This window comes from Vombatus ursinus, unplaced genomic scaffold (assembly GCF_900497805.2).
Source record: "Vombatus ursinus unplaced genomic scaffold, bare-nosed wombat genome assembly UNPS02014779.1, whole genome shotgun sequence".
NCBI lineage: Eukaryota > Metazoa > Chordata > Mammalia > Diprotodontia > Vombatidae > Vombatus > Vombatus ursinus.
In genome coordinates, this window is record NW_020954557.1 from 10,309,507 (window position 1) to 10,597,864 (window position 288,358).

General features: G+C 37.3%; 4 protein-coding genes across 9 annotated transcripts; 2 read left to right on the forward strand and 2 right to left on the reverse strand.

Moving 5' to 3' along the window:
- Positions 1–3,449: 3,449 nt before the first annotated feature.
- On the reverse strand, positions 3,450–18,970 carry MAIP1 (matrix AAA peptidase interacting protein 1). Its single transcript, XM_027865941.1, has 5 exons — positions 18,376–18,970; positions 16,069–16,140; positions 14,877–15,003; positions 8,238–8,385; positions 3,450–5,306 (listed from the first exon to the last, which is right to left on the reverse strand). The coding sequence occupies exons 1-5, from the start codon at positions 18,868–18,870 to the stop codon at positions 5,228–5,230; spliced, it is 921 nt and encodes a 306-aa protein (XP_027721742.1). The 5' UTR covers positions 18,871–18,970; the 3' UTR covers positions 3,450–5,227.
- A 134-nt stretch (positions 18,971–19,104) lies between these two features.
- On the forward strand, positions 19,105–45,499 carry TYW5 (tRNA-yW synthesizing protein 5). 4 transcript variants are annotated; one of them, XM_027865938.1, is made up of 9 exons: positions 19,279–19,521; positions 26,448–26,583; positions 31,238–31,311; positions 33,190–33,259; positions 34,073–34,117; positions 41,051–41,188; positions 42,708–42,795; positions 43,212–43,328; positions 45,163–45,499. In XM_027865938.1, exons 2-9 carry the CDS (start codon positions 26,551–26,553, stop codon positions 45,417–45,419), a joined length of 822 nt encoding a protein of 273 aa, XP_027721739.1. In that variant the 5' UTR covers positions 19,279–19,521; positions 26,448–26,550; the 3' UTR covers positions 45,420–45,499. The 4 variants fall into 4 exon arrangements, with proteins under 4 accessions (XP_027721738.1, XP_027721739.1, XP_027721741.1 ...); XM_027865937.1 differs by lacking the exons at positions 19,279–19,521; positions 31,238–31,311 and adding an exon at positions 19,105–19,269 and having other exon boundaries at positions 26,448–26,602; XM_027865940.1 differs by lacking the exon at positions 19,279–19,521 and having other exon boundaries at positions 26,531–26,602.
- A 6,729-nt stretch (positions 45,500–52,228) lies between these two features.
- Positions 52,229–70,019, reverse strand: CUNH2orf69 (chromosome unknown C2orf69 homolog). The gene is made up of 2 exons (XM_027866109.1): positions 69,631–70,019; positions 52,229–56,206 (listed from the first exon to the last, which is right to left on the reverse strand). The coding sequence occupies exons 1-2, from the start codon at positions 69,985–69,987 to the stop codon at positions 55,376–55,378; spliced, it is 1,188 nt and encodes a 395-aa protein (XP_027721910.1). The 5' UTR covers positions 69,988–70,019; the 3' UTR covers positions 52,229–55,375.
- Positions 69,514–191,589, forward strand: FTCDNL1 (formiminotransferase cyclodeaminase N-terminal like). Of its 3 annotated transcripts, XM_027866110.1 has the most exons (7): positions 69,514–69,575; positions 108,055–108,195; positions 140,074–140,196; positions 143,014–143,109; positions 144,931–145,083; positions 175,420–175,605; positions 189,981–191,589. In XM_027866110.1, exons 3-7 carry the CDS (start codon positions 140,082–140,084, stop codon positions 190,406–190,408), a joined length of 978 nt encoding a protein of 325 aa, XP_027721911.1. In that variant the 5' UTR covers positions 69,514–69,575; positions 108,055–108,195; positions 140,074–140,081; the 3' UTR covers positions 190,409–191,589. The 3 variants fall into 3 exon arrangements, with proteins under 3 accessions (XP_027721911.1, XP_027721913.1, XP_027721912.1); XM_027866112.1 differs by lacking the exon at positions 175,420–175,605; XM_027866111.1 differs by lacking the exon at positions 108,055–108,195 and having other exon boundaries at positions 69,525–69,575.
- Positions 191,590–288,358: the final 96,769 nt, after the last annotated feature.

Consider the following 288,358-nt stretch of genomic DNA (forward strand, 5'->3'; position numbering starts at 1 on the left):
GAGTTTGCATTTGATCTTAGATGCAGTAGAAACCACTGCAATAAATTGAGGAGAGTGACACAGTCAGACTTGCACTTAGAGAAAACCACTTTGGCAGCTGAATGGAGAATGGTTGAAGAGGAGAGACCTAAGACGGGGAGACCAATCTCCCCGGGGAGACTGTATCAATAGTCCAAATGGCAGGTAATGTGGGACAGAACAAAGGTGGCAGCTGTGTGAGTGGAGAATGGAACAGGAATGAGAAGTAGAAATGATAAAATTCAGTACCTGAATATTTGGTGTGATCAAGGGTGACGAGTCAAGGGTAATGAGGAAGTTAAAATTATGGTGTATCATTTAATAATTGATTCTACTCTGTAATCAAGCCTATTCCCCGTTTTGTCAAAGCTCCATTTCTCAGTTCATCTCAAAAAATGTAGTTTCCCCTGTCTGAATTGACTTAAAGGCATGATTAAGAGGGAAGGATGTGATCATTCCTAGCCTCCTGGACATTTACTTGGTAACTAGTTTAACCTGGGACCTCTGTTTTACTACCTGTCAACAAAAACCAGTTTAGGATGAGGCCCATCCCAAGGGGCAATTCTTCTTGTCTCTCCTTATAAAATTAGGGGTGGTTTGATCTCCCCCAAGGGAATGACTAACTAGGTGGTCCTGATTGGGATGGTTGATTTTCTAGTCAAGATTACTAAAGGCCCATAAAGCAATCAACATTACTTAATTGTTAGAGAGGCATGATCACCCACACCTGAAGGACCACCCATCTTTCCCAGCTGTGGCCAACAGTGACATTCCCCAACTACCCAGAACTCCTTTTTTTTCTCTGTCTCAATAAACAGGGATTTTTCTTTCTCATCTTGGTCACTGACCTGAGGGGACCAGTCTGATCCACTTTATTAACAGTTATACATGTCACTGTTAAAAAAAAAGACTGTTACCTTGCTCTGAGAAAATGTGCCTCAGTTTGCCTTTGTTACATTTTATCTGCCACAGTTCCCATTTCATTGCTTGAAAATAAAGGAAATTTTGGTAGGTGTGTCTTAAATACTCATAAACTGCACGGTAATTGCTGTAGTTCCATTTTTTTTATCAGTCACATCCAATTCTTAATGAGCCCATTTGGGGTTTTCTTGGCAAAGGTCCAATTTTTGCAATTTTTTTCTCCAGATCATTTTGCATATGAGGAAATCAAGGTTAAGTGATTTGCCCAGGGTCCCATAGCTAGTAAGTGTCTGAGGCTGGATTTGAACTCATGAAGATGAGTCTTCTTGACTCCAGGCCTTGGCACACTATCCACTGTGTCACCTTGCTGCCCCTACCTTCTCCAATAACGTGAAATTTTCCAATATTATTTCTCATTAACAAAGCCAGCCAGCTTCAAGCTGGGTTAATCTCAAATTTAGGACTTTCCATTGGCAACAGTAACAGAACTGAGTCTGGAAAAGACTTCAAATCTGCCTTCTATAAAACTTGACTGCAGCCTATAATTGGTTGTTTTTCAGGGTATGCCCATATTTCCTTTCTTTTCAAAACAATCTCATTTTGGAGATACAACCTACATTACAGGATGACCTATATATTTGGACCAATATGGTACAAAGTTGGATATTCATCTCTCCGACTCTTGATTTTGAAATAATTACAGTTAAATTCGTTTATTTTTTAAAGTTATACTTTAAAATAGGGAAAGACAATGCAAGTAGATATAGACAATCTCTTATTTATGTATGCAAAAAAAGTAACTCTATCCCTACTTCTTAGCTTGATTCAATTTTCGTGTAATCCTTGGTGATTTTTCTTTATATTTTAATGCACTTATTTACAGTGGTGGCTGACATCCTATATCTCTTCCTCCTAAAATCCAAGGTAACTTCGAAGCAAATCTAAATATTCCATTGCTTCTCCCCCCATCAAAAAAGTTTCTGAAACTAGAGACACAATTTAAGCTTGTCTCTCCCTTACCATACTCAAAGTCACACAACCCAAAAACAGACAGAAAGAAAAAAAAAAGAAAAAAGGTCACAATATTATTTTCTTTATGAGAATAAAGGAGTAAAAGCACCACAGCTAGCCACTAGGCAGCAGGTCCTTGATTAACCTTGTCTTAGGCCACAGTGTACAACATAACTGCTGTCTGCAAATAAGAAACAGGCGGCATGTCGGCAGTATACCTGATTTTAAAAATTTCAAATGGCAGAATATTTTTGTCATATGGACCTAAAAGTCTAGAAAAATCGATATGAAGCCTTTCTTTATTAGTAAGGACTCATATTTATATAAAGCTTGGGTTTACAAAGCATTTTCCTCACAACAACCCTGTGAGGTAGGTTATGCAAGTACTGTTGCTTCTTCAGGAGATCCCTCATATCCCCATGATGTGAGCTTTTCCTCCAGTGGTGTGTCCACCCATCAAACACCCACTCATCCCACACAATTCTTCCCCATGTTGAGAATCCTAAACAAAGTAGTGGAGGGCTTCTTCTGAGTTTTTTTTTTTAACGTGCTAGTATTATCCCTATCTTTACAGACAAAGAAACTGATGCTCAGAAAGATTAAGTGACTTGCTTGCTCCCAATCATGACTGTGTGAACCAAGCTCCCTGATTCCTAGACTTTTATTCTTTTCACTGTCATAATGCTTATCAAAAGAGCTAGGATTAGCAGGGAGGGTTTCATAAAGGAGATGGATCTTAAAGGATGGGTAGGATTTAGATAGCGGAGAGAAAAGAAAAGCATCCCAAAAAGCATGCTGGAGCAATATAGCTCTTATTTTCTACTTTCTAATTCCTATAGCACCAAGACTGCAACAGTCTGGCACTTAGTTATATACTGTCTTAGGCTGATTTAGAGTTTTGTGTGTTAAACTTATCTCTCTAAACCAGACCACACCATCTAAAAGTACGCTTCATTTAATGCTTTCAATTAATTCCACAAGAAACATTAGGTAGTGAAACGTTTCAGGGGTTAGTTACATAGGAACGATGTTGTAAATTACACATTAACATTATTACAAAATGAAGTTAGCTGGAAAAACTTTCCTATGTTTTTTTCTTACCTCCTGCAGAACCTAGCACAGTACTCACTGAAGAGTAGATGCGCAATGAATGTTTGCCGACTGACCACAGTGGAAATTCTGGCTAATCTCAACAGTTTTTCTTTCTGTCTCAAATTTATGCTGATAACAACTGAAGTAATTTACAACTAAGAAATTTCTTTAAGGCACCAATGTTATTAAGTTTAGAACTAGCTGACCATGCAACAAATTTTTCGCAAGATATTTTTGGTCTTTATATGTTATACAAGTAAAAGATAGTTTGTAAACTAACCCGGGCCTAAAACTGAAAATGATGCAAACACACACTAGCACCAACTCGTATCAATGCTTATTTTGTCCTTTTCCATTTATTTTTTTAAAGAGACACTGACTGATTACCATGCTTTGTATCTCTGGGGAATGCAACCAGGAAGCTTCAGATAAAAACAAAATTTCCATTTGCTTTTTTTTTTAATTTAAAAAGTGTTATGATAATTTCAAAGATAGAATCATATCATTTTGAGAGTTTAAGGATTTTCCTAAATAGAAAACAACAGTAAAGTCCATGTAAGAAGAAAAATTTTCCAGGTTTTTTACTTAATTTTTAAAAGGCTATAAAAACAAGCCATATATAAAAATTATGTATCACTATGTTACTCTAAGTATTAAAACTCAACAACCCCAAGTACAGAAAGGGTAACCAGGGAAAGCACAGTAGACACAACTGAGTGCTACTCACCACTAAGTTGAGAATTTCATTTTAATTATTTTAGGGGCTAAGTTGCTTTGAATGGTATCTATCACATTACATGCAGTCACTTAAAAGTTCCTTGAAATGACGTAAAACTTGGGAGTTCTTTTTTCCTACTGACAGTTTTATTTCATCCATGTAACACAAAATAACCTGGGAAAAATATGAAAGGCAAATTGATCAAATATTTACAAAAACGACCAGAATTTTGAGAAAGAAAGCTAAGCAATTGGTATAGGGAGTGGTGGCACACACCTATTGTCCCTGCTACTGGGGGAAGCTGGAGTTCCGAGTTACAGTGGGCAAAAGCTGACTGGTTGTCCACATTAAGTCCATTACCAATACCATTAGCTTCAAGGTACTGCCCTTGGGTGAACCGGCCCAGATTGGAAAGTGAAGAAGTGAAAGCAATGGAATTAGGCTCATGAGTAGGCCCTGCACTTCCAGCCGGAGTAAGATAAGGTCACCCAGTCTTTTAAAAAAAGAGTGGAAACAAGAGAGAACAGAGGAGAGGGGAAAAGGAAAGGAAGAGAAAGGAGAGAAAAAGAGAGAAAGAAATTGGCAATGTTGGGAAAGGGCCCTGAATTGACATATCCCGCCTTTTGCTTGAACACAGTGATATTGCTAAATAACTGAAAATCATTCTGGCCCCAGGCCAGTATCATTGTGGAAAAAATGCTGAACCGAGTATCCTAACCCCTGGGTTCCTGTTTTGGGCCTGCCATTAATTAGCTGTGTGACCTTGTGCAAGCCACTTATGTTCACTGGGTCTTAGTTTTCTGATCTGTAGAATGAGAGTTTTCAATTATAAACACTCTCAGGTCAGTTCCAATTTTAAAATTTTAATGATTTAAGGTTTAGGAGCTGGTGAATTCATTCCAAGCTTTTAAACTGCTTGTGCATTTATTTGACTATGAGAGGTGATTGGTATTCAGTCATATGTATCTTTCCTTGGCAACCACTATTTTATCAATAACCTGGGAAAATACTCAGTTGGTTCAAAGTCATGATTTGTGTGACTTTCTCAGCAAAACTAGCTCTTTCAAGAGATAAATTTCATTCATGGCTTTAAAAAAAACTTATAATGGACCTGATTAAATACTATAAGTGAGTTAAGCACCAAATATCTAAGTCTTTAAGGTTTTATAATCCCTCTACATTACCTCTTTTAAAAGGTAGTGAAATCCATGCCTGATGGCATATGCGTCATGATCATTTACAACATCAAAAAGTCTATTTTTAAAAAAGTATTTTATATAAGGTGGTGAAGATCTGCAAAAATTTTTTTATTGTGTCACACCAAGATACTGTAAATATTTCAAAGTAATACAAAATTATTCCACAGAATAGATTACGTGGAGATCGAGTGATGCAAAAAGTTCTATTTTTAGTTTGTCACAGCAGTTCTTAAAAGTTCAAAAAGCTGATTTTCCAAGAGAAAGACGATTATTCTAATAATTTTGAATGTTCCACCCTTGCAATCGTCCAGTCAGGTTTCACTCCTTGTGTAAACTCTCTCTGAAATCTAAAAGAAAAAATAGCATAATGAACTCATAATAAAATCAATTCATCTAAAACTTGGATAATTATATAATTTATAATTATCTTATACTTTTTAAACAACCAGCTAATTACCAAGTATCTGTCTAATGCAAAAAGGAACCTTCACCTCAGCAAAACATTTAATTTACCAAATCACCAACCAAATACATAATCATATAGCTCAACGGCACGTTCAAACTTTAAATGTGTATTTTCTAGTGGGTAGCCAAATTAAAATTAAGATATGTCATTATTTAACATGCCTCAGTATAATATAAAACAATTTCTTAATTATATATCTATGCAAGTAGTGTTCATACATAAAAATATACAGCAGACACAGACGTTTCAGAAATCTGACAGTTAACAATTCATGTGAAGTTAGTTGCTCTTCCTATTCAATCAATTAAAATTTTAATTCATTTTTCTTCATTCCTATCTTTATATTGGAAAGCATTTCACCATATGCAGTTTAGATTTATTAAAGACATTTCTAGTATAAAGGTGAAAGAATTTAATTTTCATACTTTTAAGTCATTCTTATAAAATAAAATCAGCTATTATCCTAGATCAGTGGTCTCCAAACTCTTTTGATCACACACCCCCCTTTCAGCAAAAACACATAGCTCTAATGGGTATATTTACTTCTTTATAATTTGTATACATGTACTACCATATTAATCATTATGTACATTATAAAACACACAAAAAAGAGCCTTTGAAATCAAAGAATGAGATAACCCTTGATCTTAGGGAGCCAATAGAGTTTAATGAGTAAGAGAGGTGCATGGACAGATCTGTGCTTTAGGAAAATCATTTTGGTAGCTGGGTGGAAGGTGTTATGTAACAGGGAGAGCCTTAAGGCAAGAAGATCAATTAAGACGCTATTGCAATAGTTCAGGCAAGAGGTAATGGAGCTTGAACTGAGGTGTCCAGGGATGTTTACATGAATAGAGAGGAGAGAGGTACAAGGAATGTCATGGAAGTAGAAAGGACATCTGTCAACTGATTAGACATGTGGAGTAAGAAGGAAGCTGGGTGACTAGGATTGTGGTACCCTCCAAAGTAAATGCGAAGTTTGGAAGAGGGTTTGAATTGGAGGGAATAAACAACATCTCAGAGCACAACCCATTCATGCCAGTTCAATTTGTAATAATCAATCCAAAGTCTGGGTGTAATACTCACCCAAAAGGAAAAGTGGGGATGCCAGGAATCTCACAGGTCACTGACCCAGAGTGCAGGGATCAGCCTCTGAGGAGTAGCTGTCTACAGCTATAAGGTGATTGGGGGGGAAAGTATAGAATAGGGAATTTTCCTGATGGTACCTATGGAGCTACTACTGAGGGTGCCTGGGTATGTGGACTGTAGTGGTTCCAACTTCCCTAGGGAGATGACCTCTGCCCCTCCAACATTCCCTGCTTCACCTTCCAAATTAAGAAAATTGAGAGTTTGAATATAGGAGGTAGAAGACAAGGTGGATGATAATGGTGAGGATGGCTGTGTGAGTGTGATGGCTATCTCAGGAAGGTAGGTTGGAACCAATCTCCCACCCTCTGATCCTATACCTGTTGAGGTCAGGTCCTACCTCTGGAGAACATTGCCCTAAATAATGGCAAATTCTTTCCAGGCAGTTAAAAATTTCAGTTAATGTGCAAGTTAACTTAGAATTTACAATCAAATGAATGTCTTTCTACTACTGCTTTTGGCACTATTCTGTAAAAGATCTCTCTCACATTTATTCAAATGCAAGCAGATTCTCTTTGCTTCTTAATATCCAAGGAAATACTCCATCGAGGCAGTGATGACAGGACTCTGTACCTACTAGGCACTTAAATAAACATTTGTTAAACTGAATTGTTCCCAGCACCACAACATACTTCAGTGATCTAGTCTTACCTTTCCATCTAAATTTTGCCAACTATATAGGAATTACACTTGTTCATATTATCACTTATTATAATTACATTTATAAATTATAATGATCTAATTTTATATATTATAATTATATCACATATTATTGCTTTATTATAAAATAAATCATCAATATTATTGATAGTAACAATGTTTCAAAACCAATAAAGAGTGGAGACTATAAAACTGATTTGTGCTTTTTACTAAGAAATGCTGGGCTCTAACTATGATCAAAGGAAAAATTCTATTTAAAATGTAAAATGTCTTGTCATCAACTGCAAAAAAAGCAAACTTCAAAGAAACAGAAATGGAAAATATAAATTCTTTTAAGAAGAACTGTCAACAAATTAGTTGCTGACAAGGGAATGAGAAAAATGAACCTCTCTCCCTCCTTTGCATGTGGGGAGCTGTAGATGTAGGACATGGATATACCATTAGATGTGGTTAATGTGTTGGTTTGTATTTCTCAATTTTTTCCCCCCTTCTTTCTCTTTTATTCTTTGTTTATAAGGGATGATATAGACAAAATGAAGGCAAAAATAAATAAGGTCAATAATGGGGTAACTACTTTCTTTGCTTTGGAACCATCTTCATTGGCCATTTTTGAATGTGCTTTATGAGATTTTTTTTAAAGCAAATATTTCATAGCCTTGCTGATCCAATGCTAGCATTTTATGATTAAGAAATGATATATTTTGACAACTATGAATTGTGGCATTGATATTCTAAGACCAGTGAGTTAAGAACCCAGTATCAGTCTCTTTAAGCATTTCACCATCCATTTGTCAACTTGACTGAATTTCAGCACCACTGCTACCTCTTTAATTTCTGAAATCAAACCTTTGTTCTTCAGCTAGTATTTCTTTTTCCCCAACCCTTTCACAAATTACTTGCAAAATTTCATGTTTTTTCATTCTGAAAATAGCATCTAGATTTCACTTCCTGGTATCAATTTCTCCACTCTTAAGAGAAAGAGGTAACAAAGAAATCTCAGGAGACTTACTCATAGTTTGCACTAAGAAGCTGTTTAGTTTCTACATTCTGATCCCCTAGCTGAACTTGGAATATTTTGGTTCCACTTAACGTCTCATCAGGGAGTTTGGCACTGGTTAGATACCAAAAGCACATCAGGATGTGAACAAATTTCCTTCCTTAAAGAGAAAAACAAACAAAAATACATCAAATACACAATATTCAATAAGTTGAACATCCAAGATTTTATAAGTTATTGTTAGTATTTATACTATATTTGTTATTGGTGAATATGTTATATAGCTATGGTATAAAAGAAAGAAGAAGAACAGTAAAAAGAATATAATTCTAGTAAATGTTCTTTAACAACCATCTACCATTTTTCTAAAATTAAATTAAAGCTATCTGTCCAGATTACCATAATTACTCTAGACCAGAGACGAGAGTAAATATAAAGTTTTTGTCAACAAGTTTACTGTAGAAGAAACTAAAATATGAAAATATGATAGCCCCAAATTGACAAATAAATGAGACTAATCTAAATAGCAAGGTGACAACTAAAAACATCCATGGTGAAAATATTATTTGCTTAAAGCATTTTAGCAAGTACACCAACATGACAAATATACAATAACTGCAAACTCCGTGTGTGTGCACAGGCGCATGTGTGCTTGTAGAGGGGCTGGCAATTAATAAATTCAGAAGACTCTCTTTTTCCTTATTCCTGCTAATCTCCTGAATTTGTGATGTATCTAGAAATAGTACCATAGGTAAGGTCATACAGGAAAAGAAAATAGGATTTTTATGCAACGGCAAGGCAGAAGACACACACACACACACACACACACACACACACACATTAAAGAGTCTCAAAAATCAATCTTACTGGGGCAGCTAGGTGTCGCAGTAGATAGAGCACCGGCCCTGGATTCAGGTGGACCTGAGTTCAAATACGACCTCAGACACATAACAGTGACTAGCTCTGTGACCCTGGGCAAGTCATTAACCCCATTGCCTAGCCAAAAAAAAAAATATATATATATATATATATCTCAATCTTACTCCCAAGCCAACAGAAACTGGGTGGTAGTTCTCCTTTGAAAAGAAGGATAAAATAAACATAAATTCATCATGAACATGCAAGTTGGAATGCTGTTCAGTTTCTATATTGTGATCTACCAGTTGAACTGGAATATTTTGGTTCCACTTCAGAGTTTCATCAGGAAGGTAAGAATAGTGTTTCTAGGGAAAGCACCTCTATGGAATGTTCTTTCCATTCAAATCAGAAGCCAACTGGTGAGAACAAAATAATCTTTCAGACTGTCTTAAAAATTGTAATCCATTAAAAAAAAATCACCTTTACCAATCTAATGACCTTATGTATCAGACATGCAAATTACTAAGTTTTCACAACAAATCATCAAAGTTTTTGCAACCATATTCTCAATTTACTCAACATACATGGATTCTCAAAACAATGTAATTTAACATTTAATTGAATGAATTCAACGTAATTCAACATGCAAAAATAACCACAAGAGGGGAAAAGGAATAAAAAGAACAGTCTATTTTGGATTACAAAGCAGGGCACCGTTTATTTAAATTCAAACTAGCTTATCATCTGACTTCTTATAGGCCCTCTTTTGAACTTGAAAATATAGTACAGTAACTCATTTTCATGATTAAACTGTACTTGGAATTAGAAGACCTGGGTTCAAGTTCTACTTCTACCTATAGAATCTTGGGTAAATCACTTAACCCCACTGGGCCTCAGTTTCTTCATATGAAAAACGAGAATGATAGACGCAGCATGGCATGGCTGATACAATGCTCAACTTGAAGTCATAAAGAACTTTATTTAAATTTTGCCTATGACAATAGCTGTGATCATTGGCAAATCACCTGTGCCTTGTAATCTCTCTGTGCCTCAATTTCCTGATCTGCAAAATGGGGATGATAGTTATCTCTCAAAGGGTTATTGTGCTGTTCAAATGGTACAATGTTTGTAAAGTGCTATGCAATCATTAAAGCACTATATAAACATCAGTTTATACTAACCACAGAGTTGTTTTAAAGGAAATATTTTATAATTAGATAAATGAGTTATCATTTTTATTATTATCTAAAACTAGGAAATGAGGTATTTTTCATAAAAATTTTTTAGCAATACAACTACACAAATTTTAAAATAATTATAAAAAGACAATGTTTGTGAAATGTATCACATAGTTTTCTTCCTTCTTACAGCAAATACCATAAACCAGAGGAGCATAGAAGGAATGCCTATTAGATATATGGATAGAGGAAGAATTTATGACCAGACAAGATACAGAAAGGTTCCCAGGAGGAAAAGTAGACAATTTTGATTATATAAAATTAACTTTTTTTTTGCTTAAACAAAACCAATGCATCTAAAATTAGAAAAACAATAAACGGGGGTAAAAATTTTTATAGCAAGTTTCTCTGATAATGGTTTTATTTTTTAAAAGATATATAGAGAACTTACATATAAGAACCATCCCTAATTTAGAAATAATCAAAGGATAAGAAGAGGCAGTTTTGAGAGGAAGAAATCTCAATTATCAATTCAGTTCAGTCGAGTCTGACTCTTCGTAACCCCATTTAGGGTTTTAGGGATGGTTTGCCATTTCCTTCTCTAGCCAATTTTACAGATGAGAAACTGAGGCAAACAAGGTTGTCCAGGGTCACAGCTAGTAAGTGTCTGAGGCTAGATTTGAATTTAGAAAGATATGAGTCTTCCTGACTTCAGACCTGGCACTCTCTCCACTGTGCTACCTAGCTGCCCAAGTATCAATAGCCAAATGAAAAACATGCCCTAAATCACCAATAGAGAAATGCAAATTAAGACAACTTTGAAGTACTACCTCATACTATCAGATTGGCTAAGATGACAGAAAAGGAAAAATAACAAATTTTAGAGAGGTTGTGGGAAAATGGGCACATTGTGGTCTAGCCACTCTAAAAAGAAATTCGGAACTATGTCTATAAAGCTACTGAACTGTGCATACCCTTTGACCCAGCAATAATGCTATTAAGTCTATATTCCAAAGAAAAAGGAAAAGGACTCATGTATACAAAATATTTTTAGCAGCTATTTTTGTGGTGGCAAAGAATTAGAAATTGAGGTGGTACCCACCAACTGGCAAATGGCTGAACATGTTATGTATGGTATATGAATAGGATGGGATACTATATTGCTGTGAGAAATGATAAAGGGTTCACAGGAGGTAAAGTAGACAATTTTGATTATTATTATTTGTTTTCAGAGAAAACTGGGATGACTTGTATGAATGAAAAGCGAAGTGATCAGAACCAGGAGAACAATATATAATATAACAACAATATTGTAAAGACAAACAATTCTGAAAGACTTAGGAACTCTGATTAACACAATGATCAACCACAACTCCAGAGGTCTCATGACACATGCTACCCACCTCCAGATAAAGAGGGGACAGACTCACAGTGAAGATTGAGGAATATGTTGCTGTTGGGATTTTTTAAAACAAGATTAATGCAGGAATTTGTTTTGCTTGACTATACATGTTTGCAATAGGTTTTGTTTTTCTTGTTTTCTCGATGTTGAGGAAGAGGAGGTGAGAAGGAGAGAATTCAGAGCTGAAAATAAAACTGAATTTTTAGAAGAAGAAAATCAGTGACATCTATCAGTAATTTCTGCTAATAAAATACTTTTTCACTATCCACAAAAAAACCTCCAACAGCTGATACAAAAGATAACCATCTTCTCTAGAGCATCAACATTAGCATCCATGATTATTCTGTACAGCAATACAGCAATAACCTCAGGCTGTTGTTGAGCAGTTTGCCCCAATACAAAGTGTCTCATATTGCTAAGCTTTTCCAGCTGTGTGGTAAGGGGTTTTACTTTTCAATCTTCCTTAGTTGTAAGAGTATCAGCACTGTTTCCTTTAACAATACTGCTATTCTTTCTAATTTCCAGAGAGCTAGGAAACCAGATAAATATGTTTATTAGAATTAGTTGCAAGATAATAGTTAATGGACTTTCAATTCAGTTAGAAATTTGAGCCCCTACCAAATGCAATGCACTCTACTGGGTGCTGCCAATACAAAGACAACAACAAAACAGCTAGTAATCCAGTTTGGCTAGAAATTATTATTCCCAAGGAGAGTTGTCTGAAATAAGGATGGAAAGGTACATTGGAATCAGACCTAGCAGGGCTTTAAAAATCAGCTCAAGGAGTTTTTGTTCTATCCTAGAAAAAAAGGGGAGTCATTAAAGGTTTGGGGGAATGACAAGGTCAGACTTGTGTCTTAGGAAAATTATTTTGTCACCTGTGTGGAGGATAGGTTGGACAAAGGAGGAACTAGAATGGAAAAGGCCAATTTAAGAGGCAATTACAGTATTCTAGATGAGCAGTGATAGGGGCCTGAACTACAGTAATGCCTGTGTGAGTAGACAGGAGACATTTAAGAGACTTGTAGATACAATGGCAATTCTGTCAACTAATTGAGAGAAAAAAGTCAAAGATGTTCTGAGATTGTGACCTAGGTGACTGGGGCAGGGTAAGGATGGGAATGGTGGTACCTTCAATAAAAACTAGCAAGTTCACAGGTAAGATGGGTTTCCATCAGGGTGAAGAAGGTGAATTATATTTTGAACAGGAGTGTAATATAACTAAGGTATATCCAAGAAACGTATAAACACACAAGTTGGTAATACCTGGCTTTCAGGAGAGAGATTACAGTTGGATATATAGATTGAGGAGTCACCCTCATAGACTTAAACAATATTATCTGCAGAAAAGACAATTATGGAAAAGAGCATAAAGAGAAGTGGGTCCAGAAGGGATCCCTGGCAAAATCTCACAGTAACAGGAAAGGAGGTTCATGATGATTCAACCAAGATAGCTAAGAAGGAATAGTCAGATATAGAGAAAACCAGAGGAGCACAACATCATAGAAGCCAAATGATGAAAGAATGGCTAGAAGAGGTACAGTAATAAAAAAAAAAAAATGTCAAAAGCATTTGATCCTATGTCAGGCCTACTGTTCAAGGCTCTGGTCCTTCTGATATTTGGTGTGATGTCTTAGGCCTCAGAAGGGGTAGGGTTAAGCCTCTCCCTGAGGTCTCAGTCATTATGCTCAAGGAAAATATAAGTTAATAGATTTTAACTAAGTGTCTGATTGCTTATAAGACAAGAGAATGGACTTTATTGTTTTGGGATTTTGTGACACCTATTTCAGATGACTGGCACCCTCTCTGGTTTATTTCCATATTTGTGTCTATGTCTGGGTGACTGAAGTTACTAGAAACCATACCATTAGATAACTGGGATATTCTGTACTGTTTATTTCCTTTTGTTATTGACATTTAGGCAGATATTAATTTGAATGGTTTGCTTGTAATTAAATTGGCCACTTAAAAAAAGCTTTTTAACACTGGAGTACATTATTCAAATTCATACATACTGGTTAAAAAGAATAGCATGTAATATAAAAAAATTCTGTCAAGTTAATTAAATTTTGTCTTTTTAGGCATCAAAGAGACCACAAAGGTCAATCTGAGGCAGAACATCAAAAGTCCAAAAAGTTAGAACACTGAAATTTAGAATTAGAAATTCATTAAAAGGTGCCAGAAATAAATCACACTCTCATAGAGACCTACATAATTAAACCACTAATAAAAGGGATGATAAACTAAAAAAAAGTTGATAAAGAAGGTGTAAAAACTTTACCACTAAATGGTGGTACACTTGATATGCAAAATGAGATGGACATCTTGTTGCTATGGTACTGATTTGTTTTGCTTGACTATACTAATGTTATAAGGGAAGCCTTCTAACTGGGAGTGATAGAGAAGAAAAAATAAGTGAAGAGAATATTAACAAGGCCTTAAAAAAATATTAAAAAAAACCCCAGAAGCTCCAAAGCAGCCATATAAGGCAATTTGTTACTACTATGGTTAAATTTAATATCCACTTAAAAACATTAGCCAACGTTTATAGTTTCATATGCAATATTCTTTATTTGTTATGTATGAGAATGAGCATGTTTGTTAAATTCATAATAAAAAATAAAACTTTACCATTATACCCGGATGTAAACAGTCAAATTACAGTCAATTTAGCTCTGAAACTAATCTTGTTTTCAAATTCTTATTGAGTAACCAGAGTAGGTAATACTATTTATCAGTCATTGATTGCTACAATGTACTTTTTTTCTCTTCCTTTCTCCTACACCCAAACCCAGCTCTACTCATGGCTTGAGACTTTTAAAACTAAACTCATATTTACTTCCTTGAAACTTAAGCCAAGTTATGAATCATGAATATGGTGAATTCAAAAAGAAGAAGGCAATACATCTCAAGCTGGTGCTTTTCGTCAACCTGAGATGTGATAAAGTCTTCAACACAAATAAAGAGGGTAGGTAACAAGGAAAAGTAATGAGCAGATGGGTATTATCAGTTTTATGGTTCCTTCTGAGTTGGGTTTTCACAAAATAAATCTATTATTTTAGTACTATTAGTTCCTATAACATCAAAAAGACATAAAGACATAAAGCAAAAGCAATGCAGATAATAATTTTGGAATTATCTCCCTAAATGCTGACTCATCTTTGTCACCATGAATAATTCTGATGGAATTCAGATGTCTATGTCAACTCATACCTTTATCATCATAGTAAATGGAGATGTCACCTGTTGCAGTGTATACAATTTCATCGAATTCAGCAGCAAGTGCAGTCTTATAGTTGTCAGGCAGTGAAGCAACTTTTTCCTTCAACACTTGGAGTACCTGGGTTTGGAAGAATCAAGCCAATAGCTTTACTGAGTTTACCAAATAAAATATGATTTCAAAAACTAAGCAGCACTTAAGAAAAAGAAAAATTATATTTTTTTTCTCATTTCTAAGTTTTATTACTGTACTGGACAATTCTCATGGCAGCAGGCCAGAAAGGCTCTAAATATTCAGGCAGATCATTCTTGACCTGAAGCTGTAATGTGCTATTTAAACATGTCAGTTAGTTCTGTTACAATTTGGCTACCTTCATCTTTGTTTTATATGTTGCAAAGAAGCAACATCAAAGATATCATCAAATGATATGGAGGTGAGCCAGTCATGTAATTCGAGTGAGAAATAATAGATATACAGCCTATGAACTCCACTAATACCCAGGCAATATTCAGAGATCTCAAGGAGCCACCCCAACATGCTAAGTGGAACTCCTGTGGAAGATTTATGGGAAGATATGGACAAGAGCTACACAGGATGGGAGGGTATGGATGACTGTGAATTTTATTAATGGAGGAAGGAAGCACATTGTTAAGATCATATATACACCAAGTTACTTTAATCTTACATGTGTTGAAAAGTCAAGAATTCACTGTTTTGACACTTCTAAAAATAATAACTATTTATATATAAATATATATATATAAATATATAAATATATATGTTATATAAATAATAACATTTATATATTGCTTTAAGGTTTGCAAAGTGCTTTACTTATGTTCTCACTTGATCTTCACAATGATCCTGTAAGAAGGTACTATGATTATCCACATTTTATAGATGAGGAAATTGAGGCTAAGGAGAGGTTAAGTGACTTGACTGGGGCCACACAGCTAGTGCTAAGGTAGGATATGAACTGTCTTTCCAATTTCAAGTCTAGCACTCTATCCCACCGCCACCTAGCTGCCAGTATATATAAATAGTAGGTATTTATTGGCTGATAAAATGTACAGCATTCTTTGGGAGTGTTTACAGAGAATATTTTGTTATACTTCAAATATATAGCATAACACAAGATCAATGTATTAGTTTCTTTTTAAAGAAGAAGGGAAAAGATTATTTTACCTCCTTGGTGACAAGTTCTTCCAGAAGATCAAATTTACACTGAGAAAGCAGTTTAGATACATGCGCAAAAGCCTTTACCAAAAAAGGAAAAAAAAATTAGATAATTCATGATATCATGAAAAGAGGCTTTCCCTCTTATACACAAGTATAAACACTATACACTGTGTATGCTAGGTAAGTCAGACATGGCTCTCTCAAAGTTTTACTCATAGAATGAAAAACAGGGGCTGAGAAAAGTTGTTAGTGCTATTCACACTTCAAAAGGATGCAAAGGTAGTGAGACTTTCACAATAATCAGAGATCTGGAAATGAGATCATCTATTCTTCCCTCCATATTTGTCAAGGGTTTGTCAATTTCCACATGGTCTAGTGGGGAGAAAAGGGAATAAGCAGTAATTTAGGACCTATTAAGTGCCAGGGATAGGTACAGGAAGTTTCTTTATGGAGAGTTGCTTACACCAATGAAATCACAATTCTTGGCCATTTTTTTTTTGGTAACTTTTCATGTGTGTGTTTCATCTTCCTAGATGAACTGTAAAGTTCTTGAAGAAATGATACTTTTTTTGTGTCCTAGCACAGTACTACATATATTCTAGATGTTCACCTTAATTCCTAAATATGGAAATATGATTCTCACATACATTTTTCTTCAAAAAGATGGCAGAATCATCCTGCCTTGACTGTAACACAATTTAGTCAAATAAGTATAAACCTGAGGGAAGTAGCTTTAGTAGAAAAGACAACTGCTAGGAAGATAGGAGAATTGGATTATTCTTCCAGCACTGTTACTAGTTAGCTAATTTTGAGACCTGAAGCTATAGCTTCTTCAGGAAAAAAAGAGGAAGGTACTGACCAGATGACCTCTTTAGTCTTTTCTATCTCTAAAATTCTATTATTCAGTGCAAAAATCCTTCATACACACCATCTTATTTAAATATCACAAATATCCTCTGATTCATGGAAATCAGGCATTATTATCTCTGCTTTACAGATTAAGAAACAGACCTGAAGGTTTATAAGACTTACAGCAAGAGTGACTAGAACCTGTTCTCTTGAGAATCAGTATTCTCTGCCAACTTTTGTTGAGTGGTCTGTTATCGATACAAGTAAGTAATAACATAAGTATCATTTATGTTTCTCTTCCTTCCTTTACCAGTTATCTCTAAATATCTTTTGTCTTCCTCCAGTTTCCATGCCTCCTGAATATGTCAGAGGCTAACCAGTGGCATTGAGTAACTCATTGGCCCAGCCAGGATTAAAGAGTAATGGCACTTTGATATCCAAAAGATTTCTAATCACTGTATAAGAAGATATAGCTGAACCATATTAACATCGAAGGCCAGTGAAGAGAACTGACTTTTCTAAGGCCACAAAAACAGTAAGTTAAGGGCTGGGATTTGAAACCAGGTCCTCTTTTGAAATATTAAGCTACTGTATTCTATGATCACTCAGGATCTTTCAGCTGCAGCTATAATTTAATGTTAAACAAATATGTGACATATATATTACTCATGTGCATGTGCTGTCTCCTCTTTTAACTCTTTTAGCTTTTTAGCACTTCCAGGACAAGGACTTGTTTTGCCTTTGTATTTATTATTCCTAGAACTTAGCGCCAAACAGGAAATGTTTATTGATAGAAGAAAGGGGAAAACAACCTTTTGAATAGACAGAGCATGACAAATTATCGAATCACTCATTTACTGTTCCAAGAATGTGAAGGATTTAAATTCTGTTTAACAACTCAATTATACTATAGCTACTACAAAGAAGACTGACAAATTCTTATATTTAAATGTTCTAAAGTTAGTCTGTCTGCTCACGACATGAGTGAGGGGCAAAACAAGTAAAAACAAGTAATACTTAACGAAGTCACCAGGCTTAAAGTCACAGGACCATTACCAAAATGTTACCCAACATAATAATGACTTGGCAAGAAAGCAGGAGAGGGAGGACAAACATCAGAAACAGTCCCTGAAATAATGAATAACCATTACAAAAGTTTCATACGATCCCTAATCCAAGTGGCTCTCATTAAAGAGTACTAAGTGGGATCACAGAATTTGGAGTTGGAGGGGTTCTCACGGATCTATTCAACTCCTTCGTAATACAAACGAGCAAAAAGACTAGCTGTGTGAACTTAGGTGAATCGTCCAAAATCACAATTACACAAAGTAAATGTTAAGTAGGCTAGACAAGTTTGTACCCAGGTACTCCGAATATAAATCCGAACGTTGGCACTGACACCCCAGACCCCGGGACCTCGGGCTGCAAAGGAGGAAGACCCCAGGGAGAGGAGAGGGGACAAACCTGCTTCGCGCCCTCGGTGAACTCGGCGATGCTGAACTCCTGGTCGAAATAGGCCCAGATGAGGAAGGAGTAGACGCGGGTGCGGAGCCACACGAGGGGGTTGAACAGCCCCAGGTACAGGACCCTGGTCTGCTGGCGCGGCGGCGGCGGCTGCGGCTGCGGCTCCTCTGTGCTGCTGTAGCTCCGCTCGGGAGGAGCGGGGCAGGGGCCGGGCCCGGGGAGAACGAAGGCGGCGGCAGCGGCGGCTGGGTAATGCTGGGCTGGGCTGAGGAGGGGGCGACGGCGGCTGAGGCGGGGGGACGCCGCTGCCCGGGCCCAGCCAGCCCCGGGGGCAGCCCAGGAGCCGAGGCTGAGGCTGAGGCTGAGGCGGCAGCGGCAGCAGTAGTCGGGGAAGGGTGGCAACGTCTCTGCGGGCCCGAACCGGGCTGGGCGGACGGCTCTGCCAGTCAGCAGCCGGGCGATCAGGGAGCGGGGCAGCTGAATGGCCAGCGCCATTTTGCCGGCCTTTCACCCCAACCAGGCCGGTGCAACCTCAAGAGCGGGCCGGACGGGAAACTCGCCAGCTTCAAACCGGGTCTGTCGGGTTTGCTTCCGGAGAGGTTCAGCCAGTCACAGCTTCGCTTCTCGGCAGCGGTGACAGAACCTCTTTTTCAATTCAGCCTTCGCCGGCTGTCGACCCCTCTCTCTAAAGACTGGCAGACACACGGACCTTCTCTCTTGCTAATCATGTTTCCGGGCGGACTGGACGGACCGGAAATGGCTTGAAGCCGGAAATGAAGTGGAGGGGGTACCTAAGAACCCGGCACTTACTTAGGTGCTATGGCGAGGCGCATCCCAGTACCTCAGCTGGAGGGCGTCACGCGCGAAGAGTTTCTGCTGCGTATTTATCCGCAGGTGAGGCTGCCAGCTGCGCGCGTTGGTCGCAGGAAGGCGCCGGTGACTTTACTCCTCCATGCCCGACTTGGGCATCTTAGCCCCTCCCGTGGGAGAAAGATGCCAGGGGCCTGAGTGACTCCGGCAGCTCCTTGCGGCGGTTCTGTTGACGAACTAATTACGTAATTATTTTTCGGTCCAAGAAGCAGCCTCACATTCTAGGTGTGATGCTGGCTGGGCAAGGCACTTCTCTGCGCCTCATTTCTCTTATTGGTAAGATGGGAAATAAAATACCACCCACCTTACAGGGTTATTGTGAAGCTAAAATGATCTACTATGTGTAAAGTGCTTTGCAGACCATAAAGCGCTGTAGAAATGTCAGCTCTGGACCCTCACGTCTCCTGGCCCTTGGCTTGCGGCTCCGGTGTAGTGGCGGCTGCTCTGGCTCCTCCTGGCGGCGGGGAGGGCGCCCTGAGGGTTTGCGAAGTTCGTATTGTCTACATCTGTGGTGCTCAGGATAGAGCGATGGATTTGGAGTAGGGCAGACCCGAGTTCAGATCCTGCTTCCTACCCTTCGTAACTGTGTGAACCTAGGCAAGACGTTTAACCGCTGTCTGCCTCAGTTTCCTCATCTGTAAAACAGACCCTAACTCTCAGAGTTGGGGTGAGGAAAAAATTAGGTGTTTCTAAAGCACTCTGACGACCTTAAAGTGCTATGTACGTGTTCGCTGTTACTATTATCTGACAGTCAGTTTCTGTATCTCATGTAGTAAGGGAGCTTAGCTTCTGTTCCTCAGGTACAAATAATTCAGGGCAGCTAGGTGGCCCAGTGGGTAGAGCACTGGGGTTCGAATCTGGAGGACTTATCTTCATGAGTTCAAATCTGGGCTCAGACGCTTGCTAGCTGGGTGAACCTAGGCAAGTCACGCAACCCTGTTTGCCCCAGTTCCTCAGCTGTAAAGTGAGTGAGCTGGACAAAGACATGGCAAACCACTCCATTGTCTTTGCCAGGAAAACCTTACCCCAAAAATGAAGTCACAAAGAGCCTGAAATAACCCAACAGGGATAGTTCACCTTCTCCCCGTCTCCACTTTCATGGTGCTTTCCCTGCAAAATTGCTTTTCATTTACTCTGTAAGCTTCTTGTAAATTGTCTCCCCGATTAGAATATGAGTTCCTTATAAGCAAGGGTCAATGTTTTTGCCTTTCTTTATATTTCCAAGGCTTAATACAGGGCCTGCCTCATAATAAAGACAAGTAAATACTTGTTGGTCGACATCTTCAGGACCAATATGCATATTTAAGTTAATGAAGCACATGTCAGTCAGTAAGCATTTATTAAGCACTTACTATGTTACCAGGCACTGTGCTAAACTTTGGGGATATAAGAAAAAAAAAAACAATTCTTGCCCATATATTCTAATTAGGGAGACAACAAGGGAAGGGGAGCCCTAGTAGCCGGGGTACCAGGGAAAAACTTCATGAAGGTGTTAGCACTTTAGTCTTTTGGTCTAAAGGAGGGAGTGCATTCCAGGATTGGAAGCAACTGGTGAGAAGACAAGGAGATTAGACATGAACTGTGTTGTTAGCAGTGGCCAATATAACTAGATCACAAGATGCCAAGAATGTGTAAGAGGACTGAAAAGGCAGGAAAAGGCCAATTTATATGAGGAGGTTTAAATGTCAAAAAGCTTTTGTTTTATTTTAGGGCAACAGGGAAACCTGGAAGTTTATAGAGTTGGGGGGAGTGCAGTTGGGAGTGTATGATCTGACCAGACCTACGCTTTAGGAAAATACCTTGGGTAGCTCTATAAAGGATGAATTGGAGGAGGGAGGAGTGAGGCAGGGAATCCAAATAGGAAACTTTAACCAGAGGAATGTCTGTACTCATGAAAAGAAGAGATATGCTGGAAATTATGGAGATAGAAGTGGCAGCTAGGTGGCACAATGGATAGATTGGCAGGCCTGGAGTTAAGAAAACTCATGTTTCTGACTTCCATTTTGGCCTCAGACATTTAGTAGCTTTGTGACCCTGGGCAAGTCACTTGACCCTGGAGAAGGAAATCTGGCGAAGGAAATGGCAAACCACTTCTTTGCCAAGAAAGCCCAGATGGGGTCACAAAGAGTCAGCCATGACTGAACAACAAATGTAGATAGAAACAAGATTTGGCAACTGATTGGATAAGTGGGAGTGAGTGAGACTGAGGAGTTGAGGGTGATACTGAAATTTCAAACTTGAATGATTCAAGAAGTACTATTATGGGGAGTTTTAACAGGAGGTGTTAGAAAAACAAGGGTCTGGATTTAAAGCTATAGTCAATCAATACACACTTATTAAGCGCCTGTTCTGTATGGGGCACTCTGCTAAGTGCTGAGGATAAAAAAAAAATGTGCAAGACAGTCTGTGCTCTCCAGGAGTTTACAACTGCAACTTAAAGAAAACAAGGGAAATTAGTCAGTAGAGGGGAGTCAGTCAATCAGCAAGCATGTATCAAGTACCCATCTGTGATAGGCACTCTGTCGCTGTTCTGTTTTGTTCTGTACAAAGAACAAAATAGTATCTATGTGACAGTAGCTTACATTCTAACAGAGAAGACAACAACTATATACCTAATAAATGCAGATAAATGCAAAGCTTTTAAGTACAAATTAGTTTGAGAAGGAGGGCACCAGCACCTGGGACGAGGAAACGCTTTACGCAGGAGGTGGTGCTCACCTGGGTCTTGAAGGGATGGGAGCTCCAGTCATAGGGTCCGAATCCAGAGCTAGAAAGGACCTCCGAGGCTGTCTTATCCAACCTCCTCACAGGTAGCAAGTGGCAGAATCAGGATTCGAACCCAAATCTTTCAAGACCAGCACTTTCACCCTTATACCATGGGGCTTCTGAGGCAGAGGTGAAGAGGGAGTTCATGCTAGGCATGTGGGACATCCAATGCAAAGGATGGGAGATGGAGTGTCCTGTATAAGGAAGAGAGAAAAGTCCAGGTTGGCTGGATAGTAGAGTATGGGAGAGAGAGTAATGTCCAGTAAGACTGCAAAGATAGGTTGAGGCCACATTATAAAGGGCTTTAAAAACTAAACAGTAATTTACATTTTAACCCAGAAGCAAAAGGGAGCCATGGGATTGAATGAGTAGGAAAATGACATGATCAGATCTCCACTTAAGAAAAGTTACTTTGGTGGTAGTGTGTAAAATGTATTAGAAGGATTAGAAACTTGGGGGAAAGAGACCGATTTGAAGGTTGTTGCAGTGATTTAGGAAAGAGGAAATGAGGGTCAGAGCTAAAGTGATAGTTGTGTGAGTAGAGAGAAGGGACAGAAACAAGAGGTGATGTGAAGGTTGACAACGGATTGGATATATGGGGTGAGGCAGAGTGAGGAGTCCAGGATTGTGCCAAGATTATGAATTTAGGAGATTAGAAAGATGATGGTACCTCTGACTGAAATAAGGAAGCTTGGAAGAGGGGATGGTTTGAAAGGAAAGATGATTTCAGTTTTGGACCCATTGAGTTTGTTATGTCTCTTATACATCCAGTTTGAAATGTCCAATAGGCAATTGGCAATAAAGGATGGAAGCTCAGGGGAGAGACTGGGGCTGGATATGTAGATCTGTGAATCATCTGCATAAAAATAATAGTTAAACCCATGGAAACTGCTGATGTTATCAAGAGAGTATAGAGAGAAAAGAGAAGAGGACATAGGACAGAATCGTGGGAGACACCTAGAGTTAAGGGGTGTGATACATGTGCACAGCCAACAAAGGATACCAAAAAGGAGCAGTTAAACAGGTAGGAGGAGAACAAGGACAGAGGAGTGTCACAAAAATCCAGAGAGAAAAAAGTGTTGAGAAGGAGAGGGTGGTCAAGAGGAAGCGAAATAAACATTTATATCTTGCCTACTGTGTGCCAGGCATTATGTTAAGCACTTTACAAATACCTCATTTGATCATCACAACAACTCATGCAGGGTAGGTAGGTTCTGTGATTATCCCCATTTTACAGTTGGGGAAACTTAGGCAAACAGAGTAAATGACTTGCCCAAGATCACACAGCTAATAAATAAGTACAGGCCTAGTGCTCTATCCGCTGCACTACTAGGTGCCTACCCAGTAGTGTCAAATGCAGCAGGTCAAGAAAGATGAAGACTGAGATAAGTCCATCAGATTTGTCAATTAAAAGATTGTTGGGTCAAAACTGGAAAAGAAGGAAAGTGAAAACAGCAGGGATAATGACCTTAGAAAATACTGAGGGGTGGAGATATTAGAGGTTTCAATGAAAGCAAAGAATGTATTTAGGAGAAATGAGGCATAGGAGGAGATGGAATCATGGGAAGTTACAGTTAGAAAGAGGAATGCTAATTAAATAAATGGAATGCTTTTGAATAATGGTGAAATCTTTTATAGGACCATCCCTACACATGACTGAGCTACAGTGATGGAGTTGGTCATGAGATTTAAGGAACCTGACGAATTGATCAGTTCGAGAATATGAGGGAACATCAATGTGATGCTTATTATAAAGGCAGGAACTGAGTAGATGAAGGTAGTGAGTAAGGTGCTACTTGAAAAATGAGAGAGAATGACCTGGGGGTTTAATAAACTACAGCCACTGTAATATGGACCAAGTGGAAGCTTTTTATTGAATGTACTTCAAAGGAGGAAAAGTTGTTGAATGATAGAGGTAAAGGTAAGTAAAGTGGTAGTGGGATCCCTTTAAAGACCAGTGTGTCTAGGGGAGTGAGAGAAGGTACAGCCAATACTGGAGAGGATGGCTAGGGGTATAGTGTTCTGGGGGAAGCCAGGTCTCAGTGAGGTTAGTACCTGGAAGGAGTATGAGCAGAAAAAGTCCATTATTAAAGGGACTTTATTCATATTAGAACAAAAATTCCAGCACAGTGGAAGGGGTGGATGAAGTTGGGATGAACATGGGTAGGGTTGAGATGATGAGGATGAGATAATGGGGTTGGGCATAGTTTCGTACAGGAAACAGGAGAAGTCATAGGGAAATAGTAGGTGACAGATGAATGGTAAAGCTCACAGTTGCAGATGTCAAGGGTTGGTCTCCATTCTACTGCTGCAGATGATCCTCCACTGGGAGAGGGCTGTAGTGGTGGATGGTGGTATGTTCCCTTCCCCACCATCTCCAAGAAAGAGAGTTTGAGTCATGCATTGTGCCCTACATATTTAGGCAGAAATGTTAGTGATACTACTTGATGATACTTAAAGTACTCTGGAGTTCCTCTCCTGAGAAATGAAAGTAGAAGTATAAAAAATTAGTATTTCATTCTTAATAAAGTACAGTAGTTATGATTGAGGTGAAAAGGTTAGCTTTAGAAAAATCTTATAATGCTGTTGCTGGAGCTTGACCTTAATTAGAATCCTAATGCTCTGCTTTTTAGCCTCTGCCTGTGACTTCACTTGCATCACCCATTATTTCTAGTACTCTCCTTGGAGCCTTCATGATCTATCCTCATCTTACTTTTACTCTTCTCTTCCATTTCATCTCTCTGTCTTGTGGCTTCTGTTTACCTAGCCTATCCTTCTTGACCTGTATTTCAGCTAATGAGAGAAGGTTGGATGTGGGCCTTAGAGAACTTTGATCTCTTTTGGACCTGTTCATCCTAATTTAATTTTTAAGTCAGATAAAAAACAATCTAGATGATGCCTCCTGGATGGATGATAACTGAATTATTTTAAATCCTGCAAAACTTAAGAACTGACCTCCCTGGCTTCCTTTAAGTTCCAACTAAAATCTCATCTTCTACAGGAATCCTTCCCCAAACCCTCTTAATTCTAGTGCCTTCCCATTGTTAATTATTTCCTATTTATCTTGCATATAGCTTGTTTTGTATATATTTGTTTACATGTTGTCTCCCCCGTTAGATTGTAAATTCCTCAAGGGCAGGGATTGTCTTTTGCCTCTTTTTGTATCTCTAGTGCTTAGCATAGTGCCTTGCACTTAATAAATATTTATTGATCAATAGCACCAAGCTATACTTAAAGCCAACAGAATCAAGACCAAGTTCTCCACCTAACCATAGAGAAAGCAGCAAGTTGTGGTGGCTAGAGTCCTGAATTTGGTGAACTGGGTTTAAATCCCCATATCTGACAAGTATTAGCTGTGTGGTGATAGGTGTGTCACAGCATTCTGAGCCTCAGTTGCCTCATTTCTATAGGAGAATAATAATAATAATGATAATAATAATAATATTGATATTGTAAATGTCTTTCTCACAGGGTTATTATGAGGCAAACATTCTGAGATTGTATCTAAAATACTTTGCAAACTTTAAAGTGCTATATAAATATCAGCTATTAGTTCTGAGGCATTTTTTTTTTTGAATGAAAAGCCATACTCAGCCGTAGAGTTATACAGTTAATAGAATTTAAATCTGGACGGGCTCTTGGAAATCATCTAATAGAGCACCTTCCATTTACAGATGAAGAAACTGAAACCCAGAGAGGGGCAACTACTTGTTGAACAGGAAATAGAACATAGGTCTTCTAACTCCAAGTATAGTACTTTTGCCAAAGCACCATTGCATGTACTCAGAATAGTTTCTGATTTTATTAAAATGCTATCTTTTTACTTTAAAATAAGAATATGGGGCACAATTGCACTTTTCCCTTGAGTTAAATAAAAGCAGCTTACTGGAAGGCAGTGTAGTAGTTTAGAGCTCAGCTCTACCAACGTTTGCTGTATGACTTTGTACAAAGCACTCAATTTGTCTGAGGCTTAGTTTCTTCTTCTATAAAATAGTTATATAATATGCCACTCTCCTGTAGGGTTGTTCTGAAGGCGCTTTGGAAAGTTATGCCCAATCTGACATACTTGATTGATACCACAAAAGCACAAGATATTAGAAGAAATGACACAAGATAGTTCCATAGGAACAATGTAATAAATGGGTGATTGGACAAATGATGTTATTGTGAAATAGTGATGGAGTTTCCCACTGGGATGGTAGAGTTTGTGATGTTAGGGCAATATTACATGGTGTGGGCCTATGAACTAAAACACTAAAAAAATTAGAGGCATTGTTATTACTCAATAAGATACTAAATTTGTTTTATATCCCCATATACCATTAATAATATCATTAAATCCTTTTTTGAACCTAATTTTTAAATGTCCTGTTTTATTTTAGTGATATTAAGCATAATACAGTTATTCATATTCTTGTTATTTTGATAATCAACAGAGAAAGCCAGTAGTGCTGAAAGGAATTGATCTTGGGACATGTACTACCAAATGGACAGTGGATTACATCAGCCAAGTGGGAGGAACTAAAGAAGTGAAAATTCATGTGTCTTCAGTTCCACAGATGGACTTCATCAGTAAGAATTTTGTGTATAGGTATTCACTTCTAAGGTTTACTGTGGGGATACAAATAACTTTGGAAAATGTTCTTAAGTATTTTTGTACTTTTTGTGTTTATTTTAATGATTAATCATATATACAAATGTGTTAGTGATTTTTCGAGGTCAAGGCTTTAAAAAAAATCTAGATTTATGTCATATAAAGATTCATTTAAAAAAAATTGAAGTACCTTTTTCATAGGATACTCTTTGATTAGATTTCTTTGAGGGAATTACCAGAATCAGTTGAAATGTACCTGGTAAAAAGTTATTTCTTCTACTTAATGACTGTTTACATTTAAACCTGGGCATGTGGTAGGCACTCAGTACTTATTGATTGTTTTTAGCCAGATGAGAATCTTTCCTTTGAAGCCAATTTCAGTTTTCTCCAATGTAGTATAATTTTTATCAGTATTCACAGTTGAAAAATAACTTCTCATACTTAACTCCTTCACATTGCCATTTAGTAGTAAGATTATATATTTAGAACTGGAAAGAACCTTAGAGATTATGTAGTTCAGTGCTTTCATTTTACATTGATTAAGGTAATAACTGACGTTTAAAAAAGTTTTTAAGAGTGCTCTGCATGATATTTCACAATAACCCTATGAAATGAGTGTTGCAAATATTATGATCTTCATTTTAAGGATGAGGGGACTGAGGCTCAGAGAAGCTGAGGGACATGTCAAAGGTCGTAACCTTGTGTTAGCTGGGACTCAAACCCAGGTCCCCCAACAAAATTTCCAAGTCCTCTGAATCTAAGGACATTCATTCTTGTTCTGTCCTTATAAAGATTATAAAATAGTCAGTTATTATTTTTATATAGTAAAAGAATAGTTATATAAGTAGTTATAGTTCAGTAGCTGACTCACTGCCTTCCTCTCCAGTATAACTATTGTCTTTTTTAGTGTGAGTCCTTCATCATACGGATAGATGTTCCCTCAAACAATTTAGCTTCCTAGTTCTTCAGTCTCCACAATTCCCCATGATCTAGTTCTCATCTGCTTTGGCTACAGAGGGGTGGTCACACCCTTGATAATTGCCATCACCTATAAATATTCCACTTTCATGATCAAGAATTCTGAAATTCCTTTTCCTAACTTCACATTATAGCGTATCTCTTCCTAAACCTATTCTTGGTCCTCACTGTGAGGACTGCTGGAAGAAGTCTCACAGCTACATTGCCTGGGTCCACCACAAGTGTATAATATCTAATATCAAATAAGCCTCACTATAGCAGGGCAAAGAATTCCTTTTACTCTTTCCTAATTGATTCTTGAGAACCATCCACAGCAGTTGTTCCAAATTTTTTCTTTTCTCCTCAAGCCTCCTGTACCATTCTTAGTGCCTTCCCCTCACAACATGAAAGTTTCAAGTACTTTTTTAAAAAAAGGAAATAAGATATACTATTATTTCTTTAATAGGATTTGCCCACCAAAAAAACCCTCCAAAAACAAACAAAAAAAACAACCTAATAACATTCCAGACCTCAGCCCATGGTCCACTTAATTCAAAGGGTATTCGTTACAACACAGTTTCTTCAAGTTTTTCTGTTGTAGTGAGATTTTGTTGTAATAAAGATCATTTAAAATCAGTGAACCATGGGCAGGAGTTTAAAAAAAAAATTAAGGGCAAATTCTGCTAAAGAAATCCCAGTAAACCTTATTTCCTAAAAAAAAAAAAAAAACATACTGAAATTATAATTGAAATAAACATTAACATTAATTAGAAGGAAAAATTAAAAGAAGTGAGGTTATTAAGAGGTGAAGAGTTTGTATCTTTTTATGTTTATGAAAAGCTACCTCAAACATTCAAGCAACAGGCAATTAAGTGTCACTTTGTGTAAGGCACTGTGCTGAGTGCTGAAGTGACAAAGGTTCTTACATTCTAACAAGAACAACAAGCAAATATAAAAATATATACAAAACAAATACAGGGTAATTCTTGTGAAGAGAAGGCACCAGTACTTAACAGCTAATAATTATAGTAATTATAATAATAATAGCTAACACTTACATAGTGCCAGGCACTGTGCTAAGCACTTTACAAATATTATCTCATTTGATCCATACTGCAATGCTGGGAGGTAGGTGCTATTATGATCCTCATTTTACAGTTGAGGAAACTAAGGCAAACAGGATTAAGTGATGTGCCCAGGGTCACACAGCTAGTAAGTGTCCCAGGGTAGATTTGAACACAGACCTTGACCTGACTTTTGAAAGAAACTAGGAATTCTAAAAAGTTTACATTCATAGTGACAAAATTTGACATCTTCCTTATAGTCTCATTTCAGATAAAGGAATTTTTCCTAATGTCTTAAACATATGTGCTTTTAGAGCCCAGGAGTCCTGGGTTCAAGTCCTAGCTCAACCATTTACTTATCCTGGGTTAGTTACCTGCTTCTATGATTTTATTTCCTTATCTGAAAAATAAGGACAATAAAACCTGTCCTTTGCCTAATAATAGCTGACTTTTACATAGTCTTTTAAGATTTATATAGCTGTATCCATATCCATACACACACACACACACACACACACACACACACACGCATATAGACATGCATATAGACACACACAAACATACACACACCACAAACACACAGGTTTTTTTTTTGTTTATTTGTTTGTTTTGTTTCATGGGTTCATAAAATTATAGACTTAGAGTTGGAAGAGACCTCAGAGTGAGGGTCATAGGTGGATACCAGAAAATTTCAACACGAATCAAGGGTATCCTTGATGAGGCTATTAGAAAAGAATAGACAAACTTTACAGGTGGTATTCTACATACAGACTACATCTTGCCATTATGTAGACTGAAAGATGTAGAAAATACAAGATTCTAATGTTCTTGTTTATTGACTATAAAAAAAAACCAAACAGTGATTGATAGAGTAAAGTGTTGCCTTAAAGAGTCTTCTCTGAATAGGTTTCTCCTGAGCTTATGTCAAAATTATGCAAAGTTACTTAAAATATATAACAATTAAGATAACCTTGTTTGACCTATTGATAATATCAAGTAAGGCATAAAACATATGGTCACCAAAGATAATCCCCACTGTCAGGGAGGAGATCTAGCCCAGAATCCAAGTTGAGAAGGCATTCCCTTTAGATGACGAGTTCTTTAAGATATTCCTGTTTATCCATGACATTGTACTGACCATATCAAGTCCTAGTATACATTTATAATCTAAAGTAGGAAACATGTAGTATTTCCTAAATGACTACTTAAAAGAGCTTGGACTAATTATCCCCACTAGAAAAACCAAGTGGATGAAAATGCCTTTTTTCTCTAGACTGTGAAATGGAATTAGATACACAACTTGTGTGTGGCTTTGTATGTGTCTGTGTGGAGAGATATTGCAAATGGATGATGAGTTTTGCCCAGAATTGAACAGGAGGATGAGTGGGCTGGATTGTTTTTGATAAACTGTAGTTTTTCTAATGGTCTCAAGCTTCTCCACAAAACAAAAGCCTCTCTTTTTAATACCTCTAGTGTTCTGGTGATATTGTTTGACTATAAGCACCTGAAGAGCTGAATTTGATGATCACCCAAAGGTCAGTGGAATGAACAATATGGGTGTGAGCAGGCTGTAATATATTGTTGTGTTCATTCCTTTTAGTCGTGTCTGACGCTTTATGACCCTATTGGGGGTTTTCTTGGCAAAGATACTGGAGTGGTTTGCCATTTCTTTCTCCAGGTCATTTTATAGATGAGGAAACTGAGACAAACAGGGTTCAGTGACTCGCCCAGAGTAACACAGCTAGTAAGTGTCTGAGGCCAGATTTCAACTTAGAAAGATCAGTCTTCCTGACTGCAGGCCCAGCACTCTATCCACTGTACCACCTAGCTGCCCTGTAATATATTACAAACAAGAAATAACACAAAGGAAACCATGAAAGGAATGTATGATTAAAAAAATTAAGTAAGACATATGGTGAAAATGAGAGATAATTGATAGATAAGTAAGAGATTACCTCATGCTATCTGCAGACAGCAAGGAAATTGGCATGCTGGGTGGATCCCCTGTGGTGAACTTAGGGGATGACATGGACAAAAGTATCACTGGATAGGCAGGGATATATAGGTTATTACATGCCTTATTGGAGGAAATACCCACATAACTGTTATGTTCGAAAATTAAGGTAAACTGAGAGACAAGATTCCGAGCATGAACAATTTATTAATTAGACTAGCAATAACCAACAAATTGGGTCAATGGCCTTCTCTCAATGACCAAAGTGAGGGCTGACAGGATCTTTTAAGACTAGATGGGTCTTGCTTCTGATTGGCTTTACAGTATATCATTTGGACCTTCCCTGACAAAGGTAAGGCAATCCTGATTGGTAGAAGTGTTAATGTTCAGAAAATGGAAAATAGACCTCAGATAAAGGATTAGGCTGCTGACCTAGGGAGTAATCTTGCACAGCTTCAACCCTGAGGCTACCTGAGTATGATGTGGAAGTAATTACAAGACAAAAGCTTAACGTTTAGTCAAGTTTCTCCAGAATGCTGGTGAAGGATAAAGTTACTAGGGTAAGGAGTTTATGTGGGAGATTATTAAACCTTTGCCAGATTGACTTATGTCTTAAAAATAGAATTAAAATCAATTTTCAATTTTACATTATCTCAGATGCATTGTAGGATTGGACTGTGCTTACTGTGCCTTCAGATGTTTTCCTGGCCTGGCAACAGGGGAGAAAACCGGTACTGAATTATTTTCTATATACCATGGAAAGAGTATTTTAAAGTACAGCCCTTCACTTATTATTAAAAGAAAGTTGTCTTGGTAATAGAAGTTTTGTAAATTTTTTAGTCATTAAAAAGTTGAAGGAATTCGTTTCATATCATTTTATTGATATTTCTCTTATTTTGCACAGGCAAATTCTGCTAAATATCCAAACTTGGAAGCTTTAAGTGCTGTCATGAGATAGATTCAGCATGGTATTTATGTCCATGGATTTCATTAACAATGTCAGGTTCAAAAATACACAAACTCAGAATTCTGAGCATGTGCAGTTCCTGGGCTCCTGAAATACCATGCAGGTTCATCAAGACTTTGGTTTACAGACAGTCAAACAGAGCTTCTAATGTCCTGAGCCATTCCTTTCTCATTAAAGGTTTAGGCTGCCAAAGAAAGCATTTTTCAATCCCTGGTGCCTTTGAATTTCTCACCATTATGGTTTTCATCTATAATAGAGCACAAATTGGATTTAATTGCTGTAAGCTTCTCTAAGAAACAGTAAGCACTGTTCACTTCTCATTAGTTTAAAGGAGTAAAAAAAACCCTTCTGGAATGATGAATGTTAATGATGTTTGTTTTCAAGAGGGGTAAATGCCAAAAATATAATCACATGGTGTTTGAACATCATTTTGAATTATGTTCACCCCTTGTCAGATCTTTTAAGCCGATTAGAATTTGTTCTAAAACCATGTAAAATCCTGAGTTTTCTTTTTTATCTTGTATGACTTTTTATGTAGTCATACACAGTACAACTAAGTCTTGATTATCCATTATAATAAAGCATAGATAATGAAATTATCCAGTAATTAAAATAATAATTTTGACAATAGTGATTATGGCAATGAGTGCACTGGACATGCTGTTTTTTGATGTGGTTTTGTTGTTGTCTTATAAATTGTTGAACACTAATGTGTCTGAGTGCACGACAGGATAATGATGCACTCAGGTGGACATGCTGGGAACTACATGAAACCCCAACTCACTTGGATGGAGCCACACATGGAAAAGCTTTTTTAAAACATTTAAGTTCAAGGAAGGGGTAGATGAGAAGAATCTAAGGAATTTCCTGAGTAGTTTACCTTTTCTGTTTCCTAGGATTCATCTCCTATGGAAGATTTTCCAGGTCTCATTCCACTTAGTGAGTAGAATATTCCACCTGGAAATACAAAGTCACTGCTTCCTCAGGTCTGAGCCACTGTTGATGGTTTTTCTTTACAATCACCCTGCATTGTCGTTTGGACTCTTCAGCAGTCAATGCACATGTAGCCACTATTCTCTTTGGGGAGACAAATTAGTGTCATTACAGAGCCTGGTTCAGGCTATTGCAGAGGAAGTGGGAAGTAGCAGTCTGTGTATTAGTCTGTAGATTGGTTTCTCTGCCCTGTCACAATAACAAAAGGGGATCTTCATCTTCATTAAACATCCATTTTCCACCAACCACCTAGTACCACTTGTCATGCAATCACCACTGGGCTTTTTTCATTGCAGAAAAAGAAATAGAGCCATGACCTGGAAACATACACATTTTTAGTAGTGAGCTGTTCCTTAAGTAGATAAATTGGAAGAGGAGGAGAAAGAAAGATGAAATAGAAGAATTAGTTGATTCATGGTTCCAAAGTCTAGGGTGACGTGACCCATATTAGTTGTCTGATTTAAGTTCAAGATTCTCTATACTGAATTGCTTACATATAGTTAATTAAGGTTTTACTTATTTTTGTATTTTTTGTATCTTAAACTATGGTGTACCTTAAAATAGAAGACATTAATATTTAAAATCCTATCATTATAGCTCCTAGATTATTAGTTCTTTAATTTCAAGTGTTCTTTTGTATGTATTTCAGAACTTTGCCTTTTGACAAGTTTATACACAGGGCAGCAGAAAACAAGCACACGGAGTTCTTTATTTCAGAGGTAATTGCTTTCAAACCAGTTTCATTATCATGTAGTGGTATTTATATACTGAGAGAACTGATTTTAAAACATTGCTTAGTGTAGTTAAACAGTAGTCTACTTTTTCAACTTATATTTTACTCACTGACTCTTTATTGGTTATAGTCCAGGGGTGGGGAACCTTCAGCATCCAAGCCACATGTGACCCTCTAGGTCATCAAATACGGCCGTTTGACTGAATCCAAACTTTTGTATTTTGAGATTTATGTGGTCGAGGGTATTCTAAAATTCTTAATAAAATGTCAAGTATCAATTTTTTAAAAATTATTTTAACTATAATCAATCAATATTAAGCTCTTACTATGTGCCAGGCATTGTGCTAAGTACTGGGGATATAAAAAAAGAGAAAAATACAAATTTTTTTTTTCTTTCTGATGTGTCATTAGCATTTTAAATGTGTTAATAATACTTTGATACAATACTATGTAATAGAAATGGAATTTTTTGTGATACTACTGAAGTGGTTAATGACTTGTGGTTTCTATCTCTAAATGAAATAAAGTGAGTTTTATCCTACTTTGATTCCTTTGATGAGTTTCTTTTACTTAATGTTACCTTCACTCATTCATTAGCATGATTTGGTTTTTATTTTTCTTCAAATAGCCACCAGAGAGCATTAGTAGAAAGGGTAAGAGTAAAATTACTGAACTTGTAAAAGCTCTTTGACTAGATTGTTTTAAAGAGAGCCTGATAAAATAACTTCTTTATTTTCTAATTCATGTGTATTTGAAAATTAATATTTGTGTCATTTCTTTTCTGGGGGTATCTGTTAAGGATGAGAAGTACTACTTGAGATCACTTGGTGAAGATCCTAGAAAGGTGAGAATTTCAGTACCAAAGCAGCAATTCATTCAATAATTCAGCAGTATTCATTAAAAAAGTGTTGTGCTGGGCTAGAGACAGGGGAAGATGGAAAGTTTATATTGGTTCATTCCTTTCCCTCATGAATCTTTTAGTCCAGAAAGGAACAACACAAATATAGAAACCATATTACACAATGTTGCATGGTAGGTTGATCGAGTTGAAAAAGTGCATTTTTAAAAGGTCTTAAGGGAGATTGTGACTAACCTGGGAAGGCTTGGAGGGAGGGTTGGCATTTGAACGGGATACATAGGAATTCATCAGGTGAAGAAGAAAGCAGGGCAGGGATAAGGAGCAGGCTAAACAAAGGCACCAAAGTGACAGAGCACATAGCACATTCAGCAGATAGAAAGTAGACTAGTTTATCTAGAATATAATGTTTGAGGCAAACTGAGGCAATTAGACGAGGCTATTAGAAGGCTAGAGGGCTGGGGGGAGATCATGGGGCTAGGGGTGGGGAGGGCTTAATTTCAGGAAAGGGGGTAGGAGCCTTACTTTCTAGGCAACACTAAACCACTGAAGATTTGATCTAAGCGTTAACAAAGAGGTTTTATAAATGTTGACAAGCCTTGTTTTTTATGTTAAAATTTTTGTACAATCTGATAAACTTTTTTTCTTCCTTGTCTCATATTACTTTGTTTAGAAAAAAATTCTAAACCCAGACTGTGCCCTTGAGGAGCATTATATTGGACTGCATATTAAAGACATACACAAAATAAAACAGAGTGAAGCAGGGAAGGGCAGCTAGATGGCACAGTGGATAGGGCACCAGGCCTGGAGTCAGAAAGACTCTTCTTCCCAAGTTCAAATCTGGCCTCAGACACTTACTAGCTCTGTGACCCTGGGCAAGTCACTTAACCCTGTTTCCCTCAGTTTCCTCTTCTATAAAGTGAGCTGGAGAAGGAAATGGCAAACCACCCTAGTATCTCTGCCAAGAAAATCCCAAATGAGGTCACGAAGAGTTGGACACAAGTGAAAATGACTGACATGAAGCAGGGGGAAGTACTAGCAACTATGAGGAACAGAAAAGGCATCATGTAGAAGGTAGCCCTTGGGTCTTGAAGGAAACTAGATATTCTAAGAGACAAAAATAAGGAGGGAATACAGTTCTGGCGTGGTGGGCAGCTAGTGCAAGAGCACATAGGGACAGATAGGAGGTAGAGTCTATCCCTGGCTCCCTGGGATTCTGTAAACTTCAGGGTCCTGACCACAGAGAATTCTCCGTTGCACCTCCCCTTTCCTGCCTATCTAAATAGTACATAGAGGGAACTTATTATGTAGGATCATAGGGAAGTGTATGGTGGCAGGGGAGAGGGTTAAAATAACAGATATAAAGTGTAAGTTTCACAAGTTAGAAAGATTCAGATAGTATAGTTGTGGTCTTCAACATCAGTGTTTTTAACCTCGACATAACTTAGTTTTAACTCCACTGCTGAAGGAAGATTCAGCTCAGATTGTTGGTCCTAATCTCTAGAATCTGCTTCTTCAGCCTTCAGATAGGTAACCGGGAAGTCTGGGGCATATAACCCAGATTTTTTTTTCCTCCCTTATTTGATCAAGATCAGGAATACCTTCCCCTCAGTTCTGGCTAAGCCTTCGGAAAGTATTCTCTCCCTGCCCCAGACTCTCAGCAATTAAGGACTCTTTCCTCTCCGGACTCCAAAATTCTGAGTTGAGCCTCAGCTACTTTACCTTTCATGCTATGACCCCAACTTTGGAAGTCATTCTTATGCCTTGCTCTATCTTTCATCTGACCAGCCCTCTGAAACAGATTCTACTTTTCACATCTTTCTGCCCAATCAAACCCTTGATGTTAAAAATCATCTCTTCTACCTGCCAAATGAGCATGTGGCTAAGACCCATGCAGGCCTCATACAGATTTTATTCTCCATGTCTTTACTGCTTGTTGGCTCCTTCTTCTAAATAAAATGATTTACCTAGTTCTATACTTTTGAGCTCCCAGAAATCCCTCCTACAACTAATTCTTTCTTTTTTCCCTTTAATTTATTTTGAACTATCAACAATCACATCCATAAGCTTTTGAGTTTTAAATTTTTCTCCCCCTCCCTCCCCACGTCCCTCCCCAAGACAGCATGCAATCTGATATAGGCTATACATATACATTCCTATTAAACATATTTTCACATTAGTGATGTTGTAAGGAATAATTAGATCTAATAGAAGGAACCACCAGAAAGAGGAAACAAAACAACAGAAGAAATGGTATGCTTCGATCTGCATTCAAACTCCATAGTTATTTCTTTGGATGTAGATAGCATTTTCCATCATGAGGCCTTTGGAGATGTCTTAGATCCTTGTATTGCTAGAGAAGGGTTAAGTCTATCAATATTAGTGGTCATACAATGTGGCTGTTACTGTGTACAACGTTCTCCTGTTCTGTTCACTTTACTCAACATCAGATCATACAAGTCTTTCCAGGTTTTTCTGAAGTCATCCTGTTCGTCATTTCTTATAGCACAATAGTATTCCATTACATTCATATACCACAGCTTGTTCAGCCATTCCCCAATTGATGGGTATCCTCTCAATTTCCAATTCTTTGCCACAACAAAAAGAGCTGCTATAAATATTTTTGTACATGTGGGTCCTTTTCCCATTTGTATGATCTCTTTGGGATATAGCCCTAGAAGTGCTATTGCTGGGTCAAAGGGTTCCTACAACTAAGTCTTAAAGAGTAATCAATTGGGGCAGCTAGGTGGCACAGTGGATAGAGCACCAGTCCTGGAGTCAGGAGTATCTGAGTTCAAATCTGGCCTCAGATACATAATACTAGCTGTGTGACCCTGGGCAAGTCACTTAATCCCATTGCCTCGGCCACCCCCCCCCAAAAAAAGTAATCAATTTAGCATAATTCTTCAACTGAAGAAGCAAAATTTAAATCTGGCATATACTACAATTAAATTTTGCTTCTTCAGTTGAAGAATTGTATTAATATATTTGGACACACCCTAAATAGTTCATTGTAGTAGGCTTTGACTTGTATTTATGGGCAGATTACCTCTTGTGATCACTAGCAAATGGCTTCTAAGGGAATTATTGGCTGTACTACACCACCTCTATTCTATGTCTTCCTTGAAGGGCCCCATTTACTTTTAGCATAGGAAAATATTACTTTGATACAACAGCAGTCAAGGTATCTGATAGATTTCAACAGAGTATCTAGAAATGCTCAAAATGGGCATTTTTAAGTTTACAATTCAACATTCCCATTAGCACTGATATCTGGAGTATTCAAGCTGTTTTAGGGTGAGAGATTGTAGATTTCTGTCTTTGGCCCAGGCCTGTGATTTCATAGGTATAGGAAACTCCCAATAAGAAATCTCCCTCTAAGGGGAAGCTAAGTGGCGCAGTAGATAGAGCAAAGGCCTTGAAGTCAGGAGGACTTGAGTTCAAACCCGGCCTCAGACACATAACACTCACTAGCTGTGTGTCTCTGGGCAAGTCACTTAACCCCAACTGCCTCACCAAAAAAAAAAAAAAAAAAAGAAATCTCCCTCTACCAATACAGATTGGTACCTGCTCCATATATAACATGCATATATACACTCATACATTTAGCCTGTAGCAATGCAAAGACCCCCAGAACTCTTGACTCATTCTGGCATCATTTACTATCCACGTCACCACGTTCAGAAGTACCATTCTGGTCCTGTTACAGGCTGCTCTATAAATAAATGCCAAACTCCCCAAAATGAGATTAAAAATACACAGGCATGTACTGAAAAATAATAGTTATTATAAGCCACATTTAGGTTTTTGATAAACCAAACCTGAGGGGAAAGTGTGGCTTACATTTGGATCTATATGGCAATAGACTTAGGAAACCTAAGATGCTATGGATGTTTTGGTTTAAAACTACACTTATTATGAAGTGGTAATTTTACATTTTTTAAAAATAAAAATAAAAGTTATAACAATAGGACATTTGGCAAGTGTTTCATGAGGGAAGACAAGCTGAACTACATCAGTTTCTTCTCCCTGGGAGAGCTATTGTGCTGAGTCATCTAATATTTTCCAAGTACCCACAAAGTACTCAGTTCCATTCAGATACACACATAAAGAAATGAAGCCATGATCTTACTCTTTGTGAACCTAGTCTTAAGTAGTAAGACATACATGAGTTAAAGTTTTTGTTATCAGTTCATATTTTTTGTGTTTGCAAGTCTGTTTTTAGGGATTTATTTAGAATCGCTAGAGAATCCATTTTCTGCTTTTACTTATTCTGAGACACATATTTCTTGAAAAAATAATATTTAATTTTTTTTTGCCAGCTAGGGACTGGGATGTTATTTCATTTTTGGTTAAGAAAGGGGAAAAATGTAAAATTGAAGGAAAGGGGTAGATATAAAGATTATTAAAACATGGTCCGTGTCATAATTTAACTTACATTCTCTACAGTTAATAGAAGGTTTAACTGACCACTGACCAAAGTGAGTTTTGATTTATTGAGGATTTTAATTGACTATTTTTATTTATATAAATATAAATATTTATATCTCTGATTGTCTGAAAAATTAAGAAATGATTTCATTGGCTAAACCTTTTAGCTGTTTTGACTAAAATTCCCTTTCTTGAGTCTCACCAAAAGAGATTTATCTTTATAACTCCCAGACTGAAAGAATAAAATTTGGTCTACCATTCAAGGAGAGTTCTAGTTATCTGCTCTCCATTGGTACTGAGGACAGAATAAGAGTTCTATTAAGCCAGAGTGTAGGATTGATTTCTTTACAAATTGTTAAAATTAGAAGAGGGCTATGGAGAGGTTTTGCAATATACTTACCCAAGAGATGCAAAGTTCATCGAATATAGTATTTTTGTATACATCTTATAACCATTCTCTTCTTTTATAACCCCTCACATAATTTGTAGTTCTGCTTCTCTGACTGTAGTTTAGAAAGTAACTTTCTTGGGGCAGTTGGGTGGCACAGTGGATAGAGCGCCGGCCCTGAAGTCAGGAGGACCTGAGCCCTGAAGTCAGGAGGACCTGAGTTCAAATCTGGCCTCAGACCAAACACTTGACACTTATTAGCTGTGTGACCCTGGGCAAGTCACTTAACCCCAATTGCCTAAAAAAACAAACAACAAAAAAAAGAAAGTAACTTTATTTTTCATCATCTTCTATGATTTATTCACCACTTTCAGCCAGTGGTTGTTGAGTTTCAGCCAGCTTCTCTCCCCTTGTGTAAAAGTTTTCCTGTTCATCTTACTAACTGAGCATTGTCACCTAGTGATTGGATTCCCAGAAAAACTGGGGGCTGGCTGTATTTCTAAAGTCAGTCCATCAGAGGTGATTTTGATGATTCAATTCAATAGGTGTTTAGTGCCTCATGTGTAGTAAGGGCTGAGTGATAGACAGATGCTATGCCAGCTTTGTTCTCAAGGAGCTTGTGATTTAATGATGAGGAAAGGACAAGTCAAAGTGGAGGTGACATTTTAGGTGAGCTTTGAAGAAAAGGAGATACTTAACAGACTGAGAGGCAATGATTCTGACTGGTGCAAGCAAAAGAAGACTGGAGAGGGCAGGATGAGAACTGAGACAGACAAAATTGTATGGCTAGAATGTAGAATACATGAAGGGGAGTAGTATGAGGGAGGGCTTTGAATGCCAATTAGCAATTTATATCTTATTCTGGAAATCCACTGAAGGTTCTTGAGTTGAGGAATGACGTGATCATAGTGGCTTGTTAGGTAGATTATTAAAATAACTCTGGGGAGAATGGATTGAAAAAGAGATAGGTTAAGTGCATGAAGGACCAGTTAGGAGATACCAATAGTCATTAGGTTGCAATACGAGTAGGGAGGAAGGGCTGGATATGGAAGGATGTGGAGGTAGAACCAAAAGATTTGTAAATTGATGAGATATGTGTGGTGAGGGAGGGGAAGGCTAAAGATAACTGCAAGGATATAAATCTGAGAGATGGTTGGTGCCATTAGCATATCAAGGGTGGGGAACCTGTGGCCTTCTAGGTCCTTGGGTGTGGCCTTTTGACTGAGTCCAAATTTTACAGAACAAATCCTTTTACTAAGGGATTTGTTCTGTGAAGTTTGGATTCAGTCAAAGGGCCACACTTGAGGGCCTAGAAGGCCACATGTGGCCTTGAGGCTGCAGGTTCCCCACCCCTGGCCTAAATAGAAAAATCAGGGAAAGGAATAGATTTAGGAAAGATGTGGTAAGCACTATTTTAAACATACTGAGGACATCCCAGTGGAGATATCCAGCCAGCAACTGTAAAAATGTTGTACTGGAACTCTGGGGAGATGTTGGGCATAGAGATACAGATTTGGGAGTCATCTGCATAATACTTCATTATACATGAAGCCATGGGAATAGAGGGGATAATCAAGGGAAACACTGTAAAGGAGAGAAGAGAGGAGGCCTAGGACAGAACCCTTAAGGGGTTTAAAGGACAAGAAGAGGATGACAAAGGAGTGGAGGTAGTGAGGATGAGAACATGGGGAAAAAAATTCCTGGGTTTGGTGATAGGAAGCCAAATTAGTGATCTTGAAAATATTCAGTGAAGTGCTTTGATCAAGAGTAATTCTCTAGATATAGCAGTAGTTGAGTTTGCTAAAAAAAAGTTTTTGGAAAGTAAGAGGGGGTAGAACATAGAGTTTATAAGATTAAACATCTGTTTACAGTTGAAGAAGCTTATATAATGCTTGCTTATTAGGAAGATTTCTGAAATCTTATAATAGAATTTATCTAGTTAAAAAAAGCAATACTAGAGAAATTGAAATATTTAAATTTTCTATCCTAATTAAGTATGCAATTTTACAGATAGCTTAAAAAATCATAATCATATCGTAAGGTATTTTATGTTAGTCTACAAGGCATTAATTTTTTCTTTTCTAACATCTGTCTCAATTCAGGATATTGCAGATATCAGAAAACAATTTCCTTTATTAGAAGGAGATATCAAGATTCCAGAATTCTTTGAAAAGGAACAGTTCTTTTCTAGTGTCTTTCGTATTAGTTCACCAGGATTACAGCTTTGGACTCACTATGACGTATGTATACAACTTAAATATGAAATCTAAAATTAATGGCAATCCACCATGGTACACCAAATACTAATTTGTATAGTTAATTCATTCACTTTATTAGATGTTCCTCATCTAAAAATAATCAGAAAATAGAAAAATCTGATGGTGGGTTTTTGTTTGTTTTTGTTTTTTATAATTTGGTAGAGCTGAGTGGAAACAGGACGTGAGGCAATTTATCATGCAGTAGTTTTGCAAAAGGTGTTAGAGTCAAACTTAAAATTTCTACAGTATAAAGGAATAGAATTTTCTGCCTCACATCACTGTTTTAAATTCACCTTACAGATTTCTCATGTGGATTTCAGCATTCTGCAGTGACATAGGACAGACTAATATCTAGATTTTTATATTTTAAAGATTTTATAAGAACAAGAGTCACTTATCTTTCAAGCAGTCATAGGTTTTTCTTTATATGTCAAGGAAATGGCTTTGTCCTTAGCTGCAGTAGTGGGAAAATGATGCAGTTTCTGATTATTAAAAGTGTTTCAAATAATTGCAGTATACTTGTGAATTTGTTTTAAATCTTTATAGCCAGACTAAATATTTACCTGAATGTAAAAGGCAATGTATAACTTTATTTAAATTTGAAGTAAAAATTTGGGAAATTTAAGTTATATTACTAGAGTACTGCAAAATGTATAATTAAGCACTTGTGGATGAAAAGAGTAATGTTCCTGAAAGAGAAATGGTTAGGTAGAGGTGATATATATTATTTATATTGTGGGTTTCTCTTTTTGGTTTAAAAAAAAATCCTTTAGTGGGCAAATGTATCACTCTGCATGTTAGTATTTTTAATAATTCATACCAAAAAAGTAGTAACTTGGATCAACAGGAAACTGCAAATTAGTTTCATTAATAATTGCATTGATGAGTTTTCCAGATTGATTTCATGTAGAAGGAATTTAGAAACCCATTCTACTTATTTAAAGAAAGTAAAGGCAGATTACCTATGTATAATAAAACTCAACAGCGCTTACTAAAAAAAAACTTGCTTTCTACTGTATATTCTTTGAATTTGTCAGCCCTCTTTTGTCTCCTAGGTATGTAGAGTTGGTATTAATTACCCCACATTTTATAAATAGAAAAACTGAGTCCACAGAGAAGTTGACTAAGTACTATGTTATAGGTTATCCAAAGATGAAGTGAAGACTACAGTCTACATCTTTGGGGTTCCAGCCTGTTGATTCTGTAGTCTCCTGCTTCTAGGCCATTGCTTTTTTTCACCAGAACATTATGCAAAAATACCACAGATGGTTATAGGAACCATTGTGTCCTAAATACAAATTCACCTATCCTGTTTTTGTTAGATTGGGACAGCAGCATAAGAATTTTAGATATTTTGAAACATGGATAAAAGAGAACTTTGGGCTAAAGACTAGTACTTGGAATGAATTCTTGATTTGATTATTGAAATCCTGTTAGTCCCAGATTTTTATTTTATTTTTTGTATTTTAAGAAATTACTGATAGTGCTTATTGACTTTTAGGTTATGGATAATTTCTTAATCCAAGTGACAGGAAAAAAACGTGTTGTGTTGTTCAGTCCTCGAGATGCCCAGTATTTGTATTTATCGGGTATGTATTCTATTATACTTTAAACCAACATTTTTGCTGTCTAGTTTATTCAGTTATATTTCTTTAGAGATCTGAATTTGCATTTCAATAGAAAAAATCTTGGAGCTTCCTTCTAATTATGATTCATTGTATTCTCCTTTGTGTAAGAGTATATGTATAATGATAGACTATATGAAGAACTAGATTATTGGATTCATACTTTAATTATGTTACATCAGCTTCAGTGGATATAATGGGAGGGTAGGTCATTGAAAATTGTCTTAGGTTTCAGCAGAATAGTAACTGTTCTCCCAACGTGAACGTAATAATTGTACCATGTAGTAGAGAACACATTTTCAAACTTGTATTGGTGATTGCTTTAAAATAAAAAACCACAACTTTGTTAAGTCTGTATTATCTTTTTTGTAACTTTTCAGGTACTAAATCAGAGGTGCTGAATCTGGATAACCCAGATCTGAATAAATATCCACTATTTTTCAAAGCCAGGAGGTTCGAATGTGTCCTTGAAGCAGGAGATGTATTGTTCATTCCTGGTAAGATTTCTGAAATTCACTAACATGCTATTTATAAACACTCAAGAGTGTCCATCACTCTTGGTATTCATTTACAGTATAAAATTATATCTTATGCTATATTTCCTAGATAATTGACAGCAAGACAGAGCCTTCCAAAATTATTGTCTCATTTTTGAGAGACTAGCTTAATTTAAATATATATAACTAAAAGTATTTCATCATCTAATAAAAGAATATATACAGCTGTCTCTAGCAGCTTAGTAAAACTGTAGGAAAATGCTTTGATTTTTTAAAATCATGTAGTCTACAAATTTTCTGCATAGTCTATGAATATAACTTATTTACCAACAATTTTTATAAATCTTACTTATAGAGGAAATTAGTCAAAGATCATGAATACTCTTATATTCATAATGTTGGTGTTTTCTAATCATAACATTCCTGGTATCTTTGGCATGCATTATTTTTGTGGATTGAGTAGTTCTCATTTCTTTGTACAGTAAATAAGCTTTAATTTTAAAATCCATACCATCATGTACTTGGTGAGTAATATAATCTAATTAATAACATCTATAATTAATCCTAAAATTTTTTAACTCAAAAAAATTATACACATAGTTGAAACCAAAATTCAGCTGAATTAATAGCTGAATTAATCGTACACGAAAAGCATTTTTGGTGACTATCTTATCTATATGCATGCACACACATGTAAAGATGCAGTATAACCAAAAATTTAAACGTCTGTGATGGTTTAGTTACAGGCTTCATGTTTTAACTTTCATTTGGCAACACTTTTATTTCATAATTTCCTCAGTATTCATAACACAATTTAAAAAGAAAAAATTTATTTCCCCTTATTTTGAACATTGAACTTTGACCCACTTATTTATTTTTTGCATGTTATGTATTTTGTGCTATTTACATCTTTTGGTGTAACAAAATAGTGTTTACAAGTAACATTGACAAAATCATTATTGTGCTTTTTTAAAAGAGCTCTTGAGGGTGAGTTCCCAAGTTTTTCTCTCATACTCAATTTTATATTATTAAAATATATTTTATCATAATTATTTTTATAATTGTAATTGTTAGGATACTGCTGTAGCATTTTATAGCACTTTAATGCTGAGAGTTTTTAAGGCTCAATTGAAATTCCAGCAGCTAACCTCATATCCGTTTGGTGGAGGAACAGGCTGCTAAAAATGCTTTAGTCATAAGACTGTAATGAAATTTCATTCATCCTCTCCACCCCACAAAAATTTTACTTTACCATTGGTTTTTATTTTAAATGATCTAAAAGCAGTAGGACAATTATAATTGCAACAGAAATATAAAACTGAGAAGGGTACTTTAAATGCTAATTTAACCAGGTTACAAAAAACAAATTACAGCTGAAACAGGAAATCTTTGAGAACAAAAGTAGATTGCTATACTGAATCTGAGGTCAGAGATACTCTTCAAATAATGCAGATGTCCTGTCTATGAAAAGTAGGAGCTTTGATGTGGTTGCAAGACTGGAGAAATGTAAACAAGTAACACAAACCACAGGCCCAAATTGCAGAACTACAAAACAAATATAACTTTATTATGCCTTTCAAGTTAAAAGGATAATTTGCTTTTGCCAAAGGTTTGGAAAGTAAGGACTGTGCCATTGACACTTTAAATTGGTTGGCATTCCACAAAAGTTAACGTGATTCTATTAAAGGCTGTGAGTGTGCTAACGAAGGAAGCTTGATATGGGAATTATTTCTTACATTGGCTACATTCAGTTTGTGATATTTCACTGACATTTTGTGTTTTTTTTTTAAACTGCAAGTTTATTTTTAACTTATTTTTTTTTAACTTTCTCCAGCTTTATGGTTCCATAATGTGATTTCAGAAGAGTTTGGAGTAGGAGTGAATGTTTTTTGGAAGCACCTTTCTTCTGAGTGCTATGATAAGACAGACACCTATGGAAACAAAGATCCTATAGCAGCCTCAAGAGCTATACAGATTTTGGACAGAGCCTTAAAAACACTTGATGAACTACCAGAGGAGTATAGGGATTTTTATGCACGACGAATGGTCTTACGAATTCAAGACAAAGCTTTTAGCTCTAACTATGAATAGATAGTGCACTAAAATAAACTGCTTAGAAAATTCACATACATTGTACAGAAAAATTAAATAAAAATTATTTTTAAAATTTGTATAAGGTTGATTATTCTTTTAAAATAGAGAAGTGCCATAGTTTGCTTATTGGAACAACTATCAGGGATTGTTAAACTGTGTTAAGAATGGTAGAAAGGAGTTAGGTGATGGCTTTATCATTTAGTTCTATGTCTTGAGGCAAGTCTTCTAACATCTGGGCTTCATTTTCCTTATCTGCAAAATATGGTTATTGAATAAATGATCTCTAAAGTCTTTTAACATCTTTAAAGGAACATTTTTATGATTTATCTGAGTAGATTATACAGTTTGGGTTCTACTCAGGGTGAGTGTCCCAGGTGAGGTTAAAATCCCTTCTACCTACCATTGTTTAGGGATGCTTCTCTGCAATCTGTTTTGCCATGCTGAGATTTAGATCAGCCTTACCTAATGAAATTAGGTAAGTAAATAAGCTTGGGCAAAGAAAAAATTATGTAATGTATCCCAGATTCCAACATAAATGACTGTTTATTAGACTGTTGATAATAGACATGACAGAACTTTAGAGCTGAAGTAGAGTTTTAAGATCAAGCTAATCTAACTTCATTTTAAATGAGGAAACTGAGGTTCAGAGAAGGTCCTATATAAAGAAGAGGTAAAATAGGAATTGAAACACCATATTTCAGTTCATTGCTTTCTGTTACACTAACTTGTAACACTATCCATTACCATGGATAATTGGAAGCTGCCTATATTACTGATTAATAGTTGACATTTGCCCTATGAGGGCCATACCAGTTTTTAGATTCTATGAGTGGTTTACATTACTTTGGGTTTAGATAAATTTAAGCTCTTTCAGTGTATAATAATCTATTTTTAACTATTGTAAAGACACATTTAAGAAAGAACCCTTGTACTTTTGTGTTCATGTAGTATTAATAAGGGAGGAAGAGTTAGGAAGGGGAGCAGTTATGGATTTGGGGGGTTGTTTTTGCAGTTAGTACTACCCTACCAAAAGTATGCATCTTTTGTTGGTCACAAGACCCAGCTAAGTTCCTCAGCCCCCACCCCATACTTCCTATTCTTTCAAAGCTACATCTCTAGCTGATGATCATTTTTTTGGGCAGTTTCCTTACTGTCTTAGTGAATTATCAGATACCTATCAAAAAGAAATGAGGAATTAAGGTATTAGAAACTCTTTTTTCCCTAGGCAGGATCCAGTGATGTTTTTCTAGAAATGTGGTATGCCAAATTGAACATGTGAAATTTTCTATCTTCTGTCAACATTTTTTTCACCTAACCATTACTGTTTTCTGAATGTCACCTAAAATCCACTTGAGATTTCCTGTAGATGTTCTTAATCCTTAAAAAAAAAAAAAGTCTTATGGCACAATAGTTTCTTAGCTGATATGGACATAGTTTGATGAAGATCTGGTGGAGTTACTAAAAGATTACATATTATCTTTAGAAGTCAAGTTGTATACAAGTTATATAATATTTATTGCTGCTAGCTTCTGACTCCTGCTTTAAAATCTATGACTCAATTGGTTCCTAGTTATCTTCATTCCTAACTACTGGTTCTATTAATCCAGCTTCAGGATTCACTGTAACTACTTATTTTTCTCTACCTTAGTCATCTTTGGGGAGTACTCTTGAAAATTTCCTGTTATATACATTTAGCATCCAATGGTTATATAGGAAAGCAACTATTAACCCACATTCTTTTCAGTTTCTAAATAAGTGATAAGTCCATAAGAAGGCCTAGTAAAAGTTACTGCCATTGAGAAAGGAAAACCTTTTATAAAAAGCAGTAACTTGCTTGAGCTCTCCCCCAAACCCCTCCAAATATCTATAAAAAATGGCTCTAAACAAATCCTAAAGCGACAGAACCCACAGAAAGACAAAGTGAAACAAATTTCCGGCCCAAGACAACCTGGACGGTTGATCTGAAAGGTGTATCGTGCCAGGCTGGGAGAGGAGCGCAGCTCAGTGTGGGTGCGCAGGCAAGGCAAGCCTCAGCGAACCTGGAGCAGGCCTCAGAGGACTGAATTTCGGGCAGCTGTGGCAGTTTCCAGACCTCTCAACCCATGAACACCAAAGATAACTTAGGTCAGTGGGAAAAGTGTGTCTGTGGGGAGAGACAAAGTGCAGGGTCCCAGCCCCTTTCCTAGAGCTCACCCTGGGGCAGCGGCTGCTTCCTGAACTTTGGGCCCACAGTCTGAGGGGGAATCAAGTGGCTGATCAGAAGGGGATTGCAGAGATCTATCTACTGGTGCAGGATTCTCTTACTTTGCCGGTGCTTGGATCTGGGTCACAGTTCTGGGTGGTGGTCCTGGAGTGAGGAGGAGCACTGGCCTGGTGGAGCTTGTAGTGGCAGTGGAAAGGAAATCCTCCTCACAGTTCTAAGACAGAAAAGAGTGCTTGTGGTCACTCATAGACCAGAGCACAGGCCAGGAAAGGAGTAAACACCTCGCCCTTGATCACAGCACCTTGGAAGAATTGAAAATTTATAGGTTCCTAGAAGTATCTCTGAAAACAGCTGCACAAAACCCCCAAGCTTGGGACAGTACATTCTCCCACTGGAAACAGACCCCTACCTTAACAAAGAGTTTATAACTCAAGTAATTGGCTGGGATCATAAGCAAGCAGCGCAAAAAGAGTCAGACTATAGAATCTTACTTTGGTGACAAAGAAGATCAAAACATACAACCAGAAGAAGACAACGAGACCAAAGCTCCTACATCCAAAGCCTCCAAGAAAAATATGAATCAGTTCCAGGCCATGGAAGAGCTCAAAAAGGATTTTGAGAAGTAAGAGAAGTAGAGGAAAAACTGAGAATGATGCTAAAGGAGACCCAAAAAAATACTGAAGAAAATAACACCTTAAAAAACAGCCTAGCCCAAATGGCAAAAGAGGTCCAAAAAGCCAATGAAGAGAAGAATGCCCTAAAAAGCAAAACTGGCCAAATGGAAAAGGAAGTCCAAAAGCTTACTGAAGAAAATACTTCCTTAAAAATTAGAATGGAGCAATTGGAAGCTAGTGACTTTATGAGAAATCGAGACTCTGTAAAACAAATCTAAAAGAATGAAAAAATAGAAGAAAATGTGAAATATCTCATTGGAAAAACAACTGACCTAGAAAATAGATCCAGGAGAGAGAATGTAAAAATTACTGGATTATCTGAAAGCCATGATCAAAAAAAGAGCCTAGACATCATCTTTCAAGAAATTATCCAGGAAAACTGCCCTGATATTTTAGAATCAGAGGGCAAAATAGAAATTGAAAGAATCCACCAATCTCCTCCTGAAAGAGATCCCCAAAGGAAAACTCCTAGGAATATTGTAGCCAAATTCCAGAGTTTCCAGGTCAAGGAGAAAATATTACAAGCAGCCAGAAAGAAACAATTCAAGTATTGTGGAAACACAATCAGGATAACACAAGATTTAGCAGCTTCTACATTAAGGGACTGCAAAGCATGGAATATCATATTTCAGAGGGCAAAGGAGATAGGATTACAACCAATAATCACCTACCCTGCAAAACTGAGTATAATCCTTCAGGGTAAAAAATGGTCATTCAGTGAAATAGGGGACTTTCAAGCATTCTTGATGAAAAGACCAGAGCCGAATAGAAAATCTGACTTTCAAATACAAGACTCAAGTGAAACATGAAGAGGTAAACAGGAAAGAGAAATAAATCATAAGAGACTTATTAAGGTTGAACTGTTTACATTCTTGCATGGAAAGATGATATTTGTAACTCATGAGCCCTTTGTCTCATGTATTCAGTATTAGGGTAGTGGGAGGGAAAAAAATTATATGTATGTATAGATAGATAGATAAAGAGATAGAGGGCACAGGGTGAGTTGAAAATGAAGGGGTGATATCTGGAAAATAAAATTAAGGGGTGAGAGGATTATACTGGGAAGAGGAGAAAGGGAGAGGTAGAATGGGGTAAATTATCTCACATGAAACAGACAAGAAAAGGCTTTTACATGGGAGGGGAAATGGGGGAAGGTGAGAAGGGATGAGTGAATCTTATTCTTATAGGATTTGGCTTAAGGAGGGAATAAACACAACTGGGTATGGAAATCTATCTTACCCTACAGGAAAATAAGGGAGGAAGGGGACAAGAGAGCAGGCGGATGATAGAGGGGAGGGCAGATTAGGGGAGGGGATAATCAGAAACAAACACTTCTGAGGAGGGACAGGGTCAAAATAGAGAATAGAATAAATGGGGGTGGCGGGATAGGATGAAGGGAAATGTACTTAGTTTTTCACATGACTAATATGGAAGTGTTTTGCATGACTACACATGTATAACCTGTATTGAATTGCTTGCCTTTTCAATGAGGGTGGGTGGGGATGGAGGGAGACAATTTGTCGCCCAAAGTTTTAAAAACACATGTTACAAAAAAATTGTTTTTACATGCAGCTAGGAAATAAGAAATACAGAAAATGGGGTATTGGCATATATTCTGCCCTAAAGGAAAACAGAAGGGGTAGGGGATAAGAGAAGGGGGGGAGAGACACAAGGGAGAGACAGAAGAGGAAGGGGTATACAGAATACATGCCGTCTTGGGGTGGGGGGAGGGATGAGATGGGGAGAAAATTTGGAATGCAAAATCTTGAGGAAGTGAATGTTGAAAACTAAAAATAAATAAAGCATTAAAAAAAGCAAAAGAGAAAGGAGAACCATTTTGCATGTTTTTGAGCTGTGTGGTGCAGTGGATAGAGCACTGGGCCTGGAGTCAGGAAGACTCATCTTCATGAGTTCAAATCTGGTCTCAGAGACTAACTGTGTGACTGTGGGCTTAACCCTGTTTGCCTCAGTTTCCTCATCTGTAAAATGAGCTAGAGGAGGAAATGGCAAACCACTTTGCCAAGAAAACCCCAAATGGGGTCATGAAGAGTTGGATGCAACTGAAACAAATGAACAACAAAAAAGCATACATCATTCTGGGAACATTTACGATTATGAATACAACACTCCTAATCAGGAACAATCTAACCATATTCTAGTTAGGAAATGGATGAAGTTAATTATAAAAAGCAATTTTCATTAAGGAAATTAGTATAAAAAGGTTAGGTACATAAATAATAAGTTCCTATTCTGATTTTCCCGTACATCTTTCAGAAAACAGCCTTGCAAGTCACAGAGTGTTCAGGATTACATCCAAGACATTGAAGCTTGTATGTTCCTGTATTAGCCAAGGCTAAATATGGCTCTTCTCTTAGCAAAGAAAATTTTAGTCTTAATCTCTTAGTATTTTGGTATTAATTTCTTTCCTATAAAACATGATTCAATTGACCCAAGCACTTTCACTTACTTTCTGGGTCTGTTAGTTATTTATTCAACAAGCCTTCCTATTTTCCTTTTACAGATGAAGAAGTTGAACAAAAGTATCATTTTATAGCTGACACAAATGAATCCCAGAAAGGGATTAGTTCAGTGCATTATTCAAATTCCTGACTGATAATCACTCCTATACTGCTCACTTTCATGGAGGTGTGAAAACAAGTCTTTATTTTATACATCTTTTTAATAGTTCTCGGCTGATACAGTTGAAGGAGCTTTACCTTTTGGCTTTTTTCTCACACAAACTTGCCAGTAAACAGAACTGCTGAAACAAAGGGGCAGATAATTTGAGGAGGGGTGGAAGAAGTAATATATAGTGACGTTGAAGCTGTAATATAACAACTGCTCCCCCTACACTGGGAAAGAAACGTTTGGTGCATTTTCCTGGTTTCAAGGCCAATCAAGACTAGCAGTCATCCAAAGCCAAAGCAGTAAAACTCATCAGTTCTGGGCTGCAAGACAATCTGGACCTATCAATGAACTTTTTTTTCCCTATAGTTATTACCATCCTTCAGTTTCTATGAATAAATATAGCAGAGAATCCTAATACATGTACTAGAAGAGAACATCATATTCTCTTGTTGTTCAGTCGATTTGAAATCAGGTTTTCCTAACTCCATGGCCAGCACTCTCCACTGTGCCACCTCATTGCCCTAACATCAAATATCCACTGTATATGTATAATCCAAGCAGTCTATAGCCAGGGATTGGGGAACTATGAAAGAAGTAAAACAAAGGAAAGAACAAGAGTGTTTCTGGAAGCTGGGAAAGACCCTGTTACAAGATATGAACACCTTGCACCCACTGTAACTAAGCATTGCAAAGAGACTAAGGGAAATATTTTTAAATAATGAAACTAGTTCTTCAAATATTTCTGTCCAAGTTACAGTATCTTCATCACTTTATGAAGTGTTTAAGCTGAAATTCCTCTTCAGATTATTGGAGACAAGAAAAAAATGGAAGTGAATGAACATGGCTTCCTTCACTGAAATAAAAAACAGCATAGATATAAACCCATTTCAAAGATTTAAACATGAAATATTAAGCTGAAGTATGCTTTGATGAAACTGAAAGTAAGTTTGGCAAATGCTTTTTCAGGTGGATACTTTACCCAACAGGTTAACTAGATTATAATCAAATTATAGACAGAACCTACACTTAGGCACAACTTTGTCTTTTTTTTTTTTTATCAGAGGAACAAAAAAAAATTTGATATAAGATATTCTAATGTAATACCATACAGATGAGAACTGCGACTCAGAATGGCAACTCTAAGATGCTGAATCCAAGATTATGTTTCTTTGCATTTTAGTCTTTCTTGCCATAGTAAAATATTTTAAATTTTCACAAAAAGTCAAATATAAGTTTTTTTCCTAGATAACTTTCTTTAAAAATTCAAATATACATAACGTGCAACATTCTTAAATTAAGAATGGTTTCAAAGTCCTTTATTCCAGGGTGCGAGGCACTTTTGGAAGTGAATGAAGCATCTCAAGCAAGTGAATGCATACACGGTAGGCTTAATAATTATTAAATCCCCAAGATTTTTATTTGCAGACCACCTGGGCAGAGCAAAAGACTCTTCACACATTCCCACTTGATATATTTACAAAAACCTTGCTCAATTAAGGATGGCGATAAAATATAGATATCAAAAGTAAATTATTCATTGCAGTAAAACAAATGGTACATTAAAAACCTTAATACTTAAGAGATTACAGATGGACTTAACTTTGTAGGACCCTAAACATTTTGGTAAACAATATTCCAAAAGAACTGAAACAATTCACAGAACTCTAAAAATTACTAAGTTTGAGAATAATAGTAAATTCAAAATCAAATGCATCAAAATGAAAAAAAAAAGTGCTAAACTTTGTGAAGCAATTCAAAACTGGGAGAGAAAAATTTGTTCTTATAGAAGACTATACAACTTATTTTTATAATTAATGTTCAAAGTGAATTTAGACAAGTCATATAGCTTGGTCAAGGAAAATGAAAATTTAATAGTCTTTCACATATTCAAAAACTAACTGGGCACATTAACAGCTTCTGCTCAAACATCTCAATATTCATTAACTCCTTATTTATGTGTACAGCATACTAAAAAACAATCTATCGATTACTCATTTTAATACATTTATACATCAATGCTGTGGTGGGATCAACCTTTCACATAGTCTTCATGTCTATTTTTCAATTTGTGACACAAGGCACAATTGAAAAGTTACAATTATGAAAGTAGAAAACAAAACTTTTTGACACAGAAAAAGAAAATTTTGCTTTAAAATACTAATAACATTAATTAAAACATAGACCAATTTCTTGAAAAATTAAACACTAGTCAGAGGAAATTTATTTCCAGCATAGGAAAAAATAACACTTTGATATAATGGTAGTTCCAGGTGCCTGACAGTTAATTTTCCTGATTTCCACAGAGTATCTATCCAGAAAAGCTCAAGAAGAGCATTTTTAAGTTTACAAATTATCATTCACATTAGCACTAACACATAAAGTACTCAAGATTTTTATTTATAATCACAATATTAAAAGATATGTAGAAAAACACTCTCCCCTGAACTTTTCTATCCCAAACCTCATTTCAGTTTCAATGGAAAATAAAACCTCCTCTTTCATTCATTAGTCTATGCATAGAAAGATAACTTAGTACAATTCATATATGAATGTGGGAATTAAAACAGGTATTACAGTTAGGCAATTTGTGGTAATTGTACAACCCATGTTATCAACTACTTTGAAGTTTTGTTTTTGTTTTTTTTTTAAGGTTAGGAGTGGGTTGGTGGGGGGGACTGGTGGGAACTTTTGGTCTCAAAAGAAACTGTACTTATTTAAAGAAAGTCTAGGCAACAAAACTATTTTTTCTCCTCCCTAAAAAGATCCAAGAGTAAGTTATAAACACAGTATTTCTATGCAGAACTAAGTGTTAAAACAAAATAGGATGTTTCTACTTAAGCAGTTTCTTTTCAGGAAAAATTTAGACAGTGATCCCATTTCCCATTAAGCTCTGAACATTTGGAATGTTTTGATAGCAATTTTTTTTTAAAAGGTACTGTGAAAAGACAATACTAAATAGGGTATTCCTGTGAAATTATTTTAGTTGGCCTGAAGTCAAGATTATAGTATCTTTATCCTATGCTCTTTTGTAAGGTTTCAGTGAGTAAATACCAATATTGTCTGTTGGGTCATTATTATTTTACTTTTCCCATATCTCTTTTTTCACATCACAAGACTGAGTTAAATATCACTTAGGTTAACTGTACAACTACGTAAAGGCTAGTTTTTGTGACAAGTAAAGTATCCATTCTGATATATGGATAAAAAAATCTTTGTCTTCAAACAACTTCTTTTCATTGATAATTATACCCTGGTTTCTCAAAGCATATTTATTTAGGTCAAGGAAAAAAATAGCAGAAGAGGCCTTCACCTATGTTATGCAGCAGTGTTAACCAAATTCAGTTTTTGAGCCAAAATTATATGTCTTTAAACTTTCCTTTATAACTTCTTTCTGCAGTAATTTTGTATTTTGGCCAAAGAGAGCTGTTTCCTTTTGGCAGGCAGATCACTCTGGAAAGAAACCAGCAATTCAGAACTGTAGAATTTGTCTTCTTTTGGGGAGAGTAATAAATGGAGCAATGATTTTATTTTTTAGTTTGTTTTTTACCACCCATGTTGATCTTTTTCATAAGATTCATGAGATGAAATGTTTAAATCTGACCATAGTACACATTACCTAGTACAATGTACTTCTGTTTTAGCCCAATTCCCCAAAAGATAAGTTTCTGACCAAAATAAATTATTGTCCTGTCAAAAAGCATTCAGTTAAAAATCAAACTCGAAAGTTTAGATGGAATGTTAAAACTTAATGGCCAAAGATTATTGGTCATTTTATGCATAAAACATAATTGTTTAATATAAATAAGACCTAGAAGAAAAGACTAATCAGTGACAGATGTCGCACAATGAATCAATAAGACTATGTAAATATCTCTTCTGTGGCTATGAGAATGAGACACAAATTGGGAGGTACTCCCAAACAATAGAAAATATCATTAAATCTTTGCCTCTACTAAAGAATAAGACAAAGAGAATGTTCCCGTCCAAGGGTATAATGAAATCAAATCTTAAATTTTTCAGGGTGCTAAAACAGATAATTACTTTTTCTTTATTGTTACCAAGATTAAGGTTAGAAGTAAATATTATCCAAATCTCCAATTATTTAAATATCAATAATAATTATAGTTTAAATCGATCATACATATGCCTTTGAAAGAAGATAGTTACAACTTTTTCCACTAATTTCAAGGGTCACACCATAGGATTAGCAAGAACCACACTGATATCATAAATAACTTGTAACTCTAACCCAATTCACCCTAAGAATTGCTGGAATTCACTTGCAAGGAATACCGTCAGCACATCATGCCAATTTTTAGTAACCATGCTTCTATTTCCCCCAAACTAACAATACAAGGAGTCTAATGAATGTTGTTTCCTGTCACTTGATTTCACAACAGAGTGTTTTGTTCTTCAACTGAATGCAGTAAATGGGCAAACTTCAAGCTTCAAAACACTTCATGAACCCTGAAGTGATTTTCTATGGAAGGAGGTTCCTGCTCAAAGTGAATCTGGCTAGTAACCTGCATGCCAAAGTCCTCAAGGATCTGTACAAATTTCTTGTGCTCCTTTCCAATCCAAGACCTCATGGGGTCATTTACTTGGTAAGGAGTAACATGAGTGTGAACTGTAATCCCTGTCTTTGCAAATTCTTGCAACACTTCGGGGTAAGTAACCCAGGTATTGCTTCCTCCAGAGTGACCACCATCCAGCCAGTACATTGTTCTTATGTTTTTGATGAAGGTGTTTATGTTCTTATCTTTCTGGGCTTCTTTCAGCTCAAAAAGCAGTTGGTTCAAAACAACACAACCTTTACTAAATCCAATCAAAGTAAAGGATGCATCTTTAAAAGATGGTGGATTAAAGTTGGTGTCTGAGTCATCATATTGTTCATATTTTCTCTCTCTCTCCCCCTGGCAGCCATTTGAAGCATGAGATGAATTTGCTCTACAGTAGCTAGAGGTCTTCGCATCCTTTCTTAAACCATACCTTTTCTTCTTTGACAAGACAATGTTCTGCGTAAGGGTGAATGCATTAACTAATAACGAATAAAGATGTTTAAAAGCTCCAAACTCAATGCTGTGATCTGGGGCACCAAACATGTTGCTCTTCACAAAATTGTCATAACAGCTGAACTTGTGCAAATGCATTCGGGAGCTCTTCACTACCCAAATATAACTATTGCTGAAGTGGTGCGTTAGAAGGAAAGCAACATTTTCTAGACTCCAGTTTTCCCACTGATAATTCTCAGGATGACGTGCCATAATTTCACGATAGTTCTGAAAAAGAAGAACCATCACAAAATCATTGTTACAAATAGAGAGAGACACATAACTATTGTCCTAAAATAGCTTTCAGCTTTTATTGTTCTTTTTTATGGAGCAATGGAGGAAAGACTTTAGGATTCTGGATTGCTAAGTGGAAAATGGAGGTTGGGAGCAGCTAGGTGGCGCAATGGATAGAGCACCAGCCATGAATTCAAATCCGGCCTCAGCCCAAACACTTGACACTTCCTAGCTGTGTGACCCTGGGCAAGTCACTTAACCCCAACTGCCTAAAAAAAAAAATGGAGGTTGATTGGTTTGCTCCAAATAGAAATATTTAGGTATTAATAAACTGTACATATATTATACATGCATTCAACTTCCCTTCTTTTAGTGGTTTGTAAGTCTTAAAGCACTATACAAATATAAGTACTGTTACAGATATAAGTTTAATTGACTGCATTTTTGCTATAAACTAATTCTCTTGCAAACTGGAATTAAAATAATTCTCTCCTATGATAGCTGCCATGTTGTTCACTATAATAACACTTGAATACAACCACTTGGGTTGCTCTGCATCTAACAATATGAAGTCTGATGTGTACAGTACTATTTTCAGAATGAATATACTAGTTTTTATTTTTCATAAGAGTAGGTACTTAATAAAGGTTTGATTGATTTTTACTTATTATTCCATTTTCTGAACAGAAATATAAACCAGAATAATTCAACTGAGAAACTATAGCTCCTAGATTTTAAAAGGATTACGCATATGAAAGAACTGATGATTAACCAAGAAAGCAGGTAGCCCTAACCTGTTCTAATGGTTAAACTACAGGCTCAATGTCAAATCAAGATGGCATAACTATGAAGTCCCTTCCCAAAGAGAAAGTCCCAAACAATACAACACCCTAGTTTGATGGAAATTTACATCTAGAAGCATTAGACAATGCTACACTGTTTTTCAAAATTTATTACAATGGCATATAAAAATCACGAAAGACCTACCTTAGTCACAAACTAGAATTCTGCTCCTATATTGCACAGAAAAAGAAACTAAATCCCAGAGAGATTAATTGCCCAAAATCAATGATCAAGTTAGCAAAGATTGGAATTAACATCTCTTTTTTTCCAGTGCTATGTCAAACACCACAACTCTAAAATGTACATATTTTTCTTAAAAAGTTCTCATGTTTAAATTGATCCTAATCCCAGCTGAAAAATAAAAAAAAAAGTTTACACCCGATATAAAGACTAATTTCTTGATAGCACGAGTAGTAAGAATAGATGAGTTTCATTTACTTAGGACAGTTTACAGCTGCAGTCATTTGAAGGCAGAGATAAATTTGGAATCCCATAGGGCCACATCAAGAGGGCAAAGAGATAATGAGCCTTTCTTGAATGTTCTGCTTAAGTAGTCTTAGTGTTTGCAGTTTGCTGAAAGAGGATGGGCTGACACCTCCCTAACATGATAGCGGTAAACAGCTAAGATGTGGAAAGGTCATCCAAACTGATTTAAAGGTAAACATTCCAAGGAAACAGACAAGGAGTCCAGTGGCAAACAAGTAGGCAAAAAAAAAAAAAAAAATTATAGGGGAAAGCCAAGACCATTAGTTAATCTTATCTAGGAGATATAAACAAAAAGAACTGGAAAGCAACAGGCTATGGTACAAAAAAAAAAAAAAAAAAACAAGAGACCTGATTTCAAGTCCTAGTTCTACCACTCAGAAGCTAAAAGTCACTTCTCTCTGGGTCTCAGTATCCTCATCTGTAAAATAAAGATGTTACACTAAGTTGTTTCCAGGGTCCTTTTTAGTTCTTATCCTCTACAATTCTTTGTCAGTGACTTACCAGGTTATACTACATTTGACTTTCTGCTTAAGGGACTCACCAACTATTTGCACCATAAATAAAAGATGGTCTCCCTGCTTGAGGAGGTGAAAAAGCTTGAGAAATGCATCTCTAAACTCAGATTTATTAGAAAGGTTGAAGGATTTCAAGATAAAATTTTTTAAACATCCAAGAAAGGTACCAGAAAAAAAAATGTCTTTCAAGAGGAAGGGACTGGATCTATTTTTAAGGTGTCAGGAGTGAAAGAATCTGAAAACAGAAAAATTACAATCTGCAGTGAAAGAGTTCTAAGATAGAGAATCTGGATTCGAATCTTGCCCCCAGCATTTATTACCTCTACTTCAGTTTCTTCATATGTAAAATGAAGAACTCAAGTCCTTTCCAGCTCTAAGTCAATGATCCTATGATACATGGACTGATTTAGACAGTAAGAGGTCTAACAAAAATCCTGTTACATACCTACATGTTAGCTCACAGTTTAACTAGAGGCTCAAGAGGAAACACAGCAAATGACAATGCTCATGACTCAGAATCAAGAACCAAAAATACAACATTTCACTATAAAAGAACGGAAATTTTCAGGTGATAGTACCTTTGAGCAACCTCTTCTCTGCTAACTTCTTATCTGATACTGTCTTCTTGGCTTCTACTTCTAACACCAGGTTCTCCCTCTCTATAAGCTCCTTTCAGCAATTTTGAGTCAGATATTCTGCAAACCACCTAATACTAATAGTGTCCCAGCTTTTTTAAATTATCCATGCTTATCTCTTTCAATTACAAGCATACCTGCCCCCACATCCCTGCACTGCCATTAAGCCCTTCCCAAGCCTGGATGTCTTCCTTATTTTCGGTGTTTTTTTGCCTTGCTTGGGGTGAACCAGTACTGCCTCAGTCCCAAAGTTGACAGCCTGAAAATAATGACAGGAGTTATTTTCTGCAAGATGCTCAGGACTGTTTCCAGAGATCATAAGCTGTGATGACTATTTTTCAAATTCCTGAGGATCTATCAAGTAGCAAGGACCATTTGCAACTTGGCTTAAGCAGAATTCTTTAATCTAGGGTGGCCAAAAACAGTCCAAGGAACTGGTCAGGCTTATTTGCCAAATAGGTCTTTCTTGATTATTCACGGACCTCCACCTCTAGGCATTTCCCATGAACTAGACCAAGATATCTTTTGTGGTATCCTATCTTAGTATCACTAAGTCACATTCACTTATATTTTGATGCTTTTGAAGGATAACAGTATTTTATTATATTAATATAGATGTTCCCTCTACTAATGCAGATCTCAACTCATCCAAGCCTTATGCTGTTAGAGAAATTCTCATTCATGTACTCCCATGTATCTTCCATGGATGATCTACCCAACTTGCCAAAGGTCTTTGTCTAGGTATTTTGATATTTTTATTGTCTCTCTGATGTTATACCATGACCAGCTCAAGGTCTTTTATCATGCATATTATCTCTCCAGTGATAACCTCTTATGTCTCCTCTAATGCATAAGTATTGGTAATTTATTGTACTAATTTGTGCCCACTATACAATATCCTTTTAGTCATCTGAAATTCTGATGATGATACATGATTCACAGCCAAATAAAATCACTGAAAAATTATTGGTATTAAGAAGTTAAGTTTTTATGTAAGGGAACAATCAAAGCACTGCACAATTTTCCAAGTGTAATTCAACCACTCTTCGACCTCTTCAACACTGGGCCCAGCTCATCGTCCATATTCAGCGTCTACCATAGATAGATATCCTGAAGGACAAAACAGGCTACTCACCCAATTGTATGTCATAATCTGACCAAGCATTCTTCATTCACTTGTTTTTTTCTATGTGGATTATTAGGTCAATATCTGTTGAGTGGGCACTGAGATCCTGTAGCATTCTGGGGTTTGATTCAAGCACCACAATGTTACCTGCAAACAGGAGCATTTGGAGGACCTTATCATGAATGGGGAATCTCTCTTCTATTTGGACTGCACAGGAAATCTAAATGATAGTGATGAACAGCTTGGGTGAGCCTTCATCTTTGTTTTATATTTCAGTTGGTATTGATAATCCAAGGATCACTAAACAAAATTGTCTGTGCAGTTGAATCTATCAAACTATCTCATGTGACTTAAATGTAAACATGGGAAATACCTTGTTTCCCATGATGGTTCATCACTTCTGTAAATAAGTGCACCTGGTTGTCTGTCTCAGACAGACTGTCAGACAGTCCATAGTTTAAAATGTAAAAGTTCAAGTGTCAAGGCAAACCTCCTTCCTGGAATCTTCTAATTTAGGATCAGTCAAGAGTTTTTCTATGGAACACGTGAAAACAGAGAGGGAGAGGAAGAAGAGGGCTTTAGAATGATGCTCAACAATTCTTCCACCAAAACAATATGGTTGAACAATGTGTTTGCTGATGATACACAATGGTTTCCTTCATCCAGGTTTAATCACATATGAGTAGTAGGAGAGCAACAGGAGTTTGTTGGAAAGAGAGGTTGAAGGGTGATAAAGACAAGCAATCCATTGGTGAGATGTAGCAAAAGGAGGGGAGGGTTACTAAAGGTAGACAGGATAAAAAATTTACTCAGTCTACAATCTCTTGGCAATTTTTAACAGCAAATCTAAGGGGCTAATTTTAAATATATATATATATATACACATATATACACATAAAACTATCAATATATTTATGTATATATAAAACTATCAATATATTTATGTATATATAAAACTATCAATATATTTTTAAAACTTATAATTGTATTGTACTTTACAGTATACAAAGCACTTTCAAATACATGGTCTCATTTGATATCCCTAACATTCCTAACATGTCTCATAGATAGGGATGTTAACACCAAACCACTTTATGGATAAGAAAATTAAGTCTCAGAGTTTAAATTACTTATAAATGACTAGTATGACAAAATATGTTAAAGATAAATGATATCATATATAAAATGTCCCAAAAGTCTTGGTCCAGTTTAAAGCTTTCACCTTTCACTCAATTATATAAATATGAAGACCGCTGTAGAAAATAGTCAGTAAATAATAAACAATTATTAAGCACTTACTATGTGCCAGGCACTGTACTAAGCTACAAAAGCCTACTTAAACATTTCTTTATCAATTATATTGATGATACCATCAACATGTGTATAGAGCATTCTCAAAAATTGTGCAGCAATAAAAAAGTAAATGTATGAAGCTGGTAGTTATTTCAATCAATTTTGAGGGAAATGATTTGAGCTATGCATTTTTTCTGCCATTCCTTTGATAATTTTCTCTTTGTGAGAAAACTTGAAAAACTTATCAAGGTACCTTCAAAACTAGGATCACATCCAGCATGCATTTTTTCTCAATGTGTTTGGTACGGTCCAGTCATACTTCCCAGCTTGATTTTATTGACTGTTATCTTCAATTCTTCATATATAATATTAGGTGATGAGGTATTAGAATCCCAATGCAGTGTTTCCTCATTCATCAACAATTACACATATAAAAACCCTGGCAAACCTAGTACATTATTATGTCTATTTGTGTTCTCCTGGCAGCTTCTTCTTAAAATACTTTTGGGATCACATTATTTGGGTTTCACACCAACTTTTCTGCAGATTCATTTTCTCCTTCATTGATTTCACTGTTGAGAAACAATTTCTTTTAATTATCTTTCTCCATAATGTTTAACAATTGAGCTTGGCTCATACTCTAAGGTTGTTGCCCCTTGTCCGGGCGAGGAAAATCAAGTCCTTGCTTGTTAGGTAGTTTTTGGCCCCTCCATACCCTGCTGAATAGCTTCCACTGGACCATGTAGATAGTTTCCTTCCAGAGCTTAAGGGGACTTTTTGATATTTCCCTTAAGCAAAAAATCCTAATTAGCAGATTCACTTTCAAAATAAGTTCTTTCAGAACTCATAATCAGTATTTTGCATGAATACTCTTGTTCTGACCAGTTCATTTTTGGAGGGCTTGGCCATACTTATACATACATGAAGAATTACCCTACATTTATATAGATAAAGTTGTCTGTACTTATCTGGCAACATGGATATAATGACTAGACCTTGCTATTGAATAATGCCCAAATATGTGGCAAATGTTCTAGTATTCTTGCTGCTCATCCAAGGGAAGCTAGTTGTACATTAACAGAAAAAAAAAGTACACTTTGTGACCAGTGTTATATGGGAAAGGAATAAGCATTTATTAAGAGCCTCTAAAAGCACCTTAAAATATTGTCTCATTTGACCAACCCTGGGAGGCAAGCGCTATTATTATCCCCATTTTACAGGTAAGGACATCGAGACATGAGTAACTTGCCCTTGGTCACATAGCTAGAAAGTATCTGAGGCTGAATTTGAACTCAGATCTTCCTAATTCTAGGCCCAGAACTATCCACTGCAACTCCTAGCAGCCTCTAGGCAGTATTACAGCTTTATGCCTTTATGGTTTACAATATAGTGCTTTGTGACTTATAGAACAGAGTACTTCCCTAAAAACAACCCTGTGAGGTAAATCATGCAGGTATTATACCCACTTTATAGATGAAGAAACTAAGACTCAGAAAGGTCAAGTGACTTTTTCACGGTTATACAGGACTAGGAAATGCACACCACACCCCCCACTAATTTGTGTTTAGTTTTCATGCAATATATGTATAACAGATATTTATACATGTATAATACATATATATGTATGCATGATACATATAAACAATATGTATGTATACAGATATATGTGTGTATGTATATACTGTCTTTCCCAACATGGGACTGTTTTATTATTAACACTGTATCCAGCACTGAGCACGGTTCCTGGCATAGAGTGGTACTTAATTAATTCTTGTAAATTGATTCCAAGTCTTCTAACACCAAGGCCAGACTTCTTCCCATTAAACCATGCTGCTGCCCAGCTAATTCCTGCTACCTGGGCACAATTTATGCAGCCAGAGAACCACATATGGATCAGTCTGTCAGTAAAACAGGTAGAAAGATGCTGAGATCTCCTCCTCTTTTTCCTCACGCTTAGACAACTCACTTCATATCTCCCCTCATCGCTCATACATTTCTGAAATTCAAAATCAAATTTCCAGACTTATAGGTATTTTGGGACTCAGATTTATGGGTTCAGTTCTGGCTAGTGAGAATGAGAGATTTTGTGCTACCTTAGAAGTCATGAAAACAATCAACAGGTGCCCACTCTGATGTGGACCTGTGACGATGCCCCAACCTGGAACCTAGAAAAGAGATTTCATCCAAGTAACAAAACATTTCTAGGAACTAAGCATAAAAATAATTGGCTCTCCTGTCCTCCTAGTAGTGTTGCAGATCAACTGACTGGCACTGAATAATCCAACAGTCCTAGTGCACAGTCTTCAGAGAAGATCACCTTTTGCTTTGAGGATTGCCAGGAACATTACCCAAAGTGTCTGAAATCTACAACCTGCCCTCAACCCAGATTCCAGGCCAGAATTCTCTTTCTAGGATAAAGACAATTAGGACGTGTGTAGAAGTAACCAGGGAGACAAGCCTGACATATAGGCTATTTGGTAGTGAAATTAACCTGGGTCCAGGAACTACAATCCCACCTGGATTTATCCATTAATCAGACCAGAGACCATACCCTTTCAGACATTCTTAGGAAAGAAATAGAATGAAAAAGTATTCATCCAGTCTTCCATCTCCCTGGCCAGTACTCCCATCCCAGTCATTAGAAAGGAAAAATTGGAAGCTAAGACTCTGCCATGACTATAGCATTTTGAACTCTACCCCATCCAGAAGTGGAACCAGGTATACATGACCTGATGGACCAGTAGGCATGGATACTGAGGTAATATGGCATAATACATAATACACTGGACTGTAATTAAGAAAGGCCTGCATTCATATTCTACCTCTGATCCTTACTAGCTGTGTAAGCACAAACACTAACTCTCTTAACTTCAAACTCAATTTTCTCATTTGGAAAAAGAGGATAATAATACATACAGTTTTCTACATCACATGGGCTACTGTGGGGCCCAAATGAATTAATGATTGTAAAGCATTTTACAGATGATGCCAGTAATTGTTCTTCACCAAATTGAACTTTCAAGATGTGTATCACGTCGTCCTGATAAAACGCAAAATGGTATCCTAAAAGAGGAAAAAAGAAACCTCACGTACAAAAATATCTACTGCAGCTTTTTTTTTTTGTAGTGGCAAAGAACTGGAAACTAAGGTGGTACCCATCAATTGGAGAACAATTGAACAAATTATGGTACATGAACATAATGAAATACTATTTTCAAATCAAATCAATAAGCATTTTAAATGCTACCCATGCTAATTATTGTACTAAGCCCTGCGGATTCAAAGAAAGACAAAAAACAGCTCATGCTTTCAAGTCTAATGGGGGAGACAGCATGCAAACAACTATGTACAAATATGATCTACACAGAATAAACTGAAGATAATCTCAAAGGGAAGACACCAGCATTAAAGGGGGTCAAGAATAGGCTTCTTGTAAAAGGAGAGATTTTAGGTAGGACCTAAAGGAAGTCTGGGAAGCTAGGAGGTAATCTTTATTAAGTTAATCACAGAACTGAGTTAAAAAAAGAAATCTCTGTAGCACTATACCTCAAGTACCACTACTAGAATTAATCTGACACCAACAGGCATTGAATACTGGCATATATATGCTGTCTGCTCTCCACACAGATAAGCTGTATGTACCTGAGACAGGGGCTGTCTTAAATGACTTTCATTTGTACCTTTCTTTGCAACAGTCCAGTGTTATACAGAGACCTGTTCAAGACCTTCTGCAGCTATCTCAGCTGCAACAAAAAACCTAACGGCAATTGGCAGGTTTGCTTTAACTCCTGTCAATTCCTTTCCAACTCTGCGTGGCAACAATATTAGATTTCATTAAAGACCTACCCCAACACTTAAGGTACCATACCAACTTGGAAGTAATAAAGCAAGGTTTTCTATACTAGCCTTGTCACAAGCTTACCCTTGACCCCAATACCTATAGTACCTACGGACCTATAAGTGTAAAAGTCTGGGGAGAAACCACTGAACAAAGTGAAAAATATACAAACAGAACTCCCCCCTCCACCCCAAATTGGTTCTTTGAGGAACTATCATATATAAGATAGAGTAGATTTTTAAATTTATTACCAACAGGGCAGCCTAATTCCTGTTAGTAGACATTGTAGAGAGGTTGATTCCAACTCAAGGTAAGTCAAAAATCAAACAACAAGCATCCACTGAGTACCTACTAAGTGTCAGGTACTGGGGATACAAAAACAAAAATTAAACATTTCCTGCCCTTGAATTTACAATTGAATTGGAGAACATGACATTATATATATTTGTGTACATATGTATGTGTGTATGTGTAAATACATATATACATATATGCATATAACACACACACACACACACACACACACACACACAATCGATACCAAACAGCTAAGAGGGGAGTCACTAGCACAGCGGTTGGAGTATCAGGAAAAAGCCTCATACAGAAAGTGGTACTTGAAGAAAACTATAAATTCCTTGAGATGGCATGGGAGACAATGAGGGAAAAGGCATTGAAATGGGCAATGAGATATCACATGAGAAATAGTAAGGTCAATTTGGCTGGATCAAAGTGTATGTGAAGGGGAGTTATATATAATAAGGCTGGAAAGTTAAGTTAGTTAGCTTGTCTGGTAGAGTTGGGGTTTAAGTGCCAAACAGAAGAGTTTATACTTGATCTTAGAAGTAATAGAATGCCATTGGAGTTAACTAAGTAATGGAGTAACATAACCAGACTTGAGCTTTAGAAAAATCACCCTGGCAATTCTGTGCAGGATGAATTGGCATAAAGAGAGAGACCTGAGGCATGGATACAAATCAGGAAGCTATGATAATACTGCAAGTAAGAGAGGCTAAGCAGCTAAACTAGAGTGGCAGCTGTGTGAAGAGATAGGAAAGGACGCAAGAGATGTTTTGGAGGGAGAAGGGATAAGATTCAGCAACTAACTGGATTTATAAGGGTGCATGTGAGAAATTAATGATGACATCACAGCTGTAAATCTGGGTAATAGGAAAGATGCTGGTACCCTTGACAGAAATGAATAAAAATTTTGTAAAAATTTTAAAAATGAAATGAGCTATTTTATAAGTGGCCAAGTATATAGGCATTTAATAAACCTATGCTGAATCACCGGAAGAGTTCAAGCAGAAATGTGGATAAGGATTTGCACTGGGCATGAAGTTGAACTGGATTACTTCTAAGGTTCCTTCTACCTCCAATATTCTATGATTATTTGATATGAACCCAGTGATTTTTTTAAGACTCTTGCTAAATAGTTCTATTTTATTAATTTTTACAATTCATTCAGGTATTAACTTGTGTGCTTTTAATAATTTTTAGACAAAAAGTCTACAAGACACAATAATGAAAACTGAGTTATCCAATTATTTTAATGTTACAAATGATCTGTACATTTTGTTACCACAAATTATTAACCCATTCTCTTTATTATAATACCTCTCAACAAGTTACCATAATTCATCTTCAATATAGACTCAAACACAATTTAACTTTAAATGTTAAAGTACTTTTATGTACTAAATATAGTACCATGAAATTTAATGTGAATAAAATTAACTTCACAAGTACAAAATGGAGAAACCATGTCTGGACAGCCATTCATCTGAAAAAGATATAAAAGTTTTAGTGGACCTCACTTTGAATATGAATCAACAGTATAAACAAAAAAGTAGCATAATTTTAAATTAAAATGAGAGGCATAATGTCCAAGATGAGACGTGATAGGCCAGCTAGTGTACTCTACCCTGGTCAGATTACATCACTGTTTTCAGTTTTGGGTGACACAATATAGGAAAGATGTTAAACAGGAGATTTTCCAGAGAAATGTAACCTTGGTAAAGGGTCAGGCAATCATGACATAAAGAAGATTAGTTGAAAGTGAAGACTTTTAGCCTAGAGAAAACTTGGGGGGGGGCAGGGGAAACAAGAAGGGGACAGTGACCCCAGAAACCAGACAGGGACATAACAGTTATTTTCAATTATGTGAAGGGCTACTGTGTGGAAACAGCATTAGACTTGTTCTTGGTCTCTGAGGGCAGAATTGGGAGCAACTGTGTGGAAGCTGCTGAGATATTGGTTTAGGCTTGATATAAAGAAAAATCCCCAAACAATTAGAACTATACAAAAGTGAAATGGGCAGCTAGGTGGTGCAGTGGGTAGAGTGCCAAAATGGCAAACCACTCCAGTATCTTTGCCAAGAAAATCCCAAATGGGGTCACAAAGAGTTGGACACATCTGAAAAACAAGTGAACAACAACAACAAAGTGAAATGGAGGAAAGACTGAGTTCCCCTTCACAAGAGGTCTTCAAAGACTGGATGGTCACTTGTTAGATAAAACTACACAGGGGATTTCTTGTTCAGGTATAAGTTGAGTTCCCTTCCAACTTTGAGATTCTGCGATACTACACTGAGCTCAATGCATAGATTAGTTGTTGAATAATACTATATTACCAAATACTTTTCAGAAATGAATCTTATTTATATTTTAATACATGTATGTATATGCATGTGTATGTATACACACACATCCCTTCCTCAAAAGTATACTGTTTATATTAAATTACACATACTTTTGCTGTTAGTCACTAAGCATTTATTAAATGTCTACAAGGTGTCAGGCACTGTGCTAAGCACTGGGAATAAAAAAGAGGCAAAAGACAGTACCTGCCCTCAAGGAGTTCATAATCTAATGGGTGAGTTAACAAAGCAAACAAATACCAACAAGCTATATCCAGGATAAATATGACATAATTAAAAGAGGGAAGACAATAGAGTTAAGAGAAAATGGGAAAGGCTTCATGTAGAAAATGGTATTTTTAGTTAGGGGAAGGAAGCCAGGAGGCAGAATTGATAAGGCACCGAATTCCAGGTACGGGGGACAGTTAGAGAGAATGTCTGAATAGACAAGTGTCTTGTTGGTGGAACAGTAAGGAGGCCAGTGCAACTGAATAGAGGAGAAAAATAACGTGTAAGAAGCCTAAGAAACAGCAGGAATTGGAGGCTAGGATATGGAGAGCTTTGATCACCAAACAGAAGGTTTTTAATTTGATTCTGGAGTTGATGGGGAAACAATGGTGTTTACTGAGTAAGGTGGTAACAGGGTTGGACCTACTTTAGGAAAAACACTTTGGAGGATGGATTGTAGTGGGGAAGAGATATAAAGCAAGCAGCTCCATCACCAGGCTATTACAATAGTCCCATGCATGAGGTGAAGAGGGCCTGAATCAGTCAGGAAGTCAAGAAGTTCAAATCCAGCCTCAGACACTTGCTAGCTGTGTGACCTTGGCCATTTCCATTTCAAACGTTCATATGGATTATTTGTATTGGTCTGATTAGCCACAGCCAGTGACACTGGACCTTGACTCCAACATAGTGATGTCATTTTGGCCCTCTTCAAGCATGAAGAACAACAACCAATTGACCCTGGGCAAGTCACTTAATCGCTGTCTGCCTCAGTTTACTCATCTGTAAAATGGGGATAAGAACAGTACCTATCTCCCAGGGTTGTTGTGAGGATCAAATGAGGTTTGTAAAATGCTTATTAGCACAGTGACTAGCACACAGTAGGTGCTATATAAATGCTTATTCTCTCCTACTAACCCCCTCTCCCAACTAGAGTGGTGGCAGTATCAGAGAAAAAAGGGGACTATTGGAGAGATGTTACAATGGTGAAATCGACAGCCTGGATAATGAAGGTTGAGAGGCAATGAAGAGTTGAGGATGACATAGATGTTAGTTGCCTGCCTGGGGGGCTGGGAAAATAGTGATGCTGGAGTAAGTGTAATAGGGAGGTGGGATGTTTAAGAGGAGTTCCGTTTTGGACATATTTAAGATTGGGTGTCTACCCAATTCAGTCGGAGATGTCGAAAGGCAGATGGGAATTCGAAATTGTTTATGTCAGCATGGAGCAGATAGGTAGATCTGAGATGCATTAGTATAGATATTATAACTAAATCTATGGGAGCTAACGAGAGGCCGCAGGAGAGGCCGCAGGACGAACCCTGGGGAACACCTAAGGCTAGAAGGGGCTTTCAGCAAAGCAGACAGAGGAACAGTCTGATGGGCTTTTCACGAGACACCCAAACTTTCAGGAACCCTGCCACCTTCTTAAAATCTGTCAAGCAAAATGCTATTAATCAAATTAAGGGTTCAGAACTTAGGTGAGCCTCAAACTACTACTATGGATAGGCTCCACTTTCTCCGTCCCCTCCCTCCGGCCCCAGCACTGTCACCTGGGTCACACAGACCCCAGTACCTGGCAGCCTCTCCTAGAACCCTACACACACTCCCTCCTCCCACCGCCCTAACGGGCCACTCACAAGTCGGGAACGCTGGGCGGCCGGGGCACCTCCCGGGGGCGGGACCTCGCAGGGCAAACTCTCCCGGGCCTGGCCGAGGACGGGGAGGAGCAGGCCGGGGCCCTCCGCGCGGGTCCCAGAGACCACCCAGGTAAAGGATTCCAGCAGGAAGGGGCAGGGAGCGAGGGGGCGGGGCCGCCGCATACCTGCACGTCTCCCGGGAAGTAGAGGACGTGATGCTGGGGGGCTGCCGCCGACGTCTCCCCGGGCCTCCCCGGCGGGTTCTCCTGCTCGCGCAGCCCCGCCGCCGCCAACAGGAGAAGCTCGTTGCAGCGCTGGGGATCGGCGCCCGGCACGGGAGGCAGCCGCAGGCACTGGGGGCCCAGCCCCGCGCCGCGGCAGCCCACGGCGGGGGTGGCGCGACCCGCGCTGCCGCTGCCGCCGCTGCTGCTGCTGCTGCACACGTTCATGACCCCGTCCTGGGAAAGGAAGGCGCAGGTGCCCCTGGTCACGACCAGCAGCAGTAGTGGCAGCGACGGCGGCGGCGACAGCAGGAGACTCATGAAGCCGCCGCCGGCAGCGGCTGCTCAGCCCGGTCCCTCCCCGTAGCCGCTACACCTGCCTCCGGCCCCAAGCGCCGGTGGGGGAGAGCGGGAGCGGCGGCTGCGTAGCTGCTGTCGTCAGCCAGCGACGTCCGCGCGCCCCGCGTGCGTAAGAGGAAGGGGATCTGAGGGCGACTGGCTGCCCGAGAGGAGTGGGAAAGGAGGTCTGGTTACCGGGAACGGAAGGCGGGGAGGGGGCGTTTCTTGGGGAAGGGCGTTTGTTATTGGAAGGTTCGGGTCTGGCCGGGCAGTTCGAAACGGAAGTGTCAGAAAGGCTGTCAGCCGGGCTGGGAGGGGGAAGGGAAGGAAGCGGGGAGAAGGGGAAAAAAAGGGGGGGTAGCGGCGCATGCGCGTTAGTCAGGGCGAGCCGTAACAGTAGCTGTCCAACAATCCCAAGGAACGGATTGTGAGGCGCGGTTCTGGCCTGTGGCGGTGGCCCCGGCTTACATTTTCGGAGCAAGCTTTCGGAAGTTCTCGGGGCCTCAAAGGGAGGCAGTTCCCGCGACGTAGGCTTCGTGTGTGCAGAGCTCCCATGGCGGCGCCCGCCCTTTCCGTTGGGAAGCCGGGCCCCTCGGTGTTTGGCGCTGGCTCGGGCCAGTGCCAGACCTTCCAGGGCTGACGAGGCTTGCCTTACCCCCGAGCCGACTTAGCTACATTATGAAAGGTCAAGAAAGCCCCGTGCACTTCCCGCACTTGTGGGTTTTGTTGGAGGTTCGGCCCTCAAAGGGAAGAGTGATTTCGAGAATTCATTCTCCTGGGCCACATCGTGCTGTTGTAGTTAAATGGCGGGTGCCCCCAAATTCAATCTGTTACAGTCTAAGCATGGGTAGGCCTGGGACTTGAGACTCCCCTCGTCTAAGCTCTTCGTTTTACGTTTGGAAACGGAGGTAATTAAGCGAAGCGGATAGTCCCAAGGTCACATCTGTCCTGTGAGTGGCCCAGAATCTGGGACTGGAAATCTTTCTAGTTCTCCAAGAGACAGATTTGTGGCAAGCCCATCTATACATGATATCCTAGTCATCTGAGGATTACTATTGATATACTGGAAAAAAGCCTTCCTAAAATGAATCCGCTTAAAATGGCGACCACCATTTCATAGTAAATAATTTGTTAAAGGTGTGATTTGGAATTTGTTGAAAGATGACGCTAAAATTTGTGAAGATGTTTATTTTGTTTTGTTTTTTAAAAAATTTTAGATTAGAGTTGCAATTGTGCTAATTCCTGGAGTCTAGACAAAGAATCAGATGTTTGTTTTTTTCCTGACATCTGTATAATAGCACCATACTGTTGAGGTTCAGAGGTTTAGGGGTGCTGGGACCCCAAAATCACTACATGCTGGTACTGCGCACATGAATTCGACCCAAGCCTTCTTTCAGCCAAAGATAAGGTTTGTTAAAGATCCACCATATTGGCCAGACTCTTAAGGAATCTGAACATTTGTGAGCTATACTCTTAACTGAACAAGTTGCAGAACCAAGGTCCATATTCAACTTGGTATATGAAAGTAACTCGGAGTAGGTTAAGGAGAACACACTGTACTGAGTTAGGAATATTTAGGATCATAGATTTATAGATAGTCTGATCATTTGGGTTATAGGGGAGCAAACTGAGGCCCAGAGAAGTTCAGTGACTTAGTGTTACACAAGTAACAATGGAGCTAGGATGCAAACAAAGTTTTTTCTTAACTCAAAATCTGAACCTTTTTTCCAGTATACCATGAGGATGTTGTATAATATTTCTTTGTGGAAGAAAACAGCATTTTAGTAACCCATCTTTGCTCTAAACTGAAGTTGAACTTTTTTTTTTAGACAATTGTGTTTAAGTGACTTGCCCAGGGTCACACAGCTAGTAAGTGTCAAGTGTTTAGTCTGAGGCTGGATTTGAACTCAGGTCCTCCTGACTTCAAGGCCGGTGCTCTATCCACTGTACCACCTAGCTGCCCCTACATCATTATTATTGTTGAGGCATAGGAGTTTAGGGGTGCTGGGACCCCAAAATCACAGCACGCTGGTACTGTGCAAATGAATTTGACCCAAGCCTTCTTTTAGCCAAAGACAGGGTTTATTAGAACATCCATCATATTGGGCAGACTCTTAAGGAGTCTGAACATTAGTAAGCTATTGGCTAGATTTTAAGAATCTGAGCACCTTAATAGAGACAAGATGGACCTTATATACAGAAAGACTGTGGGAGGGATCTAGGAGTGGCCATGTAGTCTTTAGGAACTGTGAGGTAATAGAACGCCAGGGACCTGCCTAGGTAGGATTGAGGGTGAGAAGTGGCTGAGGGCCATAGTGAGCTAAGACAATGGAGGGCTAGGCTAGGTTAAGGGTAACAGAATTGGGGGACTGGTGTAGCCACAATGAAAGGCCAGTTGATGGGATTATAGCCTCAGGCAAATACCAGAGATTTGACCATGTGGGAAAGTCTAGGGTTTTTCTTTTTTGGAGTTCAGATCCCATCCTCATTTGTAATAACACATTACATACCAACAATATGTCAGGCTTTATAAAGGAAATTGAGTTGTATAGCTGCTGTTCCTATTATATCTGTGGTATGTGATATTTCCCAAAGGGTAATTCCTTATGGATTTATAACATTTTTTTTGACCCATGTGGGAAAATATAAACGGGAGACAACTGCTGCTTCTAACATAAGCTTTTATGTTATTATTGCATGTAAGTATGAAAATAAGCTTGTGAGAAGTATAACCCAGTAAAGTATAAACAATGAGTGACCATGGAGTAAATTTGCTATTCTGAGCTAAACCATTGGATCACAGTCAACATCATAATGAAATAAGCAAGCATGAAGTATCTGTTTACTGGTGCCAGGTTAGTCACCTATAGATATCTAGATGATTATAAAAATGACTATGGTTGTAGATTTAATTATACCCAGTAAGTGTATAGCAATAGTAAGGGAGGTTATGTTTTTTAAGTTAATTGAAAAAACATGTTAAATTCAAAATCAAAACAGTCTCATCATGGAAAAAGAATGTCATTGTTTTTAACTCACTGTTAACTCATGTTTTATTTTAGTTTAATTGATTTAATTTTGTTTTTTAATTCATATACATAAATACATTTAAAATGAACTTTACTGTTTTAAAAACTCCAAGCCAAGATTTTTTTTCCTACCTCTGGTTAGGGCCCATCTGCCAATTTGCATATAGGCCAGATTTTGCATATGGTTCTTTTTTTTTTTCCTTCAAAATATCTCTCAACTTTTCCCTTTCCTTTTTCCTTACACTGTCATTACCCTAGTCCAGGTTCTCATCACCTCATGACTAGATTATAGCAAAATCTCCCTTTCTGATCTACCAGTTTCCAAAGTCTTCCCTACCCCATTCTAATCTATCACTTATACTACTGCCAAACTAATCTCCCTAAAACCAAATCCACAAGTCAAATATTTACTAAGCCCCATTTACTATATATGAGGCACTGTTCTAGACACAGGGGGACACTCACTCAAATATGAAATCATCCCTCCGTTTAAGGAGTTTACATTGCTTTACATTATATCTGAGGAGATAACATACACAGAAATTAGTATATGTAAAAAATATATGCAAGGAAGATTTGGTGTCAGGAAGGCACTGTAGGGGATCAGGAAAGGTGTAATTTGAGTATGGAGTTTTGAAGGAAACAAAAGATTCTAAGAGGGAGAGGTAAGAATTCCAGCATATTTGACAACCCGTGAGAGGTATGGGGAGGGAAATAACAGTGTTGTATGTGAGAAATGGCAAGGCCAGTTTGGCTGACTGAAGTAAGTGGAAGGGGAGTAATGTATTAAGAAGGTTGGAAAAGTAAATTCAGGGCCAGATTACAAAAGGCTTTAATAGAAAGGTAAGAGTAGAACAGGAAGAATCCTGACTCCCATTACAATTCGATTTTCCAGAAAGTATGTCATTTCAACAAGCTTCTTTGTGTCAGGCACTGTGTTAGGACTGGGGATACAAAGACAAAAGGAAACAGGTCATGACTTTAAAAAGCTTAAATTTTCTAGGGGAAATAGGAATATCTAAACAAATTTGATAAATACACATCTTTAAAATAGTGACTAGACTTAATGGCCTCTCTGGTCCCTTCCAGCTTTAATTCTATGGTCCTAATTTCTGTTCTAATACACAGGTCTAATATAAAGGACAGTTTTTACCAATAGAATGGGTACCAGAGGGTACAATGTAAATATCAGTGCGATAGTGACCCTGAAGGGATAGGGCTTACATGGTTGGTATGAAAGAGCAGAGTACTGTGGTCAGAGCTTCAGCCTAGCCAACCCCCAACTGAGAATCATAAGATTCTTAGTTGAGCTGGACTAAATTAGAAAACAGTTTCCTGAACAGTGAGTACTTTTCCCCTAAAATTCTCAACTCAATAATCATGAAAAGGTAGGCTTTCTCATTCTGGGATTTTTATTTTTCAATTGGACAATTCTTTCTAAACAGTATCAAAATACAAGGAAGAGATGCTAACTAGAGCAACCCACAAATCAGTACTACCAGATTTTTATCACTATCACCAGCAAATTTGAATTTCATATGCATTGCATATTGAAGTTGTGAATTATGAATCCTAGACTTGTTATGCTTTAGGACTTCAAGTCCATTTTCCCTAAACTGGCTGTTAAAAAGTAGCACAGAGGAAGAAATGGGTGGGGTTGGGGTTGGAGGTGGGGCCAGGAGAGAAAGGAAAGAAAGGAATCAAATATAATTTTATTAAAAATTCAAATTTAAATTTTACTTTATATGCAAACTCTAAGTATTTTGTTTTATATGCATTGTAGCCAGTTGATAAATGTTGCTACAAAAGAAAGATAAATCATTTTAATTTCAGTAAAATTGCAAATAAGATTGTAAATTATTACGTTTTGAATTTATTTTATACCATTCAAATAGTCCTTTTCAGAATTGTATTCTCATTTGTGGAGGAAATGCTTGGTAAAATTTCCTTCTTATTTTAACTTATAAGTTGTAACTTACTCCTATTCTTTCTAAGACTATAAAAGTCCTGGAGAGTTGCCTCTAACACTTGAGAAGTTAAATGTCTTGGGCTGGTCACTCAGCTTGGTATATGTCAGAGACAATACTTGAACCTAAGCCTTCTTCTAGTGGACTTGAATCTGCTGTACAATGCTGCCTCAACACACACACACACACACACACACACACACACACACACACACACACATACACACACAATCGCTAACAATTAAAAGAGACTTGTTGACATTTTAGAAGAATATTTGGAGTCACAGTTGAGAGAAGTACAATAATACAAAGGCCCTTTCCCTTCCCAAATTAACAGAGCCTGGAGAAAAGTTTTCTGGAATCTTACCTATCTTCTCGTTTCCTCTTCTCATCCTTCATCTTCCTATACCCAGACACAAGAATCACTTGAACGATCATTTCCCTGAGAATGTAAGAACAAAAGACAATTTCTAATTATAGTCCCAGTTAACCATCTGGGAAAACCCAGCCCCTCACAGACTCCTTACACCCAATTGAAATATTGAGAAGATAATTTCATTTTTATGTGGTATTACTAATGATACCAGCCAACAAATAGTGCTTTAATGTTTAGGACTCATTGTGTTATTGTTCATCCTTCATTTTTAAAGAGGATCAATGACATCATGGGGGTAATATCTTGACCTAGAATTGGATTTAAGTGAGGCAGAGTTGCACAAAGTCAACCTCACTGTCTTTTCCTGAGTCATCAAAGTTCATTGTCAGGACAAAAGTCAAGGTAATTGGTGATGGCCCAGGATGCAGTGAAAGACCTTGGAGTCTTTCATGCCTGACCAAGCTCTAAGCACTCCATAGCACCTGCTTTACCCACCTTCATGGCTGTTGGAACAAATTGTTCTCTTCTGCCTATTCCTCCAAGAAAAGTCTTTACGTGCTTGGGATAAATACGCCCCAATTCACTGGCAGGTTTGAGCCCTGTTGGTTACCTGGTTTAGCCTAACTGCTGAGATGGTTTACCCATGTCTAGCCACTGCTATGCCACAGCTTCTTGGAGTCATAGGTGAGAGTTAGGTGAAAGGTGGACAGCAAAGGTGGATGAGCATCCCTAAAAAGGGCTCAGCAAGCCCTTATACCAGAGGTGCTAGTCCTCCTGAACACACCATACACACCCCAGTAATTATTTTACATACATTATGAATGAAAAACATTTACCAAACCCTTACTGTGTGCTAAGTATTCTAAGTATTGGGGATACAGATATAAAATGGAGACAAGGCAGTACCATCATCTCAGCTCATATTCTAAGGGGAGGAGACAACACAAAGAATAGGAGAAATTTCAAAGATTTCATATGAAACAATAGGACAATTAATTGACTTGCTTTTTCCAAAGGCAGTTGTAATGCTGATTTGATTACAGTTTTCAACAAGAGATAGAAAGGGCAGGGTAGCAAATGGTCAGGATAAAGATAAGACTTCATGGTTCTAGGAAGTACCAAATCAATTGTAGAAAGAATATTAGATTTGGAAATCAAAGGCATTGTGTTCAAAATAAACTCTGCCAAGTAGTGCTTGTGTATACCTAAGACAAATCGTCACCCATTCGGTATCCTTATCTGTAAAATGAGAAACTTGAACTAGGTTTTCCCACCTTTAACCTTTTTGTCAGGTGAGTGTAGGATTTGATGCCATGCAAATATATTTCATTACTCTTGTTTTTTTTTTTTAATTTATGTGGATTTTTAAAGGAAATATACAGGGAAATCTCTTAAAGAGTACATTTTAGTCATTGTTAGCAATATTACAATTGCTGTTGGTGAGGAGATGGCAAACCTTCATGGATCATTCAAGCTCACAAAAAAAGTGCAAAAGAAAGTCTGGTCAAAAATGAAAACCAAATCTAACAACTGACAGCATGTTGCTACAAAGCATTCTAATTATCTGAAAATAAGCCAAGACTTTCAGCTAGAGGGATTATTGATTCTTTTATATTCAACTTAGGCTTCTTGAAATGGAAAGAAAGAGAAAATTAGTAAAAAAACAAAAAAAACAACACAAAAACCAGCTACTAATCATTGCTATGAAAATACGCTTGTCATGGCCAAGACAACACAAAGACTGATATACTGAAGATTGGAAAAAGATAATTTTACTTTACAGTGCTCACATTTTCATTTAGGCTATACCAAAATCAGAAGTAGTACAGTTGAGTTTGTAAGATCTAGCCATCTTAGTCATACTATAAAACACCTAAACTTGCTCTCCCACCAAAAAAAAAAAATGTTTTTTACTTCCAGTTGCCCTGGATATCCATTGATGAAATGATGAACTTTGATAAATTTATTGACATACTGAGAATTATAATTCTTTCAGAATTATAGAAACTCCCCAAATGAAGGTGGAATATCATGACTTTGTATGATGCTTCAAGCCTTGAAAGGTTAAGAAATTTATCCAAGAGACTATAAATACGTCATGAAGAAGAATTAAAGGATATGTGTCAAAAATGTTGTAAACTCAGTATCAAATAGTATAAAACATGATCAGCAAAAGGAAGACATATGACATATTAAAAATAAGATGTAAAATGTAATGTTTTTGCATGTAAGTCCCTACATTCATTTTACTTTGTCCAAGGGTTTTTAAACACACCAAACCTCATCAATGCTGGATAACTCTCTGCCATTCTCAGGTTGAGTTTTCTTCTGAAGCAGGTCAGTTTAAATGTATACCTGCCCTTCCACTCCCCAATTTGTATTGAACTCAATTGCTGGTACTTAGCCAACCTTAGCTGAACAAAAGTAAACACATCACTGCTAGAGCAAAAGCAAACACTATCATATGAGTGTCAAGCACAAGGACTTGAAGTTTGGAACAGGTGACCAGGGTTGTTTATACTTTGACCCTTAATGCAGTTTCACAACATATTGATTAGGTAAATAGGCTCTGAAGTTCCTCAGTGAACCTATCCTACAGCCAGATGCCATAGTAAATATTTTTTTTTTTTGGAGGCTCGGGGAGAGGAGTCATTCTGGTATATCCTGGAGAAAAGAAAATGGGCTATGCACGAATATATTAACAAGCACTGAAAACAGGATACTAGGTTTTTTTTCTCCTTTTTCTCCAGAAGAGTAGAGTGGAGCCTGGGTCAGAGGTTATGTAAAAAATGCTTTATGAACTTAGACCTGCTCATAAGCCTTGTGACAAGGATGCCTCTGACTCAACCACCTGAAACCTCTGACCTACCTTTAGGACAGAATCCATTCTCTGAAATGTATGATATTTTCTCATAAATATGGCCTCAGTCAGCTCTCAACATCCAAGCAATTGCCTTTTGAAATAATGTTATATAGATAGATATAGATATGTGCATATACATATGTATATCTATATCCTCGTGAAAGAATTCTGTCAGCAGAAAAAATGGAGATATGTGTATGCATTTTCATATACAGCTGTGTTATCTCTCAACCAAATGAGAAACTCAGTTTTTCTTGAATCTTGCCTACTTACATAATTGCCTTATTTGTACATGATATAGCTTATATGCAAATGAATACTCTTGTTTAATACATTACATGAAGTTCATGCCAACCTACCTCAGAATCTTATGTGAGCACCTCAGAGTACATTCTCTGAAAAGCATAGACTGGGTTTAGGGGGGTGAAGAGAAAGGAAGGCAAGAAAGAAGAAAGGCATTTGTTTGATCCAGATTCTCATCGTTTTATTTGTTTACATTTCTCTTAGAAATCATTTTTATTGTTTCCATTTTTTTTTTTTTTTTTGGTGAGGCAATTGGGATTAAGTGACTTGCCCAGGTCACACAGCTAGTAAGTATTATGTGTCTGAGGTCGGATTTGAACTCAGGTTCTCCTGACTCCAGGGCCAGTACTCTATCCACTGTGCCCCCTACCTGCCCCCATTGTTTCCATTCTTGCTATGTAGCATGTCCTTCGGATTGGAACTAAGATCACGTCTTCCCAGATTTCATGCTTCCTTCAGCCAAGCATATGGTCAATACATTCTTTTTTTTTTTTTAATGTTCTTGAGGGCAGGGCAATATAAAAAAATCTATACCACATTCATTGATATGTGGGGAGGACCTTTATAGCTTTTCATGCCAATTGTTAGTAAATTTTTGTTTATATCAAGCTTAAATTTGCCTCTTTTATTCCTTCCAACCATTTTTCCTAGTTCAATTTAACAAGCATAAACACCATAGACAGCTAGGTGGTACAGTGGATAGATAGAGTGCTCGACTTGGCATCAGTTGGACCTGAATTCAAATCTGGTTTCATACACTAGTGTGTGTGACCCTGGTCAAGCCACTTAACCTCTGTCTTTCTCAGTTTCCTCTGCTTTAAAAGAGGGATAATAATAGCACCTACTCTCAAGATTTGTGAAAATAAAAGGAGATAATATCTGTAAAGCATTTAGCAAGGTAGATACCATATAAATGCTAGATATTATAATTCTTATAATAAAAATTATTTTTACTCCTTATTGTACAAAGTACTAAGAATTGGGACACAAAACAAAAAAGAAATAGTACCTCCCTTCATGGAACTTGAAACGTATACACATAAAGAAATACAAAATAGGTACAAGGTAATTTTGGGAGTAGATGGGGGACAAAGGTATAGCATATAGCTGGAGGAATCATGAAAGGACTTATGTAGAGCTTGTGACCTGAGTTGAGCCTTGAAATTAGTCAGGGAATATAAGAGGTGGAGGTCAGGTGGAAATCCTGTGAAGACCTAGTAACACTTGAAAAACAAGTAGGTTGCTCTTGCTGTAATGCACAAGTCTTAATCCGCTTGTCAGACATGTTGTAAGAGAGGATAGTCTTTCACATAAGAGTTAGACTAAATGACCTCTAAAATCCCTTTCAATTCTAAAATTCTGTGACTTTACAATTTCCTTCTAGACTCTAAACCACACAGACAGGGACTTGTTAATCTAAATTTTCAATCATCTAGTTCCTAGCATGTAGCAGCTAAGTGGTATAGTGAATAGTGAATAGAGTGCTGGAACTGGAGTCAGTAAGACTCCTCTTCACATCTGGCCTCAGACACTTATTAGCTGTGTGACCCTGGGCAAGTCAATTAACCCTTCAGTTTCCTCATCTGTAAAATGAGCTAAAGAAGGAAATGGCAAACCACTGTAGCATCTCTGCCAAGAAAACCACAAATGGAGTCACAAAAAGTTGGATATGACTGAAAAATGACTGAAATAACAACAGTTCCTAACATGATGCTCTACACAGAGTAAGAGTTTGATAAATATTTATATAATTAAGTTACCCAGTGTCTATTATGACATCTTGTACAAATTAAGCAGCTAAAGTGCTTATTGACTAAAAATTGCAATAATGAGAATAGAAAGGCCTAGAAAATGCTTCAGCCAACAAACATCTAATCTTGCAAAACAGAGATTTGTCAGCCAAGTTGTTAGAAACTTATTTATAAAATGTTATGACAAATAATGAAAAATTATGAACAATTTTACCTCATAAAAGAGTGGAGGGATAAATGACTTTTCAGAAATTCTAGCAAAAGACTTAAAGTGTTTGTCCTGAGGGAATTTAACAATAAAAGTGGCAAAAACAGGTGAAAAATAAAAAAAGACCTATAAAGAATTTTTATAACATACTCTTCATCATCAATGACAGTGGAACTACACTTGTGCTCTAGTTTCACAGTCCCAGATGTGCTGTATGAGAAAGTGGAAATGACATTGAAAAAAATCAGGAGAACAACTGGAGTAGATCAAGTATGTATAGAGGAAATTGGTCCTGGAAGGTATTGAGGGCTCAATTCTCAAGATATCTGAAAGAAGAGAGAATACTATAGGCTTGGGGAAAAATTTTTGGACCTCATTAACAGAACATAGGGGCCAAGAGAACATCAATATTTTTTCATGTTCACAGAATCTGAGAATAATCTATACATTTATCAAGATGCCCTCACTGAAGGTTAAAGAACAGACTTTCACAAGTATTAGAGGAATTTAAATTAAGAGCTAGAAGGAACCTTATGCTGTGTAGTCCGATACCTTCATTTTACAGATAAGGAAACTAAGGATCAGAGATAATTTAAAAAATTGTACAGTATAGTAAAATACTTCCTCAGAGGCTCTCTTCCAGTATATGTTAAAATTGTAGAAGGTTGATTGAAAAGTGTAACAATAGAAATAATTTTTGAACAACCCTTTGATTATTAATATCAAATGATGCATAAAACAATGAGACTTGTACCTATCAATGGTATTTGCCACTATTATTTTCTATGACCCATACCTACTGTAAATGGAATAGGGATTACCTGTGGACAAGGGGAAGTGTCACCTTAGGTCAAGTTAGCAAGCATTTATTAAGCACCTACTATGTTCCAGGTACTGTGCTAAGCACTTGTGAGGCAAAGCAAAGCAAAGTAAAAACAAAAACAAAAACAAAAAAGTTCCTGCCCGCAGGGAGCTTATAATTGGTAGGGGAGACAACATACAAATGACTGTGTACAAATAAGATGCATAAGTTGGAACTAATCTCAGAGAAAAGGTAGTTGTGTTAAAGGGAAACAGGAAAGGCTTCTTATAGAAGGAAATCCCCCAGATGTTCCTCTTTGTGGATGTTCTGTGCATCCCCAGCATATTAAAGATCTTCCTTAATGAGATTCTTAATCACTCAGTGGAGTTCAGCCCAGCTATCCGCACAGGTAGATACATAGGTAGACAATGAGAGAGAAAGGGGGGGGGAGGAGGAGAGAGAGAGAGAGAGAGAGAGAGAGAGAGAGAGAGAATGAGAATATAATGCATGATATGATAATATAAAAGAGGACAAAGTACATGGTATCTGAAGGGGAAAATGTCAGTTGCAACTGGATATCAAGGAAAGTTTTATAGAGGAGATAGTATTTGATCTAGGTTTTAAAGGATGTGCAAGAATCCAACAGGCAGTAGAGGTGGGAGGTGATAGCACAGAGACATTATGGTTTGTTTGGTTTTTTTTAGGCAATTGGGGTTAAGTGACTTGCCCAGGGTCACACAGCTAGTAAGTGTCAAGTGTTTGGTCTGAGGCTGGTTTTGAACTCAGGTCCTCCAGACTTCAGGGCCAGTGCTCTATCCACTTCACCACCTGGCTGCCTCTGAGGCATTATGGTTCTAAAGAATGCATTCAAACCCTACTGCAGAGAGCACAACTCTGATGGCCTGGCCATGTTGTTCAAATGCTAAATGTATGTTTTCCTAAAAGACTATTTTATGGAGAATTCACACAAGGCAAGAACTGACACAGATGTCAGAAGAAGCTATACAAGGACATTCTCAAGTTCTCTCTGAAGACCTTTAGAATCTATTGGGAGACATGGGAGATATTGGCACATGATCACCCAGCATGGTGTACCTGTATCAAAGAGGGTGCAGTGCTCTCTAAGTGAAGTAGAATTGCAGTAGCTCAAAAGAAATGTGAAATGTATAAATTTAGAGACACCTCCACTCCAAATGCTCATATGGAATATTTGTGTCTGACCTGTGATAGAACCTTCTGAGCTCGTACTGATCTGATCAGTCACAGTCTGACACACTGAACCTCGACCCCACCATAGTGAAGTTATTTTGGTTCTCTTCAAGCCCAAAGGACAACAGTCATTTAACCAGAGGACAGTGTGAGCGAAGGCATGGAGGCTGGAAAACCATCATGTGTAGGGCCTGATAAATATTCCAGTTTAGCTAGACCACAATACATGGACTACAATAGTATGAGATAGGTTAAGAAATATAGAATGGTCTCAAAAGTGAGACTAAGGAATTTGAACCTTACTTAGTAGGTAAGAGGGAGCCAATGCCAAATTTTGAGAAAAATGGACTCTGCATGAGGAACATTAGTCCACCTCATCAGGATTTCCATCTCTCTGTCAACCAACCAGTGTCAACTGATGCAATGCATTACATACATACATACATGCCCACATATATATGTACACATATATAAAAGAAAACCTAGTAGGATGAAAATTTTTATTTCAAAATAAAATTATAATATATATTCATTATTATTTGTGTTTAAAGTATATTTGAACAGATAGCAGAAAGAAAATATTATCAAACATTTCTCTGTAATCATTTATTTAGCAACTGCATTTTGCACACTTTTTTTGTTGTGCATTATTTGCTGCAAACAGGTTGGTTTTTTTTGTTTACAAATGAAGTGTTCGTTGGTGGTCCTGTTATAGCACTTTGTAATACTGCAAACTGCTTCATATTTTGGTTGGAGAAGCATCTGTATCTTCAACCATGGTTATTATAGCTTTCAGTTTGCCACTTGGACAATCTCCAGTATACTTTTCACTCACCTTTTAGATGTATTCTTGATGTTTAATGTTTAAATGTTGAGGAAGGTCATGTCTAGAACACTGTAGAAAATTACACTTATTCCTGCTTTTAGACCTTATCTTTCAGTCAAGAACATCTACCTTATTCTTGTAAAATGGGACAGTATTTGACTTTTGCTTTGGGTTGTTCTCTGCTAGACTCAGAACACCTAGGTGGAGGATGTTCATCATAGTTACAGATTTGAATTTCTTACTCTGGTATGAAGTCAGTGTCACCATGGGTTTCCCTGTCTATTTTGAAAGAGTTTCATTCAGTGGATTATGTGTCTTCATTACTTCTGAAAGTTTGGTACAGTTCTGACAAATAGTCCCAGCTATGTCTCACTTTTGCTTTTCAAGACTCAAGGAAAGATCAAGGAATGTAAAATATTTGCAACAGATTACATTGTAGCCTTTGTTGAACGGTGGTTTCATGGGCTTCAACACTATCTGTAGGTGCACTGGTCTTGTTGCTTCTAGTATCATTTTTTACCAAGTAAGGGAATCCATTGAATGAGCATTTGTTTTCAATGTTTACTGTCAAGCAAAATTTCAAGACAAATTTTTCTGGCTTATTTGACATACATTGAATAACTGTGTAACATGCCTTACAAGGCAGTAATTGCTCATTGACCATTATATGTACACCAAGAATAATTGCCTTCTGACAATTTCCAATAAAAGGATTCCGGAACAAAGATGCTGGACAAAACCTGAGACAGATTATACTTCCTTTTAGTTTTCAGGGCAAAGTCATTACCTCATTATATCTAGGAATCCATTTCATGGCATAGTTTTATTGAACTAAATACTCCCTTAGGAGCTAGTCTGCATATTTTTAGGGATAGGTATCTTCTACTGGTAACACCCCAAGTGACAATAAGAGCAATGAACTTTTCTAATTCATCTAATGTAATAGACTAGTTAGTATTGCTTGTTATTCATTGGCCCTCAGAATTTGTACATTTCTGAATATTTCTAAGCATTGGCTCGCTAGTTAAAATTCAAAAAGAAGAAACAACTTTTCTCAATGACACAGTTTGTAGAATCTATAGTAGGCTATACTAAAGTAACATTTAGCTGTTCCTGGCATCCTTGTACTGCTTGAGAAACAGTAGACCATTGACAAGAACAACCATTTTTACCTTTCAGACTCTGTGGCTCTTCATCTCTTTTATTGTGAATTTGGGTCAGACAAGAATCTCAGGGTCCCTGTCATCTGTAGAAGGAACTTCACTGATGGCCTTATTGTTGCTAGAATCAGATAAGAAATACTTTTTCTTGCCTCACTCATTTCAATTGTAGAATTTACATCATGAAATTCACTATCTGAAAATTCACCATTGGGATTAATTAAATAAGATGTGTTTTATTATTTTTTGAAGGATTTCAGATTTATTTCAGCAGTTGTTAATGTTAATGCAAATGTTAATTCAACTCTTGATACTCTGTTTCAATATCAATATCTCTTCTCCAAATGTAGAATTTTTAAATGCGTATGTAACAGTATAAATATCACTTCAATCTCAGCAGATGGCCGTCAAAAATTCCTTCTTGTGCTGGTGATAGTGAATTGTCCAGGAAAGGCTGTCTGGGCTTCCTTAAAAATGTGTACTATATGACAAAAGCATATGAAGGTCAGAGGAAACAAGAGAGCTTGAACTCTTCACATAAACCCATTTTAAGTTTGGTTAAGATGAAAACATTTGGACCAACTTCCAAGATGTGTTTTATTATTTCTAAAATCTGTTCATCAGAGTTCCTCAGATATTTTATCAGTAAGGACGCAAACAGGGCTAGATTATTTTAAAAACCAAATTATAAATTCTGAAACTCTGAAAAACCAGGAAAATAAGTAAATTAGTAAGATGTTAGAAACTACATACAAAGATAAAATTTTATTTTACTCAATAAATACATTACTCATAAGGTTTTATAAATATTTGGTAAATTCTACTAACATTCCAAGAGAAAAATGCTAATATGGTTAAAGAAATGATCCAATAGAAATAAGTGTAGGAACATTTCTTCTTATTTACAACAGAAGTATAAAGTATTTGAATATATATATGCAGATGTGTGTGTAGATAGATAGATAGATAGATGGATGGATGGATGGATGCATCTGGTCCATATAGGTAGAACCACATGTTTTATTTCTTTCATTATTTGAAAAGTCTTTAGAATGCTAAGGAACACTGATAACAAAGATATAGAAAAGTGATGAAGTATTGAGTAAAAATACCCAAAGTCTTCAACCAAAGAAGTAACTAAAGGCAGTTTTAAGTGTCTATTTTTTGTTGTTGTTGTTGTTATTTGAAATGCCTTATCCTTCTAGTTTTAAAGGTTTGACTCAAATTCACTTCCCTATTGCTCTAGCTCATGTATATCTGTTCTTTTTCTGGGGTGTTATAACACTTTCTATATGTATCATTCATTTTTGTACTTTATAACAGATCCTCTCATATTGAAACATGTTTATCTGACCTCTCTAATAAAATTGTAAACTTATTTCTATAGCTCCTATAGTATCTAGTATGTGTTGTAGACACACATTTATTGAATTTATATTGTTATAATAGCTATTTTCACCTTTCTTTTCAAATTACATTGTAAATGCATTAAGTAACTTCTTTTCTGCAAATCAGGGAATTATTTTTGTCTCTGAAAAGTGGCATTGATTGTAAACATTACTTGAATTAATAAAGAAAAGTATTGATATGGAAGGCGTGCCAACATAAATATAATGAAGCAAAGTGGTTTGTGAATGCTATTGCTTTTTCTCATAATGTGCTACTTTGGGGACAACCATTCTGGAATAATGTACACCACTTTTCTTCAGCTTTTTATCTTGCCACTAATGTGTTATGGGGTGATCCACTTAATATTGCCATATTTGAACTTTCCATCACTAAAATTAGAATGACAATAGTACCTATTCCCTACTTCATAAGAATATTACAGTTTTTAGATTTTAAAAATCTGTAAGGTATTTAGATTGTCTTCAAACCAGTAGTCTTCAATTTAAAAATGTCTGACTCTCTGATTTCCCACAAATAGAATAGGTGCTACAGGTGGCTATCTCCTCTATCCTAATTAATTCCACAGATTAAGGTATTGATTGACCTTAAGAGTTACCTTTTCCACTTTAATTGCATTTAATCATTCCCAACCACTTTTTAAAATTTAGTATTTTATTTTTCCCCGGTTATGCATAAAAACAATTTTTAATATTCACCAAACCACTTTTAATCATTTTTTCATTTAATTATGTAGTTTGAGTATTTTTTGTTTTGATTTGTTTTGCTAATTCTATGATTGGTTTTATATGAGTAAAAATATTTTAAAATGCCTTAGGGGAAAGAAAATTTTTTAAAAAAAGCAGTTACTTTCAATTGTGCAAATGATCAATTTATTGATGGCTAGTATTTTCAAACCCTATCTCCACTCCTGTTCCCTGTGAAGGGAGTCCCTGCAACTGATAGAACTGTCCTAGGATTTGCCACTGCCAGAGCTGGGTCTCCCATGCTTCTGGTAGCAGTGCTGATACCCTTGGGAGTAGCTAGGTGGCACAATGGAGAGTACTGGGACTGAAGTCAGGAATGCTCTTCTTCCTGAGTTCAAATCTGTCCTCAGACACTAACTAGCTATGTGATCCTGGGCAAGTCACTTAACCCTGTTTGCCTCAGTTTGTTAATCTGTAAAATGAGCTGGAGAAGGAAATGGCAAGTCACTCCAGTATCTTTGCCAAGAAAGCCCCGAATGGGGTTCCAAAAAATTGGACATGACTGAAAGTCCTCTATCCATTGTGCCATGTTACTCCTCTTTAAACTACATTATCCAATAAAACAGATGGGTAATCTGTGTTATAAAGTGGTCATTTTGGGGCCAGGGTCGTTACGTGATAGTTCTGTTGTGAAGGCCCTAAATGGGATCACAGAGAGTCAGACACAAACAACAGCAACTGATACCTTTTATGGGATTCCACAAGAATCCCTTCTCCCACTGTGTGACTGGGAGAGGGGTGACAGTGAAGAAAGGAAATTTGGAATCAGCACATACAATGTTCATCTATAAAAACAATGTTATTTCGCATGGTAATTAGGTTGAAATAGAAATAGTCATATTATTTCATTAGTTCATGGGAATTAGAGTTGGAAGGTACCTTATATGTTATCTACTTTTGATGAAACCATTATGGCACTTTGTTATCACCTATTCCGTTTCTAGATGTTCACTAACCATTAACTAACCACTAGCTCAATTCATTTTTAGGCCATATAAAACTCTAGGCACCCTCATCCCTATTCACACTCACATTGGTGAGTCAGGTACCCTATGCTAGGTTAATTTCCCCTTCAGGGTTCTAGAGGTTCTAGAGATATACCTGAAGGGTCTGAGTGTTGCTTCTGGCTCAAACCCTCATTCCAGTGTGTTCTTCCCAATACAATAATCAGTGATTAGACTTCCTGTATCATTTAACTAATTAATATCAATTAGTTTTTACAAAGGTATATTTATTAAGAAAATATAGCAGAACAGAAGTAAGCACATTTCCTACTACCTGTTGAATACCTCGAGGCACACTCTCTTCTCTATTTCGTCAGTCCTTAGGGATAGTGGGCTCGAACTTAAAACAGTTTCTACAGACGTTTGCTCTAATAAATTCACTTCCAAATGTAGCATAGCACTACTAGTCAAAGCTGAGTCTCAGCCACTGCTTGTCTGGGTCACATATGTTGCTCTTCAAGATGTCTGCTGTCACCTCACACATTTGCCTCTGGCAGACTAAGAATACAGATCAGCTTTCAAATTTCTGGTGCTCACTATTCTGTCCTTTCAAAGTTCACAAAATCTTAGCCATATCTAATATACCTTCTCCTTTTAGGTAAGGTCACAAGTCACTTCTGACCCAATAGAGTCAGAAGCAACAAGCAGGGCTATCAGCTTATAGGTCATATAGCAGTAGGCCAAGTGGGGAGATAAAGTCCTGAGGCCTTTCTCCCTAGCAAGGGATTTTTGCATTCCTGGCCTCCTCACCCTACCATAGATAGTCAAAGGAGAGGAAACCTCCTGGCCGGTTAATGCCTTTTGAATGTATTCTCAGTTCTGGCTTAGTAGCCAGTTGATGTGTAGGTCTTCTTCACATGGTTAAAAAGACTGGAAATAGAATACCTGGGCATTCTTTGAACTAGAGATCAGGTCCTTTCTGTTACATGACATCATTCCATTTGGGAAACAGGTTTTTTAGTCTTTTCCATGTGGGTTGGTAGCAGTCAGAATATTGCTTGCTTTAAATATGGGGTGCCATTAACCAGGTCTCTATTACATACTCATTTTACAAGAACTTATGAAGCACCTGCTATCAGGGACTGTGCTAGGCTCTGGGGTTACAGAGACAAAAATTAAATAGTCTCTGCCCTCGTAGAGTTTACATTCTCTTGGGGAGTGAAACATATATACAGGTAAGTAAACAAAGCATAGATTCAGATATTAAATAATCTGTTCTATAATTCTCTCAGGAATGGAAGTCAAGTTTATTGGTCTTGAGTTTGCAGACTCTATCCATTTACCTTTTTTGAAAATAGGTTAAATATTTTCCTTACTCTGGTCCTTTAGTTCCTTTCCCATTATCCACAATCTTTCAAACATTAACAATGCTTCAACAATGATACACATTCATGCAGTATCTAGTTCAACATGCAGATGTAGTTCATCTAGGAAAAGGGAAGGGAATAAGTATTAAGTGCTTATTATGTGCCAGGCATTGTGCTAAATACTTAACAAATATCTCATTTGATACTTACAACAACCCTGAGAGGTAGGCATTATTATTATCTCCATTTTACAGTTTACAGTCGCCAAAACTGAGACAGACAAACCTTAAGTGACTTCCTTAGGGTCACACAGATAGGAAATATCTGAGGCTTTCAGGCCCAGAACTCTGTCCACTGAATCACCTGCCTGCCTCTGGGCCAGGCTACTTGCAGCTACATACTTTCTTGCTATCTATTTATCCTAACTGTCAACTCCCTATTAGCATTTTGTTTTGTTTTGTTGTTTTCAGCACAAAGATCATTTTCTTGAACAGTGAAGACAGAAGCAAAATAAGAACCATGCATTTCTACCTTTTCTCTGTTATTGTTGGCCTTTCTCTCCTGAGCAGTCTTTGTTTTATCTTTCTCTTTCACACAGTATAGCTCTAAAAACCACTTGGAGCTTAATATAATTTGCACAGTATCATCTGCAAACACATGGACTATATTGCCATGTATTAGAATAACTTTTTAAAAATCTTCTCAAGGTTATCAAGGACACCATCCATTACAGTGGAGAAAATTTTGATAAACACGTATGCCTTGTTTAAATGAATGAATGAAAAAGCATTTATGAAGTGTTTACTATATGCAAAGCACAGTGCTAAGTAATGATAAGTGCTTAATGATAATAATCAGATGGTGCTGAACTGAGTAATCTCTTTGGTTGCATTTATCAGCAATCTTATATAACCTTAACATCTGTAGGACTGACACATAATAGGAACTTATAAGTTGTTTAGTTGATTGATTGATATAAATGTCAACATAATTTTGATAGTAATAATGGTTGTTATGACCTGTACCAATTTTAAGCCCAAGAGTATATCAGCAATAATACATTTATAATTGGAATTTAGTTTAAAATCTTTGCTTTGCTTTGATTGATTTATGCCTTCTGTAACAGATTAAAAAAAATGTTCCATACTGTGCCATACTAGAGGCCTTCCTCGATTTTTTTTCATATTTTCAGGGCACCAGTATAATTCTCAAGCAATACATATGATCATCTTACATAGAAATCTATAATAACATTTTTTAAAATCCTAGAAAGAATTTGTAATACAATAGTGACCAAAAATATACCACTTTCATAGGCAGTGATATTGTAGTGGCATTAAATACTTTAACAGTTTACCTTTCTCCGTTACCATTGGCAATAGTTGAGACTTCTGATTTTTATCTCTCCCAAAATAAATTATTTCAGAACCAGCTCATAAAATTTTTGAAGTCCCTTGATATTGATTCTACAGAACAATCCCAGGTGAGTTTCATCAATTCAAGTCAATGCCAGGATGAAAATAAGCCAGGCATTATATGGCACATTAAATTTCTGGAGCTCGACTCTTTTCCCTTAATCTCAATGCAGCAGCAACAAAGTGGCATCCCTCACTCACTGCAATGGGGAAATAACAAAGCAAGAATAAAATTGATGCTGCAAAATGAAGCACATCATCACATTTTCGTCCATGACATTGTACTGTGTGCACCTCCCAGGAGCCAGAAAAGCATAGCCAAGTCTTTCAAAGTGAATCCAGATGTCAGCCAACACTACAGCAGGGCTTTAATTATTCAAAGAACAAAAAAGAAGCAAGTCCTTAGGTACTTTCTAAGCAGGTGCCTCTTCACAGAAAACAGAAGAGTTGAACAAACAGATGTGGTATTGTGTTTGCTGCAAGACTAGGGAAGAAAAGTATAATATAGCAGCAAGTACTAAGAGGTAGCATAGAAAATGATTATTATTAACATGTATAGGATGTTTGGTAATCATTAACCCACATGAAATAAAAGCTTTATTAATTTTAATATTTTCATTTTGTAGATGAGAAAACTAAGGACAAATGAGCAAGGGATTTGTTACTCACTAAATCAGGTCTAGAGTCATTTCTGACATTGTTTTGTTTTATATCCTGTCATTCATGAACATTTTGTAGAATCCTTTGGTAATCTCTTACTATATTTATGAGGTTGGAATTTAAATGGAAACTATTTATCCATATTCAATCAAATAAAAATTCTAAGGGCTGCCGAAAATATGAAACTGAACTTTGGATAATAGATTGGTACTGAAGATATGGATTTAGGAGTTAGTACAAAAGTGATAGTTGGAAGTCCTGAAAAAGTATATTGTCTGTGAAGCAGTGCAAATAGAGAAGAGAAAACCAAATACTGAGCCTTGAGAGATACTCATAATTAGCACAAGGGGGAAATGAATGAGACCAAGAAAATCATAAGAATTAGAAGAGATCCAGGATGATAAAGTGTAATAGAAGCCGAACCAGAGGGGAACTTTAAAAAAAGGAGTGATTTGACAGTGTCACATATTTCTAAGTGGTCAAGAAGAATGAGTACTGACAAATTTATTCTTTCAGTTTGACTAGAAAGAGCTCATTGGTGACATTCAATACAACAGTTTAAACTCAGTATGAAGTCAAACTGAAAGAAGTCAAGGAGGGAATGAGTAGCAAGAAAATGAAGGTATCAGCTATATGTCACTTGTTTGAGAAGTTTGGCAGTTAAAAGGAGAAAAATAGGATTGTAAAGTTAGTTTTTTTATTTTTATTAAATATTTATTTTTAGTTTTCAACATTCACTTTCATAAGATTTTGAGTTTTAAAATTTCTCCCCCTCCCTCTCCTCCCCCTTTCCTAAGGGAAAAAAGGTCATTACTGTTTGGGGGACCAGAAAATATTTTCTAAAGGAAGTAAAATTTGACTTGGATTTTAAAAGATGTATAGGAATTCAATAGCTAAAGAAGAGGAAAGGGACCATTCCAGGGTAGAAAGATAGGATGGCACCAGATCTACCTTAGAAAATTTTGAACACCAGGCTGAAGGGTTTGAACTTCAGTAGATAACATGGAGCCATTGAAATGTTTTGAACATATTAATAATAATAAGTCAACATTTATATAGTGCTTACTATGTGCCATGCACTTACTAAGTACTTTACAATTATTATCTCATTTGATCCTCACAACAACCCTGGGAGGCAGGTGCTATTATTACCCCCATTTTATAGATGAGGAAACTGAAGCAAATGGGTTAAATGACTTACTCATGGTCACACAGCTAGTAAATGTCTGAAAATGGATTTGAACTCAGGTCTTCCTGAACCAGGTCCAGCACTCTATCCACTACACCGCCTAACTGTAATATAGCCAATTCCATGTAGGAAAGATTATATGTCTGGCAGCAATCTAAATTATCAATTAGAGGTAGAGAGAATATTTCCTGTAAGACCTGGTTAGAAGGTAGTATAATGGAATGGGCTGGTGGTAATGAGGGCCTGTACTAGGCTAGTAGAACTGGGAATAAAAAGAAGAGAATAGATGCAAGAGATATTGTGGAAGTAGAATCTATCAGGTTTGGTAACTGCTTACATGTGGAAAATGAGGGAGAGAGAGAAGAGTTTTAAAACGTAGGTTTTAAATATGAAAGGAGTTTGTGAGCAGTGATGAGGGAGATCTAGGATGTGGAGTGGTACCTTGGAATAAAATCCACCATATTCAGACAGGCAACTAATAGAATCCAGTAGAAATCCCCGGACTAAGATTTTCTGTTCTTCTGATCCCCTTTCTTCAAGTGCTGACTTGAAGTACTTGACCCTAGCTTGAAGTACTTTCTCCAGCCGCTATCTAATTTTAGTTTAGAAAATTCCTTTCAGGGGCAGCTAAGTGGCACAGTGGATAGAGCAATGACTCTGGAGTCAGGAGGACCTGAGTTCAAATTCAGCCTCAGATACTTGAGACTTACTGGCTGTGTGACCCTGGGCAAGTCATTTAACCCTGATTGCCTTTCCAAAAAAATAAGTCCTTTTAATGCCTACTCTGCCTATTTGCATTCCTCAAACCCATTTCTCTGTCCAATAATGCCTCAATGCGGCTCCGGTGAGGTTCTTATGATGAAGCTCCCTGATTGTCAGACAAGTATATCCAAGAGCAGGGAAGGAAAGGGTTAGGTTATGCCAATAGGACCATCAGCCTAGTTTCATGCTCTTGCCAGCATTAGCCAGTACAGAAGAGCCAGCATCTCTTCATAGGCAAACTGAACATGGATGTGGAGATAACTATTCATTTCTTTTGTTAAGACTGTTGTGTTATTATCAATATAGACTATATTCCATTTTAGTTGCCAGTGCTGTCACCTGCTTCTTCTGGGCAACAGGAGTGAATGCACCCATTTTTCCCTCATGCAAGTTATGCCAAATGTTATGTGCCTCATGTGTGTCATTTTTTCTCAGATTTGCATTTATAGCAATTGCATGTCCTTAGATTACCTCTGCTCCCAGATGATTTCCTCCACCATATTTTCAACAGGATTAATTCCTTCATTCAAAAAATTATTTACTGACCATCTACTATGTACAAAGCACTGTTCTAGGTGCTAGTGGAGATACCAAGATCATGAAACATGATCTCTGCCTTCCAGGATTTTATAGCCTGATAAGGGAGATAAGACACACAAGGTCTACTTTACATTTAAGTCCAGTGGCTGTCTATTTGTTAAGCACCTACTATGTGTCAGGCACTGTGCTAAGCTATCATTTCCAGAGTCAAATATAAAATCATCTGTTTGGTGTTCAAAGTGCTTCATAACCTTGGCCTCCTTCTACCTTTCCAGTATTCTGACACCTTATGCCCCCTATCGTTCCATGTATTCTGCATTACAGTGACACTGGCCTTCTTGCTGTTCCTTGAACAAACACTTCATCTCTTTACTGTGGGTATTTTCACTAGCTGTCCTGCATGCATGCAGTGCTTTCCCTCCTCATCGCCACTTCCTGGTTTCCCTGACTTCCTTCAAGTTCCAGCCAAAATCTCACCTTCTACAGTAAGCCTTTCGCAATCTCTCTTAATTCTAGTACCTTTTCAATTATTTCCAATTTATCCTTTACATAACTTTGTACCATTATTTTCATGTTGTCTCCCCCATTAGATTATGAGATGCTTCATGAGAGCAGGAGTTGTTTTTAAATTTCTTTGTATCCCCAGTACTTAGCACAGTGCCTGGTACGTAGTTGATTGTTGTCCTTCATTCTCAAAGAGAACCAAAATGACATTACTATGTTAGAGTCAAGTTACAGTGTGTCTGACTATGGCTGATCAGACCAATATGAGCTTAGAATGCTCTACCACAGGTCAGGCACAAATAATCCATGTGAACATTTGAAGTGGATTCTCTAAATTTGCATATCTTGCATTTCTCTTGAGCTATTTCCAGTCTTCTTTGCTCATAGAGTACAGCACCTTCTCTGATGAGGGCATGCCATACAGAGCAGTCCTGTACCAGTGTCTTCCATGTGACACAATCAATTCCAAAGTTCTTAAGAGAGACCTTGAGAGTGTCCTTGTATTGCTTCTTCTGACCACCATGTGAATGCTTGCCCTGTGTGAGTTCTCCATAAAAGTAAACATACATTTCAAACATTGTGGCCAGCCCATTGGAGTTGCACTCTCTGAAGTAGAGTTTGAATGCTTGGCAGTTTATTTCGAGAGAGGACCTCAGTGTCTGGTATCTTATCCTACCAGGTGATCTTCAGAATCTTCCTAAGATAATTAAAATGGAAACGATTCAGTTTCCTGGCATGGTGCTGGTAGACTGTCCAGGTTTCACAAGCATACAACAATGAGATCAGCACAACGACTCTGTAGACTTTCAGTTTGGTAGTCAGTCTAATACCTCTTCTCTACCACACTTTAAGTTGGAGCCTCCCAAACACTAAAATAGCTCTGGCATCCCTGTACGTTGCTGGAAAGTACACTACCAAGGTAAGTGAACTTATCAACAACATTCAAAACTTCTCTATTTACTGTAACCGATGGTTCCACATATGGATGGTGTGGTTGTGGCTGATGGAGCACTTGTGTTTTCTTGGTGTTGATTGTTAGGCCAAAATTAGCACAAGCAGCAAATAATTGATCCTTACTTTGTTGCATCTCAGTTTCAGAGATCATCTGCAGAGAGAAAATCATGCATCAACACTCCTTTCACTTTGTTCTTGGCTTGTAGTCTTTTCAAGTTGAAGAATTTACCATCAGTGTGGTAGCTGACCTTGATGCCATGTTCATCCTCATTGAAGGCATTTGATGACATGGCTGAAAATATCAAGCCAAAAAGCATGGGAGCAAGCACCATTTGTCATTTGGCCCATAAAAAGCCTTCAGGGCATCATAAAAGTGCTTTGGATTGTTGGCTATCAGCATAAAACTGAATTTTACTTGCCCTCTTACTGAGCCAAGAATCCTGCATCTCTCTAAGCTTCACTTGTACTTTACTTTTTTTTGTACTTCACTTTTGATGGAGTTAAATGCTGCTTACTTAGAGATGGATGAACTATCTTGCTAGTAAACCCTGTGGAGTTCTCATTTTTCACTGAAAGCTGTTAAATTTCCCCATCATTTTTGTTAAACCAGTCTAGATATTTGCAAGAGTTCTGACCCAGATGAGCAAATTCAGTGCTGTACACCAAATCTCTGAAAGCTGTCTACTCCTTTTCTGTTCCACTGTTGCCAACCGCGTGTTAGCTCAAGTTTTCGTCCAAGTTAGTAATGAACTGTTCATGCTCAGAGAATGGCTCTAATCTGTTGACATTAAGTCTTCTGGTAGTCATTTTGCCTTGAGGCTACTGTTTTTGTCCAATGCAAATATTTAGCTTGGAGAGGATAAGTCTATGATCTGTCCAGCACTCTGTGCCACACATTGCCTTTGTCACTCTCATATCCTCTCTGTCTCTTCTCCTTACAATGACATAGTCTATTAAATGCCAATGTTTGTTGTGAGGGTGCATCCATGAAGTTTTATTGCAGTTAGGTAAATGAAAGATAGTGTTGGTGATGAGAAAGTCATGAGACACACAAGTCTTCAGTAGTAAGTTGCCATTGCTGTTGCTTTTTCCAACTCCAATTCTCCCAAGGACTCTCTGCCATGTCTTGTAATCTAACCTTACTCTAGCATTAAAGTCACTCAGAATTATAAGTTCGTCCTCTTTTGGCACATTGATGATAAGGGTCACCAGGTCTTCAGAAAATTTTTCTTTGACCTCATTAGGGTTCATCATGGTGGGAGCACAGGTACTGATGATGGTGGCATGGTTTTCCTGCAAGTGGCAATAGCATTATCATGAGTCTGTAGTTCACTCCTTTTGGAAGGCATGCAAACTTGTTGACTAGATTAGTTTTGATTATAAAGCCTACACCAGCTTCATGGCACTCCCCTTCACTGTTGTCACTCCAGAAAGACTTGTATCCATCTCTGACTTCAGTAAGTTGGCTTTCATATGCCAATCTTGTTTCACTCAGGGCTGCTATTTGGGTGTGATACCTGCTGAGTTCTCTCACAACAAGAGTTGGTCGTCTTTCAGGTCTACTGGATTTTGTGTTGTATATAAGTGTGCTCACATTTCATATACTGATAGTGAGTAGAATCATCTTTGCAGAAGTTTTTGTACATTTTGTGTGTGTTTTGACTGCAAGGTGGGATCCTTGCCTGTCTCAGTAAACAGGCCAGGGTTGGGTAAGCAGACAATTTTTAAGGCACCTTTTCTAGTCCTTTCCTCACACAAGGAGGTGAGCAGTGTGGTCCTTAAAAGGCTTCTCAGACACTCAGGGGGCTGCCAAATTCCACTGCTGCTTCCAGTGAGAAGATGATCCTATAGCCTGAGCCACCTGTAGGCAAGGTTGTGACTACAGCTCCCAGCATCTGCACCTGCTGCTTCATTACTTGTCTGTTGCCATAGGACTTTGAGATATGTTAAAATGGTAAAATGATATGGGTATGTCTTTTGATTCATGCACAAATTGAATTTAAGTGAGACAGAGTTGCACAAAGTTGTCGGCCTCACCCTCCCTTTCAGAGTCATCACACTCCAGTGGCAGGACAGAGTCAAGATCACTGGTGATGGTTCCAGATACAGTAGATGACCTTGGTTTCTTTGATGTCTAACCAAACTCTAAGTGCTCCATATCACATGCTTTAGCTGCCTTCATGGCCACTGGAACAAATTGTTCTCATCCGCCCATTCCTCCAGAGGAAGTCTTCACATGCTTGGGGTAGACACACCCCCAGTTTACTTCTGGGTTTGAGCCCTGTTGGTCACCCTCAACCTGGTTTAGCCCATCTGCTGAAATGATTTACTAGGGTGTGGCCACTGTGCATGCTACAGCTTTTTCGAGTCACAGGTGAAAGTTAGGTGGATCAGGTGGACATCAAAAGTGGAAAGTAGCCCTGAAAAGGGCTCAGCAGCCCTCCCACTGGAGGTACTTGTCTTCTCTGAACATACCCTACACTGCATGATATTATAATGGTATTATAATACACCCCCTGGTATTCTTTTCCTCTTCAAAATGCCTTCTTGTGTTTACTTGTTTGTGTACATGTTGAACCCCTTTGAGTAGAATGCAGGCCTCTTAATGCCTAGGACTAGTTCATTTTTTTGTCTTTATATGCCACTTGGCATAGTGTCTTTGCACATACTTAGCAACAATTGTTGGTTCAATTTAGTCTGTAGCAATAATTTTGTCTTTAATAATATATAAATAGCTATTATGAGGGGTAGCAAAAGACAACTTGGAGTCAGGAAAGCTAGGTTGGAATCCCATCTCCAACACTTGGTAGCTGGGTGATGACTGGCAGATCAGTACCTCTATTCCCTCACTTTCCTATACAATGGGAATAATACTTGTACAAGGCAACAATTGTTGCCAACTATGTGCAAAGATACCTTACAGAATTGTTGTGGAGATAGCACTTTGTAAATCTTAAGGCGCTATATAAGTGTGAGTTGTTATTGTCGTCATTCTTGATCTACTAATTACTGATATTCCTTGCAAAGTCTTGCCAGCAATTCATTTTCTTCTCCAGATATAGCTTTAAAAATAAGTCATAAATTGCCCCTCTCTGAAAGTCTGTGTCATATTCTTTTATCCTAGCATCGAGTCACTCCAAACATGTCTCAAGTTATCCCCAGTGACTGCATAATCATGCTTCCTTCAACAAAGTCTTTGTGTGGATGTTTGCTATCTTTTAAAAGTCTATCTTAATAATGAAACATCCTTTTAATGGTTCTATGCTCTCTATTCATCCCTTTGGAAGTGCTAAATAAGCCTTTCCCTCAACTGACTTTCCTTCTCTCCTGGGACTTAAAGGGGATAAATAGGCAATATATATAAGTTCCAGAGATACCTTTGATCCTTTCTTCTTATTCTCTCCTACTTGCTATTTATTCCCTTTTTTCTGCATTATTTCTTCTATTCCCTGAACCTAATGCGATTTATTTTCTGATCAACTTTTTATTTTTCTCAGTGAAGCATTTCAGTGAAATCACAAGGCCTCTAACTATTGCAAGGGGGAAAACTGTCCTTGGTTTTACCCATTTACTGGCTCCTCCTCTGGACAACACTGCTAATGTTTTGGGATTTTTCTCTCTCATTTTATTCTGTTTGGCAACAATTTCATATTTTATATAAAAATTCTCATACTTTTCCTATGATGTAGGAAAGAATTATATATTATTCCTGATCATTTTCTATTTTACAGCTATTAAAAAAAACATTCAATTCAATTAAACTCAGTTCAACAGACATTGATTGGATGTCTTCTGAGTGTAAGACATTATGTGAGGTATTGGGTTCACAAGGACAAAAAAACAAATTTAATTAGTACGTTTTCTGTAGGAGCTTATATCCTACTTGGTAGACATGGAAAGGAAAGCAAGTGGCAGAAAATGATAAAGCAAGTAAGAAATGGATAGAGAAACCTGCAATCCTGATTCTCAACCTAATGTTCTATTTCTAACAGTGATATTGGTTATGTGTATACTTGGTGGGTGTTCAAGGTGACACTATGGTCACTGTGCTAAAATAAGTAGCCCACAATGGGTTCATATACTGAAAGGCAAGATGTACCTTTTCTATCAACTGGCAAGGAAAAATAATGTATAATTTTGCCCACCAGGTGGCATGCTACTCCAGCCACCAGCCCAGTGGTCCCATCAGCCTGGATGGATATGCAAAAGATCTCCTTTATGCACATGTGCTTGAAGCCCAGTCAAAGTGGCTTCAAGTGGTAGTGCAAAGAAAAATTTTTGATGAACCTAAGTATGACATAAAATACAGTTTATTAAGATATGTAGTTCTCAGTGGCTCCATCTCCAGCCCTTCCTCTTGGAAATTTCCTGCTCTATTGAGCCTTTCAATTGACAATTGCAGGCAATTAACTTCTCTATGGCTATGTGGTTTATTGAATGCAGTAAAGTAAAATTGCAAGAAACTATCAAGTCCTCCACCCTCTTGGGAAGTTTCATCCATTCTTCAAACTTCCTCCTGCTCACCGTCCCATTTCTTTTAGATACCCTGAGAATAGCCCCAAACCACCTTCTCTTTTGAGTTATCAAAGAGATTAAAGAAGAGGTTGAATTTCTGGGAGTTCTCATAGAAACAGGGACATGGAATCAAGGGAAGCCTGAGGAACAATGTCATGGGTTTAGAATGTTCTCCCAGCCTTCCCACTGCTTTCAGAGAACTTCTTTGGCTCCCCACCTGTCTGGATTTGGTTTCTAATTGGCTGCTTTAGCTCCAATCTAGGTTTCTTAGCATAGCTCCTGGACTTTAGGAACATAGGTCCTCGGGGCTCTTTGCAGGTAGGAGCTCCAAGTGAGGATGTCCCATCTTTCCCTGCCTTTGAACCAGAATGTCAAGCAGGAAGTTGTTGCGGGAGTGCTGTGGTGTCAGGGACCTGATTCCCTATGTTAGTTGCTGCCAGCCCACATAATAGCTGACAGGATCCCCATACCAAGACAACCTCTTTTTTTTTACTCCTCTCTTTTTACTATTAGGAAATGACCTGTTTTTCAGAGCTAAGGACCAGCAAGCAAGCCGTGCCCTGAGCTTGGCATAACAACAATCCTTTGCATTCACTTTCTGGATGAACTCAGCTGCAGCATAATCCCAGAATTGCTTTACACCAGTATCAGGTGGTCCCTGAGCTCAGACAAGCTCCTGAAGGACCTATATACTGGTCATGAAGCCCTGCTATGAATCAAACTTGTCTCATTTTTGCTATTACTTATTGTCAGGGCTACAGCTCAAGGCATAGCTACTAGTATATGTATTAAGATTTACTCACACTAAAGTGGGTCTCCTACCACAGGGGGCCTTGGCACATGTGTCTAGTTTCCCTTCTCTAATGGAATAAAGTTTTTTGCTTATGACCACTGTTATCTCTTTGTTTTTTTTTTTAATTTTATGTTTCATAGTTAACTATGGTTGTGATAAACTGTGTGAGCTCTTTGGTAGTTTTAGAGTTAACAGTGGTTGCAAAACCTTTGTGACTCTTTGGTCATTTGTTTTCAGGGTTGACATAGTTAATAGCTATCAATTACTATGCTAAACACTTTACAATTATAATCTTATAAATATATAATTATAATATTATAAATATATACAAATTGTAATTATAATTTGATCCTCACAACAACCCTGGGAGGTAGGTGCATCATTTCAAATATATATGTATATATGTGTATATATATATATCATGTAAACATCTTTTCAAATATATGTACATATATATTTGAAATGATGCACCATAAATTTAATAATTTATTGTAAATTTGTGGGGTTTTTCCTGCATTAAAATTTTGATGTTGTAAGATTGCATCATTTAACTATATAGTATTGTATTGTAAACAAACCATTACACGCACATATTCCTGCTGATGTATGCTGGGCTTCTCAATAACTCACAGCATGCTAGTCTATCAACACTTGCTTGTTAAGGCCTGTCGGCAAACTTGACCACTAACTGGTTATAACTTGCATTTTGTGTGTTATTTGGAAAATAATGTAATCACTATGACTTTAACTCTGTTATACAACAGATGAAACATGTATGAATGGTTTTTCAAAATTCTCCTCTCTTCTTTCCTTATGCTTCCACCACCTCCTTATTTTTATTTAATGCTCCCCAATTGTACCCAAGGCTACTACCACCCCCCCATCATTCCAGTGCCCCTCAGTGGGTGGTATAGCCCACTTTGGGAGCCTCTGAGACTCTTGAAGAAGAGAGGGTCAGCAGTGTTCTGTCAGCTAGCTAGCTGCCTTTCTGTTCCCCAAAAATTAATCTAGCATTTATGTAGTACTCTAAGGTTTACAAATCACTTTATGAAGATTATCTCATTTTATCCTCACAACAGTTCTGAAGTATGTTCATCACATTGAGCCCTGGGATAAATAATATTTGTATAGCAGGTTAGGAATCCTGAAAGGAGCACCCTGCTATGGGTGTCCTCACATAGGTACTGATGCTATACCTGATCTGTTGGTCTCTGAGAGCAGAATCATGGCATTCTGGCTCTTGAGCTGGAAGGAACCTTAGAAGGCATCTAATTCAACTCTATTTTACAGTTAGAGAACTGGTTACAGAAACTTGACCATAGGTACTATCAAAGGGGGGATTTGAACCTGAGGCCTCTCCAAAGCCAGTGTTTTTTCCATTCAGGAGCATAGATTTAAAGCTGAGAGGAACCTTAGAAGGCCATCTATTCCATCCCTCTAATTTTTCAGGGGAATGGAGATCCAGAGAGGTTGTGACATGCCCACTGTCACAAAAGACATTAAGTGAACAGAGTTGAATCACAAATCCTCTGACTAAATCCACTCTCTTTCCACTGCAATGTCAGTACATTCTTAAGAATTATGATATGGTAATTGTTTTATGATAGGGTAAAAGCTAAATACAATAAATGCCTCACTTAAATCGAATTCACACAAAAATATCAACCTTGTTATGTCATTTCCTCTTTGAGAATGAAAGACAAATTATAGGGACTTTAATTAATAAAAGAACCTGAAAACCACTTTTTGCATTAGAACGGCTTAGCTGACTAATTTCTTCTAAGTTGTTTTTTCTTCATAATTTTTTAGCACATTTTTATAAACAACTCATGTTCTCAAAAATTGCACATTCACAAATGGTTATTTACTTTATTCTTTATTACTTTGTAGGCTTTTTTGGTAGTGGATTTCTATATTGTATTTTTCCAGTTATGCTACCATTATGAATCACTTTTATGACTTTATAATCCCCCTAGGTCAAAATAACCATTAACAATGCAATTTTATTGCTTTGCTAATAGCTGTATTGATTCAATCTGCCATCTGCCGATGTCAAAGCAATACTACCTGCCATTTCCACCTTTTTATGAAGAATGGGCCTTAGTGGTCATTGTCATTTCTATTTTGATTGCTTCTGAGATTTGTCTAATACTTCTTGTGTGTGATGTTTATGATTAGTGTTTGTTTTTTTTTAAGCTGTGAGTTTACTGTTGAATTGTAGCAAAATTTACTGGATATGAGAAATATTCTTTTTCAGCTGAGGTTGGTCTATGGCACCATTCTTTACCCAATACTTCCAGTTTTTCCCCTCTCCTCTGATTCCTATTTATATTTGTAAATTTAGTCAAAGAATAAGAATGGAAAGGGGAGTAGGATATTGAGAGTAGGATTATATTCTGATTTCAAGCAACTGTCTCCAACAGCTGCTTGCAAATACTATCCCCAATTTCTCCCAGAAAAGATAATTTTTGAATCTGAGATTTCCACACTTCTAAGTGAGATCATGTAGAATCATGTGTGACTTAAGTGAAAGGAAATTGGAGTGAAAATGAGTTTTTTTTTCAATATTTTAATACATGAGGGTAAAATTAGATTTTTCATGGAAGACAAAAAGCATCACTAGCAATATTTAATGAAGCATGGTAATAATGTGAGCCTTGTGTCAGTTTCTTTGACAATCTTAAGGGACCAAGGTTCATTTGAGGGAATTTTTCTCATTCTCTTCACTTATGGCTTCTATCCAAGAAGCCTAAGATAAGGTATGTGTAAATATCCCTCCCCTCATTTGAGACCCCAGAAAAAGTTATCCCAGTATTCCAGGTTTAAGGTTTAATGTGGATCAGCAACTACTTGGAGCTAAAGCTCCACTAAGGTGTTTATTTTTACCAAATCAACTAAACGAACATATTAGTTTAAAGCAAAAATATATTTAATTAAACAGTATAGCAAATTAAATGACACAGTACCCTTCCACTCATCTCTCTTTGTTGTTCAGTTGTTTTCAATCTTGTCTGACTCTTTGTGACCGACCCTATTTAGGATTTTCTTGGCAAAAATACTGGAGTGGTTTGCTGTTTCCTTCTCTAGCTCATTTTACAGATGAGGAAACTGAGGCTAACAGGGTTAAGTGACTTGCCCGAGGTCACATAGGTAGTAAGTGTCTGAGGCCTGATTTGAATTCAGGAAAATGAGTCTTCCTGACTCCAGGCCTGACACTCTATCCACTGAGCCACCTTGCTGCTGATACTCTCCTGCAGTTTGCCAAACTAGCGGTGAAGGGGGCAAATCATACTTCTGACACTGCAAAACTGACCTCTGTTGAACAGCTACCCTATGCTAGAAGTCCAGGCCTTGGTCATCCTTGCTGTTCTTCTTTGAGCAGCAGATCCTATCTCCTCATGTCTATAGCTATTCTGCAATGGATGTCTCCTCTTGGTTAGTGTTTGCAGAGCTGCAGCCTCTCCAGAGTTGCAGACTTTTTTATCTCCTGCATTTAGCTGGGGATGGAAAAACTCAGAGCTTCCCTTCTTTGGGAGGGTCAAGCACTTTTTAGTCTGCATAGCCTAAGGCCATGAAAATTTCACTCTGCAAGGGAGCCAAAAAACAAATTAACAAACAACAACTACAAAAAAAGAGAAAAGTTACTGGCTAACACTGCCTATCATTTTGATTGACTATCTACAGCTCTTATTTGAAGTCCCTGGTCCTACCCAACTACTTGGGATTGTGGATTATGGAATTTCTTCTAATTCCTGTGAAGTCTTTGAGTGTTCCTCCATATGAGTCTGATTCTCCCATTTTGGGGATTCTGCTCTCCCAAAAACACCCAGGAAATTTTAGGACTGGGAGATGAGGAATCCTTCAACTCTCATAGTGCTTCTGGTTCATAAGTAAATAAACAGAGCTAGGTAGAGCTGATAGGGTTATCAATCGCTACTGTTCCTCTATATTATTGCCTCAATTATGTATATCTTTCAGAAATAAAACTGATTGTCCTAAGTATTCTGGCCAGCACAAAAGTGCTGGTCTCTATTTATGCGTCTTCTTTATTTATTTATTTGCTAGGCAGTGGGGTTAAGTGACTTGCCCAGGGTCACACAGCTAGTAAGTGTTACGTGTCTGAGTCTGGACTTGAACTCAGGTCCTCTTGACTCCAGGGCCAGTGCTCTATCCACTTCAGTGCCTAGCTGCCCCTATCTATGCATCTTCTTTACCAGGTGATATCTGCCCCAAGTATGTGAAGACTACCGCCCCGCCCCCCCCCCAGAGGAATGGGCAGATGAAAACAATTTGTTCCAGTGGCCATGAAAACAGCTGAAGCAGGTGCTGTGAAGTGCTTAGAACTTGGTTAGACATAGAAGACACCAAGGTCATCCACTCCATCCTTGATTTTTGCTCTGCCAGTGGACTTCAATGATTCTGGAAGAGAGAGTAAGGCTGGCAACTTTGTGCAACTCTACCTTACTTAAATCCAATTCACACAGAAGCCAAGACATCACCCTGGGATGTCATTGGTCCTCTTCAGAAATGAAGGACAAACCAAATTTATAAGAATACAAATCATTGCTCAATTGATAAATGGTCAAAGGATATGAATAGGCAGTTTTCAGATGAAATTAAAGCTATCTGTAGTCATATGAAAAAATGCTCTAAATCACTATTGATAAGAGAAATGCAAATTAAAACAACTCTGAGGTACCACATCACATCAATCAGATTGGCTAATAGGACAAAACAGAAAAATGATAACTGTTGGAGATGATATGGGAAAATTGGAACACTAATGCGTTGTTGGTGGAGTTGTGAACTGATCCAACCATTCTGGAGAGCAATTTGGAATATGTGTGCAAAAGGCAATAAAACTATGCATATCCTTTGATCCAGCAATACCACTTCTTAAGGTCTGTATCCCAAAGATATCTTAAAAATGGGAAAAGCATCCATATGTGCAAAAATATTTATAGCAGCTCTTTTTGTGGTGGCCAAGAATTGGAAATTGAGGGGATGTCAATCAATGGAAGAATAGCTGAACAAGTTGTGGTATGTAAATGTAATGGAATACTATTGTTCCATAAGAAATGATGAGCAGGCGTACTTCAGAAAAACCTGGAAAGACTTACATGAACTGATGCTGAGTGAAGTGAGGAGAACCAGGAGAACATTGTATACAACAACAGCAACATTGTGTGCTGACCAACTTTGATAGATTTAGCTGTTCTCAGCAATGCAAAGATCTAAGACAATTCTAAAAGACTCATGATGGAAAATGCTGTCTACGTCAAGAGAAAGAACTATGGATCTGAATGCAGATTGAAGCATAATATTTTCTCTGCACCCCTCTTTTTTTATTTTTTTCTTCTTTGTCTTAGTTTTTCCCTTTGGTTCTAATTCTTCTTTACAATGTGCCTAATGTGAAAATGTGTTTAATATGATTGTACATGTATTGCCTATATCAGATTGCATGCCATCTTAGGGAGAAGGAAGGGGAGAAAATTTAGAACTCAAAATTTATAGAAATGAATGTTGAAAACTAAAAATAAATTAATATATATTTTTTAAAATGAAGGACAAACAACACTAATAACGCTCTATTTTATATCTCATATCTTGCCTTCTCCACCAAGCCCTCTTCAGTCTACAAAAATGCTCAAATCAAAATCAGATCCAAAAACCTTTCCTTCACTTTGTTACCCCCAAAAGCAATTGTCTTATCTCTTCCTTCACCTTCTGACTTCACTGACAATTTCCTAGAAGTAGTTTATACTTGTTGGCTCCACTTCATTACCCACTCACTCCTCAATTCCTTGCAATCTGACTCCCTTCCCTTCGCCTTTTTGCAAATGTCCCTTTCCACAATTATTAATTATGCCCTGATTGTTCAATCTAGTAGCCTTTTTCTGTTGTTCTCTTCGACCTCTCATGATATGGAATTCTCTCCTCCCCTGATTTCTGTGACATTCTGCCTTCATGGCTTTTTTCTTTTAATACTGCTCACTCCTTTCTTATTTTGTTGGCTCCTTATTCTCCTAATAGAGGGTTCTTCAAGGTTCTACCCTAGGCTCTCTTCTCCTTATAGATTCTTTCCCTTGGTGATCTCATCTCCTACCATGACTTTATTGCTTTTAAGCCAATGATTCCTAAATTTATTTCTGCCCCAGTCTACCAAGAGCTCAAGCCCTAAATATTTGCAAACTACCAACTAGATAGATATCTTCAGCTCAGAATCCATATTCGTCTACCATAAACCTGCCCCTACCCCTAAATCTCTATGTTTGTTAATATAACAAATATCCTTCCAGGCTCTAATTTTGGGATGAATAGCCTTAAATTATTGCCCTCTGAATATAAGTTGAAAGAACTGGGGATGTTAACCTGGAGAAGATTATACTAAAAAAAAAAAAAGGGGCTACTCTCAAATATTTGAAGGGCTATCACATGTAAGAGGGATTACATTTGTTTCCTTAGATCCAGAGGTGGAAGTAGTGACAATGGGTTGGAAATCAAAAGGAGGTAAGTTTATGTTTTATGTAAAGAAAACATTTCCTAATAATTAGAATTATCCAGCAGTAGAAAGGTCAGCCTCAGGAAATAGTAGCTTGCCTCCTAGTAAAGGTCTTTACACAAAGGCAGAATAGACACTCTTTGGATTTATTGTAGAAGCAACTCTTATCTAGGTATCTGTTGTACTAAGTGGTTTTTGAAGTCCCTTTTCATTCACATTCAGTGATTCTGAGTCTAAGAGCCATAAATTATTCTTTTCTCCCTCCATGTTGTTGTCATTCAGTCATGTCTGACTCTTCGTGACCCCATGGATCATTCTGTCCATGGGGTTTTCTTGGCTAAGATACTGGAGTAGTTTGCCATTTCCTTCTTCAGTAGATTAAGGCAAACAAAGGTTGGATGATTTGCCCAGGGTCACACAGCTAGTAAGTGTCTGAGGCTAGATTTGAACTCTGGTCTTCCTGACTCCAGGCCTAGTGCTCTATCCACTGAGCCACCTACCTGCCTTTTAATATATTACTTCCAATAAGTTGCCTAGTCCTGCCATTTCTGTCTCTACAATATCTCATATCTATACCTTCTCTCCACTCCTAACCACTCTAGTTTAAGACTTCAGACAGGCAGACTGACTTAGTAGATAGGGAACTGGACTTAAAATCAGGGTTCAAATCTTGACCTGGGCAAATCACTCAACTTTTCTGTGCCTCAATTTCCTTATCTGTTAAATGAGGGGACAGGTAGAACTCAATGGTTTCTAATGTTTCTTTAGGCTCTAAAACTATGATCCTATGATCTCTTCTCATACTATTATAGTAGCCAATAGATTTTCAGTCTCTAGTATGTATCACCTCTCTAATTCATCCTTTACATCATTGCCATCATAGTCTTCCTAATACTCTGATAATATTATGTCACTTCTCTGCTTTACAAAAGGAATAATGCCGTAGTAAAATGAGGACTTAACCTGGAGTCAAGTGAGAGATCTCATGGGAAAAGCACAACCTTTCAGGGTCTTAGTTTCCGTTTCTGTACCTATCTTTCAGTATTGTTAGACTCAGGGAAGGTAGCATGCATCGAGTGTTTTCTAAACCTTGAAATGCTACATAAATGTTATCCATTTTTATTGGTCAAAACCCTTTAGTGACTCCTCATTGCTTCTCTGTTAGAGCATAAACTCCTAACCCTACCATTAAGGCCCTGTTTATTCTGACTTTAACCAACTTGTCCAATCTTTATTTCACTATTCTTTATTTATTAGGAGTCAGAGGTGAAGAAGAAGAGCTTTATAGGCACAAGGGAGAGCCAAGGCACACAGTAAGAAGATGGAAGAAGGAAATAAGCCAGTGTAGATATGTCAAAGAATGTGTGGAGGAGAGTGAAGTGTAAGAATACTGGGAAGGTAAGTGGGATCTAGGTTGTGAAGGACTATAAATGCCAAACAGATGTCTTTGTATTTGATCTTGGAAGTAATATGAAACCACTGAAATTTATTGTGCTTTAGGAAGATCACTTTGGCAGCTAAGTGAAGGATGGACAGTAGTGGGGGGAGACTTGAGATGGATTGAGATGATAATGCATTAACCCAGGCAAGAGGGGATAAGGGCCTATACCAGAGTGGTGGCTGAATGAGTCAAGAGAAAGAGAAGCATAAAATATATGTTATAAAAGAAGAAATGATGAGGAAAAACAATGTCGATTGGTTCTAGAGTAAGAGGACCTGGGTTCAGATCCCACCTATGACACTCCCTGTGTGACTTCGGACATATTAACTTCCATTTAATTCCCTTGGACCTCAGTTTCATCATCTATAAAATGTAAGAGGTCCCTTCCAACTCTAGATCTATGATTACTGATGGGGAAACTCCCTATCCAATGCAAATCGGCATTTTCTCTGCAACTTAAAATCTTAAGAAAATTACTTAGAGAGCACCATGAGTTTGAGTACTTAACAACAGTCATACAGCCAGTAGGTGTCATAGGCAGACCTTCATCTTCCTGTCTCAAAGGCCAGCTCTCTCTCCATTACATTATGCTTACTCTTTTGTTGAATGGAATATAATTAAATTTAATTCTTATTTGTGTGGATAATACTGACCTTAGGAGGATTGTTGTGAGATACTTATATATATATATATATATATATATATATATATATATTACTCTCAACCTTCTTATATGGTATATGTTATATGTACATTCAACTCTATTTTCCTCTTGTCGATACCACATAATTGTTTTTCTGTAAAAAAAATGGAATATTTTGTCTCTTGAATTGAAAATTTGTTACATCTAATAAGACGAACATTAACAAGAGAATTTGTAATGTTACCATTTATAATGTTAATATTTTTGTATCATGTGATAACTTAATGTTCACTTCTAACAGCTAGTACTTTACTGGCAATACTAGCAATTAATTCTGCTACTTTTTTATATGAATACTGCATTCCAATTATTAAAAAAAACTCCATGTTTGTCATTAGCAACCTAACAAAAGAATTGTTTATTATAGACATCAAATTTAAAATAAACTCAAAGAAGACGACCATGACATAGAACTGTCACTATGATGATTTTAAAAAAATTTCCATAGTAACCTTTTATTTTTTGTGAAAAACAATTAAGTCCTACTTTTATAGAATAAGTAATACATTGACATGCCATAGGGACTCCCTGGTCTTCCAAAATTTCTAGCCAGGTTTCAGAGACTTTGGTCCATTCATTAGATGATGCCAATGCCTCCTCCTTCCATAAAGTATTATAGCACATTTAAGGTTACTGTGGGGCAACTACAGTGAACTACTGTATAACAGAATTAGGATTGATGGGGAAGAGACTCCTGGGGTTAGAACAAAAGGTCCAGCAACAATGATTAAGAGAACCATATATAAACTACAGGTGTTTTTGTCATTATAAGAGGCAAGTAGTCATAATATATATCCAAGAAAGTGAGATTCCCAATTTTACAATTCTAAAAACTGATATTTTCGAGATGAGAGGACTAATTTGTATATTAATAACTCACATTTATATAGCATTTTATAGTTTGCAAATCACATTCCTTACAACAGACTTATGAGATTGGTTATACAAGTATTATTTTCATTTTCGGATGAAAAAACTGAGACTGAGAGAGGCAATGTGACTTTTCCATTGTCTCATAGTTACTCATATCTGAGACAAGATTCAAACATAGATCTCTTGAACACAAGTACAGAATTCTTTCTACTATCTGATACTTACTTTCTTCTTTTATATCAATCAAGGTCTGCGTTTTTATTTCCATTCTCCACATGGGGGCAGAATTATATAACATGCCTGTAGCGTGATGTGCAGCTTTTGAAGTAATTTCATATATGTGCATATATGATATATAATAGATAATGATAGATTGATAATATAAATATCATATATATACATAACAGATGATATGTTTGTTTAATTCCAACAACGATTCTATAAGGTAGGCAGGGAAGATATTTTTGTCCCTATTTTATCATTAAGGAAAGAGGTTTAAAGAGGTCGATGATTTGTCCAAGGTCTTGGGGGTTATAATGGCAGAGCTGAGAACCCCCAACTTCTTATTTCTAGTCTAGCACACTTTCTACTAAGCTATTCTTCCTTTCTGAATAGGAATCAATGGTTTAACTTTTAAAATCTTTTCATAATGCATACATGATGGGGAAGGGCTAGAGAGTTAGGCTTTGGGGAGAGGGTCAATAAGGCATGCTAAGGATCAAACAGGAACGTGGATTTTAAAGGGGGTAGTAAACTTCATGAGGATAGCAATCTTGTTTCATCTGAACTTTATCTGCCCCGATTCCTGGTATAGTAACTTGGAAAAAATAAGTACTTAATAAATATATGTTGGAGTAAATGGAGATTTAGAGTCTTTGTAACTGTCAAAACTTCCTAGACTTTCTTACATTTTTCTATTTGTCTTATGGGTTTGTGAAGGGTAGGAAAATTGAAAGGACTTGTGGCAGCATCTGAGAATAGATTGAGGTTATTCTTAGATTTTTGAACACATATCACTTGCATTCTTCAGGATTTCTGACTTTAATTGAATTAATTTATTCATTTAGTATTTCTATCAAATTTATTTTAGTTCCTGTCACATAGTAAACCCCTAAGAAACATATTTTCCTGAGGAAGTTTTCAGAAGAAACCCCAGCTATCAGTAACCATATGAAAAAAAAAGTTCCACTAATGATTAGAGAAAAGAAAATTAGCACAAACCTGCGATTCTACCTCATACCCATCAACTAGCAAAGTTGGCTGAAAAAGGAAAATGACAAATGCTGGAGGGGCTGTCAGAAAATAGGTGCATGAATATACTGTTTTACCCCGAAATGCCACTACTAGGTCTATACTCCAAAAACATCAAATAAAGAAAAAAAGACTAATATGTACAAAAATATAGCAGCCCTTTTTGTTAAGTCAAAGAACTGGAAACTAAGAGAGTGCCCATCAGGTACAGAATGACTAAACAAATTATATATGTGGATTGATGAAATACTTTTGTATTATAAGAAAATATGAAGGTGATAGTTTTAGAGAAATCTGGGAACTGATATAGAATGACATGAGTAGAACTAAGTAAACAATTTATACCCTAACAACAACACTCTAAACATTTGAAACTCTAAACAGTGCAATGACCAACTATAATTCCAAGGGACTCATGGTGAAACATGCTGGCTACCTCCCGACAGAGAGGTGATAGACTCAGGGTATAGACTGAGACATATAGATTTTGGACACAGCCAACTCGGGATATTATTGTTCAAAAGAATAATAATTGAAAAAATAATTGAAAAAATTAAACAAAATTTTAATAAAAGAAATGCTTTTTCATAATTCATTCTCTAATGTAATATCACCAGGATATGTCCTAGGGTTGTTACTACAGATAACCACTTTATATTTTAAAGTTTTATCTATGAGATTGCCCTAGTAAAAACACAATTCTGGGTTTACCAACCATGGCATAACAAAAGACTAAATGTAGTCTTGATGTTTCTACCTGTAACTTAAAGATTTTCGACCTGAGACTTATGCCTTAACTTATCCTGCATTCTAATCAAGTAAATTCAATAGAATTTTCCTTCATCTGTTTTAGTTTGCTTCATAATAGTCTCCATCTCCTTTCATGATACATTATCTTGACTAATTGCATTTTAAAGAGCATTTTGTGCTAGAAAAAATAAATTAGGTCATGGAATAAACCTTCTTGGTAAAGGCTAAATATTTTACCACATCTTTTAAAACTCCATTACGTGCTGCGTTAATATTCCAACACTATTCCTGATCTTGCTATTTGTTCCTGACTTGTGTAAAGAATGTCTTAACAAATTATACTAAATGGAGTCTCCCAAGGGTAAGGCATACTCCCTAGTTTAAAAAATCAATATCCCCAAATTGGGACAGAAAATAGTACAAGAAATATATTTACCTCAGAAAAGTCCATAGAGTCCTGAAAGTCTTTTTTTTTTTTTTTAAGGAGAGGAAAGAATTACTATCCTAATGTTTCCTATACTCAATGGATTGAAATGTTAATTATTGTTGGTAGTTGATTTATAGAGGTATAGTAGAATTTGAATCACTTACCTGTATTTACCCCAGATACCTCTGAAGTAGTTTGGAGAAAACTTAGATGGTTATTTGCCTGTACTTAATACTTGGAGAGTCATTGAAAATCACTCCACTTCAACACAACACAAAGCTGTGACAATGCAGCAGAATCCAAATACCTTAGAGTAACAATAATAACGGCTAGCAAAAGAGCAGCATTGGCACAGCTGAGAGCGCCCATCTCCTCCAAAGCAAAGGAGCAATTTGGAGGGAAGCTTCAGGAATTAGTCACATCATTGATGAGCTGGTTGTGAAACAGTGTCCTAAAAATGACTTTTCTACACAGTATCTGGATGTAGTAGTGTCACCAGAAAGTTATTAAGGGGTTTTGAAATTATTGAAATTTACCTTGGTAGCTTTCAAAGTGCTTATTCAAAAAAGTTTAAAGAAAGATTTTTGTGTTTCTTGTTATGTTACAGTAAGCATGCACCTCACCTTTTTGTCTACAGCAATAATGACTCCTACCTAAGTCCGTATGCTCACAGGACTTAGAACTGGAAGGTAACTTGGAGATCATCTAGGACAGGAGTGGGGAACCTGCGGCCTCGAGGCCACATGTGGCCCTTTGGGTCCTCAAGTGCGGCCCTTTGACGGAATCCTAACTTCCTTAATAAAAGGATTTGTTTTGTAAGACTTGGATTCAGTCAAAAGGCCACACACAAGGACCTAGACAGCCACATGTGGCCTTGAGGCCGCAGGTTCCCTACCCCTAATCTAGGACAAGCCCTTCATTTTATAGGGAACTGAGACCCAGTATGTTTAAGTGACGTATCCAATAAGAAGTAGAATCAAGATTTGAACCCACATTGTTTTTATTTTTCAAGGCTCTTGGAGCACTTTGAAAATCTAAATTATAAATCTCAATTTCTTGTTCAAGAAACCCTAATAATGGATAGTGTTAGCTACAATTGACACATGAGTAAAACTGAGAAACAAAGAGGTTAAATGTTTTACAGAAGGTCATGGAGGTACTGTTTAAAATAGAAACCAAGACTACTGACTTGCAGTCCTAGGCTCTAACCACTTGACCGCACTCCCACCCAAGGATCCTTAAAAAATTTAGTGAGTTATTCTTCTTTGTAATTAGATGTAGTGATTAGAGTGTCTTTTACATTACACTGCATTTTCTCTCAAGGCAGGGTTGCAAGCCACATAGGACACTGTCCCTTGCAAAGCTAAACAAGGAATTTTCAATCTTGCAATACAATCTCTCGATATTTGTTTGTAGGTTTCACACATCAAAAAAAAAAAAAACAACAATGAAATCTATAATTTGTCAAATTATAATCTTTTCATTCTCCAAGTTCTGTGTCTATGAGAATTTGTAAATCTTTTGAAGAACATGCAATATTTAGCTTAGAAAATCTGGGCTTTCATATTTGGTTACAATTATACATCAGGGCCTTTCCTCCCATAATAATAAGTTTCTCAAAATTGTGGGTTTTCCCTATTTAAGGACAAATTAATGGGAATGTTAAGATATAATTCATCCAGCTATTAAGTCTTTTGGATCTTCAAAATTAGAAACTATTTGTATTCTCTGCCCTCCACAAAAGAGATAAAGAAGGAATGTGTCTTATATTGTGGCATGTTAAAAAGCAATCTTTTGATTTAAGAGATTAAAAAGTAAACAGCCTACACTGACAAGCTAGTAAATCATGTTAAAAAAAAAAACAACTTAGTCTTTCTAAGCTATGTATCATTTATAAAAGTTTTGACCTAATATATAACTATTGTGTAAATTATACATTTTTAAAAGTTCATACTAGTACCTTTTCAAGATAAAATGCTAATTCTAACTTAAAGTGAAAACTGAAAGTGCTGAAAATGGCTTGAATTCCTGAAAAAGGAATTTTAATCTTATATAGTATTCTAACAGTTACAAACAACACAATACATTTTGCAACTTGAGGATTCCATTTTATAAGGTGATTGATATGAGAGAGCTAATTTTCCCTTACGACTGTTCATTTTGAGAAAATAACATCTTGATATTCACCAAATTATATGACAGTCTTATGTAGGGATTTATACATATATTCTGAATGCTGTCATCTAATTATTTGGAAATTTCATTCTAAAACCACGAATTTAGTTAAGTGGTAACTTTGCTTTCTTTTTTCAGCATATTTGAGTGAATCTTTTAGAATTTTTCAGACTTAGAATTTTTCAGTAAAAGAATCTGTTGGGCAGAGTTCCTTTTTAGGACCACTGTTATATCTGAAGACCCTCTAAAATTTTGTGAAAAAAGGACCTGAGAAAGAGACCCGCTCTACTCCCAAACTTTCCTGTTTCTGTTGAGTGTACCAACATTGTTGACTATGTGTGTGTGTGTGTGTGTATACTACATGTATGTGTATAATGTATATACATATTTACTAAACTGATATTTTTTTGTCTCTTTAAAAAATCTTTGAAAAAAAATTTTTAAAAATCTTTGTTGCGGTGAATGGCTTACTGGGTAAAGAAGGAAGAAGTATATTCAAAAAATGAATATATTCAGAAATAAAAACTAAACGTATCAATGAAAATAAAATAAATTTTATAGTAAATAAATAAAAATAAAAATTTCAAGGGAGTGGTAATGAGTAGATTCAGCCGGGTGCATTCCTGAGTATCTTCCCGCTTTAAAGACTACAAGGCCTGATCGAACTGTGCCTGAATCCAACATCACTGCTTTAGTGCTGTGAAATGCTGTCCCTCTTTATGCTAACTTCTATAATTCCCAGATGTATGTAACTGTCTTGATAGGAACACAGTCTTTCTTTTTTCTTTTGAGCTAGACCAGGTAAGGCATATATTTTCCCCACTAGAGACTAGAGAGTGTTATGCAGTAGACTTTTCAGAGATTTTCTCAATAACATCCAATCTGAGACTGAATACAATATCATTCAGGGAGAAATTATCAAAGCCTGTCAGCTTGTTCTCTAACTGTTATGCCCTCCTCTAGCTACTCTTTCTTCCTTAGAACATTGAGGAAATGATCCATCACAGTACACTATCCTCCAGTCATCCAGGTTCATAACCTGTGTCATCCTACCAGGGGTGGGGAACTTGCGACCTCAAGGCCATGTGTGGCCTTCTAGGTCCTTGGGTGTGGCCTTTTGACTAAGTCCAAGTTTTACAGAGCAAATCTTTTTATTAAGGGGATTTGTTCTGTGAAGTTTGGATTTAGTCAAAGGGCCAACATGAGAACTTAGAGGGCTGCATGTGACCTTGAGGCCACAGGTTCCCCATCCCTGTTAGACTCTTTTGGTTACCCCATTGGCCCCATCCAGTTGGTTACCCAGTACTATTTATTCTATTCTATAACATCTCATATGTATTCCCTTCATTCCCATGACCACTGCCTTTATGCTGGCATTTATCACTACTAGTATGGCCTATTGTAATAAACTCCTATTTTGTCTGTTTCAATCAACCAATCAGTAAACATTTATTAAGTATTTATTATGTGCCTTGCATGGGAGATACAAAAAAGAAACAAAAGGTAATCCCTGTCCTCAAGGAGCTTACAATTTATTGGGGCATGGAAACATATTTACACAAAGCAAGCTATATACAGGATAAATAGGAAATAACAGAGGAAAGGCTCTAGAATTAAGAGGAGTTGGTAAAGGCCTCCTATAAAATATGAGATTTTAGTTGGGATTTAAAGGAAGTCAGGAAAGTCAGTAGGTGGAGTTGAAGAGGGAGAACATTCCAAGCATGGAGGACAGATAGAGAAAATGACCAGAGCCAAGAGGAGGTGTGTCTTGTTTGTGGAACAGCCAAGAGGCCAATGTCACTGGATCAAAGAGTATGCGGGGGGGGAAGTAAGGTGCAAGAAGAATGGAAATATAGGAAAGGGCTAGGTTGTAAAGGTTTTTGAATGCCAATCAGAGCATTTTTAATCCTAAAGTCAATAGAGAGTTTAAAATAAACAAGTGTTAATAAATAAACTGGAGTTTATTGAATAGAGGAGTGACATGGTTGGACCTATGCTTTAGGAAAAGTATTTTGGTGGCTGAATGAAGAATGGATTGGAGTGGGGAGAAGCTTTAGACGGTCAGACTCTCCAGCAGGCTGTTGCAATAGTTTACATATGAGGTAATGAGGGTCTGCACTAGGATGGTGGCAGAGTCAGAGGACAGAAGAGGGTAGACATAAGGTGATTTTGGAGGGGAAAGTACTAGCAGCTTTAATCAGAAAGTACAAACCTTTCTGTATTCAGAAAATACAAATCTATTAGGCAAGGCTTCATGTAGAAGGTAGCACTTGAGCTGATTCTTGGGGGACACCAGGGATTCTGAGAGGCAGAGGTGAGGAGGAAGTATATTCCAGGCATAGGAGGAGGGCCAGTGCAAAGATCCAGAGATGGGAAATGGAGAATCATATATGAGGAACATAAGGAAAGCCCCTTTGACTGGACCATAGAGTGTATTAGAGGAAACTGTTCTAATAAGACTCCAAAGGTAGATTGGAACTTGGTTGTGAAGAGTTTTAAATGTCAAAAAAAGGGATTTATATTTGCTCTTAAAGGTAATAGGAAACCATTGGAATTTAGTGAGTAAGGGATTGATGTGGTCAGATTTCCACTCTAGGAAAACCCTTTGGCAGCTATACGGAAGACAGATTGGAGTAGGGGGAAAGTTAGAACAAAGGGACCAATTAAAGGGCTATTGCAGTAGTCTAGGCAAGAGGTAACGAGGGCCCAAACTAGTGTGGTGACTGTGAGTAGAGAGGAGACAGGAGAAAACAGTGTTGTGGAAGTAGAAAGGAGATTCGGCAACTGGATGTGTGAAGTGAGCAAGAAGTAGAAGCTGAGGAAAACACCTACGTGGCGGACCTCGGTAACCTAGAAAAATGGTAGTACCCTTTTCAGTAATTGAGGAAATTCAGAAGAGATATGAGTTTCTGGGGAAAGATAATTAGGTCAGTTTTGGACTTAGTAAGTTTGAGGTGCCCACAGGATATTACATTTGAATATCCAAAAGCCATAGGGTGCTAGCTTTTAGAAGAAAGATCGGTATACTGTAAGTTGGGGGGTCATCTATGTTAGGATGATAGGTAAACCTATGAGATCTGATAAGATTATCAACTGAGAAAGTATAAAGAGAGAGAGAGGAAAAACAAGAACCAAAGATAGAGGTCTACAGCATACCCACAGTGAGGGTACAGGATATAGATGATGACCTAGCAAATGAGACTGAAAAGTCACATAGGAGGAGAAGCAAAAGAGAGCAGTGTCCCCCCAGAAATGAAGAGAATGGATTCAGGAGGAGTGTGTGGTCCCTCATGGCAAATACTGCAGGAGGTCAAAATGAATGACGATCATCAAAAGGCCATCAGACCTACCCATACCTGGGGATACAGAGATAAAAGTGAAACACCTCTAATGGTTAAAACTCTCTCTTTTTTTAGATTTCATGGGATGTATTCATCACAATAGAGACTATAACTAATACTCTCCCCACTCCAAACCAGGAGATATAAGCTTTTTGAGAGTGGGTATTATTTCATTTTTGTCATTATGTCTTTAGCACCTAGCATAGTGCCTTATTCATATAGGGTTAGGGACTGAGCTGTTACTCCATTCATATTAGGAGCCCCCCCTTCCATGAGGAAATTCTTTTTACCAATGTTGGTCAGCATCTTCTTTGCAGCCTTAGAGAACTGCCTAGCCCTAGAGCACTGAGAAGTTGACTTACTCAGGATCACACTGCCAGTATGCCAAAGGTAGAACTCTAACCCAGGTCTTCCTGGTTCTGAGGCAGGCTCTCTGTCTACTGTGCCTCTCTTTTTATTTAGTATATGCTTAATCAATGTTTGCTCAATTGAATTGAAAAAAAAACTTAAATAGATTCAGGATTGACTATAATAAGATCACTCTAGAAGCAATAATGCCAGAAAAGATTATGATTTAAGGGGGAAAAATTAGATACTTCTTTGGTCTAATTGTTTAATATACAATCCCACCATTATGGGAAGTTAGTCATTAGTGGCAAGAATATACATTGAAGATGCTTGAGGATAGGACATGGACAGGCTCTGGGTTAGTCTGGGTCAGAGGGTAACTGGGTGTTTGCCCAGTGGTCCACTAAGTAACCTGACTTTTTCTAAGATGGAAAGAATATCAGTTATCTGTTAATTTCCTAAACTCTGTGTTAACATCTTAGTGTTAAGGGAGAGCAGCTAAGTGGTGCAGTAGATAGATCACTGGTCCTGGACTCAAGAGGACCTGAGTTCAAATTTGACTTCAGACATATAACACTTATTAGCTGTGTGACGCTGGGCAAGTCACTTAACCCCATTGTCTAGCAAAAAACAAACAAACAAACAAAAATCTTAGTGTTACGGGAATGTGTTAGCTGGATTTGGGGACATGGAAGAAGGTACTTCTGCCAACTCTGAGACTGAGAAACAAAATAAATTTGTTCTAACCTTCTAGTACCTAAAGCAGACATAATTCATCAGTGGATGCTCACACTCCTTTGATGTCCTTGCTATTTGGTCCAAGTCTTATACAGTCAAAGACAGAGAATCATTCTTGGGCAGCAAGCTACAAAGATATGACAGTACTATGACCAGAGGCTTGCATTCTTGGCAAAATATTCTAATGTCCTACCCTCTGGCATATATCTGACAGTTTGTCAACTTCTGACGTATTGAGATTAAATTTGTACTGCTCCAGATTGTGGAGCATCATTTTATCATATTTTCATGATACTTTCCTTGGTCAATCATGAATTAGCCATTTGTGTTACATGTACATATATTTAGATCTTCCATCTTGAATAAAAAGGACAGCCTGTTCAAATACATAGAACAATGGCCAATTTTTTGCTGGGTTTATTACTAACATTTTTTATTGTGCCTCCCAATAGTTTACCTTTCAGTATTATTTGTTTTAAAGTTGCTAGAAAAACTGCTAAATATTTGGAGCTCTATTATTGGTTTGGAACTTAGTGAAATATTGTTTTAGAATGGGGCTTTTCCTGTAACACATAGTTAATGACCAAACTGAAAATAAGGTATATATACCTTAATCCCCATTTTACAACATATACTATGGTCAGATCTCCACACACCTAGAAGTAATCTCACTGTCCTCAGCAGTGAAGTCATTCAGACCTCAATTTAAAGAGCATTGTCTACTATCTGAAACAAAATGTAGAAACACTGGAAAGAATCTCAAAAAGAACAGCTGAAAAGAAGGCTAATGAGGGACAGGTTTATAGAGAATTTTTATGAGAATGTCCAAGAACAGTTTCTGTGTAAACGGTCATGGGACTAAACAAAAAGAAAAATAGGCTTAAATTATTCTCAGTTTGACAGAACCATCTGACTGGGCTTTGCCTCTTACTACCTGTATGACCTTATAAGTACTTTAACCTCTATAAAATGATGTTAGATCTGATAACCTCTAATGTTCTTTTTAAAACTTTATGTTCTATGACTGTCATTGGCTGTTGAAGGAACTTGTGTGGTCTCCAATATGGAAGTCTCTAACATAAAATAGATAGTTTGGCCTGTCTAGAGACAGAAGAAGAAACCAAATGACTTACATAAGTCTCTTCACATTTTATGCTTCTATAATGGTAATGTCTAGCAGATATTATATGACTAATCTAAAATTAGCTCATTTTTGTTATCGTCATAAGTGATACTATGGTAGCTACTTTCAAGTGAGAACTTAAGGACTGATTCAAAGAAGTAAATCAATGGCAAAGAAGTTGATGGGAGATAGATATATTTAATCATAGGGTGACAAAAAGAGTATCTTAGCTATCTTTTCTGTTTTTTTTTTTTTTACTTATTGACATACTCTGCACATAGCATACTATGAAGTTTATTTACTATTACTATTGCTTTGTGCAGCCTCCCCTGGGGGAAAAATGATAGTTTTAGCCTCCTATATGGCTAATCTTATACCTTTTAAAAATATTAAAATTAAGAGAACAACAAAATGATACAACTATGTCTAGGACTAGACCATCTGCTGTAATGGAAAGACTTCCAAATTAAGTAAACTTTGTTACATTAAAAACTAACTTTAGCATAATTATGTATACAAAATACCATAGAGATCTCAAAAAAAATTTTTTTCCATCTAGACCAGAAACCCATCTACTTACAGGAAGAGGTTTATCATTCATTTCTTTTAGGACTAGGAAATGTAATTTTGACCTTAAGTCAAATTTAAGCCAAAAAGAATTTTTTTTCTACTTTAGAAGCTGTGATTGCCAATACAGCTTCTTTACCTAAAATCTGTTCTGCCCTGAAATTTAAAAACAAAAGTAGTTTTCAGAAATCCTAGAGAACAAAATCTTCAGAATAATTTGCCTTGTTTGAGGATAGGTGGTAGATGAACAAAGTGTGTTGTTTATTTAAAAGGGACAGTGTTTTCAGTGTATGTGTATTTAATATTTTAGCCATATAGTGTCTGTTTTTTGAGTAAAAGCATTTTTCATTTAAAATTTTAAATATTAATTAGAGATTTTATTCATTTGTTTAATTTACTAGCAAAAGAGATTTTGGAAACCTATAAAATGCTAATATACAAATCTTTGATTGTAAATATTATAAACTTATGGCCAAGGGGAAAACATTGACTACTATCAAAATGATTTCTTTAAACACTGTAAAAAAGAAGTTGTCAGGATTATATGGCATAAAATGCTGAATTATTTGGTATGACATTATTGTACTGATTAATATATAGTTACTGGAAATATTTTGTCGATAAGTTTTTTAGATAATTTGATATCAAACTTTACTAACATTTTAGTGATTACTAGATTGTAGCTGATTTTTTTCCCTGTAGTTGCCATAGTTATATATGTATTAAATGTAAAATATATATAAATGTGTCACATTTAATACCCATACCCTTAGGTTAACTTCATGTAAATTTTTATGTATTTGATACAGTATGGCAATTACAGAAAGAAAAGATTATGTATATAAATAAAATATATCAACTTTACTAATATATATTCCTAAGGCAACTATAGAAAGAACATATTATTTATATATAAAATATATCTATTATATTTACTATACATATGCTTAAGGCAACCATAAGGGGAAAAATCAAATATATTCTATATAAATATTGGTAACTTTTACTATATATGACATATACACAAAAATATAATATATCTATATCTATAATATCTATCTATCATGGGTGTGATGGTTAAAGTCCAAACTGCAACTAATGTTGAGATTAAATGCTCACAATTGCTGCTGTCATTGACTTTTGTCTGACACATTCGCTAAATCCAAGCCATTCTGGTTCCAGAAGTTGATACAATATTATGTGGGTCAGAGGTTAGGGTTAAAAACAGGCAAAAAAAAAAAATCACAACTTTCCTACTCTAACACTTTAGTGAGCTCCTTGTCCTTACTCTAGTCCTTTTATTTTGTGTTAACACACAGAACTCTGTGTTGCACATTCTAGGTCTCATACTCAATGGCTCCTTTTTTTATAGAAATAGATCTTTTCCTTCAAGCATTTCAGTACTTAGATGTCCAGTACTACATATTATTAGCTTAGAGCCCATCAAGTTGAACCTCCACATTTTACAGATGGGAAAACTAAAGTTTAGAAGTTAAATGACTTAGAAACATTATGGGTATAGAGTCAGGGCTAGACTTCTTAGCTCCTAGTAGTACAATGCCATACTTCCAATAAAAACATTCTTATGTTTACTCAAGATATCAACCAATCAAACAATGAACAAACATTTATTAATCACCTACTATGTGCCAGGCATAGTGGGGGCAGCTAGGTGGTGCAATGGATAGAGTGCTGGGCCTGGAGTCAGGAAGACTTATCTTCCTTAGTTCAAATCTGGTCTCAGACACTTACTAGCTGTGTGACCCTGGGCAAGTCATTTAACTCCGTTGGCCTCAGTTTCCTCATCTGCAAAATGAACTGGAGAAGGAAATGGCAAACCAGTCCGGTATCTTTGCCAAGAAAATGGGATCACAGAGAGTTGGACATGACTGAAATGACTGAACAATAGTGTGCCAGACACTATGCTAAGCACTGGGAATGCAAAGACAAGATTCTTATAAGAGTCATATGACTTATAAAAGGGCCCCAATGCTCCTAGAACTTATCTATTCTCACATTGTAGCCCAGGAGCTAGATTTAATGGACCTGATCCACTGTCAGTAGCTCTATTTTAAGCTACTTTTTTTTTGGACCAGAGCTGTAATTCCATTAGTACAGGGAACTCCTACTGAGGAACATCTGGCACCTTTTTGGCAACTTACAGTCTTGGGAAGTTGCCTGGGTTACTAAGATGGGAAGTGACTTGCCAATATGTCACCTAGCCAATATGCGGTAAAGATGGGACTTGAACCCAGGTCTTCCAAACTCCAAGAACTTCTAGTCCTCTATTCACTATGCTGAGTTACTTTTTAAACTACATTAGCTGATGAAACAGACGGGTAATCTATATTATGCAATGGTCATTGTTGGGCCATGGTCATTACATGATAGTTCTGTTGCGATTTTGGCTACTGCCTATAGTAGAATGTGATGATGTGGAACAAAGACTCTCCTCTCAATCTTCTACTTTACCATTCTTTCTTTTTTTAAAATAGTATTTGATTTTTCCAATTACATGTAAAGACAATTTTTAATGTGCCTTTTTAAAATTTTGAGTTCTAATTTCTTCCTTCCTCTCTTCCCCCCTTCCTAAAAAGGTAAGAATTTTAAATGTTATATATGTGCTGTCATGTAAAACATATTTCCTTATTAATCATGTTGTGAAAGAAGAAACAAACCAAAAGGGGAAAAATACATGAAAAAGATAAAGTGAAAATAATATGCTTTTATCTGCATTCAGACTCCATCAGTTCTTTCTCTGAATGTAGATAGCATTTTCAGTCATGAGTCCTTTGGAATTATCTTGGATCCTTGTATTGCTGAGAAGAGCTAAGTTATTCATAGTTGATCATTGTACAATGTTGCTGTTACTGTGTTACAATGTTCTCCTGGTTCTGTTCACTTCACTCAGCATCAGTTCATGTAAGTCCTTCCTGTTTTTCTGAAATCTGCCTGCTCGTCAGTTCTTATAGCAAAATAGTATTCCATTACATTCATATACCACAGCTTGTTCAGCCATTCCCCAATTGATGGGCATCCCCTCAATATGCAGTTCTTAGGTACCACAAAAAGAGCTGCTTTAAACATTTTTGTAGATATAGGCCCTTTTCCCTTTTTTTTGTTTCTTTGCCAATACCTTACAGAGAGAGAAAAGGCAGAATGAGGTGAATTGATTTTACCTCCCCTAGCTGTCCTTTTGACACTTCCTGACACTCCCAGTAGAAGAAAGAGGTAGGTGTGCTGACTACACTCTGTGTGTGTGAGAAAGAGATTATTAAACACTGGCCATAGAGGAGAGAATATAGAAGAGGGAATGTGGCTTAGAATGGAATAAGCACATAAAAGTCAACTGAATTTCATCAGAATAATAGTATGAACATGTAACGTGTCAAAAGATACAAAGAGTTATCAATTATACAAAGAATTATGAATTATTTTCAGTTTCAGCCGCACATTGCTCACCAAAAGCGATGTGCCTATAAAGATAAGGTTGGAGATGGCAACTTCACTGTGTATTCTGTGATGATTATTGCTTCAGGATTTGTGTCCAAGAACAAGGTACAAAAAGCAGAAGTCTGTAGTCACTCGGTGAAATGGCAAGGATGATGTGCAGAATGTTCCCCACCAAAAATCAGTGGTAGCAGATGGACCAGAGATTCTTGCATGTGGGAAGAGAAACTATTGATGAGGATAACAGATAGACTTTCCAACTTACACATTATAATTAATAGGACCACATATAGCCAACCAGAAATCTGACAACTCAAATGAGATAATGTATATAAAACACCTTTTAAAACTTAAAGCACTTCATGTATGCCATAAATCAATTATGATTAGTTGACAATGATTTATTAAGCACCTACAATGTGACAGGCCCCATGTTAGTCTATGAGGTTGGAAAGACATTAATAAAATAATCCATGCCTCAGGAAGCTCATATTTTATAGGGGCATATAACCTGTACATATAAGAGTATATATGAAATTACATGCAAAATAAATACAAGGTAATTTGTGGGAAAAGATACTAGCAACAAAGGAGGAATCAGGAAAGGTGTCATGCAGGAGGTAGTGTTTTAGCTGAGCTTTAAAGGAAACTAGGGATTCTTAGACATGAAGATAAGGAGGGAGTACATTCTAGATAGGAAGTACAGGCTATGCAAAGCTTAGGAGACAGGATACAGTGTTAAATGTGAGGAACAGTAAGAAGACCAGTTTAGCCAGAACAAAGAATGTATGAAAGAGAGTAAGGTACAGTAAGACTAGGTAGGTAGACTGGAGATAGGCTGTGGAGAGACTTGATTGCTGAACTCAGAAGTCTACATTTGATCCTAGAGGTAACAGAGAACCACAAGAGTTTCTCGAGGAGAGGCACAAATGACATGGTCAGACATGTGCTTTAGAAATACCGCTTTGGCAGCTATGTGGAGGACAGATTTAAGAAAGCTGAAATTCAAGTCAGGGAGACAAATGAGGCAGCTATTGCAATGGCCTAGGTTAAAGGCAATGAGAGTCCAAATAATAGCTGTAACTGTGTAAGTGGAGAGAAATGGATAGAAGTGAGAAATGTTGGGTCAGAAAAATCTGCAAGACTTGGTAACCTACTGGTAATGTGAGGTGACAAAAAGTGGAGAGTTGATGATGACTCCAAGTTTGGAAACCTGGGTGACTAAAAGGTTGATGGTACCCATCACAGGAATATTTATTAGGAAACTTCATTCCACATGATTTCAGGATAGATGTTCATAATGCATAAGTAGAGAAAATTTCCAATTTTGTAGCTATTCCAAAAGGGTTATAATTTTTTTAATCATTAACAACTTGCATTACTTATGTCTTAGAGCTATGGTGAAGAAAGTGATTTTCAGACTTTGAATTTGTACATAAATGTGAGTTCTTATTTAGATATGATACCTAAGCTGAAATAAGCAATGAATTCCTCAAAGATCCACAAGATGGTGCTGTCAAATGGAGTTTAGATCCTATTTAATCATACCAATATGCTTGTTTCCAGGAACCTATTTATTAAACAGAATCTAAAAAAGCTATTCTGTACTAAAACTGGTAGTACATGACCACATAAACCATAGACTTTCCATTGTAGTTTAGTGATGATTTTAAGAGGCAATGGAATTTGGTCAATAATTTATCTTTCACAATAGGGACAAGCAATACTTTCTCATGATAATGTGTATGACATGTTTATCCTGCTAAATCCTTGGTCAGCTCTGCTTTTGTTTCCAACAACATTTTGTGAAAGGACTGAGTTGGGACTTCACTTCAACTCTTTTGATCTAATGCTTTTCTCAGTTGGCAAGGATAAGGACTATAAAGTGCATTTTTTTCCTTTAAGGTAGGTTTTTTATTACAAATATTAATGAAAGTCACCAAATACATAGGTAAGAGAAAAGATAATAATCCTTATATATGAATATGTGTTAGGAAAATGTTAATAATCCCCATTGAATTTATATACATATTTGTATTCAACCTGTTGGTGTAGGTATTTCTTTGTTATTTTTAAGAACAAATTACTCAGTTACATTACTTCTATATTTGAGGTTTGGTATAAGACTAGAAGATTAAGTGCTTCTATAGAGCAAATAGTTTGAATAATATTCATTACTCAAAGAGAGACTCATCATTCTCCAGAGAATTTGGTATCAGAATTGCCTGAAGGATACTTTTATTCTGGAGGATTTTTCTAGACTTTCCTGCTATTCATATTTTCATTAATCAGGTAAGAAGACCTAATTGTTTTTGCTATTCAAGGTAATCTTTTTAAAGGAATTGCCTCAAAAAAGCATACAGTTTCATGGTAATGAAAATATTTTAAGTTTAGGGGTTCTTTTTTCCAACTTGTAAGGAAACCATAATATTGAGCAGTTTTACATGTTTCAGAAGAGTGAAGTTATTAGAAGCAACCAAAAGAATATACAGTGGAACTTGAGTTTAGATTTAAAGAAGTAAAACAGGTATTTCACACCGGTCATATTTATATTCAGCAGTAAAAACACAGTGGAATCAAAAGTACTTTTACAGGCAGACCTATAACTGCAAATGTCACCAACTGAAGGAAGAGAAGAATTCCATCTGGAAGGGCTGAAGTGTAATACAGAATAAACACTCCCAGCTCACATGGGGTAAAGAGAAATGGAAGTAAAAAAGATCTGATTGGCAAGGTTGGGGAGTGCGGATGGAAGCAAGAAAAATGAGTAATTTTTCTCAAAACACAATAGATAAACCAAGAAATTTCCCAAGAGGAACAGCACCATATAAGTGGTGAATAGGTTATACTATTCTCCAAACAGAGTATTAAGAATGCCGATATTGGGAAGGATATGAGTGCAGTGCAATCATACTGCCTAGTTAAGGACATGATTACTGAATCTCCCTTATTCTTAACTGTAATTGTCTTTTCCATATAATTATCTAATTTTAAATTCTGCTTTTCCATAGAATTGACAAATTGAGTCTCTGTACCGATTTCTCTCAGGTGATATTTTTATGGTTAATTCCCAGCAACATATCTCTAATATATTTTACAAAAATGTGTCCATTTAGTTTAATGTCACTCATTTATTTAGAAGGTAATATAGATTTCAGTATTCCTGGTTTGTGGGACCAATATCTACCTTGGCTTTTAGTGAATTCTCTTTCAGTTGTCCTCAAGGGATACAAACTACTAATATACTGGGAAAGTGAAAGAGATAAGATTGGAGATAAGGCAGATAGTTAAATAAAATGGACTCAATTTCCTCTCTGCCCCCTAAAGAAATAAATGTTTGCCATGCAAGGTAAATTGAAAGGAAAGAAACAGCAAAAATCTGTTTAAAAACTGGGATATGTTGGGGAGAAATAGACTATAACATTCTGGTTGCTATCATAACCATAGAAATTATTGTGCTGAAGGGACTGTCCCTCAAACTAGAGGGAATTCATGATTATCCAAAAGGGATCCTTTTCAATACAAGAGGGACCCTCTCTGGATACATCTGGATTTTGAAACATGAATAAATATCTCTACTCACTGACTCCGATTCTCATATAAAGAACTTCAACTTTCACAGAGGTTGAACCTAGCTCATCTTCACCATATAGGTTCCTTTTAGAATTAACATTCATTTATAGATGGAAGGGAGAATGGAAGGAAATTTTTAAACTATTATTATAATCAAAAGTTTATATAGCTTTACTAGTACTATGCAAAAATACCCAGTCAGATTCACATCTCCTCCCTCCCTGCTCCCCCCCCCCCCAGTTCTGGTCATGGGATTATAAAATTTAGAGTTGGAAGGAACTTTAGAGATCTTAGAATCTAATCCTTCATTTTATAGTTTAAGAAACTAAGGCCCAGAAAAGTTAAATGATTTGCTCAAGGTCACGTAATTAGTAGCAGAGCTAACATTTGAACCTGATTTTGAATTTAGTGCTCTTTCATTTGTCACAGGAAGTAATGGGGTTATGCTATGTCTACTCTGAGATGACACTACTAACCACAGTAAAGGGATATTTGATGAGTTGTTTTTCTAGTAATGGTGATAAATTTGTCTTGATCCATTCATAGTCCTAATCCATTCATATCATTTTCATAATAATAGCTAACATTTATATACAGCTCCTACTAGGTGCCAGGCAGTTTGTCAAGAACTGTACAATTATTATCTTATTTGATCCTCACAACAACCCAGGGTAGAGGGTAGGTGCTATTATAACCCCATTTTATAAATGAGGAAACTGAGGCAAACAGGTTAAGTGTCTGGCCCAGGATCACACAGCCAGTAAGCGAATTAGGCTGAATTTGAACTCAGATCTTCCTGACTCCAGGCCCAGCACTCTATCTATTGCACCACCAATCTAACTATAACATTCTGTGAACTTTGAGAGAGAGCTTGAAAGAAGGATAAGATTAAAGAAAGAGTATAGATTGTGAACAAGATTAGAACTAAGACAAGACTTAGAACTAGAAGGAAATATATGATCCTCCAGCCCAACCTCCTCATTTTACAAGCAAAGAAATGGAGAACAATACCTCATGGATAGTAGGAAGAATATTGTATTTGAAGTAGGGAATTTTGGATTTGAATCTTAGCTCTGTCCCTCATTACTCATGTGATATTATAATCACTTAAACTCCACAGACTTCAGCGTCCTCCTCGGTACAATGAAGGTGCTGTACCAACAAGAAGTTCTGTAAAGTATTTTCTAGCTCTAAATCAGATGTTACTACAACTGGTCTATCCAGATAAAACAAGCATCCATTAGTGTATGAGTTTCATGTTCTAACAAACAGCTCACAAAATTAGAAAAAAAAACTTAGAGTTTCTTCAACCCTAGTCTTGGGTGTTTCTGAAAGATTTCACAGAATTTTAGTTCACTTCCCCATAGATTGTTTTGTTGTTTCTTTAGCTCTGTTTACTGCATGGTTAAGTGTCCAAAGGTGCTCTTAATTCCAGGCACCTGATTTCACAGTTACTCCTAAGTGGGGTGGGGAGGGGGAAGGGAAGGGGAAGAGGGAATTATGTTCATAACCTTACATAGTTCATTTAACAATTAATGATTTTTTTTTAGTTTTTAAAACAGAATTCATACCTTTTCTCAACTCTGAATATTTGTCTGCTTATAACAATATAAAGCAATAATTACTGAAGAAAGTATGTGCCCTAAATATATCTTTTCAATGGGACTACACCCATAATGGATCATTCTCCCATTTGGGAAGGGCCAGGTCTTAGATGGAAACCCTGACCAATTAACTTATGAAATTAGGACAGAAAGCATCAATCTGAAGACACAGTATCTCCTTGAGTCAATATTTCCGTATTATCTGTGGATGCTTTGCATTCTTAGACCATCTGACACTTTCTTTGTGTTTTTAATCATGTATGGAGGAAGAAGAAACGGACTATAGCATTATTTGGTGTTCTTGAATACTCTTTCACTGGGTAACTGAGCTGTTAATGTAAAACAGTTCAAACAGAAATGGTAAAACAAGCGATTAAAATTGTTCGTGGTTGGCTTGAAAGTGAGTGACATTTTGGACAAGCAATAGCATTGGTGAAAAGAGGAAAACATCTCCTTCATGGTATATTTCAGTTTGTTCCTGAATTTTTGGGGGCTAATCTAGTCATTTTATTTTTATAAATGTTTTATTTATACTTTTGGGGGCATATCATTAAATTTCTCAGTGACACCCCCAATAGTACATTCTTCCCCCTCCCCAAACAAATATAATTAAGCAAAACAAATACATTGACTACACCTGACAATATATGCCTCATACTAAACTCATAATTTCTCATCTCTATGCTCTGAGAATGGAAGTATATTTCGCTGTCAGTCCTAAAATCAAAATTGGTCACTGCATTAATTAGAGTTCTAATGGCCTTTTATGTTATTTTGATTTGTATTATTGTAGTCATTGTATGAGGTATTCTTCTTGCTCAGTTCACTTTGTATTGGTTCATACAAATCTTCCCAAGATTCTCTGATTTCTTCATAATTGTTTCCTTTGGACCAGTAATATTCCATTACATATATATATGTACACACATATACACACACACACACACACACACATATATATATATATACACATACATATATATAAAACATTTTGTTCAGTTATTCCCCAATTGATGGAAGTCTGTTTCTATTTTTTTGGTGCCATAAATAGTGCTGTTAAAATATTTCTATGCCAACCCCTTCATTTGACAGTTGAAGAAACTAATGCCCAAGGAGAAGAAGTAACTGCCAAGGGTCACACAGGTATGCCACAAATAGAATTCAAACCTAGGTTTTTGCCCCTATCCTACAGCTGTCTCTCATGAATCATGATTCTTTCTAGAATGTCATTATTACAAAATTCCTGCATATAGACCTGCCTTTTAGTAAAGTTCAAAATCCGCTTTAAGAATTGATTTTTAATTTTGTACTTAGGACAAATACTCTTGAAAACAATAAAGCTCAGGAGAAAAACCATAGGGAGATGTTTCAGGCTAGTCTAAATTTTGCAGTGTGAGTTATCACTGTACGAAGTATAAAAAAGATCAAGGAAAACTTGGATAAATTAGTTTAACTCCAGACTCCTTGCTTAATATCATGTCACAGCATCATAGAATCACAGAGCTTGAAGTGACCTCAGCAGCATTATAATCTAAATTCTACCTAAGCAAGAATTCCTCATGCAACACACCTGACAAGTGGTCATCCAACCTTTGCTTGAAGACCTCCATTGAGGGGGATAGCTTACCTGAGGCAGTGTACTGCAGTGGAAGGAATCCTGACTCTGTCACTCCAGTGTGACCTGGGCAAATCACAAGCCACATTTTCTTCATCTACAAAATGAAGAGGCTGAACTACATAACCTCTAAGGTTCCTTCCAGCTATAGGTCCGCGATCTGAATGTGGCCCATCTCACTTTGGGATAGCTTTAACAGTGGGAAGTTTTTTTTTTTTCTTACATCAAGTCTAAATGTACCTCTTTGCAACAATTCATACATTGCTCTTAGTTCAGCTCTCTGAGACCTAACAGAATACATCTAATCCCTTTTTCATGTGATAGCCTTTCAGATACTTAAATACAGCTATTATGTCCCTCAAAATCTCTTCAACAGGATAAACATCCCTTTCTAAAATGAATTTCCTGGAACTTTACAAAATACTCCAGATGTAGTCTGTGTGATGTAGAGTATAGAAGGTTTCTCACCTCTCTAGGCCTTGACATATTCCTTTCTTAATGCACTCTAGGATTGAATTCTTTCTTCTCCCCACTCATATGCCATTTTTGACTTGTATTGAGGTTTCAATCCATTAAAACACCCACATTTTTTTTTCCACACAAACTACTATCTACCCACGCCTCTCCCATCTTTCACTTGTGAAGTTGATACTTTTTTTTCAACTCCCATTTAAGATATCCTGACTGAGATTGAAGGGAATCTCATACAAAGTGTAGAAGATGACCCCCTCCTCGATACCCAGCTTCTGCTGCTACATTTACTACATGTTCCTTTCAGACCTAGATTCCATGCTCTTCCTTCAGTCATTCTAGCAAATCTCCTATTGTTAATACATATTGTATTTGTGGTTTTAGTATTTTGGTGGTATCAGTAAGAAAGGGCAATGGGGTTGACAAACAATGTACAGAAATATGACCACTTAAGCCAGAAATCACTCTTACAATACGCTTGTATTGGTGCAACATGATAAAGAAGAAGGCAGACTACAGGAGGAAAAATCTTTACCAGCAGCAGAAAAGAGCTTTCAATTTAGTGACTTTAGTCATGTCTCTCCCTTTTGTATCATTCCCACTGCCAGCATCCCAGTAGAGGCCCTCATTACCCACATGTACTCGGGATATTGCAATAGTCTCTTTACAAGTCTTTCCACCATAACATTCTCCTCTCTAGTCTCATGCCAATCTTCTCTACGTATAGATTTGGAAATCTCCTTTGCTCAAAAATCTTCAATGGCTCCCTATCAGCTTTTGTGTTAAGTTCACACACCTTTACTAGACATTTAAGTCTCTCCACATCTGGTGCCACCCAGCTTTTCCAGTCTTAATTTAACAGTACTTCTCTTCATACTCTACAGCATTGTTGTTGTTGTTCAGTTGTTTTTAGTTATGTCTGACTCTTCATGACCCCATTTGGGGTTTTCTTGGCAAAGATACCGAAATGGCTTGCCTTTTCCTTCTCTGGCTCATTTTACACGTGAGGAAACTGAGGCAAACAAGGTTAAATGACAGTAACCAAACTGTATTACTATGACTCATAGTCACATGCTCATGCCTGTGTTCCCCCCCACCCCAGGAATATTTTTCCTCTTTTTCTTTACCTGTTTTCTCTGTCTTCTTAAAGTTATACTCAAGTAATAGTCTTTCTGCAAAGTCTTCTCTATTATTCTTAGTAAATAAACGACTTTTCCCTAAAATCTTCACTTTACTTTGAAATTCTTTAATGTACTTAGGTAATTGTTTGTAGTATAGCCATCCACGTTGCTCAACTGGACTGAACTGACCTCCGGGGATGGCTGAAGCCACACAGAGCAAGCTAGAGACAGGAGAATCAGAAATCAAACAGAAGTTTAATTTCAAAGTGAGGGCAACTGCTTAAAAGCAAGGATATTTGTGCCGGGGCCTACCCCTAAGGGGAGACCTGAGGCAGGGTTGGAACATCTCAATATTTATACCAACAGCTCTGTGGGTAAGCTGTAGCCCTGACAATGAGAGGTAACAGTAACAATGAGGCAAGTCTGATTTGTAGTAGGGCTTCATGGCAGGAACATGGGTACTTGTCCAACCTTGTCCAGTCCTTGTCCAAGCTCATATAACACCTGGTGGTAGTCAAAGCAGTATAATAATTATGTGATTTTGCTGTGGCTGAGATCATCCAGAGGGTGAGCACAAAGGATTGTTGTTATGGCAAGCTCAGGGCACACCTTCCTTGCTGGGCCTTAGCTCTGGAAAACAGGGTATCTCCTAATATCTTACCATTCCCTGCAAGCTTCTTGAGCACAAGGATCTTGTCTTACCTAAACCTTATATCTTCCCTAACACCTTACGTAGTGTTTTTCCTACAGCAGTTGCTTCATAAAATTCTGTTATATTGTAATGCATTTGTTTGGTTTTGGTTTTGCCTTTATTCACCAAGACCTCAGCTGTGAAGGACTCATTTTCACATGGGTGCAGGCCACTTTGTTCCATTCTTACTACTTGCTATACCCTCTTTAAGGACATCAAATCTTTGGGTTTTTTTTCTTTAATTAATATGAAAAGGCTAGCATACACAACTAAACAAGTCAGTATTGAAAACCATTATCTCAGAAAGCAGTTTTCACTGTATGACCAAGTCCAAACAGAGCATGGACTTCCTATAACTACATAAAGCAAAGAAGTAAACATTTAACTTTTACTTTAGCCCACATTTTTCAAACATCCTATACCACATTAACTTAAAATGCCAACCAACACCACTTAAAACAAATTTCAATCATACTTCAGACTAACTCTCTATATAAATGAATAAATGATTTGATTTCCTTGAAAGAGAAAACTTCTAGGCAGAGGAAATTTTAAAATAATTAAAGAAAATGTAGTTGATATCTATGAAAACTGTATTATAACCCTAATTTGTCCTTATCCAGGGATGGTTCTGTATGCACTTTCCCTTGAGTACAGAGGATATAAAGTTAAAATAAGTATAGCCTTACTAGGGATTGCCTGAAATATAAGTAACAAAATTACTTGTGGTAGAATATATGAACAAACAACTGATTCAAGGCATTTGTTAAAATTCTCATTGCAATTATATGATCCTATGCATTATTTTTCATGCACAATAGAAAAAAACTAATTATTTTGTTGAAGAAACAGAACTTACAAATAGGATAGATTGTTTTCGTAGTTCTAATCAGGACTGGTCTTTCTATGGAATAAGTTGGACACATATGTTATACGCTGAAGGATAGGTGGTTTTTGTGTAATTTTCTCAGAGTAGAAATGCTCCGTTCTCTGCAGTAATGGTAAAAAGGAAAACTTTCTCTCTGTATCTGTTAAAGCATAGGATTTCCACTGACTTGGTAACTTGGAGAGGCAGCACTTGTAGGACAGAGTGAGACCTTATCATTACTGTGTGAAAAAGACTGGGGACAAAAGAGAGTTATCCCAACACCTTTGGTCAACGGTATGGTAGGTTCATGGAGCCCCAGGAGACTGTGTCATCACCTTCTTTGCATTCACTTCCACTCATTTGGATTAGTGAAGGATAGAAAAGTTTCTATCCAATTTGTTTATTTTCACAGGGAATCCATGGTTCCATAGAAAATAGCAATCATATCTAATATTATTGACACTTATAAGTTTTTTTTTTCTGTTCCCACCTACTTTCTTTTGGACATGTGCAATAATTAAATAAGAACAAAAGTGTGGACAACACAAGAAACAGAAACCAGGAAATAATTCATAAACTAAATAACCCACTCCTGTATTATTAAGAATCAACCTCAGAAAGTGTCTTTCTGAAGAAAGTGCTTAAAATAAAGAAAATATAATTAATGCCTATATACATTTTCCACGTAACATGACATGTAATACTTTCTGAAATTATGCCATTAGTAATATTATATACATTATGGCTAAATTTATGGGAATGTTGATAATAGCCTTTCAATCTAGTGGGGAACAGGCATATATTTTGAACATTATTGCTAAAATTATACTTGCTATCACCTCCTTTCTTGTTTCTTTCTCCAGCAAAATCTGATTGCTATGTCCAAGCAATAAAACAATATTTTCTGCCAAGGACAATTTAGGTCTTGCTTTCCCTTGAGTTGTACTTCCTTTTTTTAACCTTTATTTTATTTTTAATTAACACGTACTGATTTTCCCTCTTAATTAACTCCACTGAAAAAAAGAAGAAGAAAAACAAAACTGTTGTAACAAATGTACATTTGTTGTTTAGTCATTTCAATTGTGTCTGACTCTTTGTGACCCCATTTGGGGTTTTCTTGGCAAAGATACTGGAGTGGTTTGCATTTCCTTCTCCAGCTGATTTTACAGATGAGGAAACTGAGGCAAACAGGGTTTAGTGACTTGCCCAGGGTCACACAGCTAGTAAGTGTCTGAGGCCAGATTTGAACTCAGAAAGAGGAGTCTTCCAAACTCCAGGCCAGGTACTCTATTCACTGCACCATCTGGTTGTCCCCAACAAATGTGCACATTGACCTTGTCTAAAAATGTAAGTCTTATTCTACTTTTTTTTAAATTTTAGGCAATTGGGGTTAAATGACTTGCCCAGGGTCACACAGCTAATAAGTGTTAGGTGTTTGGTCTGAGGCTGGGTTTGAACTCAGGCCCTCCCGGTGCTCTATCCACTTCACCACCTAGCTATTCTTATTCTGCTTCTTGAGTCCATCATTTCTCTGTGACGAGATGCACATCATGCTTCATAATGCACCTCTGGAATTGTGTGTGGGGTAAAAAGAGAGGTGGAGAAGCAGGTTTAGTTGACACGATGGCTAAAGTAAGACCAAAGATTTCCCCAGTCCTTATCTTTATTTCTTCTTGGAACTATGATTATGAAATGAAGCAAAAGAAGATTGGGAGAATGAAAAAAATGAGCTATTCTTTTCATTTTCCATCTTCTGATCAAAGGAATTACATAGAGCATTGAAATTCCAGTGTCTCACTGCGGCAACTTCTCTTGAGACAACAAAGTGATCTCTGAGAGTGGGGAATTAGAACTGAATTCAATGTAGTACATAGGGAAAGAACATCAGTGGCCTGTGGTAGCTTTCAGAGTTCTCTGGCTGATGTCACAGTTATCTGGAGCTCAGCTTTTTGCTGTAAACATCCACATGCTCACCCATTAGAAATATGTCTCTCCGTATATTGCATTATGTATGCAGATACAGTATAAAGCATACATATACAAATAGTTTTTTTCATTCCAAGGGATCCCAAAGCATTTTGCAGATTTAAACTGATATGTAAGCCACAAAGGAATTGATTCCTTCACCACTGAAACATAGACACCTCTGGGGTGAAATGTGGCAACAGTTTGACAGGCAGAGCAGTAGCTTAGGCCAGGAAGGATTTATCCAATTAAAATTATGGGATGAATTTTGGCTGGCAGAATGTAATTACCAGACTTGGAATCAATCCAGGATCCTGAGGTTAACACCCCTCCTCTTGCCAACAGCCCTCCTACCTGCCAACACTCAGAGATGGAGAAGGCTGAATCTGACATAATCACACATAATACTGTTGTGACATCTAAGCACAATGATGATGATGTGAGAAGCATCATGAACCTGTTTTTTTTTAACACTCATTATGTTACTTATTTTTATGCCACATTAGGCTAGAAACCAAATGTCCACATAAATGTTACTTTCTCCAAATCTGTGGTTTTTTTAAAAATTATAATTAGAAATTAAAAATAGATTTAAAAATTAATTTCTTCCTTTCAAAGTTGCTGCTTGGTGGTTATTTCACTTCAAGCAGGGAACTTTATCAAGATGGTGTCATTCACTCCTTGCTGCAAAATGAAAAAGAAATTCCATGGCTTCAGAACACAAATGAATACCAGAAATCAGTGGCCTGGAAAAAGCAGTACTTGGTTCCTGTCCTTTGTAACTTCCTGGGACTAAGTGGGGCTTTGAAAATCAAGGTCTGGGCCTGTTCCTAGGACCTAGTGATTCGAGGTAGTACCAATCAGTTTTATAGACACAGGTCCTCACCAGCTGTGGTACTGAAGTCAGGAGGACATTAAATAGGAGTATTTCCCTTCCTCCCCATTCCAGGGCTTAGGAATCTGGGCTGGGAAATGAGCCCCCTGCTGGCACACAATAAATGGGTGAGATCTGAAGCCTTACAAAAAAAGAAGAAGAAAAGAAAAAAGAAAGAAAGCCAATTTTTAACTAGAAAGAAATGCGAAACTGGGATGGAGTAAAGGCAGTTCAGAGGAAAACTGGGAACAAAAACCAAAATTTTAACTTCTAGGAGAAAAAGAAGCTATTGGTTGGGAGTTTCCAGGGAGCTCCATGGGTCAGGGTGAAAATACAAAAGGATGTGCAATAAGTATTTAGGTCAATCAATTTCTAGGACCTCGAGAAAGGCCCAGTGAGGTCTAGTCTGGCAATATTGTGGACTTGTCTTTTGGCCTATGTCAACATCCAGTGTATTTGCCACTCAGTCCCCTCTTTCTTCAGCCCTGCTCCTGGCTCCCAACAGCAAATTCTAAGGTTTGAGAATGGCTATAGAGCTCCTCTGTGGAGAGCCAGGTGGAGCAGGATGCCTTCAAGCTGCCTGCACTGTACTGGGTCCCTGCAGGCAGAACCGAAGCTTGCTGCTGCTACTGCTGTTGCTGCTAATGCTAAAGCTAATGCTAATACTAAGGTTAATGCTAATGCTAATGTTAATGCTAAGGCTGCTGCTGCTAATACTGCTGCTGTTAATACTGTTGTTGCTGCTGCTGCTAATGCTGCTTCTGCCCCTGGGTGGCACAGGCATGTGTCCTCCAGTATCTTCCATCAGGCTGGCTCCACGCCCTGCCGGAAAGGACACCTAAGGGGCCAAGTGAATGTTGTGCATTCGGGACAAAGACAACATTCCCAGAAGTCATTTGCAGCTAAGAACCTCAAACCTTCAATGTGATTATCAGCTCCCAGAACCAAGACTAGCTTTCTTAGTTCTAGGGGAAAGGGTGATTTTCCCTCCCTTTAGATAAAGGTTTTTGTTGTCTTGAATACAGATTGCTCCAAAAGAACCCTGTGGTGGTTATGATTGTCTCTGATCCCACTGTAATTGGTGGGAAGGACAGTGTAGTGGAAAGGGTGCTGGGTTTGGAGTCAGGGGACTTAAGTTCCAATCATGTAGTACCTAAGTGACTTTGCAAGTTGCTTAACCTCTGCACCTGTTTATTCTTCTGTAAAGTGAAGGCGGAATAACTGGGCTCTAAGGTCTCTTTCAATTCAAATTTTAGGATCCTATGACTTACATAGGTGCTAGATCTCTGATACTGCTTGTGAGAAAATGCCCTCTAAAACCAGTACAGGTCAGCACCTCTCTTCAATTTATAGCCTTAGAATTGCCTAGACTTCTAGGGGGGTTTAGTGACTTGTCCAAGATCACACAGCCAATATGTGTCAAAGGTGATTTTTGAACCCATATCTTCCTGGCTTTAAGGCCAGCTCTCTACCCACTATACCAAGGGCCTTCTAAAAGGAGATTTAAAATATGTTCTAGCTTAACCTGCTCATTTGCCAGAATGACAAACTGAGAACCAAAGCAGTTCAATGACTAGAGTTAGGAAACTCACCGTGACTCCTTTCAAGATGTCTACTATATTCAACACTTAGTAGCACTGCAATTCTAGCTTCAAGGACCTAGAAGGATGGTTTCTCAGCATGACTGACAAAAACAATTTAAAACATGACTGATTGTGGCCCAAGGCATGTGTGGACCGGGCAGGTGAACCTCAAAACCACAAAGTACACAACCCTAGTACTATGTTGGTGACACGAAAGTATTTGGTGTCAGCAATACAGAAGGGAAGAAAAGAAGACATGGCTAGGTTACTCATGTTCAAGTACAATTCTCCCTGGGTCTCCCTTATGCCTGGTATAAGCACCAAGTCCAAGTCTTTGCTGGGGAGGTGGATTTTCTCACACCATCTTTCTGTGAGTTAGCTGTCCACAGGGAATCCAAATGTGGAATGAGAGGATGAAACTAATCCTTTCTTGTGCACTGCTAGGGGTTGCCATAAACACCATTTGTTAAAAAGCATAATTATGTTGGGAAAGTGCCTGATGAGACAATTAAGCTACATAAACACACTGAAAACAAATGAAAACCAGAAGACGCCTACACCCCTTGTGTAAAGCAATTTTTTGTTTACATAGTAACTAGAAAGGTCTGAGAGACTTTATTACAACAATGTTATTAATGTCTATAAAATCTAATAACTATGCTTTTATGAATTTTCAGTTAGGAGATGGCTGTCAGAATGTGAAAATTTGCCTACAGACCTAAAGCAGACGTGAAGCCCCAGAACTGCTCTAGATTAAGTTGATTAGGTCAACATACAGCTTTAGTATACAAAATATGGCAGATATGTCCAGTGAAATCCCTGCCCCACACCATACAACATGTTTGATTTAAATCTTGTCTGAGAATAGATAATTACTGATTCGTATCATATTAATTTCTCACTACAGAGCTGAAGAGGTGCCAAGACCAAATGATGGCCTGATATTGAAAAGGAAATTAATTTTTAAGTGAGATATCTTAAGTTCTTCATACTATTAAAGTATCACTTGGTAGAATGGAAAAAAGAATTGGCTATGTTACTCTGGTGCCCTGAAAAAGTCAGGGTGCCTTCAAAGACAATCTTTTTAACCAGCAAAATCAGCCCTCAAAGTATCCATAAGGAACAATAACCATATGAATCCAAGTACCTTAATCCCCAAAGTACCAGAGTTACCTGGAACTTATGGAATGATTCAGAAACTGTAGAGATAAAAAATTAAAAACTCTTTAAGTCAGTATTAAGCTTATTAGCTTAAACACCCAAATCGAGCACAAAAGTGGTACAAAAGTAATGTTACACTAAGGCATAATCATTTGTCTATGTAACGTCCATATGATAACTTCTAGGAATACCTTTTTGCTAACCATAGCTGAACCTGGAGTAGGAAGGAGGTGCTTATAGCTAAAGAAAGCACTTTATCACTGTCACATTTCTTTTATTCAACCAGATCCATATTAGATATTTTACATACCAGATATTCATCAATACTATTACTAATGTCACAGTTGTATAATTTTATTGTTATTCAAGATTGAAGCAACCGCTTAGAAATAAATTCTTCAATAATTATAATTTATACTGCCTTGTTTTAAAATATATTGTCTTGCACTAGAAAAAAATGAAAGAATGAATGAGTGAAAGAAGCCAGAGACACACAAAAAAAGAATGTGAATAAACCCATAGGGATTGAAACTGAATAATCATTTGTATTTTTCTCTTTTAAGAAATTACAATGTCTTCTAGCAGACTGGGGCTCCGTTTGGCTGCCTGTTTACTAAACATTTCTGAAGCCAGAAGAAAAAACGTAGTTGAGAAAATAGCAAAAGCTGCTCTTTTTGAAGAAAATGGTAAGAAAAAAAATCATTGTAAGTTAGTATTGTAGTTTATTAGTAATATTTTTCTGCTCTGAAAACAATAACTGCAGAGTATTTATTTAGTTTGCCTAATTTTTTCCTTCCTTTCACTCTCTTTGCTTTTCCTGGTGTTTTCCTAGCTGATTTATTATGCAAGACTCCAGGAGACTGAGACAAATCAGCTACACATATGTTTAAGAGTACTATCCTCTTAGAATGCCTACTTACCCTTGACATTGTAATTCCCCATATTTCTGAAAAAACATACTGTATAACATGTTGATGGAGTGCAGAAGGATGAAATCTTTACTCTTGAGACAACGTTATTCTAATATGCCTTTTGATGACATTTTTTACCCTCCTGATTGCTTATTAATAGAAGTGTGTTTGCATAGAACTTGTTACCCACAGAGTTGGAGAATCTTTATAAACCAACTTATTCTTGAAGAATTTCTGGAGAGAAGGATGTATGATTTTTAATTCATTAAAAAAAAAAACTACAAGGACTCAGGCCCCTGCAGTTTAAATGACTGATTTAAGATCACTCAGCAGCTCATTGGCAGGACTTCTAAACAAGACTTTTAGTCTTTTGCCTTCAAAGCCTTAATATTTTGAAGAATGATACTCTTTAAAAAATAAAATAAAACAAAACAACCTCCCAAAAAAACCCCTCCCAAAACATTATTGAGATGTTTTTATGAGGGCACATTATTGCAGGGATATTTAATCATGGTTTTACAATTTTAAAACACTATTCACTTTAAGGCTTATGTAAATGATTTATAGTAAAATAACATTATTATTAATCAGCCTCTCCTTGGCAATAATAGATGAACATTAATGCCATCATCACCAGACAGTACTTAAAACAATGTCTTTGAATAGAGTCATTTGTTTTCTATATTGATTTAAACAGGAAAGGATTTTTTTTAAAGCTGTTTTTAGCTATCAATGTATTTCAATTACTATCTTGAATTCTGGCAGAGGATGGGGCTATCTATAAAAACACCTGTTAAATGCTGATAAGAAAACTCCTTTGGAGTTGGCATGCAGCTGTGCTTTTTCATTCTCTTTGCTTTAAGAGCCAGTTTTGGCTCATCATTTTCAGAAGCAGCAACACTTAATGGGATTGAGTTACCTGTCTCTGTGATTAAGTGAATATGCAAAGAAATTTGTGGAAGCCACACACTGATGGATGCCCAGGTCTTGACTCATAGTTTTTATCAGCTTATTAGTGGCAACAGCTCAAATGGAATTATAGCTATTATGCTCCATTACAAATACCAAACAATTTACTTCTGCTGAGATTCATACTGACAGCTCATCCTGCCAGCAGTAATTTTTTTTTCTATATGTATGCTTAAGAAATTGCAGGAAAGAGTGTTTTATTCTTTCAGCATTTTATTCGATTGAAACATGAAACTGAGAATGAAAGCTTTTCAGAAAAAAAATTGAGGATGAAAAATAAAATAATTTTCTCTCCCACAAAAAGATAGAATGTATTAAAAAAAAACCTACTACAAAGGGAGGAATGGGTGAATTGCTTCCATACATATTGACATATATACATATACATTTAAATGTTTTTTGATAAATAAACATGGAATCAAATAAGACAATGGACAAGTTGTTTTTCAAACATTTCTATAGCATGTATTTTTAAGTTAGTTAAAAGAACAGGATCTTTTTTAAAATGACATTTATAATTAAGTAAAAATAAGAAAATTGAAATTACTTTAGAAGGTCTTAGGTAAAGTTGCAAATATCTGTTCTTAACTCATCACCACAGCAGTGCTTTATGCATGTTTGTCTGGCTATGAGTGAGTGACATATGTTTATCTTCTCACATTATTAAAATTAAATGTTCAATGCTGCCTTAGGCACTGTGGTTCCTGGGTGTAACCTCTTTTTCCCTTGCTCTGAAAAGATTAATTGTTAGACTGCCAGGAGGATACAGGGACAAGGTATATAATAGCAAGAACTAAAGATTAATTACCACCTAAAACTTTTGTCCTTCACTTTGAATTTGTTTTTGTAGGCTTAAGAGAGACTTTTAAAGAGCCAGGCTCAGGCTCGTAAACTTCCAAAATAACTTTGAGGCTTACTGACTGTGTGGCTGAAAGTTTTGGTAAAGGGATGTGGCAACTTTCTCCTCTAGGTCACAAATTCAAGTGAGTCACTAGCCACTGGAAACTGGAAGTCATTAACATCTGAAGGCTGTATGGTGGTCTCTGAAAAGAGCTGATGGTGTCAGGCCTGTCTCTAATGGACAGGTGCATACATCACACAGACCACTAATTGGCAAGCTTCAGATTTGCCAGATGTCAGAGTCTGACCCAGACTAGTAGTGTTGAGGGTGTCAGAAGAAAGGGAAATATGGACAAGGGAAGACTGTGACAGAGGCTGAGAGATATGGATTAGGGTGGAGATTGATAAGGAGCAGTTGGAATGGTGGGAATAAAAAACCCAGAGATTTTGGAATCAAAGCCAGAGATTATGTCTCAGTTTGAGCTGAGAGAACTTGAGCCAACTCCATAGGAAGTCCAGGGGCAGATAGACCCACTGAATGAAGTACAATTCTCAGTTTGGCTCCTCAAGTCAAAAAGCTCACATTACTCATTTCCTACCTATTTCATTCTCAGAAGGTTGTCACCTCCAAGTTTTTCATCCCAGAATTCCCCATTTGTGGATTCCCTTAAATGTAGTCCTTGAAAAATTAAAGAGTCAAAGAAGTATGCCATGTAGAGTTTTTCCTTAAAGCATTAAAATAATTTCTGAGAATCTGTGCTTTGTGTTTTTTTTTCCCTAAAGGAAACGAACATTCTGAAGCTACAGTGCTCAATATATTTTCTGATTATGATTATAACAGATCAGTTATAACAATAGCAGCACCTATTGAGAAGTTGGGTAAGAGTTTTTTTTTAATGTATATATGATGTATTTCTATGGAAGACACAGGGCTGACTGTTCTTTCCTCAGTGATTGCCTGTTTAACTCTGTAGTGCTCTATGTGGAGTTTTTAGAAAGGAACATAATTTCTTTCCATTAAATTGGGAGTCTACTCCAAACAAACAAACAAATAAAACAATGTTTCCTAATTTCCCCAAACCCCTAGGTTAGGGATAGAGACTGGACCTATGATTTAATTCATATAGAAGAGTACCGGATGCATAAGCTCCCTCTGCCAAAGCAGATCTGTACTTTCTTTGCAATTTATAATTTTACAGAGTTGGCAGAGCACTGGGAGGTTAAGTGACTTTTGCCTAGGACCACACAGCCACACCTCTGGAATTGTTTACATTTTATTTATGATTTTTTCTGGGAGTCCAAGGTTAATGGTTTTCTCATGTGGAGGACTGTCTCAGACTGTTGGTGGCTAATAGTCAACTTCAAATCAATGCTTGGGATAAGCATTTTAAAAATGACTATTCCTATTTTTACTGTTTCATCTATTTCAGTAGACATGGAAGAAGCAAGTCCAGCAGTCTGTACCCAGGGTGGGAGTCAGGAACCAGGAGTTTCATCTTCTGTTGTGCTAGTGGTTTGAGATTTACTACCCCTGTTTGAAAATGGAGAAAATAGTTGCTTTATGTTGTCAATTTATTGTGTCTACTATGTGCCAGGCACTGTGTCAAGCTCTGTTGACAGAGATTATGTGTGAGGGTTGATATCATTTGCAAATTAATTAAAATTTTTGGAACAAAAAAAGTTATAAAAATACTATTATTTTATTATTTGGTAAAGGATATATATATATGTATATATATGTAAACAGACAGACACACATATGTATGTATGTATGTACACACACACACACACACACACATACACACACAATTTCTCCCTCCCTCCCCAGGCTTAGTTTTAGACTTGACATATTTTCCTTTTAAAAAGGGCATACTTGGTTTTATTTAAAATGAAGTGCTATCTTGATAAGATAGCTCATAACTCTCAATAATATATGCCATTGATAATTATGATAAAGGAATAAGTTTCCTGTCTACTACTCTTAAGGTGGTACCATACTAGACTGTAGGTAAATACAAAGCCAAAAGCAGAATGGCATTCTCAAGTACCTAAAAATATGATCCTGTGAAATAATTAATAAGAATAGTAGCTAACATTTATGTAGCACTATTATCTCATCTGATGCTCACAGCAAGCTGGGGGGATAGATGCTGTTATTATTCTCAGTTTACAGTTAAGGAAAATGAGGCAATTAGAGGTTAAATGATCATCTGTGGGTCATACAGCTAATAAATATCTGAAGGTGGATTGAAGTCAGATCTTCCTGACTCCAAGTCTAGCATTATATCTACTATACCAACAAGTTGCTAAAGATTAAAGGTTGTCATTCTGACTGGTGCTTGCATTATATTTATTAAAATGTTTTACAAAATAAACATCCTGAAAATAATATGAATTTTAATCAGATTTACCTGATTTAGCCAACCAGAAGAAAACATAAAGAAATCTATTATTATAAGTGGAGTAAGTGGTTTAGAGTCTAGACAGATAAAATGAATGATTTCCCCCCACTCATGGAGTAAAAAAGTTAGTTAAAAAGAAAAGTAAACTTTCTTGACAACTGAGGGGGTTTGTTGAATGTTTTATTTTCAATTAATGTAGGGTGGAGACAACCCATAAACAGACCATTGGAGGAAAAACAAGTGGTAATTAAGGCTTTGGGAGCAATTTAAGTATCATTCTTAATTTTATATTTCTTAGTCAATTCCGTTCTTGCTGCATGTGTGGAGGCTTTCCAGGTGATCGATATGGAGGTTCAAGAAGGAATTCACCCTTGCCTTGGAGCAGTGGACCTCATTCCCATCTACCCTCTTTCTGGAGTAGGAGTCGAAGAGTGTGGAATGGTGGCCAGAAGTAAGTAAAAGTTTGGGCTTGTGTGTTATTCCCAAATGTAAACAGGTTTCCCAAACCGAAACAGCTTGTGTGGCAGAGAAGAATCATTCGGGGACTCCCTCTGAAAAGGAGGGCTTTAAGGAATTGTATGACCACAATCTGTGATGATGCAGCTCTCCTTGACTGCATGCAGCGTTATCTCCATTGGGGGAGAACTCTCGCTCTTCTTCTCTATGATGTTGTACAACTTGAGATGCTTAAGTAGTATGTGGCAGAGAGACCACTGAAAATTGGGTTCCTACCTCCCCATGTAGGCTCACCATAGATAATGAGGCAAACAACGGTAGTTTCTAATGAGTTCCTTAAACTATTATGGCAGTATGGTAGTGTAGTTTGCCCATCTGTGTCTTATTTTCTTTGAGAGGGGGTAATGATGAGGTTGAAAAACCCACTTAGATTTTAACTCCTCCCTTGCCTCTGATTTTCTCGCTTTCACTTACCGGCTGCCTTTGGTAAGATTTCCTTTGGAACTAAAATGTCACATGTTTGCCTTTCACCCCAGGGGTGAGTTTAATTTGGAAATTTTGAGCCATGTCACTTGAGGTGTTTTTGAATTAGGTAAATTGAAGGGGAAAGGATCCTTTGCCTGGACTGTCTAGCTGAACTACTGTTAATTACAATATATACAGGCTCATAACAGTTGGGGGAAATTCTGTCTTTGGATAATTGCATTCTTCTTGGTATGACTTCAGTAGGAATGGCATATCTCCTTTTTATTAGTTTTCTTTCTCTTTTTAAAATAATGAATTGCCTAACATTTTGGCTATAAATTTGGAATTTAGATGAGACAAATGGTAACAGATACATCGAATGCTACAAATAGGAAGCGTGATTATGTTTCCAAAAGAACATTTCACAGCTTATCCTGCATTTTAATGTGACCTGATGATTGGAGAAGCCATTTCCCAGGGAAATTTGGGCCAGCATTGACTTCATTTTTAATCTAACAATGAGTTAAGGTTCAGTATAGGAAAAGAAAATGTTTTTCAGGGGGGAAAAAAAGGAAGTGTTCAGAACTGTCCAGACCAGATAATGATTTTAATTGTCTTCAAATCAATGATAGATAATTACATTAAACCTCAAATTAGCTAACACATGAAGGACTTCATTACAACAGGCCCAGGCCTCCCCAGATGTTCTTCCTGTGTAGAAGACAGTTGTGTATCATAGGACCAGGCTACAGTACTTTTCCCCTCCCTCACCCTTTTGGTTTGTTGGCAGCTACTGTACCTCATGATTTAAACATGGACATTTCTAATTAAATGAGAGCTCAGCTGCATTCTTGAACTAATTTATAACATTTGATTTGAAATGTAATAGCTTCAATCTTCCTCTGATTAAAAACAGTCGTATACTATACATGGTTACTATTTTGATGCTCCAACATGCAGTTTTTATTTTTACATTCCCCTTCCTACACAGCTGTTCAACTAATATCTTCCAATATTTTTTTAATTTTTATTTTTTGGTAACAGCATGTTCATAAGGCAGAGCTATTCAAATTCCACAATGCTTAAGTTCTCAGAAAAGTGGTGGGATATTTTTCAACTCTTAGAGGGAAAACCTTCCTGAAGAAATCAACCATGGTGTTTAAACTGGTGATTAGGTGTGGGTGTTGTTTTGTTTTATTCTGAAGAGGAGAGGGAGAAAAGGAGAGGGGAGTTTTCACAAGTCATTAAATCACGGTAGAATTGCCGAAGGAAGGTCTGGTAATTCACGAATGTCATTCCAACTGTCTCTTCCTTTCAAAGCCATTGTGTCTGCTCTGGTTTCCCTTTTCTCACTTTAGAATGTTGAACCCTGTAGTTAAACTGGACACTGTCTTCTCTCTTGAATCTCTTGATTCCTTGTCCTGACATCACTCATTCCTTCCCAAACAACAATCCTGAATTAATCCTGCCATAAGCTTTTTGTGTTCCTGCTCCTTTGCTCCTGAACAGCAGTGGAGGAAGTTACACAAATGTGCTGAATCCCCTACAAATTTTTGTTATCCAATCTCAGCCGGCCCCTTGTTGCTGAACACTAATTCTTTTTCTCTTCCCTAATTTGATGTCTATCCCACTTCCATTAGCATATGTTTCAGACCTTCTCTTTTCAAATAATGTATATCATCTTCTCCCTCTCAGCAGAGGATGTTATCTCACACTTAGTTGAAGAAGTTGAGGCCATATGTCTCATGGTCCCTCTTCTTCCCAAGTCTACACTTCAAATAATATCTACATCATTCCCCACTCTCTCCTCCTTTGCTCTAGTCTCAGCAGAAGAGGTAGCCCTTCTTGTAAATCCCTGCCCCTCTACTTGTGCCCTTGATTCTACCCTCTTCCATCTCCTCTGTGAGCTTGCCTCTTTGATCCTCTCTCTAATTCTGTTTCTCCAAATCTGCTGTCTTTACTTCTTACAAACATGCTCAGATCTCCTTCACTTTAAAAGCTTCTGCTGAACCTTATCATCCCCTCAAGTTATTGTCTTACATAGCTTCTTTTCACAGCCAAATTCCTAGGATAAAGAAAAAGAAAAGCAAACAAAAAATGTAATGCCTCTGGTTCCTTCCTTCTCACTTCCTAACACCTTGCAATGTGACCTGTAGCATCATCATTCAATTAAAACTTCTCTTTATGTGGAAACACAATCACGCTTCCTATTTGTAGCACTCAATGTATCTGTTATCATTTGTCTATAACATTACCAATGATCTCACTGTTTCCAATTCTAATGGCTTTTTCTCAGCACTCTTACTTGTTGACCTCTGCAGCATATGACACTATTAATTACCATCTCCTAGATACTCTCCATTCTCTGGGTTTGTCCTACACTCTTCTCTTCTGACTTGTTCCTAATTGGTTATTTCTTTTCAGTCTCTTTTGATGTCAACATTTATGTTGACATCCTCCCACTTATATGTCAGTGCACCCTAGGGCCTTCTTCTTTCTCATTACTATACTCTTGGCTATCTCATCTGCTCCTGTGAGTTTAGTTATCAACTTTAATCAGACAGCTCCCACATTTAAATTTCAAGCCTCCATCTTTCTCCTAACCTATAATGCCACAACACCAACTGCATATTGAACATCTCCAACTGGATATCCCATTGGTATCTGAAATTTAGTATGTTCAAAATGGAACTCTCTTCCCCAAACCGACCCTTCTTTCTCTCTTTGCTAAGGACACCACCATCCTTCTGGTCACTGAATTTTGCAATCTCGTAGTAATCTCTTACTCTTCCATTTCCCTCACAATATGAAATCCAGTCAGTTGACAATCCTTGTTGATTGTTCCTTTGTAATAAATCTCCCATCTGAACCCTTTTCTCCATTTGCCCAGCCACTAGTCTGGCTCAGGCCCTCATCACCTCTCACCTGGACTATAGCAATAATCTCCATTCAGACTGTCCTTTCCAGTTTATTGTACACATTGCTGTCAAATAAATATTCATGAAGCACAAGTCTGACCTTGTCACTTCTTGCCTCAAGAAACCCCATTGGCTCCACTTCCCTCCATAATAAAATGTAAACTTTTGTTTGGTTTTTAAAAGTCCTTTACCATCTGACTCCACCCTTCCAGTCTTATTTCATATTACTCTCTTTTCTGCGCTTTATGTTCCACACAAACCATCCTACTTGCTGTGCCCCATCCATGACGTTACATTCTAGTACCTGTGCCTGTAGGTATAGTCCATATCCCATTCCTAGAATGCCCTCTTTACTTCCCTTTGCCTCAGGGAAACCCTGAGTTCTTTTGGGGCTTAGCTTAGGGTACTACTCCCTACAGGAAACCTATCCTGATTCGCCCAATTGCTAGTACCCCCCAATTGCTTTGTGTTTTCATTTATATATTTTGCATTTAATATTCTATGTACATGCTGTTTTCTCCCAATAGGATGTGAACACTTTAAAGGCAGGGATTGTTTTTCATCTTTGCATCCTTAGCACCTAGCACAATGCCTGACACTTATTAGACACCTGATAAAAATGCTTGTTGCTTTTTTCCTGTATAAAAACATTATTGGACATGATGTGAAGGAACTTTTTGGTTTGAATCATGTTTACTTCTATGGTAAAGACAGACAACCATTCCATCAGACTATGGTCCTTCTACTGCTTAAAGGCCAGCTTACATCTTACATATTATATAAAGTCTTCTTGTTCTGAGAAAAATGTGACTCTATATAAAATTTGTCCCACTTGGTGTAGCTAGGTGGTGCAGTGGACAGAGCACTGGGCCTGGAACCAGGAAGACTCATCTTCATGAGTTCAAATCTGACCTCAGATATTTACTAGCCGTATGACTCTAAGCAAGTCACTTAAGCCTGTTTGCCTCAGTTTCCTCATTTTTAAAATGAGCTGGAGAAGGAAATGGCAAATCACTCCAAAATCTTTGCCAAGAAAACTCCAAATGGGATCACAAAGGGTTGGACATGACTGCAACAACTGAACAAGCAACAAACGAAATTTGGTATTAAGCCCTTCAAAAGTGACTTATCTTCCATGTGTAGGAAGAGTGTGTGTGTGTGTGTATGTTCATGTGAATGTGTGTAGAAGTTTGATGTTATTTGTGCTTTAGTACAAGTGTATTTATGTGTATATGTATAGCTCTAAGGGGCAGCTATGTGGTAAAGTGGATAGAGTGTTGGACCTGGAGTCAGGAAGATTTATTTTTCTGAGTTTAGATCTGGTCTCAGACACTTAAGCTATGTGACCCTGGTCAAGTCACTTAACCTTGTTTACCTCAGTTTCCTCATCTGTAAAATGAGCTGGAGACAGAAATGGCAAACCGCTCCAGCATCTTTGCCAAGAAAACCCCAAGTGGGGTCATGAAGAGTCAGACATGACTGAAAAACATCTGAACAAAATAGTTCTGTGTATGTATGTACTTTTTGACATTGTGACTATTTGTTTCTCTTGTAACTAGCCCATGATCTTGCGCAAGACACTTCCCCTGTCTTGGTTTTAGTTTGCTTTTCTGCAAAATGAGGGGAGTTAGACTAGATGATCCCGAAGGACTCTCCCAGCCCTGATAGACCATGTAATTATAGGAGATATAACTATAAAATAGTGAGACATGCCTCTTTTAATAAACACTCTCTAACTTGTACAACCAAATGCGTTCCATCATTCCAAGTAATCACTGTTGGATGATATACACTTATTCAGATGCTGCTTATCTTTCTCCAAACATTTTTGCAACTCTTCTTTGGCATTTATTTGTGGAGCCATCTTCAAAGCTTCCCAAAAATTCAGTCTCATTATTATAGTTATGCTTCATATTTAACAAAAAAAATAGTATGACCTGGCTGGACAACCAACCTTATTTTTTACACTTGGCTCTGAATGCCTTTGGGTTGTTTCAAAAAATTAAATCCACTTTCCAAAGATGAAGCTGAGGATACCGAAAATAATAGAGTATGGTTTCTGAAGGTAATTCTAGCAAAATTCAAAAAAAAATGTTCCAAACAATAGCAGTATTGTTTAACTAATTATATAGCCTCAGTAGGGGACTGCTTGGAAAGGACAGGGGTCATTCAGATACACAAGTTATATTTAAGGAAGATTAGTTATATTGCTTTATAATTAAAACTTTTTATACTACCTTTTCTTGTAAATTCCTATAGCTTAGTTTGGTGCCATGAGCAAAATAAAGACTAAAAAATATTTGTGGATAATAAGGATGAACAGAACACAAAGTATATAAAGAAACATCCCTCTGCCTCCTTGTAAATGAATAACATACCTACCAAAAGTTGGTTGATCATAAATCTCTGATTTTCTTTTTCTATTCAACTAAATTGTTCAGGTTTTGGCTTATTATTACCAAATTAAATAAACCAGAGTACTTATGTTTTATAAAAATGACTAATTGCTGAATAATTTCGAAAATCTTGCTACCTTAGGAGGAAGTCAGGCAATATAATGCTACAATAGACCTTGGGAATCTATGCGGCCCTTATGTCCAGGAAGGAGCTCAACTAATAATCTAAGAAAGAAAATTATTTATTCAGCTTTGGAGCAAAATCTGCAGAAGAGATTCTATAACTGACCCTGGCAATGTATTCTGTTGTTTTAAAATGCTTATTGTTAGGTAATCCTTTCTAGGGTTTAACATAAGTCTTTCTTGATGCAGTTTAAGCACATTCTCTCTCTTCTTGTTGGAAATATCCTATCAGGCACAAACTACGAAAAACACCACCATGAATCTATTTCTATAAATCTATCTATACTTATTTTCACAACTATTTATACATTTCTTTATGCCAAGCTACATTTCAGACTTTTAGACTAGACAGACGAAAAATGACTAACAAGATGTCAATACTTCATATAAATAAGGCGATGATTAAGAGAACTCTTAGCTGCCCTTGATGAATTTAATTCATTGGACCCATACATTTATTTTGATAGTGATTTTTGAAAATATCATGGAAAACAGGAAAGATAGTGTATGATTATTGTTGTTATTGTTCAGTTGATTAGTCACATTTGATTCTTCATGATCCTGTAGACCATACTTACTGTCCATGGGGTTTTCTTGGCAAGGATACTGGAGTCATTTGCCATTTCTTTCTCCAGTGGATTAAGGCAAACAGGAATTAAGTGACTTGCCCAGGGTCACATAGCCAGTAAGTTTCTGAGGCCAGATCTGAACTTGTCTTCCTGACTCCAGACCCAGTGCTCTATACACTGAGCCACCTAGCTTCCTCACTGTATGATTAGAAAAGGGCAAATACTCTGTTTTTTTAAAGGCAGAAAATGGAATCTATAAATTATAGGTTATTTACTTTAATCTCTGGGGAAATTCTAGCCATTGAAGAAATGGCTAGCCCAAGTTCACCAAGAACAGGTCAAGCCAGAATCACCTTATTTCGCTTTTTACTGTTACTAAAATGATAGAACAGAGGAATGCTGTAGACAGAGCTCAGTTTTCATCAAGTGGTTAATTAAGTATCTCATGCTCTTCATGTGAGAAAGCTGGAGAGATGTGGTCTAAACACGAATACAGTACAACTAAATGGATTTGATTGGAACACTAATGTATTGTTAGTGGAGTTGTGAACTGATCCAACCTTTCTGGAGAGCAATTTGGAACTATGCCCAAAAGACTATAAAACTGTGCATACCCTTTGACCCAGCAATACCACTTCTAGGTCTATATCTCAAAGAGATCATAAAAATGAGAAAAGGACCCATATGTACAAATATATTTATAGCAGCTCTTTTTGTGGTGCCCAAGAATTGGAAGTTTAGAGGATTCCCATCTATTGGGGAATGACTGAACAAGTTGTGGTATATGAATGTGATGGAACACTGTTGTTCCATAAGAAATGATGAGCAGGCAGAGTTCAGAAAAACCTGGAAAGACTTACATGAAGTGATGCTGAGTGAAATGAGCAGAACCAGGAGAATATTGTACACATTAACAACAGCATTGTGCAATGACTGACTTTGATAGACTTAGCTCTTCTCAGCAATGCAAGGATCTAAGACAACTCCAAAAGACTCATGATGGAAACTGCTATCTACATCCAGAAAAAGAAGTATGGAATCTGAATGCAGATCAAAGCATACCATTTACTCTCATTTTTGTTGTTGTTTCTTTTTACTTGTGGTTTCTCCCATTGGTTCTAATCCTCCTTTACAACATGACTGATGAGAAAATATGTTTAATATGAATGTATATGTGTAGCTTATATCAGATTGCATGCCATCTTGGGGAGGGCAGAGGAAAGGGAAGCAGAGAAAATTTAGAACTCAAAATCTTATGGAAGTGAATGTTGAAAACTAAAAATAAATAAATAATAAAAATAAACAGACAAAAAAATGCTAAATGGATTTGAAACAAGTTGAATGGCTGAACTCAAAGAGTAGTTATACATTCCTTTATTTCAACTGGGAAGAAAATCTCTTTTGGAGAGCCTCTGGGATCTGTGCTTAGCTGTTTCCGGGTTATCATTTTTATTAATGACTTGGATAAAGGCAAAGACAGAATTTTTGTCCAACTTGCTGATGAAACTAAAGTAACATGGATCACTAATAAACTGGATGGCATAGTAAGGATGCAAAAATATATCTTGATAGCCTAGAATGTTTATGCAAAACCTAATAATATGAAATTTGATAGTATTAAATATAGTTGATTTAGAGTCATAGATCATAGAGTTGGGAGGGATCTCATGGGTTATTTAGTCCAACCCCTCACTTTACAGATGAGGAAAAGGATGCCTATGGAGGTTAAATGACTTGCTCAAAGTAATGTAGATAGTAAGCATCAGAGGCAAGAGATGGACCCAGGTCTTCAGATTCCAGAGCTAGTGTTCTTCATATTCCATTGTTTTCCACTTGGGTTCAGGAAGCTGACTTTACAAATAAAATATGGGAGAGGTCTAGTTGGATTGCAATTTGTCTGAAAAAAAAATTTGGGGTTTTTAGTGAACCACAAGTTCAATATTAGTCAATAGTAGGAATTGACAGTCAAGAAAGTGAATCTAATCTTGGGCTGCATGATGCAGTATATCTTTCAAGATGATAGTTTTGCTATATGCTTAACTGTCAAGGGACAGCTAGATGATGCAGTGGATAGAGCACCAGACCTGGAGTCAGGAAGACTCATCTTTCTGAGTTCAGATTTGGTCTCAGACACTTAAACTATGTGACCTTGGGCAAGTCACTTAATCCTATTTGCCTCAGTTTCTCATCTATAAAATGAGCGGGAGAAGGAAACGGCAAACCATTCCAGTATCTTTGCCAAAAAAACCCCAAAAGGAGTCATGAAGAGTTGGACGTGACTGAGAAACGACTGAACGGCAACAAAATACCTGGTAAGATAACATCTGAATTATTATGTTATTGATAAGCTAGAAAATGGACAAAGGAGGGCCATTGGAATAGGAAGAGGTTTGAGACCATGACATATGAAGATCAGGTGAAGAAACTGGTTATGTTTAGACTAGTAGGAGGACATTCAGAGAAGACATTGTAGCCATATTTAAAATGTTGAAAGGTTATTTTGTGGAAGTGGGATTAGATTTTTTCTGTTTGGCCCCAGAAGGCAGAACTAGGCAAAATGGATGAAAATTCCCAACAAGGAGAAATTTTGGCTTGATGCTGGGAACAATTTCCTCCCAATTGCTATTATTGCAAAGCAGAATGAGCTACCTCTGGAGACAGTGGGTTTCCTCAAGGAAAGACCAGATGACCACTTGTTGTGTGTGTTGCAAGAGCTCTTTATGTTAGGGGCATAAGTTAGTCTAGATGGTCACTGAGGTCTCTTCCAATTCTAAAATTCTGTTTCTTTGGCTCTGTTCTCTTCCAGGATAAATGAAGAATATCTCTTTCACTTTTTTTCTCATCTGAAATCCCAAGCTTTAAGCTATTTTTGTTGTTCTTTTTATACTCTGTGAATTCTGTAAATCTCAAGTTAAAGGACCCCAAACTGGGTGCAGTATTAAAAAAAATAAGCAAACCCTGACCAGTGCAGAAGCTAGTGGAAGATTATGTTATGGTTTCCATATGTCATGTTTCTAATTCTCCTTTGAAGTGTTGCTCTGTTGTTTTTTAATGACAAAAATATTATAGTATATTTACAGGATCAGATTTTAAAGCTGGAAGGAACCTTAGAGATTATCTAGACCCTCCATGTTGCCAATGAGGAAGGGAAGTGGCTTGCCTAAGGTTCTTCACATAGAAAGAGGCAGAGCTAGGATTCCAAACCAGACCCTCAGGCTCCAGATCTAATGCTCTTTCTATTCCACCACACTGTCTGTATGATTGACCTGCTGCAAAGCTGCCTATCCCTATAACCTATTCTATGTAGTTTGCTTTTATTTCCCAACCTCTTCTCTTAATTTTCAGAGTAACTTTTAATTGACATTTTTTCTTCCAGGAGTTTCTGAGTATCATTGGCATAGTTTCAGAACATTTTATCTGATCCATCATCCAAATCATTAATTAAAACTATTACTTCTGAATCTCTGGGTTATGAATATGCTTTTGTAAATTTTCAAAGAACTTCTTTCGGAAGGTCTTCTGGATACTGCAATACACTACAATCCTTTTGTGTTCTCTGCCATTCAGGGCTTCTTCTTCACAGACTCACTTAGTTTTGGAGTTAGAAGAGGTCTCAGTTGCCATTTTGTACAATACATTCTGGAACAAGAATGCCCTCTCCACCCCTCCACCATAGTTAACAAATGGTCATCCAGTCTTTGCTGGAAGACCTCGGCTGAGGAAGAGCCCAATACCTTCTGAGGCAACTCATTTCCCCTTTGAAGTAGCTCTAATTATTAGGACATTTTTCCTTGCATTAAATCCAAATTTTTCTCTTTGTAACTTACACATATCACTTGTAGTTCTGCACTATGAGTCCAAAGAGAATGCATCTAATCCCTTTTCCATCTGACAACACTTGTCAGCAAATAATATGCTCCTGCATGTGTGAGCCCTTTCCAAATGCAAAACTGAAGGTGCACAGTTCTCAGTAGTAGCACTGTATCAGAGCCATGTGTTTTGTAAAACTACGTGGAGATTTGCCTTTTGGTTTATGGCACTGATATTGTAGTGCTGGAGAGGTCTGGTGCTCTCTAGGTCGCTTAAAGAGAAGGTGCCATATTCACTTTTGAATTCTCTATCCAGTTAAAATATGCAACACGCACACATAATAGCAATGCCTTTGATTAGCAGTCATCAGCATCCATAGGAGTAGATTCAGGATGGTGCTTCTAGTATTTTTTGTGGCTGAGAGGAAAGATGCCATCATGAATTCACAAGGCATCAACACTATTGCATGGTAGTCTCAGTACCCTTTGATTACCTATTACAGATTGTCAAAACATAGTCTGATCTGGCAAATCAAGAACAACTTTTCACTTCAAGGCTTGAATCTACTCTGCTTCTCCAGTTGCTATGGAGATGGCCATATGAAAGCAGCCTTGTATTTGGTTAGGGATAGGAGGTTTTGGTGTTTTCAGAGTCTGGGTTTAGTTCTATTTTCCTTTTTTCCATAGCCCTGCCATTGTCATCACTTCTGAAAGTAATGGTTTACTTTACATATAGATTAATTTAGTCTGTAATAGAGTACTTCATTCAAGAATATGGTCTCCACATGTGGTACTGAAAAAGGAATAGAAAAATAAATGGGAGCTACAAAATTAAGTGAAATAAGGTAATAACTTATTTATATAGCACCTTATAGTTTGTAAAAGACTTTCTTCATAGCCACTCTAGGACCTAGATATCATCCACATTTTACCAAAGATACAATTGAGGCTGTGAGAGGTTGAATGATTTGCCTGCATCTACATGACTATAAACCTATTTTAGTAGCTGGTGGGTACTTGAACCCCACTTTCCTGACCCCCAACTCTGTGCCCTTTTCATTATATCATAGTGTTTTGAAATGATCATTTTGTGATAAGGCAAGTTTTTAATCAATTTAGTGGATTTGACTGTCATGAAGGATAATGAGCTGTTTGATAGCTAATAAGTCCAAATTGCTGCAGGCTTGGTGACGGCCATTAGTACCTCTCTACTACCTTAAGAGAGTGAGATGCTAATAACAGGAAGAAACAGACAGCATAGGAAACTAAAGTACCAGCTAATTTCATAGAATTGATTTTAAGTTCAAATGAGATAATGTACATACAGCTCATTGTAAACTTCAAAGCATTATATAACTGATAGTTATAATAGTTATTTTCATTAATCTAATCTTACCCAATTAGAAATTATGAGTTAGCTGGGCCAATCATGAATTTGGGTTTCTCTTACCGTATGGAAAGTGCCCCATTGTCTTGGGACAGCTCAGTAAATAGTTGGAACAAATTGATTAAACTAAATGCTGCTTTATCATGTATACTTCCTTGAACACTGCTCCCTACTAATGTAGAAGTCCATTTTCATGCAAAAATTGAGTGATTGACCCCTGTCCCCATCCTCTCCATTCCTGTATCCAATGAAGGCTTCTTAGGATAGCCTGTATTAAGCCAAGGAATTATTAGAAAGACACTCCCTCCTCACCTTTCACCAACTCTGACATATGATGAAAACCCTGAAATATCCAAAGATTATATTAGGTTCTTTGCTTTCTGGTCATTTCAATTGAATTTGAACTTTGGTAGACTCTCAGACATTCTAAGAGAATAGTGTCGGCAACATGAAATATTAAAGTATAGAAAATAAAGTATAAAACCAGAATAACGGCTAAGATTTCCTTTGTCCCTTTAAGAAATGAATCAAAGCACCAAGGTGCTGAGCCAAAGGATTGTTTTTAATGGTCTATAAAATCAGTGATGAGACTAATATTCCTTGACTTCCTCATTTTTCCCTTGGGGTTTAGATGCTTTCTTGTGTTCAGTTTTAGAGGCAAGTATATGGGAGGAGATTTAGTACTCATGACAGCTAACAACAGGCTATATAAATATGATGAGCCAGCCTCTTCTATCCCAGGAATATCCCTTGTGCTCCTTCCTAGAGTTTATGATATGCTTCAGTAATCAAGGAGATGAGACCTGAAGAGCTGTGAAGAAACCATTTGGTAGTCATCTGGCCCACATGATTTTTTTTCTTTGGGTAGAGGGATAATTTAGGACTCAAAAATACCTGGAGAAATGGAGAAAGATGTTATAATAGGAAAAGGTTTGAGAACATCCAGTCTAGGTCAATAAGGCACATACAGTGAAACTGCCCAAATGCGGAGGATGTTACTAAGTGGCTATGTGCATCCCATGGTTATCCCTTCTCACACTCTAGGAGAGAGATGCAATGAGTTTACCATGAAGGTACACCTAGAACTTTTCTGTTATCTTGAAACTCTCATGCTCCTAATTTTCTTCTGCTTCTCCTTGCTGCTGGTGAAGGTCTCAAGGGTCACAAAAGGTTAGCTTCAATAGATAAGTGTTCTTAAATGCCAGAGCTGGACCAGGCCACAGAACAGGGTCAGAGATTCAGATTACTTTACGTTATCTCTAGCACTAGAGCCTTTATTATCTCAAACAAATAGCTCCTCCCTGACTTAGCTTTCTGTCTGTTAAATTATATACAGCCCCTTTCTCACACTGTGTATGTATATCATGAGGATAAATGAAGCAAATCTGTAGGCCTTTATTGATTACTTAATGCGCTCTCAGCATTGTGTTGTGTGTTTTAGGAAATACTAGAAACCATATGACAGTTCTTATCCACAGGGAGCTTATGATCAAGCCCAGGAAAAAAGATTTACACAAAAAAATCATAGACTTCTTGAGTTAGCAGATACCTTAGTATATCCTCTGCAACATGCCTGATGGCCAGCTGGTCTCTTACTCTTAATAATAATGATGATGATGATGATGATTGCTTTAACACTTGCAAAGCACTTTGTATATGTTATCTCATTTAATCCTCTCAATAATCCTTTAAAATAGGTGTATTATTATCACCAACTTACAGATGAGGAAAATGAGACTGACAAAGATCAAGTGACTTTCCCAGAGTCACACAACTAGTTAAGTATCTAACCCAGAATTTCAACAAGTTCACATTCTATCCACTGTGACATTTACCTCCCTTGGTAAATACATATAGGGAACATATTTGAATGAGCTCATATACAGGGAGTACAAGTAATGGGGCACACGTATCAGAAACACGTGTGACCTAAGCACATATAATGAAGCCACACATATGGGAACGTGTGGTCAGGGCACATATGTGGCTGGGGTAACTCATACCTCTGATATTATAAGGAACTAATTTTGGTGTCATCACTGTGCTGCTCTCTGCTGCCCTCTGGTGGTCACTGCATGCCAGCCTTCCATGGGGCATCGTGTCATCTGTTGGGGAGCCTCCATTGGTTTCTAGCTACAGTGTTTCCTGAAGTGCATTATGTATGTTGGGACCTGGCACACAGCTGCTAGTAAACCCCTCCCAGGAGAGAGAGGGTTAATAAGCTCTTTTATTCTATATAGCCCAATGACAACCAAACCCATCTAGGTAACTAATGAAAGCCAGGAGAAACCCTCAGGCTAAGATCACATCCAATCTGGCTACATCTTTTTGTTGTTGTTGTTGTTGCTGGCTCAAAGTCCCTGGTCCCAGCCAACTATCTGACTAGGACTTAGAAAATTTCTTTTAACTTCCATCAAATCCCTAATTGTAAGTCTCTATTCCCTCAAACCATTTGCAAAGATGCCACCTAAAAATGACTTAAGCAAAGCATGTGGGGCTGAGAATATAACCTCTTTTTAGTTTCTGTAATGATGCTGTTTGCCATGAAAATCTAGGACAAGAAAAAAAAGAGCTAAGCCAAGTTCCTGCTCTACATTATTTATTCTACATTCCTGCATTTATTATACATACCTGCCAGCAACAAGGTTGCTATTGTTTAACATTCCTGTCAGTAACAAAACTGAAGAATCTTCCTCTTTAGATAAAATATATTATTTCTAAAAAGAAGTAAAGTGTAGATAAACATCTATTAAGTGCTGACTCTATGATAATTAAAACCATGGAAATGAATGAGATCAAAACAGTGTAGAGAGAGATGAGAAGAGATACAATGACAGAGCCTTGGAGAACATCCAGTATTAAGTGATGAGAGGGGAGTGAAGAGCCAGTGAAATATGAGTGATTGGAGAGGTATGGAGACAACAATGTAGGAACGGTGTTATGGCAGCCAAGGGAAGAAAAAGTATCAAGGAACAAGGGATGACCAACAGTGTCAAATGAGGGTTAAATAAGTTAGGAATGAAAACCTAGATCCCTAGATTGAGGGCTGGAAGGGAACTCAGGGATCATCTAGTCCAATCCCTTAATTTTATAAATGAAGAAACCAAGGCCTACAGAGCTTAAGTGACTTGCCCAACACTTCTTACACGTGAAATGGAAGATTGAGATCTGAACCCACAACCTCTAACTCCAAATCTAGAACTCTTTCTGTGACATTGTACCGGCTCCTCCTTGTCATCAGAACTAGGTGAGATTCAAGGTCCTTTCTAGACTTAAATTCCATGATCTCCTGGTTTGGTGAATAAGGAGGCCATTGATAACCTTAGAAAGTTTAGTTTAAGTAGCATGGTAAAGATTAAAATCATACTGCAAGGGGTTGAGGAATGAATGGTTATTGAAAGAGTATAGGCAAGGGCAGAGAGTATAGACTATTCTATCCAAATGTTTTTCATAGAAGGAGAGAAAAATGATAGGAAAATAGCTTGAGGGAAATGCAGAGTCAATGGGGTTTATATTTTTAGGATATAGGATACCTGAACTTGTTTGTAGGCAGTGTTACAACAATCAGGGAGGCAAGAGAGTTGAGGAGCAGGAAGGCAGAAGCTATCAATATTCCCTAACAAGGATCTCAGTTTCTTTTCATGCTCCATGGTAGCCTATAGGAAGCATATAAATGCAGGGAGATTTAAGGTCTCCTGTGTCTCTTAACTGGTCTTTATACTGTGACTGAGAACTGAGTGTGTTGATAGGAAGGAGGGCAAGAGAACCAGATGAGAATTGAATGATTTTCCCTGTCTCTTATTGTTTGGGTCACAGGGAGATTCTTCTGTATTAGCCTGTATGGAAAGCTGCTTGACATCTTTGGCATAGAATATACCAAATGTCTAGGTGATGACCCTATAGAAAGACATTGTCACATGTACTCACTTTTGCCTGTAATCATTTATTTATTTTTACTATAATATTTTATTTTTCCAAATTACATATTAAAACAATTTTTGAACATTTTTTTAAAAAAGTTTTGAGTTCCAAATTCTATCCCTTCCTCCCTTCCTGCCTCCCTGAGATGGTAAGCAATCTGATATAGTTTATGCATATGCAATCATGTAAAACATTTTCATATTAGTCATTTTGTACAAGAAGACTCAAATAGAAAGAAAGAAAAAGAAAGAAAGAAAAGAAAGTGAAAAATAGAATGCTTCAATCTGTATTCAGATAGTATCAGTTCTTTCTCTAGAAGCAGATAGTATGCTTCATCATTAGTTCTTTGGGATTGTCTTGGAACATTGTATTGCTGAGAATAGCTAAGTCATTCATAATTCTTCATTGTACAGTATTGCTGTTAGTGTGTACAATGTTCTCTTGATTCTGCTCACTTCACTTTGTATCAATTCATGTAATTTTTTCCAGATTTTTCTGAAGTCATCCTGTTTATCATTTCTTACAGCACAATAATATTCCATCACAATCAAATACCACAGCTTGTTTAGCCATTGCCCAATTGATGGGCATCCTCTCAATTTCCAATTCTTAGCCATCACAAAAAGAGCTGCTATAAATATTTTTGTACAAATAGATCCTTTTCCCTTTTTTATATCTTCGGGATATAGACCTAGAGTAGTATTGCTGGATCAAAGGGTGTGCACAGTGTTATAGCCCTTTGGTCATAGTTTCAATTGCTTTCCAGAATGATTGGATTGGTTCACAGTTCCACCAAGAGTGTGTGATTGTCCTAGTTTTCCCACATCTCTTGCAACATTTATCATTTTCCTTTTTTGTCATATTAGCCAATGTGATAGGTTTGAGGTGGTAGCTCAGAGTTGTTTTAATTTGTATTCCTCTAGTCAATAGTGATTTAGAGCATTTTTTCATATGACTATGCATAGCTTTGATTTTTTTGTCTGAAAACTGCCTATTCCCATCCTTTGGCCATTTATCAATTGGGAAATGACATGAAAGTTCTCTATATATTTGAGAAATGAGGCCTTTATTAGAGATACTTGTTGTAAAGATTCCCCCACACACACCAGTTTTCTGCTTTTCTTTTATTTTTGGTTGCATTGGTTTTTTTGTGTGATAACTTCTTAATTTTATATAATCAAAATTATCTCTTTTATATTTTATAATGCTTTCTATATTTTCTTTGGTCCCAAATTCTTCTGTTATCCATAGATCTGACAAATAAACTATTCCATGCTCTTTTAATTTGCTTATGGTATCACCCTTTATGTGTAAATCATGTACCCATTTTGACCTTATCTCGATATGTGGTATGAGATGTTAGTCTATACCTAGTTTCTGCCGTGCTGTTTTCCAGTACTTTTGATGACACTTTCTGATCCTTTCTATATTCTTACAAGTGTGCTTGTGTTAGAGATCAATATGCTCTGAAAGTTATTTTTCATGAGACCCTGACACTGTGGAAGAGAAAGAGGCAATGGAGGAGAGATTAAGAATTAATTCAGGGAGAGGGCAAAATTGATAGAGAACCATTTCGTGGACGAAGTGGAATGGAATGAGGTCAATCACACATGCACACAGGTCAACCTTGGCAAGGTTGAGAGACGCCATATTTTCTGAGACTAGAAGAAAGGATGATAGAATGAGTGAGGGCGTTGCTTTAGGGGAAATGGAAAAGCTTATAACCAACGGTTTCAATCTTCTCACTAAAGTAAGAAGACAGGTCATCTTGAAAGTAAGAAGGGAAGCATTGAAATTGGAGGCTTGAAGAGAATAGAGCAGAGAAAAGCTACTGTCCAAATGTGGCAGAGATCTAATAGAGATGAGTAAAAGGATTGTAATAAACCTGTGGGGATCCAGTTAAGATTCACTAGCTTAAATTTGTAGATAATTTAATCAATATACTTTTGTGATTTCTTTCAGCAATATTGGGCCATTTAGGAACAGTAGCATAATGAAATATAATTCAACAAATATTAAGGAGCTACTATATGCAAAGCACTATGCTGGACACTGGAGATACAAAGGCAAAAAAAATAATGAGTCACCAAAGTCAAGGAACTTGCATTTACCAAGGATGATGCATGTACACATATAACTGTGCTACAAAGTTGAATGTGACTGGGGCAAAGGAGGGAGAAATACAGACAATGTTCTCTAGGAAAATGGGATGACAGAGAAAACACTTTAATCTGGGAATAGGGAAGTAGAGGGATCAAAGAAAGCTTCATAGAAAAGGTGATGCCTTATCTGAGCTTTGAGGGTTTCAGTAGGAAGAAATCAGGTAAGAGTTGTATTCCAGGAATAAAGGATGCCCTTGGAGGAGTGCAAGTAGGAGAATGCTTGATGAAACTGAGGAATATCCAATAGGCTCATTTGGTTGGAACATAGGCTTCGGGAAGCAAATGGAATAATATCTTGGGGCTTAGCAAGCAATCTCTTATCCCCAAAGTCTCAAAAGGGCAAGTGATTCAAAGACTGAGGAAAGTTTTGCATCAAGACTGGGTAGGAAAGGGAAGGAGGCCAGAATGGGATTGATAGATTCAGAGAAGAGAGAGCAATTGAGCTCAGGACCTTCAGTATAAGGAGGCTGAAGAAATGGTTTGGGAGGAGTTATGAAGTAAGTAGGAGAAGTAAGCCAGTACATTGTAATCTTATTTATACTTGTAAGATTTCCACAAGGCAATGTTCATACCAAATTTTGTAAGCTTATATCCTCACTAGAATTCATAGCTGTAACACATGGATTCATTTCCCCCCTGTACTCCCATTAATTAAGTGCTCAATTGGAATTAACTTCTCATAAGTCTTCTGAATTTCTGTAGGTAAATATATATGTATATTTATTTTTCTCTTTCTGGCAGAGTAAATGGAAACATGACTTACCAATGAAATTACTTGCCTGAGAAAGAAGCCTGTTCATTTTGAATCATAGACATTATCAGTTTATCTTTATTTGTATCTTTATTTGTATTTTAGAAGTAAAATGTGATAGAGTAAACAGTAGCGCCCAGCACGGAGTGACAGTGTTTTGTTTTCTCCTTTTAAATTGTATTCCACTCCCACGAGAAAAACCAGGCAGGAGAATGTGTCAGAAGAAAGGCGATTTAGGAATTGTACTTAATCTCATTTTTCAGTTTAATGTTTCTGTTCTTTCATCATAAAGATCAGCTGCATTTTATTTTTTTTCCATTTCCTTAGAATAACATCCCCTTTTAGTCAACATGCTTAACGTAGTTCTCAATGATGTCCTAGCACAATAAATTTTCATATCTCATGTGTGTGTACATATGGTAGAAATTTCTTTCAGTTCAAGTCATGTGGGGGAGGAATATTGCGGTTGCTTTGTTAATGCGGTGTTTGTGTTGGAGTGGTGAGGGCCCTGTGCTTTAACTAAAGTACGAGGCGTAATGAGATGACTTTGATGGTAGTCGTAGACTAGTGGGATGGTCACAGTTTCACACTTCAAAGCTGAGCATATGGGGTGAATGCTGGTTAGCTTTTGTACTCTATGGGGATGGTTGGGGGGCCATACTTAACATCTCTGTTTAATGAAGACACTGAAAAAATAATGCTTTATCTCTTGAAAAATTTTGACATTCAAAGAGAGAACTTTACCTCTTGCCCCCCACATTGCAACCTTAAAAAAATGCCATGTAATTTCCAAAGATTAAAAAGTATTGCTATATTCTTGATATTTTTTACTGTATGGTCTTCAAATTTTCAAAGTTTGAAACTGATTAAAGTTTCATCTGTCATGTTGCTTAAACTATTTTCTAGTATTGCTCTTTTTTTGAAGTATTATAGCAAAGTAGAATGAAAGTTTAGTTTAGGCTTAAGAATAACAGATGCTTAAATTGTGCTTTAAGGTTTGCTCTACATGTGTTATCACTTTTGATCCTCACAACAACTGGGTAAGGTAAATATTATAGATATTTTTAGACTCATTTTACAGATGATGAAATTGAGGTTGAGATTTGCTCAAGGTCTCATAGCTAGTAAGTGTCTGAGGTATGATTCAAATCCAGATCTTCTGGACTGTAAATCCAATCTTTTATTTACTATATCATGCTCCTCCTTGGGTATCTGAGTGATTGTATGCATGGTCTGTCATATTAAAAAATCAAAACAGGAAAAACATATGCAGATTGTTGTTGTTTTTTTTTCATTCCTGTGATCAAATATAAGTTTCATACTACAGTTAACTGATAGGTGTTAGAATGTGTCCACATGTTCAAGGAGCTGGCCAGCAGGCCTCCAAGCAATGTAACAAACTCTTTCTTTCTGTTGCATCCTTTTTGTTTATTTTTTAAGTGGAAATTTGCATTTGTAGAATTTTGGAGTCTCTATACTAGACTTGTGTTCCATTTTCATTATGACAGAGGAAGCAGCAGGAGTAAGAACCCAATTTGTTAGGAAGGAGGAAGAGAGTAACAGTGGTAAGGTGTGTGTATGTGTGTATGCTTGTGTACATTTTTAAAAGTTTTATTGATGATTTTTGTTTTTTACATTCATAATACTTTCTAATCTGTCAATCTCCCATAGGATCTACCCTTGTATCAAAATAGTCAAGCAAAACAAACCATCACGACCAAAGAATCTAATGTCATAGGCAACTTCCTCAACTTGCAGTCCACCATGCCAAGACCAAAAGGGATGGAGAATGTTTCATTATCAGTCCTCTAAAATCATGATTGGTCATTGCATTTCGTCTGAATTCTGTTGTCTTTTTGTGTTTTCTTCATTTACGTTATTGTGGACATTGTGTAGATTGTTCTTTTGATTCTACTTTCTTGATTCTGCATTAGTTCATACAGATATTACTTTGTTCCTTGCAATTCCTCATATTTGTAGTTTCTTATAGCACATTAATGTTCTATAACATTCATATTCCGCAGTTTTTGTGCAGCTATTCCATATTCAAGGAACATTAACTTTTTTTTTTTGCTACAAAAGCACAAAAAGTGCTGCTACAAATGTGTTGCTGTGTATGTGTGTTTCGTCCCCGGGCTACTCTTTGAATTGACATTTACAGATTATCACCTGGGAATAACTATCCCGGGTTCAAGGTTCTCTTTGGGTCTGTACTCCTAAAACTACAAATTATGATAATCCTCCTTCCCCAAATGGTGTGTTTACCCTTTGATAGTCAGCCAGAGGACAAAATTAACTCAAGCAAAGGCAGTTATTGAAATGATATAACCAGGAATTTTTAACCTGGAGTCCATAGACCCTCATGGAAGTCCATGGAGAGATCTCAAGAGGTCTTTGACTTTGGTTTTTGTTTTTTTTTAACATTTTGATGACTGCATTTCAGTCTAATTGGTTTCCTTTATAATTTTATGTATTTTGTATTTTATGCTCTTAAAATTTTATTCTGAAAAGGGGTCCATAGGCTTCACCAGTTTGCCAGAGGGATTCCTGATGCAATGAATGAATAAATTTTTTTTAAAAAAACAAATATTAAGTGTTTAATATGTGCAAAGTACTGATCTAAGAACTAGAGATACAACTAGAAAAGTAAGACAGCCCTTGCTCTCCAGGAGCTTACATTATAGTAGGGGAGACAATACATGTGGAAGATTTCAGCTGTAAGTCAGATGGAATGGTCCCATGGTCCTTAGGGGAAAACAGTGGAGAAGATCATAGTGCCTCTTCTTTAATGTTATTTTAACTGATAAAATATCAATTTCTGATATTAAACAGTTTGACAATGCCAAGGACTTTGGTGACAAGAACTTTCTTTTCCAAGTCTTCAGTAGCTGTAGCCATAGCTCTTCAGTTATGGAGCATTTCATTCCCTGAGCAGGATCTCCACTCCAGGTACCGTACCCTCCACTCATCCAGCCAACTCAACTACACCTCACAACTGGCACTGAAATCTCCTTTTTCTGCTAAATGGCTGGATTCAAGGATCACAATGTCCAGAGAATTCCAAATTTCCTCCTCTGCACCCAGAAGCATGCCCAGGAGCTCCATACAAGTGACTCTCTGCATTCTCTGAGAGTACCGCAAGGGAAGAAGGGAAGGATGAACTGACAGCTGACTCTTCCTTGTAAAAGATCATCAGAGATGTGGCTTGTCCTTAAGCACAATTCATCTCCCATCGGTTGTGTTCATCTGATGGCGAGTTCCCTATAATTCCATCAAGTTGATCAAGGAACTTTTTCAATTTGATCAGCAAACAGGAATAGCTCACATTCTGTTATGTTTATCTGGTCATTTAGGAAACTCCTGCCACAATGTGTGGTCAGGTTGTTTAAGAAAAGTCCTGAATACCTCCTTTATACATAAGATTGCTGCATAGTTGTTTTCAGACTAGTGGGAAAAATTCTATTAAATCACAGAGACTAAGAATGAATTAGATATCAATAAACAAGGTCAGGCAACATTTTACCCAGAACAAAAGCATAAAGGCACTTTGTAACCTGAAAATATTTTAGGGATTCTTGTAGGAACCCTTAGATTTTGCCTTTAAAAGCACCAGACTATGCTGTCCTTTAGACTAGAGGTTTTTAACCATTTCTGTATCATGGACCCCTTTGACAGTCTGATGAAACTTATGGACTCCTTTTCAAAAGACTTTTTAAATGCATAAAATAAAATACATAAGATAGAAAGGAAACCAATTATTGTGAAATAGTTATCAAAATATATTTTTTAAAAACCAAGTTAATGGACCCTATATTAAAAGCCCCTATTTTAGAATAAGATTCAGAGCGAGTCTTAGCCTTCCTAAGATTTCAGGTCTGGTACCTTTATGGTTTGTTTTGAAAGATGTGGTGCATTTGTTTTTTTTGAGTATGAGGTGAAAGGGGCAGAAAATCTTGACTTGTGCCTAAGAGCAAGAGAATGTGATAGTTTCTTTGAGCATCATCGAAGATCTGGTAAAGAAGGCTAGAGACTGCTCTTGGGAACCACAGATACTTTCAGGATGCCAGAGGAAACAGGATTTGTTTTGCCTCTTCCCAGGGGAAAAAGGATGAGCAGTAGATGGTTGGAGTTGCCTTTTGGCTACACATATTGGCCGGCACAGGGCTGTTAAACAGAGCTGAACTCAACATTTTATGTTCTTTGTGCTGCCACATTACCATTCCAATGGTTTAAGAAAAAAAAGTAAAGTTTCATATTTTTCCTGCCAGCAGCCCTAAATATTTCTGAGACAAACAAAAACAGAAAGGAAAAGAATGGTATTAAGTGATGCTCCAGACACAAAATGCACATTAGTGTGAGGCAGGCACATATAATCAATTAAGCTGATTTTTAAACACAATCCGTATGTACTACTTTTATTACTGTAAATTCTCTATAAAACACTACATTGCAACCACATTCATGTCTGGTATACATTTGTAGAAAAACACTTGTGATAACAATATCAAGCTGAAACTGTTACACAAACAAGCTTTTCGTTTCATACTAGTCTCTTCTTTTTGAAAAGGAGAAATTGCCAAGCTTATTACATAAATATCTAAAGTTGAAACAGAATAACATCATAAAATAAATGAGTATGAGTGGATAAGGAAAAATCATTTTGAGAGGAGCTGAGGCCAGCCAGTTGGCTATATGAGATACGTTCTTCCAAGTCTTAGGCGACGCAAGCAAAGTCTCAGCCTAGTAAAAATGTAGTTGGAGAGAAGGATGCTGCGCAGGCCTGATGTATAATAAGGAGACATATGAATGTAGAATCATAGGAATATAGATCGAGAGCTCGGACAGACCTCAGAAGCTCCTTACTTTACAGGTGAAGATCTAGAGGCCCAGAGAGGAAAGAAGGCTAAATTATTTTCCTATTATATCAAAAGCAGAATTGAACCTAGTCCTTGGAATCTAGTCAGTACTTTTCCTATTGTAGCAAATCTGCTGTATATGGAGAAAAAAAGAAAAAAATTAAGTTATCTTTGTAACAGTTTAGGTGATTGTAGAAGTTTGCCCTTTTATTGCTTCCTACTTACGTGAGGACATGTTCCTTCTTTTGAACAAGATGGATTGATTCATCAGTCCCTTGAATCCTCCTCAGGATATGGACTGAATTTAGTGCTTTGTACTATGTATGTTTGCCTCAGTTTCCTCATCTGTAAAATGAGCTGGAGAAGGAAATGGCAAACCATTTCAATATCTTTGTCATGAAAACCCCAAATGGGGTCATGAAGAGTCAGACACAACTAAAACGATTGAACAACAATGACACTATACGGTGACTTTGGAATATTAAGATGTGAACCATTGGGAGAGCTGACCAAGTAAGACAAAAGTGAAAAAAAATCTATTAAATGGCTACTTCTTTGGGATATATGATACAACAATGATAATATTGGGCCCAATTTTTGTTTTGTTAATACTCTTTATTTTATCAACAGAGTTTGATCTCACTCACCACAGCAGCTTTTCCAAACCTTGTCTTTCCTCCTTAACTCCTCGTGGATTCCTTTCTCCCACCCTTTTAGCTGAGAATCTTGCCTTATATCTCACTGAAAAAAATTGAAGTCATTTGCAAAGAACACCCTATTATTCCATCCTCCTCTCAAATAACAAGGATGCCTTCACCCACTAGATAATCATATCATCTGTCATGGAATATTCCAGACCCTGCTCTTCCAAAACCTCCTGAAACTAAACTCTGTTTAGGCAATTAGGGGGTACAGTAGATAGAGCACTAGGCCTGGAGTCAGTAAAACCTGAATTTAAATCTAGCCTCAGAGAGTGTAAACCTAGGCAAGTCACTTAACATCTCTTTGCCTTAGTTTCCTCATCTGTAAAGAGGGGATAATACTGTTCTTCACAGGTTGTTGTGAGGATGAAAAAATAATTGTAAAGTACTTAGCCCAGAGCCTGGCATATAGTAAGCACTATATAAATGTTATTTGTTGTTGTTGTTGTTATCATTATGATTATTTTACAAGTCATCTCCCCTAATTAGACTTTGAGCTCCCTGAAGGCAGGGACTGTTTTTGCCTTTATATTTCTAATGCTTACAATAGTACTTGGCACATTGTAAGTGCTTAATAAATGTTTATTGTCTTAGCATATGTGCACAGTTTGAACAGAGGCAAAAACTGGAGAAGTACTTAAAGAATCAGTGTTTATCCCCAAATTCCCATTCTCTGAAAGTGTTCAAAGCAACCTACTTTAAAAAGTTTAGCCCCACTTAATCTTTTAATGTCTGTGACCAACTATAATAAAATATATATATGTGTGTGTATATATATCCATATATGTATATATATATATATATATATATATCAGAAAGAACTCTAGTCGCTGGTTAATTATAGGCAGATTGGATGAAATGTTTGTTATCAAAAATGATAGAATTTAGAGTTGAAAAGAGCCTAAAGAGATCATTCAGTCCAATCCCTCATTTTATATGTAATGGATGTCCAAGTTCATCATTGTAAATTCTTTGACCTGGCTTTCTATGTTGATCCCACATTAAAGATGATTGATTAATCCATGGCCATATTGTTTACAAAGACTATGTATGATTAATCAATCATCTTTAATATGGTGTCAACAAGAATGGAGACCACAGAGAGAAAAGAGACCTAGAGAACCTCCTAACTCATCTCCTTACTTCCAGTGTCTCCCCGATTCAACTCATCCTTCATGCAGTCAAGCTGATATTCCTAAAGCACAAATCTGACCGTGTTAGTCCCCTGCTGACAAAAGCTCACAAGGCTGCCTCTTGCCTCTGGGATAAAATCCAAACTCTTCCATCTGGCATTTAGAGCCCTCCATTACCTGGATCCGGCCTACCTTTGCAAGCTTAATGCACAACTCCCCTTCATGGACTCTCTGTTCCAGCCAAACTATGCCACTTGTTGTTCCCTCTACATGACACACTACTGTATTTCCTACCTCTGTGCATTTGCACAGGCTGGCCTCCCTACCTGAAGCGCACTCCCTCCTCTGTGCCACTTCATAGAATTTCTAGCTTCTTTCAAGCCTCAGCTCAGGCATTACCTTCTGTACAAGGCTTACCCTGATCCCTGCAATTGTTTGTGTCCTTGCCCCTGAAATGACTTTGTATTTACTGTATATATACTTTGCGTTTGCATAGCCATGTGTGTGGTGTTTCCTTTTCCTCTTCTCAGGTCCTTGGGGTCAGGGACTCTCATTTTTATCTTTTTATTGCCACTGCCTAGTATAATGCCTGGCAAATAGTAGATGTTTAGAAGATGTTTGTTGTATAAAAAAGACAAATCCATAATGGGGAGGAATGAACCCACGCCTTCCCCTCCACTGGTACTCTCAATTATAGGGGCTGCACAGGTTGATTGAAAAGGGTTAACTTTTTAGTGATCTGAATGCTTTTCCCTGGGGATGGAGAGTGGGATGGGAAATTGGTAAGGATCAGGAAGGACCTCAACTCAAAGCAATTGTAGCATTACCTATGGTAGTACTATAAATTGGGACCTGAAAGGAGAGGTGTTTGGGGACTTTTTAACTATCTGTGGGATTGGGTTAGTTCCTTGTACTTTTGTTTCTCCCCCCAGGTCAAATGAAGTCTCTTTTATCAGCAGTGCTCTATTAAAGGGGAGCTGAAGGACTTTTTTTCCCTTTTCCTGTATAGCCTAGGAGTGAGCCAAATTACGATATTTGGAGGGGAAACCCTAGGAAGGGGTACAGTATTCTCAGAGGAAACTCTGTGTGGATGTATAAGCCAGGGATAAACTTTTAGAAGTCCCTAAGAGTGAATTTGTTCTTTATAAACCTATAGGTCACATGTAGATGAGAAAACTGAGGATCAGGGAGAGGAATTGACTTTACCAAGGTAAGTATTAGAGATAAGATTAGAATTTAGGTCTTCTCACTTCTAGCTTAGGGATGTAGTACTTCTGTCTTTCACAGGAGGTGAATGTTATCTTCATGAATTAGACACAGTGGTTTCTTCAGTTTGCATTTTCAGGGAGTCTAGAAAGGTTTGTTGCTGTCAAAAATGCTAAACAAAGACTAGTGATTTTGTTTTTGCTAATAAAGGCAAACAATAAAGGCAAATTTAGAAGAAAGGATCTAAAGAAGAGTCTGTGAACTTCACATAAAACTTTTGTCAACCCTACATAGCTCCTTTGCATTTTACTGGGCGGCGTCTCCAAAATCATTTGATGGAATACAGACTGATCATCAGGGATTTGACAGAAATTAAAAGGAATTTTCTAATCCTAAATCAAATAATTTGGGAATGAAGGAAGGAGGAAAGGGGAAAAAGTAGGGAGGGAGGGGGAAAAAGAAGGAGATAGAAAGGAAGGAAGGAAGGAAGGAAAGAAGAAGGAAGGAAGGAAGGAAGGAAGGAAGGAAGGAAGGAAGGAAGGAAGGAAGGAAGGAAGGAAGGAAGGAAGGAAGAAAAGAAAGAAAATTGGCTATACAGGCCCAGGCAGACTAAATGAAGTTAATCTTCTTTGCCAGAAAGAGGCTTAGCAGCAGCTGTACCCCAGTAAATGATAGCAGAGAACAGCTTATAGAGAACAGCAGTTAGAGATAGGCAGAGATGCACAATAGAGACATGATGCTCAACAGGAAACAAAAACATTACAGCAAGCAGAGAGCAGGAAAGGCAGTACAATGGCACCTCCAAAGCCTCTCCCCATTCCACGTCATCCTCCATTCAGTTGCCAAATGATCTTCCTAAAGTGTGACTATGATTATGGCACTCCACTACAATGGTTCCCTGTAACCTCAAAATAAAATATAAAATATAATATATAAAATCTTCAGCCATCCTGAGGCAGCTAGGTGGCACAGCGTATAGAATGCTAGGCCTGGAGTCGGGAAGAATTGAGCTCAAATCTGTCCTCAGACACTTACTTAGCTGTGTAGCCCTGGGCAAGTCACTTAACCTCCATTTGCCTCAGCTTCCTCAATCATAAAGTGGAGATAATAACCGCATCTACCTTACAGGGTTGTTGGGAACATCAAATGAGATAATTTCTGTAAAAAGCTCTTAGCACAGTGCCTGACACATAATAGTTGCTATATAAATGCTAGCTAATATTGTTGTTGTTATTATTATTATTTAAACTCCTTTACAACCTTGTCTTTTTCTGTCTTCTTATCGATGCTTTGCTCCATTCTACACATGCTATAGTCCAACAATGCTGGCCTTCCTCTGTCCCTTGCACATAACACTCCATCTCCAGACTGTACTTTCCATTGGAGGTACCCATGTCTGGAATGATCTTCCTCTTCACCTCTGCCTCCTGGACTCTTTGGCCTCCTTGAAAACTCATCTCAAATTCTGCCTTCAGCAGAAGGCCTTTCCCCACCTCCCCGTACTGCTCCCCACCTACTCTACCCCTGCTGCCCCAGTGCTATCTATTTGAGATTACCTTTCATTTACACCATATAGCATTTATACATGTTGTTTGCATGTTGCCTCCCCCATTAGAAATGTGGGCTCCTTAAGGGCACGGACTTTGTATTTTTGACTTTCTTTGTATCCCCAGTGCTCAGCACAGTGTCTGGCACTTGTTAAGTTCTTAATAAATGGTTTGTCATAGCAGCTAAGTGGCACAGTGCAGAGAGCACCGGTCCTGGATTCAGCAGGACCTGAGTTCAAATCCAGCCTTAGACACAGAACACTTACTAACTGTGTGACCTTGGGCAAGTCACTTAACCCCATTGCCTAGCCAAAAATAAATAAATAAATAAACAAACAAACAAATAAATAAATAAATGGCTTGTCGACTGACTGAATGTTCTCTGTGTATGTGAATGAATGAAAAAGCATTTATTAAGTACTTACTATATGCCAGGAGCCAATTATACAAATACACAAAGCAAGACAGTCTCTGCCCTCAAGGACCTTACATTATAATGTGTAAATTCCTTTCTATGGAATAGAAATTCTGGGATCTGTTCTTATTTTTTTTTAAAGAAACACATCTGTAGGGGCTCATGGGCCATAGTTTTGAGTAGGCATTGTCTTATAGAGAGACTCAAACCTGAGGCAGCTTTTGGGGGTCCATATGTGAAAGTGGCCTGGGAGTTTTATTTTTTTTAAATCATAGTACATCTAAAAAGTTTATTTTGAATAAGCAGTTTATGTCATATAAAACAGATAATGGTAGTTCCTTTTCAGATTCAATTTGATCTTTATTCAGCATCTATTATGTTCAAGGCACTGTGGCAGATGCAAGAGGGATACAAAGAAAAAATGGAAATGCTGCCTTCCCTCAAAGGCTTCTGTTCTACTAGGGACTGGGGGTGCTCAGGTAGGAAATAAGAGGAAAAATAAACTGATAAGTAAATGTAGAATGTATGCAAAGCAGATGTCTGAAAGGGAAGCACTAATAATTGTGTGTGTGTGTGTGTGAGAGAGAGAGAGAGAAAGAGAGAGAGAGAGAGAGATCAGGAAACAGCTTATATAGGATGTGGCACTTGAGTTGATGGAGCTAGGAACTTTAGGAGGTAGAAATGAGGAAGTCTTGCGTTCCAGGCATGAGAAATAGTCTGTGCAAGGGTAAAGAATTGTGAGGATGCATCATGTAAAGGGGAGAACAAGTACATCAATTTAGCTAGGATATAAAATATATGAGGAATGAAACAAGTCTGGAATGATAGTTTAGACTCTAAACTTCAGATTTGATTGTGAAGAGTTTTAAATGTCTTGTTAAGAAGTTTATATCTTTCCCCAGAGCCAATAGGAAGCCATGGGAGTTTCATGAGGAGGGGCCTAATCTAGACTTTGGGAATATCAATTTGGCAGCAATGCGGAAGGTAGATTGGGAGAGAGAAGCTGGAGACACGGGGAACAATTAAGAACCTACTGCAAAATATAGTTCAAGTAAGAAGTGCCAAGAAGGTCTTTGTATCCCCAGCACCTAGTCAGTGGAGTACTTTGCATATAGTAAATGCTCAATAAACACTTGTTGAATTTATGTGTATATGTATGTATGTACATATGCACACATATGTATATATGTGTGTATACATGTACATATATGTGTATATGTATATACATGAATTGGTGAGAATCTGAATTGGAGAAATACTTGTATGAATTGAGAGAAGGGGTAGATGCAAGAAATAAAATAAAGGTAGACTCAACAATACTTGAGAACTAATTGGATATGGAAGAAGAGAGTAAAGGGTCAAGGATGTCGTTGAGTTCATGAATCTGGACATTTTATTAAGTTTGGGTTGTCTAAGGGACATTCAGAAGGAGAGATATTCAGCCCACAAATTGGTATGGGACTGGATTTTAGAAAAGTGATAAGAGATGAATATGTAGATTTGAAAATTATCTACATAGTGATAATACTTGAGCCCATGAAAGTTGATAAGATCATTGAGATAGAATATATATAAACAAGAGAAGGTCTCAAATATAATCCTAGTCTACACCCATTCCTAGAAGGTGGGATGTTGATCATCAGCCAGCAAAGGAAATCGAAGAAGCAGTCAGGAGAACCAAGAGAGAGCAGTGTCACGAAAACCCAGAGAGGAAAGTGTACAAATCAAAATGTATATGTGTATAATAGGTACTGAGTTCTGGGTCCTTTGTATAAAAATAAATTGTAAAATGAGCTAAAGGAAAAAGGACACTAAAGTGTGAATTTTTCAAATATGAATAAAGGTATGGGACATTTTTAAAGACTTTGATTTTTGTTATTCTTTCTCCCTGCCTCCTTCCCCTTCTCCTTAGGCTTAGCTGAAAAGCTGACAATTCATGTGCCTGGTTGCAGTGTGTTTCTTTTTGGGGAAGCTGACCAGCCAGAGAAACGAAGCCTTGTCCAAAGACGGAAGCAGCTCGGCTGGTTCTCAAGGAGGGAGTTCAAATCTCTTAAACCTGATGTAGGAACTATGCCTGACAAAAGATGTGGCTTAACAGGTTAGAAACTAATTTTTTCCCCTCTATCTGATAGCATAGAGACAAAGGATCAATTTTATTTATTTATTCCCAGTCTCCTGGGAAAAGAGTGTTGGGTTGGTTCTCTGAAAGCAAGGCAAATTTAAAGACTACTTCTGAGTCATCCTTCCAAGAAGTCTTTTTAGTGAAGTGAGCTAGAAAAGCTTTTTGTTGGAGGCATGGTCAGGGGTAGCCTGGGAAAATTCCTCTCTAAATCTTGGGTTCCTTATCTTTATAAAAATTAAATTAGCAAATGGTCTATGTACTTTATTGTGTTTTTCTTTTAAACATCTCTAACAATAATTTTTTAAAAATTATTTTCAGAAGATACTTTGATTTTTCAGAATTTATATTTTTTCTTTACTTGGTAGTTATTATTTTATTGATATTCTAATTTTTCAAACTACACATTCAATTAATTGATCTCTTCTCTCTTTTGATAACATGTATTTAGAGATAAATTTCCCCTTACAAATGGCTTTGGCTGCCTCCCATAAGTGTTGGTATGTTTTCTCATTTGATGTAATTATTTGTTTCTCTGATTTGTTCTTTGAGCCACTCATATTTGGATTAAATAATTTAAACTTTAATTCAAAATTCTTTGCTATTTTCCCTTTATTAATTAGATTTTATTTCATTGCAGTCTTTAAAGGAAGTGTTTAGTATTTCTGCCTTTCTATCTTTGTCTATGAGTTCTTTATGCCCTAGCTCCTGGTTAATTGTTGCAAAGATGCCGGAACACTGAAAAATATGCATATTCCTTATAGTTCCCATTCAGTAACTACTAACGGTCTGTTATGCCACATTCTTCTAATGTTTTATTCAGATTCTTAAATTCTTTCTTGTTTATTTTTCTGTTAGCCTTTCCCTCTAGGCCTAGAAAATGACTTTTAATAACTCAAATACAATTTTACCAAAATTTTGAGTGGGCTAACTATGTGGGTTTCTGCTCAATACATCAATTCTACCACCTACAACTCCATCCCTATTATTTCTTTGAATCTTGTAGTATTTTCCAAGGCCCAGCTTAAAGATATAAGCTTCATTGTCAAAGTAAGGTCAAAATGCTGATCCTCATTGCTAGTAGAAATCCTTAGCTGTGAGCTTTGTTGTCAATTATAAACAAAGGGCCAGGTCAATGGAGTATTAAAGACTCTGGACAAGGGAATGTGTACCTCATTTAGGGAAGTCACATCCTGTCCAAGGGAGCAAGAGGGATACAGACCTTACTATTCTCTTCTTGATGCATGACTGAGCATCCCGAATACTATATACATGCACACATACACATGTATATGTATGTATATGTACATATACATACAGTGTCTATGTACATATACATACAATGTCTATGCACATATACATACAATGTCTATGTACATATACATACAATGTATATGTGTATGTGTGTATACACACATACATATATACATATGTAGCACATATATAGTATGTGTGTATATATATTATGTGTCTATATATAGTATGTGTGTATGTATAGCATGTGTATATTTATACATACTACACTATACACACATATACTATATATGTATGCATATGTATGTGTATATATGTGTTTCATATTTATATGTGTATGTTTGTAAACATTAAAGTTCTGTTTAAAGGAGAGCTATTACCTTGTTCATCACTTCTGGTTACATGTGCTATAGATTGTCAATCTTGGGTGTTAAATCATGTTTACAAGTACACAGTCCCATCTAAATTGTAGAAACTCACAGAGCTAAAGAATAAGATGTTTTCTTTTTCAATACAAGAACAAGCTCAGTACATTAATGACTGGCAGAGAGAAACTCTCTCCCTGAAACCTATTCATTCCTTACTTTTTGCCTCGTAACTCAGCTCACAGATAAGCAAGTGTAAAGTTGATGACTAAAACTTCAGAAACTTAATGCCTGGTTTCTAACTCAAGCTGCATTGCAGATTGAGCTTGTATCTATATGTTGCCAAAACATCCAGTCAGTTCAATGAGCAATATAGTCCAATCAATTGTTTAGTATCATGTAGACCAAACATCTGGATAAGTAATTGAATTGTTCATTTTTGTAGCTCTATGAGAATGAGTCATTGTCTATGGACCTCTCACAGAGCATTTTCCTGTCTCTAAGGTACTTACCATGTATTATTGTGTATGACAGTCAGTGTAAGCTGTCCACTAGACTGTTAATCTCATAAAGGACTTTATTTCTCCCCCCAGTGCCTGGCATAGTGCTCTGCATATGTTATGCACTTAATAGATGTTGGCTGGGTTGAATTGAATTACTTGTGAGAATATTCAAGTTTTTCTGGTAAATATCATTACCTAAAAATCAAACACTACTACTCTTCTTATTTGGCCAATCTCCCAAAAGGAAGGAAATTTTGTTTTTGTTTTAAACCAGTACATATGTTACTTCCCATTCTAATTCTAAATGCATTTGTAAAGAAGACTATTTTTGTCTCTACTTTTTCAGCATTAATCTTTGGTTCATTTGTCTTCAACCTTCTTAAATCTTCTTTGCCACTTTACATGAAGGTCAGCTATCTCTAGAAATATCTGGAGAACTTTGAGGTGGTCTTTAGCTTTTTTAAAAATTTCCACACAAATATTTCTCTTATTTATCTCCTATCTTTTTTTGTAGGCTTTTTGTTAGGATAAGTCAATTTGGAATTTTTATAAGTCAGGCTTTGAATTCAGCCAAATTTGGCCTGATGAAAGATCTAAAATGTTTTTGTATTAGCAAAGAAGGAAAAATGGGCCTAGACTGTTTCCTATGATCTTTCTTGTACGCCTTGATAAATCTTTCCTGAAAGCATTATAAACTTCACCTTGACCGGGAAATTTGAAAATTGCAAGGACTTCCAAGTTTACTTTGCCATACTCTTAGATAAGGCCAGCCAAAAATAGCAACCCATTTAACAGGTCCAGAGCAGGTGCTGGTAGCAATTAAATAAACTTTTTCAAAGGTGAGTGGAAAATAATTTTTAAAGCTGTATAAATTACCTGCTTCTAATATATCCCAGTCCAGAATGTAAGTGGAGTCTGCAATTCATAGTAAACTCCAAGTAGAGGTTAGTTTCTCTAAGTAGAGGTTAGTTTATTTCATTATAAGATGAAATAAAATATCTACCATATTTTATTTCATCTTATAATGAAGTTAGGAGGGAAGAATGATCTGCTTTTGTCTAAAATAATATCTTGTTAAATGTCATTTTCATAACTATAATGTTTAAGTGAAGCCACAGCAAATCTGGTTATCATTTGATGAAATGAGTTTGGTATCATATAATACTAATGCTTTTATATGTTTCCTAAATTTAGCCTTTAATATTTTTTCCAACTCATCTCAGGTTACTCTACATAGTCTTAGCACTCTTCTCTTGATTTATTCCACCAAAACAAACCATAGCTTGACACCAACAACATATTGTTGCCACTCTTATTTCTTTTTTTAAAAATTGAATAAAATATTAGCATTGCTGTCAAGTTAACACTTAATGTCAACATTCCAGGATGACAAATATATTCACATGATCACCAGAGTGGAAACAGAATCAATAAGGGCATAGGTTTCTAATTTGAAGTTCCCTAAGAATATTATAAACAAGAGAGAACAAAATGAGTCCAGGGATGATTAACATTCTCAGCCTCTGCCAAACACACAAAAATCTTTTAAGCCAAATTCCTTTTAAAAGTTCATGTTTGGTCAGCTTGTTGTGAACATAAGTGAGGATAGAGCAATAATGGTTGATAGTCTAAGAACTATAAATAAACACCATATCAAAAAAAAGAGGCCTAAACATTTATGGGGTAATTTAAACACTGTAGTCACTCTGCTATATGAAAAGCATGCATATGTGTATAATTGTTTAAAAAATAGAAGAAAAGTGTTCTTTGAATTCTAATCTTATATGTTTTAAGAGTCATAGATAATATGAGTAATGGCATGTCTTGGAATCATGGAGTTTCTATTTAGCTCTCTAAATGGGTTACTGAGATCTGCTCCTGCTCAATTCCCTCCACTCTAAACAGGAAGTCCAATATCAGACAATCCTGCTCTTGGCATCAAGAAACCCAACTGATGTATGTAGTGCCTCGTGACCCCACACCGAGAATTCCCTATGAGGATTCTTTTCAGATACCTGCAAGTGTTCTGAAAGCTCGAGGCCTCAACTTAGAAAATGATTTACCATTTGTAGAAAGAAGTTTGTTTCAAGGAGCATATTTCATCATTTCTTGCACTTTACTGTTTAGTCAAGTTGATCTTCTGAAAAGTAGCATTTCTCAAAGTGTTGAAACTTAATGTGTCTTAGGTACTTAAACTATGAACTCAAGAAGGAGATGAAGAGACAGGAGCTAAGTAGAGAAGGGCACAGTTGTACTTTCTAGAAAAATTTGAGTTTGAGCTTATTTATATGTTATTTGTTGTTCAGTCATTTTTCAGTCATATCTGATTCTTCGTGACTCCGTTTGGGGTTTTCTTGGCAAAGGTACTGGAGTGGTTTGCCATTTCCTTCTCCAGCTCATTTTATAGATGGAGAAACTGAGGCAAACAGGGTTAAGTGATTTGCCCCAGGGTCACACAGCTCGTAGTTGCTAAAGCATCTGAAGCTGTATTTGAATTCAGGAAGATGAGTCTTCCTGATTCCAGGCCTGGCATTCTATCCGCCGCACTACCCAGCTGCCCATTTTATGTCTAATTATGTTTCTCAAATATTTCTGGAAGTCATTCCATGACACTCATTCATATGTATATATATATAGAGAGAGAGAGATACATAAATAGATATAGATATAAGTAGATAAATAGATATAGATAGATGTACACACATTTAGTGCAGTTTTAAATTGTTAAATATATATGTAGATATATTTATATATGTAAAACTCTTTAAAACCTTTAAGTACTATATAAATATATGTTATTAATGTTAATAATAATTTAATTTAATTATAGATCTACCACCTTCAGAAACATTCCTTTGAACATCACTGTCTTTAACTGATTAAAACTCACGATTATTCTGTACTAGGATAATATTTTTCCTCTTTTGTTGAGGAAGACAGGGAGTTACTACAGGAACAAAACTTGAAATCAAATCCAATTGAAGCAATGTCTATGGCTAGTCTGTGGCTATAAGACTAGAATACTTCTTTGATTCTGTTAACGTCTGTGTGTCTGTCCTCTTTCTAAACTTTTACCTCTTGCTAAGTTTTTTCCCTCTTATTTCAGTGATATAGATGGATGTCCTGCATTCCCTCGGTGGTAATATTTGGCTTACTAAGCACATTAGAGTCATATGGATCCTCTAATCAAACTCCCAGCGGTTGCCATCCTTCTTCTTTAGGACACACTCAAAATTTTTTGAAGTATTCATGACTAGTGTGATAATAAATTGATTGGAAAGAATCTCTCTGCCCATAAACTTGAACCTATGTGGCACTCTTCCCCTGGGAGCCTCCCTGAAGCAAGGAATAGTGTTTATCCTAGTTTGGTAAAAGCTTGTTGTTACAGTTGTGTCTGACTGTTTGTGACACCATTTTTGTGATTTTCTTGGTAAAGATACTGGAGTGGCTTGCCATTTCCTTCTGCAGCTCATTTTACAGATGAGGAAACTGAGGCAAACAGGGTGAAGTGATTTGCCCAGGGTCACCCAGCTAGTAGTGTCTGAAGCTGGATTTGAACTCAGGAAGATGAGTCTTCTTGCTTTCTCCACTGTGCCACCTAGCTGCCCTTGATAAAAGTTACCAGGATTATATCTAGTGATTAGATAGCAATTGAAATGCAGCCTACACATAAGAAAGATGTCCTTTCTCCAAATGGATTAAATGGGGGTTCTTAACCTTTACTTGTGTCATAGACCCCTGTTGCGGCCTGGTGAAGCCTGTGAACTCCTTAGAATAATGTTTTGAAATGTATAAAATGAAAATTACAAAGGAAAGAAATTATATTGAAATACAGTTGTCACATACTGAAAGTTCCAAGTTCACCAACCACCTGGAATCTGTCCACTGTCAGGGGTCTATGGAGCTTAGGTTAAGAACCCCTGAGAAAGAAGATGCCAAATATTCTATATCATTGCCTTTCTCAGGATAGTACAGTGGAAAAAAACACTGAGTCATAGGAGCCTGGTTCAGATCCCACCCATGTTGCTCACTACTTGTGTAAACCTGAGTCACTTAACCTTTCTGTGACTCAATTTTCCCATCTATAAAATGACACAGTTGGACTACATGACCTCCAAGGCCCATTCTAGCTCTGAATCCATGATCTTTTGAACTCATCAATTTATTCAAAAAGGGGATGCCTAAGTTAGTAAGTAAAACTAACACAAAAACTCTCAAGCTATCTCTGACCTTGTTAAATTTAAGCTTATTTGGAGAAAAGGGCAGAAGGGAGAAGACTATATGGAGTCTTTTCTACCTTTGATTTATTGAAAATGATGGTATCTGGATCCACTCTTGAGAGTAGTTTTGATATGTGAGTATGTTTCTAAAGGGAAAAAAATTACATGTTTCTCTTCTGATGGCTGCTTCTTTATTTTTCTAATGGGCTCTTTCTTCACCATTGTTTTGTCTGAACACAAGTTTTTATTTGTGTTGCTTCAGACGTGATCTTGCCACAAGCATCTTTCAACCAGACATTAATAGCAGAGTTCACAGTCATTACTGCCAGTGCTCAAACACAAATATTGCATTTGTGTTTGAAAAAGCTACACATCAGATGTTAATTAAGTGCATTTGGGTTTTTTTTCCTGCTTAAACAATCTGGCATAAAGAGTTTACATCACTATCAGTTAACCATAAGGTCTCTACAATATCTGACTCACCAGCCGTACAGTATATGATAAATACAGTGTTTCCACACAAGAAAATAGCAGAATTGTCAGGAAAACATCAGGCTTGTTATATTTCCAAGCTACATAATAGCAACTCAATCTCAGTTTCTTTTTCTTTTTAGAAAAAAAGATTTAAATAGGAGTAAACACCAATATTTAGAATGATAAATTTTCTCATTAAAGAACACATGGAAATTAAATCATACCAGAGTTTTTTTCCCCTTCTTGTTTTTAGCTTGCTTCAGGGCGTTGTGACAGTTGTGTTGGAATAAAATTGTGATTTCAACCATGCAGCAAAGAGTTGCATTCTGCCATCAGAACATCTGAATACCATTCTGTTGTAGACTTTGGGAGGGGAGTGAAGCTACAACTTGAAAAGAAAATGTTCACATCAGATTTCTGGTTTCCAAACAAGAATGGAATTATTTGAATTAGACAGCCTTAACTAACTAAAGGACATAGTGGAATTAGCTTTCCTTTTTTAATTAAAAATTCTTTCGAAGTTGCAATGAGCACAGAGGACTGAATTTTGTCTGTATATAACATCAGTGAGATCTCTGTATTCCAAAGCAGAATCTGGTTTATTGTTATTGGATCATTTTTATCATTCATTATTGGTTTGTAAAGGGTGGGATGCTAGCGTCTAGAAAACTATGAAGCAAAAGAAGAGGCATTTTGTTGTTGTTATTGTTATTGTAGGAAAGAGCTATAGCCTACTATAGAGTAAATGCCTTCTTTGATTGGACATTTGGAGATCATTTGTTCACTTTCTAGTATGAAGTAATTTGATAGTATCTAGTAAAAACAAAAACAAAAACAAACATGAAAACAAGAATCCACCATTCTCCTGAGGTTGAGTGTCCTAGTTAATTATACATGGAAAGGCATAGTAAGACGTTCTTGTATCAGTTATAGATTCATATAAAATCGTGGAGTAAAATATTGAGTAAGAAATTCAGTGTGTCTGCTTTTAGGAGATTAGAGAGATGGTGTGTGTGTGTGTGTGTGTCTGTGTGTGTGTCTGTGTGTGTGTGTATGTGTGTGTGTGTGAGAGAGAGAGACAGAGACAGAGACACAGAGAGAGACAGAGACAGAGAGAGATAGGAGACAGACACAGAGAGAAAGACAGACAGACAGATATCATGATAAAAATAGCTGACATTAACTGTTCTAAGACTTGTGAAATGTTTGACACGTTAACTAGCCAATTAAAAAAAACCTCAATCTACAGATATTTTACAACTTAAGAGATTTAAAATAACTTGCCCACGGTCACGTAGTTAGCAAGTGCCCAAAGCAAAATGTGATTCAAAGTCTCTCCTGTCTCAAAGTCCAGGGCTCATTACGCTAAGCTGGGCTGCCTCCTTATCATACTTAGATGCCCATACAGAGTTCACACATGGCAACACTGTACATCAGGATTTATGTGAGTAAAAGGAATGTCTAAATGCACTCTGTGAAATGTTACAATGATTTACTTCCTGCAGATATTTGGAGTAGGTGATTGGTGTGTGCTATTTGAAGAAAGAGAGAGATCTATTGACTGTTAGGAAATGTATTTCTTGTGAAATCAACAGTATGGAGAAATACTGTAATATGATTCATGCCTACAGAAGTCCCTGTACCAAGAGGCTTGCCTGTTCATGGGAGATGAAATGTTTCATTGTGACTGTGTGTGAGAAAAGAAGGAAATGTGCCTTATTTAATAGTTTAACTGGTTCCAGTAAAGCCTGTCTTTCTGAACATGTAAAGAGACCATTACTATGAGAGTAGCCAGGCCAGTGAGTAAAAAAAAACCCCAAATCTCAGTAGTATAAAGAAAAAACAGTAGGGACCTCTCTGGTGGACACTAATATCACAAGTAATATGTTTGAAAGCAGCAAGAAAAAGAAATGCCAGCAAAATGAGCTGGCAATAATAACTAAGGAATTGTTAAATGCAAAAAAAAAGTTACCTTTTTTGGTCTTACTAACCCCCTAGACAGTTTTGCTGTTAAGAAATGTAAATATTCCCGAATGAAGGCATAGAAAACTGAAGCTTATTATGCTGCCATTAACTTAACCAACTAATAAACTACATATTTAGAAGCCCAGTTTTTAGAGTTCAGAAGAATCAAAAATTACATAGTGCCCAAAGTGCATGGCTATAGCAGATTACCAAAAATGACTTACGTAAAATACATATAATATATATATATGTATGTATATATAGAGAGACTATCTGTATTATCTATCTCTATCTATCTATCTATCTATCTATCTATCTATCTATCTATATATATATATATATATGGAGAGAGAAAGAGAGAGAGACCTTATCAAGCATATGTCTGCTTGGAAAAGGATGTAAGTCAATCATGTAGCAAGAATAAAAGACTACATATGGACAGATCAAGATATTAAGATATCTATCAATATTTATCAGGAGTTTTAACAATGATTATCTATAAGATACTAAAAGAAAGAGAGAAGGCCTTCAGAACATTGGGTAGAGCTTTATTAGAGATTTTACAGAAGGACATCATGAAAATCATATAGACCAAGAAGGTAAGGAAAGGTTATGATATATAGTTTAGTGGGAGAAATATCTACACTGGTCACATTATAGATCCATCAATGTACATTTTGTATGTGCAATGTGAGTAGAACTATCCCTAGAGTACTGTGAATAGAATTGCCATCCTGAGCTCCATGATTTAAGTGATCCTTAGTATTGTTTCAAACTATCTCATCTCTTCCCAAGCCTCCCAGGGCATCTCTTCCTGAATGCTCTCAACTGAGGGCCTTGACACATACCTCACAGAAGCCATCTCCCATCTCCCATCTCCCCTTCTCATCACACGTCACTCAGAGATCACCCACTGTCTCCTCTCCAGTCTCAGATGAAGAAGTGGCATTTCACTAAGGCAAACCCCTCTACATGTGTCTTAATTTCATCCCCTCCTGTTTTGTCTAGTATTGCCACTATTATCCTCACTTTTTCTTATCTTGATTCTCTCCCTATCTATGGATTCTGTCCCTACTGCCTAAAAACACATCTCATATCTTAAAAAATAAACCCTTACTTGACCCTACCCTCCCTTCTAGTTTTTATTCTCTATCTCTCTGTTGTTAAGTTTCTTGAGAAAAGTTGTCTTGACTAGGTTTTGCCATTTGATTTTCTCTCTTTCTTAAACCCTCTACAATCTGTTTTCTAATTTCATCATTCAACTGAAACTTCTCTCTCTAAAGTTACCAATTTTTTTTAGTTTTGTTTACTTTTTTTATTTATGGAATATTTATTTAATTTATGGAATAAAACAAGCATTTCAACAACATAGTATAATGAAAAAAATGATCATACATGGAACTGCAAATCTATTTATGTACAACTTGCTACTCCTTTTAAATATATAATAAAGTTATCATGTAAATTTCTTTTTTTCCTTTTTTCCCTCCCCTAACCCTAGAGGTGGCTACCATTAGACACAAATATGTATATATGTAAAAATCATTCTATACATACTTCTATTTATGAATTCTTTCTCTGGATGCAGACAGTGTCTTCCTTCATATGCCCTTTGTAGTTAATTTGGGTATTTATAATAGTCAAAATGACTTAGTCATTTAAAGTTGTTTTTAAAATAATATTGCTGTTACTGTATATACTGCTCATTTTACTCTTCATTATTTCGTGCAAATCTCTCCATGTTTTTCTAAGATCATCGAACTCATAATTTCTCAATTGCATTTTTTTAATCCTCATTCTTCTCGATTTTTCTACAGCATTCGTCATGATTGGTCTCTTTTTCTCCTCTGTATTTTTTAAATTAATTCATATTGATATGTTTTAATTTTACAATTTCCCCTTCTCATTCTCTCTGCCATAAAGCTATAAAAAGAATACTTTTGAAAAGAATGGGAAAAAATGAGCAAAATTAATCAATACATTAAAAAATCTGACAACATATGTAATGATAATTCCATATTATCTCCACAAGGATTGGCAGGGAGGGATGGGGGTAGTGGGGAGAATGTCTTCTAAATCTCTTCTTTGTAATTTCACAACATCCACATTTGATTATTTTGTGGTTCTATTTACATTGGTATAGGCATTGCACATATTGTTTTCTTGACTCTGCTAACTTCATTCTATATCAGTTCATACAAGTCTTTTCCAGGCTTCTCTGTATTCATAATATTCATAGTTTCTTACAGCAGAGTGATATTCCCTTACATTAATATGTCACAATTTGTATGGCCATTCCCAATTTGGTGGACATCTACTTTGTTTCAAATTCTTTGCTACCGGAGGCAGCAAGGTGGCACGGTTGATAGAGCTCTGGCCTTGGAGTCAGGAGGACCTGAGTTCAAATCCGGCCCCAGACACTTGACACTTACTAGCTGTGCGACTGTGAGCAAGTAACTTAACCCTGATTGCTTTGCAAAAAACAAAACAAAACAAAAACTTCATAAATAAAAAAAAAATCAAATTCTTTGCTGCCACAAAAAATGCTGCTATAAATATTTTCTTGCATATGGGGACATTGTGCTTACCAATAAATTCATTGGGTAATATATTTAGTAATGGAATCTCTGTATCAAAATGTATGAGTAGTTAATTACTTTATTGCATAATTTGCATAATTCCAAATTGCTTGACAAAATGGTTATACTGACTAACAGTTCCACCAACAATGCGTTAGTGTACCTAACTTCTTCAGCCAGGTTGTACAGTGGATAAGGTGCTAGACCTGAGCTCAAAACCAGCCTTAGACATTTAATAGCTGTGTGACCTTGGGCAAGTCACTTAACCTTTGTCTGCCCCAAGTTTCTTCAACTATAAAATTGGGACAATATTAGTGCCTACTAGGCACTAAGGTGTCATGAGGATCAAGTGAGAGTATATTATAAATAATGTAAAGCTCTTAGCATAGTGCCTAATACATAGTAGGCGCTTAAAAATGCTTGTTTTCTTCCTTCTTTTGATACTGACTATTCTCATATTTTATCATCTTTGCCAGCTTGTGTGATTTGAGGTGAAACCTCAGGGTATTTTTGATTCACATTTCTTTTATTCTTACTGATTGGGGGGCACTCTTTCATGTCCTTTCTGGGTTTTCATGACATTGATCCTGGTTCACTTTTGATTGGTCCACCTGCTCCTTTTCAGTCACCTTTGCTGGTGAGTCATCCACATCATATTGATTAACCAAGTATATCCCCCAAGAGTCTTTCCTGGGTTCTGTTTCTCTGTATTCTTGCATCACGATCTCATCAACTTCCATGGGTTCTAAGCAACTCGATGTGGATAATTTTCAGATCTACATTACAGTCCTGAACTAGATCAGTCTTACATCACCGATGTAAGTCAGTCCTTTTGAACTGGATATCTCATAGGCGTCCCATCACGAGCTTCTCTTCCAAACTTCCCTATTAGTTTTAAGGGCACCACCATCCTCCTTGTCACCTAGGCTCAAAATTTCAATATCATCACCTCATTCTTACTTATCCTACATTACCCAATCCTTTGACAAATTTCATCATTTTTAAGATTTCATGACATTCATTACATGTCACATCTGTCCCTTTCTACTTATAAAACCACCAGGGCAACTAGGTGGCTCAGTGGATAGAGTGTCAGGCCTACAGTCAGGGAAACTTATCTCCGTGAGTTCAAGTCTGGCCTCAAACACTTACTAACTGTGTGACCTTGGGCAAGTCACTTAAGCCTGTTTGTCTCAGTTTCCTCATCTGTAAAATGAGCTGGAGAAGGAAATGCCAAACCACTGTAGTATATTTGCCAAGAAAACCCCAAATGGAGTCACAAAGAGTCAGACATGATTGGAAAACAACTAAACAGCAACAACTATCTTTAATCCATTTCCCTTAAAAGGCAGGAGGGGTGATGGAGCAGTTGGTGGTGCAAGAACAAGTTCAGGCCCTGAGGGGAGCCTTCAGGTTGGTCTCCCTGCCCCAAGTCTCTCCTTATACCAGTACATCCTCCACCCAATGGCTAGAGTGATTTTTCTAAAGAGTAGTTCTGACAATGTCACTCTGGTGTTCAGTGAGATCCAGGGGCTCCCAATTACCTCCAGAATAAAAAATGAAGTCCTCTATTTAACATTTAAGGCTCTTTATAACCTGATCTCTTTCTATCTATACTTTGCTCCCACCAAGAACTCTCCAATCAAGCCACACTGGTTTACTTGCTGTTCCTCACGCATGACAGTCTATTTCCTAACTCTGTGCCTTAGAATCCCCATGCCTGGGTTTTTCCCCCTCCTCAACCTTTTTTCTCTTAGTCCTTTGGCTTCCATCAAAACTCAACTCAAATCCCACGTTCTGCAGAAGGTCTTTCGTGGCTGTCTAGCTGCTAGTGACTTTTGCTCCAGGATTACCTTCCATTTACTCTATATATCATGTATGCACCTAATTATTCACATATTATCTCTCCCATTAGAATGTTAACTCCTTATGGAAAGGGACTATTTTTGCCTTTCTTTGTATACTTAGAACTTAACATAGTGCCTAGTATGTATTAAGTGTTTAATAAATGCTTATTGACTGACTACCAGTGGCATGGGGCAGTGACTCACTCAGGAATAAGGAAAGGAGCTAGCTTCACTAGCTATGGGATAAAAAAAAAAAAAAAAAACTTATCTGAAGCTTATATACATAAAGTCAGCCCATGACCAAGGCAAAGTCCCTGTCTACTTCCCCTTATCCATAACAAGGCTCCATTTTGTCTTTCTGTGACTTCATTTACCATTCAAACCAGCATATAGGGTTGGCATTAGATGGAAGTTAAAGATTATTTTGCAATAGTTTACTCTAGATATCCCAGGGGACCCCTGGAATCTTTTGAGTAAAGGAGATGTGGTCAGATGTTTGATTTAGGAAACTCCCTTTAGCAAATCTGCAGAAAATGGATTGGAGAGGGGAGAGATTTGAGGTAGGACGACCATACCTTTGCTCATGGTGCAGGGGGTTTTAAACATTTTTGTGTGTATCATGGACCCACCTGACAGCCTGCTGAAGCTAGAATTATGTTTCTAAATACATGAAATAAAATAGACAGGATCACAAAAGATGTTAATGAAAATAAGACTTAATTTTCTTCCTATCCAAATTCGTAGATACCTAAAATCTATCCATGAACCTTTGAGAGATCAGTTAATCTCAGGTTAAGAATGCTTGCCTTAGTCCTTTGGAAAGTTTCCTACATTTTATAATTTTCTAGGATGAAAAAAGTCTTCCAAATGCTTTTAAAATTGATATAATATATTTCCCTATGCCCGCTGTTATCTCAGAAAGCTATGTCAGCTTTGCTCAGGTATCACCACAAAGATAATCTTTTAGAAAGTTGTGAGTCACTGAAAAGAGAGAACATTAATTATGGCACTCCACATTATTTCACAGTGAAAGCAGGCCCAAAAAAGTGTTTTATTGATGATCACAACAGATTAAAGAGAGGGTTCTTGAAATACTCCAAATTGGAACTTGTTCTTCTTCACTAATATAATTTTCTAATGATTGTAGGTATTGGTGCCAGCCCCTATGTGATGAACTGCAATGTGACAATTGACTCTCAAGATTTGGCTACAGGAAAAAAGATTGCAAGTGCGATCAGAGGCTCCAATGTGGATGGACTAAAGGGTGTTCAAGCTATGGCTTTTCCTCATTGTGGGAAAATTGAAATTGCTTGTAACGTAGAGAGTTTTGAAGATCAAAATCCTATAGAAAACACCGGATATATAACATACTGTATTCTTGGGCATCATTATTCTTACATTTCTCCTCAGTCTCTAGAGGCTCAAATTAAAAAGCTGGCTTGTGATGAGGGAATTAGCACTGTTGGAACAGCATTGGTTGGGTTTACACCTCAGGAGTGCAAAGACTGCGCTGAATATGCTCTAAGGAAAAAGATTGGAGAATTCTGGAAGAAACGAGAGGGCATTTTCATGTGACTCCAGCAAATGCTTTTGCATTAATTGGAAAGTGGCAGCCTCTACCAAACCCTTTCTTCATTCAGTAAAGATGAAAAGAAAATACACAGAGGTTGGATTGCAGCTGCAATAGGAAAATAGTATCTGTAAATGTCAACAAAAAATGGCCTTGTGATTCTGCTATGATCATCAGGAGCACTTAGCTACCATGTGGTAATTATGAAAAATCTTGGAAGAAAAAAATCAGTCCTTGGAAAAAGAAAAAAAAAGTGTGTGTGTACATATATATCCACTAATTGATATAAATAAGGGCAAAGATAGACTTTATTTACTTAACTATTCATTCTGAAGCACCTATACCTTCTGTTTCCAGCAGGTTCTCAATACCTTCTAGCATTACATGTGTATTGTTGGATAAAGTGATGCTCTTGAAGGCATGAGAGACCTGGATTCAGATTTTGTGTCACAGATAAATCACCTAAACTCTTTGAGCCTTAGCTTTCTCATTCACTGAGGAAATGGAATAATATATTAAATACTTACTTTACAGGGTTGTTGTGGCATTTGAAGATAATATGCGTAAAACACTTTATGAACCTTAAAATATTGTAACTATGTATGGGACAAAAAGGAAATGTGCCTTAAAAGATTACATAAATCAGAACCATAACTAGGAATTCTAGCACCTGTGGCCAGGTCTGAGTGAGGGTTGGAGATGCTTCAGGTTTGACACATCTGTGTGGTTGAGAAGTATTGGCTATGGAAATCAAGGGGGGTTGAGGAGATAGAACTATAACTCTGTAGTGTTCGGAAGTCCAAGGATTGGGGTGGAAAATAAAACTAAGCCAGATACTGAAATTACTGTTGAAGAAGCTGAGTGATCTGGAGGTACACAGGTTGGAATGAACTTTAAGGTAGGAGAAGTGGTTGCTGAGTGATGATGGCAGAAAGAGGGTCTGAAATGAGGAGGAAGGAATATGTCAACTTCTCTTCCCAACCCTGAATGTGAGGGGCTGTGGTAGAAAGAACCACTTTTCAAAGAATGCCAAGGGACGTGATATGTTCAGGAGGAAGCGAGGTTTCAGTGAATACCAGAAGATAGAGGATTATGAAAGTCAGTCAGCAATGTTTACTACGTGCCAGGCACTGTGCTAAATAAGAGGGATACAAAGTAAGGCAAAGTATGGTCACTGCCCTCAAAGAGCTCACATTCTAATAAAGGAGACAATGTGCAAGCAACTATGTGTGTGTGTGTGTGTGTGTGTGTGTGTGTGTGCGTGTGTGTGTGTATGAAGTATTCCAGAAGAACTAGCACCTCTGGTGTGAGGTTTTGTCGAACCCTTTTCAAGGTTGCTCATCCATCTTTGGTGGCTCCAAGAAGCTGTAGCCTTCACAGCAGCCACACCCCGGTAAACCATATAGGCAGACAGGCTAAACCAGGTTGGGGGTAACCAACAGGCCTCAAACCTGTTAGTAAGTTAGAGGGGTGTCTACCACAAGCATGTGAAGACTTTCCTAGGCAGAATGGGTGGATGAAACCAATTTGTTCCAGGGGCCATGAAGGCAGCTGAAGCAGGAGCTGTGGAATACTTACAGCTTGGTCAGACATTGAAAACACCAAGGTCATCCACTATATCCGTGGACTTCCACGACTCTGGAAGAGAGAGTGAGGCTGATGACTTTGTGCAACTCTGCCTCACTTAAATCCAATTCATGTACAAGTTAAGACATCATGCCATGATATCATTAGTCTTCTTCAAACAAAGAGTAAACAATATATGTGTGTCTGTGTATATATGTACACATACATTTATATACATACATACATATACACATATAGTATAATAGAATATATAACATATAATAACATGTTATATATTATATATAATGGCATACACACACATACACATATACATATGAGGTGGCACTGAGGAGGTTGAGGAGGCACTGAGAAAGGCCTTTTGTAGAAGATAGGATTTAACTTGAGTTTTGAAGGAAGCCAGGAGGCAGAGGAGAGACAGGAGAACATTCCAGGCATGGGATAGAGCCAATGAAAAAGCAAAGAGTTATGAGGTAATGTGCAGTGAGAGGTCTAGGATGGAATAAAGTTTAACAACCAACAGGCTTTTATTAAATATTTGTTAGTCTCTAGAAACAGAAATAGAAAAATTATACATTCTCCTGGAAGAAGTGAGGGCTGAGGAATATAGGGAATTGTCCCATAGTAATTAAAGTCCTAGGTATTATTACTATTTTTTGCCACTAATGAACTATATTAATTCCTAGGTTAATAATAGCAATAGTTAGCATTTATAACTCTTTAAGATTTGCAAAAATATTATTTTATTTTATCCATATAGCAATCCTGGAAGGTATGTCCTAATATTATTCTCATTTTACAGATGAGGAAACTGAGACTGAGAGAGGTTAAGTGGCTTTCCCAGGGTAGCAGAGCTAATAGGTATCTGAAGTTGGATTTGAGTTCAGGTCTTCCAGCTCTAGTACTCTATCCACTGTATCACCTAACTGCCTATCAAATTACTGGGAGTGAGTCTGGACATCTTTAGGGTAGATGATTATCTATTTTGTTTTAATAGATACTTAAAAATAGTATTCAGAAACCATTGAAATATAGAGGGATTTTTCATAGACTAAATAGTATGATTCAGTTAATAGTATAACCTAACACAACTCAGTAGGCAGGACTCTCAGGCCTTGGGGAAGAGGTTGCACTATATGACTTCTGAGGTCCCTCCATTCCAACTCTATAATTTTATGATTGAGGGGTAGGGAGAGTTATAAAAAATACTCCACTTTCTATTTTCATATTTTTGTGTCCCATCATTATAGCATTTTGTGTACTTTAGTGGTAATCTTGAGAGTAGGGTTTGTCTTTTGTTGAGGGTTCATACAGAGAAAAAAAAATAACAGCACTTTTATAAATGATTTAAAGTTTACAACTCAATAAATAATTATGGGTGAGTTGAGTTTAAAAGCCACTTTCTTCATCACTGCCATGTGAGGTGGGGAGTATAAATCTTATTATTCCCATTTTACAGATGGAAAAGCTGAGGTTGAAAGTTAAGTGACTTCCACAGCTAGGAAGCATCAGAACTGGGACTAAATCTAGGTCTTCTGACTCTCAGGGTTTATGCCATTATGCTGTACTGAGTCTCATACTGACCATGCTTATGAATACAGATTGTTTCATTTTACACACACACACACACACACAACACACACGCACTTATATATGTATATATGTGTAAATATACACATACATATATCTATATACATACACATAAACATATATATCCCAAGGCACCTAGCACAGTGCGGAAGAAAGGTTTGTTAACTGGTTGATTGATTAATTTTAAGTGATGTGGAGTAAACAAATGGGAAATCTGAGTGATGAAGTAATGCATTGCTATTGGATAAGATTTACGGCATTTGTTGGAAGAAATTTCAAGAGAAAGAAGCCAACATGTGGAGTACATCTTGTTGTGACAATTAGTGTCTTTTAAGTACTTTCAAATCTTTGGAGATATGCCGTAAATACGTAGAATTTGCATTGAAATCCTTGAAGATAGTCTGTAAATACACAGAATTTGTACTTAATTGTACCCACGATTTTCCATGGTGCTCCTGTCTAGCCATAAACGAATGAAATGTCATGATGGACTTTTTGATCACCTTTGTTTAGCAAGAAATATTACAAACTTGTCTGGTAACAGCACATGATATGAATTTGTTTGAAGGGACTACAAAAGAAGATGAACTCACCTATTCCTTAGACAGTATCTTGTTATTTACCCTAATATTCTGTATGCTTTGTATTTAAGCCTTGGACCCAAACACTTGATTTTCTTGCCAGAATTATGATTTTTGTTTTCTTTTGGTTATTTATCATTATAAATAAAAAGTAGAAGGAAAAACAGTGAAACAGTCATGGTGTGCTCCTAGTTGTGAGGGGTGAAACATCTTTCCCATTTGACTGGATATGTCAGTGTATCTCTGGGTGTAACATATGGGGAAGACACCTAACTTTCTTCTCCTCTAGCAATTCTTTGCAGACTTATTCTAGGGCTACAACCTTTTTCTCAATATTTGAAGTCATTCATTTGGGTTTAGTATAAAAATCATTTGGGTTTTAATATAAATTGTGTAGAAGTTGATTTACTTTTCAATGACTTTCAAGGATGATCAGACTTTTTCTGCGTATGCCCATATCAATGCATTCCAAACTGCTTTTTTAGGAGCAGGTCCTGTTAGACCATGTCACCTCAAATAAGGGAATTTTGTTAATAAATCCATGAATTCTTAAGAAAATGTAATCTGTAGCTCAAATGGACATATAAATACACATGGATAAAGTATATAAGGTTCTCTTTTTCTACTTTTATTTCTTAAGCTGATTTCACTTACTGAATGTGAACTTTAGTTGTGCTTATTTTTTTTAAACAAACATAAATCCTCTGCATCAACTGGAAATATGTGGCAATTATGTACATTTAAAATTGTTGTTTATTAGTTTATTATTTTTGAGTCATAAATAATAAAATGTTGCAAAACCAGTAGATTCATAAACTACATGAACTGTGTACCCCAGCCCCCCTTTTCTTTCTCTTATCTTCTTTTCCCTTTCTCTTTCTCTTCATCATATTTCTCTAGCAAGTCTCCTTGGACCAACTCCTCATTCTCTCAGACTTCTATGGTTGGATGGAGATGTTACCAGTTCCATCCACATGGATCTGGCAAATAGAACCTTGAATGATGCTAAGAAGGAGGTTGGGTGGGATGAGTGTAGGATTAATATCATAATAATCATTCTACTTGGTCTGGTATTTAGCAAGTATTGTGAATGTGGCAGAAAATCTGCTGAAATGAGCTAATCTTTGATATATATCCTATCCCATGTTAAATGTTATGTAAAAAAAGCTAAAATAATTCTAAGCCTAACTTTTTCTTTTGTTTTTTTCTTTATTTGGGCATATAATGGGTATCATATGGAAGATGGAATCATCCCATTTAGTTCCCAATGCCTCCCAGGTCATTTTGCTCACCATTTGTGCCCATGCCAGAACAAAATCAAATTGACATGGACAAAATAGAGAATTTACCCTCTATCAACTACTTGGTAATTCTTACCCTGCCCAATTTAAAACTTTAAACTTTAATTTCTTTTAAGAGGGCCAAGGAGAGAAGAAAGCAAGTCTGGGAGTGATAAATGTTTTGTGGTTGCTTTTTTTTTCTAACGACTTTGGAACTGGATCATAAGAAATAAAAACACTTCAATGAAAGGTGGGTTAAGTAAAATGTAGTTGTAAAAAAAAGGAAAAAAATGGGAGGGAGTGATACTGTCTTTGCTTGACATGAAAAGAAAGTCTTGAACTGTAATTAGTTTCTACCATCTCGGAAGTGGAGTCCGTGGTCAACAAAGGACCACTATAATAGAGATCTGTAAGAAATTTATCATTCCCTCTGGCTGAGCAAAAGCAGGCTTGATATATAGTTTTGTTCAGTATAAATATTCTCGTGTTACTGTTTACTTTGTGGGAATATGAGGATCTCACTGACAGGCTACGTGCTCCAAAGCTTCGCTTTTCTAAAGCATTTCTTTGACTTGGTTGTTTGTACTTCCACAGAAACTTCAGGGCATAGCACAGAATTTGTCTGATAAGAATCCAGACTCTACAACCAGAGCATGTTGTGCTCTGGGGGCTAGAAAGGCTTATTGTTTTAAGCAAGCCTGCACATGGCTTTTAAGAAAATCTATTTTTCATAGGTATGAACAATTACTAAGAACAATCTCTAATAAAACATCTGCAACTATTCAGCTATGGTTAAAGCAAATGTTCCTATGCATATGGGATGTGCCCAGAGCACCTAGTCTGAATTTTGATCAGTTGGCTGCTTCCCCTTAATTTATGTGTATTTTCAGGTTTGTTCCCATAAAGCATTGATGTAGGTTGGTTTAGCATGATTTGGGAGTTGGAGCAGAGGCCTAAACATCGAAACCTGTTTATCCTCCAAGGTTCTTGGCAGGGAAAAAAGCCCCCAGACAGTCTAAGCATGAGATAATAGAGACACAACGATAGAGGCAGAAAATCTGCAGGATCATTAGAGTTCCTAATAAATGGTAGACAACTGGTCTATTCTCTTTGTCAGCTCCCTATTGTCTTATCTTTTTGTTTTCTTCTCTATCAGTTTCTCTTCACTTCATTTTTTATGAACCTTTCAATCAAACAGGATCTGACTTATATCTCTGGAGTTAAGGGGGAGAAATATTAATGATGGCTTGCTTATAGGTAGGGTGTCCAAATGGAGTCTCAAGGTGTTCATTGATATAGCCTATTCTACCCTACAGAACACAGCCATGTAGTGTCAAAAATGCACCATGAATCAACCCATCAGTCCACTGAAATCTTTACTAGCTTTTCCTTTTAGATACAGTCTCATTTTATCAGACTACCCCCATTAGCTTTGCCCAAATGTTTTCCCAAGCCCTCTACCCATCCTTTCCTGTCCATACATTTCTATCCTACTTTAATGAGCTCTATTTGCAGCTGGCCACTATGCTAGAGCAAGCCCTGTTCAGTCATTTTTCAGTTGTGTTTAACTCTTTGTGACCTCATTTGGGGTTTTCTTGGCAAAGATCCTGGAGCACTTTGCCATTTCCTTCTCCATATCACTTTAAAGATGACGAAATGGAGGCAAACAAGGTTAAGTGACCTGCCCAGGGTCACACAGCTAATAAGTGTCTGAGGGCAGATTTGAACTCAGAAAGCTGAGTCTTCCTGACTTCAGACCCAGCATTCCAGCCGCTGCACCACCTAGTTGCCCCAGAGCAAGTCTTGTATCTTCCTCTAATTCTACAACTCCATCTTCATTAAATAGGAAGTTACTGGTCTTTGGATGTTGTGGCAGTTGATGTCAATACCATCCTTGTACGGGTTGCTGTGAAGGGTACCTCATCACTGTTGTCCTGCCCCTTAGAAGTATGTGAGGCCCTGCCTGTAATAAGGCAGGCAAGGTCAAGACCCTGGCTTCCCCTAAACCTCTCCACCTTCTTCACAGTAGCCTTGTCAAGCCTTTCAAATGAGAAATGGAAAGGGAGATAGAACAAAGGAAAAGAAAATCAAAATGAATCCTTACAGTTTTTGTTTCCCCAGCACCCAGGACAGTAGTTTGCATGTTGTAAACACTTAGCAAATGCTTATTGGTTGACCAATAATGAGGAAATATTTATGAAGTCCCTGATGTTTATCAAACACTATTCTATGTGCTATGGAAGGAATAAGATACATGATCCTGGCCATAGGAAGTTCCAAATTTAGTTATTGAAACAAGACATAAAACTATTAGGTGACAAGATGGGAAATAATGGAGTGCTAATTGTGTGATTTAGTAAATGTAACAGGAGTTAGTAAAGGAAATAATTATATTATAGGTTCATAGGATTTATAGCTAGAAGGTATCTCAGGACATCCAGTTCATCCATGTCATTTTCCAGAAGAGGAGACATATTCAGAAGGGGTTGCCTGAATTGCCCAAATGCTCATAGCTAGTGAAACAATTATCTCTTCCACATTGCCCAGGTTAGAAGCATGGTATCCCCGCAATCTGCAAAATTCATGTAAAAATTTTTGGCCCTCCTTTCATACCAAAGAAGTCTGAATTTTTTATGGGGTGTTTACAGTACCTTATTGCAAAATTTGGGTTAAGTATTTGGTTATAGGCTCTGTGTTGTCTGTTGGACTTTGTGTCTTTGCATGAGCTTCTGCAAAACTCCCCCCAAATTCCCACTTAATTAATTTCTTATGCCAACCCGCAATATATTGAAACCACAGTGGGGAAGTCTCTATGTGGAAGGAATAACTGTAATGCAGTGAAGATTTTAGGGTTATGCAATTAGGACTTAAAGAAACTTCGGAGGTCATCTAGTTAAACCCTCTTATTTTACAAATGAGGAAACTGAGACTTAAGAGAGGTTAAATGAGTTAATAAGGCAACACAGGCTGCAAATGATAGAGGAGAGATTCTAACCCAGGTCCTTTGATTCCAAATCTAGAGGTCTCTTCATTTCACCATTGAAGTTCAGGCTTTCTGATTCCATGTATAAAGTAATTATGGTATATGTGTTTTAGTTTCTGAAAAAAAAATAACTGAAATGCTGCTTATCACAAGATTATATTTATTTTTTTTTTATTACCAGCAGTTTGTAAACTGGTCATCATTCCATCAAAGATTCTTGCTGATGACTCACCATAGCCAATACATTTGCTATAACTTAGTAAGTTCAGGTTTGCAAATTCAGCTACCTCCCCCACTTAAGTACTTTCCCTAAAATTAGGGTACACTGCCAACAGGTGGGAGCCATTCCTCATTCATGTGGTCCATTATCCAACCACAAAACACATATTTTGTCTTAGAGCTAGATTTAAATCTTTAACTTGGTACTCATTTCAAAAATAAACACTCCTTTATTAATACAGCTGAACTTAAATAATATCACCAAGCACTGCTGTATAAAGATGATTTATAGAGAGCAAGTGTTTTTTTAAGAAAATGAGATTCCTTATTTTGATCTTGCTTCTGCTCCCAACACAGCCTTACACTTTGGCCCTTTCAGTTCCTTACACATCTAACTGACTCTTGACTTTGGCTTGTAGACACTGCAATTCTCACGAGCAACTACCTCCAGCCCCATCCCCTTCAGTCAAACCAGAAAGGGTTCAACCAGCACAATGAACACTGTTTAGCCAAAGCCTTTCATAGGCCAGGAGAATATTATAATTCCAAACTAGCTGGGCTGGGGATGAATTGTCCCTTCTCCTGGATTTAACAATTGGAAAATTACATGCCCAAAGTAGCTTTCATTCTCCTTCTCCTTTTCTGCTATGTGTTAGCAAAGCAAAAAACAAAACAAAACAAAACAAAACAAACAAACAAACAAAAAACCAAGGGAGTATGAATATGAAGCCAGAAAATCATCAGGCAGAGAAGTAAGCTAGCTTTTCTGGGGTGCTATAGCCAGCAAATGAATTCAGGGAGAAGCAGGCATCTCCTCATTTCCCAGCACTATTCTGGACTTCTTTAGTGTCTCCATCATGTCCTATATAAACTCATAACTGGGAAATCTCATCATCTTTCAAGATCCAATCAGCCTTGTCACTTCCACCTCATCAGTGCCTTCTGCCCCTCTGATGGGAGTGGGGATCCATAAACTCCAATTGAGTAGGGAAACAAGACTGACACCTCCTCAGACATCTCATTTTCCACCACTGCACTTGTTTTGGACTTCTTTGTCTCTTTTCTACCAAGGAACTTTCCCTCAAACCCCAACCCAACCCTTTTCACCTTGTGTGTGGTATGTGTGTGTGTGTGTGTGTGTGTGTGTGTGTGTGTGTGTGTGTGTGTATGTTCTAATTCCTATTAGATTATAAGATCCTTGAGGGCAAGGGACTGTCTTTCTTTTTTGTGTTTGTATCTTCAGCACTTAGCACAGTACCAAGAATACAGTAGGCCCTTAATAAATGTTCATTCACTCAAGCAGGGGTTTGCTGCTAGTGCTTGGGACTAGACCTGTTTCTGCCTCTATTGGAACAAAACTTCAAACTACCTGAAAAACAAGAGAGACATTCACAGCATAGCAGCATGAGTGTGCCTGGATGTCTTACTCTGTGTGTGTGTGTGTGTGTGTGTGTGTGTTTGTGTGTGTGCAAGATCATGAAGGGAGTTACGTGTTCAGCTGAGGTACCTGTAGTCTGGGGCAAATGACAATAGTGATGAATCTATGTCACAAAGGCAGCAAAAGCTACATCCAATAGCATGTTTAGAGCTATTCCCTCTTCCCTAAGGTGTTTAAATATCATGGCACCATATACCACATACCATGTGGAAATGAAGGGGAAAGATGCTTAAGGGATCTTTGGGGGAAGTAGAAGTCGCTGGATGATTCTGAAGTTAATGTGCCCACAGACAACAGCAGAAAGAAGTTGCAAAGGCTTTTGATTTCAATCTAGCCTGAAGTCTAGTCCTGTAAGTCCCAGGTGGAATTTTACTCCAGGTTGAATTATAAAAAAACATGATAATCAAAATTTAGTTGAAACAAAGATTAGAGTAAGTCATGAATGACAGTACTTAAGCAAGTTTGCTAAACTCCTTTGGTCTAGTTCTGCATTTGCTTATTTTATGTGTATGAGGCTATATATAATTAGCCCTGCCCTCTAATTCTCCTGTGGTACCTTCAGCAGGAGAGCTAGCACCACCATCATTATTATCCATGCCAAAGCTGAGGCTGGGTATATCAGGCAAGGCCAGATGGAAACCTGGGACATCATTCACCCACAGCCTTCCTGTATCAGGACAAAGTGGTAAAAGTGCATTGTTCTTTCATTTTGATTTGTAGCTATCTATCCCTGGGGTTGGAGATGTTTAGTTTAACAGAATAATCAGTCCCTCTTAGATGCTTCTCTCCTCCATCCTCTATGGTGGCAGTTGGGGTGTATGGGGTGTTCATGAAGACTAGCATTGCTGGTGTGAGGGCTTGGTGAGCCCTTTTCAGGGCTGCTCATCCATCTTTGATGTCTACCTGATTCACCCAACTCTCACCTGTGGCTCTAAGAAGCTGTAACCTATACAGCAGCCATGCCCTAGTAAACCGTCTCAGCAGAAAGGCTGAACCAGATTGAGGGTAACCAATAGGCCTCAAACCTGTCTGTGAGTTAGGGAGATGCCTATCCTAAGCACTAAAGATTTTCCCTGGCAGAATGGGCAGATGAAAACAATTTGTTCCAATGGTCACGAAGGTGGCTTGAAGCAGGCACTGTGAAGCACTTTTGGTCAGGCATCTAAGACAGCAAGGTCATTCATTGTATCCCAGGTCATCACCAATCATCTTGGCTTCTGTCCTGCAATGACTCAGGAAGAGAGAGTGAGGCTGATAACTTTGGGCAACTCTCCCTCACTTAAGTCCAATTCATGCACAAGTCAAGACATTACCCATGAATACCATTGGTTCTCTTTGAAAATAAAGGACAAACCATTACAACAGAACTATGTTTTTTCACTCATCTCATTAGCTGTCCCCACTAATGTGAAATTCCCTTAGTCAACACTTTCCTTTGGTCCCTTATTCAGGGTCAGATAGTGTAGATGATGTCGTCAGTAGAGGACAATGGGAGAAGCATTCCACTGCTAAGCAAGCCTCTTTCCCCCTAAAGATACTCAGGCAGTATCAAGGCTCAGTGCTCTAGATCCACATGATTTGATATTGTGCTTTGAAAAGGTTATAAAATAAAACAATAAATTTGTGTTTCTCTCTCATATAGCTCAGGAGCCCCAAGACAGAGAGAAAACCCTCTGACAGCAATTTAGATAATGTATCTATTGTGTTGTTGTTGTTTTTTTTCTGTTTAACGTGCCTTACTCTCTGTCTCTTTTTTCAACTCCCTATTTACAAATAGGGATAGTTAGATGGCTCAGTGAATGGAACTCTAGACCTGGAGTCAGACTTTGGCTTTAGCCTGTTCCTGAAACTCAGCAGAAGAAGGAGCAGGGGAAGAAAAGACTAGTATATTCCTTTCTTAATCAGATATTTCTCAGGGAAAAAATGTAAAAGTACAAAACAATCAGTCCATTTCAGACACAGCCTCAAACTGTTTCAAAGAGGTTATTGGGGCAAAAGGCACAGTGGAGCTCTTTCTGTGGTTGTAATATCAACCATGCAGCCCTCCTTTACTTTCCCTTTTTCAAATCCCCATTTGAACTCATGCTTGAACACCTTTCCAAGTTCATGTCCTGAACCCCTTTGCTAACCTGTGTTCATAATGTTTCTCCTCTGAAAGGGAGAGGAAGGACAACAATGCCTCTTTAAAACTCAATCTATCTTCAGTACGTGGATTCTGACAAGCCAACAGATTCCAGCCAGCAGTACTCGATTCCTCAGTATGCATTACTCTGTGGAACATTTTACCAATCCGGCCTTGAAAATCCATCCCAGCAACATCTCAGATCTATTTGGGGCTCATTCTTCCAAACCTTCCCTCTTTAACATCTGAGAATGAGTAGATCCAGCATGCAGACCATATTCTGTTTCTAATATGGTAACAGATCAGACTTTGTTTCAGAGTGATGTGTTCCTGATAGTTGGCTTTCTAGAAAAGTTCTGGCTACACAATTTCTATCATCTAACATCTTGGTTTGACATAAATATAGAATGGCAGTTGAATTCTCCCCAAGATTTTCTTTATGTCTTTATTAGTATAGTCATGGTAATAAACTTGTTGGAAATAAAACCACCTTGAGAGAAATAAAAACTTAACAGTCTGTTCTGTAGAAGCTGGTGTATAGAGTTACATTTACCTTGGTCACTTTGAAAAAGTTGGAGCACAATTTCAAGAGATTCTTTTTCTATCATCCCCATGGTTAAGAAATTTTGGCCTTGTAGTAGCCATGAATTGACTAGATATAACAAATTTTTGATTCTCTTTTTTTTCGTTCAAGAATGTATTGACCATGAGCCCTCCTGGGGAAATAGGAAAGTCTCCCTCTAGTTTCCTCTCTCCAGTTGCTGTATTATTGTTTGTAGAGTGGTGGAGGAATAGCTTTTGAGTTTAATTTTAAAGTCATTTCAGGGACATAATCCCCAGCTGTGTCTTTATCTATATTTCACCCTAAGAAATGTTCCTTTTTTGGGGGAAATCATTTAGTTCTCTTCATAGAATACATATGCATGCAGCCAGTTTCTGCATGGAGCAGGTGAGATTTACAAACACATAACATGAAAGAGGGAGAGCACTGGGCTCAGTTAGGATGATGCTTGCCAGTATAGTAAATATTGCCTTATAATATAATTATTTGTGTGCATGTCTTACTTCCCCTGTTATACTGTGGGCCCTGAAAGACTAAGAATGATGGCATTTTATGTCTCCCTCCCCTAGTATTTTCTATGTAGTATTTATACAATAACTATTTGCTGAATGAGTTTTAAATTTGGAGTTTGGGGATGGGAAGGATAGTAGCATAATTCTGAACAGTGCTCCCTCTAACTTTCTTAATATGTTAGAAAATAGTCATGTGATGTGAGCAACAAACTATGAAGACCAAAGGAGCTCAGAAATGACATCAATACAGACTTCAAACAAAATTAATTTCATACATATTTAATATACTTTGTGAATACTAGTGATTATCGTTGTTCAATAGTTTTGATTGTATACAACTCTTCATGACCTCATTTGGGGTTTTCTTGGCAAAGATAATGGAATGGTTTGCCATTTCCTTTTCCAGTCCATTTTACACATGAGGAAACTGAGGCAATCAGGTTAAATAACTTGCCCAGGGTCACACAGCTTGTAAGTGTGTGAGGCTGGATTTGAACTTAGATCTTCCTGACTCCAATCCTGGTACTCTACACACTGTATCACTCAGCTGCCCCATTGTTTTATTGTGCACGACCATTATTATGGTGCATTATAATTAAACGTAAACGAGAAAGGCTTCCTGAATGACAAATAACTAGGGTTGCTTGTACAAAACATTTCTAAGGTCAACTGATGGGAGGGAAAGAGGGAAAAGGGGAGTACATCATCCTTTTTTCCTCCCAAGGTGAGGAATTGGCAAGAGGAGACAACTGTTCTTTCTCGACATGCTTGATGAGCTTTCTATCTGAATCGTGAGGCATGGGCTATTCCAGTCTGACCTTATTGATTTTGAGTCAAATTGGCCCCAGGACCCTTGTCTTGTGCGATTCTAGAGAGACCCAGGCATCTGGATCTCTCATAATGGATACTAGAATTTGTACCTTCACCCTTCCCTTCTCATTCCAAGTAACATATACAGATGGAGTAACTGACTGTATTAGATTCAAGGAAATGCACAATTTCCTTCCTCTAAAGATCCTCTGTCACATTTGATTCAAATTCCACTAATTGGGAATTTATTTAGTTTGATAAGCAAACATCCATTGAGAGGACTAAAAGGGGCTATACTTTAACTTGAACTCCAGGAAGTGCTCACTGTGCACACCTCTATACGTCTGACTGGATGGACAAATCCCTGAATAATACAGCAACAATGAGGACTTAAGAAAAAGCAAACCCCTTTTAAGAATTCTTGGAGAGACTCAAGGTAAATTCATGAGAAATAAATTTCTAACATAAGGAAGTTCCAAAGTAAGACATTAAAAAAAACCAACACCTTTTCCCTATAATAGTCAAAAGAAGCCTTATCTTGGGGCAGCTAGGTAGCACAGTGGATAGAGCACTGGCCCTGGAGTCGGGGGACCCGAGTTCAAATCCGACCTCAGACACATAGCAGGCACTAGCTGTGTGACCCTGGGCAAGTCACTTAACCCCATTGCCTAGCCAAAAAAAAAACCCAAAACAAAACAGAAAACTTTTATCTTGGGTTTAATTCTTTGTTTTCTTGCAGGGGGTTATATGTAGTTTGACCCCATATTAAGGGTCCAGTAGTAGGGACTGGGCTATTAGGTCCTAGAGGAAAAAACAAAAAGATAAATAGCTCTTCATGAGGGGTTGAAGAGAAGTCTAGGACCTATTGGGCAGCCCAGGTGACTTCTCAGATAAGACAGACATAAAGGAAAACTCTACCTATGGGAAAGTTTTAAATATCAAGAAACCACCAAATTATTCTCAGTTGGGCTCTGGAGGGGTGGGGGTGGAGGTTTGCAAAAAAACAGCTTTACAGTGTACAAAAATGAGACAAAGTTGTATACAATACTATCCAGGGTGATTCTCTCTCTCTCTCTTTCTCTCTCTCTCTCTCTCTCTTTCCCTGTCTGTCTTTCTGTGTCTCTCTGTGTCTTTCTCTCATTTATATACATACATACATGTTTATATGTATGTGCATATACATATACATATATATGTACATATATACATAAATACATATATATGTGTGTGTGTATATATATTTATGAGAGAGAGAGCAAAGTAACAAATGGCTACTAGGGGAGAAAGTGCTTACATTTACTTTCACAGAAATGAAGTTCAATTTTGTTATCTGTAAGGACACATACATGCTACATAGCTCACAAGGCACCTTCATATGAGGCTCAAATGAGATAATGTGGGTGAAATACTTTGTGAACTTTAAAACACCAAGTAAATATCAGTTATTATTCATGTTGCAAATTTTCAAACCCTGAGAGTTTCCTATATGTTGATTAGATTCCCTTCCTAACACCTGACACTAAAGAAATGGGATTTTCCATAGGAAGCAAAAAAAAAAAACTATATAAGAAAGATGTTACTATCACTGATAACCACGATGGTGTAGTTACTGATCTAGAGTCAGACATCTTGGAGAATGGAGTCAAGTGGGCCTTAGGAAACATTGTGAAATAATAAGGCTAGTGGAAGTGACAGAATTCCATCTGAGATGTTTAAAAACCTAAAAGATGATGTTGTTAAAGTGTTGCACTCCATATGCCAACAAATTTAGAAAACTCAACAGTGACCATTGGATTGGAAAAGATCGGTTTATATCCCAATCCTAAATAAGGGCAATGCCAAGGAATGTTCAAATTACCAAACAATTGTGCTCATTTCACATGCCAGCAAGGTTATGTTTAAGATTCTGCAAGCTAGGCTTCAGCAATATATGAACTGAGAATTACCAGAAGAGTAGGCTGGTTTTTGAAGAGGCAAAGGAACTAGAGACCAAATTGCCAACATTGACTGGATTAAGAAGAAAACAAGAGAGTTCCAGAAAAAAAACAAACAAAACAAATAAACATCTACTTCTGCTTCATTGACTACATTAAAGCCTTAAACTGTGTGGATGACACAAAATGTGGCAAGTCCTCAAAGAAATGAGAGTACCAGATCATCTTACTTGTCTCCTGAGGAATCTGTATGTAGGCCAAGACACAACAGTTAGAACCAAATATGGAGCAAGTGATTGGCTTAAGATTGGTAAAAAAGTATGACAAGACTGTATATTGTCACCTTATTTATTTAACTTATATGCAGAGTACATCATATGATATGCCAGGCTGTATGAGTCAAAAGCCAGAATTAAGGTTTCTGGGAGAAATATCAACAATCTCAGATATGCAGATGATACCACTCTGATGATAGAAAGTGAAGAGGAATTAATAAGACTTTTGATGAGGGTTAAAGAGGAGAATGTAAAAGCTTGCTTGAAGCTTAACATCAAAAAAAAAAACTAAGATCTTGGCAACTGGCCCCATCACTTTCTGGCAAATAAAGAGAGAAGAAATGGAAGCAGTGTCAGATTTTATATTCTTGGGCTCAAAGATCACTGCAGATGGCAACTGCATCCATTAAATTAAAAGACACTTGCTACTTGGAAGGAAAGCTATGGCAAATCTCGACAGCATACTAAAGATCAGAGACATCACCTTGCCAACAAAGATCTTTATCGTCAAAGCTGGGGGCAGCTGGGTGGATCAATGAATAGAGTACCTGGCCTACAGTCAGGAAGACTCATCATCCTGGGTTCAAATCTGACCTCAGACACTTAATAGTTGTGTGACCCTGGGCAAATCACTTAACCCTGTTTGTCTCAGTTTCCTCCTCTATAAAATGAGCTGAAGAAGAAAATAGCAAACCACTCTAGTATCATTACTAGGAAAACCCCAAATGCAGTCATGAAGAGTTGGATACAACTGAACAGCAGCAACAATAGTCAAAGCTATGGTTTTTCCAGTAGCAAGTTATGACTGTGAGAGTTGGACTATAAGGAAAGCTGAGCACCGCAGAATTGTTTTAAATTGTTGTGCGAGAAGACTTTTGAGAGTCCCTTAGGCAGCAAGAACACCAAATCAGTCAATACTTTAAGAAAATTAATTCAAGCTATTCACTGGAAAGTCAAATACTGAAGCTGAAGCTTAAATACTTTGGCCATGTAATAGAAAAATGGGACTCATTAGAAAAGACCCTGATGTTGGGAAAGATTGAAGGCAAAAGGAAAAGGAGATGGCAAAAGATGAGACAGACAGATAGTGTCATGGAAACAACAAACATAAACTTGGACAGACTTCAAGAGATAGTGGAGGATAGAAGGATCTAGTGTGCTATGGTCTATGGTGTCAAGAAGAGTTGGACATAACTGAAAGACTGAACAGCAGCAACAGCATGGGAGGCAAATGGAGAGGGAAGGGTAAGGAGTTAAAAATAGTCATAGAACATGAATCACTTCACTACAAACCAGGCCTGAGAGGTTGCTAATCAGAGAGAGGGGTGCCTGTCAACTCGGATGGGAAAAAAATTACGTCTTTGATGACATTTGTAACCCTATGTATTTTGTTTTATACATTTAAAAACATTTTGAGAAAGGGTCGGTCCATATACTTCATCACCTGCCAAAATGGTTCATGACATAGAATAGGATAAGAAGCCTTGCATTAGAGAGAGAAATGGAGGTATTTTAAAATTAACCATCGTAAACAAACCATTTGTGTATTTCGGATAATTATCAATGAGTTGTCTCCTCAATATGAATAAAGATCAAATGAGATGTGTGTAAAGCAATGCACAATCTTAAAGTAATTTATAAATGCCAATTATCATTATTCTAGTTCTCCTATTTGGTGGCAATCAGGTAGACACAGTCCTAGGACAAGCTGATATGCTACAATATGTCTGGCAAACTATCAAGTTGATAGATAAGATGATTACCTTTTGTCCTTGAAATAAATGTGTTGGGTTGTAAACTCTTCTTCTGAAGGCTCACAGAACTGTCTTTGGAATAACTCTAGTAGCAGACAAGATGATGAGGATGATATACACTTCTTCCTATTCCTACATGGTTTGGATTTCTTTTGTTAGGTATGCATTTTGAGAACTCTTCATTCTATGTAACTTGTAGATTTAAGCCTTTGGTCCCCGTATGGTGATATTTATTAAAAAAACATTCTTCTTAAATTTGTATGGATGAATGTTATGTCAGGGTCATTGTGGCCAGTAGTGTTAACTTATGATAATGTTCTAATTCCATTTTTTTGTTGTTGTTGAATTATTCAGGATAATTGGGGCTCAGAATTTATAATATGAAGATTTGTCTTCTAGTTTCTGAAATATGGTGAGCTTCTAGTGTGTAATTCTAGCCACTTGACTGTGTCTTTCTGGATATTTGGTAGGTGCCAAATTTTTGTGACCTGAAATAATACATTAAATAGTTCTTACCATTATTTTTGCATAATCTACAGAGATCATTACTTCTAGCCCTTTTATGGGTAATCTTTCTGTAATTTGTGGTGCCAGTAACCTGATACTAAATCACCATCATGTATGCTTCCATTTCTTTTAAGAAAGCTTAGTCATTTTTCCAATATTTCTTTGTTTACATATTATTAATGAATAATTATCATCTTGTTATTGTTCTAATTTATTATTATTATTATTGCTATTGTTATTATTAATTTCTTCATAAGGTGAATGTAGAGATCTGTTGTATACACTAGTATTTTCAGATACTAGGTTGACTTAAGAAACAGCACACCTGCATTCAATTTCCATTTGCATGTACTGCCTAAGAACCCAATTCTCTTTCTCTCCTTAGTTCATAAGAGGTTTTCTAGATGACACCATCTGGGAAATGTCACTTTGGATGATGCCAATATGCAGAGCTGTTAACACTGGGAGCTAAAATGAGCTTCTCTAAGTAGCCACATCTTCCAGAAGCAGAAAGCAGTAGGTCTCTCTGGGTTGCCAGACATTCACAGAGATGCATTCCTCTGCTTGGTGTCAGATGAATGGAAGGGTTTTCCCCTGTTGGGCCTGAAAGGTTTTGTGTATTTTCATTCCTTCACCATTGGGCTATTTTCTTTCCTCTTTAAGTTTACTTTGACATCTGAGGGGAAAAAATATAAAAAATAAAAAAAAAATTAGTGGTGCAATTGCCAAGTTTTTCTTTCAATCTAGAAAAAGAAAGCAGTTGTTGAAAAATATGATGAATGGTGTCCTTTGTTTTATTTTCATATGAAGCACATTAGGGCACCGCCATTGGAGAAGGGCCAGAAAAACCCATGTTGAGCATGGAGCATCTGGACTGAAAGCAGTGTAAGGAGGCCCGGTAACTTTTCCATTTTCTGACACATTATCAGCTGATTTGTGCGTCCTTTTTTTCCTTGCTCTTTATGGTATGGGCCCATCTTCGCAGCCACACTTTGTGCTTTTGGCACTCAGAGTTGAGAAGGGTGCTGCTTAATTGTGGGAACCCATCACTGATGCATTTTGGAGCTCCCAGCATTTAACATGTGGTTGCCCTGGCTTCCACAAGTATTGACTTCTTTGGCTGTGGGCTCCATGTACATTTGAGGGCAGCAGCTAGCTGTTAATGTGTGAGCCATCCTCAAGTTTGTTAACATGCTTCTTCCTTATTTGTTGTCTTGACACATGGTAGTTAGAGACAGTTAAAGGGCACAGAACAGAGTTGAAACTTTCCCAAAGTTATGCAGCCCAGTTGGCCTTCTGTTTCCACCCGCACATTATGATGGGGGAAAAAGACATCTAAGACCTTCAAAAGGACAAAGAGAGTGTCTCAAAGAAAGTGTTTGTCTAAAATTTTCCAAAGAAATGAATTTGGGAGCAGCCCAAAAGATCGCAAGACAGCATAGTGTGGTGGTGTTAGAGTTCTGGAGTTGGAGCCCAGAAAACTTGGATTCCAAAATTGCCTCAAGCACTTACTAGCTCTGTGACCCTGGACAGGTCATTTATACTCTCTGAGCCTCAGTTGCTCCATAAAATGGGATAATAGAATCTATAGCACCTATTTCACAGAGTTGTAGCAAGAATCAACTGAGATAACATGTAAAAATGCTCTGCAAACTCCAAAGCATTAGTTATTAATATTCCCTGGAATTGGCCCAGTCCCTGTAGGACTTCCCTAATTTGGATTCACATGCAGGTTTTGGACCAGAACAAAATCTGCCTTCAGGTGTGGAAGGCCATCATTTGCCCAGGCATTGTGGCACATATGGCATTGTGCTCAGATGCACATCATTTTTATCAAAACATAGAAAGGGATGTATGAGAGAGAGGCTAGGCTATGTAGAACTTCTGAAGATCAGAAAAAGTTTGGCTGAACCGAAGGTTGGGGTGAAGGTTCAGATCTATTCTTTTTTTTTTTCATTGAAACCAGCTCATCTTTAAAAGAGCATTTATGGAAAGGAAAAAAAAATGCTTAAAATATTCCATACAAAGACAGCCTGTAAAATGGCTCCAAAATGAAAACATATGATTCCGACGTCCTGCAGAGCCAGCAGTCAAAAGTGAATGTCAGTTTAGGCTCCTTACACTTCATCCTATTATGTTCCCTCCAGAACTCCCAATTTTAATGCAGCACAATAATGCCCTGAAAAGTGTTTAAGCAAATAAAATGCCAGGTTCTAGTCTGAGGCTACCATATTGGAGCTCTTTCCCGCCTGTGTCTTTGAGTTAGATGAGCTGTGCTTGAAAGTATGGCAATATTTCGTGGGCAGAATTTTCTGCACAAGTGATTGCAGCCTGAATGAAATATATTCAGATGAACCTCCCTGAAATATGTTAAATGGCCCTTTAAATGCAGGATTCATGTTTTGGAAATCACCAGTGAGTCACTGTCCTCAAATGTAATCAATAAAAGACAATCTCCATCATCAGCTCTTCATTAACCAAACCTGGAGGTGCCTCTTTTTATTGCCTTTTCAAATTTCATATTAGGTTCATGTTTACAGTATTTCATTCTTTCCTTGATTCTGGATTTTCACACCATATGGCCACATCTTTAAGTCATTTTTCAGCTGCGCTATTAAATAGTGAAATGAGATTCAGAACAGATTTCTTTGATTCTAAAATAGCATTTTGGGTATATGCCTTTTTGGTTTAAAAAAATTCAAGCACTTACAAAGCATTTAATTTCAGGTATACCAAACCAGGGCATTCAGGTAGGTAGCTGATCATTGGCTTCCTGGAAATGCATGTTTGTCTCATGGAGTTTTCCATACGGTAATGATTTATTTATCTTTCAAACTGAGATTTATTCTAATTTAAATAAGATTTCCTCTCTGCTATTGATAATGTTCGTGCAGAAAATGAATTGGAAAGTACCATCTCGAAGGTCATTCAATATTGCATCTCTCATTAGAAATGATTAATCCAGCTCATCAGTGGTTAGGCTATGTTTCATTAATGTTAGTTCATTGCATCTGCTGTTGTGATGTTAGTTTTCATTGAAATAAAAATATATGGGACATTATTGCTTCTTTTAAAATGGGCCTTTTCTTCTCCCTTGAAATACTTAATATCTTGTTCCTTATGGAAATGCAAAGGACAACATTAGTGCTTTTGTTCCTGTCTCACATCTTATAGTCCATCATTGGGTGCTTAAGGCACATAGTCTTACAGCAGCTTAATCAGGTAGCCATTTAAACTGTTTAGAGTCCAAAACATAAAAGTCTATTCAAAAAGTGCATTTGTGCTATAAGATAAATAAGAGAAGCTTTTTGATGTTTTTTTGGGGTTGGTGGGGGGAGGGAAGGGAGGGAAGATATTTTATAAAACGGAAGCATTTTTCATGAGTGCAGAAGCATACATTTACCATTGATCCAAACTTGAGGCAGGAGGGACTATGTCAATCCTGATTCATCAGTTTGAGTATGCAATTCAAAATCCTCAATTATCCATTAAAATGTGGACATTGACAAGAAGAAATAACTGCCAGAGAGTTTATTGTCTAAAGTTAAAACCAAGTGCACTCACCATCAAGAAGGTCAATTATCCTTTAAACTGTAATTCAATAGAATAATAGCATCATAGTATCATAGATTTTGAGCCATAAAAGACCTCTGAGGTAATTTTTTTTAAAGTAGTGGACCATTTACAAATATATTTAAGCATGTTTCACTTATTCTATCCCAGACTATCATGCTTTACACTCCATTCTTCAGGTGAGGATGAGAATATACTTTGATTATTATTAATATCATTATATTCAGTATTTTTTCTTTCACTTGTTAAGTGATATTTCAGTTCTCATAGCTATATGATGTCATTCAGCTTAAGAATCTGTCAAGTAACAAACAAGATTAAAGATTGGGAGTTTTTCTTTTTTTTCAGCAAGCCCAGGCTTCTTTATTTTTCATGTTTTCCTTCTATTTGTGTGTATTTTGTCTTTTTTGCCCTCTGGAAGTCACAAGTAATGTCTTCTGATGTGTTGTATAAAGCTTCTAGTATATGAAAACTGTCTGTTCTTTGAAGTATAAAGAATTGATGTAATAGGATTGCACTCTTATTTATATCAATGTTTCAAGAGTCTGTGATTTTATTAGTGTGAGTTTACCATTCACTGAGAGAAAACATAACATTGGCTTAGTACATGGTCTTAGCTATGACCAACCTTCAGGCACTGAGGCTTTCCACACTCAGCTAAGCTGCTTCTCAAAGACAGATGCACGTAGTCTATCACCAACCAATATTTGAAGCCTTTCCAGCTTGGCAGGACCCATAAGGGCTTGTAATATGCTGATGTCATCTTCAAAATCACAGGGCCTGCTTCAGACTTTGATAAGCATAATGAGGCATTAGAGTAGAATGTTACATCACTCAAAAAAGTATTTGTCAACCACCTATTTGTAGGGAGTCATTTATTAGGTACAGTATCACAAACATAAGTGGAAAGTAATCAAATAGGTATGTGTGTCGGTATATCTTTCTAGATCTTTAATGATTTTGTTGAGATATTTTGTTGGAGGAGAGCCTTTTTGCTAAATCAAATATGTGTATACATGTATATGTGTTGATGTACATAAATACACACATATTTTATATATATTATATATGTATATAAAAATATATATGTCTGTGTATGTATAACAATGTCCTTTATATATCCATAGATTATTCCCATTAAGATTTTCTAGCTATGAGGAAATAATCTTATGGGTCCAGTAATTGATATTCCCTTATTAATCTTTTATCAGCAATATAAGGTCCATTGATTTGATAGAACAAAACACCACCTTAAATGGTCTTGTTCAACAAGTTATCTCTCATCCATGCATTAAAATCATTCAAGATTGCCTGAAAGATATAACATAAATAACCCTGTTCAACCACCTTCTGATCATAAATATCAGATGATACCTAAGATTTGGAGCTGTATGCTTGCCAAAGGTGTCTGGTACTATGGTGGGGGAGACCTATCACAAATTCCAAGTAGAAGACGGACTCCCTGTGGATTATAAGATCTTCATAATATTCCAGCTCAAAGATGACATTTTTTCTGCTTGTATCAAACTTTAATACATTGCAGAGTTTGCTGGAAGAAGAGGAAGCTTCTTAACCACTCAAAAGAAGTTTGCTTTGATTATTCACACAAGGAATAACTGGATGAAGAATATCTGTTGCCTCTATTATAACATATAGTTGAATAGTCATCATGTAGTGCTTATCTATTAGTGTCTGTGTGTATAGACGTGTATGTGTATGTAGGTATATATATACACATATATACACACATATATATGTACATATATGTATGTGTGTATATATACACATACACACTATATATGTATGTATATGTATGTGTGTGTGTGTGTATATATAAATATATATATATATATTTATATATATATATATTATATATAATATATATATGTATATGGCACACAATCTAAATGGACACTGCATTGGTTCCAGAAATAAACAGGAGGAGGAGAATGGGCTATATTCCCTTTAGGCAACTGTAAAGCTTCTTTAATTTTTTCCTGGAAACAGAAGCTTATTTTAAAAAATCCCAATATTCTACCAGTGTTGTATGTCCGCAAGATCTGGAATACAATAGTCTCTGAAGAATTGAAAATTAACATCAATCAATAAACATTTATTAAGTACCTACCATTGCCAGACCACGCTAAATGTTGAGAATACAAAAAGAGGCAAAAGGCTGTCTCTGCCCTCAAATAACTTACAATCTATTGGGAAAGCCAATAGGAAAACAAACATATAGAGAGCAAGCTACATACAGGATAAATGGGAAACAATTAACAGGGGAAGGTGTTAGAATTGAGGGGTTGGAAAAGACTTCTGGTAGAAGATGAGATGTTAGGACTTAAAACCAGGAAAGTCAGTAGTGCGAGTGGAGGTGGGAGAGTATTGCAGGCATGGGGGACAGCCAGAGGGAATGCCCAGAGTTGAGAGATGTCTTGTTTATGAAACAGCCAGGAGGCCAATGTCACTGGATCAAAGAGTATGTATGTGTCAAGGAATATCATACAGAAGACTATGGAGAGGCTTAAGGTCAATGTGAGTAGGTTGCATCATACACTGCAACCAATGAGGAACTTCAAAGAACAGCAGTAAAGGATGGTATCAGAGAAATGTATGAGAAGAAGAGGAGATGGGCTGGACATGTAGAAATGGCAAAAGATGACAGATTACTGTAAGAGTATTCCATTGATGTCCTTGGGGTGTCTGGAGAAAGTAAGGAAGGCCTCTAGTGTTGACCTCCTATGTCAAAATTATGGATCATATCTATTTTCCCTTTGTGGCCACAATAATTATTTTATTTTATAGGATCATGGATTTATAAATGAAAGGGACCTTAGAAACCTTCTACTTCAACCCTATCATTTTATAGAGGAGTAAAGCAGCTAAGTGGTACAGTGGATGGAGTGCCTGGCCTGAAGTCAGGAAGACTCATCTTCCTGAGTTCAAATGTGGTCTCAGAAACTCACTAGCTGTGTGACTCTGGGCAAGTCACTTTATCCTGTTTGCCTCAGTTTCCTCTGGAGATGGACATGGCAAACTTCTCCAGTATCTTTGCCAATAAAACACTAAATGGGGTCATGAAGAATAGGACACAACTGAAAACGAGTGGACAACAACAAAATTAAGGCTTGTCTAAGGTTATGTAAGTAGTAAGTAACTGAACCAGAATTCGAACCATAGACCTCTGGTTCCAAATCAATTGCTCTTTCCATTATACAATGGCTTTACTCTATTATAAATAGTAGTTTTTTTTACATTTGTTAATGGGAAGTCTAAAATATCCTTGGCTACATGTTAATAGGTTCAATTACGATAGTCTTGAAAAGGTGTTAAAATTGCTAACTCTCAAAATTTTTTTACTACCTATTCCCCAAATTTAAGAAATATTTATCAAGTCCTACTGTCTTCAAGGTACTGTAATGCTGCAGATGGAAAAAAATAGTAATATTCTTTTCTATTCACCTATAATAAATAATTACTTTTTACATACAGGTGAGAATTACAAAGACTGGATTTGGGAGTATCTTAAGTACAAACTAAAACATGCCCTGGTACATAAGGTTGTAACTCATTAGAACTTCACCTTATGGAAAAAGAATTCTTCAACTGAGATAATTGGTTTGGTCTGTTTAAGTTGCAACCTACAGGTTTCTTTTAGGGAGGACTTGATTTGGTACTTTGAACTCCACAAGTATGTAGAGAGAAAAAAATGGATTATGAAATAGAGCTCCAAGAAAATGAGTGTCTGCAAAAATAATTGACCTGTTAAGAAAATAAAAGTTTGGTGCAACCCTACTTCTTTAACAGGCCTCCACTGAGCCTGTGTTCAAGGTCTTATCCTAAGCAACCAGCCATTTCTTGATGCTAATGCCAGGTGTTCTGTAGGGATGACCCATTTTTAAAAGTTAGTTCTGTGTAGTTTTGTTTAAGACTTTTGGTTCTCTTCTGACACCCACCCCTTTGCATGGGGCAGTGTTGTGTAGGGGAAGAATCATTGGACCTAGGATTAGAATCCTTGAGTTCAAGTCTCAGCACTGCCACTAACTCACTATGTGACCTCAGACAATGCACTGAATCTCTTTCAGTTCCTGTTTCTTCATCTGTAAAATAAATATAATACTTAGGCTACCTACCCACTTCTCAGGATGTTTCTGAAGACTTATTCAGATTTCTTGTAAACCTTAAAGCATTATATAAATATGATTACTTAGATATCAAGATTAATAATAATAATGAATAATAAATAACATTTACATAGCACTTAATATATGCCAGACACTATACTAAAAGCTTTACAATTATTATCTCATTTGATTCTCACAATACTGAGAAGTAGGTGCTATTATTATCCCCATTTTACAGATGAGGAAACTGAGGCAAAAAGAGACTAAATGGCTTGCCTAGGGTTACATAGCTAGTAAGCATCTGGGGCTGGCTTTGAACTCAGGTCTATCCTGACTCCAGGGCTTGTACTTTATTTGCTGTACTACCTAGCTGCTAACCTATGATGTTCCTTCCTTTAATCCATTAATCCAGACAGCAACCTTTCTTGACCTTAACATCCCTATCTCTCTATGCATCCTCCATAGAGGCCTTTCTATGTTTAATTTTCTTTTACTATTTCCATGGTAGAATGTAGTCCATGGGCTATCCCCTCTACTGCCTCTCATTCCTACTACATGGTGAGTCCACCTCCTTTTTTTAAGCCCAATGAAGAGCTCTAATTAGGGTAGAGTTTTGAGGGTTTTATCCCAAGGCACCTAAATTCAGAGGGTGCTGACAGCATTTAGCATCCTTCAGTGGGCATAGAAACAACTGACATTTAACTTGAATTAACAAGAATGAGTTAAAATAAGCATTTATCAAATGTCCTCCTTCCTGTCATTGATCACAACTCATGTGGTCTTCTCCCCAACCTCCGCAAGTGACTGAATCTCTTTGGGCTTCATTTTCCTCAACTATAAAAATGAGAGCATTGAACTACATAGCTTCTGAGATCCCTAATAGCTCTAAACCTATAATCTTACTCTGCTCCCCCCACTTTCCGGTGGTGGGCCCCTCAGAAGCAGCCACATGGCATCTGAGGGACCCTTTCCTTCCTTCTCCTAAACATGTTTGTCATAAAATGTTATTTGAGGACACGTTGTATTTTGCTTGCCTCAGATGTAAAAATTACTAATTGTAGCTCTGTTCCTACATGCATATGTAGCCTTGGTATCTTTTATGCTAGTCCTTGCATGCAGGTCTTTGTGGATAATATGCCACTGCTTGTGTATCCCCGCCATGTGCCTTTCCATTATCCTTTTGTTCATTGGGAGGTTTTTGGTATTTATTTCCAGCATTGTTCTGTCTGGCTCTATGAGCTAGAATTTATGCAACTGGTAAGTGCCATTTACTATCTGCATGACTTTGAGGCAAGTCATTTAACATCTCTAAGCCTCAGTTTCCTCATCTGTGAAATGAATGCACTACCTACTTCACAGGATTGCCACCAGGCTTAAATGAGACATGTGTGTAAAGGGTTCTATATACTGTGAAGTGAAAATTACATATACGTAAATTGTCATTTTTATATCTGTATGTTTCTTTCCAGCCTCATTCTATTTGATTTTATGAACTTTTCAAACTCAATGTAAGAATATTGATTTTCATTATGTCCTGAATAAACTAAAACAAGTGAGAAGACAGAATTCCTCATCCATGTTTGCAAAGGACAAACACCAATAGCTGTAAATATGCCTTTCAGGAAACTTCAGAATGCAAGCTTTATTCTGCTGGCAGCTGGTCTTACAGAATCTCTGCTTTTGTAAAAAAAAAAAAAAAAACATTCAGGTGTGTTATTAGTATTCTTTCTTCTACTCTTATGCAATGGCTGTCATGTAACCTGCAATCCAGGAGTCATAGGGTGATCTGCCTTCTCTGGTCATCTGCTGAAAAGCAATTTGTTAATTAGGCTCCATGAAGTCAAGAAATATAATGTCCTTTGCTGTTTTTTTCATTTGTTCATATCTGACCTTCCTTTTTGGCCTCTTGCTGTTTGCATAAGGTTTTTCTATTTGCAGAGTTTCCCTTTGCAAAGTTCCAAGGGAATGTCAAGCATAGGAGAGATAGGAGAGGACAATTGATGGAAATCCCACATGTAGAAGTGATATGGTTTCCCTGGAGTTAAGAACTCTAAGTGAGAAATACATAGGTCTTAGCTCTATACAAAGCTGGATAGGCTCCCATTTTACTCCTAGCACAAAGGTTTAGTCCATAAGCATGTGGGAAATCCAGGAGCACGGTGGCAATTCCATTCTCCCCATGTGTATTCTCTGATGTGGTCATTATGGAAGCAAATAAAATCTGAAAGCTAGAAGAGACCTTACAGATCATTTAAATGAATCCCCTCATTGTGCAGATGAGGAAAATGACGTTAGAGGATAAGTGGTATGCTCAAGTTCACAGGGTAAGTCCACGTCCTGAAATCTAATAAGATTTTCTATGGCACACAACTAGTTGCACATTTAAAATTTGTTCACTTGACCAAAATTGATTGAGTACCTATGGTGAGCTTTAGGGTTACAAAAGAAAATAGAGGTTTTGGTCCCTTCTCAGAAACTTGTGAGTGTAATATCTCCAAACAACATATTTTCCTATGTCCTTATTTTTTAAATAAAATTTGTAGAGATCAATTTTGATTTTGAATTGCCTAAATTATCTCTCCTTTATTCCTTCTTTTCCACCATTCCAGAAAGTCATTCCTTTTAACATAGAATATTTTTTAAATAAAAGAGGAAAATGATTTTAAAAAGCAATCAGCAAAACCAATCAATATATCAACAAAATCTGAAAATATATTCAATGTTTCACACATGTGAACCAACCTCCTCTGCAAAGGAGTGGGAGGAGGCATCTTCCCATATCTCTTTTTTAGGGTCATGCTTATTCTATAATTTTGCAATACTCAGTTATTTTATGATCACTGTTCTTCCTATTTACATGTAGTATTACACAATGTAGTCTTTGTGTGTGTGTTGTTTTCATGGCTTTCTTTGCTTCACTCTACATCAGTTTATGTAGATCTTTCCATGCTTCTCTGTATTCATTGTTTCTTTCAACACAGTAATATCCCATTATATTCATGTCCTACATTATGTTTAGCTATCCCTCAACCAATGGGCATTTACTTTGTCTCAAATTTTTTGTTACTACAAAAAAAATGCTGCTATAAATATTTTGGTGTATGTGGGGACTAAGCAATAAATTCCTTGTCCAGTAGTAGAATCTCTGCATTAAAGATAAAGATTTTTTTAGCCACTTTATTTGCATAATTTCGAATTGCTTTCCAAAATGGTTATATTCGTTCTCTTATTAGTAATGTGAAGCATTCTTTCATATGGTTGTTAATAGTTTGCAATTCTTCTTTGAGAACTGATTGTTCGTATTCTTTGATCTTACATAAAGCTGTGTACTTATGAAAGTGATGTCACATATAGGAGTAATTAGACAAGGTAGGTTCTGTTCAGAAAGGTTTCAAGTATATCTGCTTTGATATATTAAGAGAACATGTAATGGTGAAGTGTTGGCTGAAAGGAACATTATATGGGAGAATACTATAAAGAGACATTGAAGTGAAGATGAATATGGGATGATGGTAAGCAGATTATTTTGGTAAAATGAATTAGGACAATGCTGGGGAATATTCATAGGATCCTAGATTCAGAAATGAAAGGATTCTTAGAAGTCATCAAATCCAACTCCCTCTTTTGTAGAAGAGAAAATTCAAGTTCAGTGAAAGTAAATGACTTGCCCAAGGTTACATAGGTAGGCAGGATTAGAACCCATATCTTCCTGACTTCAGACTCATCCTACTCACCATTCTCAGGATACATCAGCTGATACATCAGCTTCCAGGGCCAGTTACTTAGAAACTTCTTAGAAGACCTATTGCTTATTGGCATCTAACTGCAAGTAAACTTTGGAATTGCAAAATTCAAACATTGACTTGAGAATTTATCACATCTTTTGTTTTGATAAAAAAAATGTAATTATAAAGCCAAAAAAAAGGAAAGAAAAGAAAAGAAAAATTTTAATAATTCTGCCATTTTCAGTTTTCTGGAAACAAAGTGTGGAAAATTTCACCCAAGAAAGAATTTGGGGAGGAAAACGTCTTAAAATATTTGAAAATGGGGTTATTATGATAACCATTGTAACTATGGAGTCATATCTTCCAAAGAGGTGTGCTACTCAATAATTTTGAATAGTTATAGGAATTGACCTTTATACATGTGATCATAATTTTTGAAAGGTAACTGTATAAAATTTTCACTTCCAAAAAAGGGTTATTTACCTTATATTTCCCTGTGTTCCTTCACATCACCTTTATTGCATCATTGAAAACATTTCTTTAGAGTCATGTTATATTGGGAAACATGCTCATTAAATTAAACAAAAGTAGCCTTGACTACTATAACATTATATGGATTTAACATAAATTTCACATTATGTACAATGACACTATTAAATGTGTTAATACAACACATAAAATGACCAATTCTCTTTAAATTTTAGTGTTCAGCATATTTGTTTTGATTGTACGTGGGGGAGCTGTGAGAACAGCTCTGCAAAAATACTTTGTGAGTTACCATAGTGATTAAATTGCGGTGCTTTACGATGTCTTTCTCTCTGTCTCCGTTTGGTTGTATGGTTTTGCAATCACAATTACTTTTTAACTTTTCAATATTTCAATTCTATCCCTCCCTTTCTCCAACCCCAACTTATCCCATTTGTTGCCTACCTCTGCAACACATCTCTGTTCACCATTATTTGCATGCTAATCGTGGTTATAAAACAACTAGGCCAGGCCTACCCAGCAGAAGTGAACTTTTGAGCCATTATCTAGTGAATTTAAATCATCTTGGCTACTTAGATTTGGATTACTTTGACTGTTAAATGTTTTGCCTGAGTACATTTTTTCCCCCTCAACACTCATAAAAAAGGCTGTTGCCTAAATGATTTAACCAGTTGGCAAAAGCCCATCCTCAACAAAGATTCTCTGAATGGCTTCAGGTGGGCATTCATTCGTGAGCTTGAGATGCCTTCCGGCATTAAGCAAAGATTTCTAAAACTTCTCATTAACCCTCAATATGTGTTAGAGTTCACTTCAACTTCCAAAGAGGGCCTCTTAATGTTTCCTTTTCTACTCATGTCTTCATATAGTGGCTTCTCAAAGCTCTTGCTTATAAATGAACTTTATAGATCATTGCAGACAGTAAAAATAGTTGTGCCTGTCATAGGAATTTGCAATTGCACTAGAATGTCATTATTACAGGAAACTATAAAGCAATGGACATGTTTATTTTAGACCCCAAAGGGAAAAAATATCTTGAGAACCAGATTTTCTCTGCAGTTAGAGGTATTTATTAGAAAATATACTAGTTTCTTTTTTTAAAAAAAATCCTACACTGAGTGGGCATCTTCTCTGCCAAAGATATGGCAAGCCCAGAGATTGGCATAGTACATTCTCAACTCATTTTGCTGGGAAAATAAAGATTGGGACTGGAATAATAGACATGTGAGCCCCATTTTTCCTAGTGCTTAAAAGGATGAGGTTCATGGTCTTAACAAGGCATGAGGCAGCTTGGGATGCCCTCATATGTGTGTTGTGGAGGTGGATTGAAACACAAATCTGGTCCCCTGGCCCATATAAGGCATAGTTTAAGATGTCTATGGCATTCCAATTAAATATGTACAATAAGCAGTTGTATGTACAAGACTAAAGGTCAGAAAAGAGATTAGGCCTGCATATGAGAATCATCTGTATACAAATGATAATTGAATCTGTAGAAGTTGATATCACTGATGAAAATAGTATGAAGAAAAAAGAGAAGAGGACCAAGTGAGAGCCTTGAGGGTCACCCATAGTTAGGAGGTACAACCTAGATTAAGATCAGCAAAAACTGAGAAGCTTCCAATCAGACAGAGAGGAGGAGAACCAAGAGAGAGCAGTGTCATAGAAATTTAAAGAGAAGAGTATATCAAGGAGAAAAGGTTAATTGACAATGTCAAAGATTGCAGTGAGATTAAGAAGGAAAAAGACTGAGAAAAGGCCATTAGATTTAGCAACTATTATATCACCAACAATTTCAGAGACAGTGGTTTCACTTGAATGTGAGGTTGGGAGCCAGATTGTAGAGTTATGTAGAGGAGAGTAAAGAAGGTAAAGTGGAGGTCCTTATTGTAGATGGTCTTTTCAAGGAGTTAAGAGGAGGGATATAGGATGATAGCTAGCAGGGATGGATGAAAATTTTTGAGGATGATGAAAGTATGGACATGTTTCTAGGCAGTAGGGGAGCAACCAGTAGACAAGCAGCTATTAGACAAGGAGAGACTGAAGATAAATCTGCTTAGAGAAGATGGGCTAGAATGGGATCACTTGTACATGTAGAGAGGATTGCCCTGGCAAGGATATTTCCTACCTCTTCATGTGAGACAAAAGTGAAGGAGAGAAGGCATCTGAGTGATGTGAGATGGGAAGGATGAAAGAAAAGAGGAAGAGATAAAAGGATGAGAGAAAAGGATCCCTTAATTTTCCAATGAAATATGAGACAAAATTGTCAACTGAGAAGTTGGGGGGAGTGAGAGTCCTGGAAGGTTTGAGGAGAGTTAAAAAAATTTGGAAAAGTTTGTAGTGAGAGGGATTAAGGAGATATAAAAGGATTACCTTGCTGAAGTGAGAGCCCAGTTGAGTTTTTGTAACAAATTTGTTGTGGACTCAGCAGGGTTTCCTGATTTTTCTTTTTCTTTCTTTTTTTGGCATTTAATAATATTTTTACCAATTACATGTCAAGACAATTTTTAGCATTTATTTTTACAAGATTTTGAGTTACAATTTTTTTCTCCCTCTTCTCTCCTCTCCCCTATTCCTAAAATGGTAGGCAATTTGATATAGGTTGTGCATGTGCTATCATGTAAAATATATTTCCATATTAGTCACAGTTGTGAAAGAAGAAATAGATCAAAAGGAAAAAGACCACAAAAAAGAATAAATACTTCAATCTGCATTCAGAGTCTATCAGTTCTTAAACTGGATGTAGATAGCTTTTTTTTAATTTTTAAAATTAATTTATTAATTTTTAGTTTTCAACATTCACTTCCACAAGATTTTGAGTTCCAAATTTTCTCCTCATCTCTCCCCTCCCCCAGCCCAAGATGGTGTGGATTCTGAAACCCCTTCCCCCAATCTGCCCTCCGCTCTATCAACCCTCCCCTTCTCTTATCTCCTTCCCTTTCTATTTTTCTGTAGGGCAGGATAGATTTCTGTATCCCATTGCCTGTATATCTTATTTCCCAGTTGAGTGTAAAAACAATTTTTAACATTCATTTTTTAAAACTTTGAGTTCCAAATTCTCTCCCTTCCTCCCTCCACACCCATCGTCATTGATAAGGCAAGTAATTCGATATAGATTATACATGTGTAGTCATGCAAAACACTTCCATAATAGTCATGTTGTGAGAGACTAACTATAATTCCCTCCATCCTATCCTGCTCTCCCATTCATTCTATTCTTTCCTTTAACCCTGTCCCTCCTCAAAAGTGTTTACTTCTGATTACCCCTCCCCCAATCTGCCCTCCCTTCTATCCTCCCCATCCCCTATTCCATTTTCCCCCCATTTTCCTGTAGGGTAAGATAGATTTTCATACCCAATTGAGTGTGTATGTTATTCCCTCCTTAAGCAAATCCGATGAGAATAAGATTCATTCATTACCTCTCACCTCCCCTCTTTTCCTCTCCACTGTAAAAGCTTTTTCTTGCCTCTTTTATGTGAAGTAATTTGGCCCATTCTACCTCTCCCTTTCTCTTCCTCCCAGCACAATTCTCTTTCACCCCTTAATTTTATTTTTTACATATCATCCCTTCATATTCAACTCACCCTGTACCCTCTGCATACACACACACACACACACATATATGTATATACACACACACATATATATATATATATATTCCCTCCAACTACCCTAATACTGAGAAAAGTCTCATGAGTTACAAACATCATCTTTCTATATAGGAATGTAAACAGCTCAACTTTAATAAGTCCCTTATGATTTCTCTTTCCTGTTTACTTTTTCATGCTTCTCTTGAGTCTTGTATTTGAAAGTCATATTTTCTATTCAGCTCTGGTCTTTTCATCAAGAATGCTTGAAAGTCCTCTATGTTGTTGAATATCCATTTTTTTTTCCTCTGAAACATTATACCTAGTTTTGCTGGGTAGGTGACTCTTGGTTTTAATCCTAGCTCCTTTGACCTCTGGAATATATTCCAAGCCTTCTGATTCCTTAATGTAAAATCTTGTGTTATCCTGATTGCGTTTCTATAATATTTGAATTGTTTCTTTCTGGTTACTTGCAATATTTTCTCCTCAACCTGGCAACTCTGAAATTTGGCTATAATATTCCTAGGAGTTTTCCTGTTTTCCCTTTGAGATTTCTTTCAGGAGATGATTGGTGGATTCTTTCAATTTCTATTCTGCCCTCTGGTTCTAGAATATCAGGGCAGTTTTCCTTGATAATTTCTTGAAAGATGATATCTAGTCTCTTTTTTTGGTCATGGCTTTCAGGTAGTCCAATAATTTTAAAATTTTAAAATCTCTCCTGGATCTATTTTCTAGGTCAGTTGTTTTTTTTTCCAATGAGATATTTCATATTGTCTTCTTTTTTTTCATTCTTTTAGCTTTATTTTATAATTTCTTGATTTCTCAAAGAGTCATTAGCTTCCATTTGCTCCATTCTAATTTTTAAGGAATTATTTTCTTCAGTGAGCTTTTGGACCTCCTTTTCCATTTGACCAATTCTACTTTTTAAAGCATTCTTTTCCTCATTGACTTTTTGGACTTCTTTTGCCATTTGAGTTAGGCTATTTTTGAAGGTGTTATTTTCTTCAGTATTCTTTGGGTCTCCTTTAGCAATCTGTTGGCTTATTTTTCATGATTTTCTTGCATCATTCTCATTTCTCTTCCCAAATTTTCTTCTACTTCTCTTACTTGATTTTCAAAATCCCTTTTGAGCTCTTCCATGGCCCAAGACCAATTCATATTTTTCTTGGAGGCTTTTGATAATTGATTTTTTTTTTGGCCACTTGCAGTATTTTTTCCTTGACCTGATAATTCTGTAATTTGTCTATAATGATCCCTGGAGTTTTTGTTTTGGGATCTTTTTCTTGAGGTAATTGGTGGATTCTCTCAATGCCCATTTTGCCCTCTGGTTCCAAGATATGAGGGCAATTTTCCTTGATAATTTCTTGAAAGGGGCTGTCCAGGACCTCCTATTGATTATGGCCTTCAGGTAGTCCAGTGATTCTGACATTGTCTCTCCTGGATCTATTTTCCAGATCAGTTGTTTTTCCAATGAGGTATTTTACATTTTTTCTATTTTTTTCATTCTTTTTAATTTGTTTGATTCTCAATGTCTCAGAGTAGTTAGCTTCCACCTGCCCAATTCTAACTTTTATGGAGGTGTTTTTCTCAGTTGGCTTTTGTCCTTCCTTTTCCATTTGACCAATTGTACTTTTTAGGGAGCTGTTTTCTTAATTCTCTTGCATCACTCTCATTTCTTTTCTTAATTTTTCTTCTATCTCTGATACATTATTTTAAAGCTCCTTTTTGAGCTCTTTCATGAGTTCTTTCTGGGCTTGAGACCACCTCCTGTTTTTCTTTGGAGTTTTGCCCATAGGTGTTTTGACATTGTTGTCCTCTTCTGAATTTGTGTTTTGGTCTTCCCTGTCACCATAATAACTTTCTACAGTCAGATTCTTTTGTTGTTGTTGTTGTTGTTGTTTGTTTGTTTTTTTGTTCACCTTTTTTGGCCTTCTTCCTTTTATAAATATATATATATATATATATATATATATATATATATATATATATATAATGAATCTTTGTCCCCAAAATCTCCTTTTTTTAGTTCAAGAGATAAGATTAATTTAAATCTACTGCTAATTTATAATTTCTAATTATACTAGAATAAATGTGGTGATAATGATGTATTTAATGGCTTCTCCCAAAATGAGGAAGAGCATAGAAAGAAATAGTGGCTTGAGAAATGGAGGAATTTTTAATGTAATGAAGGTATTATTCAGTCCCCCTAAAGATTCTTCATAAATCTAGGGATATATGATACGGTATAATTTTTTTTGAGGGAGCACAATATTCAAGGTCTAAAATGTAATAACTGGGGCTACTCAAGGTTCAAATTACTTTGTGGAGCAATATCCACCCAGAGCCATAGCTCATAAATCCCACTAATATGTTTATTTTTGCAAGGTCAGTGGACATATTAGTTCAAATCAAAATATATTTAATCAAAAAACATAACAAGTTACATAACACGAAAATATTTTCCCCCCACCATATACACATACAGTATAGCCTTCCACATTTTACATGCTGCCACTGGGGTAGGGCACATATACAATAAACATGAGTAATCAGGAAACATACAAGCCCGGCACACATGTAAGGAACTGTGTGGTCAAGGAGCATGCATATTGAGGTACATGCCAGTAACACATGTAGTCATAACACATATGTGATCAGGGCAATTCACATCTCTGCTATAGAGTTACCTATAGAGTTACCTCTGGTGATGTCATTGAATAGCTCTCTGATGCTCCCTGCTGGGTGTATCCTCCTCCTGATCCATTGTGTCATTTCTGCTGGGCTTCTCTGCTGTTCTTTTGGTCATTGAACAGTTTTCTACCATGACCTTTGGTTTTTCACTATTCAGTCTCTTTAGAGTGATCTCTTGCTCTGTTCTATAATCACTTGAGAGTGTAGCAATAAGTAAAGCCAGGCAGGGGCAGGAAGAAGCATAAATTGATTTTAGTGAATAACATAGGTCTACTACCATTTTTAGCCAGGCAGAGAGCAAAAAGCCTTGGGCTAAGGTTAAATCTATTCTTTTGACTACTTTTCTTCTGGTGCCCCTGGTTAACAACCTGACCAAGATTTTAGAAAATTCCTTTTAACTTGGAGACAGCATGGTACAGTGAAAAGTCCACTTGATTTGCATCTATAGAACCTGGATTTAAATCATAGCCCCACCACATGTCTCTTGTAACGTGAACTTGAACAGCTCATTTAATTTCTCTGGTCTTTAGTTTCATCATCTGTATGAAGAGGGAAATTCGAAGAGATGAACACCAACGTCCCTTCCAGCTCTGAATCAATAATCCTATGATTCTATTAAAACCTCAATTGTCAGTCTGCGTGCCCTTAAACCACTTTTCAGACTCTACTCAGCAAAACCTTGTTGGACTTGTGTGAAGCTTGGATGATGAAGTTTCCTTCCCTGGCCTCCTTTAGTGCTCTTAGTAGCTATGGAAATAAATCTAAGGGTAAGTGCAAAAAGAGAGAGAAGTTGGGGACCCAAAGCCTTTGCCTTTGTTCTATATCTTTACATACTTGTCGTCAATAAAACTGTTGGCCACTATGCTCTCCCCACCCCCACCCCCCAGTAAAGAATTTGAAGTCCCTTAAAATTTTACAGGACACATCAGGATATCCATAGACTTGAGCTATATGCGTGCATACATTATTATACCAGTTTGGAACTGGTATCCAGACCTCTGATTTCATCAGTATAGGGACAAAATGTCTAGTATGAATTCTTTTTATTGATACAGACCTGCAACTCATCTCTAACTTAGAGTCTTAGAGGGTTTTCTAGTGTACCAAGAAGCTAAATCACTTGCCTGTGGTCACCCAGTTAGTATCAGAGGTAACACTTAAACATAGGTCTTCCTTACTCCCAGTTCATTCTCTGCACAATGCTATATGTAATAGTCATACTTAATTATCCTAACTACATGGTCCAGTATTCATGTAGATATTTAATGTGTTATCCACATTAGAATTATATGTAGGAAACATGAACAAATACAGAAACATATTCATTCATATATTCATATGTCATTCTCTTTCCACCCCTACCCTCCTCAGTAATAGTAAATCTAGAGAAACTAGCACTTTTGTGTTTGGATGGAATGTAGAACAAAGGGCAGTGATCTTGCTGGAGGTTTGGAAGAAGTAGAGTGAGGAAAAAAGTCATCATCTCACTCTTTTCAGTCTTTTCTACCCCCCCCACCCCCGGCCTCAGCCTCAACCCTATGATTTATGTGGTGCATGATGTGTGTATGTGTGGTGATTAAGAGGGAGAGAGGAAGAGATTACCTAGCTCCTGCTCAATGGAACACTACCAAGTGTCATAGACTAACTTACCAGTACTCATCAACACTATTGCTGCTGATTTTAGTTACACCAGAAGCCCTAAGCATATCAGCATCTCCTGAGCACTCTTTTGTTCCATGTGGAACCTACCTGGAATTCAGTGACTGGCCATTTAAATATAGGTCATCTGATTGGAGTGTACTCATTACTGATCTCAAATACTGGCATAATGGCATCATGAAAGCCATAGGACCCATACTCCTCCATTAATTTCTTATCTCTTCAAGTCTCTGTGAGAAGCCTGGCACTAATTCTACCTTTGTTCTAGCATTCTCCTCTATCTCTTGTTTGTAAAATCACCTCCTCCCCTCCCTACCTCCCCCCCCTGCCACCAGTGGTACAGTAGGTTGAGCACTAGCCCTGGAGTCAAGAAGACCTGAGAAGAAATCTGGCATATGACATTTATAAGCTGTATGACCCTGGACAAGTCACTTAACCTCTATCTACCCGAGTTTCCTCAACTGTAAGATGGGGGGGGTAATAATAGCAACTACCTCCCAGGCTTGTTGTGAAACAATATTTGTAAAGTACCTGGCATATAGTAGGCACTTAATAAATGTTTATTCCCTTCCCTTCCTCCCTTCTGTATGCAAGCTCACTCCCCTGACTTGCACAGTTTATAAAATTTATCCTTCTTGAATCACTCAAATCTTTCCTGATTTCCTTCTACTGACTCCAGACTCACTGCTTAAAGTACTTTGCACAACTTGAGGCCCATGACGTGACCCCAGCTACTCATCTGATAGTAGCATCAAGGATATGTCTTGACTCTTTCTAGTCAACCTGAGGAGTGATTAGCACTGTGTTTAAAAAGCCTCATTTCTCACCTTTCACCACTGTTCTCAAACCTTGATTGGATCTGTCATTTCTGTGTTTGGTTGCACATATCCTTGGGGATGTTTTGTCTGCTGGAAATGTTCAACTAGCTAACTGAAGACATGAACACAAAAAATGCTGAAGGGTTTTACTGATGAAAAGTTTGTGTTACATGATTATCCACTGATCCATCCCTGACAATGCCTCCTCGGCCTTTCCCTCACATTTTTGCCTATGTAAGATCCCAATACCATTTTTATTTTCTGTGTTCAAGTAAGTAAGATTCAGGGAAAGCTAGGTAGTGCAGTGGATAGAGCACTGGCCGTGGAGTCAGGAGGACCTGAGTTCAAATTTGGCCTCACACACTTGACACTTACTAGCTGTGTGACCCTGGACAAGTCACTTAACCCCATTGCCTAGCCAAAAACAAAAAATAAGTAAGATTCAGAAAATGAAGGAAAAAACTTCTTTCAGGGATTAAATTTATGTGCTAGAGTCTGCATATACCCTGTCCCATTTCTTTTTTTACACAATGTGCATGGATAGAGAGATACTGTTTGTACAACAAAAGAACTAGAAAACAATTTGTGTGTGTGTGTGTGTTAGTGAAAGACAGAGTGACAAAAGCATTGGAGTTATGGAATCGGTGAGAAGAGCTCTGCTGTGTATCCTCAGGTAACCAGATGTTACTAGTCCTTTCTGGGCCTTATTTTCTCTTTTCTAAAGTGTGGGGGTTGAATTTTACTTCTGGGAGCCAATATGAAGGAGTAAGAAGTAAATTGCTGTAATTTTCCATATTCACCTCCAAACAACCATAAAATAGCACCCCAAAACAAATCCTGGAACAGCAGAACCAGCAAAAAGATGGGGTGAAACAATATTTGAGCCCAAGAAACTTGGAAGATTGACAAGAAAGGTTTGTCCCACACAGATAAAAGGGGAGGGCAATCCAGGACAAAAAGTGTCCCAGCAAGCCAGCAGCAAGCCCCATCTCAGCAAACCAGCAAGAAGTCCTGAGCCCCAGGGTGGTGGAGCAAGCAAACACCAACACTAGGACCCTTCACATGCCTCATCATAGCCAGGCAAACCAGCAGACTGCAGCTTCAAGAACCACCACTTGCTCCTGTGTAGTCCTGGGCAAACAGGCAGCCACCAGTGACTAAACCTCCACATTGTTCAGTGTAGCCATGGGAAAATGCCAGAACACCCAATTGGCCTCTGCACATGCCAGACACAAGAACTAGGACCCCAGCTCAGCACCACATAAGCTGCCAGATCCCTACTGCCTTCAGTAGCACCAGCCACCCCCCACCCTACCACCTCCATGCAGCACCAAACATGAGGGTCCCCCACAGCCCTCAGGGCAACATCAGTGCAACACCAGGTAAACAGCCAGAAGCCTGAGACAGTGCCCCTTCCACCTGGGAGCAGAGCTCAAATTTAAAAAAAAAAAAGGAAGAAGGACAAAAAAGATGAACAAAAAAGCCCGATGACAACAAAAAAAAAATCTGACCATAGAAAGTTATTATGGTGACAGGGAAGACAAAGACAGAAGCTCAGAAGAAGACAACAATGTCAAAACACCTATGAGCAAAACTCCAGAGAGAAACGGGAAGTGGTCTCAAGCCCAGAAAGAACTCATAAAAGGCTCAAAAAGGATCTTGAAAATCTTATAAGAGAGGAAGAAGAAAAATTGTTAAAAGAAATGAGAATGATGCAAGAGAAATATGAAAAAAGAGTCAACAGCTTGAAAAAAGAAAACAACTGTTTAAAAAGTAGAATTGTCTAAATGGAAAAGGAGATACAAAAATCCACTGAAGAAAACAATTCCTTCAAAAGTACAATTTGCCAAATGGAAAAGGAAGTACAAAAGCTAACTGGGGAAAACACCTCCATGAAAGTTAGAATTGGGCAAGTGGAAGCTAATGACTCTATGAGACATTAAGAATCAATCAAACAAATTAAAAAGAATGAAAAAAAATAGAAGAAATTGGGGGAAAAAAACATTGGAAAAACAACTGACCTAGAAAATAGATCCAGGAGAGACAATGTCAGAATCATTGGACAACGTGGAAGCCATAATCAAAAGGAGGACTTGAGCAGCATCTTTCAAGAAATTATTAAGGAAAAGTGCCCTGATATCCTGGAACTAGAGGGCAAAATAATCACTGAGAGAATCTACCAATCACCTCAGGAAACAGATCCCAAAATAAAAACTCCAAGGAACATTATAGCCAAATTACAGAACTATGAGGTCAAGGAAAAAATACTCCAAGTGGACAAAAATAAAAACCCAACACAATTCAAATATCAGGAAGCCACAATAAGGATTACACAGGAGTTAGCCACTGCAACATTAAAGGATTGGAGGTTATGGAACATGATATTCCAGAAGGCAAAGGAGCTAAGGCTACAATTAAGAATCACCTACCCAGCAAAATTGAGCATAATACTCAAAAGGGAAAAATGGTCATTTAATGAAATAGAAGGATTTCAAGCTTTTAGAGGAAGAAAACTACGATTCCTAGGTCTGTATCCCAAAGAGATCATAAAAAAGGGGGAAGGACCTACATGTGCAAAAATAATAATAGCATCCATTTTCATGGTATCAAAATATTGGAAATTGAAGGGATGCCCATCAATTTGGGTATGGCTGAACAAGTTGTGGTATATTAATATAATGGAATGCTATTGTGCAATAAGAAATGATGAACAGGCAGATTTCAGAAAAACCTGGAAAGACTCGTACTAACTGATGCCAAAGAAAATGAGCAGAACCAGGAAAACCTTGTACACAATATCAGCAACACTGTGTAATGATCAACTGTGAATGACTCAGCTCTTCACAGCAACACAATGATCCAAGATAAGTACAAAGGACCCATGAAGAAAAAAAACCATCTACATCCAGATGAAGAACTGACAAACTCTGAGTGCAGATCGAAGCAAACTTTTTTCACTTTTTTTTCTTTTTTGTGCTCTTTTTTCTTTTTGATCTGTTTCTTCTTTCACAACTATGTTTTACTCAATAGCACATGGATAACCTATATCAAATTGCCTATCACTTTAGAAAGAGAAGAGGGGAAGGAGAAAAATTTGGAACTCAGAATCTTGTAAAAATGAATGCTAAAAACTGTCTTGACATGTAATTGGGAAAAAATATAGTAGTACTAAAAAAATAAAGTAAGGGGAATTGTACTAGGCCTGTTTGAGCTTTAACTGCACCACACAGTCCTCTATAGTCATGTTGACACCGAGAGTAATCACCCTGGAAAACTTTAACATGAGAACAGTCGAGTGTGACCTCAGATACCAACCAGTCTAGACCCCTCACTTTAAATGAGGCACTGGCAAAGTCCAGAGGAGTAACTTACTTGTCCCACTCCAGGTGTGGATCAATTCTGAGACACTGTGTCTTGCTGCAGCAAGGGAAGAACTCACCCATCAGCCATGCCAACATCTGGAAGTGAATTTGGAGTGGATGTTTTTTCAGCAGTTGATTGAAGTTTGAGCCAATTCTCATCAAGGACTGAGATAGTGAAAGGGAGCGTGTGCCCCTGGTGTTTGGGGGGGAGAGGTGTGATATGAGTTTTGTACTTTTGTTCTTATATCGCTTTGTAGAAGATAATTCATGTTAATTGGTTAAATGAATAGTGAGCTGCTGCTAATCAGTTGTTGTCCTTTAGTCTTGAAAAGGACCAAAATGACATCCCTGGGTGGTGTCTTTTGACTCCCGCATAAATTGGATTTAAATGAGGCAGAGTTGTGTGAAGTTGTTGGCTTCACTCTCTCTTCCAGAGTCATCAGAGGCAAAACAAAAGTCACGGTTACTAGTGGTGGGTTGGGATGCAGGGGATGACCTTGACATCTTTGATGTCTAGCAAAGTTCTAAGCATTCCTGCTTCCACCACCTTGCTGGCCCTGTGGAACAAATTGTTCATATTGATCAGTTCTACTGGAGGAAGTCTTCACATGCTTGGCGTAGACACCCCCCTAACTCACTAACAGGTTTGAGGCCTGTTAATTATCCTCAATCTAGTTTAGCCTGTTTACTGAAATAGGTTACTGGATGTGGCTGTTGCTCATGCTTCACGTTCTTGGAGCCACAGGTAAGAGTTGGGTGGCAAAGGTGGAAAATAGCCCTAGAAAGGGCTCATCAGGTCTTACACCAGACGTACTAGGCTTCTCTGACATCCATGCACTCCTAATCTAATGCTGATAATCACTGGATGAATCAATAATATAGGGGACATGTTAATTTTAACTAGTAATTGATATTGAGGAGAAAACACTGGAATATGGAGTTCACTAGTGTCAACTCTGAAAACAAATGACCAAAGAGTCATAGAGGTTGTCCAACTACTATTAACTCTGAAAAAAAATACCGAAGAGCTCATGGAGGTCATCAGAACAACTTAACACTGAAAAACAAAATAAAATAAAACCAAAGTGCTAAAAGTGGTTCCTTCTGTTGGAAGGCCTCCTCTAGGAGGAGATGCAAGGCAGTGAGGCCAAAGCTTGATAGGTATGGTTGTGGCTAGACAAAGAATTAAAAAGTGTGGTGTAGCAACAGTAGAGAGGCATAATAGCAACAGTGAGGCAAGGTTGCCTAGTGACAAAAAGTCCATGTGGAGCAGGATTTCATGTCTGGGCCTACTGGTGCTTGCCCAAACTCAGGGACTGTCAGTTTTGTGATTTGGTTACAGTAGAGTTCATCCAGAGTGTGAGTACAAAGGACTGTTGTAATGCCAAGCTCAGGCCATAGCTTGCTTGTTGGACCTTAGCTCTGGAAAATGAGGAGTATCCTAATAGTAAAAAGAGAAGAGTGAAAAGAGAGGGCGGGTCTTGGCATGAAGACCCTGACACTAGCATTAAAAGAATTCTATTACCCCTTATTGGTACCCCTAGATCCCTGAGAGTGGAGAGGTAGCTAGCTCTCTACTGAGACCTGACTCATCAAAGTGATTGGGAGTTGGGATAAGAACCTCCCAAATCTCTATGATCTACATACAGATGAAGAAACTGAGACCCAGACAGACTAGATGTTTTGTCCAAGCTCACATAGGTAGTAAGCATCAGAAGTGGAATTGGAAGGCAATGCAGGCTCTCCAGCTCCAGAGTCAGTACTTCTTCAATGGTACCACAAGATCATCAGGCAGACTCAGTTGTTTTCACTCTGCTCTACTTGGTAAAACATGAAATACAATTTTTTTTAACGAAAGTTTAAATAGAGTGGTGTAGTTAGTAGATAGAGTGGACTTGGAATGAGGAAGACCAGAGTTCAAATCCCATCTAATTAGCTATGTGATCATGGGAAAGTCACTTAAACTTATTGAGCATCTTTCCTCATAAAATGGGAAGGAAAATAAGCAAGTACTTATGTGCCCACTGTGTACCAAGGCAAGGTAGTTAGGTGGCACAGTGCATAGAGCACTGGGCTTGGAATCAGGAAGACTCATCTTCCTGAGGTCAAATTTGGCTTCAGACAATTAGTAGCTGTGTGACTCTGGACAAATCACTTAACCCTGTTGGTCTCAGTTCCTCATCTATAAAAGGAACTGGAAAAGGAAATGGCAACCCACTCCAATATCTTTGCTGGTTGGGGTCACAGAGTCAGACATGATTGAAATGACTGAACAGCAGCATTTGCCAGGCACTGTCCTAGGCATTTTACAAATATTATTTCATTTTATCCTCATGACAACCCTCTACTATTATTATCACCATTTTACAGTGAAGGAAACTGAGGCAAAGAGAATTTAAGTGACTTGCCTAGGGTTGCACAGCTAGTAAGTATTTGAGGTCATATTTTAACTCAGGTCTTCCTGACTCCAGGCCCAGTATTCTATTCATTGTAAATTTAAATTCATGTATTCACGTATCCTATTCATGTAAATGGTTTGAAAACTTTAAAAAGCTGTATTAATTTTAGTTACTGTTAGCACCATTCTTGACACACAATAGGTGCTTAATAAATGTTTGATAACTTTTAAAAATGAACCCTTACTTAACCAGAAACTATTAACTAAAATTTTGTCAATGAATTGAAGTCTTGATTGACTTGTCCAGAAAGTGATGTTAGCTTTTAAAGGCATCAGAAAATAATTTAAGCAGGACTGAATGTACTTGTAGGGAGGTCAAAGGTCACTGGTAGAAGAGACTGGTTAGGGTGGGGTGTGGCCACCTAGTTTTCTGAATCTTATCCACCAAAATGAAAATGAAGGTTATAGGGATCATGAAAGTTAATCTGCAGTATAATGTTACAAATTTTCACTCCCCTTTTTGAATTATGTTTGTAGATTTACTCATGAATATTCATGAAAGCATGATAGTCATTGTTGAGAAGAATCCAAATAAGTTGCTTATTCAAAGATTTTTTTTTTCTTAAATAGTTCTGTGACAATTCCACATTAAGACTTTTATAGAAAACTAGCTTGATTTGGAAACTCCTCTCTCCTAACCCTGCTTTCCCATCTTGACCAACTCTAACTATTTTCAGTTGGGCTTTTTGATATTCATGTCCTATTTATAGCATAATAGTTCCATCTGGAAATTTAGTACCGAGCCACAATATTGCTTTCTTTTCCCTTCCCTGCCTTCTCTCTCGCCTATCCCCCCTCACACAATAACCACAAATATTAAACATTTTTAAGGCCTTTTCTTATGTTGCTCACCACACATTTCAGTAAATCATTATCAGTCTAGACTCCAAAGGAAAGACAGAAATCATTGCTGGAAGCTAAAATTCTTTGGGGATTTTTATTCAATATCAGAGCAATTAAATGGAACATATTATTGAACAGTAGAGAGTACTTTCTTTGCAATCTGCCTGCGTAGTGTAAGTATCATTAAGTATCAGGCTTAACCCTAAATCCATTCCTGAATTTGATAGGAAAGTCCTGCTCCCTATGTGTGGTTGCATTGTCTCATTTGTTTGTTCAAGTACACACAATTTCTAGTAGAAATCCAAACATGGATACTTTATCTACCCCAGGAACTGTAGATCTTGAGAGTGCTAAGATGCCCAATTATGGAATCAAGCTATAAAGGTTCTCCTCATGGAGTCTGACCACACCAGGAAGCTCTAAGTACAGATCAGGTAAGGAAGACTGCACACCTACTAGTTTAATTTGGAAGGGCTCATTGCTGGGCTTCTTGGAGGTTGATGCATTTTTCAGTCATAGTTGCTTTCCTGACTCCAGGAAGATCTGAGTTCAAATCCAACCTCAAACACTTCCCCTGGATAAGTCACTTAACCTTGGTCTGCCTCCATTTTCTGAACTGTAAAATGAGGATAATAATAGCACCCACCTCGAAGGGTTGTTGTGAAGATCAGATGAGATATTTGTTTCTCTGTTTTTAAAAATTATTTATTTTTAACACTCATTTAAAAAAATTGGGGTTTCAAATTCTCTCCCTCGCTCCCCTCTCCCACTCATCAAGAAGGCAAACAATATATCTATTATACATGTGAAGTCATGCAAAACATATTCCTGTATTACAACAATAAAAAGCAAGATACCAAAAGAAAGTGAAAAAAGTACGCTTCAATCTATTCTTTGAATTCATCACTTCTCTTTCTGGAGGTAGATAGAATTTTTCATCATGAATCCTTTGGAATTGGCTTGGATCATTGTCTTGATCTGAATAGCTAAGTCTTTCACCATTGATCATCATTACAATATTGCTGTTACTGTGTACTGTGTTCTCCTGGTTTTGCTCACTTCACTTTACATCATTTCATATAAGTCTTCTCAGGTTATTTCTTTTGGCACAATAGTATTCCATCACAATCATATACCATCCATTCCCCAATTGATGGGCATGTCTTAAATTTCCAATTCTTTGCTACCACAAAAAGAGCTGCCATAAATATTTTTGAACAAATACGTCCTTTTCCTTTTTCTTTGACATCTTTGGGGTACAGACCTAGTAGTGGTTTTTTGGGTCAAAGGATATGCACAGTTTTATAGCCCTTTGGACGTAGTTCCAAATTGTTTTCTAGAATAGTTGGACTAATTCACAACTCTGCCAGCAGTGCATTACTGTCCCAATTTTTCCACATCCTTTCCAGAATGTATCCTTTTCCTTTTCTGTCATGTTAGCCAATCTGGTAGGTATAAAGTGGTACCTCAAAGTTGTTTTAATTTGCATTTCTCTGATCAATAGTGATTAAGAACATTTTTGTGTGATTATTGATAGCTTTGATTTTTTCTTCTGAAAACTGCCTGTTCATATCCTTTGATCATTTAGATGCACTTTGCACAGTGCCTGGCACATAGTAGACATTTAATAAATTCTTAATCCCTCCTCTCCCCCTTCCCTTCAAAGGCCTTTTACTAACTATAGAGGAATTGCAGTTTGTATTAGGGAAGGGGGTATCCATACTGGTGAAATCACATGCATTAGAGGTAAAATTATGTTTCAGAGACCTCTTGGGATGAAGTGGTTGCATGATATGCATGACTCAGTGACACTACTAGTGAGGTGGTACAGTGGACAGAGTGTAGGACTTGGTGTCAGAAAGTTCCTGGTCAGCCTCAATTACTCTATCTTAAAATGGTACTGATAGTAATAATAGGGCCTACCTTACAGAGTTGTTCTGAGGATCACAAGCAAAGCACTTTGCAAACCTTAATGTGATATTTAAATGCTAGCTATTATTATTACTAATGTTAGATAGTGAGTCAACAAGTATTTATTAAGTACTTACTATGCACCAAGAGCTATGCTAAGGATTGGAAATACGAAGAAAGTAAAAACCATAGTCCTTACCTTCAAAAAGCTCATATTCTAAGGGGGAGAAAATATGAAAAAAATGTGAATATAAATATATGCCTTACAAATGGGAGATCATTTCAGAGAAAAAGTATCGGAAGGATGACAGGAAGGCTAGTAAAATCTTCCTGTAGAAGATGGGATTTGAGGTGAATCTTAAAGGAACTTAGGAATTCTAAGAGAGACAGGGGAGGAGGGAGAACATTCTAGGCATGGGGTGGGTGGCAGCCGATGTAAAGGCATGTTATTTCCACAGTTGGCCAGACCTGGACTTAAGTGATTAGAATCAGGGTCTATCTGCAGAAGTTTTTAACAACAAAATGGCATAAAATATGTAGGTTACACGACCACCAAAAATGAGCTAGGTTGGTAAAGTGAGAATAAGAGATAATGAATTGTAGCCAGATTGCTACATTGGTACCCTAGAAATATTGCAGCATGGCAGCACAGTGGACAGAGGGCTGGGCCTGCAGTCAGGAAGCTTTATCTCACTGAGTTCAAATCTGGCCTAGTCTAGGTGAAAGGGTAATAAGGGTTTCAACTAGGATGGTAGCTGTGTGAGAAACAGGAGCTGTGGAGTGCTTAGAGCTTGGTCAGACATCAAAGATGCCAGGGTCATGCACCGCATTAACCGTTGTCTTCACTTTTGTCTTGCTACTGGACCTGATGACTGGATTGAGGCTGATGCCTTTTTGAAGCTCTGCCTCACTTAAATCCAATTCACAGCAAGTCAAGGCATCACCTGTGATGTCATTGGTTTTGTTGGAAAATGAAGGACAAACAACGATAACAATCTCTTAGCCACCTTCCTTGGTTATTGAGCAGATTTGACTGGCGTAGAGAATGAAGTAGGAAGGGATTATTTGGTGGATGTGACAGATAAAGTTTGCTAATATTTTCTGAACTTCCAAAATAAAATGGGGCCAAATGCAGAGACATTCCATACCTGTGACCATCGTTGGCTTTAAAAGCCAATTCAGGTGCCTAAAGTATACTGTATTTTTCTGTCTGTTAAAGTCCCTCTCTTCCTTCAAGGCCTTAACTTAGATATAATTTCCTCCATATAACCTTTCCTCATTCTACCCCTTTCAAGGTACAAATGATCTCTGGCTCCTCAAATTTCTTCTATTACTGTGGCTGGACCTGCCTTTGCACATATATCATTCATTCTTCCATCACGATTATTGTGTACTTGTCTCCCCCTCACATTCCTCTAGTCTGTAAGGCCCTTGAGATCTGGCCCTATGTCTTATCCATCTTTGTATCCCTCAGTACCTGGCATAGTACTTTGCACATAGTGGACACCAGGTGAGTTTGTTGAATTAAACCTAATACACATTGCCCAGTCAGGTACAATAGATAAATAAAACATTAATTAATTCTTTATCATGTGCCAGGCACTCTGCTAAGCACTGGAAATACAAATACAAGAAAGCACAACAGAGTCTACCCCCCCCAAAAAAAAGCTTACTTTCTAATATGGGAAGACAATACATATAAAGGTGCTAGAAAGGGAGAAGGGTCAGAGGGGATACCCATGCAAGGGCAGTATAGTAGATGAGGAGGAGGTGGAGTCTAGAGAGGGTTGTGGTCAGAATGAAATGAAGCATGGCTGACATCTTTCTCAAAATGGTGACTCTGGAGTGGGAGTCACCAATGGGGAAAGGAGGGCTGCAAGGTAGAGGTTTCATGAAATATGGCAGGCAAGGAGGAGGTGAAATCTATGTGCGGGGATTCTGTCACCAAAAAAGGACTGCTTTTAATGCCTTTATATGCTCTTATGATAGTCTGTTTTTAACTCTGCTAGCCTCTGCTCATCCCACATGGTGACCTGTTGATGAGAAGCAGAGAGGAGCTAACCCAATAGCTCATTAATCTCATACTCTCTCCTCTAAGAAATACTTGTCATCTATCATCACACAAGTCCTGATAGAGAAACTGATGCACAGAAATATAAATTCTAATAGATTCATAATACTGGTCTTTTCAGACATTGTTTACTTCTAATTTTAGTAGATATTTCTCAGGTTTGGGAATGTAACCTTCCATTGACAGACTGCATTTTTCAGACTTGCTTTTAGCACTCCACTGGCTCCTGCTTTGACAATTAAGCAGGACTAGGGTATGCATGCTCTGCTTGCACATGTACAAACCCCTCTCCCCTTCTAGAGCCCACTCCCTCTTTCTTTTTCTTCCTTGGAGATTTCTAACCAAATCTACATGACCTTTGCTACTTTGGAGGACTTAAACAATTACTACTCTATGGCTCTATTCAGTATCTCTGTGCTTCAGAGTTATAGGCTCACTAGGTCAAAGCTCCCTTACCTTACTACCATGCCCTTCCCATTCATAACCATCCATGTTAGTAACATTTCTCTAATGTCCTTATCACATTCTTTCCTAACCTTTCATTGTGCTTTCTAGAACCCTTATTCTATATGTTAACCAACTGCCTTTTATACTGTATCTGTGCCCATTTTTTAGAAATTACTTTGAATATATTTTTTAACTTATGTATACATGATTTTTTGTTTTTTTCTTCAATGAGATATAAGCTCCTGGAGGGCAAGTATTGTTTCATTTTACTTGTGCTTGGCTCATAGCAGCCACTTAATAAATGCTTGTTGAATTGAATGAAATGAAATCCTATTCAGTTTTACAAAGAAACCTTGTGTATCGTCCCTGCTTTCCTTCCTCTCTCCCACTCCTGGACTCATCCAGAATTCTGGGTCACCTACTCCTTTAGTAGGGAATAGGAAACAGAGAGTAGACCTTGAAATGAAATTAATTCAAAAGGAAAAAAATTACATACAGTATACTATCAGAAAGTGAAAGGAACACACTAAATGTGTGAACTGTGGTTGAATAAAGTCTACAACCTGTTATGGTGGTCAACAAAGAAACTGTAGCCATGTGGGGAGGATTACTATAGAATTAAGACAGAGGATAGTGGAAAATGGAAATAGGGAAGGGGAAATCTATAGGAAATTGTTGATAGAAGCCTGGCTTAGTCCTTGTCAGAGCAGGTGGGAACCAAGAACTAATCAGACCTCTGCATAGCTAGATCACAACTGATCTCAAGTTCTCCTAGGAAAAGAGCATTTTAATTTTCATTACTTGTGTTCACATAATACATGCCACTATAGAATCTAAACCAAAGTCTCAGAAAATTAACACCTTGTGACAATATGAAGAGCTATTTGTATCTGTCATTTTCCAAATCTATACTTTTCTAAAAATCAAATAGCTCTTTGTAACTAGAACAGTATTTCAGCAAGGAAAAGTGTTAGGGAAATCATTTCTTCAAGTCATTTCTCTGGTGACTATTCATTTAAGAGCAAATATTCTTCAGATTCCTATGTGACAAAGAAACTATCCTTTCTGTTCCTTCTCTAAATAAAGTTAATCTAGTTTTGTTTGTTTGTTTTTCCCCACTCAAGGAACTCTGGCAAAGAAAGAAAAGATAATTTTGCGGCATTCCTCCTCACCTTGTCAAGAATCTAGCAGCCAGGAGGCAGATGTCTTTCTGGTCACTTCTGTTCGTGTGACACAATTCTCATGGCCCTGGCTGACATTGGATTTATAAAAAAAAATTTAATAAAACCAATGTCTCCACTCCCCCAAACTTTGAACTGATCATTCTCCGAAGTTCAAATTGAGACTCTCCCCACCTAATATAGTGGCTAATGACCAATGAAACCTTTAGACCTCAAGCTATGAATTGAGGTCGAGGTCCTTATCCCCCCTCCTCTTCCCTCTCTTCAGGAGCTCAGTGATATCTCTGAAAAGTTAATAATGGGGGGTACCCAGGGTGCAAGCTGAAGAAATAGGACTTGCATGTGCATTTGAATCAAAACAAACTCAGGCTTGTCAAAAAGGAGTATCTCCGTAAGCTCCTGAGTAAATGTTCTTCTAAGCCACTTTGACATAGGATTATTCTCTTTTGACATATTATAAACATTAAAGAAAATTTAGTGCCCATCTGGACAGTCAGCTTTTGCCAACTGCTACCACTACCAGCTGCAAAACTACCCTGACTACAAGCCATCCAGCTGCCATGTGGAGTCAGTGCCAAGAGCGAGCAGGCTGCCATGGCTGTGCCAAGTGGCTGGTCTGGTCTCCAGCCAGCATTCAGGGGAGGGTGGGCTGTGAAACACAGTAGTAAGGACTCTCACTTCCAAGGACTAGTATTTGTTTGCTTCCCCCCGCCCCTTCTTTTCTGGTCATCTACTGTGGGAGGCTGGTGGGGACATGAGCGCTTTCTTGGAAATGACAGCAAAACATGTTGATCCTTCCTCCTCTGCCTTTTATTTACTTGCTGGCATCCTCCACATGTTTGTTCTGCCTATACCAAATCATTATACTGTAACTGACTGTAGCCACAGGAAAAATGGTACCATTTTTTTTTTCAAAAATTAGCTTCCTCTGTCCCCCACCCCCATTCCTATCTTCCCCTCTTCAGCTACTCTCCCCTTTTAAAAAAAATTTTGGTTGCTTCTGATTGCTGTTAATTTTCTCATGTCAGCAAAGACAAACAGCTGCCTCAGTGGGAGCTTTCCTAGAAGTGTTCTAACATCTGCATATTAGGGTCCCAGGCACTGATCTTGCAGAAGGCTTTGACTTCCTAAAAGTCAAGCTCTTCTAATTCTGATTTGGGAGCAGAGTACTTCCCCTGACCTGGAATGAGCTGATAAACATACAATCTAGCTTCCCTGCTGCATTGGACTAAAAAACCAGGGAGTGCAACATGCTCATTTGACCTCATTCCACCACGTGCTCATTGAACCAGAATAATATTAGACCTGGCAGGGCTTTTAGTGATCACCTAGTCAACGTCCTTGTTTACAGATGGGAAGACTGAGGTATGGAAGGAATGTGATTTGCCGAAGGCTGCAGGGCCCAGCTAATCAGAACTGGAAGGAATTTAGACATTATTCTGTCCAGTCCCTATCTGAAGCAAGAAACCTTTCTATACTGCCTTTTACAATAGCCACCTAGCCTCTACTTTTAGACAGTTATAGCGAATTCACTACCTCTCAAGGCAACACGTTATATTTTGGCAGAGCTGTATTGTTAGGAGGCTCTTCTTTGGATAGAGAAGCAATCTGCTTCCCTGCATATTTAACCCATTGGTCCTATTTGTACCTTTCTGGGTCCCAGAAAAATAAGTCTAATCCTTATTACACGTGATAACTCTCAGTTGTCATGCTTGAAAACCAAAATCACGTTCTTGTCTTGTCTTGTCTTGTCAGGCTAAACGTCCTTACTTCTTTTAACCAATGTTTGTAGGATATAGTTTTATATCCTTTCACTGTCCTGAATAACCTCTTCTGGATCAATGTCCTTCCTAAAATGTAATATCCACAATTAGACCCAATATTCCAGATGTCACTTGACCAGGACAGAGTACTTTACTTCTATTTATAGTTACATGACCTTTTTGGCTAATGATTCCTATTGAGCTAGCATCCCAGTTAAAGTCTCGGGGAATTTTCATGTAAACTTATTTCTAGTTATATATTCCCCATCCTCTGCCTATATAGTTGTGAATGTTTTTTAAGGTTAATATAGGATGTTTCCTTTATCCTTATTCACTTTTATCTTATTAGGTATAACATCTCATCCTAAATTGCTGAGATATTTTTGGATCCTGACTCTGTCATCCATCATATAAACTATACACACACACATAAACACATGTATATACATATATATGTATATATGCATACATATATGTACATGTATATGTGTCTATGGATGTATGTATATGTAGGTATATAATATTCGTGATAAATATACATACACACACACGTCAGATAACTTAATGAACTTGCCGTCTATATCTTCACAAAATTATAGAATCACAAAGTTATAAAGGACTTCAGAAGGCATCTAGTCTAACCCATGTCTGTGTGGGAATCCCCTCTATAACATCCCCAACAAATGGTCATTCAGCCTTTACCTGAAAACCTCAAGTGAGGGGAAATCCATTACAATCTGCTGTTATCTCATAAGTTGGTTATCTCTCTCACCTTTTTGCTATCTGCAATCTAATAAGCATGGCTTCCACCAAGTCATTGATAAAAATGTTAACGAGCACAAGGCCAAGCACAGATCTCAGGAGTACTCTTTTTTAGAGACAACTTCAAAGTTTACATTCACTCATTTGTAATTCATTCTTTGGGTAAAGTCATTGAATTAGTTCCAAATCTCACCTAATCACTCTATCATCTAGCCTATATATCTCTATTTTGCACAGAAGAATAGCAGAGATTTTGCCAAATGCTTTGCTGGAATCTAGGTATGTTAGATCTATAGCATTCTCTTGATTGAGTAACCATGTCAAAAAAAGGAATAAGATTAGTCTTTCATGACATGTTCTTGATGAAACAACTCTGGCTCTTAGTGATCACTTATGTGTTCTATTAGAATATACAAATTGATTAGTTTGTCATTTAGTAATGATATGTATTGGGGTATTGGCCACTGAACCCAGCCCTTATGAGCATGAAGAATACCACTGATGCAAATCCCCATGTGGAAGATGCTGAAGAGCTTGCTTCCAGAAGAGTCATGATTATATGTGGTGGAAGGGCCTTGGAGAGATTTGGAGCATATGAATATATTCTGTCATTAATTCTGTCTGCTAACGACAAAGTGAATAGGAATCCCCTCAACCGACTGCAGAACTGGGAGGCATTTAAAAGGTACTAGGTGGCCTCGTCCTTCCTCCTGATTTGACTTCTTCCAATCTGACAACATCTGATGAGAGAAAAAAGACAATGACATGAGGGGACAAGTCTTGTATCCTCCCCATTTGAGGCCATCATATGTCATGTGAATAAAGGCCTTGGTTCTTTGCCCTAGAGTTTGTTCTTTTGTTTTAGTTGAAGGAGATTAGAGATAACTATGACCTTGTGATCTCTAAAATATCACAGTGAGTCACCTGAGGCCCAGTAGCCTACTCAAGTCCATGCCACACTTTGCATACAGGCCAGCATCCGTGTCTCAAGGAATAAGGAGTGACTTTGAAAATCCATCCAGGCATTAGCTGAGATGAAGACTGATCCACCAGCACTACTGAATTTGGACATGAATCTAGGGGGATCAAAACTCTGTAGAGACGGTATTAAGCCTGCTCTCCCCAGTAACTGAAGTAGTATAAGAGAGAGTACGCTCCTGAAATATTTGGGGCAGTGTTTGTACTTTGGTTCTTGTTATATCTTTGAAGGAAATATACTTTTAAAAGCCAATTGATGTCAACTGGTTAAGTGAAAATTGAATGCTAGTCATGGTAGGCTAATGTGAGGGGAACCACAATAGAATGGGTGCTTGAAACAGAAACATCAGAAAAAAGATGCCCCAACCCCTCAGGGGTACTCTTAGAACCATGATGGCAAGATATAGCTTGAATGTCTCTGGAATAGCCAAATACTACTTACCACATATTTGTATATGCATATATACATATGCTAGTTATTATTAATACATCTTGTATTAAATTTTCTGTGTAAATGCTATTTGTATAATAAAAATTATAGAACATACAATAATATGTTAATAGCATATATCTGTGTATATATACATATGTACATATATATGTATAACACATTATTGTATGTTCTATAATTTTTCAAGCAATAGAAGTGAAGCTGCATCCCCTTCCCTTTTTTGAAAATCAAGACAGTATTTGCCATTCTCCAGTATAGCAGCATCTCTCCCATTCTCTGTGATCTTTCACAGATCGTTATCATTAGGTAAGGAATCACATCCTCCAGTTCTTCCAGAGCTCTGCATTTTAGTTCACCTACATTTGGCAATTTGACCTCGTTGAGAGCAAGTAGGTGCTCTCTTACATTCTCTTTACTCAGCATGGGTTGTTAAAACATTTTTTTCTTCCTTCCAAGTTGAATAATTATTTTCCTGAACAAAGAAAACAGAATCAAAATGAGAGTTTAGTGGTGCTGCCTTCTTTCTGTCAAGTGCCATCATTATCCTAATCCCTTCAAGCAGCAATCTCCTTTCTTTGATCTTCCCCTTTCTCACTTCATATGTAAAACTTTGGCTACTTTTTTGTAACTTCAGCATTCCTGACACTATTTTTATAAGAGGTACCAATCTTTTGTATTCATTATCCTTTACCTTTTTTACGTCAATTTTCTATGTGTCTTTTAAAAAGTGCTTTCACTAGCTTTTTTTGTTTGTTTGTTTTTTTAGACAGCTCTGCCTTTTACTGGTGAAAATTGTTACGGTGTCATTAAAGTTTTATTCTTGAGAACTTCCTCTTGCATTCATTTTCCCTGTAAAATTTTGAATCATGGGATATTATTTGTCACTTTCCTGATCATTTCAAATCTTCTCTCTCCCAATCTAAGGTTTCCATATGTCCGGCTTTCCTCTCTTTTATCAATGAATTCTAAGAATTCATACAAATCAGTGGCACAAATGATGAAGAGATTAAGTGTCTACTATATGCCAGACACTGTACTAGATAATGGAAATACAAATTCAAAAACTAAACAATTCCTACTCTCAAGAAATTTATATTCTATTGGGGGCAAACAACATATACACAGAAAATGTAATACAAGACATAATCATAATAATAACTATATTTATATATAGCACTTTAAAGTTTGCAAAGCAATTTACAGATATATCATTTTATCCTTGCAACAACCCTGGGAGGTAGATGCTATGATTATCTCTATTTTACTGATGAGGAAATTGAAATAGACAAATGTTAAGTGACATGTCCAGGGTCACATAGCTAATAAGTGCCTGAAGCCAGATTTGAACACACACACAGAGAGACACACACAGAGTAATTTCCAGTGGAGGGTGCTAGTAACTGGATGAATCAAAATAAGCTTTCTATAGATGATCCTTGAACTGAATTTTGGAAGAATTGATGATTCTATAAGGTTGAGGAAAAAGCCCTGTGGGACATCATTAGAAATGGCATTGATGGACAGTGCTTTAAGGGCAGATAGATGCAGTGGATAGGGTTCTAGGCCTAGGGGCAGGAAGACCTGAGTTTAAATCCAATCTCAGACACTTAGTAGCTGTGCCACTCAGGGCAAGTCATGTAACCACTCTCTGCCTTGTTTTCCTCATCTGTAAAATGGGGATAACCACAGCACCTACCTCTCAGGGTTTACTGTAAGGATCAAATGAGACAATAATCATAAAGCACTGATACAGTGCCTGGCACATAATAAGTGTTATAGAAATGTTATTGTTATTATCATCATCATTATTATTATTATTGCCAGAAGTAGAAGTCATCTGCAAGTCTACCCAGTTTACTTATTTTCCACTATTCTCTGTTGATGTGTTTCTCTATTAAGAAGAGAATCTCAGATAATTTTTTTGTTATTTCCCATTATAAGTCCCTGATCATCAACTCTTCTGACTCAGCAGTCAACAGGGGGATTCTTCATCATCAAATAGTACAATATTCTATTTATGGCCAGAAGTAGGTTTCTTGAAGCTTCCATTTGATAGCCTTGCACCAGGTACGGAATATCTATGCATACTCCAAGGGATGACCCCTGTTGGTCAGTTAACCTGCATAATAAAAAGTAATTTCCAGGGAGAGGCTGGGAAGTCAGATCAGGCAAGACCTCTTGTAGAAGGTGACACTCAAGCTGAAATTTCAAGGGAATTTGGGGTTCTAAGAGAAGGAGCATTCCAGGAATGGGGGGAGGGTGGGGTGACAATTTATTTCGATGCATAGAAAAAGGAATTGGAATGTTGGATAAATGGAGTATTCAGTTTGGTGGGATGGTAGAGTGTGTAAAAAGGAATGAAGAAGACAAACATTTTATTAAGTGCCTACTATGCCAGACACTGTGCTAAGTTCTTTACAAATGTCTCATTTAATCATCACAACAACCCTGGCGAGTAGGTGCTATTATTGTCCTCATTTTACAGTTGAAGAAATTGAGACAGGTAGAGGGTAAATGACTTGGTCAGGGTCACACAGCAAGTGGCTGAGGTCAGATTTGAACTCAGGATTTCCTGATTTCAGATCCAGAGCTTTATATACCTTTACCACCTAGATGTCTTCTAGAAGAAAAGTAACATGTAATAAACGTGGAAAAATAGTCTTGAACTAAACTATAAATGGCATTGAATGCCAAACAAGGGAGTCTGCATTTTATCCTAGGGAGAATAGGGAGCTGATAGAGCTTTTTGGGCAGAGGGGTGACAGTCAGACCTGTATTTTAGGAATATAATTTTGGCAGCTGTGTAAAGGCTAGAATGGAGAAAGAGAAAAAACTGGGGGCAAGTAGAAATATAAAGATGCTATTGGAATCATCCAAATAAGAAAATAATGAGGACCTGACCTAGGGTGGTGGCCCTGTGAGTAGATAGAAGGGGGCCCATGCAAGAACTACGTGGGGGTGGAATAGATAAGCCTTGACAACTATTTGGCCCCAGAGGTGTCATGAAGGGGAAAAAAAGAGTCAAAAACCATGCAAAGACTTTCCTCACAAGATTTCTTTGAGGATGGTATTTCCATTATTTAAAAGAGGAGACACGGGGTAAAGTCATTTAGGATGAAGGAATACTTGGCTCTAACCCTTGAGTTTCCAAATTTTCTGAGGTCGCTTGGTCATCTCAATTCCTATGTCTACAATATGACTTTCTTTCCCTTGAAGAATGATGTTAGGGCTTCTTTATCATTTTAAGGGAGCTCTGGAGGCCTTTCATATCCTCCATATAGCCCTTCTTTCCCGTCGTGTTTGTCCTGAAATTGGGTGTTCCTGCAACTTTCCTCTCCCTTTCTCGATATCCTTATCTTCAATTGCTTGAGATGTGGTTGGAATATTTCTACACACGGAAGATTCAAGGCTGCCACAGAAAGCAAAGCATCACTTCCAAGGGTCAAATATTTAATGGGGCCCAGAACCAAAGACTGTTGCCAAGAAAAGCTATATAATAGGAACTTAATGTGACAGAGATAGATAGGGATAAGAACATGCTCAGGTAGTCACTCTATCACCATAGGAGCCACCAATAGGAATCTTTAAGAACAAGTATACAACCTTCCTGTAACCCAGCCCTGCTAGAGCTGGGTGCTAGCCTACCTCTGAGTGCCACCAGAGGGAATGGATTAGAATACTCATAAGGGCCACGGGCACATCAAAGGTTCAGGCAGATGAGAAGGAAAGACAAGAGGGAAAGTGGAAGCAAGGGTTCATAGGTTTAGAGTTGGAAGGGACTTTAGAAGAAGTCTAGTGCAACTGTCTCCCTTTACAGATAATGATAGTAACAGAGCTGAGATTCTTGGGATCATAGCAAAGATTTAGAGCTGACAGAGACGTTAGAGGCCGTCTTGTCCAACCTGCTAATTTTTAATAATTTTATTATATTTGAAATTCCAAATTCTCTTTCTCCCTCCTCTTCCTCCCTCACCCATTGAGAAGGCAAGAAAAAAAGATTACAAATACGTATAATCATACAAAACAAATTCCTGCACTAGTCATGTCCAAAAACAAGAAAGAGAAGAAAATATGTTTCAATCTGCCCTCAGAGTCCATTAGCTCTTTATCTGGAGCTACAAGCATGTTGCCTTGTGAGTCCTTTGGAATCATGGTTAGTCATTGTGTTGATTAGAGTCTTTCAAAGCTGATTATCTTTACAAAATTGGTATTTTACAAATTGTTCTCCTGCTTCTGCTCCCTTTACTTTATATCAGCACATGTGAGGCTTCCCAGGTTTTTCTGAATCCATCCCCTTCATCATTTCTTACAGCACAGTAGTATTCCATCACATTTATGTACCATAACTTGTTCAGCCATTCCCCAATTGATGGGCATCCCTTCAGTTTCCAATTCTTTGCCATCACAAAAAAAAGAGCTACTATAAATATTTTTGTACCTCTGCAACCCCCTCATTTTAAAGACAAGGAAACTGAGGACTGGAGAGAGATTAAGTAGTTTGCCTAATATTACTCATTAGTAATTAGCAGAGGTGGGATCCAAACTTAGGTCTCATGATTCCATATCCAGCCTTCTCCTCACTATGCCATACCGCCATCTGTGATGGGGAGGGGTGACTCCAAGCATTGGGTAGGATACCCAGTGGTCACTACTGCCCTAGTTTGTTTCTTCTTGCTATTTGCTTTTCCCACCTCCCTTCCTCCCTGTTTAGTGATCCACTCATGGCTCACAGCCACTAGGTTTATTTGGAAGCAATATATAAATGCCAGCACTTATATGCCATGAAATGTCCTAACTGGCCCCCCTGGGCTAATAAACATTAAAAAAAAATCCTGATTCAGGCATCCTGATGGGCTCATTGGTGAGAGGGAAATAAAGTTTCCCTTTAGGACATTTACAATTTACATAATAAAAAGCTTTTCACCTTCCAGTCAAGGAGCAAAATTAATTATCCTAGTCATCCCACCTCTTAGAGGAAGAATTTTTTTTTTTACTTAAATCAATAGGAACAGTTGGTGAACTCTTAAATTGATTAGGGGTGGAAGGCAGCAAAAGGGAGTGGATGGGAAAAGGAGAAGTCCCTCTCTTTACTTTCTACCTGTTTTCCTGGCAGAGCTAAGGGCTATGAATGGGGAAGTGGTATCCTTGCATCTAACCAAGCCTACTGTGCCCTGACCTGTCCTTTAAATATATGCAGCACCAAATAATACACTAATGATAATGGACTCCAGTCAAGCTGAGATAGTACATCTCTTCTCCTAGGACAGATGTTGAATGGACACAGAGCAGAAGGGCAGCCTAGCTCATATCCTTTCGTCATGTCTTGGACTATCCTCCTCTGGGCACAATTTCAAATGAACATAGAATGCTAATATTTTCATGCCTCTGATTTTGAAGATATATAGATGAGTCCTAAGTCCTTTTTAAAATAAAATAATATTTCATATACTTACAGTGCCTTTCATCCAGAATTTCACGGAGCTCTCCTCAAAAGCTGACAGACCCTAAATTAATATCAGTAATTCTCACAGCACTCCTGCAAAGGAAGCAGGTGGCAAACATTATTATTGCTATTTTGCAAATGGAGAGATGAAAGCACAGAGGAGGATAAGTGCCTTGTATATACAGTTCACTGGAGAGTTAGGAATAGGACTTCACCTCATATTCACAAGGCCATGTACACTGTCTCGTTTCATGTATATTGTATCACTCCAGTGATTTGAACTGGCCAAAGTAGAATCAGAATGTGGAAAGGAGAAACCCCTTCCTTTGTATGAGGAAATAGTAATGTTGTAAAGAATGAACAACGTAGAGGAAAGAGCACTGAGCTCATATCAGTTAACCTGGATTCTAATCCCATCTTTGACACTCATGCATTATGTCACCTTGGGCAAGTTATTTGCCTTTTCTGTTCATTCATTAGTGAAATGAAGGAATTGGTCTAAGTGATTTCTAAGATCCTTTCCAGTTTTATTATCTTGTGGTTTTGTAAATCTATGATTCTACAAGGATGTGAGCTATTAAAAGATGGCATGAAATTTCGGTGATTTCATCTTAATTCAATGACTTTAATTATCACCTCTATTCAGAGAACTCCTAAATACATAATATAATCACACATACATATACACACCCATCTACCTATCTTTCTACCTCCCTACTTATCTATCTATACTCTCTCACTCTTGCAGTCCTCTTGTAGTTCTCCATCTGAAAATTTTGCTGGTGCTTCAAACTCAACATGCTTGAAACTACAGCTAAGGTAGGCTTTCCATAGTCTGATTTCATCAGTTGTTAGCACCCCCTCCCCAAATTACTTTGGATTGATTCTGTATGTATGTGGGTATATATGCACACAAGTGCATAAACACATAGGTATAATACATACATGTGCATATAAGTATATATGTGATATTTTTGTGTGTATATGTGTGTGTGTTTATTTTGTTATTGTTGCCCTGTTGTTTCAGCATATCTGATTCTTTGTGACCCCGTTTGGGGTTTTCTTGGTAAAGATACTGGATTGGTTTGCCATTTACTTCTCCACCACATTTTACTGATGAGAAAACTGAAGCAAACAGGGTTAAGTGACTTGCCTAGAGTCACACAGCTAGTGTATACACACACACACACACACACACACACCTATCTCTCTGTCTGTCTGTCTATTCTTTTTACCTATTTGCAAACATATTCTACCTTCCCATACAGTGTAAGCTCCTTGAGGGCTTTTGTCTTAGTAGCACCAGTACGTAGCATAGTTTCTGGCATATAACAAGTGCTTAGTGATTGATTAAATCTGACTCCAACCCACCTTTTCAGACTCTTTCCTTCCATTTTCTAGCCAAACTAGATTATTCACGGTTCCCTGATCTCATCCAGCCCTCTCCAATATTTAAGTCTCAAATTATCCTCCACGCCTACAGTGAATTACTTCCATATCTTTGCCTTATCGAATTCCTTTTTTTCTAGGTCCATTTCAGAAGCCTTCTCCTCTATAAAGCCTGCCTTGAATTTCCCAGACAAAAGCAGTCTTTACAGCTCCTCAGATTTGTCAGAATTTTTCTTTGCGCTTATCCAATTCTACCTTGTTCAGTCTTTGGCCATATGTCATGGACCTTTGAGTTTCTTCTCAGAGGTATAGGTAGAGTTACATATGTAGATACAGTGAAGACAGATCTATTGCAGTGGTTCTCAAATTTGATCTACAGAACCTTCACCAATGCTGTAACTAGGAATTTTTACGCCTGGGGCATATACCAGAAATCATGCCCAGGGCTAGCTTCACAAAATAATTTCCACTGAGGCTCAGAAGGAAAGACAGACATTTTCCCTATGGGTTTAGACTCTAGAGCACTAAGACAGTGCTACTTTCTTGCTCACTGGAGAGGCTGCTCTCATGAATAAGAAATGGGTCATCCGGTGACTTCCTATTTTAATTAATTATTCTTGATACTTGGGTATTAACATCTCCTTTTTTAAAAAATGACATTTTCTGAAGACTTTTGTCTTTGTAAGTTATTTATCACTCACTCCCCAAAGATATTTTAAAAATTAAATTATTAAGTCTCTCTTTTTTCTTGCTCCTTCCTTCTCCCTCACTGAAAAAAATAAAAACAAAACCTTTTTAACAAATATGAAGTCAAACAAAACAAAACAAAAATATCCAGTCTTTAGCTACTGAATCCTGCTTTGTGACAAAACAAAAACACACCAAAATATGATATAGTGACTGCATTTGATAATGCATATAATATTCATTAAAAGCATTTGAGGAAAGGAAGCATATTTCATTATTCCTTCTCTGAGTCATTCATTGTTTTCTCCATGACATAGAGTTCAATTTCCTTTCAGCAATTTCAATTGCTGCTGTATATTTGGTCTCTAAGTGGCCTGATTATTGGGGGATGAGGTGGAGTGGTAACTCATAGTAATTTGGAGGGAAGGGAGCTGAGAGAGGGCTAGAAGCAACCTGTTCCCTCCAACAACAGCAGCAACAAATTGATGACAGCAGCAACATCAACAATACTCTCAAAATGATCAAAGAGAGTGTCAGAAATGGAAGGAAACTGGCGCAACTCCTTCCTTTTACAGAAGAGGAAACAGAGATCCCCAAAAAGGGAAAGTGACCACAGTCAAAGATTCACTCAACTCTTATAAAGATTGAACCTTGGACATAAGAAATGACAAAATATGCAATTGCAGAGAAAACTAGGAAGACTTATAGGAAGAGATGTAGAGGAAAGTGAGTAGAACCAAGAGAAAAATTCATACAGTGATAATGATATGAAGAAAAATTATTGTAAAAGTCTTTAGATCGCTGATTAATGTCATGACAAACCATAATTCCATAGAGCTGAAGGTTAAAAAAAAACACTACCCATCTTCTGACAGAGAAATAATAGGCTCAAAATTGGGAAGGAAGGAGACACGCATTTTTGGACATGGCTATAGAGGGAATTTGCTTTGCTTGACTATACATATTTATTGTTATGATTTTTTTTAAAATTTTTTATTGCTTACTGACGGGAGAAAGGTGAGACAAAGTGAAAGGGAGAAAGAATAAGTGCTTGTTAATTAATAAAGAGAAAAAGTAAAAGGAAAAAAGAAACCAAGACTGAGGTAGGTTCCACTTTGTCCAATCAATTCATTTTAAAGAGGAGGAAACAGCCCGAGACAGTTTTAGAGCACAGACTAGGTAGGACCTGGGTTTCCTGACTCCTAATTTACTCTTTTTTTTAGCCAGATTACTAACATTTGGTTTTCCTGGGGACACCTAAAATGTGATCTTCTTTGGGCCCCCTGTTCAGCACCAGCTTTTTGGTCTTATGACTCTGGAATAGCTGCCAAAGAAGAAAGGGAAACATCCAAGGCCCGCTGTGGCCCCAAATGGAGAATGCTAATTCCAGGGAAGAAAACCTTGCATCTTCTTCCATGGGGAGCAGAGACCAGGCCCCTCAGCCTGTTGCTGTGTGGCATGATGTGGTAGTTATGGATGCAAATCCTCAGCTTCCATCTTCTCTCTCTAACACATTGCAGATATCTTGCACTGAGGGGAACAGTGCTCTCTCCTCACCTCTAGCAGTCATGGATTCCAGACTTGTCCACCAAGGAACTCCATGAGTGGGAGCTGAAGCAAGAGCTGATGCACTTGGGGAGCAGGTAAGGTAACTGGTCAATTCATGGTGGATGTCATTTTTGGTGATTGTATTAAAGGTAGATGACTGAATAATGGATCAGATTGCTGCATGGTCAATTCCTCTTGCTTGTTGGAATAATAATAATAATAACAATAACATTTATATAGCACTTACTATGTGCCAGGCACTGTGCTAAGTAGTTACAATTATTTTATCATTTGATACTGACAGCAACCTCAAATACCTGGTTGAACTCTTCCATAGCTTGATTACTGCTTCTGTCACATTCATGAACTTTCTGGCTCTTCAATTAATTGTAAGGAAATCACCCATGACTGTAGCCAAATTGAAATGAATTCAGAATGGCTCACCCAGTCCTGTCATTTGGACTCAGCCTTTATTTCTTCAGAGTTGTCATTTTGTTCCTCAGCTCCAGTTAACTTATCTGCAGAATAAGGATTGCTTTCTATCATTCATCTCTTTCCTATAACTATCTAGTTAGTGTTTATAAGGATGGCTATGTCAAGGACAAAGTAATAGATATTTTTTTCATATCGACAGTAATCTATGTACTCCGAGGCAACATTGTACATTGATGTTTAAATACAGTCAGCTTCTAACAACCATACTATATGAGCAGATAGCACCAAGCTGATTTCTTTCTCTTCTCCAATCTTGCTTCTTTCCCTCTCAAAAACCAATTGAACGCATCCTATTAAATCCTCTGTGTTTAGTCTCAGAAGTCAAGATGTCTAATTTAGGCAAAAGAAGCCTAAGAACACGAGGAAGATGTAAACCAAAATTACAAATAAAACAAAAATGTGCACCATCCTTATGGAAAAGAAAGGGGATCATTTGTAATCCAAAATGAATGCATACATAAAATACAAAGGTCACCAAATGGTGACAGAGCTTGAGAGAGGAGGGAAGAGAGTCACTATTTCAGTGTTGATGTTCTTTTTCTTGGATAAATTTTAAATCAAATCTGGCTTCAGGTTTCTGGCAACACAGACACTGAGCAGAATAGCTTGCTACTTTTAGCTATCACCATTTTGCTGGTTCAGACAACTTTTCCCCATTTCCAGTGCATGGCAATGAAATGCGTATCATAAACTGATGAGAGCTGGCCCCAGGGCAAAAGTGGGGGCTCTGGAAGGGATCCAAGGTCTGTAACACAGAGAAAGGACATATTTCTCTATCACACAGAGAAAATTCTCCCTGAGGGCTTCAGTGATGGGAATAAAATGATTGGGGGGAAAATCGTTACATTTTTTTTTCTCATCTGAAAAAACAAACACAAACAAATCCACTGTGGTTGTGAACAAAAATATTCTCCAGGCCTTACAGCCTCTCTCTCTTCATAGCACACTCCATATACCACGTATGAAACATAGAAAGATATACATGACCATCTATGTATTGCATATATATGCTTCATTCTATAATTGAATGATATATATATATATGTGTGTGTGTGTGTGTGTAGATATATGTATTTATTTCATAATTAAAGTTAGTATGCCTAGTAGTATTGGGTCTGGCAAATCAGCTCAGGATATTTTTTTCCCAAAACATTTTGAGTTCAGCAAAATCCAGAATGCATTTGGCCAACTTGTTCCCCTTAACTTTTATGCTTGCGTGTATTTCAAGGGAAATTTAATCCACGTGTTTCTGATTCATTTACACTTGATTCATCAAACTATTGTTCTGCAAAAGTCATTTGATGTCCAAGAAACTTAATGAGTCTAAATTTGTGTTTTATATAGTCTATATATTTAAATTTGAAACATGAAATTGTCAATGTCAGCACTGAACAGACTATCAAAAACTTCAGTTAAGTCCTGAACTCAGAACCCAAGAGATTTAAGGTATATGTTTTGAACAGGATGGGGAAAGATGTTAGGGAGAGATGGAAAATTTGGGTTTTGAATCTAGGAGGTGGATCTTCATTTGGCAAAATTCAAAGAACATTCTCCCAACTCTAATTGAAATGCTTACAAAACTGACTCCTTTTCATTTAATTTCCTAAGAAAAATAAATGAAAAGAATACCTTGTTCACTGGAAATGGTCACCATCTGCTTGACAATCTAACATTCTCTCATGAAGTTCATTTTCATTGTCTGACTACTTGTTGATCTTGGGGAACTATGTAGTCTGTAGAAAGATAGATTATAATTGATTTCATAAGTGACCAGATGTATGTTGTTCAAATATCGGTAATTATTTATTACAATCCATCGTTTAACTTCCCCAAACTCTGCCTCTTCCTCTTTCAAGGCTTGCCTTGGCCAATTGCAAAGAATACCCCTATTTCTGACATCATGTCTGGGGACCTTGGGAAATCTTTGTCTTACTCTGTACCTCCAGCACTGGAGAGCCACTTTATCCTAAAGACCAGATTGCTTCTGCCCTTTGCAAGCAATAAATGAGAATATTGTTTTCTTGGCTACTTGATGCTGGGGACTCCAAAACTGCACAAGCTAAAAATTTAGAGTTTTATTTTTCCCCAGTGTGCACTTTCTGAATCAAATCCCCTTCCAGCTTGGCCCAAAAGATGCCTCATTCCCTGGTAGACTTGGCATGGCTCCTGTTCAGATGGTTAGAGGGGGTAATAAGTCACCATGCCTGGTACATACTGATGATCAGTGGAAATAGTCAAAAATTGTGAGATGCATAGGTACAACTCAGATAGCCCATATCTCCTCCTCCACCACCACCTCTTTTTCCTCCTCCTCCTCCTCCTCCTCCTTCTTTTTCTTCCAAATATTCTAACTTGCTGGTTGTTCATTTGAAACCCTGGGATGCTTGGATCAATGATTGTTGATTTTGGTGGAGAAAAAGAAGACTCTTACTGGGCAGATAGGTAGTGCAGTGGACAGAGTATGAGGCGTGGATTTAGGAAGACCTGAGTTTAAATCTGGCCTCAGACACTTCCTAGCCATGTGATGCTGGACAAGTCACTTAACCCTAGATGCCTCGGTTTCCTCATCTATAAAATGAGCTGGAGAAGGAAATGGAAAACCACTCTAGTATCTTTGCCAAGAAAACCCCATATAGGGTCATAAAGGGTCAGAAATGACTGAACAACAATGATATAACTACACTATTATGAATACGAAAAGAGATTATTTTTAAGTCAGCTAGCTTTAAGGAGACCATTTAAAACTTTATGTGTCTTTTAAGGGAAATTTACATGTTTCTGGACTGTTTAGAATTAATATATACATTTACATTTAAGTATAAGTTAGCTCATGGTTGTTTTTACAACACTGTTTTGAATTCCACGTAGCAATTTTATTGAAATGTGCTATAGTTTAAAATAAAATAATTATAGGGCAAATTTTGAATTCTAGCCTAGAATTAGAACATATAACTGCTATACAAAGTCTCTGATCAGCACACAATATATATTTCACTGTTCTGACCTGGATTGAGTTTTTCTGAATCAAGGAAGTAAAACAAAAATAAAAAGAAAGAAATCAGCAAGAAAAGCCTAAATGGAGAAGTTACCAAGAATTTTGTTTGAGAATTGCCAGCTAGGGCCTAAATGAAAAAAGAATGTGAAACCTCCATGCAAATCATGGTTAATCAGTGGACTAGTCTTCAGAATTCCTGTTGCACTGATATTGATGCTTGTAGACACATTGGAGGAAACCATATACAGCAATGCTTTTGTCTACATCTGTTAAACAGACTAACATGAAGTTCTGGAAATACTGACTAGTTGTGAAATACTTCATGACCTAAAAACCTGGAATAGGGTGGGATGGATCATTAGTGGAAAGAACATGGGATTTAGAGTCAAAGGAGTAGGATCTCAGTGTTGGATCTGCCACTTACTACCTGTTGACCTTAGACAAATCCCTTTAACCTCCTCATGTCTCAGTTTTCTCATCTTTAAAATAGTCCAAGTAGTACTAGACTCTTGTTAAGGTCCCTCCTAGCTCAAAATGTTATGATCATAATATTTTTGTTTTGTAGAAATGAAGGACAAATTTAAGAAAAAATTAATGTTAAGCAAGATAGTGTGCTATTTTATTTAAGTGGAAATGACTCACAGGAATGGCACAGTGAATATACACCTCCTTTTTCCCACTCAAATAAGTAGTTGGAAGGTAAGAGGTAGTTAGTTACCTATTAGACGAGATGAAGTCCTGAAACCCCATATCTTGGGGTATGTTTAAGGATGCCCCTAGTGACCTCCCCAAGAATAAGAATCTGTATCTTTCAGAGACACATTAAAGGATGCATGTATGATTGTAAGGAAGGAGTGGTTCTGTCCTGGTTTTGTTTGTGTGTTTTTGTTTTTGTTTTGCTTTCGGTGAAGAGAACACTCGTGATATAGCTCCATGATAATTTTTCCCTGCAAGTCAGACCTGACTCTCTGTGTAAGTGGCCTCTATATAGCTCTCACAGGTAGAAATGTTAGCAGTATCTAGTTCTCAAGCCTTTTCCTTCGTTCTTTGTCTTTAGAGTGGTGGGCTTATTGCAGTGAAAAAGTGAGGCAAGAAGAAGAGATCTTAGTTCATGTAAGTAAGTGGGGTAGCACTAACATATCTGAACTAGGGGGAAAATTCATAGTAAGGAGCTGTCCTGTATTACTTTCCTACACAAGTGTTATTTCAGAGGCTGTACTATGTTGGTTCTAAGGGGTTAAACAACCCATCATCAAATTAAAGAGCAGACTCCAGCAACCAGGGGAATTTTGAAGCTCTGCCAATATGACTTTTCCTAATGTAGTAGAATTCATTATAAAATCAGGATTTTCTCATGTGCTAAGGGATTGGAAATGTGAAGCATGTCTTATCTTTGTTGGCTCACAGCTAAAGTACTATTATTACTGTTGAATTATAATTATCATAGGTCATGCCACATATAAAACATAAGTCCTATGTTATGGTTGAATAGCCTAGATAGGTAGAGCCATAACTAGAAATTTTCTTCCCTGGGGCAAGCAGCATAAAGGGAACTCTTAGTTGAGAAGTAAGCTGGACCCTGGTATGAGGCTTGAAGCCCCTGCCATGTAGTGAGCAGGGAGAGGCAAGGGAGGAACTCAACCTCAGCCCTGCAATCTGATAGCTTTCTATTATCACTTGTTATTCTTGCTAACTAGGTGGAAAAGCTCTGTTTCTATGAAGTGTTGTCATCCTCCTCTAGAATCCGGAGCTCTGGGAAAATTACCAATTGCCCTACCCTGGTATTAGCTCTGTAGGAAGGCAACAGAGATATTAAGAAGGAAGGTGATTCAAACTGTTAGTGCTTCTATTCTTGCATCTTTTGAAAGCATGTTGCAGAATAATGAAGGGTTAAACAAACAAACAAAAATATTGTAACCTTTTGGCTCTACTGTTATTTAAATGACTTAATAAACAAATTGCTTATCAGAAATATAGAATTTCTTATTGTAAATCAATTTCCATTCCTTTCACCAAGAATAATCGACTGATGGAATTATACAGTTGGAAGAGATCTGGGATCGATCTAATCCAGCCCCATCATTATACCAGATGTGGAAAATGAAACCCAGAAAGGTAAGCTGATTTTTTCCCCCAGTATCATACGTTCAATTCTACAAATATTTATCGGGTACTTACTAAGTATAAGGCATTGTGATAGACATTAGGGATAAAGAAATGAAAACAAGAAGAATTCCTGCCCTCAAGGGGCTTAGGTGTTTTATTGGGCTTATGTTCAAGTGGCATAATTGGTACTAGAATCTGGTTCATAGTATATGTAGTCTTGTATTATGCACAGAGACTTCCAGTGGGCTCGACTTCCTTGCTGCCAAAGAGTAAGCTATGTTAGATCCAGGATGGATGGAGATTATTTGGTGGAACAACATTGCAGTGATTCCCCTGCGAATCTTCTAGCAACCTACTTTTAGCAGTTGTCACTTCTTAGGGAAAATTTGATACCTTCATATATGCTCACAATTATTTCATATGTAATACCTTTGTCTCTCCAATTAGATGATAAATTCCCTGAGGGGAGAGGCCATGACATGGGGGAAGATTACATAGAATCAGAGTTGGAAGAGCCCTTGGGTGTTATCTAGACCAGAAGTGTCAAATGAAGAAACTTCAGGCCATATATTGACTTAGAAAACCACAAATTAATATTAGCCATGTTGAATTGTATTTTTATTTATTTTGTTAAGAATTTCTCAATTATATTTTAACCTGGTTCAAGTTGCGCTAGGGAATGTCGTAGATGCCTACAGATTTATGACAAACTGAGGCCCAGAAAATTAGATTTTCTGTCCAAGGCCATAAAGACAATGAGAGACAGATCCAGGTCCTGTGGTTTCAAATCTAGCACTATTTCTACTCTACCGTGTTGTTTCTTATAGCTTCCTTCTCTAGCACTAAGCTAGCCATCCAGGAGCTTTCAAAAACACTTGCTGATTAATTGATTAGGTAGAGTCCTAATTAGGTAATTAAGTGAGATGAAATCTTGACGTCAAAATCCCTCGACACTCACTTCAGCAACCTTGGATTTGCAAGTTCTATGCTTGGGATCAAGTTGATTGATAATCAGAAGAAGGAGCACTAGTACTCTGGGGGCAGAACATTGAATTGAGTTGCTGGAACTGTGGATTCAAAGATGAGAGTTCTTCACCGAGGCAGATAGAGATGCTCCAGCAGGTGCTTTGAATGGAAACTAAAGAGTTATCTGTACTTATTGTATTACCTATTCAACCCACAAGACAAGGGTGTGGTTAGAATGCACGGGAACTAAAATACTTGAAATGACAGGAGATTTCCCATGCCATCCTCTGCCTGTTGCTACATGATTCCTCCAGTCCTTTGAGTGGTTCATGATTTCTTAACTTTTGTAGCAACTAAAAAGCTATTTTTACCCTTGATATAAAATTATAACCAGTCATAACTGCTAAGTGATCCACATTTGTCATTGTATTGTGTGCTTTTGGAGGGCAGGGATTGTGTTTACCTTTCTTTGTGTCTCTAGAACTTAGTACAGTACCTGACACACAACAGGCATTTAATAAATGCTTATTAAGCAACTGGTTAAACAGAAGAACTATAATGGATCAAGCTAGTGAAAACGTGGGATTGGTACAAAGAGCAAGCACAAAATAGTTAGGGGGTTTTATCCTTGCTTGGGGGCTCCAAGCTATAATAGGTAATTTAATTATTTTGATTATTAAATTTTTCATAAACTTTCCAAAGAATAGAATTTAAACAGAATCTGGGTTTTGTCTTCTGCTTCTCTGGCTAAAATAATGATCCAGGTAGTAATGGTAGTCTAATAGAGGTTGGTGTGAGCCATATTGTCTTCTCCATTGTTCCCTCCTTGGGCGTGCCCAGTGGAGTGAGAATAGTGAATGAGGAGTGTCTCTACTTGGTAGGATAAGAAAGGCATACTCTAGGAAGAGTGTCCATTCCCCACCCTCACCCCCAAATTCCAAAGGTTAAGACCACAGGAAAAAGTAGGAATACCTCCTTTTCACGTTTACTTTCCGCCTTAGACCTCCCAACCTTGCCAGATAATACCACCTGCTGGTTACACTTAATTTCCTCCAAGGCCTTTTTTATCTTTTGTCACAGTAATCCTTATTCTCTATTTCGATTATTCAGCTAAAGCTTGTAACAGCTATGATGGGAGGATGGGGAGTGGTAAGAGATCCTGATGGTAGTTTAGAGGAGATTCTATTCCTTCTTGAGGTTCTACTCTTGAGGTTCTACTCTTAATCTTTGGTCATTGTCCATGTACCTTTAAGTAAGGGAAAGCACTTAAAGCATGTAGCACATTGATGTGTACTATTCCTATAGTGATTAATTTGAAATCTGATTTTTATAAATCTCTCATCTAAAGAGATTACCAATTAGGAAAAGACAAAAGACCTAAATGAATGGTCCTTGTTTTTCTTTTTTTTTTTTTGAATCATACAAGCACCATGATTGGAGAATTTGAACCCCAGTATTGTGGTCATATGGGGAGCCAGGTGGCACAGTGGAAAGAGCACTGAGCCTGGAGTCAGGAAGACCTGAGTTCAAATTTGGCTTCATACATTTACTAGTTGTGTGACTCTGGGCAAGTCACTTAATTCTGTTTGCCTCAGTTTCTCCTCTCTAAAATGAGCTAGAGAAGGAAATGGCAAACCACTCCAGTATCTTAGCCAAGAAAACCCCAAATGAGGTCATGAAGAGTTGAACACAATTAAAATAATGTAACAATAGCAACAAATTGTAGTCATGAATTAGTAGTATCTACATGATACAACTGTGCTTTTGAGGCAGTCAGATGTTGTAGTGGGTAGAGTACTGGTCTTGGACTGAGTTCAACACTGCCTTCGATAATTACTAACTGTGTGACCCTAGAATAGCTGTGTAACTCTAGATAAGTCACTTTACTTGTCTCAGCCTCAGTTTCCTCATCTGATAAACAAGAGAGTTGGACTCTAGTCTCTAAATATCCCTTTCATATCTAAATATATGATTTTAGATAGTGTATCATTTCACTTTATGTTCATTATTACATGTATCCTGCGGGTCAAATCATATTCTCTGGAATATAACAATATGTGTGTGAATGTAGGAAAAATTATGGTACCATGTAATTAAGCTCTAATGTCCTGTCCTCCTCATTCCAAAGAATGTGCATAATAACAGGGAGTTTAAGGATTATTTATTGCCTTATTTGTCTTCAGAACTATTTACTTCCTGTCTAGGACAATGACTTTCCTGTTGCATTGGTTCCAATATCATACTTTGCTTTTTGGTGCCCTCATGTACACTTCTGACATATTTGAATGTTTTTGGAAATCTCGAATTTTGTAGTCTCAGCTTAGATATTAGTTAAATAACCTTGGGCAAGTCCCTTCACTTCTCTGGGCCTTAATTTTCTCATTTGTAAAGTGGAAGTGTTAGGCTACATGAACACAATGGCCCTTTCCAACACTAATATGCTATGATTCCATAAGAACATCAGAGTCAAAGCCAAGGCAGAGACCACGGAGATAGCAAAGGTGCCTGGGAGCAAAATGTTATATTAAGATGAGTTTAATGGGATTTTTTTTTCAATTTAAATTTAAAGACAAAAAACTACGATTGGAAAAAAGTTCTCAGATAGATGTATTATCAGGGGGGGAAAGTGGTCTAACCATATAGAGAATGAGTGATAATCAACGGACAACCCATTCTCTCCATTGAAATTTCTACAATGTCAAGAGATCTGGAGAAGGCATGTTGAGTGGACCCCCTGAGGATGGTCTCCTAGAGAACATATACTAAGTATCAAAGAAGGTAAAATATGTACAAACCTGGATACAAACATATATATGTATGTACATATAAACAGATATACACATATATCATTACATATATCATATTTATTATACATGTAATGTATGTGATTCATTGTGTACTCATTACCTTTCTGTTCCCTCAATGGAAATACAACATTCTTCACTAAAATAAAAAGGACACAGATGAGAGATTCAAAGATTGTACTAGTCTACCTAGGGTACTTGTTGGGACATAGCCTCTTCAAAAATGATGAGGCAGCACCTACTACTTTTCCCCTGTCTTTTCTCATTTCATTTAAACGTTAACCATACAGGCAAATCTAAACATTTGGAAAGTGATCACTTTACAGTTTAAGGCTGAGATTTTTCAGAGTTCCTTGGAGAGGGATTTTGTTTGGTTAGACTTAGAGCTGCAAGGCCTTCGAGATCATGTAGCCATAGGGTTGTAGGCTAAGAGGGATTGTAGAGGACATCTAGTCCAACCCCTACTTTTTAAAATAAAAGACAAAACTGAAGGTCAGAAAGGTTGTATGTTTTTCAAGGTCACAAAACGAGTAAAGGTAGCAAAGGTAAAATTTGAACCCAGGTCTTCAGATTCTAAATTTCCCACTTTCTCCTATATTATACTTTGCTTCTTACACATCCCTAAATATACTCTCAATATGTCAATATGCCAAGGACTGGTGGTTTCAGTGGTATGGGAGTTCCCACCACCAATGCAGATTGCAACCCATCTATGGCTTATATGGCTCTCTGATTTTCAGAGAGCTTGTGTCTTGTCCAAGATTGCATAGTAAGGGTCAGGGCAGGACTTCACTTCAGGTCTTCCTAACTTCAAGATCAACATTCTGTCCACTATGCCACTCTATCTTTCCAACTATACTTTCCCTTCTCAACCAATATCATTTGTATGATAATGATGATAACAGCAGAATTATAAGATAAAAGATGTAGATCTGGAAGGGACCTTAGAGGCCATCTCATCCACTGCTCTCATTTTCTTTATTTAGGAATCTGTGGCCAGACTAGTTGAGTGACGTGTCCACACTCACAGAGATTGTAAGCCTCAGGGGCAGGATTTAAATCCGAGGTCCTCTGACTCTTGGGACAATACTTTTTCAATTTGAATCCAATTCTCTTAACCCATAAGTCAGAAGCATTCCACAAACCTCAATAGGGAAGTCTTCATTTTTTTAATGTGGTCTGAGAAAGAGTCTGGAAGCAAGAGAGAAAATTCTTTCCTTCCAATATTTTAAAGGTATGCCCTTATACCCTGTGAAGCTAGAACAAGCTATTGTTGTTGTTATTGTTGCTGGTAGTAGTAGTGGTACCAGGCAGTAGTTTTATTTTAAGTGTTTGTTTTAAATTTAAAATTTGATTAAAATAAAAATGCAAAGCAAATTAAATATACAACTAAGCAAAATATTTGATCACTGAAGAGTTAGCAAAAGGCCCAAAGTTGAACAACAACTGTTATTCAGATTTGCTACTAGTAGAGACAAATAAGACCTCTAATTCATCACTGTGTTATTTCTTGAGCCTGTTTAGTGCTTTGCACATGTTGTTGCTATTGTCGAGTTGTTTGAGTGGTATCTGATTCTTCCTGACCTTATTTGAGGGTTTTCTTGGCAGAGATACTGGAGTGGTTTGCCTTTTCTTTCTCCAGGTCACTTTACAGATGAGGAAACTGAGGCATAGAGTGTTGAATGACTTACCCAGGGTCACACAGCTAGTAAGTGTCTGAGGCTGGATTTGAATTCAGGTCTTCCTAACTCCAGGCCTAGTGCTTCATTCTCTGCACCACCTAGCTGCCCTGCTTTACACATACTAAGTGCTTAATAAATGCTTTCCTTATTGATTGATTCATTCATTCATCCATATATTAGAACATTTCTAGGGCAACTTAGCCTTGCCCTCAATTGTTCACAAGATCAGAAGCCCCTCAGTTTACACTGTTCCCCATAAATAACTTTAGGCTCCCATTAATAGAGGTGACCAGGGGTGCTGTGAGAGGGTAGAGAGAATTAGGAGGCTTTGTTAAAATAGACTTTCAGCTAATGGGGAAAATGCCCTAGATATATGAGCTGGCCATAAGCACAGACATAGAGTGGTATGGGACCTCAGAGATTATCTAGCGAGACACCTTCATTTTGATAAGAGACTGAGACATAGATAGCTGACCAAGGCAAAGCTCTTTGCCCCTTCAAATATCTCCTCTCAAAGTGGCTCTTGAAGGCTACTCATTTTCATCTATTTCACCTATGTAGAAATAAGGGTTGAAGATGGAAGGGGCATGGTATGACTTGCTCTGAGCACACACTAGCCTTAGGTCAGTCCTAATCATGGTGTTCAGCTCAGGAGAGAAAGAAATGGGAGGAGGAGGGCATACTGAGCTTAAAAATCATTTTCATTGGTATCATATTTCTGGCTCATGAAAGCATATTAATTCTAATGAAGTTTACACTCATGATAAAACATACTATCCCTCTCACAGATAGGTAGTAGAGTGCAAATTTTTATGTGCATGTATTTATATGTATGTATACACATGTATATAACAGAGATACACACATACGATTGTATTTATGTGGTTAACTGGCCAATGACAGGATTTGTTTTGTTTGACTATTCATATTTATTATTAAGACTTTGCTTTTCTTTCTTTTCCAATTTAGGGGAGAAGTAAGAGGGAGTGAAGGAGGATTTTGGTTAATTAACAAAAATAAAATTTAATTTAAAAAAAGCCAAAAACTACTTGAGGTCACACATTCCATTCCAGCTTCTGGTGCTGTGACGTTAGTAGTTCTTTGATGAATCAAGAGTTATGTTTGACAAAGCCCCCAATTTTCCCCATCCAGCTGTGTCACCAAGCCCTGGTCCACACCTCCTGCCAACCACCAGATAGACTCCTTTCTATTTTGTCCCTCCTTTTCAGTAGATTATGGTACTGATGATTATTCCAGAAAATTATTCTCTTAACAAAAATGAATGAGGACAAATGGCTTTGCCATTTGTAACCATCTGTAGAAACTTTGTTATGTTTTACAGGTGCTTCTCTTCTGGTCTCAATGAAAATGTGAAAGAAAAGAATGTTCCTTTTCTCCAAGGGTAGTTTTCACTCAAGAAATTTCTTTTCTTTCTTTCTTTTTTTTTTTTCCTTACTGGTTTCTGAGAACTCTGATCAGGAGTGGCAAAGAACCGTAATGTGGCTTCGTCCTCAGGAGAGGGCAGTGTTAGTCTTCAAATGATATTACTTGTCAACCTAGCAACTCTCAGGCTGAACAAATTCAAAGATCACAAGCAGCATGGAGCAAACCCCAAAAGTTTCCCAAAACACAGATTTCCTGAACCTTCTGGGCTGGTTCAGTTGGGTTTGCCTCAAGTTCAGAATATAGTGTTTCTATCCAATGGAATGACCAGGAGCTCAATGTGGTCTAAGGGTGATCTTCATTGTGTTTAATATCCTCACCATGTGAGGTTATGGACATGGCCACACAGTCACTGCGAATCCCTTCAGTAGTTATTATTCTGCTCTGAATTGTTCTTGGTAATGGGCCCAAAGCTATTAAGCCGAAGTAAAGAAAAAATGGAGCAAACTTTGTGCTGGTCTCTCACTACCTGTGTGATTTGAGACAAGTCCCTTAACCTCTCTAGGCCTGTAAAATATGGGGTTTTTTGTACATGGCTTCTAAAACTCCTTCCAACTCTCAATATATACTCCTATGATCCTGTTCCGTTGAACAAACCCAGGTCTCTTCATTAAAGTATCTTTTTCTTTTGAGATAAGCACTGCATTTGTCTTTATAAAGAGAGGTCACCTTTTCCTGATGTTGGAAGCTAGTTCACTCACGAAGGAATGGTAGAACTTTGTGCTCTGCTGTGCTATGCTGAGAGATGGCCCAATATATTTAATCAACTATGCAGAAAGTCCTTAGTACCTTCCAGAACAGAGTTGGATCCCAGCTGCTTTAAGAACTTGCTTCAAAGAAGACTCTGCTTTGTGAGGAGTAAGAAAAGAAGGTTATTTTCCTATGACATAGTAACTAGAACATAGTAACGTTGACACAGTAACTAGAAACGTAGAATATGAAAACACATCACCACCTAGTCAGTTGGCAAAATGCACTGAAACCTGGCATTTTCTTAAAAGCTCATCTTTTAATTACCATTTTTTAAGACTGAGAAATATACATTTTAAGGAAACATTCAGCATATTTCCAAGGTCCTGAGTAGTTTTTCTTTTTCTCCTTCAAAGACACCGTTTCTAGCAATTTCCCCTAACAATTTATGCCTTCCTGTGACTGATAGTTTATTGCAAGGCCTGACACATTTTATGGTGCTATTACAAAATTTAACTGAAATCTATGAGAATGGTGTGTTTGCAAAGCTTGTGTAATCCCCTGAAGTTAATAGAAACAAAGTTCCCCCAGTAAGAGTTTAGTGGGGCTTAAACTGTAGTGTCTTCCAAGAGAATGACAAAGGAAATCCTTAAATCCTCAAACAGATGTGCATTATATACGTGAGTATGTATGTATTTGACACACACATACACACATATACACATCTTATGTAACATACACACATACACACACACACACACACACATATATATATATATATGTATACATATATCTGTTTTCTTCTTGGATGAATTATTATTTTATCCAAAGCTAGCCTTGTATTTGAACCAACTTTCTTTAGTATGAAGGCATTGGAGTATTGAGGTGTTAGAGTTTGTGAAAAACAAAATGAATCATTCGACCTTGATTTGTCTCTCTCACAATCCCCCATTTCAGCATAAAAGCTGCATATGTACATGTTTAATAAACAAGACCCTGAAGGATTACAAAAAAGAAAAAAAAAAGGAAGAAAGGAAAAAACATCCTAGATTTATTTTTTCCATTAAACATGATCTTCACAGGCTAATTAGTTAGTAATTTCACCCTTGCTTATAATATAAACCATTTTATGTTCAATAATAATAAAACCTATGTAAACCAGGCTCTTTATTAATAAACATTATGTGCTCCTGGCTTTCAAATAAAATACGGTGATCCTTCCTGTTCCCCCCATCCCCTCTTCCTCTGTCATGTCTGCATGGCTCTCATGGTAAAACTCAAACAACTCCTATTGTACATTAAATATATCTTTCTCACTCTGAAAGTGATACAGAGACCAAGATGGGATTTTGGCAATGAGCCCTGCAAGAAAGAAAGCTGGCCTGTGATGCAGGAATCAGAAAGGTCATCTCTAATCTGGGTCATTGTGTGATGTTATACTTTCAAGAATTATTCAGAAATAAGAAGTTATTTTTGGCCTGATTTGGAATCTAAAATAAAGGCAGTGACTCTGAATCAGTCGACTTTAACTTCCCCTGACTCCTCGAGTGTAATGATGAAATGTTTAATGAATGAGGATGCTGAGGGTTTGTACTATGCAGAACCATTATAAAGCAGGAGCTGTTGTCTGAAGGGACTCCTTCAGGGACAATAATCATGGGAGAAATTTATGTACTAGATCAGTTAAAAAATGTTTGTAACCTTACAGAAAATGCACATATTTATGGGGAATATTTCTCAATGACCTTAATCATGATCTTTCTCTCCCCACTCTCGTTGCTTACATCCTCTACCCACAAGTAATGGATATACTGTACTATAATTTGCTGTAATCCTAACCAGAGACGATATAGCATCTGAGGCCCATTATAGTTCTAATACTCTGTGCCTCGTATGAAAGATCCATACATTGCTATGGTTGTCCTCTCTAATGCTCTGGCACCCAAACTATTTCAGCTCAAGTATAAGCTATTGGCATTCAAAGAAATTTCGGAAAAAAAATAATATATTAAATAGAAATACATGTAAATATATATACACATAGAAATATAGATATATTGAAGGATATATAGAATTATATCTTTGCTTAAAATTTTATTTCCATTTCAGAAGCATTTTTGAAATAGCATACTAACACTATATATATTGGGGGCAAGGAAGGGGGTAGAGCATAATTAGACTACAGGACAAACAATGAGTGACATGCTCTGGAACCAAAAGATCTTTAGATCTTGGAAATGTGTGGTGACCAGAAATGTTCTGGTAGGTATTTAATAATCAGTTCTCCAAAGGATAAAAATGTAAGCAGCCTAATCTGCATGATTAACATTTTCTCCATCACTTTCTTAAGTCTAAATAATCAACAAAACAATAAATCAAGCCCTGATTTGTAATGTTTGCTGATTTGTGAAATGTAAATGCTCAGAAAATCAAACTACAGAACACCCCTGGATAGGACTGACCAATTATTGTGATTCTGGAACCATTCCTTCCAGGAAAAACTCCTACCAGATTGATTGGGTACCGTTGGGGCATTGGAGGCTGGCTTTTAGTCTGTTAAGGCCTTAGGGCCTAGGACTACTGGGTTGACTCTTTTAACTAAACCATACAGCTGATTCAAGCTGACTATCACAAATCAAACAGGTAACCAATTTCCCCCTAACTTTTATTTGAGCTTATCGATTGGTCTGCATGGAAGGGCCTGGTGTTGGGAAGGCACAACCCTCCATTGGAAATATTCTACTGCGTTAAACCCAAAGTTAGGAAGTCAGATTCTCCATTATGAAAAGGGGGCAATGTTTCTTTTATGATCTAGGCAATTTAACTTCTTGTCATCCTGTGAAATAGAGAGAATGGCAGGAATGTTTGAGCAACAACAGTGCTGAGGATTAAGTAAGGGGTAGGAAATATCCCACAGTTTATAGCTTTCAGGGAGCATCCTGCTGATAAAGATTTAGAAGGATAACCTCTCCCTGGCAAGTCAAGGTTAGACCGCCTGCATTTGTGGATTTGAAAGCTGATTGGGCAAGACAGCAAGCATTCTCTGTTCTTGAAGAGCAAACTGGAGGCCAGAGGGCAAACCAGTATTTGTTTAACATTGGTTAAGTCAGGTAAATGATGCCAGGATTTTCAGGGATCCATTGAGAGGCAGGGCTGTGGGGGAAATGAAATCTGAAGGAGTTTCCTACCCCATTCTCTGCCAGGCCCTATCTGGCTTCCAGCCCCCAACAAACAGCATCAGGCGGATGGACTCTTTGCTCTGTAAAGACCTGCAGGCTAAGTCCACTTACCATGATTTATCTCTCTATCACTGTTTAAATATTTGTAGAAAGATCTGAAAGGTGCTTTGGTAGCTATACTTATCTAAAAACAGGGTTTTTGATGGGTGTTTTTTTTTTTCTCTATTTCAGACTGAGGTTTTTATTTTTAATTGAAAGTCAGTATGGTGTGGTGTATAGAGAGCCAAACACAAAGACCTGGGTTCAAGTCCTCCTTCTGAATCATACTGGCTTTATGGTCTGTACAAGTCACTTAACTTTTCACTGCCCAAGGCAACTAACTATTTAAGGGTATATAAATTGCAGGCCCAGTGTTAATCTGTATTAGAAGAACAAATTTCCTTATCTGGGAAGTTCCCTAGTCAATGACATCACTGGTTCAGTCCTTATCCCTATTTTAAAATTTAATGGATAACTTTTGTTTTTATATTGTACATCACAATTATTCCTGGAAAGCTATGTGTGTGTGTGTGTGTGTGTATGTATGTATGTATGTATCTATCTATCTTTGTGTGTGTGTGTGTGTGTGTGTGTGTGTGTGTACCTCAATACCACCAACCCAGTGGCTCTCCTTTGTACAAAGAAAAAAAAAGTTAAACAAAACCATCTCACAGTATATGAAACATTCCATGACCACAGTCCTTCATCATTGGAGGGACCTGTATTTTTTTTTTTTTACCTCTTAATCAAGGACAAGATCGGTCATTACCACTACACAGGAACAAGCTTTGCTTTATCGATTGTTCTTTTTGTTTACCTTTTTTGGAGTCATTGTGCATGATTTCTTTTCTGGTTCTGCTTATTTCATGTTTTATCAGTTGATAAAGCATTTCTCTTAGCTTCTCATATTCATCATTTCTCAGATGACAATTTTCCATTATATATGCCAAAATTTGTTTAACCATTCCCCAACCAATAAGCACCCATATTTTGTTTCTAACAGCCAAAAGTATTGCTATGAATATTTTGTTGTTTATGGAAACAAAAAAAAATGAGTTTTTAGAAGGCAACAATCTGAGAGTAACAGGACTATTAAAAACTATTCTTTTTGGGACAAAGATGAGCAAAGAATCACCGTTGTTGGCAGAATTGGTTCTCTAAGTTTCCTCAGGAGTGTCAAATTGTCATGAAGACTGATGCTAAGTGACCATGAGGCTCCGAGAAGGCAGCCTCTTAACGTAGTCCAAGTTTAGATTGCAAGAACATTAAAAGATTTGCTTATTGACATAGGATGAATTCCCTTTGAGGCAAAAACAAAACATGGTGATTCTGAGGCACGGCTTTAAGAACTTTTTCTATTCTCAAATCTGAAAATGAAAGTCCACAGGCTTAATTACCTAAACACCCAACTCACTGATGCTCCCTTAGGGCTTCCAAGCTTCGCAAGCAGCACTGTGGACAGCCTTTTGTTGTTGAAGTTAGATTGTCTCCCCCAATTAGAGTGTGAGCTCGTTGAGAGCAAGGGCTGTTTTACTTTTCCTTTTTGTGTGTTCATTTGTAAACTGTATTAGTTATTTTTACAGAGAAGACTACGTAGTATAGTGGAAAAATAGTTATTATTGTTGTTGTTCAGTCATGTCCAACTCTTGTGACTCCTTGAGGTTTTCTTGGCAAAAATACTAGAGTGATTGCATATCCTTCTCTAGCACGTTTTACAACTGAAGAAACTGAGGCAAACAGGATTAAATGACTTGCCCAGGGTTACACAGCTAGTAAATGTCTGAGGCCAGATTTGAACTCAGGAAGATGAGTCTTTGATTCTAAGCCCAGCACTGTATCCACTGTACCACCTAGCTGCCCAGTGGAGAAAATACTAGGTATGAGGTCAATGGATCAAGATTTGAAACTTGACTGTCACTCATTACTTGTGTGACTTTAACAAAGTTATTTAACTTCCCTGAGCTCTGATTTCCTCATCTGTAAAATGAAGGGATTGAACATTAAATTTTCTCTCCTGACCCCTCCAACTTTAAATCTGTGGTCCTATAAGACTCTTCATCAGAATTGAATGGGGAAAAGACAGACGGTAACTATAATCTACGTAAATAAATGAATGAATGACTACAAAAGGATGAATGGATGAATGAATGAATGAAGGCAAATGTTGTATAGTGGAAGGAGTATTGGACTTGGGAATCTGTTGAACTGTCTCTGCTCTTACTCTCTTGTTTTATTTTCTGCAAGCCATTTAAACTCTCTAGGCCTCAACTTCCTCATCAGTATAATGAAAGGCTTGGACTAGATGACTTCTAAGATCCTTTCTGATTCTAAAACTCAGGATGCTTCCTCTCCCTTCTCTTTGTCTTCTCTGCTTTCCAAAGAGTTCACAGAAGAGTCCATTACCTGGGGGTAGATGCAAGTTATTTCTGCCCAGCTTTAAAGATATGTCTACGGGAAAACCAAGAAAGCATGGAATGTAATCCCGTGGTAATTTAAGTCATAAACTTTTATCTGCATTACACATGTAAAAGGATGGGGCAATAGTCACAATTGTGTAAATCAAACCAACCGTTCACTCTGTAAAATGACTTTATGTACAAGGAAACTCGTAAAGTTGAACGTTCTGTTTTGTTGTGTTATGTGTGTATGTGTCTGTTTTTTTTAAACTGGTCCCATGTTAGAGAACATTTGTAACAAAGTAGATGGTAGATCATGCTATACGTAAATACTCCCTCTGTGACTTCCTCAGGCGTTTGATCCATTGGCTAGTCAAAACAAAGATTTTATTACTCAGCTGTAGAGTCAATCTACCCTTTAAAAATCAAGCCCTTTACGTCATTTGGGCATTACTGGTCACTAGAATAATATAGTGTTTGAGACTTATTTCTCAAAAAAATATCAATTTCGCCAAAGATGATTTTCTTTCTCTTTTGAGGTGATGAAGAATTTTAGAAAATTCCATTCTTTTAGTACTCTAATGGAACCTTTGAAATTGAAACAAGGGGGGAATACTAGAGAACACCTTGTGGGAGTTGTAGGAATGAGTGACCTAGTGGGGTTTTAGAATTCACAAAATGTCTCCAACTATCTTTCAAACATTTGGGGGTTTGGCAAAACCATTGAGCACAGTTTGCCAAGTACTTTCTCCCCTTAATTTTTAAACCCATGTGTGTTGTGAGAGAAATTTAATCTGCATGTTTCTGGTTCATTTACACTTAGCTCATCAGAATGTTATTCTGTTAGAGCTCTTTCATGTCCAAGAGCAGGGTGAACATTTTAAGAAGGCTTGCTGTGCTTTCTTTTTTTTTTTTTTTTTCATCCAAACCAGGATATCACATTTTTTTTACATTGAAGGAGAGTAAATAGGATTTATATTCTTAAGACCAATGGTATTTTGGGTTTTGGGGAAAGTATTCAAAGCCCAGCATCTATCAAATGATCCTTTCATCTAAATGAGGTTGATATTAAGTACAAATGAGAAGATCATCTTATTTGGGGAAAGGGGAGAGGGAAGAGAGCAAACATTGAGTACTGTACTACTTGCCAGGCACTGTGCTAAATGCTTTACAAATATTTCATTTGATCCCTCATGGCAACTTAGGGAGGTAGGTGCTGTTATTATCCCCAATTTACAATTGAGGAAACTGAGTCAAACATATTAAATGACTTGCCCAAAGTCGAATACCTAGTAACTATTTGAGGCTAGATTTGAACTCAAGTTATCTTGACTCCAGATCTAGTTCTTTTATCCACTGTGTCACCCGGCTGCCTCTGAAGATTTAAAGAAGTTAATAAAACCTCAACTCTTGCAAGATGTATAAAAGACAAGAAGTTCCTGAAAATACTTATGTATATTCTCTATGTGTTTCATTTAAAACCCAAATGTCTGGTCTGAGAAAGAATTTGTTACTAGTTAACCAAAAAATGTTTGTTGAACGCCATTCTTAGTCTGGTAATTCACTCAAGAATCAAGACTTTGAGTAGAGGAAAGAAATTGAAAATATTATTCTTCTTTCCCCTAGAGGTTCATTTATATGCTTCTAAGAGTTTCTGTCAAAAAAAAACCAACAATGTATAGTTAGATAAATATGGTTAGAAAATTAGGTTAATTGACCTTTGAAAATCCAGTATTTGGTGCCTATGATTAAGGCCACTGGATTAGCATTCCAAAAAAAAATCTGATACCATCTCCTAAATTGCTACTTCACTTGAAAGGGGACGCATAAGAATTTCCTAGACTGTGATTATGTGATACTTAATAGTCTGTGTCTTAGTTTCTCTTTATGTGAAATGGTACCAAGAACATGTAGTATACTAGTTACAGCAATACATTTGGAGTCTGAAGACCTGGTTCTACTACTTTACTACCTGTGCGACTTTGGTCTAATCTTTTTACTTTTCTGGACCTCAGTTATAAACTGAGAGGATTATACTAGATAGTCTCTAATTTCCTTTCCAATTCTATTCTATAATCATAATACTTGCTATTTATTTCCTAAAATTTTTGTAAGAATAAAATATAAAATAAGATAAAATAAAATAAATAAATAAATAAAAAATAAATAAAAATAAAATAAAATAAAAAATAAAATAAAATAAAATAAAAATAAAATAAAATACTTTGTGTACCATTCTGTATCATGCCTTCTCTACTTAGATCATCTCTTCTACTTCCTCTCCATCAGCAACATGCACTCAAGACCTGGGTCCCCAGGCCCTGATAGGTGAGCTTTTGCCTTATCTTGGGCCCCACATGATAGGCCCAGGCCTTCACATCACTGCCCATTCACACTACCCTGGCTTTCCTCCTTGGGTTATCTTCTCTCTCCCAAAAGAATGTAAGTTCCTTATGCCAAAAGAGCTATAAAACTGTGCATACCCTTTGATCCAGCAATACCACTGCTAGGTCTATATCCCAAAGACATCAAAAAAAAAAGGAAAAGGACTTATTTGTACAAAAATATTTATAGCAGCTCTTTTTGTGGTGGCTAAGAATTGGAAATCAAAGGGATGCCCATCAAATGGGGAATGGCTAAACAAGCTGTGGTATATGATTGTAATGGAAACCCCTATATGTTATATAAGTAATGATAAGCACAATGATTTCAGAAAAACCTAGAAAGATTTACATGAACTGATACATAGTGAAGTGAACAGAACCAGGGGAAAGTTGTACACCATAATAACAATATGAAGAACTGTGAATGACTTAGCTTATCTCAGCAATACAATGAGCCAAGACAATTCCAAAAAATTTAATGATGAAGCATACTCTTCACTTCTGGAGAAAGAACTGATATTATTTGAATACAGACTGAAGTATGCTATTTTTCACTTCCTTTCATTTTTTTTTTAACTAAAGTCTTCTTGTACAAAATGACTAATATAGAAATGTTTTACATGATTGCACATGTATAACCTATATCTGACAGCTTACTATCTCAGGAAGGGGGAAAGGGAGAAAGAGAGGGATAGAATTTGGATTCAAAACTTTAAATAAAAATGTTAAAAAAAAATTGGGGAACAAAAGAATGTAAGTTCCTTGAAGGTAGGGACTATGTTGCTTATTTGTATCTTTCATACTTAGCAGAGTGCCTAGAACATAGCACTATCTACTTACCTACCTACCTACCTACTTATCTATGTATCTATCATCTATCCATCCTACTCTGAAAAATAATAACATGAAACATGGACAAGTTGAAGCAAGTCTACAAAAGAAGAAGATAAGGAGAAATAGGAAGCTGAAGCCATACAAACAAGGATTACCATATGAAATCAAATTTCTCCCTGGCTTATACCTTGATTGATGTCAGGACTTAGTAGATCACTGTTTTATGGAATGCATTTTGAAAATTAATAAACAATAAATATATCAGATCTTTCAAAATTATCTTTTCATTCTCTAGGAACAAGTATTTTAAAAATCATCTATCCCTTCTACTACGCCACCCTTAATTAAGCAATTTTTTTTTAAATTCCTCAATACATTTCTCCATCGTCTGGCAAATCAAATCCTCACATTTAGTAGGTGCAAAAAAATATAAGTCCCTTTCTGGATTTTAAGTTTATCATCTCTTAGGTCAGAGGTAGGCTTCAACTTCATTCTTTTGTACTCATGGTTTATCATTTCAATGATCAGAGTTCTAAAGTCTTTCAAACAGAAATTGCTGATCTTATGGTCTCTAGTTCTCTCAGTCAATTGTGACCTGTTGTAGAAAATATCTTTAAAACCCTGTGTGTTCCCTTACCATATTTTCATCAAGCATGCCCTTGAGGTGAGCATAGACTTTCAGGGATGAAAAAAAAAAGCAACTCAAAACTCTACAAGTATCTTCTTAGTTATTTTTTGGTTAAAAAAAAAAACAAACAAACCCAAAACAAAACCTGAAATTAAACTAACCTTGTGATTCCCCCCCCCTTTTTTTTAGGCAATTGGGGTTAAGTGACTTGCTCAGGGTCACACAGCTAGTAAGTGTCAAGTGTTTGGTCTGAGGTCAAGATTTGAACTCAGGTCCTCCTGACTTCAGGGCCAGTGCTTTATCTACTGTGCCACCTAGCTGCCCCTCATTGAGAAATCTTGAAAATAATTTCTTGTCACCTAACAATTGTGTCACTCATGCACAGATTTGTTCTATATGTCTCCAATCCAGGTTCGGTGAAACTGTGACCTTAGATCAAACTAGATGATGATCTGACAGCTCAGCTGATTCTGAAATGAAAACTGTCATTAGAGAGTAGTCATTTCCTGTCAAGATATAGTTACTGAAAGATGAGGGGGGTGTTCCTTCCCACATGTGATTGTGTTTGGTATTAAAGTGCTACTTATCACATTTGGCCTAGCAGCTATGCTGTCCACCCAGCCCCAGAATGTGATCTGGGGAAGCACTAAGCTTCCTATGGCTCTCAGAGAGTTGATTAACTCTATCTCCTAGTTATCTCTCTTTTGAAGTTGCAGCACTTGTCTCCTTAGTCTAAGGAAAGAGTTCTTAACTTGAGTCTATGAACTTTTTTTTAATTAATAATTGTATTTCAATATAATTAGTCTCTTTCATAATCTTGTGTATGTTTTATTTTATACACTTAAAATATCATTCCTGTAAGGGATCCATAGGCTTCATCATATCACATATTATGACACATACAAAAAAAAGTTAGGAACCTCTGGTCTAATGGGATGGGGTGTGTGTGTGTTTCCAATTAAACTTGTTCTTGTTTAGTACCTAAGAGAAAACTGTCCTTTTTCCTTCTCTATTGCATGATGGAGTCAATCATGCAAACATGGTACAATTATATACAGTTCTTTACTCATAAACTTGAGGGAAAGAAAAAAAAAAGGAATGAATGTGAATACATCAAACCTTCACCATTTTAGTTAAGCACCTACAGCTCCTCCCAAACCAAATAACCCAAACTCTTTTTGGTCTGTAGGCAAGCCAAAATCCAGGAGTTCAAGGAAAAAGCTTGGGTGCTTAGGTTCCAATCTCCTATTGTCTGAAATCAAACTCTCCCAAACTCAGAAGTTTAAGGAGCATGGAATAGTCTATTCAGTTTCAAATCTTATTATTTACAATTAAACTTCCCATTCTCTAAGCTCAGCAGCTTAAGGAACATAGCTTGGGCAATCAGATTTAAACCTCCCAAGCTATAATGGTGAAGAGAATGGAAAGGGTCAGTCTTTCCACTCCTTTCCAAAGAATATAAAGAGTCTGAAAGGCTAAATGCCGGAATTTTCACCTGCATCTATCTCAGGGGCATCTCTCCATGCCTCTTCTTAACTCTTTGCTCTAATGGTGGCAGGAGCAAGAGCTCCAAGTCACCTCTGTTCTCTTTCCCACCAGCAGTATGAATTAAAGGTCCTCCACAAGGCAAATAACCATCCTAGATCTCTTGTTTCTGGTCAGGGGGTCAAAAAATAAAAATTAATAGTCACTTCTACCAATTACTCCTATTTCCTTACGTCTGTTCACAACAAAGTCACAGGCGTTTCAAGGTATATGGAACTTTAGAGAATATTTTATCGAGTTCTTGAGCCAATTTTTCTACATCTTCCTCCTTGACAAAGAATGTTCATAGGTTTCAGGATTGAGAGTTTGAGGGACCTTTAGAAATCATCTAGTCCAAATCCCTCACTTTATAGGTGAGAAAACTAAGGCCCTGTGAGGTTAAGTAATTGACATGTAAGCTTCAATTATTTTCATAGTGGTTTGTTTATATTATACTCACTGTCAGCACTGTAAGGTTTACTAAGCCCCATGAAATTACATTCCTTGTTGCTTCGAAGCGCATGATGAAACTAACTCTTCTCATTCCAAAGAGAATCTATGAACTGCTCTACCATTTAGCAGCAATTTCTTAGTTTCTTCTATTTTAAAATATATTGGCAATGTCAAAATATGCATTTCCTCCGCAACCCAATATCAATATCAACTCAATAGTCATTAATACTTTTGTAAGCAGTGAGTGCCCCTCTAGGTGGGGGAACCATGGAAGGGAGGGCCCTGGCCCTATTCACTACTCTACCATCTCCAATCACTCATCTTAGGGAAGGTCTTCCTCTCAGAAACTGGATTTGTGGGTGGGTCTCTTTATTTGAGGACCCTACTGTTACATATAAATGAGGAACCTATTCTTCCTGGGACTAGTAAATGCTGTTTAACATTACCATCTGGGAAAAAAAATAAACAAAAACAATGCCTTTATTTTTCATCACCACTAATAATAACACAAGGGGGTCCTTGTTGTTGTAAAGTGAAGTAGCCACATTCTTCCTGGGATTAGAGCCCTGAGGACATATACTCCTGATTATCTCCCAATCAGTTAAGTGCATGGTCCCTTTCAGGGTGTCTGAACCTGCCAGCAAATCTGAATACACCATAAAATCATGTAATTTAACCCCAAGTGGGCCTTCTCTGTTTCAGAAAATATTTTTGCTTTTCCACAATTGACTACCAAGCTCCCCATGGTGGCTGTCCCAAGCCTTCTATCAGATTAAGTCCCCAGTTCCACTGCTGCCCCCATCATTTCTCCCTCTTCCTTCCTATAGGTTGGCTCCTCCCTATTAATTACAAACATACCAGATCCCTCCATAGTTAAAATACCTGTGCTTGCCCCTACCATCCTTTCACCTGCCATTTTATATCTCTCCTCCTTTTCACTACCAAGCTGTCAAAAATGTTGCTTCTTTTGCTGCCCCTAGTGCCTCACCATCTACTAACTTCTGTACTTCAATAGGGTTTCAGATCCCACTATTCTACAGAAACTTCTCCTTTCAGTCTCTTAATTATTAACTCCAGTGGCCTTTTTTTTTTTTGCCAGTCTTGCATCTTTCTTGGACTCTCTGAAGTTTTGACTATTGACCACCTCCTCCTCTGAATTATATTTTCTCTGGCTTCTGTGACTCTGTTTCTCTTTGATGCTTATCCTATCTACTTCCCTCTTTCAGTCTCCCTTGTTGATTTCTTTGGGGTTTTATCTTAGGCTATTTTCTCTTCTCAATATTCTGACGTTAGGTGATTTCATCAATTCCCATGGGTTCAATTATCCCTATACAAATGACTTGAAAATTTCTATATGTGGTCTTAATCTTTTTACTTAACTCAATTTTCACATTTGCAATTATCTGCTCATATTTTGAACTTCGTTGACTTTTCTACCACACCCCAGCACTGGATATCTTGAAACCTTCTCTCCTCACTCCTTTTTCAGCTTTCTTTTGTGTGTTATCTTTTTCCGTTAGATTGTAGGCTCCCTGAAGTCAGGGACTGTCTTTAAAAAAAAGTATATACTGGGGCAGGTAGGTGGCACAGTGGATAGAGCACTGGCCCTGAAGTCAAGAGGACCTGAGTTCAAATGTGACCTCAGACACATAACACTCACTAGCTGTGTGACTCTGAGCAAGTCACTTAATCCCAATTGCCTCACTCAAAAAAAAAAAAAGGTAAACTATTTGAGGGCAGAGACTTTCTGATTAATAAATGCTTTAAAAAAAAAAAAGGTATATACCACTTGACTATTGACCACTGCACATTTTTGCCTGGATGTTCTATAGGATCTCAAACTCAATGTGTTCAAAAGGAAACTCATAATTTTCCTCCCTAAACTATCGCCTTCTCCTTTTTCTGTTAAGAGTGATCCCTTCTTCCTAGTAATTAACCTTATAAACCAGGAGTCATTCTCTACTTCATTCCAATATTCAGTCAGTTGCCAAATCTTGTCAATTCTATTTCTACAACTTTCACATCCATTCACTCCCTTCTCTCTACTCATGGGTCATCACTGTAGTTCAGGTCTTCATCTTCTTTCACCTGCAGTATTAACATACTCCCTCTTTTGGGGAAAATTTTAATATGTTTCAGTTACATGTGAAAAAAATTTTACCATTCATTTTTTTAAAATTTTGAGTTCTGAATTCTCTCCCTCCTTCCCCACACCCTCCTTAAGAAGGCTAGCAATTTGATATAGATTATACCTGTGTAGTCATGCAAAACATATTTCCATATTAACCATGTTGCAAAAGAAAACATAGACCCAAACAAACAAGAAAAATAAAGTTTTAAAAAAAGTATGCTTTGATCTGCATTCAGACTCCATTAGTTCTTTCTCTGGAAGATAGCATTTTTCATCATAAGTCCTTTTTGTCTCAGATCATTGTATTGCTGAGAATAGCTAAGTTGTTTATAGTTGATCATCATATAATATTGCTGTTACTATGTATAATGTTCTCCTGATTCTGCTCACTCCGTTTTATATTAGTTCACATAAGTCTTCCCAGGTTTTTCTAAAAGTATCCTGCTTGTTATTTCTTATATATTATTTCATCATAATTATATACTACAACTTGTTTAGTCATTCCCCAATTGATGGGCATCCCCTCAATTAACAATTCTTTATCACCACAAAAAAAAGAGCTGCTATAAATATTTTTGTACATATAGGTATTTTTTTTCCTTTTTCTTAATCTCTTTGAGATACAAACCTAGTAGTAACATTGCTGGGTCAAAGGGTATGCAAAATTTTGTAGTCCTTTGAGCATAGTTTCAAATTGTTCTTCAGAATTATTGAACAAGTTCACAATTTCACTAACAGTGCATGTGTCCCAATTTTTCCACATGCTCTCCAGCATTTGCGCTTTTCGTTTTCTATCATGTTACCCAATCTGATAGGTGTGAGGTGGTACCTCAGAAGTTTTTCAATTTGAATTTCTCTGATCAATGGTTATTTAGAGCATTTTCACATAATTATAGATAGCTTTGAATTCTTCTTCTGCAAACTGCCTGTTCATATCTTTTGACCATTGATCAATTGGGGATTGTTTATATTCTCATAAATTTGACTCAGTGCTCTATATATTTAAAAAATGAGGTTTTTATCAGAGAAACACTATAAAAAAGTTCTCCTAGTTTTCTGCTTTCCTTCAAAATTATCCATTTTACATCTTGTGATGCTCTTTGCCTCTTGTTGGGTCATAAATTTTTCCCTTATCCATAGATCTAACAGGTAAAATTTTCCATTCTCCCCTAATTTGCTTAGATCATTTATGTCTAAATAATGAACCCATTTTAGACTTCTCTCAATATAGTGTGTAATATGTTGGTCTATACCTAGTTTCTGCCAAACAGCTTTCCAGTTTTCCCAGCAATTTTTGTCAATAATGAGTTCTTGGATGAATCTTTGTGCTTATTAAACACTAGATTAGTGTGGTCATTTACTATTGTGTATTATTTACCTAATCTATTCCACTGATCCACCACTTTATTTCTTAATACCAGATTGCCAGTTTCAGCAAATGCTAGAAATGTACCCTAGTGGTGTCATTGGTCCTCTTTGAGAATGAAGGACAGACAATAACAACAACAAAGATTCTTCATGAGGTCTCTATGCATAGAGATGGACTTTCAGAGCAGATGATGTGAGTTCAACCTTGTTACACATATTTCTTATGTGTGTGCCTCACTACTATTTTGATTTAAGTTTAAGCATGCTCTTCCCATGGATGCTGTGTGTATTTGTGGGAAGCAGTAAACCAGATTATTAGGAGAAGATTTTATATTAACTGTCTTTACCATGTTGTCTGAGAGTAGTAGTAGCTGCCCTCTGGGGACCCAACTTGCCAATTTAAATAGAAATTGGGAAATGCTATTGTTATTATTTTATCATCATCATCATCATCATCACCATCTTCTTCTTCCTCTTTTGATTTTTTTTTCAAAAAAACTGGGGCAGTGTACTTTTGTCCTGTGCAGTTTTCATTTTTGATTTCTCCAAATATAACTCTGGAAAAACAGGTTTTCAAAAAAGCTGATTGTGTTTTAAATGGAGCTACTTGACTCTGCTTTTAAACCCAAATCATTCTGGCTTCCATTGAATGGCTAATAATAGGCACAGCCCAAACCTCTGTGACTCATTGTTTACATTTTGATGGCTTAGAATGAGAGTAAATAGCAATTGTTTTCTGTTCTGGCTAGAAACTCTTTCCCTCCCAGATTGATATCTTTGGGATGGTAAATTGGATAATTTTTTGTCTCAATTCTTACCTAGCCCTTAGTAATTGAATGAGTGAGGTCTCAGACAAACTGAGACCTGGAAAAGATCTTAATTTAGAAAGGCCAAGGTCACTCACTGCATCTTGCACCATCATCAGTTGTCTTGACCTTTGTTTTACCACTGGACTCCAATGACTTTGGAGGAGAGAGAGAGGCTGATGACTTTGCTCAACTCTGCCTCACTCCAATTTAATTCATGTATAAATCAAAACATCACCCTTATGATGTCATTGATCCTCCTTGAGAAGGAGAAACAATAACAACAATAACAACAAAAACTAGGTTGTTTTGATCATTACCACTTTGTAATACAGTTAGAGATCTGGTACTGGTAGGCGACCTTCCTTCACAATTTATGTCATTGATTCCCTAATATTCTTTATCTTTTGTTGTTCCAGATTCTACTTAGGTTTGCTGAATAGGTTATTCTTGGTTATAATCTTAGCTCCTTTGCCCTCTGGATTATTACATTCCAAGTCCTCCTATCCTTTAGTGCAGATGTTGCTAAATCTTGTATTAGATTATGGCTCCATAATCACTGCTTTCTTTCTGGCTGCTTATTATATTTTCTCCCTGACTTGATTGCTCTGGAATTTGGCCATAATATTTTTAGGAGTTTTCATGTTGGGATCTCTTTCAGGAGGTGATCAGTGGATTTTTCAATTTCTATTTGACCCTCAGGTTCAAGGATATAAGGACAGTTTTCTTTGATAATTTCTTGAAATAAGATGTCTAGGCTCTTTGGCTTTTATTTAGTTCAATAAATCTTAAATTTTCTCTTCCCAATCTATTTTTCAGATCTTTTTTCCAAAGAGATATTTCACATTTTCTTTAATTTTTTTTTCATTTTTGTTTCATTGTTTCTTGATATCTCATGGAATCATTAGCTTCCATTTGCCCAATTTTAATTTTTAAGGAATTATTTTCTTCAGTGAGCTTTTGTACCGTTTGGTTAATTCTACTTTTTAAGGAGTACTTTTCTTCAATGCATTTTTGTACCTCTTTTTCCATTTGGTCAATTTTGCTTTTTCAAGAGTTCCTCTCTTTAATAGACTTTTTTGTGCCTCTTTTACCATTTGACCAATTTTGCTTTTTACAATATTATTTTATTTATTATATTTTTTTGTACCTCTTTTACTAAGCTGACTCTCTTTTCATAATTTTTTGTATTGGTCTCATTTCTTTGTTGTTGTTGTTTGCTCATTTTTGAGCCCATATCTTGACTTTTAACTTTATGTTAAAATTGGGCTCTGCTCCTGGGGTGGATAGGGCAGTGTCCCAAGCTTCATATATTTCATGCTGCTGTTTTCAGAGCTAGTTCTGAGGACCTGTGAGTTTTTGGTTTTTCTAAGGTGGTATGATCTGAGGAGAGGTGTGGTCACTATTCTTCTGGCTTGTGCTCTGGTCTATGAGTGACCACAAACACTCTTCTCAACTTTGGAACTGTGAGGGGGATCTTTACTCCCCTGAAGCTGCAAGTGCTAGTGTGCTAGTGCTCTTCCTCACCCTGGGACTGTGACCTGGATCCCCATATGAGCAATGCAGCAGAATTCTGCCCCCAATGCCAGCAAAGGGACCCCTGTAATCTCCTTCTGACCAGTTGTCAGACTCCCTTGCCATCTGTGGGCTGAGAGCCCCCCAAGTCATTGGTGCACCTGCCCCCCGACCCACTGCTGGCTTGCTAGGTACAGCCTACACTGTATTATGCTCTCCAGGCTCAATCATCACCTTGGTGAAACATAACTTTTCCTGACCACATCCTAAGTTGTCTTGGTCTGGAAAATTGTTTCTCCCAGAGGCAGACCTTTTGTTGGTGCTGCTGCTCCAGAATTCAATTTGAGGCATTATTTTAAAGTTATTAAGAGGGGAATTTTGGAGAACTCAGGCCTTTACTCCACCCTCTCAGAATAGTCTCTTAATTGGTCTTCCTGCTTCTAGCCTTTCCAGTCCTTAATCCACAATCCACATAGATGCCAAAATATTCTCTCTAAGGCATATGTTTAGGGCATATGTCATATAAGGCATATGTCACTTCCCTGTTCACAATCTTTCAGTGGCTTTTCATAAATACAGACTCTTTAGCCTAGAATTCAGAATCCTTTATAATCCACTGAAATCAAGATATTATCCATTTCTTGAACTTGATATTTAATCAGTCTACTCCTGATCTGAGTGTGTGTGTGTGGGGAAGGGTGGGGGAGTAATAGTTCAGTGGTAGAACACACATTTTTGCCTGGGTGAAACCTCATATTTAATCCTGAGAACCTTTGTTAGATTTTTATAGGGAGCAGCTAGGAGGCATAGTGTAACCTGCTGGACTCTGAGTCACTAAGACCTGAATCCAATTCTTGCCTCCAATATTTACTAGCTGTGTGACCCTAGACAAGTCACTTAACCACTCTGTGCCTCAGTTTCCTCATCTGTAAAATAAGAAGTTTGGACTCAGTGGGTTCTAAGGTCCTTTCCAACTCTAAATGCATAATCCTATAGTTTGCAGCTTTTGTACAGATCAGTCCCCATATCTGGAATGCACTCCCTCATCATCTCTGCCTCTTCAGATCTTTCCCTTCCTTCAAGGCTTAGCTTAGGAATTACCTCCTCCTTGAAGTCTTCCCTGATCATTTAAGTTATGAATGGTTTATCTGTCCTCAATGTGCCTTGTATATGTTGTTCACAGTAAGCTCCAGGTGGAAGGGGAACAGATGGTTTTGTTTTTGTCTTTGTGTTCCTAGCACCTTACATGATGCCTTACACATAGTCAATATTTAATAAATAGATAAATTACCAAAAAAATGCATTGAATACTAGAGGATTACTTAGTATTTGCAGACAACCTAGGAGCTCCCTGATTATTAGCACCCTCTGCCACGTTTTCTACCTCTCAGCCATTGTGAAAGTGGAAGAGGGATGACCATGTTGAGTATAATTTTGAAGAAAGGTTCACATGTTCTAAGAGTGCAGCAGTCAATTATGTTGCAAGTGCCAGAAGCCCTTAGGGTGTATCAGAAGGTAAGACATCAGTGCCCAAAGATCTGGAGGGTGGATTGTCAGGGCAAATGTTAAGGTCCAAAGTACCATAGGATGAAGTAAATATTTATGAGTATTTCACTGTGAAGGTACTTGTTATAGTTAGTATACATATATATATATGTATATATACACATACATATATATGTATGTATGTATTTCAGATAGAATATATTTATTTCAACTTATTTCAGATAATGCTAAATGCCACATCTGGTTATAGATTAATTGTGAGTCATTTTGTACGGTGCTATTCACCCCCCTCCCTTTTTTTTCCTGGATAAATGGTTTATCTGTGAGTATTTTGTATAATAATAGATTCACATTTTAATAAACATTGTTGGGATAAATCAGTTTGAGTTTCATTTTAGATTTGGCCACTATAGTGTTATGTTAGGCTGAATCACAATAAAATGCACATCAAATGGGATCATTTAGTAAGCAGTAAACACATGGCCTTTCAGTGAAAAATTTACACCAATAAAAGCATGTAAAACTGTGGAGAATAACTTCTACAAATTGAGATGATAATGTTTAGTAATGATCCTAAAGATGCAGATAGACCTGTATTTTCAAAGGATTACATTAGGCTTCTTGTCTGAATCTCAAAGGCAAATGCCAAGTACAGCAATTCTGAGGCGGGAGAAGAGAGAGACAGAGAGAGAAAGAGAGACAGACAGACAAACAGAGACAGAGAGAAAGATGAGAGACCATGAAGAGGACCCTTCTTTCCTTTGGGGTACATAAAGAGAGACCTTTCCATCAAGTCCAGGTCTCTGGGGGTCAGGCCTCTTCCAGTCTTTAGGGGACTGAGAAAGATGCCAATCAATCATTCTCCCTCTACCCATCTTCTGGCCTGCCCTGTTCCTGACTGCCTTTCCATCATGTTTCCTCCACTGGTCCTCTGGCCTGACCCACCTGCAGGAAAAGGCAAGAGTTAGTCACCTTGCATCTATTAAGCACTTACTGTGGTTCATCCTTAGTTTTGAAGAGGACCAATGCTGTCATGGTGTGGTATTTTGACATGTATGTGAGTTGGATTGAAGTGAGGCAGAGTTGCACAAAGTCATCAGCCTCACTCTTTACTTCACCAGAGTCATCAAAGTCTATCAGCAAGACAAATGTCAGGATGACTTTTGGTAGACATCTCCCTAACTTACTGATAGGTTTGAGGCCTGTTGGTTACCCTCAATCTCATTTAGCCTGTCTGCAGAGATGGTTTTACTGGGGCTTGGCTACTGCACATACTACAGCTTCTTGGAACCACAGGTGAGAATTGAGTGGCAGTTGGATATCAAGGTGGATAAGCAGCCCGGAAAACAGCTTGGCAAGCCCTTGCACCAGAGGTGCTAGTTTTCCCTGAATACCCCATACACCCCAAGCACTTACGATGTGCTTGGGGGCAGGAAGAGAGTGCAGCTAGGTGGCACAGTGAATAGGGTGCCAGGCCTGAAGTCAAGAATTTGTCTTCCTAAATTCAAATCTAGCCCAACTGTTACTAATTGTGTGACCCTGGGTAAATCACTTAACCCTGTTTGAGGAACCCAGTTCCTCATCTGTAAAAAATAAGCTGAAGAAGAAAATAGCAAAGCACTCTAGTAACTCTGGTATCTTTGCCAAGAAAACTCCAAATGGAGTCATAAAGAGTAGGAAACAACTAAACAACAGTAACAAATTACTATGTGGCACTGTGCTAAACCTTGGGAATACAAGAAAGAAAGGCAATTACTGCCCTCAGGGGGTTTACATTCTAATAGGGGAAGATAACATATAGAGGGAAGCTAAAAAGGGTAGGGGTTGGGGGAGGCCACAGAGTGCACTTCCAATTTGTGAATTTCAGGGCTGGAGTGAGCTCCAAGATGAAGAGTTTTCTTGGGCG

What these genes read in the sequence shown, in the direction of transcription:
- MAIP1 (XM_027865941.1), bottom strand. Translation starts at nt 18,870, where the DNA reads ATGGCGCTGGCCATTCAGCTGCCCCGCTCCCTGATCGCCCGGCTGCTG. An exon ending in AAGAACTTGTCACCAAGGAG is followed by an intron (nt 15,004 to 16,068) that starts GTAAAATAATCT and finishes TTCCAAACCCAG; the next exon opens with GTACTCCAAGTGTTGAAGGA. An exon ending in CTTCTTAGTGCAAACTATGA is followed by an intron (nt 5,307 to 8,237) that starts GTAAGTCTCCTG and finishes TTTTTCTTTTAG; the next exon opens with ATTTCAGAGAGAGTTTACAC.
- FTCDNL1 (XM_027866110.1), top strand. Translation starts at nt 140,082, where the DNA reads ATGTCTTCTAGCAGACTGGGGCTCCGTTTGGCTGCCTGTTTACTAAAC. An exon ending in TGCTCTTTTTGAAGAAAATG is followed by an intron (nt 140,197 to 143,013) that starts GTAAGAAAAAAA and finishes TTTTCCCTAAAG; the next exon opens with GAAACGAACATTCTGAAGCT. An exon ending in CAAAAGATGTGGCTTAACAG is followed by an intron (nt 175,606 to 189,980) that starts GTTAGAAACTAA and finishes TAATGATTGTAG; the next exon opens with GTATTGGTGCCAGCCCCTAT.
- CUNH2orf69 (XM_027866109.1), bottom strand. Translation starts at nt 69,987, where the DNA reads ATGAGTCTCCTGCTGTCGCCGCCGCCGTCGCTGCCACTACTGCTGCTG. An exon ending in ACTTCCCGGGAGACGTGCAG is followed by an intron (nt 56,207 to 69,630) that starts GTATGCGGCGGC and finishes CTTCTTTTTCAG; the next exon opens with AACTATCGTGAAATTATGGC.
- TYW5 (XM_027865937.1), top strand. Translation starts at nt 19,195, where the DNA reads ATGGCGAGGCGCATCCCAGTACCTCAGCTGGAGGGCGTCACGCGCGAA. An exon ending in TGCTGCGTATTTATCCGCAG is followed by an intron (nt 19,270 to 26,447) that starts GTGAGGCTGCCA and finishes GATAATCAACAG; the next exon opens with AGAAAGCCAGTAGTGCTGAA. An exon ending in TTGGTGAAGATCCTAGAAAG is followed by an intron (nt 34,118 to 41,050) that starts GTGAGAATTTCA and finishes GTCTCAATTCAG; the next exon opens with GATATTGCAGATATCAGAAA.